The sequence below is a fragment of the Nematostella vectensis genome, chromosome 15 (genome assembly GCF_932526225.1).
Source record: "Nematostella vectensis chromosome 15, jaNemVect1.1, whole genome shotgun sequence".
Classification (NCBI taxonomy): Eukaryota; Metazoa; Cnidaria; class Anthozoa; order Actiniaria; family Edwardsiidae; genus Nematostella; species Nematostella vectensis.
Genome location: NC_064048.1, coordinates 1,531,103 through 1,813,281, shown reverse-complemented (window position 1 = coordinate 1,813,281; position 282,179 = coordinate 1,531,103). Strand labels below are relative to the sequence as shown.

Below are 282,179 nucleotides of genomic sequence, written 5' to 3'. Positions count from 1 at the left end.
TTTACGGTCACGTATCGTGTGTTGAGCCAATCAGAAGACAAGTTTACGGTCACATGTTTTAGTATGTTGAGCCAATCAGAAGTTAAGGCTGCAGTCACGTGTTGTGTGTCTAACCAAAAAGAGCTCAGGTTTACGGTCACATGTCTTGAGTTGAGCCAATAAGACCTCGAGGTCACGGGCAAGAGTCATGTTTTGAACCAATAAGAGCTCAAGATATTAGTCACGTGTCGTATCTTAAACCAATAAGAACTCAAGGTTAAGGTCACGTGTCAATGTTCTCAATCACGTGCACATGTTAGAACCTATCAGAAATACAGTAGATGTTCGGCGAGAAAAACCCAACATCTTACGAGAACTATTCTCTTTGCAGTAGCACACAGGCTATGACTACCAAGGATATCTGCCTCGAACAAGCCATAATCTTTAGAAAACAAAAACATGCAAGCTAATCTTGGCAACAACAACAACCTTATTGATACCAAAGATGAAAAACATTCAGAGGTTACATGCACAGCGAAATGACGGAAAAAAACAGTTGAGGCTTGGAGCGTGTTCGGTTTTCCCGCGATCGTTTATCCTTTGTGCTAATACAGGGTATGAAAATCGTTTTTTTAGTCGTAAACAGGGTGACACACCCTTAGCGGCACCCCTATACCCTTGGGGGTACCAGCCCCTCCCCTCCCTCCCCCCCCCAGACATCATGCTGACTGAGAGCAATATTTCTGTCAATTAAATGGCATGTTTGACAAACTTCTACAAACTCTGAACATGGAACCTTTCCCGCATGTCGCACCGCAAAGTTAGTATAGACAGATAGCTGGCATTAGTCACCTTAGATAAAAGAGGTTGAACATAGGTTAATATAGACAGATAGCTGACATTAGTCACTTTAGATAAAAGAGGTTGAACATAGGTTAGTACAGGTAGATAGCTGACATTAGTCACCTAAGATAAAAGAGGTTAAACGGCTTTAGGTTTGAAGGGCTATAATTCGGTTCGAGTAAACGCTGATGTAAATGGATACAAGTTATCTGATGTTTGTCAACTTTTAACGAAACCTTCTGCAAATGCCCGTCTTAGCTTCCCTTGAAACATTAGATGCATACATTTTATTCACTTTTCCGTAAACACAAGTACGTACACTGGTGTTCATAAAATAACAAAAAAAAAAACGACTGATGCGAAGACCCCAACAGCACTTCCCATTATAGGTGTCCTTCACCAAATAACCCCCCCCCTTAAAAAAACTGAAAGAATGAGCAAGGCTTATCCATTAGTTGCTTTGATAATTACTGAACAATGGGAATAGCGTTTATTTTCTAACTGTTATGAATTAGCTTACTGGAGATATAAATACCCTGCTTTGAGGAAGTGCATCTCTTACAGCTCTGAGATAAAACGAGAATTTAAGGTTTCTTGGTCTTAAATGAATAAAAATATAACTATTTAGAGTGATCACGTAGAATAGAACAGGAATAAGTAAACTGCATGAATAAGGCAATCCATTCATTAATTTGTGTAAATGAATAAACTATTGAAAAGTTAGAATGAAGCGTAGTTTTAATTTAACAAAACAAGCAATTATTCACTTCCCTATACCTCTGAATTTGAAATAACATTTACAGAGCTAGTGAATCTAATTTTTTAACGCATTTTTTTTCGTAGAGATATGTTTTAACACAAAAGTATTTCTACTAAATATTGGTTGGTATCAGTGCAAAAATATAGAGAAAGTCTTCTTGTCTCCTAACCAACTACTATCCTCGAAGCTACTAAAATATTTGGAAACTAAATATTTGGAAACGAATTATGCTGTGTTAAAATGTCTTAGAAAAAAATATCAAAAAGGCTATTGAGGATTACAGAAACAGGCAGGGTTTAATGCGCTCCCCTCACATTGTGAGCCCGCGAGACTTGGGCCTTGTGTGCACTGCCATATCCTCAGGGTTCCCGATGACTGCATCTGTTCTGCTAGGACAAGAGTTTCTCTTTCCCAAGCGCTGCTTGCGGTTACGTGACCGCAGGCTCAGGTTGCGCCCGTCGGTTGATGATGAATTCTCGTAAACTCGTCGATGTGGGAGACGTAACATCCTAAAGAGGAAAGCAAACGATAACTAACGATCTTAGAAATGCCCCAAATATATAGATAGAAGAAAGCAAACGATAGCTAACGACCTTAGAAATGCCCCAAATATATAGATAGAAGAAAGCAAACGATAGCTAACGACCTTAGAAATGCCCCAAATATATAGATAGAAGAAAGCAAACGATAGCTAACGACTTTAGAAATGCCCCAAATATAAAGATAGAAGAAAGCAAACGATAACTAACGACCTTAGAAATGCCCCATATATATAGATAGAAGAAAGCAAACAATAGCTAACGACCTTAGAAATGCCCCAAATATATAGATAGAAGAAAGCAAACGATAACTAACGACCTTAGAAATTCCCCAAATATATAGATAGAAGAAAGCAAACGATAGCTAACGACCTTAGAAATGCCCCAAATATATAGATAGAAGAAAGCAAACAATAGCTAACGACCTTAGAAATGCCCCCAAATATATAGATAGAAGCCGAGCGGGCAACGCTCGGCTTCTATCTTAAAAATAACAAGAAATATAAGGAAACACACGGCAAAGAACAATGAATCCGCTCCTCCCTTTCTTGATACCCTTGCTTCGCCCCCCCCCCCCTGAATTGCCACCTGTAGTTTATATTTACCCCAGGAACTGCCTCCTGTAGTTGATATTTACCTCAGGAACTACCTCCTGTAGTTGATATTTACCCCAGGAATTGCCACCTGTAGTTGATATTTACCTCAGGAACTGCCTCCTGTAGTTGATATTTACCCCAGGAATTGCCACCTGTAGTTGATATTTACCTCGGGAACTGCCTCCTGTAGTTGATATTTACCTCAGGAACTGCCTCCTGTAGTTGATATTTACCTCAGGAACTGCCTCCTGTAGTTTATATTTACCCCAGGAATTGCCACCTGTTGTTGATATTTACCTCAGGAACTGCCTCCTGTAGTTGATATTTACCCCAGGAATTGCCACCTGTAGTTGATATTTACCTCGGGAACTGCCTCCTGTAGTTGATATTTACCTCAGGAACTGCCTCCTGTAGTTGATATTTACCTCAGGAACTGCCTCCTGTAGTTGATATTTACCCCAAGAATTGCCGCCTGTAGTTGATATTTACCTCAGGAACTGCCTCCTGTAGTTGATATTTATCTCAGGAACTGCCTCCTGTAATTGATATTTACCTCAGGAACTGCCTCCTGTAGTTGATATTTACCTCAGGAACTGCCTCCTGTAGTTGATATTTACCTCAGGAATTGCCACCTGTAGTTGATATTTACCTCAGGAATTGCCACCTGTAGTTTATATTTACCACAGGAATTGCCACCTGTAGTTGATATTTACCTAAGGAACTGCCTTCTGTAGTTGATATTTACCTCAGGAACTGCCTCCTGTAGTTTATATTTACCCCAGGAATTGCCACCTGTAGCTGATATTTACCCCAGGAATTGCCACCTGTAGTTGATATTTACCTCGGGAACTGCCTCCTGTAGTTGATATTTACCTCAGGAACTGCCTCCTGTAGTTGATATTTACCTCAGGAACTGCCTCCTGTAGTTGATATTTACCCCAGGAATTGCCACCTGTAGTTGATATTTACCTCAGGAACAGCCTCCTGTAGTTGATATTTACCCCAGGAATTGCCACCTGTAGTTGATATTTACCTCAGGAACTGCCTCCTGTAGTTGATATTTACCTCAGGAACTGCCTCCTGTAGTTGATATTTACCCCAGGAATTGCCACCTGTAGTTGATATTTACCTCAGGAATTGCCACCTGTAGTTTATATTTACCCCAGGAATTGCCACCTGTAGTTGATATTTACCTAAGGAACTGCCTTCTGTAGTTGATATTTACCTCAGGAACTGCCTCCTGTAGTTTATATTTACCCCAGGAATTGCCACCTGTAGTTGATATTTACCCCAGGAATTGCCACCTGTAGTTGATATTTACCTCAGGAACTGCCTCCTGTAGTTGATATTTACCTCAGGAACAGCCTCCTGTAGTTGATATTTACCCCAGGAATTGCCACCTGTAGTTGGTATTTACCACAGGAACTGCCTCCTGTAGTTGATATGTACCTCAGGAACTGCCTCCTGTAGTTGATATTTACCCCAGGAATTGCCACCTGTAGTTGATATTTACCTCAGGAACTGCCTCCTGTAGTTGATATTTACCTCAGGGACTGCCTTCTGTAGTTGATATTTACCTCAGGAACTGCCTCCTGTAGTTGATATTTACCTCAGGAACTGCCTTCTGTAGTTGATATTTACCTCAGGAACTGCCTCCTGTAGTTGATATTTACCCCAGGAATTGCCACCTGTAGTTGATATTTACCTCAGGAACTGCCTCCTGTAGTTGATATTTACCTCAGGAACTGCCTTCTGTAGTTGATATTTACCTCAGGAACTGCCTTCTGTAGTTGATATTTACCCCAGGAACTGCCTCCTGTAGTTGATATTTACCCCAGGAACTGCTACATGTAGTTGATATTTACCTAAGGAACTGCCTTCTTTAGTTGTTATTTACCTCAGGAATTCCCTTTTGTAGTTGATATTTACCTCAGGAACTGCCTCCTGTAATTGATATTTACCTAAGGAACTGCCTTCTGTAGTTGATATTTACCTCAGGAACTGCCTCCTGTAGTTGATATTTACCTCAGGAACTGCCTCCTGTAGTTTATATTTACCTCAGGGACTGCCTTCTGTAGTTGATATTTACCTCAGGAACTGCCTCCTGTAGTTGATATTTACCTCAGGAACTGCCTCCTGTAGTTGATATTTACCTCAGGAACTGCCTTCTGTAGTTGGTGTTGAAGACAGTGTAGATGACGGGGTTGCATGCGCTGTTGGCGTAGATGAGCCACTGGCAGAACAACACGATCTTGATCAGCAGATCCGTCTGCTGTGGTTGAGCGTAGTCCAGGTACAGGAAGACCACGTGATACGGGAGCCAGCACACAGCGAACAGCGTCACCACTATCACGAACATGCGCACTATGCGGTGCTGCGCCTGGTGGGAGACTGGGGAGGAATTTCAGTTGTTCCAGCGCTCATTTTATCAAAGTGATAATGATAGACGATGAAGGGGAAATAGTGATGAAGAGGTTTGTTGGCTGCATATGCAGACGCGGATCCAGACCTTTTTACAACTGTTTACGTAAACAGGTCGAAGTGTTAAGAACTGGTACGTTATTAAGTATGAGCTGTATGCTTTATTTGTATTTCTCATAATTGGGGGGGACAGTGTTCGGTGCTTTCTTTTCATAAACTGGTCAGAATATTTCTTATATTCGCGCCTGATATGATTGAAAGCTCTATCATATAGGCTTTGTTTTATTCCGACAATTCAAGTTCAAACGTCATATTATCCATGTGCCCTTCAATGCAAATACCTGCAAATGAAGATTGAACAATCGACTTGATCTTATTGATCGAAGTAATGTAGTAATCGAAAAATAGCCCGTTTCAACATAAAATCTCCGATAACTCTTAAATGTCCTCAACGCTTTCCAACGCCTATATTCTCTTTAGTGATACCATTATGATGTCTATGTTCCCATCGATGTTGCCATTGGTCAAGTGTTTTAATATGATGGTGATGGCGATGGTGATAGTGATGATGATGGTGATGGTGATGGTGATGGTGATGGTGATGGTGATGGTGATGGTGATGGTGATGGTGATGGTGGTGGTGATGGTGATGGTGATGGTGATGGTGATGGTGATGGTGATGGTGATGGTGATGGTGATGGTGATGGTGATGGTGATGGTGATGGTGATGGTGATGGTGATGGTGATGGTGATGGTGATGGTGATGGTGATGGTGATGGTAAGGAGGAGAATAACAATCATTAATGTATCGTTGAGTACCTTTCTGTGCAGTAGGGAGATTCCTGAAAGTATGAGCGATCTTTCCGTAGAGTAGAGACGTTAGGACTACAGGGAGACAGTACAGCACCATGAAGAGGACCATGGTGTACGCCCTGAGGTGCATGGGGTCAGACCACATCTCCACGCACTTCGTTAAGCGCTCACCTGAAACACGAGTGGAATACACCCTTATTCCTTGAAGGACCCAAGTTGTTATACCCGTTTTCCAAAGAACACTGGCACATGTTTTTCGTCTCCAAGTCACGAATGTTTAATCGGTGGACGTCAATCATGAATTTGTAATCTTCCAATTCTGCATCTGTCACAGCTTTAGATCGATCACAACCAAAACATCATCAAAGTGGACCGGCTCCCCAGCTACCGTCGCCGAGAAAATACCAAACACAATGCAAGCAATAAAAAGCGAATTATTTCTACGCTTTGGGTTGTTGTTAATTTGGTGCGTATGCGTCTCTTGTCTGCCTTTCTGACGGCGCTCTATCGTTTGTTGCCGTCCAACCAGTGAGAAAAACCAGGAAAAGGTGCATATATGACTGAAAACGGATATAGCACTGAAAGTTCAAAAAGCGTGTTAGCGGGTTCAAAACAACACGACGGACTGCTCCTACATACGACGTTCTTGTTAATAAGACCGTGGTTCTCGCACGTTGATTGGCTATGAGCATTGGTGGCGACGATAGCCAGATAGAGCGCGTTGCACTACATCAACTTGTCAACTTGCTTGCCTGAGCAAAGACGCAATGACAGAAGATTTTTCATTGGGGCATATAAGTTAAGAGTGTTATTCATAGGTTTCCGGGGTTGTGGTGGCTTGTGTTACAGGTTTTTTATAAATATAAAGGTTCGTTTGACTTTTTATTAGTTAGCGGGCACTTAACGAGAAGGCCCTATAGGAGATTGGTGTGTGAGGGGATTGGCGTGTGGGCAAGTGAATAAGCGAAGCCGCAAAAACATTACTGGAGCATGAAGGGGGTATTTTCGAGTAACCAAAAATCTCTAGGAAACATATCAAAGATTCAATATATGGCTAAAAGGCATTTCAATGGCATTCCAGAGAAAAAAAATCGAGAAGAAAAGGATATTCAAATGATCGGTACCTTACTGCGTTCAGGGATAATATCAAATGTGCCATTTCGAGTTAAAACAAAAAGGTTTAAGAAGCGCGTAAACGCTTGTTTCTTCCCCTTACCACCTTTCTCAACACATCTCAACATTATGAGTTTTCTAACGATAACATTAGTTTTTGGGATAATTTCGCTTAATTTGATAAAATCCTTCCCTGCTAGCAGAGGCCTCTTTTCTCTGTATTTCGCTGGGCTGGCGTTCGCAAGGAAAAGAGACCTCTGCCATGGGTCGAAACTGTTTTCGTTGCGCATGCGTGAGCGTTTCTAAGCGACCGCATGACGTGCCAAAACCCGTACCATCGCGCGAAAGCCGTCAATATGCTAATTTTTGTCGCAAATTATGAATCAAACTCCGGTTAGTTCTCCTCTTCAAAAAAAAAAACAAACAAACAAACAAACAAACAACTGTTCAATTTCAATCACCTAAAACGTCACTAAAAAAATCGAACAGCAAACACAGCAAAGACGAGTTCTGTCTTGTTTGTGGGATAAATTCCAAGACATCTGGGCAGGCGATTTTCTTCAAATATCGCACAGTTGGACTCGAAGAAAATGTTACAAAACTTTTTGGTAAACTTAGATCAGCTAATTCTAGAAGAATATACAAAAGCTGTTAACGGTAGATTTACCCGTTAGTCAAACGAGAGAAAATTCTGGATGAAGACAAGGCATTGAATGGCTTTTTTTATAATTCGTCGCGTGATATTTCTACGAAGGACGCCGTTTCGAATGTGGGCTTATTATCCCACAGCGGATATACGCTTCACGCATGCGCTAGTCATTGTGGGCTCAAATAGTGGCCAGTAATTACTGAACGGAGCATGCGCTCTGGATCTCCCGTCCACGATCGTGGACGGCGGTTTGATCAAACGAACTTGCGACCCATGGCAGCGGTATCTTTTCCACGCGAACGCCAGCCAAGCGAAGTACAGAGAAAAGAGGCCTCTGCTAGCAGGGAAATAAAATCCCAGAGTATCATTCAATACCTTTGCATTGCACTTCGATCGTGTCCGAATACTTGAGCAGCGGTGCCGGTACTGCGCATGACAGAATCCAGATCACTACAAGCACCGCCTTCGCGTGACTGATTGACATCTTTGGCAGCTCGTAATGCACAATCACCTGGAATAGCCAATCACATTTGAGCACCCCACATCTTCCCACAACTCTTTGCGACGCGCGCGTGAAACCGAGGCCAGGCGTCAAAATTGTAAACAAATTGGCAAACTTTGTTTTTATCCTGGGTTTCACGCGCGCGCCGCAAAGAGTTGTAGGATGTGAGGGAGGCGAATTTGCTTGCTACTGTGTACACGGGCGATAGGATAGTTAAGTTGTATAATAATTTGTGAACTTTAGAAGCACACTAGCATACACACATTGGCACCAGTCGGGCCAAGACGGGACGCTAGCACAGTCTATTACCCGTGCAGTTCGGCAACCATGGACAGCTGTTTCGTCCTTATTAGGACTCGTCAGCATTGCATAGCACAATTGGCATCACGCTAGCCCGGTCGCAGCCTAGATCCCACATGGATCTAAGCTGTGGTTTAAAGCAATTCGTTCGAGTCGAAGTCGCCCTGCAGTTTTTTTGCCGATGAAGTTTAACTGAGGCAAACCGGCTATGCCATGCTGACGAGTCCTAACAAGGACGAAACATCTGTCCATGGTTGCCGAACTGCACGGGTAATAGACTGTGCTAGCGTCCCGTCTTGGCCCGACTGGTGCCAATGTGTGTATGCTAGTGTGCTTTTAAAGTCCACATTTAATAATTTGTGCTATTTACTTTGGAATCTGGGAATCCCTAGTCAGCCATATCTTTGTAATTTATCCAACATTAAATGACAAATGAGGTGATTTTAATTACTTCATCTTGAAATTTGAATTTTTTTTAAAAAAGCAATTGAAAACATATGATATACTTCTTTTATTAAATTAAATCGAAATGACACAATAACTTTCCCAAATTAGCCGATAGAACTGGATTCGTTCAAACACTTTGTATTTGCTTGATATTTTCTGGGAAAAAGGCGGTTGATTGAGGCAGACGTTACACGAGAAAGGTGGTCAATAGAATAAGGCTATTTACCTTGAAGCGGTCAGCGGCTATAGCTATCATTGTCCCCACAGACGCCGCTAGCGACACTCCTGAAACAACATCAAGAGACAAATAAATGAATGACAATCAATTATTACAGCTCATTTGCGCTGAGAGAAGACAATAATTACAGCTCATTTGCGCTGAGAGAAGACAACAGTGACAGCTCACCTAAGCTGAGAGAAGAAAAAAAACAAAAGACATGGAAGTGACGAATTGCGAAAATACTGCAGTTTTCCAACTTCTGAATCGCCTTCTGGCTCCCGTCATTCAAAATCTTTCAAGCGTTTTCATTGGCCAACTCTAAAATTGTTTCAAGGCGCTGTCGAATCAAAAGGCATTAAATGTAATTCTGTGAGTTTGAACATTCCCTGCTGGTTAAAATGACAGAAGCTAGAAACCGGTATAGCAGAGAGAAATTGTCGAGAGTTCCCAAAATATTGAAAATGGCCATAACTATAATTAAAAATCATCATCCTTGATGTTTAATTTTAATAACCTCACTTAGTTGCAAGTGTCTCAGGTATTTTTTATCCTGTTTTGAGTAGTGATAACTTTGTTCGACATATCTATTTAAAATGTTATGTCTTTGTTAGGCTCATGTATCTATTATGTATTACTTTACAATATCCTATTCTATTCTATCCTAGAAGAATCAATGATAAGATGGTTTGCTTCCTGTACCATATCACGATCAGCTGGATAAAACCTTTTTTGGGTGTGTTTCGTTCATAAATAATAACAAACCAAGCAGAGAACTTTGAGTGAAAGAATAAAAGGGAGCAAAAATACACAAAATACCAGTCAACTTCATTTGCTAAAGGACACTACGTAGAAACACTTGTTCGAATACCTCTCGCAATAAATAAACTGTAATTACTCATACGGGAACGATACCACAACAAGCACTTTTTAGTACCCCGAGGGTTCTCGCTTATATCAGCCTTTATGCTGGGTCTTCAAGCATGTTCATTTGATAAGAGTTTAATGAGAAAATCGACTCCATTCATTCTCATATCTCACGTACTATCATGATCAAAAGCCAGAGCGACTTACCCTGAACAAATGGAATTAATTTACACATAAATGAACCAAATGGCCAGAAGGTCAAATGAGCATGAACAGCTACTAGCGGCACGTTTATAAGGGACACCACAAAGTCAGCGATGGCCAGGTTAGTGATGAATAAATTTGGTACTGTTCGCATCTTTGGCTGGTTATTGAACGCTAGTATGGCCAGAAGATTTCCTAAAACGCCAGGAATAAAAACAATTCCGTATCCCAAGTTTCGTAACCATTTCTCGATGATGTTTTCTATGAAGGAACCGCAAAGGAAGTGGTCTTGGCTCACTGTAGTGGTGTTTCCATTGAGGGATGTGTTAGTCCAAGAATTATCCATTTTGTGGGTTGCATTTGCTCGAATCGTTCCCAAGCGCGGCGCGAAAGCGCAGGGCAAATGTCACCTGATCGGTATCTATTTGTGACGTCATTGCTTGGAATGTAAAGCGCGCGCGTGACTTTCTTTTTCTCTAAACAAATTCCAAGAATAAATTTAGGCTCAAGGTTTAGTTATAAGCCAATGTATATCACATTAGTTTACTAACGGTGTGATTATAAAGTTTTTTTTTTAAGTGAGAGCATATTTTATTTTGTCAATCTAATTTTCATTCCATATTTTCATTTCCTTCCATAATCAGAACAGGTTAACCCACACTCTGGGTTATTATTTTTCCTTGAAAATAAAGCGGTTTATCCGCAAGGAAACTTCAAAATAATAAACTAAGATATGTTAGTGACGATATTTGATTGAAAATTTCTTTGTTACTTGCATTAAATTAGCCTATCAAAAATGGATGCTTTGTGTGTCTCGACATTGAGCGGGAGCATAAAATGGCGGCGTGCTTGGCCTTTTTTAAGAAGAAGGCGGAATGGAACCGTTTATGTGATTTCGTGTCATAGTTTAAGAATCTTCATCAATACAATATAAAACTAGACAAAACAATCTTATATGCGATATCGCACTTGCCTGGCAAGACAAAAACAGCGGCCGCAGCTAGAGATGACACAAGTTTCTGCTATCAGATCAATAAGGTATCGGTTAAATGTTTTTTTTTTATATTACGTTTTATTAAGAACTCAAGTGTTTACTTTTACGTACCACACGTGTATATGATCGGCACTTACTCATATGCAACCTCTGTGTATGCGTATAGAATGTGCGCTATGTGACTGAGCTCTTTTCGTTTTCGTATAGAATGTGCGCTACTTGACTGAGCTCTGTGTATTCGAATAGAATGTGCGCTACTTGACTGATTTGTGTGTATTCGTATAGAATGTGCGCTACTTGACTGATTTGTGTGTATTCGTATAGAATGTGCGCTACTTGACTGATTTGTGTGTATTCGAATAGAATGTGCGCTACTTGACTGATTTGTGTGTATTCGTATAGAATGTGCGCTACTTGACTGATTTGTGTGTATTCGAATAGAATGTGCGCTACTTGACTGATTTGTGTGTATTCGTATAGAATGTGCGCTACTTGACTGAGCTCTGTGTATTCGAATAGAATGTGCGCTACTTGACTGATTTGTGTGTATTCGTATAGAATGTGCGCTACTTGACTGTGCTCTGTGTGTATTCGAATAGAATGTGCGCTACTTGACTGAGCTCTGTGAGTATTCGAATAGAATGTGCGCTACTTGACTGATTTGTGTGTATTCGTATAGAATGTGCGCTACTTGACTGAGCTCTGTGTATTCGTATAGAATGTGCGCTACTTGACTGATCTGTGTGTATTCGTATAGAATGTGCGCTACTTGACTGAGCTGTGTGTATGCGTATAGAATGTGCGCTACCTGACTGAGCTGTGTGTATTCGTATAGAATGTGCGCTACTTGACTGAGCTGTGTGTATTCGTATAGAATGTGCGCTACTTGACTGATCTGTGTGTATTCGTATAAAATGTGCGCTACTTGACTGATCTGTGTGTATGCGTATAGAATGTGCGCTACTTGACTGAGCTGTGTGTATTCGTATAGAATGTGCGCTACTTGACTGAGCTGTGTGTATTCGTATAGAATGTGCGCTACTTGACTGAGCTGTGTGTATTCGTATAGAATGTGCGCTACTTGACTGATCTGTGTGTATTCGTATAAAATGTGCGCTACTTGACTGATCTGTGTGTATGCGTATAGAATGTGCGCTACTTGACTGAGCTGTGTGTATGCGTATAGAATGTGCGCTACTTGACTGAGCTGTGTGTATTCGTATAGAATGTGCGCTACTTGACTGAGCTCTGTGTATTCGAATAGAATGTGCGCTACTTGACTGCGCTCAGTGTGTATTCGTATAGAATGTGCGCTTCTTGGCTGAGCTGTGTGTATTCGTATAAAATGTGCGCTACTTGACTGTGCTCTGTGTGTATTCGTATAGAATGTGCGCTACTTGACTGAGCTGTGTGTATTCGTATAGAATGTGCGCTTCTTGACTGAGCTGTGTGTATTCGTATAGAATGTGCGCTACTTGACTGCGATCTATGTGTGTTATCGCTTAGAATGTTCTACTTGACTGAGCTGTGTGTGTTTTCGTATAGAATGAGCGCTACTTGACTGATTTGTGTGTATTCGAATAGAATGTGCGCTACCTGACTGAGCTCTGTGAGTATTCGTATAGAATGTGCGCTACTTGACTGAGCTCTGTGTATTCGAATAGAATGTGCGCTACTTGACTGAGCTGTGTGTATTCGTATAGAATGTGCGCTTCTTGACTGCGCTCTGTGTATTCGAATAGAATGTGCGCTACTTGACTGAGCTGTGTGTATTCGTATAGAATGTGCGCTTCTTGACTGCGCTCTGTGTATTCGAATAGAATGTGCGCTACTTGACTGATTTGTGTGTATTCGAATAGAATGTGCGCTACTTGACTGATTTGTGTGTATTTGTATAGAATGTGCGCTACTTGACTGAGCTCAGTGTGTATTCGTATAGAATGTGCGCTACTTGACTGTGCTCTGTGTGTATTCGTATAGAATGTGCGCTACTTGACTGATTTGTGTGTATTCGTATAGAATGTGCGCTACTTGACTGTGCTCAGTGTGTACTCGTATAGAATGTGCGCTACTTGACTGAGCTGTGTATATTCGTATAGAATGTGCGCTTCCTGACTGAGCTCTGTGTGTATTCGTATAGAATGTGCGCTACTTGACTGAGCTCAGTGTGTATTCGTATAGAATGTGCGCTTCTTGGCTGAGCTGTGTGTATTCGTATAAAATGTGCACTACTTGATTGTGCTGTGTGTATTCGTATAAAATGTGCGCTTCTTGATTGTGCTGTGTGTATGCGTATAGAATTTGTGCTACATGACTCATCTCGGTGTATTTGTATAAAATGTGCGCTACTTGACTGAGCTCTGTGTGATTGTGCTGTGTGTGTATGCGTATAGAATTTGTGCTACATGACTCATCTCGGTGTATTCGTATAGAATGTGCGCTACTTGACTCAGCTCTGTGTGTGTATTCGTATAGAATGTGCGCTACTTGACAGAGCTATGTATATTCGTATAAAATGTGCGCTACTTGATTGTGCTGTGTGTATTCGTAAAGAATGTGCGCTACTTGACTGAGCTGTGTGTATTCGTATAAAATGTGCGCTACTTGACTGAGCTGTGTGTATTCGTATAGAATGTGCGCTACTTGACTGATCTGTGTGTATTCGAACAAAATGTGCGCTACTTGACTGTGCTCTGTGTGTTTTCGTATAGAATGTGCGCTACTTGACTGCGCTCTGTGTATTCGTATAGAATGTGCGCTACTTGACTGATTTGTGTGTATTCGAATAGAATGTGCGCTACTTGACTGATTTGTGTGTATTTGTATAGAATGTGCGCTACTTGACTGAGCTCAGTGTGTATTCGTATAGAATGTGCGCTACTTGACTGTGCTCTGTGTGTATTCGTATAGAATGTGCGCTACTTGACTGATTTGTGTGTATTCGTATAGAATGTGCGCTACTTGACTGTGCTCAGTGTGTACTCGTATAGAATGTGCGCTACTTGACTGAGCTGTGTATATTCGTATAGAATGTGCGCTTCCTGACTGAGCTCTGTGTGTATTCGTATAGAATGTGCGCTACTTGACTGAGCTCAGTGTGTATTCGTATAGAATGTGCGCTTCTTGGCTGAGCTGTGTGTATTCGTATAAAATGTGCACTACTTGATTGTGCTGTGTGTATTCGTATAAAATGTGCGCTTCTTGATTGTGCTGTGTGTATGCGTATAGAATTTGTGCTACATGACTCATCTCGGTGTATTTGTATAAAATGTGCGCTACTTGACTGAGCTCTGTGTGATTGTGCTGTGTGTGTATGCGTATAGAATTTGTGCTACATGACTCATCTCGGTGTATTCGTATAGAATGTGCGCTACTTGACTCAGCTCTGTGTGTGTATTCGTATAGAATGTGCGCTACTTGACAGAGCTATGTATATTCGTATAAAATGTGCGCTACTTGATTGTGCTGTGTGTATTCGTAAAGAATGTGCGCTACTTGACTGAGCTGTGTGTATTCGTATAAAATGTGCGCTACTTGACTGAGCTGTGTGTATTCGTATAGAATGTGCGCTACTTGACTGATCTGTGTGTATTCGAACAAAATGTGCGCTACTTGACTGTGCTCTGTGTGTTTTCGTATAGAATGTGCGCTACTTGACTGCGCTCTGTGTATTCGTATAGAATGTGCGCTACTTGACTGATCTGTGTGTATTCGTATAGAATGTGCGCTACTTGACTGATTTGTGTGTATTCGAATAGAATGTGCGCTTCTTGACTGCGCTCTGTGTGTATTCGTATAGAATGTGCGCTACTTGACTGAGCTGTGTGTATTCGTATAAAATGTGCGCTACTTGACTGAGCTGTGTGTATTCGTATAGAATGTGCGCTACTTGACTGAGCTGTGTGTATTCGTATATAATGTGCGCTACTTGACTGCGCTCTGTGTGTATTCGAATAGAATGTGCGCTTTTTGACTACGCTCTGTAAATATTCGTATAGAATGTGCGCTACTTGACTGAGCTGTGTGTGTATGTATGCAGAGTTGCGTTTGCATGTATGCGGACCCTGTACAAGAAAATAGGTAGGTTGAGCTATACGGTTCGGAGTGTGTGGTTTAACTGTGCTACATTTTGTTTATAACTTTAATTTTTTTCGCCAGAACATTATTTACACTTACATCAAAGAAAATATTTCATAAAGTCATTGCACACAAGTTGGACTACAAATTCCATATAGGTTAAACAGGCGTGGCAGTCATCACATGCCACATAAGGTATTGGTCACTTTGCCAGTTTCCTGGGCTGGGTCTTTGGCCGGGTCTCCTCCCCTCTCAAGGTAGAGATTGTCAAACGGGAACTCTCTTGGTAGCTAGAAATTAAATAAAGTTTGTTATTTCATTCATTATTGTCTTTTTTAAAACCTTATTTATTTTGGTCAATTCTTTTTCAGACTACACATAGCTGATTTTACTGGAGCCTTTTTTCTTATCTCTTTTACAGTGCAACTAGTGAAACCGCAGTAAATGGCCATGCTGTTGTGGCTGCCCCGCCTATTGTGGCGAAGCTAATAAAATAAAATAAAATAAATATGTGTGGAATGTTTATTGTCTTCTGACAAATCAGATGCAAGTATTCAGACACTGAGACGTGTTGAAACATGTTTCTACTTGACTGTTTGAATATTTCGCGAGTGATTGGTCGGAACAAACATTCCATACATATTTCCGGTGTTCACGGTTTCCTTGGTCGCGCTATTATTTAGTGGAGTTTGTGGGTGTGTCCAAAGTTCTCTGATTTTTCATAGCTAAAGGAGAAAAATGCTGTACGGTCAAACATTGTAAGAGGAGGGGATCTTAATTTAAAGACATGGACCATAGACATAGATAGGAAATCTGTCAAATTGTTGTCATACAGTATTCACTCTGCATAGCCATAGCAGGCCTCGAATGATTGGGGGGGGGGGCACGATACAGGAACATTAAGTAAACATTTTGGAGGGGGGGCACGTGCCCCCAGTGCCCCACCCCCTGCTACGGCCCTGCTCTGAAATTTTCATATCAAGGTAAAAAGTACCAGCAAAGACATGCCACTGCACAAAAAAAAAGATCCCCCTAAGAGTCGATTGTTCAACACAGGGAAGGTTTACCAGAGAAGGGTCTAGAGCACAGAGGGAGAAAAAAATATACATAGACTAACAGGCTCCAATTTAAAACCAGATACAGCAAGCATGCTTTCAAAAGCAGGTAGTGAATGGAATGCTAGAAGCGAATAATGGCTAATTTTCTATTCATTGGAAAATCATAGCACTAGCCAGACTTTATTCCTACATCAGTAAGCGCTGTAATCTATGTTTGCTAGAGGGTTATTTCATTGTCAGTATGCCCAAACTTAATATGCTCAACAAACAAAGTGAGTCTGCGTACACCTATTTCCAGGCAATCTATAGAGACCCTTGTATATCTTTTACCATTCTGCACTTGACATGAGAGGTAGGAAGGTCCCTTTCGAAACAGGCTTGTCATGCTATATGTCAAGTCATGTTTAATGTTATTCAACTATTTATTTAAGGGCAAAAAGCAGATAGACAGTAAATAAGAATTGTCCGTACTCTTTCATTGTTTTACTTACATCAGGCCTTTCATTGGCAGCATCATACAGATAGGAGAGGAATCCGACCACACCCAGCAACCCAAATGCTGTCAGCCAGTGTGTGAGGGCCTCAGTGCTATGAAGGAAAAACATATATACTGTATCATACTGTAAAGTATGCATGTTATGAAATCCTAATAGTTTACACTTATTCACTTAAGAATAAGCAAGAAAGTTTCTTGTCAGAAAGGGCTTAATATTCGTTTCAATTATTTTCAGTGTTATCTGGTTTGACAAGTGCAGTCATTTCTGTGTTGATTTTGGCCTGAATTTGTTAACCAAAAAGTTGTGATCAGCGAAGCGATTGCGAAGTGCAAGTTGCCTTTTATGAATTCTATTTATGGCCAGTTTTGTTAGTCATGTGACTACGGCATCTGAACATTAACATGTGACTAAGCCTGGTCCTAGAACCTATTGTTATATAAAGGCCCATGATAAATCTGGTATCTTCCCCACATTAGACATTAAATGACTTACGGGGTGTACTTGTCATTGCATTCCACTTCTGTCCACAACCAGATATTCAAGCCATCTTCATCCTCATGGATCTAAGGACAAACAAATTGTTTTAATAAGACAAGAATCACAATGTTGTCATTAAGCCATCACATAATTATGTCACCCCCATGACAGTCTATCTACTGTATCAGCTGGTTTTAATAGTGATGCTTTTTTCTGTAGTATAAACCCACATAGATGTGTAATTCTTTTTTGGTTTAGAGTGCATACTATACTAGAAAGTACAAATTTTCATCATACTTTATGGTTATAATGTTTTTACGCGTTGTGCAACTAATTTGATGTTAATAACAAGTCCTATTTCTCAAGATTTAAGCTAAAGTCCCCATAGGTGATAATAGAATGACTGGAGGAAAGAGCGAAAGTTTTCTCTTGTGATGTCACAATATCTAATTTGTATATGCTCTGGGAGTAGGTATCTAAACTTTTAACTCTAGTGAAAAAACATTTCAATATTTTTGCTTTTTTTTTATTTTTGCAAACTGCAAAAAGATATGTTGATATATCTTACAGTATTTTGATCAATACAAAAAACGCAAATAGTCGTGTTCGTGAACCAGAAGAATGAATACAATACATACAATTCATTATTGATGTTAATAACAAGTCCTATTTCTCAAGATTTAAGCTAAAGTCCCCATAGGTGATAATAGAATGACTGGAGGAAAGAGCGAAAGTTTTCTCTTGTGATGTCACAATATCTAATTTGTATACGCTATGGGAGTAGGTATCTAAACTTTTAACTCTAGTAAAAACATTTCAATATTTTTGCTTTTTTTTATTTTTGCAAACTGCAAAAAGATATGTTGATATATCTTACAGTATTTTGATCAATACAAAAAACGCAAATAGTCGTGTTCGTGAACCAGAAGAATGAATACAATACACCAAAAACTAGAATTCGATTCGACAAATTTTCGTTTAAGACTTCTAATAATAAGACTGAAGAAGGTAAACCCTTACAAGCTTATTTACATCAGAAATAGTGGCACGAGATGCAAAAACATTACAACTGACAAAAAATCGCACATTCTAAAATAGCGAGCACCTGACTTTTAAGTAACTACAACTTTTATCGGCAAACATCAAGATTTACAGCAATAATACAAATGACAGTCTCATTCTTATATGTAATTGAAGTAAACCTAGGATAACATCAAACTCTAATTTAATGGTAGGACGACTTACACTGTTCTTGTCTAACAAGGTTATTTAGTTGAAAGGGTTTATGACAGTAGATTTATGGGAAGGTAGGTTGACCGGGTTAGATGTATTCCTAGGGACGACACATTGAAAGACAGGCGTAAAGGTAAGAATGATCGTGTACCTTTTGTAGTCACTTTTCATCCAGCTTTACCTAATTTACCTGGTATTGTACGTAATTTACAGCATGTTCTAGAATCTTCTAGTAGGTGTAGGGATGCTATTAGTAAAGTACCTATGTTGGCTTATAGGAAACCTAGGAGTTTGAAGGATATGTTGGTGCACTCCTCTCTTAAATAGGATAGTACTCAGGTTACAGGTTGTCGTGTGTGGCGGTAAAAGGTATCATTAATTTTGACTTGGAGTGTAATTCAGATTTTGTTGTTTATCTCATTACTTGCTCTTAGTGTAGCAAGCAGTACATAGGTTCTACTTTGAATAGTTTTAGGAAGTGTTTTAATAATCACAAAAGTAGGTAAAATAAGCGCCCTAGATTACGCTGTAGTGAAAAAGTTATGGATGACCTTATCTTTCAACATTTTCATCTATCTAAGTAATGTAAGGGTACAACTTATAGATAAGTGTAACTCTGAGGCTCAGCTTAGGGAAAGGGAAGGCCAGTGGGCTTATCGGCTTAAGTCTATCTACCCGCGGGGTCTGTAATAACGACTTTTTTGTAGTAGGAACCTGCGTAGAGATATATAAATTCTTGGTGTCCATTGTGTGCGCTGTTCTAGAATGTGCAATTTTTTGTCAGTTGTTATGATTTTGCGTCTCCCGCCACTATTTCTGATGAGAATAAGCTTGTAATGATTCACCTTCTTCAGTCTTCCCTGAAGAAGTGGGGGAGGGGGGGCTCTTTAAGCCCCCCTCCGAGCATAGAAGATTAGAGGCTAAAACTTCGTGACTTTTCCTAAAATTTACTGCGGACGCTTTGATACCATTGACATGTCGAGGAGACGCTCCATACTACCATGGCAACCAATTTCTCACACACAGGTTTACCAAAAAGTAAAAAGTAGTGATTTTTTTTTTATTTTGGTCCTGTTTCTCAGATTTTAATGCCTCCTTTGACTTTATAAGTTTGTTTAGGTGAAAAGTTTTACAACAGCGCTGTAATTTTTTTTACCTCGGATATTTGGGGGGAGGGGTGGGTAAAAATTTCACTAGATTAACAAGATGACACTTTAAAAGCAAATATTATGCATCTATCATAACTATGAGCAGTAATACATGCATGCAAATACTTTTTTTTGTAATAATTACAGTTTTTTTTCTTTTGCAAAAATCATAAGAATCCAAGATAGCGGATCCAAGATGGCGGACCCAAGATGGTGGAAATTCTTCCAAGAAAAATTGATTATAAACGTTTTGATGGCCTTTTTGCATTGAAAAGCTTTTAAAAGGTTGATTTTGACATAGCTAAAGGATGTAAAATGATTTTAACCCGATATCTGATAATTTAGGCAATATTTGAAAGAATATCTAGACATCATATTTATGACATCATAATTGATTCGGCCACACCCAAAATAGGGTGTGACGATTCTTTGCATGCTGGTGATCATTGTCTGTAAGTTTGATGGTCATAGCCTAAGCAATTCATGAAATACGGGAGGGGATCCCTTTTAGCCCCCCCCCCCCCCCCCCCCCCAGTCACAGACAGCTAAAAATAGCCCAGTCTGAATAGGGTTAAAGATGAAAATTTGGCAGAGTTGAATTCCAGTTTTTGGTGTATTACAGTATTTCGATAGTTATTAGAACTGGGATCCGATCTTACAAATTACAAATAATTGGTACCCATAAGCACCTTTCAGTCTTAGAACCACCATTTGCCATTAGCACTGACAATGTTTTTGAATTATAGGTGTAATTGCTAAAATGACTTTCACAAAGAAAAACAGCCAAACAAGCTCACCGGCTCGTTAAAGTTTCTTCTGTCCTGAACATCCCACCACCCCTCAAACTGGCGCCGCTGTGACGAGACATGAGGCAGGTTGGGGTAGTCTCCGAGTTCAAAGCCGTCTTGGGGCCAGCTTGTGTCCTTGGCGGTCCTATTATCCATCGTTGGAGATGCTAGAGGGGGGTTGCTTTGTGCATTGTGGTATGCTGCCACTGCAGTGTCAAATCACATAAGTAAGGGTTTTGGAATACATTGTCTCATGTCTACAAACATGGTTAGCAGATCGAAGCGTGAGGGTGCAGCTGACAAAACCAGTGATCAAGTTGTTATTTTTCAATAAAAGAACTACATTCTACAAACATGATGGGGCAAATACTGTGTGCCTTACACTAAAAACTTTGTACAAACTAATTCGTTCTTCGACAAAGGCGAGAAGAATTACAATTTCAGTACCCTTTCTTGCTATAACGAGTCGATCGACTTCATCAAATAAAAGCTATAGTCATCCTTCTAGGACAAAGTATGATTAGCTGTTGAATGCAGTAAAGTAAATCCAGCATCGAGCACTAGTTTACAATACGACAGAATCAGCTTTCCAACGATGAGCAAGGATTTCAAACAGATTATGATAGTCGAGAACCACTTCTAGTTCTACACTAAAAATACGTCCTGGAAACCATTTTTGTCTTGCCAAACTACATCCTTTGCATCAAGTTATTATTTCTGTCAATAAATACCTGTTGTTCTGGGGAAGATGCCGTTTCGTAAAGCCAATGAAGCCAGCGATTTTCTCGCGAAACGAGCGGCTGTTATCGCCCGAGCCGCCATGTTGGATCCGTCCCAGCAAGCAGCGCGCGCAGCAGTTTATCCATTCCGGAACGGGACTCGGAAATGGAATGCCAGTATAACGGTACTGAAAATGTCAAGAGCAGGGGAGGATCTAGGGGTGGACCGAGCGGCCCCGGGTCCCCTATCTTAAATCAATAATGTTGCCCTCACATATAGGCATTTGTTGATTTTATTTTATCAAAGAAAGTCAGGTGCCTTTGGATTTGTGGCAGTCATTAGGAACTATGACACTGTCAAATAATACCTCAAGTTCTTTGACATCTTGAATTCGCGAAAATAAACTGACGCGATAATAGTATCGCAAAAATTGGGATGCACAAAGCGTTATGGAAACATTGTGGTTCAGCATTGACCGTTATTGTTGGGTGTATATGAAAAAAAGAACCAATAAAGAATAAGCAGCCTGAGTTGACAAAAGTTACCCGAGTTTATAAGAACCTGTACAGCAAATTCTAGGTCCTTGTGCACAGATGCTTAACACGAAAGAAGGGTTTGGAGCAAATGGTCATTCAAACCCATCCTTTTTCTTTTTTGAACATGGAAGTCTCCAATCTCAAGCTAATAGCTAGGGTTAGGAGAGGGGGATAAATGAACCATTCTTTCTATCAACTCTCTCAACAGGTATTAACTCCCCGCTTGCAGGGTTCCCTAATTTCCTTTTATTTGAGTGGACATTCCAATTGTGGGATAGTTCTTCCACCTCTTTCAACCAAAACCTACCACTTTCCCTGTCTACGGGCCTGAATCTTGGACAAGAAAGCTCACATAACTAACATAAAATGCTTTATTTATTCTTTATGCTTCTTTTTGTTCACTAAAAACTTTGCACTTTTTACCATACACAACAAAGTGGAAATACTCACAGCTTACTAAAATAATATACTGTATATCACTACCAACACATATTATAATTACCACATTTTTAAAAACACACTGCAATACTACTGGTTTAAATAGACGGCATTATTATCATACTGCTAAAACATACATAAATAATTATTATATTAATTAAGTTTATTTTTTATAAACCTTGACAACAGTAAAGAAAAAAGTAAATAAATTAGGATATACAGTATCATCTGGTCCATCAACTGTGTGATTTCACCAGTTTATGGAAACCACTATCTGTAATAAATTACTAAAATTAAACATTTTTTTTAAAACAACTTATTGAGCTTCAAATAAGTTTCTTTCCTATAATAAGATCTTTATATGCATTTAATATTCTGTCCAATTACCAAATGGAGTTTCCCACAATAAACTATTATTCTATACTATACATTTATACTACTATAAGACACTAGGAATCAAAAGGAACAAAATGAGATACCTGATGATAACCAATTTTGTCAATCTCAAACAAGCTTTTCAAAGGGGTGCAAATGGTTCTAACTAGGGTGCCTAAAGAAATAATTAAATGCCTAAAGAAATAACTGTAATATAATAATGGTAGCTTATTTCTGTCCAGGATGCTGCCATCTTGATGCAGCAAGCAGTAAACGAGAAAACATTATCTCTGTTGGGTAATCAAAATTCTAGCTCCTCAACTACTTCCAGTAAATTCTTCGGGATCCGCAACCAGTTACAACAGAAATTGCTTCTACAAGGCATTTTAGGACACAATTCCCACCGCCGCTCTATCTTATTATACCACTCAATGCTGTTCTGTGTTTCTCCCTCATGTTCACCCCCAAATACAAGAACCTTATCCCAGATACATGTCACACCAGCAGAGTAGCGTGGGAACTGTAGGTATGAGAAACCACAGCTCCACTCATCCGTATCTATGTAATAGACTTCAACACTATTGAGTGCCTGTGTACTACCATACTCATTAAGTCCTCCCACAATAAATATTTCCCTTCCTTTGACTGTACCAGCTGCAAGGTACCGCTTGGTGCTCATACTTGATAGCAAAGACCAGCGCTCAACTTCTGGGTCATATTTCCAACAACTACTTGTGACCATGTTGTTCTGGTCAAGTCCACCAATGACGTAAATGTTACTGGTGTCAGCCACCACACATGCGCCATGAAGTTCTTCAGGGGCACCTGTGATGTATTCCCAAGTGTTTTTGGCTGGAGTGTAGCGATACATTGACTTGCTCCGCCCCAGACAATACAGGTGGCCATCCAGAGAAATAACAGAGACAAACTTCTCTGCATGTTTTAGTGGAGCTACGCTAAGCCAAGTGTTCGTGGTAGGATCATACCTTTCAACGGAGGTAGTAGGCACATCTTCTTCAATAGGTCCCTGGCTAGCTTGCACTTCCCATCCTCCGACGGAGTACAAAAAACCATCGCAATAGGCCGCGGCACTTCCATATTTGGCTATTGATAGTGGTGTTAGCTCATACCATGTGTTATTCATCTCAGGAATAAAGCATATTGTGGATGCGGTTGGCAGGTTGTCATCATCAAAACCACCACTGATGACGACAGCATCTACACATGAGTCCAGACATTTCCTGGGCTTTTGTATTGGTGGCAAAGACTGGACATTACTCATGCTTTGCAAGACAAACTGCATGCAAGCAACATTACTAGTAACCAACTCGTCTTGTAAAATAGTCACATTTAGGAATTTCCGGGATAAAAGGGACAATCGAACATGATGAAATAGTTTTTTAAAGTACTTCTTTCGTATGGCTGGAGCTTTCCTGACCCATTTTGTAACCGCTTCATAAATTCTCTCCTCTTTCGGGACAACAGTGTTTTCACTAGCAATAAATTCCTCTATTTTTTCAAACTCTAGACCTAGAAATTCTTCACCGTTGATTATCTCTCCGAAATGCTGTCCGATGAACACTCTCGCAGCTAAGCTCAAGCTTTTACAGTCGTGTTTCTCAGCAAATTCTCGAACCTGGATACAATTATCGACATTCAAACTCGATCGAATGAAATTACTGGCTTTCTCCTTCAACCCCTCAATAAGAAAATAGCTCGCTGAAACGACGAGATCTTCTGCGTTCTCTGGATTCAACGAGGTTTTCCCGGTGTATAAATACTCTAAGACATTTTCCATAACAGAGGCTTTAACCTGCTTTAGCACGATCTTGTTTTCTTGTTTTTCTTTCATCTCCGTGGTGAAGAGTCCGTGGAAAAATGGGCTTCCAGCCGCTAGAACCAAACGATGCGCCGAAAACGTTAGCCCTTCAACCATCAAGTCCACGTCACATAGACTATGCGCGACCCTATAGCCGTTCATTCTTTGTAACATTTCCCCACAGTAGATGTCAGAATTCATTGTCGCCTTTTGTTCTTCCTTTGGTTTCATGGTTTGTGGTGGATTTAGTTTAGAAATAGAATTTCACGGGACAATGGAAACGGCGACATAACCAAAACTTTCAAACGATCGAATGGTCATGACCGCGGAGGACTGGTTCCGGAACACATAATCTGTTTTTAGTCACGCCACAATTTTTTAGTCTGTCACGCAAAGTTGCGTGGGAAATATCTAGTGTCTTACACAAAATCAATTTTGGACTGTGGTGCGATGTAATTTAGGAGTCTTATATTCTTTTGACTTTACTGTTTGATTTTATAAATTAAATTAAAAATCTAATGAAATCATTAAAATAAAAGAAAAGCTAGAGACAAGGCTGCTTTACAACAGAATAGAGAGGCTCTGGTGCTTATTCAAGAACTCTTTAGGATACCGTTTTTTCTTTTCTTTTTTTAATTCACCATTTTATATTTGTTACATATTTAAAATGGCAATCAACGGAAGCCCTGTGGTAGGTGACCTCGCTTCCATTCTGGTCGAGCATTGGAGGGACCTGGCGCCGACAATTCGTTCTCTTCCCTTCGCTTCTCCTTCAAGAACAAAATGGTGGGTTTAGATTGTTACGAGAAACCTTCAAAATCTTGGTCCATCGCTCGTTATTACACCTAAATTCTAATCTCTATTAATAAATTGATTTCCTGACTATTCATTTAGCATTTTTTCTTGTGTAATAGGTGAACGTTCCGAAGCAGAGAAAGACTTTTTGCAAGGGCAAAAAGTGCAGGAGACATACTCTGCACAAAGTAACCCAGTACAAGACGGGTAAAGCTAGTCTTTTCGCCCAAGGTAAAGTTCTGTTAGATAATCACCGCTAAGATGTATGATTGTATATTTTTGCTGATCTCTATATGCAATATTTGCTGTATTACCACAGGAAAAAGGCGTTACGACAGAAAGCAGTCTGGATTCGGTGGTCAAACGAAACCTGTCTTCCACAAAAAGGTAAAAGATATAAACTTGTTAAAATGATAATATTTCTCCGCCTTTTCAATTTTTCGATACTCCAGTAGTATTTATGTGATTCCGTTAGGTGTATAATTAATTGTTACAAAGAAGAAAAAGACATTTGATGTAGCCATTTGAAATATTTTCTTGTTTTCAATTCGCACGTGAGTTGTCCCTTAGCTAAATGTTGGTGTTTTGATGCGTTTCTTTTCCAATTATTCGATTATGATGGCACATTTTGGTTGTCATAATGCTATAAATTGCATTATAATAGTAGAGGGGAAAAGTGTGCTATTTCATTATTACTTCTCGAAATACTTCAATGTCTGGTGCAACATCTTCATCCTGTCTAATGCTTAAATGTAAACATTTTGATTGCATGTCACCATAAGTAACCTTCTAAGAAAGTGTTTTCACTCGTATTTTGCAACAAGCTAGCAATCAAGATCATATGTGAGTTTAGTTAGTTGGTCTTGCCTTTGCTCTAAGGGTTTTTCTCCGGGTTTGTCGGTTTTCATCCCTTCACAAAACCAACAATTTCGATCTTAGCTGTGATCTGGGTCATACATGAGTTGTATGGCGGCTGCCTAAGGCGCATTCCCATGCCTTCAACTGGACTACGTGTGAATCTGCGCTCTAGTAATTCAGCTTCCCAGCTGCAATGAGAGTGATTAGCTACTCCAAATTATTTATTTTATTTTTTATCACTCTGTAATGTATACAGAATTGAAAACTGGGAGAACGTAGCTGGTACTGTTGTCAAAGCGATGTTCCCTAGTGCCTGTTCCTCTCACCACTGGGTTCTAGGGTTAGATTCCAGTTTTGTGAGTTTTTTGGTTCTCACCCTTGCTCCGAGGGTTTTCCCTGGGTTAGTATTTTCGCTCTAGGCTGTGTTCATTGGCCAGACATGAGTCATATGGTGGCTGCCTGATGTATTTCCAGATGTATTTATTTATTTGTTATACTTTAGGGGTACCTAAGAACACTTTATTTTCGCATCATTTTAATTTTGCTGAAATAGCGAAATCGTGAAATTGCGAAAAAGGTAGCAAAGTTGTTAAATTTTTATGTCGCAAAAATTAAGTGTAATAAGGTAATCACTTCTCAATGATTCATTGTGTTGTAGGCCAAGACCACAAAGAAAATAGTGCTTCGTATGGAATGCACACAGTGCAAGTACAGGAAACAGATGCCCCTCAAGAGATGCAAGCACTTTGAACTTGGAGGAGACAAGAAACGCAAGGTTTGTTGTCAACTTGAATTATCAAAATAGCAAATAAGATTATTAGTGTAATTATTGTTGTACATTATTCTGAATAATATATATTAATTTATTATTGATTATTGGTATTTAGAAAATATTATTGTTCATTTTTCTTATCAGAAACTAAGCAGGCTGTTTAAAAACTTTCCTGTCTTAAATATTTTTGGCTTGGTTATGGGTTACATAGGTTTTAGAGTTCAAAATGAACTTAAAAATATTTGTCATAATGGTTTGAATTTGTTTGGCGATTTGACAATGACTTCCCTCTGACACTTGCCTGCTTTCCTGTTTTCTGATTGAAGCTCAAACTCGTAGAGTTTTAGTTCGTCTTTCTGGTACAAAGTTACACTCATTTTGCCCACCTCACTTCACAGCATATCAATAATTTTTTTTATGTTTAGACGATCATGAGTTAAATTAAAAACCCCTTCTAATAATTGTGCTAAAAAAAGTTTGCTGCCTGTTAGGTGCTTGACACCAACATTTTTATTGACAAGAAGTACAATATTTGTAGTTTGGCATTAGGGACTTAATCTAGGACAGCCACTTAGTGGTGTGATTGGTGGTAACCCGTTTGTATAAATTGTTGCATTTTTGTATACATTGTAGCCTTTTTGTATAAGTTGTTGCATCTCTGTATGAATTGTTCTATTTAACCTCTAACCTGCTCATATGTTTTCCTTTTAGGGCCAAATGATCCAGTTCTAGGAAGCAAATGTCATCATTTGTACAATAATAAATTGCTTCATCACAACGTCAACTGTTGTTATTCTATACCATAGTCTATACTATCATTGGCTCTTTTCAAGATATGAGTCTTTGGCATGTTGGAGTTTAGTTCACAAGTTTGTAAATAAACTCCAATTTACCAAAGCTCATCATCTGGAAAAGTGGTCAACGCATACAATTTGTTGCAGTCATCTGCTGGTTTGAAAGCTACAACCAATTTCTAGACTTAGCTAATTATCCCATGATATGTTTCAAAACACAGCATTTTTTGTAGCCACTGATACCCAGGGTATATGCCAGTGGTACTGTAGATCAAGTTTATAAGCAAGGTATTTTAAGAATTTCAAGGGGAGCCTGAGTGGAAGAAATGCACTCTGTAGGGCCTTGGGGACCAGCACTATGTCTAGTTTGATCCTTGGTTCAGATTTGAGCGGAGTTGCTTCTTGCATTTGTGTGGCTATAAAAAGCGCCTCTCCTTAGACATGGAAATTCGAGAATTTGTGGTAATGTAAGAATTGAAGGACTTTTTTCTTAAACAGCCTCTGTAAGCCGCCATTTTGTCATCCTAGCAAAGTACAATAAAAAAGCATCCATTTCCATCGGCTGATTTGGGGAAGCTAAATTGAAATTGTCAAATAAAGTCTTAAATTCAAGTTTTAGCACATTATATCCGAGATCAAATAACAACAACGGTGGCTGACAAGTGCTGTTTAAGGAACAGAATAGATGACGTAATAGGGCTACAAGGTATGTGTCCGAGTGTACCTAAGAGGGGACGGGATGGGTAAAGGCTGACACACATCTCAGTTCTTTGTGCTGATGCAAGGTGAGTTCAACACTCTGTTGCCATGGACATTTGTATTCTACTGACTGCTTTTGATTTTCTCTGTTTTTTATCACCCTCCCCCCATTCATTGTAAGCAATGGAAAGCAGTGCATGGATATTTGGTATTTTTCAATATAAGAACTTTCATTTTTCAGGCTAAATGTGTTCTTATATAAATGGTATTTTATTTCATAAAACCAGGCCTGGGTGCTCTTAATCCACTTGTTTTGTACGCGGGTTTTTACTGTATCCGGTTTGTTTAATTTTTAATTGTTTTTCAATCAAGGTGCTATGTATGCTATTAAAAAATCTACATCGTTCTATGTATTATGTCGATTACGTTGAATGCTCTCTAAGGCTCGCATCGTTGCTTGTGCTATATCTACATCCTTCCATATATTATGTCGATGACGTCGAATGCTCTCTAAGGCTCGCATCGTTGCTTGTGCTATATCTACATCCTTTAATATATTATGTCGATGACGTCGAATGCTCTCTAAGGCTCGCATCGTTGCTTGTGCTATATCTACATCCTTTAATATATTATGTCGATGACGTCGAATGCTCTCTAAGGCTTGCATCTTTGCTTTGTCATTTTTAAGTTTCTGTAAGAAAAAGAATGTCTTAAACCACACCGCGCCGGGGAATCCCCTGATTATCATAAGCGACTATGGTAAAGATTGTAAGATAATTAAAACCCTGCTCCAAGTTAACGTACTACTTGCACTAATTGATTATTATTTAGCACTGCAAAAAAACCTATTTGACCTATCGGACCCATCGGTCTGCATGCGTCAAATCTAGGGGCCTGCGCAAGATACTTTCAGGACGTGAGGTCTACTCAACCTTCCCATAATGCATCGCTAGCACCAGAGATAATACTGGTCAGATTCAAGGTCTACTCAACCTTCCCATAATGCATCACTAGCACCAGAGATAATATTGATCAGATTCAAGCAATTCACATCTAGAGTGTATTTTTAGAAAAAGAAAGGGTAGTTGTCAAGACCATGTTTGTTGCAATCTCATATCAATCAGGCGCGGTAAGGGTTATTTTCCTGATCCGTGAACGGCCTTTTTTGTTTACCATGAATCGCGAAAAGGACAAATTGAAAACGGTGATCCGTGAATGCTACCTTCGCCGTGATTCGTGAATGGCGAGATTTGATCAGCGTGAATCGGGATCTATGCTCTTTAAAAATCGTGAATCGTGGTTTCCGAGTAAAGATTGATCTTTGTCGTCAGTTTATCGTGAAACGTGGTTTCCGATTTGTGAAACTCGTAAAGCGTGCAGCATTTATTGTGTAGTTCAAGGATGCATAACCGTGACGGTTTTGGCCATATTGAAATTGGAAATAAAATCGTAAAACTTTCAAAAATATTCTGACCTGACAGTGGAGTCTGTGTTGTTGTTGTTTCTTAAATACAGTACATACTTCCCACCTTGAATTTATTTGTTGCTGATTTTACCGTAAGAACCAGATAGAATTGAAACAAAAAAAACGTTCTTGAAAAATCCCAAGACTAAGTAGAACAAAAAAAATATCCAATTAACTGTTTTAAAAGGTTCATTTCATTTTTTAAAATTAAAATTCCGGTCAACAAAAATACCAAATAGCATCAAATAAAAAAGCCTGTCAAAACTTAATAAAAAGTATATTTTAGATATACTGATACCTTGTGATGTTTAGGTTCCCTCGTATATGCGCCTTAGTCTCTTTTCACTCGCCCTCACACCAACCTCTCGTCGTGTTCTATTGGTATTCTTTCCTGAGTATTCGCTGTTTCTTGGATAGGGAATTTCTCCTTTTCTTTGAACCATCGATGGTGCCCGTACCACAAAAATGCCAAAACTGCGCCAAACAGAAAAACTCTTTTGAGTCCCATCAAAGATAAAAAGTCTGAAGAATTTGTATCAAGCCCTGCGTTACTAATACATAAAAACGCACTGGTTCAGCTGATGTGTTGTATCACATTCTGCCTGAAAAGGTAAAAGTGGTAAAAGTGTCTATAACCAATCAGATAGGACTACATGTGTCCAATCATAGACCTTGTTAGAATGCCACACGTGTGACACTGAGATCGAGTGGCAGAACAGTCTTCCCTCTTCTTCCCTGGGATCGAGTTTGGTATGGCAGAACGGTCGTTTGTTGATAATATAACTGATTTCTGAGGAATTGATAAAGCAGAAAAACACTCAAAAAGCAGAGAAACACCCAAGAGAAAAGGATTTAGCAAAAGCCATGTTATCTTCCCTTACTGGAGTCCGTCCTAAGACGGGGACAAGCCATTAAGAGGTGAGTCACGCTCCCTCACTTCTCGAAAAACCGAGTCTTTACTTTCGTACCGTCCTTCGCTAGGGGAGATATCCACAATTAAGCAGGTCAAGTAGTTCACAGGAAATATATTTAAAGGCTACTACTGATAAACAAGTGAACGCAATGCGAGTAAAACATCCAATTGATAATCAATCAGTTCCACTATCTAAGTTGGGCTAAGTTGTACAGTAAGATTGCAGCTATAAGCTTACAATTATCACACAGTCCCTTAAGTAACCTGATTTGATCTTTCTCTGCCTCATAAAAATCAATACGGTGAATTGGCATATCCTCAGATTTGCCTTTTCTAAGGGTCTGTTTACATTACGAATATCAACCCTGGCTGAAGCTTTAGTATGGCCAGGCGACTGAAAATGTTTTTCATATTAGTAGCTAGCTTCAGCCTGTACTAAATTCGTTTTTGAACAGTTAAAACTATTCACAGCACCTCGGCATGTTTTTAGCAGTTCTTAAAATTTGGTGAAACGCTGGTCGTTCATATAAAAAAAGGTCCTTATAAAAAAAGAGTGTTCTTTATTTATGTGATTACATGGAGATATTCCATCCACTACTGGAGCGTGGGGTGAAAATCCTAGCACGGGTGAGCAGCCCAGGCTGGAAATCTCGCTCATATAATAGAAAAAGCAATTTTACAAGCATTTTAGGAATACCTGGTTGGACCCCCGACTGTGCTGAAAACTCAGCCTGGGTTGAAATTTTTAATGAGATAAAAAGAAATCAACAGTCGTTAGAATGCTTCTCTATCAGGCGTGTCATCACCATTGACCACCAAAAAGTTGGTATTTGATTTTGAACAGTTGTCATGTTAGACTTTTTCCATAGCTATCTATGACTGCCAAATGCTGCAAATGCTGTTTGTGTGCCTGCCAATCCTTTGCACCTTATCAAATCCTTGCTTAAACAATCCATTAAATTTCATATTTATACTAATAACTATTAGAAAATGATCACTGACACCTCGACCAATCAGCACCCTCTATTTGAACCCCCTAAATCTCATAGTAATTAAAGTTTCAAGGGGCAATAGAGAATTAGAGAATGAGTGGGGAGAATTAGTCAATAGAGAATTAGTGGGGAGTGTAGTTAGAAATAAGTGCTTACTACTTAGTGATTAATATTCCCTAAGTTGCAACTTTGTTTTCATTGTTTTCCTGGATTATTGTTGAAACGCCAAATTAGCTATAGAGAACTTGCTATAGAGCGTATTTATGTTTTTATTGCTGGCTTAGCAATCTATCTACTACTATGTTAACAGGGGGATTTGTTACTTTGAAGACATTATGCACTTGTATTTTATATTTCACTTATTTTTTTATTTATGTAAATAAATTATAATTTTATAATCCTGATGTAAAAAAGTTGTAATTTTTAAGCAAATTACAAGCAAAACTGTTGTCAGCAACAGACTGCCACCATCCCCAGACTGAAAAGACACCTCAGTGCATTGTTGGAAACTTCAAGGCATACTGCTTGATCAGCAGTAGCTGAACTTGACTGATAGTGTGGGACTTTAAATAGGGGGAAGGTTTCTGTTTTTGGTCTGTTTTTTCCAAAAATTTGCGCAAAAGTACATTAATGGGGTAATTCATAATTTGTTATTTCTATGTAATCTGAGTAACAATGGCACTTAATCACCTTTAACAGTAAATAAATTAGCCTCAGCTTCAGAAACTGGGTCTTCATTTAGTGTAAAAGTTTTTTAACATGTTTTTTTTTTAACTTTGTCTTTGGCTACTTCTTATACGTTCATCTGACATTGCTACTCCTCATTTGCCCAGATAGTGTTTTTAAGATGAATTTCTAACATCTTCAACATGTTCTCTTGACTCAATTGTAATATGTAATACAAGGTTACAATGATTTTTCTTTGTCACAGGGGCTTCACCACCTTGATTATCTCATCCTGACCAAGTCATTGCACTGCAGTTGTCCACACATCACAGTTGGTTATTGCCCTTGACAAATACTGCAGAGGAATTCCATTTTTATTTATTTCAGGCAGTGTCAAATTTTGTTATTCAATGTCAAAGGTGCCAAGGTTAACAAAATTGAACCAGAGATTTTGTCATCTTTAGCTCATCTTTAGCTTTAGGCGGCACCAAGCAAATAGTCCAGTTTTGAATTCAACTGTGCCATTGGAATTAAGGACACATATAAAGACAGTGTGAGCCTAAGTTTCAGATTATTGGTTCACAAATAACATCGAGATCATGAAGAATTCACATGTTTTACATTGTTTTATTTCAAGCTCTAGGAGATTTTCACTTGTATGTTACACTTGACTTATACTACCTTTGTCCATCTATTCAGCAGGCATGATGGATTTCCAAATTTGATTACTGAAGCAACCTTTGTCACATCATAGCTTATAATGTTCTGCTGTAGTTATGTAACTATTTATTTGCATAATCTTCCAATAAATCACATGTTTCCTTGATGACTCCATTGTCTCTGAATGGCAATGAAACATATTCCTAAAGCAGCTGTTCACTAACCAAATCAACATTCCCCTACTGTAAAATGCTGCCCTTTAATCCCCCCTCTATAATATGCCCCCCCTCTCAATGATCTGCCCTTCCTTTCTGCCAACCCTCTTTAATAAGCCATCTTTAAAAAAAAACATAGCTCTCTAATAAGCTGCCCCTCTGATAAGCAATCCCTTTCTAGCAAGCCACGACTCTATTTACCCACCACTTGGCAAAATTTCTAGTATTACATTATTTACATACCAGTGTGCACCTTCTGTTAGGCTGCATAGAGTGCATTATTTAATAAGCCACCCTCTCTATTAAGCCAACCTTATGAAACAAGCCAGTCCTCTCCAATAAGTCACCCCTCTAATAAGCCATCACTATCTAACAAGTCACCCCTTTAATAAGCCAGCCCTCTCTGATAAATCACCCATCTCCAATAAACCAGCCCTCTCTAATAAATCACCCATCTCTAATAAGCCACCCCTCTCTAATAAGCAACCCCTCTCTAATAAGCCACCCCTCTCTAATAAGCCATCCCTCTCTAATAAGCCAGCCCTCCCTAATAAGCCATCCCTTTCTAATAAGCCACCCCTTTCTTATAAGCCACCCCTCTCTGTTGAGCCATCCCTCTCTAATAAGCCAAACCTGTCTCATAAGGGGGGGGGGGATGAATAGGGGTCTCCCTAGCAGGATTCTATCCTACGTGTGGCCAATATAAGTTTTGACACCTATGCGGCAGAGAAAGGGCGTGGTCCCTAAACTCTAAGGGATAGCAGTTAATGTTATTAACTGCCTTCTACGACAACTAATTACCTAGTCTATGAAAAGGTGTATTCCCTCCTGGCCTCAGCATGGAATAATGTGTCACATTTCTGTAGTTACCGTACTATTCAATATTATTTAGGTAGAATAAGCAGTAGGTACTGTTAAAGAATAATGTTGAAGCTCCTGGAAGAACGCGCTAGGAGACTATTGAGTCGCCTCACGGCTAGAAACTGCATGTTATTTCAACAAAGACAGCAATACAACGAAATGTTTATAACCCTATATTTTTTGGATTAAGCTATTTTGGACGCTTGTGGCCTTAAAAATACGGGGATATCGTTTTTGTAAACCATTAGCACGTACTGGGAATGTTGAAAAAAATAGTCAGTTTTATACCATCGAATCTTTTACTATAATCACGTTTAAAGATTTCGGCAGCGTAATATGATGTGTGATCAGGAAAGACAAACTCGTTCCAAAATGACAATGGGGTGTGGAGTATGGCTACGTCTATTTTCATGTAACAAATATCAGCAAATGTAACAAATGTCAGCAAATGTAACAAATGTCAGCAAACGTAACAAATGTCAGCAAGTTTTGAGATCTTCACTAGTGCAATATTTCACTATGAAATACCTTTTCAAGCAGAGCACAAGGCTTGGAAGATCTTTAAAAGGTCATATCTTATGTTATAGATAAGACGAGGGAAGTTACAAAATGCTTACTAAGAAAAAGCATCTGCGGCGTGTCATCTATGTCGGCTATTTTTATTTTCGACTTTATTGCACGAAGCCTGAACAGTTTGAAAACGATGAAAAGGATGATGAAGCTATGAATTGACAAATCTGCACCAATACATTTTGAAATTTTGGAAGAACTTATACGCTGGAAATCGCTTCTTTTTCGCCGCATCATCCGATTAGTCGGGACGTATAGCCCTTTTTCTAGCTAATTTAACAATTGTGCAATTCACGGTCATTTTGTTGTCAAATACCAGGATTAGTAATCTTAGTATAATTTTTAATAGATCCGCTACAGTCTTTTTTTTTTTTTTTGCTGATGTCCGCCCATCCAAAAAACAAAGACACCCTTCCCCCTTGACCCGCTTAATTTCATTTCGAACATTTGCATCTAATTGTATATTTATCAGTTTGGGATTTGCTGATTTAAAAAAAAAACATTGTTTACAAAAGAAATAAAACATCAGTTTATAATGTGACTGTGACTCGTTTTATTTAAAATCTTGAGAACGTAATGGTCTTTTTCTCATATATAGGACATTTCGTTTGGCTGCCCAAGTTTTACATTGCTGTCTTTACAGTCACAAAAAATATTCCGATTATTCCTTAAAAAATCAATCCAATTGTATCTAATTTTACACGTGTAAAATTGGATATCAACTCCAAACATATCACTTGGGAAATATAGTGATTTATATAGTGGCTTATTAGAGAGGGTTGACCTATTAGTGAGGAGTGGCTTTTAGAGAGGGTTGGCTCATTAGAGAGGTTTGACCTATTAGTGAGGAGTGGCTTTTAGAGAGGGGTGGCTTATTAGAGAGGGTTGACCTATTAGTGAGGAGTGGCTTTTAGAGAGGGGTGGCTTATTAGAGAGGGGTGGCTTATTTGAGAGGTGTGGCTCATTAGAGAGGGTTGCTTATTAGAGAGGGGTGGCTTATTAGAGAGGGGTGGCATATTAGAGAGGGGTGGCTTATCAGATAGGGGTGACTTATTAGAGGATGGCTCATCAGAGAGGGGTGGCTTATTAGAGAGGGCTGACTTATTAGAGAGGGGTGACTTATAATAGAGAGGGGTGGCTTTTAGAGGGGCTGGCTTATTAGGGAGGGGTGACTTATTAGAGAGGGGTAACTTATTAGAGAGGGGTGGCTTTTAGAGAGGGGTGACTTTTATTAGAGAGGGGTGACTCTAGAGAAGGGTGGCTTATTAGAGAGGGGTGACTTTTATTAGAGAGGGGTGGCTTATTAGAAAGGGGTGGCTTATTAGTGAGGGGTGGCTTATTAGAGAGGGTGGCTTATTAGAGAAGGGTGGCTTATTAGAGAGGGGTGGCTTATTAGAGAAGGGTGGCTTATTCGAGATGGGTGACTTATTAGAAAGGTGTGGCTTATCAGAAAGAGCTGGCTTATTTGAGAGGGCTAGTTCATCAGAGAGGGTTGGCTTAGAAGAGAGGGCTGGTGTCGCAATAGTGCCTCTGATTGAATGAATCATTTTTCTCCACGTGAAATTCAGATTTTATTATTAGAAATAAATAAACAAATTAAACAAAATAAATAAAAATCACCCGCCCGCTTGCTCTCGAGGTAGAAATCGCGACCAGAAATGAAATATTTTTTGGCCTAATCGTTCCCTATTTCATGTGCACTGTTTTAAGAGGGATTTTTTCTTATGGGGACCTTAACTCCTGCATTTTTCGCAAGCATAATAAACGAACCGCGAGAATGTTTATGGGGTATGCACCCCAGAAATCTAGTTAAAGTATTTGGAAGCCCTCCGACTCAACCGGCATGTCCGCTCATATACTGCGAGCTGGGACGAAATATCCAAGAGCAAATGGTCATCTAAATGGGTAAACGAATCCAAGCTCAAAGTTATGGCTACATGCCTGTAACCGCGTATGTTCTTCCTGTATGTTAGTACAAAAAGAAAATCCTATGGACGGGAAATTATGATCCGTCGCAGAACAATAGAAATTTTCTTGCATACTTGATTAACAAAATGTGAATATGTTAGACAGAATTGAGAATTTTGAACTTGAAATCCTGCATCACTATCGGCTTTCTAAACAAAATATGCATACATTATGTTATTTTACCGTAGAACCTAATCGTTTTACAGTTTTTCTTAAGCAACACACATCAAACAAATAGACAAAGACACTAAACAGTAGTCAGAGAGATAAAGGGAGGGAGAGAGGAGAGAGAGAGGGGAGGCGGGGGGCCGCAACAAATGCGCAAAAATAAGTAAACCGCGAAAAGCATACACAGGTGGAAAACAAGGCATTTTGAAAAAATATGTATAAGCGTTGAAATTGAAAAAAAAAATACGCACACAGGACCATTTCCATTTACTACGTTAGACAATGATATAATGACCGAGACTATATTTAAAAATGAAAAAATCTGCACAAAGGTGTATCTAAATTATTGAACCTTTTCTGAATTATGATTTAGAAAGGGGCTTTGTTCACTTCATTACTAGTTTTGCTGTTTTATGAGTTTTTATTGTGGCTCAGAACAGTTCGCAGTTTTATTTTGCCAGTATTTTTTTTATAGAGTTACAATTCATAAAATTAAGAAGGCAAGGAAGTCCAGAGAAGCCAAAGGCTTATAAAATAGGACTCCCTTTTAACATATCCATAAATACATAGAAGTGGACCTTTTGCTCTCGTGGGCGGTGCTGCCCCTCTCTGGGTACGGGCCTTGTTGAAGTGTGTATTGAAACATTTGCCCTATAATGAAAGAGAATCTCTGATTTAGGCATATTATTTCTTATGACTACGCCTATTTTACTATTTCTAAGGCGTTGTAGGGAGGCGAACTATGACATGACTCACCGAATTTTATTCTCATTTAAGAATTCGTTTCTTTTTTCGAATAGTAATGTTGGATCCGTTTTCCACATCCATAAATCCGGTCGAATGGTGTTTAAGTTGGATAAATTTCAAAGAAGTTTGATTTCTTATTCAATATCCATTCAGCACTTCTATTGTTCTAAAAATATCGCAGAAATACTTCTTCCTGTTGTCTTGGCCTTGTAGTGGAGTTTTATCTGCAAAGAATTGACGTAGCTAAGCAAAAATAAGTTTCTAGCCTCACAGGCTGCCCAGGATCTGTCCTTATTTTGTTAGCTAAGATATCGAGTTCGTCAAAAAGAAATAGCACAATCAAAACACTAAAGCCACTCTTAGAAAGAAAGAAGCTTGACTAATTTTAGTTTAGTGAGTATTGGCAAAATGCGATTAGCTGCCTAAATAAGGTTATGCTATGGAAAGGGAAAATGTTCTAAAGAGAGAAATTCGATAGTCTCCGCTCTTAACTAAACCTCTGCTTGTGCTGTGTACAGATTCTACGAACATGATAACTTTAGGGATTATTTATTTTTAATAATCATTATTCTGTTCAGCTATCATAAAATGGATATAATAAAAACATGTATAATCTTGTTTTTTTTATTGTATATGCCATATCACAACAATGATTGGGGCAAGAAAGGTAAGAAGCATCATCTCTTTAGATGGGGTTGGTCTCGAAGTGTGCTCCATTAAAGTAGTAGCGGCTGATGGTCCTATCTTACAAATACTATCCCCGCAGCAGAGATAGCACCGGGATAAAATTCAGGAAAACTAAGAATGTGAGAATGTTAAATATTTCGTAAACATTTCTTTGGTTCACTGCCCTCAATGTGCTATCACTTACGGGTAAATTTATTTTAACACCCAAAGTGAGCCATATTGTATTAACAATATAATTTAGATTAAATTTCTTATTTCATTTATGTAAGTGAAAAGTAAACAACAATATCTATTTATGCTATCATATTGTTTATACATTTTTATTTTGAAGTAAATGAGAGGGCTATAGAATATCCAGACTTGAAATTGTAACATATACATATTCTTAAGGATCGAGATCAACAACACTTTAAAGATAACACAATGCTCTAGATTTCATTGAAAATGTTCCATAAAATTAAAATGACATTCAATGAGGGATAAAGTTGTTTTAGGAAGAAAACAAAACTTATTTAAAGAAAGGACCAAAATACCAAAAAATAAGCACCATAGTACCAAAATAATTTGAAATCTACTTGGTAAAATAATCATGTCATTTAATGTCTTATGGGTAGCCGGACAAGTGTCCCGATGTAAGGTAGTCACTTCTTTGGGATTCTTCACAGCGATTTGTAGAAGACGATTTTCTTCAATAGTCTCAAACTAAGGTAGTCACTTCTTTGGGATTCATTCATGGCGATCGCAAATGTAAACACGAGTAAATACAGCGAAATCAATCCGGCTTGAGATGATTTTGCACAACTACTTCGTATAGACAGAGACTATGGTAATATATACAGTAATGAAATCTGGAATCTGGCCTTCAACTGCACAAATACATGGATCTGAGAGCTGGACTCGCAAAATCCAAGATGGCGGCCATGACACAGCTTATGCAGAAGGTATCGACTATAGCGCAAATATTCTTGGGTATTTTGCACAAACACGAGACGACGAAAAAAAAATGCATTTTATGACTGGGCTACCACAGGTTTTCTAGTAAAAACACTGACAAGACAACTAAAGGTTATAAACTGAATTTATAAAGAACTAAACAAGGAACAGAACAAATGACATTTCAACTCAAAGTATAACTGTATTTATTTACTACACAAATCTGCGCTAGTTAAACTTTGCCACTAAACTCTATTCATATTTAAAGCATATCTCCGGCACTGCTGTCATACGATCCTCCGTCATTTACCTCCATAAGACCCGATCGGACATACAGTTTACTACGTATGGTTGTGAAGTCTTAAAATAAAACATAAAAAGAGACAACGCAAGGTTACTGGTCCCCTCCCTATCCATTTTCTACATTTTTAATAACAGAAAATGGTAGGGATATTAGCCTGGTTCACCAGGGGGTATCATCAGGAACCACCTGATTCATTGTTGCCAGCTTAAGCGAGTCACAGTTTGGCCGATCAACTTCAGACAGACCAGAAAGCTGGGGGATTTCATTTGTACTATATGCACTTGCACCCTATTTGTACTGATTCGATATCAAGCTGTGTCAAGGTCACAATCAAATGATGTGTTACATCTGCAATCTCAATACTCGCCACCACAGTTGAAAGGTGGATGATTAGCTTCTCAAACAACGTTTTTTCACTGTACGATACAGATCCAATAAAAGTTCACATTCTGGCACAGTTGGCACTTGGATCAGGCGATGGTGCTCACTTGCATGTTGTCATTGTTTGAATCTTGCTATGGCTCATAATTGGTTGCTGCCACCATAAAGACCTGGGAGAGGTTATACATTAGTTGTGAAAGACACTGAAGAAACCCAAAGAGCAAAAAACATCCTAGTGAAACTTGGGTGATGATGTGAATGACAAAAAATTTACATATGTTGAGACTTTTTTAATTGTCAGTCAAAGTAGTTTGATGTTTGCTGGACACAACAAAAGTGTGAATTACAGTAGGTTTTTCTTCCAATCCCTGTTGTACTTTGCTCAATGTTTTGAAGCTCACATTTCATGAATTCGCGTGAAAAAAGAGATTCTTTTTATTTAGGATAACAAAATTCTTGAAAACCGGTGACAACAAATGTTTTAGTACAATCTTTGACATGGCGACCAAAAGTAAGCCCCGGTATTACCTTTACATATACATCAGTGGTTAACAACATGTTTGCATGTTTGGCTGGACTTTTACCTTGTAGTTCTCCTGGTTATTCTGCCATTCCAGCCTGTCAAACAGAACATGTTTAGTTTTTTTTTAAACAACTTTTGCTTGTGGTGTAATACCGTCATAGTACCTCAATGTGGGTTGTGCAGACCAACATACAGTTGAACTCACAAAAAGGGACTAACTGGGACCTATTAATTTAGTCCCATATACACATGAAGTCACATTTTAGTGTATTTTGAGCTTGTGTGAGAAAATTAAAAACTGGGTCACTTTTTCAAGTTTCAAAACCAGGTTGATGTCCTACTTCTCCAAAAACCCATTAGAACCCTTTTCTATAATCTTATCCATTGCTTGAAAACCTCTACCAAGTTGTGTAGGAGTCATATGGGTTAAGTTCAAATGTTTGCTTTTTGCTTGGCACATGGGGCTTTATACACACACATACTTTCCAAATAAAGTGCAAACCAAGTCACAGTGACATTTAGCCTACACAGCTATATGCATATACAGTATTGGAACCAGAGTGTGACACATGACTCACATCTGTGACTAAATATAAGCTTTTTCCAGCATAATATTGAAACGTATGTGATATTATTTCTGTATGTTTATGATTGCAATAAGTGACAAATCTTTTTTCAATTACTTTATGTTGTATGACGACTTCAAACACAAGTTACTGTATATACATGTTGTGAAACTGTTTACCACCTTTTACAAATCGTTTTTTGCATCTTAAAAACTCTTTAACATTATTCTATTTTGCTTTCATGCTTGATTTGGAATTTCCAAAATTCCAACATTCACCAGATCCTGTTTTTATTAGGTGGTAAACCTTTAGAAAGCTAGTAAAGTTCCAAGGAAGCATATAAAAAATTAGCATTGCAGGGAAAACTGTTGGTATGATTACAACAGACCCTTATGTTTAAAGGCTTTTGTTTAAGTAATTTTGCACATGAACCATCCATAACTCATAAAGCGTGTGCATAAATATTATGCACACAAAGCAATACATAATAAGGCTTTTGTTCAGAAATAAGGTCAGCGAAGAAATATTTTAGTCCAATAAAAGTGAATACAAATACAGAACTCTATTTCAACGCTTTATAAGCTTATAGATAATACAAAAATGATTATTTGAGATCGTTAAATACAAGTATGGCTCAACATCATTCAAATCCCGCTCCACTAGAGCTAGGAATTAATGCGTTTGAAAATTAAAAAAAATCACTAACACTTAGATTCTAAACAATGCTAATATAGAGCGCTTCCTATATTTTTTTCTCGCATTTCTATATTATTCGTTCACTATGAGTTCCGGACACCACAAACGGCTACCGACACGTGGATTACAAGGGCAAAATAACACAAATCGGAATCCACTTTAATCGGGAAAAGCTGTAAGGATAACCAAAAATCATTATCCCTTAAGAGAACATAAAGTCTCACTTGATAAGACTGGTATGCTTGCAGATAATATATTAACAAAGGGATGTATTTTAACAGAGAAACAAAAGCAATACTTTGAAAGTGTCACTGGATGCTTGATTTCGGGTTCCTTGGAACGGCATGAAAACCTTACCTAATTTTAAAAACAGGGCCTTGAACTTAACAAATCGTCTTAAGTAACATAATCAAACATGCATTATTCCATGACTTTGTTGGGCTAATAACTTAAGGTTGGATGGAGTTTGCTTTTTTCATCAGTTGAGCTAATACTTAAGTATTACAATAGTCTTCGCTGTTTTGCTTATAGATTTTCAAGAGGAACATATTCAGCAGAACTTCATCTACCCAAAAATTATTATAATTAATGGAGATCCTTACCTTGAATAAAGGTAAATGCTGAAAAAGTGATTCACCAAGTTAACAATTCCAACACGACCCTATGAACGATCTCCCCTTGGTACAATCTCCACCAGGTACAAGACACGATCACAAGGCACTTTGATTGGATGGACGGCATGGGAGATACAAGAGACAATCTGATTGGTTAGACACTTCTGCAACGAGGACCATTCTGCAACGCTACAAACCTACACCGCGGCAGAACGACTGCGCATGCGCGAGACAAGAATCATTCAAAATGGCGAACGAAACACGAGTTTCCCAAAGCTGTTACAATAAACACAAACGTTTGGCTCAAAATGGACTTAACGGGAGCAAAAAAATACACATACACCAAGAAAATGTACTCGTGTTAAGGTTCCAGGAAGATTTTTTGCTGGATCAAGGGTAAAATCCTCAAGTTTGACGGCGTTTGTGGGATTTGCTGGCACGCGAAACTCAAAAGTTCTACTACTGCCGTGAAAACGAGACAAATGTCAGGGAGCAAACATCAAATGTGGGCGAGATTAGTTTCTTTATATTCCTGAGGAATTCTTCCAAGTCAGCCTTGGGACTCATTCCGATCATCGCTCCAAAGTTATGGCCGTGTGCATAGTGTAGATGGCTATCTAGAACATAGATCTTTGAATCGTGTCCGACGAGAGATATTGTCATTCCATTAGCTATGACTATTGCTGCTAAGTTCTGTTCGCGATCAAGCCTTTGCAGATAAAATGCAAGTGAACTTTGAGGAACCTGTGGATTAGCTGATGTAATTGACAGATCGAGGGCGTCTTCAAGAGAAACAGTCCCAATGACTGAATCTAGATGTGGTTTTGCCTCAACAACACTAAAGAATGGAGACCCGCAACCATTTGTCACAGTGTCATATATGCTGTTGCCACGAACAATTGCAGATAACATCATTGAAAGCCAATGAGGGTTTATGGGAGGACCACGGCTGAGCTGTATACTGGTTCGGTTTGCAGAAGTGATATATGAATGGGCCAAAATTAGTGAGATAAAAGTACATGCATTAGATCCATTTCTTCCAAGTAGAGTTGACTGAGATATGTAAGGAGGAAAGAACCAAAATGTAGATGAACCAACTGGATGAGTGGTAACTTGGATGTCAATTGCCTGTAAAGGTGCAGCCTGGTGATTGGGAACATTGTGTCGCAGTTGTGGTTGTGCAACAACAAATGAATTTAACTCCCTGTCAATGTGGGATTCCCATTGTGCAGAGTCATAGTATTCAGGGTCACAATTTCTTTTGACATTAATGCTGTCATTCTCATCATTACTACCAGGTTCTTGATTGCTTTGTGGGGTTCTAGTAGATTTTGCTGTTGGTTTCAACAAGCTTTCATTAAATGCTGAACAGATTTCTGCAATTTTTTCAGCGAGGTGAGGGGAACAGATTGGACACTGGTCTCCAGCAAAAATTGTGAAATGTGTGAAAACAGTTAAGGCGATTGACATTGGTTGTTGATAATTGCGTGCAGTTTTTGTAGTCACAGATTAATTTAGGATCAGGTATTGTGGAAGGGTCTTCTTTTACAAATGAGTAGCCAAGGGGCATTGCTTTTGAAGTAATGGTGGTGTCAAAGGTAGGAAGAAAAAACTTCATGTCTCCTTTAGGCTGCCCTCTTGCATTTGTTTCTTGTGGAACCTTTAATGTAAAAAAAATAGACACAATTGTTAGTCATGAAAAAGAAAATAAGTTGAGGCTATGATCAAGTGCTCGACTAATCATTATTATTACTTCCCTGCATAAAAAAACATTGTTCAGGCACTGCACTGCACCAAGGTAATAATAATTACTTATGGATGGATGGATGTCTGCTATACCTGCTTTGCTTTTCCCAGATTTTGACCAACTTGCTTGATGATTTTCAGTAATGCATCAGCAGCTGTACCAGTCACCAAACTTAGGTCTTTTTCAGAATAACCTCTACTGTATGGTGTTGTTAAATAGTTATGAAAGAGCTGTTCTGTCTTTGATGCAGCAAATGACAGGGCTTTGTCCCTAATTTGACTAGCACTGTCATAACTTGAAATGAAGCTGCGTAGCACACTATGCCAGATTTCAACTTTCTTTTCAGTTATTAGAGCCATCCATTTCTTTTTAAGTTCATGGTACTGTGAAAAATGTTGTTTGTGAAAAGAAAAGTCACTAAGCATCGAGAGTGTTGATCTGTCATAATGATGCCTTTTCCAGATTATAAACAGTAGAGATAACTTTAACATCATTGTTATATATGATTCCATGTCTCCAGACCTGAATGTAACAGGATAGTGGAAGAATGATATGGGAACTACCTCATCTAAAAGAAACAGAATGGAAGCATACTCTATGTCTTTGCAGAGCTTGAATTTTAGTAGAACTTTATCACGTTATTTGCCCCACGCCAGAAAAACAGCGGTTATTACCAGGCTGACGCGAAAAGGCTTTGGCTTGTTGGGTAAGTCAGATCCAAATGTCTCTTTGTACACTTTTTTAAATAAGAAGTCATAAATTGTTACAACATCTTCTTGTAGATTCAGGAAAACATGAAATGGGCCCTGCTCTGGGATGACTGATAGGAAACTGGCATCTGCATTGACTTCTTGAGCAATGAGTTTCTTTTGATAAAACCAAGTTGGCCAGTCCCCGGGTGCTGGTACTACAAATTTTTTCAAGTAATGTTCCAGTTGTGGACAGCACAGGAATATGTGATCAATGGCTGATTTATAGTCCTCCATACTTTTCAAAGATTGCTCAAACTCATCTATTAAATTAGTAGACTCAAGGGTACAGAGCTCATCGTGCGACAACCCAGAATAGACCCTACAAAAAAAGAAAAAAATGATAATTTGGCATATTTAATGTTCCATATTTGTTTTTGTTTTTATTTTACTCTACTCCTTTTTTTGTAATAGCACTCACTAAACAAAAGTAAAATTGATATTAATCATTATGTATATGGCTTTCACAAACTAATGTAAGAGGTACATATTTATTGGGTGGTAGGTCCATATAGGGGAATAAAGTATTGTGCCTGGAAAAATATTTAGGAAGTGTCAACATTTTTTTAAAGGGAAAACAGTATTTTTTTCTTATATGGATTGCTGACCTTTAAATAACTACATTAAAATCCATAGAATACCTCAATTCCTTTAGTTGTTGTTGGATGTATTTTGGTGAAATGCATTGGTGATTTGTTTCCAAGTACATTCTTGATAACACTGGTCTTTGAAACAACTCTTTTATGTAGTCTAGAACAATTCCTCCTCTGCAAATTTAATTTTTATTCCCTATCTTCACAATCACTCGGCTGTGTCTTGTATCTCTTGTAGGAATAGGAACAGCAGAAATTGAAGGATGGATGTCCAGTAGGCCACTAGCCATGTGCGTAGCTAATGATAGCTTCAGATTTGTTGGTAGTCTAACAGTCAAAATATTATGGAAGTCATCCAACAGTTGTACAATTAGGAATCCTTTCTGAAAATTTTAAAGAAAGTTAAGCATCAGTTATCCCACTGGCTTGTTTAAATTGAAATGGTTCTTGCTTATTCTCAAGTATTGTTCTTATTATTCTCTTATTCACTATTTACTAAAATAAAAATTTGTACCACACTAATCTCACCTCTGTTGCCAGGATAACCTTTCACATCAGTATGTCTGGATATTTTGTTATTAGTGCTTTCTTGTGAGAATCAATATTTCTAGGACTTGTACTGAAACCAAGTATCCTTCCTGAATTGATTGCTATCCTAGAAGCACCATGATGTTGTAGGAATAGCCCTTCATCCTTTTGTAGGGTGGAAGTTTTCTGAGACCTGGTAAAATAAATTTGTGTCATTTAAAAAAGAACAAAACACTAGTGTTCTGGTGCAGCTTGTATACATTGAATTATAGTATAAAGCATGATATTGAACGTACCTAGGCCCAATTATGAAACTGGAGCAGATAGAAAGGGGGAGCTTATTACAAAATTTAGCCTCTAGAGGGATTTTAGAAAGGAAAGTAATTGGAGGTTAGGGAGGTGGGTCTTAATGGAGCATTTAGGGTACCTGAAATATGCCAGTGTGTGAAGGAGAACAACAGTTCTTTGCTCCTGTACAGCTTGATGTTCATCTGAGAGTCTGGAGTCCTCCCTTGTTATTGAACTTAAAAGCATTTCAAACAGACCTGGAGAGTGTTTTTGTGTGAACGCTTTCATTGCTGCTGGCTCATATAATGGAGCTTCACTACTGAGGGCATGATGGTATAGAGTCATCTGAAATTGTTGCACTAGTTGGCCCAGTGAATTACCTGTTGATAGCAATGACAATAAATTATTGAATAAATTATTCACAGTTTTAGTTGGGCTTGATCCATCACTGGGGTTGAACACTGATCAGCCACATCGGTGCTGATCGATAAAGCTATTATAAATATTAGAGCATGCAGGTATATTCGATCATACAGCTGTACCTTCATCCAATTCATCCAATTCTTTGATTGTTGTCTTTATTTGGTCCCATACTTGACTATCCATTAACACGTTGGCATTTGGGGCAATTTTGATGGTACCTGGGGGAGTTTGCAGCTCTTTCCATGTTTCCAGGAGATGAATGTCACATATGTCTGCTAGAGCTTCAAGTCTTGAAAACAGCCTTCCAAATTGTTGCTTTGTTTGATCCAGTTGGGATATGGTAGGTGCTGACATAGATATATCTTGCATACTTTCATGGAGGTGTAGAATAGGGGATCCCGTAATCTGAAATTTACAAAACAGTCAAAATGGAAAACAAAATAAGAATAAACAAACTATCTAAAATAAATAACAATAATTAGCAAAATGTATCACCTTTTGGGGTGCAGGTTTTCTGTTGTGGGTGGGTCAAATGGGGAGGGGTCATACCTGTTTTCTAAATTATTGTTAAGGGGGAGTCAAAGGTTTTCTATTAGATATTAGGGGAGGGTCCAAAGATATTTCTGAAAAATTGCCTTAAATATCCCAGCCCACCCCAGCTCCTCAATAATAAAATGTTTCTTGTCTTATTCTATTCCACCTATTCTAAATTAAGGAATTCCTTTCATTCTCTCATAGAAAATTAATATTTTTATATGAATTGGCTTGGTGGAAAAAAACTTGTCAAAAAGCTTATTTGTCAGAATTTTTACAAATTGTAAAAAAAAATATTTCTTTTTCAACAAATGCAAAAATATTGTTTGCACTACTACTTCTCTAAAATTGATAAAGTATTTTTTCCCACAAAAACAAAAAAAGGCTGAATTTTATAGATAATTTGTGTGTTTAGAATGTACAAATAAACAAACCTTTTGTAGTTGTTGTTCTGTGCTGATGGCGGATGTACTACTATTTGCTTTTTCCTAATAAAAAGAACGAAAGAATGTTCAAGCCTTTTCTATGTACTTGTTTTTATATTTTGTTAAACAGATTGAAAATACAGGAAGAAATACATAGCAATTTACAGCGAAGAGGCACTGCAGAGGAGTGGTTGTTTTCCCGAATAAAAATATACACTTACCTCGACTGGTTTTCTACTTGTTTGAGGACGGCTTTCAAATTTCTTATAGGCGAGCAACTTGCACCGGTAAAACCACCGAGTACCAGGCTGGTATCCTGCCACTGTTAGCCCAATCTCGTCAAATACCGGATAAAAACGACTTGGAATAGGTTGCTTGTTCAGACGTGAGGGCTGTTGTTTATCGTGCATGGGACATGAGCAGCGCAAGTTGCTTCTTCGTAACATATCCCAATGTCGCCGGCAAACATGCGAACCTACCGGCAACTTAGCGACACGACTAAGCTCCTCGGAAAGCTGGTAAAGTCGACCAATGCATCCTTTTCCGTTTCTAGTTTTGCAACTCATCATACAGTGTTGTGCATCGTCGTTTGCATGAACGAAACCCAGCGAGGCTACAACCAAAACAACTATAATGGCGACCACGAAGGTCTGCCGGTACGACATCCGATGCTTATCCATTATTTTCGCCTTTGGTGCAGGCCGTAAAGTAGGTGGTGCAAAATTTCAGAGATAGAAAATTTCAATATCTTCCTTTTCAGGCTTATTTTTTTTGTGTACTTCTTATTTTTTTTAAATTTCGCGGCCGGAAACTGGTTTGTTTTGTTTTGCTAAACAATTTTAATAGGGCCGGGGCCGGGCGCCCGGCAATTTCCCGCCGGAAATAAGAGGCTGCGCGTGCGCACTACGTTCTGCAGCGGTGTCCAGTTCAAAGATAAAAAGTCTGAAGAATTTGTATCAAGCCCTGCGTTACTCATACATAAAAACGGAAAATACAACTGAATGTTATTTATAAAACGCGTTCACTCTGGTTCAGCTGAATGTTATGATAACACATTTCATGAAATCAGCAACATGAATCATCAAATGTCGCTTTACGCGTGAAAAGGAAATGTCCGCTTTGCAACGCAATGAATACACTAGGCACGATTATGGCAGAATATGGGGGGAGACAGACCGATCGAAAGCGAGTTAGCGTGACGTGACGACTATCGCGTGACGTAGCAACTGTAGTGTAAGCATATGACCTTTAGGCCTCACTCATCTCCCCTACACTCCGCGTGAAGGATCGGACGAGAGTATTGGCTGGTCCACAAACGCACAAGCACCCTTATAGCAAACAAACCCCGCTTGGAGAAATATTATCATTTTTGTTATGATTCATGTTGCTGATTTCATGAAATCATAACATTCAGCTGAATGTTATTTATTCGACGGCGGCGTGCTGATTTCAGCTCGCGCTCTAAAACGCCTGCGAAGGGTTTGCGCCTGCAAACCCTAACCTAACCAGAGTGAACGCGTTTTATAACTAACATTCAGTTGTATTTTCCGTTTTTATGTATGAGTAACGCAGGGCTTGATACAAATTCTTCAGACTTTTTATCTTTGATGGGACTCAAAAGAGTTTTTCTGTTTGGCGCAGTTTTGGCATTTTTGTGGTACGGGCACCATCGATGGTTCAAAGAAAAGGAGAAATTCCCTATCCAAGAAACAGCGAATACTCAGGAAAGAATACCAATAGAACACGACGAGAGGTTGGTGTGAGGGCGAGTGAAAAGAGACTAAGGCGCATATACGAGAGAACCTAAACATCACAAGGTATCAGTATATGTAAAATATACTTTTTATTAAGTTTTGACAGGCTTTTTTATTTGATGCTATTTGGTATTTTTGTCGACCGGAATTTTAATTTTAAAAAATGAAATGAACCTTTTAAAACAGTTAATTGGATATTATTTTTGTTCTACTTAGTCTTGGGATTTTTCAAGAACGTTTTTTTTGTTTCAATTCTATTTGGTTCTTACGGTAAAATCAGCAACAAATAAATTCAAGGTGGGAAGTATGTACTGTATTTTAGAAACAACAACAACACAGACTCCACTGTCAGGTCAGAATATTTTTGAAAGTTTTACGATTTTATTTCCAATTCCAATATGGCCAAAACCGTCACGGTTATGCATCCTTGAACTACACAATAAATGCTGCACGCTTTACGAGTTTCAAAAATCGGAAACCACGTTTCACGATAAACTGACGACAAAGATCAATCTTTACTCGGAAACAACGATTCACGATTTTTAAAGAGCATAGATCCCGATTCCCGCTGATCAAATCTCGCCATTCACGAATCACGGCGAAGGTAGCATTCACGGATCACCGTTTTCAATTTGTCCTTTTCGCGATTCATGGTAAACAAAAAAGGCCGTTCACGGATCAGGAAAATAACCCTTACCGCGCCTGATTGATATGAGATTGCAACAAACATGGTCTTGACAACTACCCCTTCTTTTTCTAAAAATACTCTCTAGATGTGAATTGCTTGAATCTGACCAATATTATCTCTGGTGCTAGTGATGCATTATGGGAAGGTTGAGTAGACCTTGAATCTGACCAGTATTATCTCTGGTGCTAGCGATGCATTATGGGAAGGTTGAGTAGACCTCACGTCCTGAAAGTCTCTTGCGCAGGCCCCTAGATTTGACGCATGCTGACCGATGGGTCCGATAGGTCAAATAGGTTTCTTTGCAGTGCTAAATAATAATCAATTAGTGCAAGTAGTACGTTAACTTGGAGCAGGGTTTTAATTATCTTATAAGCTTTACCATAGTCGCTTATGATAATCAGGGGATTCCCCGGCGCGGTGTGGTTTAAGACATTCTTTTTCTTTCAGAAACTTAAAAATGACAAAGCAAAGATGCAAGCCTTAGAGAGCATTCGACGTCATCGACATAATATATGAAAGGATGTAGATATAGCACAAGCAACGATGCGAGCCTTAGAGAGCATTCGACGTCATCGACATAATACATAGAACGATGTAGATTTTTTAATAGCATACATAGCACCTTGATTGAAAAACAATTAAAAATTAAACAAACCGGATACAGTAAAAACCCGCGTACAAAACAAGTGGATTAAGAGCACCCAGGCCTGGTTTTAGGAAATAAAATACCATTTATATAAGAACACATTTAGCCTGAAAAATGAAAGTTCTTATATTGAAAAATACCAAATATCCATGCACTGCTTTCAATTGCTTACAATGAATGGGGGGAGGGTGATAAAAAACAGAGAAAATCAAAAGCAGTCAGTAGAATACAAATGTCCATGGCAGCAGAGCGTCGAACTCACCTTGCATCAGCACAAAGAACTGAGATGTGTGCCAGCCTTTACCCACCCCGTCCCCTCTTAGGTACACTCGGACACATACCTTGTAGCCCTATTACGTCATCTATTCTGTTCCTTAAACAGCACTTGTCAGCCACCCTTATTGTTATTTGATCTCGGATATAATGTGCTAAAACTTGAATTGAAGACTTTATTTGCCAATTTCAATTTAGCTTCCCCAAATCAGCCGATGGAAATGGATGCTTTTTTATTGTACTTTGCTAGGATGACAAAATGGCGGCTTACAGAGGCTGTTTAAGAAAAAAGTCCTTCGATTCTTACATTACCACAAATGCTTACATTAAGCGGCGGTTGTTACATTAAGCGGCGATACAGCCTCAGCTCACCTCGCGTCTGCGTTAATTTCTAGATAATTCTCCCCTATGCCTCGCTCGTGTAATGTAATCCGCCCACTCATTTGCAGGATTGGAAACCAAAATTTATATGGTTCATAACTAGACAAAGTGTATCAGTTATCAGTGTCATTCCTACAGAATGGAGTGTGCAGTTGTGTTTTTCATGCTTGTCTTCGCGACCTTCCATTTAAAAGGTATGTTTTGTCAAAGACGACGGCAGAGTAACAACTGACCAAATGGCAGTAATAATAGGTATCTCAACGCTGCGATTCACAAATAAGGGAATACGGAATAACTGCTAAATATCCGAAAGTATAGTTCGGGATCGAACAAGCAACAGGTTTTTGCATTTATCTTTAGAGGAGAATCCCACTGCTACTGCCAAATCCTGAAATGAAGTTCAGCTGAATTCTTATATTTTCGCTCTGCATTCTGCACTCTGTCTTTTAACGCCAGACCACGGCTTCCTTACCCTTGTATGGCCTTCATTTGGCTTCCTTACCCTTATATGGCCTCCATTTCTTTTCATTTCGTCGCACCCTCATTCTACAGGATTCTCAATAACAGAAAACAAATAATACAGTATCATATGGTGTCTGAAACTATTAGCCTGATAGTCGGATCTCTTTACAGTTCAGGGTTTATATAGTCAAAATTGTTTATCGTGCCGAGACAAGCTTGATTATATCCGAAATGGTACATGGAATACTTGTTTAGATTACAATTATCTCCGAAGCCTGTTTCAGCAGTGGACAAGCCCTGTATTGTTAGAATCAAAACATAAAGGGTCCCAGTTGTATGCTCATGTGAGAGGCTTACATATTTTTCTCTCTAGTTGCTTGCCTCTCCTGTATTTTCTGCGTTTCACCTTCAAACCCCGCAGCCTGCACAGACGAGTTCGAAATCGGCTGTTGGTCGGGTATGCAGTGTTTCTGGGCGGTTGGCCGAGTGTGGAATGGTTCCGAGACCGTGATAGTTTATTCCAAGGGATTTGCGCCATGTCACACTAGGCAGATTGCCTGCAACTATATCAACAGGTAAGTCAAGGGGGGGTAACAAGTCCACGAGGGGGGGGACTCGCCATGTCACACTAGGTAGAGTGTTTGTAACAACTATATCAACAGGTACACCCAAGGGATGGTGGGTGTGGGGAGTTTTTACTATCTTTCCCATTTTGTCTCTCTTTACTATGTATGTCGTGACACGGTAACCATTTCGCAGCGGCCGTTAGACCGCTAACCAATGAGAGAGCGCCAGAAAGCACCGGGTGCCAAAAAAGTAGACAAGAGATACAAACGCACACACGCACTAAAGATCATCAAAAACGAAAAACTAACGAAAAAACTCAAACCGTAGAGGTGAGCTCCCTGTGTACGGGTTGAGCGACAGGCAACCCACAAGTCCAAGCATAGGCCTCAAAGCGAGGCCGACACTAGCGAGACAAATGTATTGTATTTTTGTTCGTCTCAAGTTCTAGCCGGCTCTCCAGTGGGTTTATTCGGAAATTTCTTTTTTTGCGAAACGTATCTAGGCTTGTCTACGAGAAGACATTTTTAAGCTGCTGTTGTTGTTTTTGTTTTGTTGTTCTTTTACAGGACAATCTCTGACATCTGGTCAAAGGACGCTTACCTCGTTGACTGTAACCTTAAGTGTTGTGCTGGGCTCAACTGCAACGCGGGAGGAACATTCCCTTCAATTCCACCGAGCAGTCCACCCCGAACAACGCCACACCCGACTGCGCACACCACCCCCCACACAATACCCGCTGCTGGACATACCTGGAGATGTGCTTACTGCGCATGGTCTGTTTGGTGGACCGCACTCCTATTAGCTATTAACACGTGCCTTTATCAGTAAAAGCATCATTCAAAACATTCTTATCTGTTTTAAAAGCGCAGTGCGGTTATATGCCCGACAGTCGTGAATGGTCCTTAATGGGCTAAATGCCCAACAGTTTCCAATTTATTAAAATAACCCAGTAAATTGTCGACCCAGTAAGTTCAAAATATTCTACAACCATTTTTCGCATATAATTCTCCGCTTTAAATTATTCTTCGCTTCAGTGGGTAGCATTGCACACTTCGCCAATATTTTGTGTTGTTGCCGTCTCAACGGTTGGAAAATACTTTGTTTTAGATTTATTCAATCTCCTTTCGCGTGGCCAGGAAAACTTTCAAAGCTCTGTAGAAACTTCAAATTTCAATCAAATTCAATTCCCTTTTCAGAAGGTCAAAGTTTATCTATGCTTTCGTTTGGCTAGATTGATGTAAGTGAATGGTTTTAATAACTAAAATAACCTCTGATATTGCTTTTTCATCGATGCTTTATCTCTTAGGAACAACATGTCCCTCCCCTCCCCCACCCCCACCCCCCACCCCCCGCCCCCCACTCCCTTAAAAACCTCTAGCAAGGATGGCTGCAAAACATACTGCTTCCTACTAAGGGCAAAAAATAAAAAATAAATTAGGTGAGTAATTGAATGGCTCACAAATTCAAATTTATTAGATATGCAAAGCTTTTTCACAAGAAATCCCTTTTACTCCCCCGTACCCTGGTTCCAGAGCCTCGAACGTCTCAAGAAAATTGGAAAATCGAAAAAAAAAGATGATCCGTTTTCTTTTTTTTTTTTTTTTTTTTGGGGGGGGGGGGTAAGTATTGTTCAAATATATCACATATTATTTGGTGTCGAGTTAGTGTCTAAGTTTTTTACTTAACAACTTAACAAGGATCCCTAGTGGGGTCAACATATCGCAGGCGGTGAAAATGGTTGAACATTCCCATTCAATAGCTGGTGTCTCCTCAACCTAAGCAAATTCAGTCAACACAAATGAACGAAATCAAATTAGGTGCCTAGCTCGGAATCAACTCGGAATTCGGGATTAGTTCGGCACTTGTCTCGGCAGATCGGGTGTTGTTTCAAAAGTTAACATTTGTGCGGTTTGTTTTAACGAGATCACTCACTCGAATCCGCTTGATCACTTGTACAGCAATGTAAACTAGCTCACATTAATGTCATTTGTTTTGCCTTATTATAGAGGTGTTAACAGGAACCCAAAAATACCCAAACGCTGTATGTGATTGGTCAGCCGCCTATCATTGAATTGCTAACCAAATTTCCATAAACAAAGTTTACATATATTTATTACGTCACAAAGCTCCAACGCGGTCCGTACTCGGATGTTAATGACCGCAACTAGGAGATACAAGATATTCGCGGTCTTATCAGGGTCACATTCACCCAAAGAGAGGAGAAAGGATTCGTCTAGGGGTCGGTTTTTCACGTCTGTACTGTAATTCTTCGTCTGACGTGCCGGAGGTAAATTTTTGTCATGCCATGATTTAGAGTTTGTTGACTTTTCTGTGTGATATTCGTTCGCACTTTACGGTGTGATGATCAAGTGTATGGGTCGATTTCCTTGCATCAAGACAATCTAATGCGATCTTTGACTCTGAGAAAGCTTAGTTATTGGGACTTTGTTGTTTGTTTAATTTGAAAGTTTATTGAATGGTTCCTGTTCAAAGGTTTCACGGAGTCACAAGACTTGGTTCTGCTCTACTGAGTTTATAATTACCATTACTTAAAGTATAAACTTCAAAATGTACTAAGAAATTTTCAATAAAGGCAGTTTCTCGCCTTGAGATGTTCCACGAGATTACAATAAAAATTATAATTTGCCAGGTTTATTAGAACGAGATCTTTCCGCTGTTGCTATCGCCAAGGCAGCATTGTTTTGGTATTAAACTCATGCTCGTCACGAAAGAGAATTCAGAAAATTGTTTTATTTTAATGCGAAAGCGTTGCTTTTACGAGAGTATTCTTTACTGTTTCATGACTATGTTTAAAGTATATTATTTCAATTTGCTTTTAAAGTGCGGGTCTTTTTTTTTATATATATTTCCTACATATTTCTAAACCTAAGCCTTTTTTGTTTTCGCAGTATTTTTTCAGCAACCTTACCTATTTTCTTCTTTGTCTAGACATTAAAATTGATTTTCATACTGTTAGACCATCTGCTCATGTTACACAAAGACGACGTAAAAGTTATTAAAATATGGAATGTCTCAGTCAATCAAATGCAGCATTTAAACCAACATCTTCCAGTGACAAAGTGATATCATAAAATTGTTTCCTTCCCATAAAGTCGACCTTACTTTACACTCCTAATTACTCGCGCCTCCTATGAAGGCCAAGAATTAATTCAAGTTATAAGGATATTGGATTTTTCGGGAGGTTACACATTAATATCGATGTTACTTGTTTTCTTTTTAAAAATGTCAAATGTGTAGCAAACGTGTTCGTAACGGGTCAGCGTTGCGAGAAAAAGGTCATATAAAACAAAATAAGTTGAAAAGCAAAAGAACCGCTTTGTCTCGTACTTGAGTATTGAATGGTGGTGAAATGGTGGTGAAATGGCGATGGCAATGATGGTGGTGATAGTGGTGATGTTGGTGACGGTGACGGTGACGGTGACGGTGACGGTGACGGTGACGGTGACGGTGACGGTGATGGTGATGGTGATGGTGATGGTGATGGTGATGGTGATGGTGATGGTGATGGTGATGGTGATGGTGATGGTGATGGTGATGGTGATGGTGATGGTGATGGTGATGGTGATGGTGATGGTGATGGTGATGGTGATGGTGATGGTGATGGTGATGGTGATGGTGATGGTGATGGTGATGGTGATGGTGATGGTGATGGTGATGGTAATGTTGACGTGGCGGTGGCGGTGGCGGTGGCGATGATGAAGATAAATATTAAAATAAGGTTATTCGCGATAATGATATTACAATTAAATATTTTTGTTGCAGGTATATGTAATGCCTACCCAATGAGTGATAAGCCAACGAGGATTCCGCTGGCCAGGTCAACCGGCGGCTCAAGTGCTGCCACGAAATCCTCTATCCTCATCAACTATGGTTGGGCTGCCGAAGGAGGTAAATCCATCTTTTTGTTTTCTTGTTTGTAACGTATTCCCACACTTTTCTGTCCTCCCTTGTTTTCGTCCAGAATAGCAACTTGTTTAGTCGAATAAATGACAAATACATCTCGTCCATTACCTTTAAAAAACGGACATTCTTGGTCCCGGGGGTGTCTGTTATGAGGAGGTTTGCGCTGTTAAACTGATAAAGTACTGATACAGTAAACTTCTAGATTTTCCTTTGCACGTGGCGTAAAACAATAGAACATATCGGCGATTTCTTTTTAAACTAGTAACATAATCATTCACAGGGAAACCAAAGCACGCGAAAATGCTCAGTGCGCGAAATCGCGGGAAATTGTGCACTAACTCAGTGAGCAGATATGAGCAGGAAATCCTCGGCATGTTTAATATGCAGCTCAGCGTTTAGCAAACAAAAACACCAAAGCCAAACATAACGTTAGATATGACATAATTGATACCTGCGCAGTCTTGCCTGCATCTCTTAAAACCAGAACTTTCGTTTTTCATCTCCATCTCGTGAATCTGTTAAAATTTTAGGGAAACAAAGACGAAGAAAGAACGCACCAGACGAGGAAAGCGAAGAGGAGACAAGGTAAAAGACAAAGAATAGAACTGCAACAGAAATTGTATGTCAATCATTGTGATATTACTCTCTTAAAAGGATATTCTGTATTTCTATATTGGACAGACTAAAGTCGACATTTACCCATCGTCAGGAATGAATTTTCTCGGAAAATAACTTGAAGGATTTTGATATATGTTTGTAAATTATACAACCAGTATTTCAGTTGTATTTCAGCGGGTGGGAATATTAAAAGTCGTTTCATTTACATTATGGAAACGTCTGGGATAATATCTGTTGTCTGAAACCGCATTTTTATTAACTGTTTGTTATTCGCGACATCTCTAGACACTGATCTTACTTTTCCATTTCTATTCTTTTTCTTTTTGCGTCAACCATATTTACATCTTTTAAATACCCTGTTTCCGATTTTTCGATTTAAGAACCCTTAAAAAATTATCGATGTAGGAGGAATTTAAATTTGCAAAGATTTAAAAAAATACTGACATAAACTTTGGTTTTGGGGTTTCCATGAAATAAGAAAACGCGTACAATTAAAAAAGCCAATCACGCCGCCAATTTTTGCTCTCGCTCAATGCCGAGTATCCAAATGAGTCATCCATTTCAATCGGCTAATTCAAGCAAGTGAGCAAGATATTTTTGATAAAATATCGTCAATAACATATCAGACATCCTTCGTAGATTGTTATTTTGAAGTTCCCTTGCGAATAAGCCGTTGTATTTTCAATTATGATCAATAACAAAAGAGTGATGGTTGATCGACATTCTTTAATTAAGGACTGCTTCTGTCAAATCGGCGCAATACGGAGTTTTTTGACGAGATCTTGTGAGGTAGGTGCGACAAGGTTCACATCCGGGATACCACGAGACAGGAGACTGACTGATCACATGCGCGACGTCACTGAACATACATACAACATCGGTTACCTGAGCAGTCAAGAGAAGGGTTATAAACTCGGCGGCGTTTAATGATCTTAATTGCGTTTCAGGTCTCAGAGCTCCTCATCAGAAAATGTAAACCAGGTTTCGTACCAGCTTCCAAGCGATCCTGTCCAACTAAGCCTCTCACAGCCTCAACTCAATGCCCTCTCTTTCAACCTATCAGAGCTTGCTGATCGAATATCTCCTAGCATGCACTGCGAACTAGAAGAGGAGGACTGGGAACCACGACCACGTGCTGGGAGCTGGGACCACCCCTCGCGTCACGTGGATGATCTTGGTAATCACGTGCACTCGAAGGTACCTTACGCGCGCATGCGCGAGAATCGATCTTACGTGTCGCGGAAGAAAAGTTTTACCAAGTTGAGATCAACGCATGTGAGCTCCTCGAAATCTCAGCCCGTGGATGACGAGAGAAAAAATGCGATAGCAATGACAATGCCTGGGAAAAGTTTTAAAGGGACGAACACCAGTGACGTCGAAAAAGCTGCGGAGTACTTAGTTGCTTTGAAGGTAGATACGTCTCTAGGTTCTACCATAGTGAAGCAGTCTTCATTAGAGTCTGGTTATAACTCGTCAATGTCGATATCATCTATCAGTGCGAATGATGACTTAAAAGATGCAGACACTGAGGCAGAAACTGATGTGGACGAGGCTTTTAAAAGTGAGGGAGAAAGTGCCACTGATAATGCCTCGAAGTATGCGAGCTTGCAGAAGAAGATTTCCGATGTAGAACAAAGAATAAATTCACTCATCCAAGGTAAAGGTAACACTGAAATTCCAGGAAAAAGTGTCCAGGATGTCAAAAGTACTGATAAGCCCACTAAAGAGGGACTTGTCAATAACCAGATAATATCTAAACCTGATAGTAATCTCGATGTCAATCAAAATAAGGGCGAAAATGAGAACGACAAGGATTTGAAGAAGTCCCCTTTTCAGCTTTCTAAGTCTGGTAAAGGCGCCTCCGATGAGCCTGGAGCGAGGAGAGGGCCTCGGCCTGGGCTTGTTCGTAGGAGGACGACCTTGGTGTCGTTTCGCCCGCCGAGGCAGTCTCCAGGATTCAGCGAGACCTCAAACAGTGAGGTTTTCGAGATGGACGAGGCAGCGTTTGTGCAGTATTTGACAGACGTCCGGGCCATGAAGACAATGCTTCTTAAACTGAAGCGAGAATTGCAGGAAGTAAGTGTCATGGAATTTTACTGTCGCTGTCACCATAACATAGCTGTCCACTCACCCGCATTAGGCGGAGACTTTGGACCTCATCACAAGCCTAATTTGTATTCACCCGCATTGACTCTCTTGGGTTTTTTTCACATATTTACTGTATTTCACCCGATTTCACAAGATTTCTGTCCAAGTTGGGTTGACAGCTATGCCATCATCATCACCACCATCATCACCATCACCATCACCACTACCATCATCACCATCATCACCAGAATCACCACCAGAATCACCACCACCATCACCATCACCATCACCATCACCATCACCATCACCATCACCATCACCATCACCATCACCATCACCATCACCATCACCATCACCATCACCATCACCATCACCATCACCATCACCATCACCATCACCATCACCATCACCATCACCATCACCATCACCATCACCATCACCATCACCATCACCATCACCATCACCATCACCATCACCATCACCATCACCACCACCATCACCATTACCATTACCATCACCATCACCATCACCATCACCATCACCATCACCATCACCACCACCAACAACATCATCACCAGAATCACCATCACCATCACCATCATCACCAGAATCACCATCACCACCACCATCACCACCATCATCACCACCATCATCATCACCATCACCATCATCTCCAGAATCACCTTCACCATCACCATCACCAGCACCATAACCACCACCACCACCACCATAACCACCACCACCACCACCAATCAATTACCACTCTCATTATCGATACCTAAAGACACGGGATGATTTCCGTTCTGTTCTGTTTCGCTCTTGTTTTCAGGCGGATGTAGCTTCGCCCCTCTCCCACTCCCTGGCGCCGCACTCTGCGTCAACGCAGGCCTGTAGCACTGCAAGCTCAACAATTGCGTCGTCGTCACCATCTCAGTCTAATGGGGTAAGATTGTCAAAGTCGTGATAAGTGTATTGAAATTACTCTTTTATTTTACTATAGTCAATGGCATCACAATAATGTATGATGATTGCGTTAGCAATTGTGCCATTTTGACGTCATCGTCATAAAAAAACCCAACCGGCGATTTGCCTTAACAGATCACGGGACGTTTTGGGTGGTAAATTCGCGCGCGCTCAAACTTTTAGCGACAAAATAACAACAATAAAAGGCAAATTATTCAGTGCTTACAGATATACCAGAAAGTTTCTTTGTCAGATAGGTCTTATTTTCATTAAAGATTTTTTTTCGTCGTCTGCGCATTCAGTTTATTCTAACTTGAATTTGCCATTCAAAAAGTCATGTGATCAACTAGTGCAAGTCGCCAATTGAGAATACACCTATTTCAAAATATCTTGTCAGTGCAAATGCCAATTTCCAAATTGCAACTCTGCTACTCGTCGAATTTCTACTGAATGTATGAAAATATGGATATGCGATTAAATTACTTATCACTTTGTTCTTACAAATAATTATACCCATAAGCAGTCATTGGTAACCTCCAATTCCATCAGCACTCCCTTATTCCTGTTCTATTTATTTTAACATTAACAAAAAGAACCGTTGTTTTAACCACAAATATCATAATACAATTGCAATCATCTTGTTCACCATTATCTAAATCAGCATTCACTACCGCCAAAGGACTCACCTCTCCCATATCTTAATCACGGTCTTGCAAAGGCAATGTTAGCGTATGACCCCGATGGGAATATAGTACTAAAGACTGATACGAGGACGGCGACAGTAGAAAACCATGGCCGCACGTGAAAATGCATTGTCTGATTTTCACCAAACCACGACGTGAAAATTCAAAACTCTACGGTCTAGAGATGACGTGGATTTGACTGATAATTTAGAGTGGATGGCCTGTTTTTTTGTCCGTTGAGGTTTCCGTCGGACCTCCGGAATTAAACTGGTGACAATGCGGCTTTAAACTGTTCAATGTACCGCTTGAAACCCAAAAAAAACGTTCATATATAAAGAAACTTTCTCTCAGAAAAGGGGGGCTGCCCCCCCCTACCCCCCCCCTGCCCTCCCTTCAGCTGCCCCTTTTTTTTCGGCCACGCCGTCCTAGCCGTCGCCTTCGTCACATCTTAAAGTCCCTGCTATCTCACATTTCCCAAGCCAATATTTTTGCATTGTTATCCCTTAGCTACTTCGGAGAAACACGTACAACTCAGGGGAGATGCATGAAAAGCTTCGCCGCATTCGATCAGCGTCCTTTAGTCGACGGAGGGAAAATTCACGTGATGAAAGCGATCCAAAATCGGACACTCCGGACAGACCGATAACACTGGATTCGGACAAGGACGAGGTGACGACATTACGGGAGGAGCTTGACAAGATGAAAAACAAAGTGCAAGAAATCACAGAGGTAGATGCAAATATTAGAAGCAGTCATTTACGGCCCCTTATTCCATCAGTCCGCGCGAAGCGGTCATTTACGACCCAATATTCCATCAGTCCATGCGAAGCAGTCATTTACGATCCAATATTCCATCAGTCCGCGCGAAGCAGTCATTTACGACCCAATTTCTTGCGCAATAAACGGTGTGCTAACGTCGCATTATCTGTCGAACTTTTCTAGATGACACGATAATGAGACTCTGGCACCTGGTTGAGTGTTTCCAAAAACTTTCGTGGCCTTTTTTCTTTTAAAAAAAAATATGGTTTTCTTCTGTTTTTTTTTTTTTACATTTGATAAATGATTGTCCTCCCAACCCAAATGATATTGATCTTTTTAAATATAATTTTCAGGATCGCGATGCGATGGCACGTTGTAAAGAAGAACTCGAGCACGAACTTGAGAGCAAAAATTACACAATAAAACTGCTACAGAAACAATTAGTAAGTAAGCAAAAATTACACAATAAAACTGCTACAAAAACAATTAGTAAGTAAGCAAAAATTACACAATAAAACTGCTACAGAAACAATTAGTAAGTAAGCCAAAACTACACAATAAAAATGCTACAGAAACAATTAGTAATTAAGCCAAAACTACACAATAAAAATGCTACAAAAACAATTAGTAAGTAAGCGAAAACTACACAATAGAACTGCTACAGAAACAATTAGTAAGTAAGCCAAAACTACACAATAAAACTGCTACAGAAACAATTAGTAAGTAAGCAAAACTTCACAATAAAACTGCTACAGAAACAATTAGTAAGTAAGCAAAACTTCACAATAAAACTGCTACAGAAACAATTAGTAAGTAAGCGAAAACTACACAATAAAACTGCTACAGAAACAATTAGAAAGTAAGCAAAAATTACACAATAAAACTGCTACAGAAACAATTAGTAAGTAAGCCAAAACTACACAATAAAAATGCTACAGAAACAATTAGTAATTAAGCCAAAACTACACAATAAAAATGCTACAAAAACAATTAGTAAGTAAGCGAAAACTACACAATAGAACTGCTACAGAAACAATTAGTAAGTAAGCGAAAAATACACAATAAAACTGCTACAGAAACAATTAGTAAGTAAGCCAAAACTACACAATAAAAATGCTACAGAAGCAATTAGTAATTAAGCCAAAACTACACAATAAAAATGCTACAAAAACAATTAGTAATTAAGCCAAAACTACACAATAGAACTGCTACAGAAACAATTAGTAAGTAAGCAAAACTACACAATAAAACAGCTACAGAAACAATAAGTAAGTTAGAAAAGGCGTTATGATGATGATGGTAATGATACTGATGATAATAACATATCGTTGTCTTATTCAGGAGCATCAGGATAATGACGAGGAGATGGTCTTCCTTAAGAGACAGGTGAAGATCCTCACAGAACAGGTCCGACAACAACAACAGAAGATGCAAGAGCTGAAATATCGTACCAGCACACCGCCTAATACAACGGTAGGATATCACGTAATAATCACCACCGGCACATTATATCATACCAGCACACCGCCTAATACAACAGGAGGATATCACGTAATATAACCATCAGAACACTTTATATCATACCAGCACACCGCCTAATACAACGGTAGGATATCTCGTAATAACCACCATCAGCACCTTATATCGTACCAGCACATATATTCTTCTCATCTGATTTGTGAAAAACTATATTTAAGCGTTAAACAACGATGGTTTTTAAAAAATATTGGACAGGGGAGGATCTAGGGGTACAATATTGAACAGGGGCGGATCTAGGGGTACAATATTGGATAGGGGAGGATCTAAGGGTACATTATTGAACAGGGGAGGATCTAGGGGTACAATATTGGTCAGGGCAGGACTAGGGGTACAATATTGGACAGGGTAGGATCTAGGGGTACAATATTGGACAGGGGAGGATCTAGGGGTACAATATTGGACAGGGGAGGATCTAGGGGTACAATATTGGACAGGGGAGGATCTAGGGGTACAATATTGGATAGGGGAGGATCTAGGGGTACAATATTGAACAGGGGAGGATCTAGGGGTACAATATTGGACAGGGGAGGATCTAGGGGTACAATATTGGACAGGGGAGGATCTAGGGGTACAATATTGGACAGGGGAGGATCTAGGGGTACAATATTGGACAGGGGAGGATCTAGGGGTACAATATTGGACAGGTGAGGATCTAGGGGTACAATATTGGTCAGGGCAGGACTAGGGGTACAATATTGGACAGGGTAGGATCTAGGGGTACAATATTGGACAGGGGAGGATCTAGGGGTACAATATTGGACAGGGGAGGATCTAGGGGTACAATATTGGACAGGGGAGGATCTAGGGGTACAATATTGGATAGGGGAGGATCTAGGGGTACAATATTGAACAGGGGAGGATCTAGGGGTACAATATTGGACAGGGGAGGATCTAGGGGTACAATATTGGACAGGGGAGGATCTGGGGGTACAATATTGGACAGGGGAGGATCTAGGGGTACAATATTGGACAGGGTAGGATCTAGGGGTACAATATTGGGCAGGGTAGGATCTTGGGGTACAATATTGGACAGGGGCGAATCTAGGGGTACAATATTGAACAGGGGAGGATCTAGGGGTACAATATTGGTCAGGGCAGGACTAGGGGTACAATATTGGACAGGGGAGGATCTAGGGGTACAATATTGGACAGGGGAGGATCTAGGGGTACAATATTGGACAGGGGAGGATCTAGGGGTACAATATTGAACAGGGTAGGATCTAGGGGTACAATATTGAACAGGGGAGGATCTAGGGGTACAATATTGGTCAGGGGAGGATCTAGGGGTACAATATTGGACAGGGGAGGATCTAGGGGTACAATATTGGACAGGGGAGGATCTAGGGGTACAATATTGAACAGGGGAGGATCTAGTGGTACAATATTGGTCAGGGCAGGACTAGGGGTACAATATTGGACAGGGGAGGATCTAGGGGTACAATATTGGACAGGGGAGGATCTAGGGGTACAATATTGGACAGGGGAGGATCTAGGGGTACAATATTGGACAGGGGAGGATCTAGGGGTACAATATTGGACAGGGGAGGATCTTGGGGTACAATATTGGACAGGGTAGGATCTAGGGGTACAATATTGGACAGGGTAGGATCTAGGGGTACAATATTGGACAGGGGAGGATCTAGGGGTACAATATTGGACAGGGGAGGATCTAGGGGTACAATATTGGACAGGGTAGGATCTAGGGGTACAATATTGGACAGGGTAGGATCTAGGGGTACAATATTGAACAGGGTAGGATCTAGGGGTACAATATTGGACAGGGTAGGATCTAGGGGTACAATATTGGACAGGGTAGGATCTAGGGGTACAATATTGGACAGGGGAGGATCTAGGGGTACAATATTGGACAGGGTAGGATCTAGGGGTACAATATTGAACAGGGTAGGATCTAGGGGTACAATATTGGACAGGGGAGGATCTAGGGGTACAATATTGGACAGGGTAGGATCTAGGGGTACAATATTGAACAGGGTAGGATCTTGGGGTACAATATTGGACAGGGTAGGATCTAGGGGTACAATATTGGACAGGGGAGGATCTAGGGGTACAATATTGGACAGGGGAGGATCTAGGGGTACAATATTGGACAGGGGCGGATCTAGGGGTACAATATTGGACAGGTGAGGATCTAGGGGTACAATATTGGTCAGGGCAGGACTAGGGGTACAATATTGGACAGGGGAGGATCTAGGGGTACAATATTGGACAGGGGAGGATCTAGGGGTACAATATTGAACAGGGGAGGATCTAGGGGTACAATATTGGTCAGGGCAGGACTAGGGGTACAATATTGAACAGGGGCGGATCTAGGGGTACAATATTGGACAGGGGAGGATCTAGGGGTACAATATTGGACAGGGGAGGATCTAGGGGTACAATATTGAACAGGGGCGGATCTAGGGGTACAATATTGGACAGGGGAGGATCTAGGGGTACAATATTGGACAGGTGAGGATCTAGGGGTACAATATTGGTCAGGGGAGGATCTAGGGGTACAATATTGGATAGGGGAGGATCTAGGGGTACAATATTGGACAGGGGAGGATCTAGGGGTACAATATTGGACAGGGGAGGATCTAGGGGTACAATATTGGACAGGGGAGGATCTAGGGGTACAATATTGGACAGGGAAAGATCTAGGGGTACAATATTGGTCAGGGGAGGATCTTGGGGTACAATATTGGACAGGGGAGGATCTAGGGGTACAATATTGGACAGGGGAGGATCTAGGGGTACAATATTGGACAGGGGAGGATCTTGGGGTACAATATTGGTCAGGGGAGGATCTAGGGGTACAATATTGGACAGGGGAGGATCTAGGGGTACAATATTGGACAGGGGAGGATCTTGGGGTACAATATTGGTCAGGGGAGGATCTTGGGGTACAATATTGGTCAGGGGAGGATCTAGGGGTACAATATTGGACAGGGTAGGATCTAGGGGTACAATATTAGACAGGGGCGGATCTAGGGGTACAATATTGGACAGGGGAGGATCTAGGGGTACAATATTGGACAGGGGAGGATCTAGGGGTACAATATTGAACAGGGGCGGATCTAGGGGTACAATATTGGACAGGGGAGGATCTAGGGGTACAATATTGGACAGGTGAGGATCTAGGGGTACAATATTGGTCAGGGGAGGATCTAGGGGTACAATATTGGATAGGGGAGGATCTAGGGGTACAATATTGGATAGGGGAGGATCTAGGGGTACAATATTGGACAGGGGAGGATCTAGGGGTACAATATTGGTCAGGGGAGGATCTAGGGGTACAATATTGGATAGGGGAGGATCTAGGGGTACAATATTGGACAGGGGAGGATCTAGGGGTACAATATTGGACAGGGTAGGATCTAGGGGTACAATATTGGGCAGGGTAGGATCTTGGGGTACAATATTGGACAGGGGCGAATCTAGGGGTACAATATTGAACAGGGGAGGATCTAGGGGTACAATATTGGTCAGGGCAGGACTAGGGGTACAATATTGGACAGGGGAGGATCTAGGGGTACAATATTGGACAGGGGAGGATCTAGGGGTACAATATTGGACAGGGGAGGATCTAGGGGTACAATATTGAACAGGGTAGGATCTAGGGGTACAATATTGAACAGGGGAGGATCTAGGGGTACAATATTGGTCAGGGGAGGATCTAGGGGTACAATATTGGACAGGGGAGGATCTAGGGGTACAATATTGGACAGGGGAGGATCTAGGGGTACAATATTGAACAGGGGAGGATCTAGTGGTACAATATTGGTCAGGGCAGGACTAGGGGTACAATATTGGACAGGGGAGGATCTAGGGGTACAATATTGGACAGGGGAGGATCTAGGGGTACAATATTGGACAGGGGAGGATCTAGGGGTACAATATTGGACAGGGGAGGATCTAGGGGTACAATATTGGACAGGGGAGGATCTTGGGGTACAATATTGGACAGGGTAGGATCTAGGGGTACAATATTGGACAGGGTAGGATCTAGGGGTACAATATTGGACAGGGGAGGATCTAGGGGTACAATATTGGACAGGGGAGGATCTAGGGGTACAATATTGGACAGGGTAGGATCTAGGGGTACAATATTGGACAGGGTAGGATCTAGGGGTACAATATTGAACAGGGTAGGATCTAGGGGTACAATATTGGACAGGGTAGGATCTAGGGGTACAATATTGGACAGGGTAGGATCTAGGGGTACAATATTGGACAGGGGAGGATCTAGGGGTACAATATTGGACAGGGTAGGATCTAGGGGTACAATATTGAACAGGGTAGGATCTAGGGGTACAATATTGGACAGGGGAGGATCTAGGGGTACAATATTGGACAGGGTAGGATCTAGGGGTACAATATTGAACAGGGTAGGATCTTGGGGTACAATATTGGACAGGGTAGGATCTAGGGGTACAATATTGGACAGGGGAGGATCTAGGGGTACAATATTGGACAGGGGAGGATCTAGGGGTACAATATTGGACAGGGGCGGATCTAGGGGTACAATATTGGACAGGTGAGGATCTAGGGGTACAATATTGGTCAGGGCAGGACTAGGGGTACAATATTGGACAGGGGAGGATCTAGGGGTACAATATTGGACAGGGGAGGATCTAGGGGTACAATATTGAACAGGGGAGGATCTAGGGGTACAATATTGGTCAGGGCAGGACTAGGGGTACAATATTGAACAGGGGCGGATCTAGGGGTACAATATTGGACAGGGGAGGATCTAGGGGTACAATATTGGACAGGGGAGGATCTAGGGGTACAATATTGAACAGGGGCGGATCTAGGGGTACAATATTGGACAGGGGAGGATCTAGGGGTACAATATTGGACAGGTGAGGATCTAGGGGTACAATATTGGTCAGGGGAGGATCTAGGGGTACAATATTGGATAGGGGAGGATCTAGGGGTACAATATTGGACAGGGGAGGATCTAGGGGTACAATATTGGACAGGGGAGGATCTAGGGGTACAATATTGGACAGGGGAGGATCTAGGGGTACAATATTGGACAGGGAAAGATCTAGGGGTACAATATTGGTCAGGGGAGGATCTTGGGGTACAATATTGGACAGGGGAGGATCTAGGGGTACAATATTGGACAGGGGAGGATCTAGGGGTACAATATTGGACAGGGGAGGATCTTGGGGTACAATATTGGTCAGGGGAGGATCTAGGGGTACAATATTGGACAGGGGAGGATCTAGGGGTACAATATTGGACAGGGGAGGATCTTGGGGTACAATATTGGTCAGGGGAGGATCTTGGGGTACAATATTGGTCAGGGGAGGATCTAGGGGTACAATATTGGACAGGGTAGGATCTAGGGGTACAATATTAGACAGGGGCGGATCTAGGGGTACAATATTGGACAGGGGAGGATCTAGGGGTACAATATTGGACAGGGGAGGATCTAGGGGTACAATATTGAACAGGGGCGGATCTAGGGGTACAATATTGGACAGGGGAGGATCTAGGGGTACAATATTGGACAGGTGAGGATCTAGGGGTACAATATTGGTCAGGGGAGGATCTAGGGGTACAATATTGGATAGGGGAGGATCTAGGGGTACAATATTGGATAGGGGAGGATCTAGGGGTACAATATTGGACAGGGGAGGATCTAGGGGTACAATATTGGACAGGGGAGGATCTAGGGGTACAATATTGGACAGGGGAGGAGCTAGGGGTACAATATTGAACAGGGAAAGATCTAGGGGTACAATATTGGTCAGGGGAGGATCTTGGGGTACAATATTGGACAGGGGAGGATCTAGGGGTACAATATTGGACAGGGGAGGATCTAGGGGTACAATATTGGACAGGGGAGGATCTTGGGGTACAATATTGGTCAGGGGAGGATCTAGGGGTACAATATTGGACAGGGGAGGATCTAGGGGTACAATATTGGACAGGGGAGGATCTTGGGGTACAATATTGGTCAGGGGAGGATCTTGGGGTACAATATTGGTCAGGGGAGGATCTAGGGGTACAATATTGGACAGGGTAGGATCTAGGGGTACAATATTAGACAGGGGAGGATCTAGGGGTACAATATTGGTCAGGGGAGGATCTTGGGGTACAATATTGGTCAGGGGAGGATCTAGGGGTACAATATTGGACAGGGGAGGATCTAGGGGTACAATATTAGACAGGGGACGATCTAGGGGTACAATATTGGACAGGGGAGGATCTAGGGGTACAATATTGGACAGGGGAGGATCTAGGGGTACAATATTGGACAGGGTAGGATCTAGGGGTACAATATTGAACAGGGGAGGATCTAGGGGTACAATATTGGACAGGGGAGGATCTAGGGGTACAATATTGGACAGGGGAGGATCTAGGGGTACAATATTGGACAGGGGAGGATCTAGGGGTACAATATTGAACAGGGTAGGATCTAGGGGTACAATATTGGTCAGGGTAGGATCTAGGGGTACAATATTGGACAGGGGAGGATCTAGGGGTACAATATTGGACAGGGGAGGATCTAGGGGTACAATATTGGACAGGGTAGGATCTAGGGGTACAATATTGGACAGGGTAGGATCTAGGGGTACAATATTGAACAGGGTAGGATCTAGGGGTACAATATTGGACAGGGTAGGATCTAGGGGTACAATATTGGACAGGGTAGGATCTAGGGGTACAATATTGGACAGGGGAGGATCTAGGGGTACAATATTGGACAGGGTAGGATCTAGGGGTACAATATTGAACAGGGTAGGATCTAGGGGTACAATATTGGACAGGGGAGGATCTAGGGGTACAATATTGGACAGGGTAGGATCTAGGGGTACAATATTGAACAGGGTAGGATCTTGGGGTACAATATTGGACAGGGGCGAATCTAGGGGTACAATATTGGACAGGGGAGGATCTAGGGGTACAATATTGGATAGGGGAGGATCTAGGGGTACAATATTGGATAGGGGAGGATCTAGGGGTACAATATTGAACAGGAGAGGATCTAGGGGTACAATATTGGTCAGGGGAGGATCTAGGGGTACAATATTGAACAGGGTAGGATCTAGGGGTACAATATTGGACAGGGGAGGATCTAGGGGTACAATATTGGACAGGGTAGGATCTAGGGGTACAATATTGAACAGGGTAGGATCTTGGGGTACAATATTGGACAGGGTAGGATCTAGGGGTACAATATTGGACAGGGGAGGATCTAGGGGTACAATATTGGACAGGGTAGGATCTAGGGGTACAATATTGGACAGGGTAGGATCTAGGGGTACAATATTGGACAGGGGCGAATCTAGGGGTACAATATTGGACAGGGGAGGATCTAGGGGTACAATATTGGACAGGGGAGGATCTAGGGGTACAATATTGAACAGGGGAGGATCTAGGGGTACAATATTGGACAGGGGCGAATCTAGGGGTACAATATTGGACAGGGGCGAATCTAGGGGTACAATATTGGACAGGGGAGGATCTAGGGGTACAATATTGGATAGGGGAGGATCTAGGGGTACAATATTGGATAGGGGAGGATCTAGGGGTACAATATTGAACAGGAGAGGATCTAGGGGTACAATATTGGTCAGGGGAGGATCTAGGGGTACAATATTGGACAGGGGAGGATCTAGGGGTACAATATTGGACAGGGGAGGATCTAGGGGTACAATATTGGACAGGGGAGGATCTAGGGGTACAATATTGGACAGGGGAGGATCTAGGGGTACAATATTGGACAGGGGAGGATCTAGGGGTACAATATTGGACAGGGGAGGATCTAGGGGTGGACCAAGTGGGCCACGCCCCCTCCCCTCTTATTTTCAGATATTTGGCTATTAATCCACGGAAGAACAATGAATCCGTCCACCCTTTGTTTAGCTTGTTTCGGCCCCCTCTTTTTGTAAGTGCTTGATCTGCCCCTGTCGGTGGGAGTTGTTAGTGGTAGTGGTTTTGAGTGCTCGACGATGGTACGATTGGTCAGGATAGACTTATGTTATTGTTCATATTTTCAGGGCCCAACCAAAGGCTCCGTTAAATTAGACATCAAGTAAGTAAAACCTTTTCTTATGGTATATCTCTGCCCCTATGTCCTGCGTCAGTGCCTTAGCAGGCTTTGAAATATTGGAGGGGCACAATACAGAAGCATTAAGATAATATTGGGGGGCACAGCCACGCCCCTACAGGTCATTTCCTTTAAATTTTTGAAAATATTGGAGGGGCACGTGCCCCCAGCGGCTCACCCCCTACTACGGCCCTGTGTCCGTGACACAACTATATTACCATTTCAATTGTTGGAATTTATTACCCCTTCTATATCCCTATGAAACCAGACTTCTTTAGTATATCCCTTGTAAACGTCAATGGGATCGCTTTACTGCGATTTTCAAGATTGTGTGAACTCTCGTCGACTATTCCCAACAGCTAAACCGCCTTCTAGCTTCCGTTATTCAAATCTTTAAAGCGTTTTCATTGGTCAGCACTGAAATTTTTTTCCAATCACGCCACCACACCGCAAGGTGCTGACCAATCAAACAGCACCAAATGTGATTCCGTTTTTTTGAATGATGGAAGCCAGAAAGTGGTTCCGCAGCTGGAAATAATTGACGAGAGCTGTCAGAATATTGAAAATGACAGAAAACATCGACGTGAAAATGAACGCTCCTCCCATCGGTACTCCCACATTTTTTTTATTGATTAACATAACAAATGATAATATATTATAAAAGCTAATCTATTTTCCATGTAACTCCTAATGAAAGTTGACGATAAATATTTTCCGTTTATAGTGATGAGTTTGAGTCATTAAACTGCATCGAGTAAGTATTTTAAACATTAAAATATAAATTCATACAATGAGATAAATATAAATATGAATAAAGTGGAATGGTATTTTGAAAATTGTGGTGTTTTGTTGCTATGTTTATGGTGTAAAATGAGATTAAATGTGAATTGTCCTATTTTAAACATTCTAATTCTAGTAGCATAAAGATAACAACAAACAAAACTGAGGAATAATAAGATCATCTAAATTTCTGAGCCTTGTTCGGTATGGTTATTTGAGTAATCAGTGATTGTCAGACCCCATGGAGGGGTTAAAACCTAACCTCGGGCGTGGGTAACTGCGCACTTTGCTAGTTCTTTTTCACTTTTACAATATCGTTGATATCGTACGCGCTATGAATCCATCAAATCCCACACCTAACGTCTTTGTTTACACTGAAGGAATCGACTTCGGGATGCTTTTACTCGTCATCTAGAGGAATCATCTAAGGTGAGGTACCGAAATCTGGGAACCCTGTTGTAAATATGACTTTGTCTGTGAGAAGGACTAGAACTAGAACAGGTGATTCACTTTACATGAGAGGATTGGGACGAGAGAAGTACTTCTGCAAGAGGAAGACTGGGGATGATCATTTGCATGTAACTAAGCAGAGTCGCATGATGGAATGTCATTTCAAGAGTTCACTTGTCAATAGCACGGCACTAGCCAAAAGCAGACGTTTTACAGTCCCTAATCTGGTAAACATCTGTAAAATACAAGAGAAAGCGAGGTCTACATTAAAGGACAGCTTTTTTGGATAATCCGATGTTTAAGGAGCGGAGATTATTGAAGAATTATTTGAGAACTTTTAATTAAGGGGGAAAACTTCTGAAGGGTTTTATAATTTAAGGAGCGGGAATAATAGAAGAATTTAATATTTAAGGGGGAAAATTTTTGAAGGATTTTATTATTTAAGGAGCGGGAATAATAGAAGAATTTAATATTTAAGGGGGAAAACTTTTGAAGGATTTCATAATTTAAGGAGCGGGAATAATAGAAGAATTTAATATTTCAGGGGGAAAACTTTTGAAGGATTTTATAATTTAAGGAGCGGGAATAATAGAAGAATTTAAATTTAAGGGGGGAAATTTTTGAAGGATTTTATAATTTAAGGAGCGGGAATAATAGAAGAATTTAATATTTAAGGGGGAAAACTTTTGAAGGATTCTATAATTTAAGGAGCGGGAATAATAGAAGAATTTAATATTTAAGGGGGAAAACTTTTGAAGGATTTTATAATTTAAGGAGCGGGAATAATAGAAGAATTTAATATTTAAGGGGGAAAACTTTTGAAGGATTTTATAATTTAAGGAGCGGGAATAATAGAAGAATTTAATATTTAAGGGGGAAAACTTTTGAAGGATTTTATAATTTAAGGAGCGGGAATAATAGAAGAATTTAATATTTAAGGGGGAATACTTTTGAAGGATTCTATAATTTAAGGAGCGGGAATAATAGAAGAATTTAATATTTAAGGGGGGAAACTTTTGAAGGATTTCATAATTTAAGGAGCGGGAATAATAGAAGAATTTAATATTTAAGAAGAAGGGGGCCTAAAATGGCGGAAGTTGGAAGAGAGGGGACTGGGTCTAATAGAAAACATAAACAGTGAGTAATCCCCTCGATGGAGAATTATTACAACAAACCAGCCTACCCGTTGAAAACATTTCTCGTATGCCTCTATAAGCTTCTTATTGCATTCATAAAACCTCCTGCCTCTTTTCCACGAGAGCAGAGGTGTTTATCATCTTATGCGCTTAACCTCGTGATTTCGATTTATGACGTCATAAAACTCATTTCCTCATTCCCACGTAGAACGCAGCTGTTTATCATGTGAAACGCTATTATCACGTGTTGTTGTGTTTATGACGTCTTTACATTCATTGCCTCGTTTCCACGCAGAAGAGAACTGTTTATCATCGGATTTGCTATTATCACGTGGTGTTGTATTCATGCGGTCATAACACTTATTGCCTCGTTTCCACGCAGAGTACGCTGCAGTTGAGTAGACAAATAGAGAAGGCGGAGATGTCCATTTCAGACGCTCAGAAAGGTCTCAAATCAATCACCCTTAATCCACCAACCACTATCACTGAAACCCAGGCTACGGCAGGTAGCGCCTTAATATGCAGCACAGGCATCCCAACACTGCACCACAGGCAACCCATCATTTTACCACAAGCAAATCACCGTATCACAGGCAGTCCATCACGGCACGCCCTCACCACAGGTATCCCATTCGGGACCACATTTAGCACTGCCATTAATCACTGCACATTTGCACTTGTCGTTTCACCAGCACCACAGGAAACCCACCATGCCAGAGAACTCACCCAGTTTCAATTTATCGCTGACTGTTCAGATAATACAGTTTTCACCGGGATAGTGGGGGGGAGACTCGTGACAGTCCTGTACTTTAGGGTATTAGATTCTACAACTGCTTTTCCTTAATGTAAGAGGTGCCCAAAAATTCATCCAATTTTGATATCATTTAGAGGGTCCCACGCCAATGGATCATCCTATCCAATAACGAAGACTGCTATGCACTATTAACAATAGATGTGCTCGATGGCGCAGTAAAATTCAGGAAAACTGAAAATGTTTTTTTTTTCAAGAGCTATCTCCTATGTTTTCTTTATGTTTTCTTGGGGTAAGAATTGCTGTTAACAACACCCAAGGTTGGAGTGTTCGGAGAGTTTGGAATACATATTTATTATTTTCCTTGATTTATTCTGATTTGTATTTTTTTTTTCTGTCTTTTATTTCTCGGTTTACAGTCGGGAAGCCCTCGATCAAAGCCCGAAGTCCAACGAGCACACTCGGCCCCCAGTTCGAGCAAGGCCGAAGGCACTCCTGGACCGCCAACTCCATAGAAAAAATCATAAAAACATGGAAAGAGACCCAGCCCCCCGAGACCGCGCAGCGAGCGCCTCGGAAAAAGACTAAGTCGAGTCCGCAGACACAGCTGAATGGTAGCAGTAGTGACGAGTCCACCCACGTGGCTTATCTTTGACATGAGCAGTTTGACTGTGATGACGTCACGGCAGCTATACCCAGGCCAGGTCTCACATTGCGCAGCTATGAAACAACGCAGTTTGTCTATGACATAATGGTAGCCATGGCATTCACTTACATATTCATGTGATCTATGACATACGCAGTTCGTCTTTGATGATGAAACAGTAGCCATGACAACCTACCTCGTGAATGAGCGGTGAGAAAGCAAGGTATCACAAACTTAATGTCCCCTAAACGTCTTTCTCTGTGACAATGGTACTCGTTTTACTCATTAATACTTACTACATAGCGTTAAAATAGTAAAGTCCCAATCGACTGTTATGCGATATATATTAGTTCCCTTTACTTTAGTAAGGCGGGCCCAGTATGACATAATGCCGTGACATGATGACATAATGCCGTGACATGATGACATAATGCCGTGACATGATTTGGTCAAGTGTTGCGTGACACTAGGTCCTTGTGGTATTCTGTAGTGAGGAGGTGCGGCGTCTTTAATAACGTCATTCGTCTGGGAGAAACGAGAGTGTCTGAAAGGTGGCGGATGGTTTCTGCGGTTAATCACCGCGAAGAAAGGACTTTTCTACTTAATGCATACCCGTCGGCACCTTGCCTGACATCGGGGGATTATATAGTTATATTGTTGGTTTAATTTATTTTTGGTTTGTCAATGTCTAGTCGTCTCACGGTTGTAAATAGAAAATCGATACCTGAAAAAGTTTATTAAATTCTGTAAATGATTACACCGAGAAATAAAGTCCTATATAGGCTGAATAGGCGAGCGACGCGCCCCACACTAACAGATCACGTAATTTTTTGGATAGCAAACTCGCGCATTCCGGATTTTGGCGGCAAAATAACAACAACAACAACAACAAGTAACTTATTCAGCGTTTGCGGATAATCCAAAATCCATTCAAGAAAGGGTTTATTCGAGTAAAGCGGGGAGTTCGAGTTAACCCGTGTTCCATCTCCACAAGTCCCTTGAGAATAGATAGGCATAATAAATATGTTGGAAGCATCCGTTCGAGTGGATTATGTAAGTGTATTTATCCTTACCCTAAATATAGCAGAAGAGGGATGGGAATCCCGTGATGTGACCTTTACTGAAAAAGGAGACGACGTCATTCAAAAACTATTTTTCCTTGGGAATTATATCATGTATTACCGGTATGGATAGGGCCGACCCAGATAGGTGGATGTTCCCAAGGTCCCTCATATTTGATACACAGCATAGACAATTGCTCTCTCAATCCAATTTCCGCATAGTTGCAAACAGTAATTTAGTAACCTCTGAGTAACTCTGAGTAACGTGGTTTTGGTTCGGTAACGAATACAAATCAAGAAAAAAATCCGAGCACAAAAAAAAGACTGAGAACACAAACTGGCTGTGAAAAAAAAATTACAGCGAACACAAATGAATATAATTCCCCCCGTCAGATAAAAAAATAGTCAGCCCCAGAATTACGTATTCATCAGGCGCAACGTTTCCGAAATGTGTCCCCCTAGTCTAAACAATACATTCCTTAACTTCCGTCGGGCTCAGACGAGTGGATGTTTTGGTTTTGACACGTTCTAACCACGTTTTTATACTCAGCCAATCGCATTCTTATACATTATTTAGCAGGGATTCCTTGCGGTTTGACACTAATTTTAGAAAAAAAGGGGAAAACATAAATTATTTATGTAGTTGATTCAGAAGAAAAATGGCACTTTTAAAAATTTACTAAAAGCCTTTTGATGGCTTAATTATAGCTTTTATTTGAGGTGATGATATCTTTCCGAGGAGCTTTGAGTGTCATCAAACCACATAATTATGAGGAATGGGGTTAAGTTTTAGTCGATGGTTGATTTGTAGTAAAGTATCCAGGTATCTTGACATTTAAAGAAAATATAGAATTAAAATGCCTTTTAAGTCATGAATACGTCGTCATGTTTTACCCGATAATGATTATTGTTATATGCTACATTCCGCTACAAGAAAAGAGGCGTTCGTTCTATACGAACAGCTTTGTAGAAAAAGAAACCATAACACCCCTTCCACCCCCCTCTTAAATAAGATTTAGCTAGAGCAGTACCCGCGAGCACTACTTCAAGCGAATCTCATTTGCATAAAAAACCCTTATCTTCCAAACCCAAATAAACGCATTGATGTTATTTTCCTTTGAGCCACAATGAGAAGAAAGCGAAATACTGGTTGGAGGGGCCTTGTAATAGACTATACAAAGGCAAGCCAAACGGTGGTTTTAGCACTAGAGTATGTCCTGTGGTAAAAAAAAATCCCTGTGGTGAAAAAAAACTCCCGTGAAAACAAAAAAAAAAAATTCTTGTTGTCAGCACCATAGAAAGGAACTAGACATTACCAGCGATGCTTCTTTCCCCGCGCGAGAAGGTAATTTGTGCTCGTTTGGATCATTAAAAAACTCTCCTGAGAGGACAAATTCTTACTGCCTCAAATTCCTCGGATAAAGTTAGTTTTTGCCGAGCTTCCGTGATTTTTTCATCTACCCCCGCTATCTGTAGGCAAACATACGTGCGACCTAGCAGACCCCACCCATGCTACCGCGCGTGCTGCCCTATGACGTCACCGGGTAGACCTGTCACAAACGCTCATACGAGTCGGGCGATAGATCCTTCGAACCGTGATTTGGAAAACATACCTAAGGGATTTACCGCACCGAGCAACACTCTCTTGGACTAAGCGAGGATTAAACGCCACCAAGGCGCCTCTAGAGGACTTCTTCGTGGGATGTGGATGTAACAATCTGCGATTCTAAGTAGATAATGTCGAACAAGACGCCAAATTGAGCCCGTTTGTTTATGTGACAGAGGTAAATTTATAAGTTGAGTCAATAGTTACTTCGCATTTGGTGCTCGATGTCAATGAGGCAAGCATTAAGCGACGAAGTTTTAACTCAGAAATTAACTGAGAAAGATGTGTTCAAGATCAAGCTGTCTTTATCGTGTTTGTCGAATAGAGTATTTGTGTGTAACGCGGTCGCGAATTTGTATATCTGGCAACCACCAAGCGCGACGAATCCTTCAAACGTGTGGCAGTATGTACGAACTGGTATCCCCGCTATAGTCGTTAGCAGTGGCCATAGCGGTGATCGAAATCCTAAAGGGATGTATGTTTGCTTGGTCGAGCGACAGAGTGGGTTCTGTGTCTGGAAAGAGTCTATAACAGCGAATTCCAACTATAGGGAACAACAGAAGAATTTCCATGTTATGGCCGTTGCGAGCGAAGTCGGCACAATGGCTGGTTTACGCTTCGCCGATGAAGACTCGGCAGGATTATTTTACAAGGATGTCACTTCGAATTTAGACTGGATTCTGCATCATAGATCAATGCCGGATCTTCATGAGTTAGATTTAAGCCATGGTTTGAAAGAGAAATCGAAGAAAACACGTAAACTGAAGAAGAATGAAATTTCAAGTCCGTGCTTATTTAGTCATGTTACCAGTATTACAACAGCGACACAAGTTAGCGATGAAGTCGATTCGAATACAAGTCACAGTGACAGTAATCACGACTCGAAAAGGGTTATGAATGGACACAGCAAAACTTCAAATATACGAAGAGCTTTTAGTATGTCAAAGAAACGAAGGTAATCTTTGCGGTTTGTACGACTCGCGCTAAAACCGTGCCGTGATATAAACACTACACAAATATTTCTATTGAAAGCCATTGTTATTTGAAAATGTAAATACATAAATTTAGATTTGTAACAAGGGTTTTTAAAATATTACCCGATTTCTATAAAAGTATTCGCCTTTTCGTAATGTGTCTGGTTATAGTTTCGTTTTAAAAGAACGATTGTTGTAGAGCCACTTCCAGATTATCAAAGGTATTTTATGTATAATCTGAATGACAACAAAAGCCTCCATTTCCTCCCGAAATTACTGACACAATTTCCTTTATGAGGATCTCGGATGAAATTACAGGCTTACAAAGTAATATGCTACTTCCATTTTGATAAAATACCACTTCAAGCAAATTTACTAAAATTAGTTTGCTTTATAGAAAAGCGACTTTTTCATATTTAACATACATTTTCAAATGTTCCCACCTTTTCATAACTACATATTCTTAGCCTGGGTATTTATATGAACGTCCCAGGCAAACAATATAAGATAGCCCTTTCGCGTGGTGTTTTTCACTTTCTTATATTACGTACTTTGCATATTACAAGGTCTTGTGGTTATAATGTATTGTAAATTGCGTCTTGTAATAATATACCGCGTCTCATGTGTATAACAACTGTGAAATAAATCGTTCATAAATTTTTTTGTTTTTACACGCGTAACTTTGGAAACTCTTTACAGATTTACTAGGATTTACCAACCTTTTAAATACTATAGTCTCCATGAAAGGGGTTTATTTTGTAAGTAAGATATACTTGAGTCAACATATCTCGGCCTTTTATCTGTTAAACTAATATCGCTTTTGGCAGAAACATTTCTTGTTGTAGCACGTTGGGAGTTGGACTCTTTGAAAGGAAATCTCTTATCTCTTATTCTTTCGTTCAGAACAACACCCAGACATGCTCAGCATTCAAACATTATCTAGAAAAATATCACTCATTTAGAAAAAATAAAAGTTAAAACTGTAATGTTTTATCACTAGCCATCTTGCTTAGATAAGGTTGCAATCCAGAATCCATTCATCGTAACCCGCATTGCTTCATGGGTAACGTATAAATGGCTAATTCATTGTATCTGAAAGCCATATGAAGAGTGCTTACAGTCATATAAAGGGATACTGGACTGGATTAGTTAAGCTTATTTGCTTATTTATTTAAAACCCATGATGCAGTGTGGGTTACGACACATGGATTCCCCGGGAGAAGCCTTATTTTAACTAGGTGAGCCATATGTGAAGCCTCAATCAAACGGAGGTGAGGGTCGATGAGAGTTCCACTCTTTCTAGGTCACAAAAGGTTGCGATCAAACGGTCTTTGAGAGAGCTGGTGAGAGTGGTCAAAGAATCAGCACACGCTACTCTCGTGTACCGTACGGGCCCAAGCGCGCGCTACACTCGTGTACCGTACGGGCCCAAGCGCGCGCTGCTCCCGTGTATTGTACGGGCCCAAGTGCGCGCTGCTCTCGTGTACCGTACGGGCCCAAGCGCGCGCTACTCTCGTGTACCGTACGGGCCCAAGCGCGCGGTACACTCGTGTAACGTACGGGCCCAAGCGCGCGCTGCTCCCGTGTAACGTACGGGCCCAAGCGCTCGCTGCTCTCGTGTACCGTACGGGCCCAAGCGCGCGGTACACTCGTGTAACGTACGGGCCCAAGTGCGCGCTGTTCTCGTGTACTGTACGGGCCCAAGTGCGCGCTGCTCTCGTGTACCGTACGGGCCCAAGTGCGCGCTGCTCTCGTGTACCGTACGGGCCCAAGCGCGCGCTGCTCTCGTGTACCGTACGGGCCCAAGTGCGCGCTGCTCTCGTGTACCGTACGGGCCCAAGCGCGCGCTGCTCTCGTGTGCCGTACGGGCCCAAGTGCGCGCTGCTCTCGTGTACCGTACGGGCCCAAGCGCGCTACTCTCGTGTACCGTACGGGCCCAAGTGCACGCTGCTCTCGTGTACCGTACGGGCCCAAGTGCGCGCTGCTCTCGTGTACCGTACGGGCCCAAGCGCGCGCTGCTCTCGTGTACCGTACGGGCCCAAGCGCGCGCTGCTCTCGTGTACCGTACGGGCCCAAGCGCGCGCTGCTCTCGTGTACCGTACGGGCCCAAGCGCGCGGTACACTCGTGTACCGTACGGGCCCAAGCGCGCTACTCTCGTGTACCGTACGGGCCCAAGCACGTACACGTTAAAAATTATTTATAGTTCTATATTTCTCTTAATTTTAGGAGCCCACTGTTTAAAGAAAAAAAAAATAGTAACTCTAATGAAATTTTATTTTTCCTTGTAGTTTGGTTTAAATCGGATAAATGGTTGTCAAACCACATTGATGAATGTCATATTGATGAACATGCAAAAGAATGTTCATTTCATCCCGAATGAATGCCCAATTCATAGATCCGACGAGCGCACGAATAACCAATCAGAAAGCAGCAAATAGAAGCCAGCGAAGTGCAACCCAAATGTCCCACAAAAGTCCCATAAACTGTACAAAATGTCGGATGAGGTCTGTGAATCCTGCTCGGGTTTATGTAAAATATAGACGTTTATAGGGGTTTTCCTGCGACTTGGGAAATAAAAGACGGTCACCTAACATGATAGAAATTGATTTGTTGTCCAAGCTTGGTGAAAATCTTGTAGAGAAGCATAGAAATTAGATAACTACAAGTTTGGTTGTTGAATGGAAACTACCCGAATCTAGCTCGAAATACAAAAAATTGGAAATGATAAGACAAAGCGGTGCCCTCTTCGGTAGGTACTATGTGTTTATGTGCTTTCAAAGCTAATTTTGTCAACTTGCAGTGATTTAAGTGCGGGGAAAAGTATAAGAGAATGCCGAATTCGCTGTTTACGCCTGACTTTTAACTACAAGTTTTATCGGCAAATGTCAAGATTTACAGCAATAATACAAACGACAGTCTCATCATTCTTATATGTAATTGAAGTAACCTAGGATAATATCAAACACAATTGTAATGGTAGGACTTACACTGTTCTTGTATACTTATGTGGTTTGTTTGCTTTTCGTTTCTTCGCAGAAATTTTACGTGTTTTTCTGCAATTTGAGTACCAAATCTACACTAAAAGTGGCCGGTCAAAGAAAACAGGACTATCACTTTCTACGCTGACCGGAATATGCTTATTTTGCTTGTCCAGATTCGAGAAAAATATCTCAAACCAATCTTTTTGCCGTCGATTGCCGACTTTTCGTGGGACATTTGTGGGACCACATGGCTGTTATTGCATCATCTCTTTCCTGATTGGCTATTCGTGTGCGCGTGATTGACATGTCGGATCTATGTATTGCGTTATTGATTCCGTTGATGCTATTGAATGTTCGCGCATATTCAATCATTGTTATTGAAAGTCGAGTCACGCTAAGGATGTTTCGTGCGATGTTGTAGAACGTACAATGCACGTTAACGATACAACGTTTGGACAAATGAATGTCCCTTTCCCGTTATTGAACAGCAAAGTGTACACTAAACTCCTAGTAAACTGAGTGTAAGGTCTCGCCACTCATTGGCGAGGCGGCAGCGGTCAAAAAGAGCCCTTCTGTGTAAAAGCGTCACGGTAAAGAACTCAGCTAAGCCAAAAATGCCACCCAATATAGCACCGAAACAGTGAGAACTGACAGGTTCTTTTACTACAGTACAAGCCAGTACATCTAATGAGTCTATCTGTTACGCCATCCAGCTTCAATTCGGATCCACTAGCGCTCATTTTGTAGACTTCAGTAAGATAAGTCTATAGAGCCCAATGAGCGGCCAGAGGATTTGTATAAGAGACTGATGGCGTTTTGAATGATAGTCTTCTCCGTAAAAAAAACAATCTCACACACCATGGGGAAAGTATCCGAAGACGTAGCACTCTCAGCTACACTCAAAAACTTAGTTGTTTTCATATGGCTTAGACCAGGGAGGTAGTTAGAGTTTTGTCTCCATTCTCTCACAACTCCCTGCTCAGACTTATCAATCCCTCCCTCTCCAAACTAGTCAAGAAGACAGTGCCGAGCTGCGATTCCGAAATCTCGCTTCAATAAAGCTATGGGGCCCTTATTGGGAGTGATAGCAACACCTGACGGTGCTTAGGGTCATGCTAGGGTCATGTGACTTTCTCCGGGTCCCAGGTCCCAAACTCCAGTGGGTCCCAAGCCCCCCATTCCCACCGCGGTGCGCGTACAAAATGCTGCGTACAAACTTCTTCCCCCTGTGCAAAGGTAAATTATACCGACTTTCTGATCCAGTGTACCTACCTACCCAAAAACGACCTACTCGAGAGTGCAGTGGCCGGCAGGGATTCGCGTGTATATATACAATAGTCAGATGAGCTATCACCTTTGACTCTTGAAACAGAGTTGCTCTCTAACCGAGCCATTACAATACCAAAGGCAAACGGCCAACTTATGGAATTTGGTCGATAGTGCTATTCGCCGACCTGGTATCGCCGCCACACTGTATGACGCCTGTGTGTAAACCGTGACGACTCCGCCTCGCTGGATTTTTCATGTCACACTCTGCCCGCTGTCTGTACCATCCTCACCTGACCAGTCCATGCAGGCTCGGGTCCCTGAGGGTATCCATTAGGGTCCTCTAGACAATCACTGATCCCTTAGAATGTCCTTACACTCGACCTAAACGTTGCGAATCAATCTTCCTGTCAAACCTTGTAAGTGCTCATGTATGCGCTATGTGCGCTTTACTTCAATAAACGTCTGTTAAGGAAGCATGTCCGTGCGCGCGGGCTATCTGTCTGGTGAAGCTTGTGCAGCGCTCGCTTGCAATCCAGGCAACCATGGAGCTCCGTACAAACCTCGCGCACTTCACAGATGTTACCAGACAGACAGTACGCACTGCATACATTATACAAGAGAGACATTATGCGCACTCCGAAATCTTATACAAGAAAGAATACCTGTTTCGTACAACTCCCCATAAAGAAAGAGCGCAGCAAAACCTTCACTAGATAGAAGACACGAAAAACATAGGAAGATGGACAGCGTACACAATGCAAACTTTCCACGGCAAATAACGCGCATAATATATACAGACCTCACTAGAGAGACAGATCAAACTGTACAGACGTAATCAGACATATAGTCCTTACCATACAGACTGATAGCTGAACAGATTTCACCGGACAGACAGAGCTTACTGTACAGAAAATATTAACCAGTCAGACAGCGCACATTGCCCATACTTAACCGGAGCGCACACTGTATAGACTTCACCAGAAAGACGGCGCGCTTTGTACAAACTTCACAAGACAGACAGCGCACAATGTACAAACTTGACCAGACAGACAGCGCGCACTGAAAAGAATGCACCAGACAGACAGTGAGCACTGTGCAGACTTCACCAGACAGACAGTCTGCAATGTACAGACTAAACAAGAAAAACAGCGCGCACTGTACAGACTTCACAAGACAGACAGCGCACAATGTACAGACTCGACCAGACAGACAGCGTGCACTGAAAAGACTGCACCAGAAAGACAAGTAAGCACTGTAGAGACTTACAAGACAAGATAGCCGTGCACTGTGCAGGCTTCACCAGACCGACAGCGATCACAGTGAAAACTAACACCGGACACTGCGCACTGTACAGACCTCACCAGACAGACAGTGCGCATTGTACAGACTTCACCAAACAGACAGTGCGCACTGTACAGACTTCACCAAACAGACAGCGCGCACTGTACAGACCTCACCAGACAGACAGCGCGCATTGTACAGACTTCACCAAACAGACAGCGCGCACTGTACAGACTTCACCAAACAGACAGTGCGCACTGTACAGACTTCACCAAACAGACAGTGCACACTGTACAGACTTCACCAGACAGACAGCGCGCACTGTACAGACTTCACCGTACAGGTAGTATGCACTGTACAGACTTCACCATTTTAAGGAATAAATGATCTTGAAGATATGCATCCAACCTATTTGATTGCTGTACAGCCAAATAATAGTAACGGGTTAAACAAGGAAATGCAGCGGACTGCTTCTTTCAACAAAACGCTTAAAATAAAACACAGGGGGATTAATAACACATCTCAAATTACCAATATATGTTTTAATTATACTGCTAGGGCCTCAAAGTATTTCCACTGCAAGAAGGACAACCATCGATTTTGTTTACGGCAAACGTGGACTTGTGTCAGGCGTTACACAAGAAGTGCGCACGCACATTTCTCTTATATGGGCAAAAAGTTGGCATTATACCCTTCTTGAGTTCTGTCAAGTTGCTTAGATAAACAAAGTATAAATTCCTGTTTGATTTTTTTATCATTCAGGAAGCTTAGAAACGTATTACATTCGGAATCTCGGTATTATACACTAAAGTCGGCACCAATATCCCAGACCCTAACTTTTTAAAACATCGCATGTATCCCGCGCGCTCCAGCTCCAGCTTCTTTTAGGATCATTTAGAAAATGAGAGCCATTGATTGAGTTGATATTGTTGCTCTTTTTATACAGGTCAACGGGTGTAGTCGCAAAAAGTAATTAACTGCTGTCAAGTCATATTAGTCTGCCTATTTTATTTTTTTAAACTATGTACTTTACATAAAAAGGAACCAATTAGGCCACTTAAAATCTGCAACTTTCACAGGTATCCCGAATGTGGCCTTCTCCACGGTGTCTATAGAGGTTAGGCTGGAAGTGGATTGGAATAGCTGCGTAGGCTTTAGAAAATGCCAAATGCGGAAAAAGGAGTCCTCCCTGTGACTTCGTCACTCCGTCGATCTGAATTGCGTGACGCGTGGTTTCGTAAGCTATGAAACCCTATGCAAATGAGATGTCCATCTCAGTTATTCTTAATTAGCTAATTAAGGTAAATTTCGCAATCCTTCAACAAAAAATGTTGAGAGTTTTGGATATACAAAAAAAACATTGCCACGCCACTTGCATCTTAACGCCTCGCCTCGCCACAGGACCCCCGAGTGGCCTCGTATCTTTTCTGGTGCTCTGGGCCATAGTCAATCTTGTTTCGTTTTTCAAGCTCGCTAAATCATTTCCTTATTAGGCATTACATACCATGGTTGGGAGTCCGCTTCAATCATTTTTTCGCTTTTTTATCTCTAGAGCTTTGTGAGTTGGGAATTTTCACGTAAACTTGCAGGAATTCGTGTTAACTACGATTTTGCTGGCAGCCATCTTGGAAATGGAGCCTAGTCCCTAGCGTTTTAGAATATCACAGGTCTCCCGCGCGCTCGTCCCAGGCTCTTTTAAACCATTTAGAAAAATTACAGCCATTGATTGATATGAAAAGTGTAAGAAGGCTGGCTCAAATGGTTTTCTCCAAATCTGATGTTCTAGCATTGCGTATTTTTTGTCAACTTCGACCCATTGATCAATCGATAGAGGTTACTCGTATACTTTGTATAAAGGCAACAGAGCACGTGACGTTGTAGGCGCTCAGAGCCGTAAGGTGTAGATCCCTGCGTTTATTAGTTGCGACTTGAAGTGCGGTGCTCTCACACACGTAAGTGTTCGCAAAGAACCGTCCGATGGTCCTTCTAAATCTCTGTTAACGCAAGTCAAAGTCTTGTACATCATCCTTCCCACCCGTTTCATTCCCTTGCCTCCCCCTTTGACACATAAAAAACATCTGCACGTAGTTACGAACCCTCTCATGCCGAAAACAATCTAAGAATCTACACCCTGTGATACCACAGGGCTTATGTTTGATTAATCCTACTCGTCTACATCTCATGTATGGCTTAGAAAAACAATATCACTATTGATTAGTGTTCCCTTGTACAATAGACGATGCTTAGGCATTGAGACTTTAATTGGAACTTGGACTCGAAATAAAACCCTGCATATATACATCCATCTTAAATGTATTTACTTTGAGTGGTTTATGAACATGCTACTTTATGCAAGGCTTTTAAGCCTTGTTCTTTTAAAAAAGAACAATTCACTTTGATTTATTGAAGACAGTAATAAAATTTTATCTAATTTTCACATACGGTGCGGTTTCCAAGTGCCAATCATATTATGACAGCTAGATTAAAAGCCCCACGAGAACATATGTGGGAGAGACCACCTAGAAAACACCTTTACGAAACATTTCTATTCCCCTAATGTTTTAAAGTTAAAGGTTTATAAAACAAGCATGTTGTAGATTGAGGCGTGTTTTGATTAGATTTAAATAGCCCTGTTGATGGAAAACTCCCGGGTGAGAACGTGGATGGTTTTGTTAAAAACATACTTGTTACCTAAGACTTGACTTTTAACATGATAATCAAAATAATCTCGTATCAAGCTTTTTTAAAAACGGGGTCTAATTTTCGAACAAACATCAAAACAGCTTATAAAAATAAATTTATTTTACGACATCAGGCGAGGGAAGTCTGGATTTGAACGTTTTAAGCCTCAGATGTAAATTATCTTTTTGGTTCGGATCGGGTATTCGTACCAAGACGTAGGGGCCTAAAGTGGTGTGGTAGTGAGGTGGGTGTGATCATATGGTATGGTGATGTTGGAGGGTGATGGTGAAGGATGGCTAGTAAGGTAATGTAGAGTGGAGATGGTAGTAATGTAATTACGGTGAAAAGGTGGCTAGGTTCGACTAGTAGGTGGTGGAGGGTGGTAAAAAGATAAAGTGGGACTATAGAATAGGTTGTGGTAGTGTGTGGTGGGTAGGTGAAAAAGAAAATAATAATAATAATATGGTGTGGTATGGAGATGGCTAATGGCTGTGTTGGTGGGGGAAAATTGGTACGGTGTATAGGTAAGAGTGGTGGTGAGGGAGATGTGGAGTAGATAAGGCTTATAATTTAGCGTGATGGGTCTGTGTGTGTTGAAATGGTAGTGGTGCGGAGGTCGATTTAAAATTTGTAAGATTATGGTGTAAATGTGGGTGATAATATATCGTTATGATGTTAGGTGATCGTTAGGTGTTGGTTTGTGGGTAGGTAGGGTGGGTCATAGGGTGTGGTCGTTTGTAGTTGGGTTTTGTGCTGTGGGGTAAATGTTTGTATGGTGGGGGAGGGGGCTGTATGTAGGTGTTTGTAGGGGGGGGGAATTGGTTGTGGGGTAGTGTCTGGTGTAGGGTGTGGCTGGCTGGTGTGTTGTGGGTTGGTTGGTATAGTTGTATGATGCTATGGTGTGTATGTAGTAGGCTATCTGTGGAGGGGTAGATGTGTGTGTGGTGGGGGGGGGGGGGTTGGGCTGTATGTAGGGTGTGGTGTTGGAGGGAGCGCTGGTTGTAGGACTATTGGCTGCTGTAGGGTGTGGTTGGTTTGGTGTGTTGTAGGGTGAGTAGTGTTGTGGCCATTGGGGGGGAAAGGGGTGTGTGGTTTTGGTGTTGGCAGGGGTCTGGCTTGTGTAGGGTGTGTTAGGTGTGTATATTTTAGGTGAGAGTGTAGGAAAGTGTGAGGGGGGGGGGGGGGAGGAAGTGTATGTGTAGGTGTGTGGGGCTTAGTTGGGTGTTGGTGTTGTGTTGGGGCTTGGAATAACCGTGGTGGGTTGTATGATGGCGTGGTATGGGTAAAGTGGGTACGGGGCTGTTTGTGGGGTGAGGGATGAGGGGGTGCTTGTTGTGGGGTAGGTGGGTGGTTGGGTGCGGGTGATGTGAGTAGGGGAGTACTTGGGTGGTTAGCTAGGTATGAGGGGGGGGAGAGAAAGTGGGTTGTGACATGAATAGAGCTGGGTGGTAGTAGTGGGTAGGTATGTTGTGTGGTAAGGATAGAATAAGATTTAATTTGTGAGAGGGATGTGGGTATGTATGTGTATGTACTATGTGTAGGAGGGAAGGTGGTTGTAGGTGGGGTGGTTGTGTGTGTTTTGGGCGTGTGGTGTTTGGGGAGTGGGATGGTGTGGGGGTCCGTATGCCTAGGGATGGTGGTAGTGGCATGTTGGGGTGGAGTTGAGGTGTGTAGGTGGGGTTAGGGGTGTGGGGTAAAGGGGTGGAGTGTGCTAGTGGTATGAGGTGGGTATGGGAGGGTTTGGTAGTAGGGCGCGTTTAGTGGTAGGTGTGGAGGAGGGCTCGGCGGTGAGGTGTAGTGGGAGGGGGAGCAGTGTGGTGCGGTGGGGGTGTGGGTAGTAGAGGGTTTGGGGGGTGAGGTGTGTTAGTGTGGCTAGGTGTGGGAGTAGGTGGGAAGTGTGGGGGTGTGGTGGAGGGGATCGGGGAGCTGGGGGGGGGGACTGTAGTGTATTATGAGGTTGGTGGCTAGGGCTGGGTGGGAGGGAGATAGATAGTAGGGCATCGAGTTGCGTAGGGGAGAGGTCGTCAAGAAAATTATGGGTAGGAGATGTTGTGTGAGGGGGGTGAGGCATGTTGGAGTAAAATATCATCTTCAATGTAGGCGGTGTTTGTATGATAAGGGGTGATGGGTGTTGAGGTATTAGAGTAGAGTGTGGGCGTGTGGGTGGATTGAGTTGTGGCAGTTGTGTTTAACACGTGTGGGCGTACAATAGGTACTGTTGTGCCATAGCGACGGCAGGTGGAGGCTGTGGAGAGATTATAATGATGAGTGTAAGCAATATTGGAGGGAGATGGGGTTGTGTGTTGTTATCAAAGGAAAAGTGGAAAGGAGGTGAGGTGTGGGAGGGGGCACGTCTTGGGATCACAGATTGTGATACAGCACTTTCCCCGTATGGTACATAACTTTTTGGTTTGGATCGGGTATTCGTACCAAGACGTAGGGGCCTTAAGTGGTGTGGTAGTGAGGTGGGTGTGATCATATGGTATGGTGATGTTGGAGCGTGATGGTGAAGGATGGCTAGTAAGGTAATGTAGAGTGGAGATGGTAGTAATGTAATCACGGTGAAAAGGTGGATAGGTTAGACTAGTAGGTGGTGGAGGGTGGTAAAAAGATAAAGTGGGACTATAGAATAGGTTGTGGTAGTGTGGTGGGTAGGTAAAAAAGAAAGAAAAATAATAATAATAATAATGATAATAATAATAATAATAATAATAATAATAATAATAATAATAATAATAATAATAATAATAATAATAATAATAATAATAATAATAATAATAATAATATTAATAATATTAATAATAATAATAATAATAATAATAATAATAATAATAATAATAATAATAATAATAATAATAATAATAATAATAATAATAATAATAATAATAATAATAATAATAATAATAATAATAATAATAATAATAATAATATGGTGTGGTAGGGAGATGGCTAATTGCTGTGTTGGTGGGGAAAAAATTGGTACGGTGTATAGGTAAGAGTGGTGGTGAGGGAGATGTGGAGTAGATAAGGCTTATAATTTAGCGTGATGGGTCTGTGTGTGTTAAAATGGTAGTGGTGCGGAGGTCGATTTAAAATGTGTGAGGTTATGGTGTAAATGTGGGTGATAATATATCGTTATGAGAGAGTGAGTGAGTGTGGTATTGTAGTATATAGGAAGGCGGTGATAGAAGATGAAGATGGTGATAGGTTGAGATAAGTAGGTGGAGAGGTGGTTGTGTAGCGAATGGTGAAACTTAGTTTATGTTTGTTAATTAAGTTGCAGTGTGAAGAAAGGGGAAGGGGTGATAGGGTTATCAGGTTATGTTCGGGTGGTTAAGATTATGGATTATGAGACGACGAGTTAAGGTTGTTATAAGAGATGGGGTTGATAATAAAACGACATGAGAGTTATGAGAGTTATGAGAGTTATGAGAGTTATGAGTTATGAGTTATGAGTTATGAGTTATGAGAGTTATGAGAGTTATGAGTGTTGCGAAAACGCCGAGAAAAAAGCGCAATATAAATTAATAAATTATTATTATTATTATTAGAGGTGATGGCGGCATTAGTGAAATCTGATGAAGGGGGATAATGCGAGTGTGAACAGAATGATGAGCAGGGATATTGTGACGAGACTGTGTAGTGTTTTTGAGAAAGTGTGTTGTGTGTAGGGTAGGAAAGTAATATGTAGGATAAGAGAAAGAAAAGTGTTTAGATTGTAGAGAGGAAATGGTGAACGGTAATGGAGAGGGTGAAGTATGTGTGGAGGTATGTATCTAATGAAGTGTGTAAGTGGTATGATTGACCGGCGAAATTAAATAATAATAGAGATTGAATGAGTGTTGCGAAAACGCCGAGAAAAAATATAAAATACTGTAGCGGTGAAAGGAAGTATTGCGGACAATGGAAAATGATGCTAGTAAAACGGCGAGAAGAAGATGAAGTAGGGGCGCGGGAGGCGACAAAGGGAGCGCGGTGAGAGTGGAGATGACGCTGAAACGTTAACAAGACAGGAAGGATAGTTTACCCCAGATGAAGCGATAATCGGTGGTAAGAGATAAGGGGAAAAGGCAAAGGCGTGAAGAAAACAACCGGCATGTATATGCAAAATAAACATAACAAAATAAACCAATAAGACAAAAGTGTGTAGGTCATTTCAAAGAGCTCTGCTAAATGTAGAACTAAAGGCATATAACGCCAACCAAGACTTCTCATCAGGGGGCGAGGTCTATTGGTTGGTCATATACGAACCTGGAGAATAAAGCGGGAAGACTTAGGGAAAAGCGGCGAGGATGGTGGGAGTAAAAAGGGGAAAAAACTAGGGAGACGATTCGTATATGAAGCGTGTTTCGAATGATAAGGCCCTCATCACCCGCCCCTACACGCTCGTTAGTAATGCCTGTAGTGAAGCGTGGTGCATGTAATGGCCAAACCTGTGTAGCGCCTGGCTCCGCCTGAGTACATGGCTTGGTCTGAAAAGTAAAAAGTAGCGCGCAGGGGAAGAGGTAAAGAGAAAAAAAGTGGATAGAGGCTAAGATAGGAGGGGGAAGTGTGTAGTGGACAAAATGGTGCATGTGGTGGTCCTGGCTAGTGGCTGTATGTGGTGGACTAAATGATAAATAAGTGTGGGAACTTATGCATGTCTCGTCACAATATCCCTGCTCATCATTCTGTTCACACTCGCATTATCCCCCTTCATCAGATTTCACTAATGCCGCCATCACCTCTTCACATCCGCTAAACAACACTCGCCACAAGTTACCGATTTTAACTGTTTCAATCTCCACATAATACCATATTTACTAACTACCTTCTCCACTCAACAAAAAAAACTTTATTCATAACTCTCATGTCGTTTTATTATCAACCCCATCTCTTATAACAACCTTAACTCGTCGTCTCATAATCCATAATCTTAACCACCCGAACATAACCTGATAACCCTATCACCCCTTCCCCTTCCTTCACACTGCAACTTCACAAACATAAATTAAGTTTCACCATTCGCTACACAACCACCTCTCCACCTACTTATCTTAACCTATCACCATCTTCATCTTCTATCACCGCCTTCCTATATACTACAATACCACACTCACTCACTCTCTCATAACGATATATTATCACCCACATTTACACCATAACCTCACAAATTTTAAATCGACCTCCGCACCACTATTATTTTAAAACACACACAGACCCATCACGATAAATTATAAGCCTTATCTACTCCACATCTCCCTCACCACCACTCTTACCTATACACCGTACCAATTTTCCCCCACCAACACAGCCATTAGCCATCTCCATACCACACCATATTATTATTATTTTTTTTTCACCTACCCACCACACACTACCACAACCTATTCTATAGTCCCACTTTATCTTTTCACCACCCTCCACCACCTACTAGTCGAACCTATCCACCTTTTCACTGTAATTACATTACTACCATCTCCACTCTACATTACCTTGCTAGCCATCCTTCACCATCACCCTCCAACATCACCATACCATATGATCACACCCACCTCACTACCACACCACTTTAGGCCCCTACGTCTGGGTACGAATACCCGATCCAAACCAAAAAGTCAAAGTCTTGTACATCATCCTTCCCATCCGTTTCCTTCCCCTTGCCTCCCCCTTTGACACAAAAAACATCTGCATGTAGTTACGAACCCTCTCATGCCGAAAACAATCTAAAAATCTACACCCTGTGATACTATAGGGCTTATGTTTGATTAAACTTACTCGTCTACATCTCATGTATGGCTTAGAAAAACAATATCACTATTGATTAGTGTTCCCTTGTACAATAGACGATGCTTAGGCATTGAGACTTTAATTGGAACTTGGACTCGAAATAAAACCCTGCATATATACATCCATCTTAAATGTATTTACTTTGAGTGGTTTATGAACATGCTACTTTATGCAAGGCTTAAAAGAACAATTCACTTTGATTTATTGAAGACAGTAATAAAATTTTATCAAATTTTCACATACGGTGCGGTTTCCAAGTGCCAATCATATTATGACAGCTAGATTAAAAGCCCCAAGAGAACATATGTGGGAGAGACCACCTAGAAAACACCTTTACGAAACATTTCTATTCCCCTAATGTTTTAAAGTTAAAGGTTTATAAAACAAGCATGTTGTAGATTGAGGCGTGTTTTGATTAGATTTAAATAGCCTTGTTGATGGAAAACTCCCGGGTGAGAACGCGGATGGTTTTGTTAAAAACATACTTGTCTCCTAAGACTTGACTTTTAACATGATAATCAAAATAATCTCGTATCAAGCTGTTTTAAAAACGGGGTCTAATTTTCGAACAAACATCAAAACAGCTTATAAAAATAAATTTATTTTACGACATCAGGCGAGGGAAGTCTGGATTTGAACGTTTTATACCTCAGATGTAAATTATCTTTTCTATAAGTCTTTCTGCCAGTCTACAAACAGCGAAGCATAATTAATTAAGGCAATCCGAAATAAAATCCCTTTCCGGGACACCATATGAAAATAGCCTATGTAAGCATTTTTTAGCTTTGTTATACATTGGAACAATTTCTTATTTACATCCTATTGGCATTCCTATATTGTAAAACTATAGCTTTCTATATTTTATGATACTATAGCTCTCTCCATTCTATGACTATAGCTCTCTGTATTTTGACTATAGCTCTGTTGTACATAAGTCTGTAGTCATGAGACTCGACTCGCTTTGCCGTGTCTGTAGACAAATAGACCTCCTCATACTTAGCTCCTGTGAGATCTGTTCTCTTGTGATTATTTCTCTGTCTGTAGAATTACGTAAGCCGCGCGAACAAAGTGCTGTTGCAACCATAGGTCCTGAGCCAGACGCGTTCTCAGTACTGAACGCCCTGTGGACCTGGACTTTAGATAACGCTAAAGTGGATCGCTCAAAAGCATGGTTTATCTCGCTGCCAGGGCTAGCTCTAGGTCTGGGCGCCACGCAGAAAGACTTTGATCTAAACACGTTTCTCGCGGACTTGTTCTCTGGCCCTCTTTGAGATGTAAACATAGTCATGACTTGAAACACAAGCCTCGCGACTGCTTTGTTTTGATACAAAATTCCAGTCCTCTCCTGGAAATTCCTTGTGCTGGAAAGAGTGTGAAATGTCGGGTGCGGGGAATCTACTGTCGTAAAAGGAACAACTGTCTCTTGCCATAGAATTTCAGACGTTTTAGCCGAACTTAGGCAAAGTTGTAGCCTATCTCTCGTGCCGACTGAATCGTGAATGACTGCTAACAGACCTGTGCCTTTCAATGTCCATTTCACTTCGGAGGGCTTTTTCAAGAAGTCCCGGGTTTTAGTAGTGTATACCTCCACCATACAAGGCGCGATAATAATCTTGTTCTGACTACCAAAGGTTTTTGACATCACTGAGCGAATCCGTTGGAGCGTTTCTTCAGGAAAAGCCATGTTAGTGTTTCGAAACCCAATCAAGTGCAGCTCACAAGGGGACCCATTCTGTAGTTATATCCACGCGCTTGTCCATCCCAAATCACTAGAACACGAGACTTGTATCATCCCTAGCGGTATCAGACAGTGCATGGGAAATTGCATCTGCGTGCGAAGTTTGCAGAGCGTCGTACGAATAAGGCCAGAGATAATCTCTCAACAATCATATGTCTGTTGGTTCCGCCTGACTTATCAGGTGCCAACATGAATAAATTACACCGAGGACATATCTCATTTGCATACAATAGGATTCTTAACAATCTATTTGATATGAGGACCTTTTTTGTAAGAGCGTCCAGCCTGAGATTTCACCAAATTTTAAGAACATGCTAAGAATATACCGTGGCTCTTAATGCACTAAAAGATTGCCTTGTTGTATGTGGTGCGTTCTAAAATGCAGAATCAAATTGTGTTATAAAAAACAACCTTCAATATTATTGCTATGCTATTGATCATTTGTGTAATCCTCTTCCTAAAAATTCATTGGGTATTACGTTTTTATATGCACTATAATTTAAGAACGTCGTTAAAACATTTTCAGCCTAAAAATACTTCAAAAATAAGAAGCTAAAAATTAGACGTTTTTATATATAAAAAAAAGTGCAATCACGATCGAGAATCCACCGCGTCACGGTGGAAGAGAGAAGAGTCTTTTTTCTTCTGCCACGAAAAAAATTAAATACGCAAAGGAACATTTGACGGGGATATGCAGGTAATCTCTCCCAGATAATGAGATTTCGTGTGGTAGGATTGTAAGTGTAAAAAATATTGATTTGTGAGAATTTTGTCAGGTTTACGACTAGGACGGAAATGCCGGTATATAAGCGATGTCATTGAAACTAAACAGCTATTAAAGAATGCGTGCAAAGCATGATACGTCGAATGCCTTTTTAGGTTGATCCATGGATCTTTTTTCCAGTTTTTATCAGAGATTTTTTCAAGGTTTGATATGATGCTTATAAGATATAAAGTGGATCGAATATAATGCCTAGGTGAGTTTACTCATAATCACAAATAACATCAGTGTACCTACAAATATTTCTTGTCTTTATTGGTTCGTTCCATAGAAATCGAGAAGTAGACACTTTGTGGAAGGCTATCTAAAGTTGCTTCAAAAATGCCTCCTCAAGGATAGAAATGCAGTAGAAGAGATATGTACACACTTTGAGAAGGGCACAACCTCATTCGATATGCGTGTGAAAAGATCAAACGTTCCGATATTGAGTGACGGGGTTTAGCAATAAAAATTGTTTCACTTCCGCCACTAGGAGAAATGGAATAAGGCGATACTGTTTGCATAGTTAAGTAGTCCTAAGGAGAGTGGTTTGTGTGTGAGGGGGGGGGAGTAGAATACTTACTGAGATGCATTTGAATAAAAGTGACGGTAAGTTCGAGATAAATTGTAGAGGAGATCGTTTGCAGGAAGTTGAGCATGGAATCGCCCCAACACTCAGAACTCGCGTATAATGGCGAATCACGAACGACGATAGTACACAAACGAAATCATACAATGGTTAACATTGCGCGGGTGGGCTGTGGATGAAGCGAGGGGAAGTTGAGGTAAGGGTCTCCCAGCCTCGTGTTGGCAGTTTTTAGGGCGGTTCCCTTGCCATCTAGGGCCAGGACAGCTGGTACAACATGTCGGGGATAAAGAGTTTATTAGTTTTACGTGACGCAAGATAGCTGAGGGAAATTACGTATGTTATTATTAGGTGTTATTGTCCTATCTTATCTGGAAATTAAGTAGTGATTTCATCTTGTGAACGTGAATAGCACGATGAATCATAGTAAGAAAGGAATGTAAACTATTTAGTAAATATCCGTTTGTGGGTAGATGAAAGAAAGCGCTGTATTATCCATTGATTGTAAGGGCGTAAAATTGGGGTATAAATAGGGAGAACATTGTATAGTTTAGTTATTGATCGTATTGATCGTTTTGGATTGGATTGATTGAATTGATTGTAAAACGTTGATAGTTGAGAGTTGTATTGATTGTACGTAGCATGAAGTGCTAGTAAACGCAAACGCAAAAAAGTATCGAAGGAAATTGATTGCACGGGGAAACGCATTTCCACAACACAACAGACAGGAAGGGGTTTATTCCAGATTTTTGAGGTGTTAAGGGAGTTAGGAATAAATCAAGAGACTATTACAGTTTTTAGGTTGGACATTACCTAGCCTGTTTGTAGTGGTTTGGTGGTGTTTTTATAGCGCAAAAACAGCCTCGATCGAGTGAACGTAGCCTGGTGGTAGCTCCAAAATCCCAGATGGTTTTCGGGATAAAAACACCTACACGAAGACTACAAGGGAGCTGACATAGTCATCAGTTTTACTCCAGTTATTATCTGTTGAGTGTTAACAGGATTAGAAATAATTCCAAAGTATTCCAGGATTTGGGTCACGTGGGCCCTTTCACACCTCGGATTATACGAAGAGGAGGCAAGGGGATTAGACCTCTCTTCTCTCCCGGGTATTTTGATTTATGGACTGTGATGCTTTAAGCTTTGTACAAATAAAATAAAGTTGCATTTGCACTACGCCAACCTGTGGGCTCCCTGAGTTTTACTCCCCTGAGAATATTTCCGGGTTTGCTCGCCTAGTCGGCATGGACACCTTGAAATTTGATATTTGATTCACTCGCTTGATTTTCAGACAGTCCATAATAATATGTATTTTTACTTCAAACATCTTAAACGAACGAGAACCCCGACAACAATGTCAGGAACAAGGACCCAGCGGTCTTTGAGGGCGCTCCAAAAGACCGAACGTGAAAGCGCTAGGGGCGTGGGTTCTAGAGCGTGAGCGGCCCGAGGGGGGGAGGGACTCTCCAGAAAAGTAGACGGGGGTGATCGTCACATTTTTTAGGGTATAAAATTCCGAACAACTGCCATCCCTAATGGGATGTTGAAGGATTTGCTATCTCTTAGCCTAAGTTCAAACGTCGTATTATTTATGAGCCGTATTCAATGCAAATGCATGCAATCGAATCGAGTTTTCATCTTCATTTGCACGCATTTGTATTGAAAACGGCTCGATAATACGACGCTTGAACTTAGCCTTAGCAGGGTATAAAGTTCGACCAACTGCTGTTTCTAAGCGAATGTTAAACGTTTTTTTCCGATTCTTTAAATCTCTTAGGGTTATGGAATTGATGATTTTCTGAAGATTTTAAAACCTGGGTTTCGTATGATCGCACACGATCGCAGCTTATTACCGTTCGATCGTAACCGATCGCAAAGGTACCGCGTTTTCGCTAATATCTATATGGTTAACCGGAATTTCTTCGCAAATCGAGACCACTGCGTCTTTCCGCCTACATACAAGGAAAGGGACACGACACAGTCCACCGTAAATGTAGGAGGATATTTTCGAGCGCGTTTCTAAAGTCTTGTGCTCACCTTTGTGCAAAGAAACTGCGTGAAAAACGCGCAGATAAATTCAGTGCGGATTTCTACCTTAAACGTTGTACCACAACACCAGAGGGTACACCTCACTCGACCCCTTATAAGCACCCATTCTATCGCTCCTTGGGGCCAATACTTCTGTCAATGATGTTAGCGCGTTAGTCAAGAGTGTCTGAGAAGGAATCAAAGCTGTCTGGCGTGGTTTACTTTTATGGAAGACACAGAAAAGAAAAGGAAAGAATGCAGCCTGGTTCATTTTTCTATAGTTTTGACATCTGTCGATACCCCTTTAGCGACTTATTTTTCTCTTAGGGCTAAACATTAAGTTTGTGTTAGCTGTTACGTTAACAGAGAGGATCACTTTTAAAGAAGATTCGGTATCAAATTAGGAGCGTACAGATGGGGGTGCAAACGTCTTTGGCTCCCCGTAAGGCACGCAAAGCTTTTTACGCTCATTCTTCTATCATTCAGGCGGATGATTCGAAGGATCTTCTTTTTGTTATAGGGTGATTTAGATCCACGACGCCGGCAAGAGGACGCCGCCTCGCGCACGATCGGTTGCGCGCGCACGCTGATTTTTGCCTGCGTCGCGTCCTGTTCAGGCGCGCGGAGAAATACAAGTGTGTGCCTACGTTCCTCCGCTTACGTCAATCACAAGTCCCTTAACATGGCGGCTACCAGGGTATGGTCCACGGAAAACTCGTGACACTGCAAATATTGATTTCAAACTTGAACACGTACGTTGCTTTCATGGTTGGCGCGATTTCATGTACGTGATGAATGGTTAAAGAAAGGAAGAAACCAGCATCAGGGGGAACCGCAGTTGCAGTTTGTCATTAAGGGGAATTTTGTCTTAAGTGGTAACAGAGAGTGATAGATCTCTCACAAATTGACCATTAACACATAAGCTTCCTTCTCTCCCAAAGAGGTCGATATTCTTCTCATCGGCGTGGGTTCCTAATGAGCATCTGAGAGCGTTAAAATTCACTTTTATCAAATGTTTTATTATCTGTCAATGTATCGGTAAATTACAAAGTTGATTTTCTAGCCCTATATTGGTCACTTGAGGAGGCAATGGCTAAATCTACACTGGAACCTCACACTTTCTTTACCATTCGTGTGCATTACACTTAAGACATAAGTAAGCATATTTCATAAACCGTACACGGAAGGTATGATTGATATCCGTAGGGCACTCCCTTATACAATAAAACCTCCGTATACCGGGCATGCACGAGAAGGAAACATTCGTCAGAGTGTAAAAGGAGAAATCGAGACAAGTGTCCCCTTTATTGGAGTTAATTCTTTGGAGTTAATTTTTACAGAAACTTTCAGCAGTCTTTGTTCTCTTTTATCTCATTTTCTATACCACTTTCCTAATTATAATTAAAAGCACTAAATACAGTGACTCTTACGAATAACGTTCAATCATTGCTCAACCCAGTAGCGGATCTAGGGGGAGGGTTTAAAATCCCCCTCTCCCCTTTGTCACTGAGGTAAATTCCCCCTAAGCGAAAAGCTTGACCGCCCCTGCAACCAAACAAATTCTGAGCATTTCATTCATTTCTTTACCCGAAAATCAATGACATACTTTCTCACTTTTAATAACCTTTTAACCGAAGCGCTTACCCAGGGTGGTGCCTACAAAAAAGTGGGTCATTTCTTATTGAAGGATCATCAAATACCATCCTTTTCCATATGATACCAATGACTACGCTAGCCAACCTTTCTTGTAGGGTGACCTGATTAAGATGAATAAGACAATGGATAATTGTTGGATTTACAAAGACGCGTTTCTTATTACACCCCTCATCCTTGGCCTTTTATTCGATATGTCCATTGGTCTTGTCAATTGTTAAAGTACCGTAGTTCTAAGGTCTCACTATCGTCCAGGATACCAGTCTCTCTCTCTTAGATTCCGTCTCGTCGTTACACCGTTGTTAATGGCACGTTGGTCTTGGACGTCCTTTTATTTTTACTTTCTCGTTTTTCCTTCAGGCACCGGCATTGGATTTGTAGACTTGGATTATATATCTTTGCTGTATTTTCTTTTTACGTATGGTAGTTTCTTAAGGTCTATTTTTTTTTTTTTTTTTGATTAACCAATTCTTCTTGGCTTCAGCGGCGTCCCTTCCCTGTGACTGTATACTAATGAAACTCTCGTCGGTCTTGGCCGTTGTACTCTTACGCACAATAGCTTCCATCTTTAGATGTACCATTCCTTCTTGGGTTCAGCCGCGTCCTTCCCATGTGGCTGTAGACTGATGAACGGCTCATTGGTCTTGGCTAGTGGCTCGTCTTCGTGCGTGTGGTACAAGCCTCGGTGCTTCCTGCTGCACCAGATAAATACCAGGATCGCGGCCACTATCAGCAAGATAACCAAGAGAACCACGACGACAATGATGACCGTGTAGTTGTCGTCATCACCACCACTGCGCGCCGCGGGACCACGGGGAGGTCCTGGGGGGAGCGAGGTGGATCCAGAGCTAGGATCGGGCGTGTAGGGGGGCGTGTCGAACACATCGCCGCACCTTTTTTATAAAGGAACACAAACTCGTTAGTAATTTTCCGCGAACTCTCGGCGACAATGCCAAACCGCTTTCCAACTTCCGTAACTCAAACATTTGAGTTCTTTTTCATTGGTCAGCGCTATGCGGAGAAGTGGCGTGATTGGTAACCATTTCATCAGTGTTGGCCAATTAAAACGCTTTAAGGATTTTGAATGACGGAAGCCAGAAGGCTAATTAGGTGTTGGTTGTTGAAGACAGTTCGCAGAATATTGATAAACGCAGTAACTGTTGCTGATGTTTCTATTATTGTTTTTGTAGCTATTGCTGCCGTCATTGTTATTTTGTTATTGTTGTTTCTGCTGAATTGTTGTCGGTTTTGCTGCTTTGCCACTACTACTTTGTTGTTGTTTGTTGGCATCGTTGTTATTCCTGCTCTCGTTTTCGTTGTTGTCGTCGACGCCGTCGTTGCTGTTGTTGTCGTAATCCATGGTCTTGTTGCTGTTGTTGTTTCTTTCGTCGTCGTCGTCGTCGTCGTCGTCGTTGTTGTTGTTTCTGTTGTTCTGAACCCTACCTTGTCTCGTTGGTGCAGTTGCAGCCGGCGCTGACGTAGTGGAAGTCCTTGGACAGTCTGTCCAAGTTAAGCACCTCACCGTTGATCGTCTGTAGAAGTAAGGAACAGAGTAAGAAATCGCGAAAAACAGGCTACTTAAACTAGGAAATCAATTTCAATATTTTTTTTTTTCTGACAGAGGGGGAGGGGGAGGGGGAGGGTCGGTACTCACAAATCCTCTGATGCATCCTATGAACCCATTCAACAACTCCGGCATCCAGCCTTGAATAGCTCCACCGTATCCACCGATAAACAAGTCGCCGACAGCGTCAAGTTGGCTGTCCTTCTGAAGTGGGTTGAGCTTGGCCTTGGTGACCCCATCAATCTCGAGGCCAAACTCCTTGATGTTGAACCACACCACAACCTTATGCCAGAGGCGATTCGTGTTAAGGGGGCTCGAACTCTTTACCACAATAGCCTCGGGACCATTGCCAATGTCATACGAGAGCTGGACGGTGTCGTTAGAGGTGATGTTCACTTGGATAAAGTCGCCGGCAATCTCGCCTTGATGGAATAGGATGCCGCGGGAGAAAGGGGTACGGAAGAAAAGGGATACATCTCCAGAGTCACCATCTAGGGAGCCTTCCGGGCGGCGGAGTGAGATGAGACCTTCCTTGCGACTGAAGGTTGCAGTGTTATTCGGCCGACCTACGACAAGAATTAAGTTGTCTCAACTTGTATGCTATGCAGAACACAGTAAAATCCACCGAGTTTAAGAACCTAGACTATTTGTGGTACTTTCTGACAAGGTTTTTTTTTACTTTGTTGTAAATTGTTTACAGGCTCTGACTCGCCCATGTTGCATTGTAATATGAAGGCCATTTTAAAATTGCAAAACTCAATACGTTAGTGAAACTTAAGTAAAATATTAAACACACTTTTTCGGCTCATTTTTCATGCATGATTTTTATATTAGAAGAGCCATGTGTTATTTAGTAATTAAAATCCAAAAATTATCCCTTAAAAATCACTTAGGTTCTCACATGCACGGTTTTACAGTAAAGTGCCTAAAAACGTGTATATAAATAATAAATAGACAATAAAAAATAATCAACATTAAGGAATTAGACCTAAAGATGGAAAGGGCTTGGACGGACAAAAATAAACACTTCTCCTGGCCACGCCCCTGCAGTGTTGTACATACTCATGCTCCCTGGCCACGCCCCTGCAGTGTTGTACATACTCATGCTCCCTGGACACGCCCCTGCAGTGTTGTACATACTTATGCCCCCTGGTCACGCCCCTGCAGTGTTGTACATACTCATGCCCCCTGGTCACGCCCCTGCAGTGTTGTACATACTCATGCCCCCTGGTCACGCCCCTGCAGTGTTGTACATACTCATGCTCCCTGGACACGCCCCTGCAGTGTTGTACATACTCATGCCCCCTGGTCATGCCCCTGCAGTGTTGTACATACTGATGCCCCATGGTCACGCCCCTGCAGTGTTGTACATACTCATGCCCCCTGGTCACGCCCCTGCAGTATTGTACATACTCATGCCCCCTGGTCATGCCCCTGCAGTGTTGTACATACTGATGCCCCCTGGACACGCCCCTGCAGTATTGTACATACTCATGCACCCTGGTCACGCCCCTGCAGTGTTGTACATACTCATGCCCCCTGGTCACGCCCCTGCAGTGTTGTACATACTGATGCCCCCTGGACACGCCCCTGCAGTATTGTACATACTCATGCACCCTGGACACGCCCCTGCAGTATTGTACATACTCATGCTCCCTGGCCACGCCCCTGCAGTGTTGTACAAACTCATGCCCCCTGGCCATGCCCCTGCAGTAATGTAGACTAGTACTCACCATAGCACATAAGTGGTCCCACGGTGTAGTTGGCCGAGTGTCCCGTATTACTGTCCACATCACCAAACAATACCTGAGACACTGGCAGGACCTGGCCATTGCTTCCATACAAATATCCCTTGTCACTCTCATGGCTGCTTCTTCTCGCGTCACAGTTACAACCCTTGCCATCCAAACAGTCGCCTTTTACCCCGCATGCGCACTTGCCGGGGTGCTGCGGCCCCGCCCCACCCCAGTAGTAATAGTGCTTGCCGTGGGACCCCACCCAGTGCCCGTAGGAGGGGTCTAGGTTGTTCAGGAATCTGGAGGCTTTACATTGATACTCAACAAACTGTTTGCAGTACTCGCTAGACAAGGAGACCATCTGGGCCGACTGGGAAGAAAGCAAAAAATGTAATAAAGTCTCTTGATATCATAGCATACAGTATATCAGCAATCTATTTAGTTTTAGCATCGAAAGTTAGACTGTCACTGGGCACTGTGTAACTGTAAGGCGCCGCAAAAAAGTCCAAGTAGTCCATAATGTTGTCAATAGAAGCCACGTTTTCACTCAGCTGCAAAGGGTATTCTCTAGTTGTATTGGTTGTACTTGCTTTTTATGGAGATCTTCACACCCCACACCCCCCCCCTCCCTCCAGCCTTCCTACAGGTCTGAGCTATTAAGTTGTTTATTTTAATCAGGTCACTCTCATGGTCCCGGAGCCACAAAAGTCTCTGAGTTACTGGCTAGTCAGGCTCAGTACAACAAGCTTTATCTCCTCTTTGTAATCTTATGCTACAATCTTCAACAAAAGTAAGTGGGACACTCCCCATACGAACAACCGCCAACCCTCTCCCCCCGATTAATATTGGTTAGAGGCGTTTTTTCAGCTCAAAACACAAGCAGTAGCAAGGTGATCATTTGCCCTCCAACATTGAGGAAGGGGGAGGGAAAGTGTCCCATTAGTTTTGTAACAGATTGTCTTAGAAGTGGAATGATTGGAATTTGTCACGCTTATCATCGATTTCTTAAAATGTATTCTCTTTATTCGCAAACCCTAATGAAAGTTTTTCAATCTATTAATTATTCGAGCTTGAAGTAAACTACTTTTGGGATATCTGTGCGCTATTTGGAATATTTTATTCAATTAATTTGAATTAAATGAAGGTGCGCTAGGATATTTGCACACTATAATTTTGTAAAAATATAAAATTTATTTGATGTTGCCAAAAAGACTGTCTATATATCGTGTCGATTGTCTCCATTTGCAAAAGCAGCCATCCCTCGGAGTATTTAGCCGAAAAACACCGCTTTCATGGCCAATTTAGGTAATATAAATACAGGCATAGAGACTAAAAAGATCATCGCCTAATAAGTATTTCCCAATTAAACAATAAATAACAAATCGACTAAAGAAAGCGATAAATAGGCGGTTTATCTGTTGTAGAAAACATGAGAGCCTCGGCTCATTTCATTTTCAATGAACATCACAACAAGTGTTTATATATTTAGCATGGCGGTGCAAAAAAGCTGGTGTAGACCGTGTACGGTCTACCATTTTTAGAAAATTATTATTCCCACTCATGGTAGCCGGATTTCTTCAATCATTCGTCTATTCTATTACCATCACAAAGCTATTTAGGTATATGAAGCTTACGAATGATTTGAAATATATAATAGGGCTTTGTTGAACGGTCAACAGTGGTAGACCGTTTATATAAAAATGATCTTTCTTTTTATCTTAGTAAAACGACGGTCAACCATCTACCATGAGCTCTCTCTCCAAAATGCAGACCTCATTCAAACAAAACTAGTGTCAATTTATGAGCTTGAATCTCAAGTTGTTACTGTATTATTTTAGAGTTCGAATTTCTTTCGTAAGGTATTTCTTAAACAATTTTAAAATGGTTAACCGTTGGTGTTAATCGTTGAGCCACGTAAGCAAGAGCAGAAGACGTAGTCTGTAGCCGTCGATTTTAGCGAATGCTCCACAGAAAAAGCATTGCATACACTTTGCTTGAACTCTTCAAGCATAACTATGTGTCAAAGTGTCAGATATTTACCAAAACTATTGTAAAACAGATGAATTTATTGAATTGACCTTCTCCCCGAGACAAGCTTGCGTGACTAAATTTGTAGTGAAAATTTCTCACGTAATAAATTCTTCATAGGCAGTATTTCTTATATGAAGAAACAGATGAGATTGTTTACAATGAAAAATAGTCGTCTCTGAAGCTTCTGTCCATTTTTCCGTCGATCCTGGCACGATAATTGTATGTGTTTGATTTTGACGTTCGCATAGTTGTATCGTCGTTGCGTTATCAACGACAGTGTTTCCTGTCCCAGGACCTGTCAATCACTTGCTCAGACAATCTTCAACAAAAGTAAGTGGGACACTCCCCATACGAACAACCGCCAACCCTTTCCTCCCGATCAATATTGGTTAGAGGCGATTTTTCAGCTCAAAACACAAGCAGTAGCAAGGTGATCATTTGCCCTCCAACATTGAGGAAGGGGGAGGGAAAGTGTCCCATTAGTTTTGTAACAGATTGTAGCTACGTTTGAGGCTTTGGAGCCAGATAACAAGGTCCTTGGACTTTACCTGGAATGTTGGTTTGTAAGTCACATCTCTGATGACAGACTCAGGCTGACTTCCCTCCTCTGATGGGTACTTCTGAAGGGGCACATTCCTATCACCAGTCTCAACCTCAGTCCAGACACGTGAGATGTCATTGCCAAACCAGTCCTTCTCGGTAGCTAGGCTGCACTTGGTTTTGTAGGGCTTTTCTGGCCCTGAGCCATCAGGGTCAATAGTGTAGGTACCAGTTATCATTTTGGGTTCCTTGTGTCTTATCTCATGGCAAGTGCGAGGAAATTTGGCTGACGAAAAAACATGTGGTAAGTGTTATATATATTTAATCTATAAACCTTAAAAAAAGATATTAATACAAAGACCTCACAAAGATGGTAAAATACAGTGCCACAGATATATCAGGCTGCTACCCTTAGGACTGTTAATGCCACTCAATAGAGGTCAGCCAGCTAAAAGATGGCCGCTTAATGAAGGTACCACTAAATTTGGCTTGTGGGCTGCTATATCAATCTATATTTTTTATTTTATTTGGTTAATGAACATAAAACTTTGATTTTCCATGGTTATTTCAAGATTTCTTCTTATAATTAGTCTTCCAATACTAAGTGAACAACAATAAGAAAGGTGTGGCTGACAAGGGCCCTTTAAGTTTTTATTTTATAAAGACTGTTGTATTTCTGAATAAGAAAAGCAAAAAAGTGCCTGATACTTACAAAACTGACAGACTGATCCATGGTATTGAGTATTTAGGCAATCACAGGCAAAGGTCTTTCCATCCTGAGAGCATTTCCCACCATGCTTGCAAGCCATCGGAAAGCAGAAGTTTGTGATATGGCATGTGCCAACCTCCATATATTCAGACGGTGTTAGGGTGCTAGGATCGAATAACTCGTTATTGAAGTTGATGTTCCAGACGCAGCCAACAAAATCCCCTCCTATCTGGACACTTCCAATAAAGAAGTTTTGTGGAATACTAGCACTTTTAGTATATTCCATGCCATCAACATTTAAAAGGATTGTGCCACCAATTTCAAACTTCACATGGTGCCACATGCCAGAATTTACAGGGCTATACTTAAAAACCTTACGAAGTGATACGTCATCAGCAAGGTGAACAACCAGGGAGATAGAGTCAGAGGTGAAGTTGAGATGGAAACGATCATTCATTGCAAGGATGGTTCCAGAAGCTTTGTATGTCCGGAACCACAGTTCCCCTGTGAATTTCTCAATACCACTTTTGGTAGCAATGGAGAACTCCCCTTGTCTCCCATTTAAAGTAACAGGTTTATATCCAGTCAGATCCTTGCACTTGTCTGTGACCCCATATGTCTTCAGCACCGAGGAGACACTTCCAATTCCCTGGAGTAGGTTTTTCTTATTGACATCAACACCCTTTAAGCAGCCTTGGAAGTAAGCTTTGGAGATCACGTCTCTTAATTGCTTCATATCACTAGAGCCCCCAATAAAGATAGACACGTCTAGAGTCAACTTCTCATAGCGGGTCTCAATCCTTCGTTTCGTGGCATCTTTAGTGCGCTGATCCAGGTAGACCCAGATTTCCCGCCCATTGTGCTCAACCTTAACTGTGTGGAACTTGTTGTCGGCGAGACCATCACCCAGGGTCAAACTTCTCATATCATCAACATCCTGCCGGCGACCCAGGCTTGTGGCAAACCTAGGAGAGAAAAGATGTTGGTCTTTTTAGTGACAAAGTTTCCTCCATGTAAATGTTTGACATTGATTTTAGAGTACAACTCCATCTTCTTTTACTTGGGCATGAAAGAGCTTCAGCAGAGAATAGGGGAAGGGGAGGAAGAAAGTTGTTTTACAAATTTTTGGTCACAGGTGTTAACTCTGTTTAAATCATGCAATAAATGACTCTGCATAGAAGACAAAGTGCAGTTGTGGATCCAAGTCCAAGTGCTACTGCAGAGGGGAGGGGGGAGTGATGGTCCTTGGAGGGGGGGAGGGCTAGGAGATGGTGTTTGGTAGCTAAAATCCAACATTTTCTAAGATTCATGTTTTAAATATTGGTGCCTCCACTTTCAAAATATCAACAGCACCTGACATGTCCCTTGGAGGCACTCACCTGAGTTTTCCGCCAATTAATTCAATGGTGAAATAATCGCCATAGTCCCCACCAGTACTCTTCCCATGCAGTAATAGTCCATTGGGCTGAATAGTGCGGAACTCCAGCATGACTGTGTTCTTATTGGAGTCTACCTTTTCATCATTCAGTAGGTACTCTGCATATGCACTTCCATCAAAATACCCCTCGGGGTCAGCTGATAAAAACAACAAAGAAAGCAAATATCAGTAGGAGTAGGCAAGATTGTGAATGGGAGGGGCATAACGTTGGTTGAATGAGATTTAGCAACAGCTGCCACAAATAATAGGCATAAATATCATTGCTTTCATTACCATGCTAATAATAATAATTAGTTGGGGTAGAATAGGAATCTGTTTTTGGTGTTGGTTGGTAATATAAGTTTGTCAAGATGGTGCTAGCTAGAAATTAAGGCAATTTTATTGACAACATTTCACAAAAAACGCTTTACTCGTCCCCTCTTAGAACAGCCGAATTCTGAGCTACGAACAAGAAACCATTGCCTGGGCTACCTGTGCACCTTCCCAGCGCAGTCAAGCGTAACTAATCGTCCAACGGCATCGGTCAAGGATGCTTGTGGCTACTTTCTCGTTTTAAAATACGGCTAGCGGCAAGGGAAAATAGTTTAGCTCGGATGTTTTGCCACATATCGAATGTAAGTGTACCCTGGCATAGGTCTGCGAGATAAAAATATTTTTGTTTGTTGTTTTTTCCTCTCGAATTTCGACGGTATTTGAGTGCTACCGAAAATGGCGCCTCCAACCTTGTTTCTTTCCTTAGTAGGGGAAGAGAAGTCATAAATTCCGTTGAGAAAACGCCGCCAAATCGTGTCATTACATGTGAATTTGACAACAACAAGGCATGTTCTAAGTTTTAAGGCAATTTTATTGACAACATTTCACACAAAAACGCTTTACTCGTCCCCTTTCACACATACAGCCGAATTCTGAGCTACGAACAAGCAACCATCGCCTGGGCTACCTGTGGGTACAGTACAGTAGATGTCTGAGTTGCAAGAGAAAAGGCGCCATTGGTGGAGATGATGACAAATGTTGCTAATCCCTGTGCAAACATTGCGGCATTTTTGGTAGAACACGTAGCATTGAAAACAAGTAGCATTGATCGCTCCAGGATTTTTTTTTTTTTGCTGTTTGAATACACTGTCGCAGAATGTTTTGTAATGTAGTTTTGTGAGCGAGCTTGCGCTAGAAGCCGAGATTTGGTGATTTAAATTATTAATGAATGCAAATATGCGTCTAGCTAGCACTATGGCTGAATGACCTTGAATGAACTGAGTTTTAATGAAATGTAGAACTACGTATTTCTGATGATTTACGAAGTTTTTAGACTTCAAGTCAATGTAAAAGATATCATCAAGGACATCGTATCCATTTCAAGCGACATTCCCGAGTAAAACCAGGTTATCGAGATATGAATTCGATATCGTTGCAGAAGCTAAACTTAGCTCGTCCCAGCATTTGGAATGTACTCGCGCCTAATAAGTGTTTGACGTTAGCCGGTACCTATAAAAATTATTCTGAAATTATAGAAAATCAAACCAAACAAACTAAAGCATTAAGCATCAGTTATTCATCAGTGTTAAATCATGAATTGACAAAAGCATCCTTTAAGCTTCGAAACGCTCTTTCAAAGGAGGTGGAATCGCATCATTGGGGTTATGACAACAAGCTATCTTTTGATGTAAGTAGAAGCATCGTGTTTTCTCACGTATAAAACACTAAGGAAAGGCTATTGATCCCTTGAGAGCTATATTCTATCCTATAACACCAGGAATTTGATATAAGATTGATACTAACTCGATCACAGCCATAACACTCGAAGGGCATAGAAACCTCAAAGAGCAATTATACAAACACCAACAGACAAGTAATTTTAAACAGACTTACCCGCGAAAGATGATCCCATGCAGTTCACCAAGAGAAATATCGCAATGAGAGATAGAAGGATCATCTCTACGCTGAATGATAGCGAAGATGGGACTCTCTCCTTTGCAGTGATCTCTAAATCGCTCGCTTCCTTCTTTCCGCGTCAAACCGTCACGAAACACAGAGCTTGACGGAGCTTCGAGTTGCAACTTGATAGCCAATCAGAGAGCGCGTTAGAATGAGCTTTTCATTTTCAGACGGAAACATATGGCGCGCACTATTTTATATTCACTCAAAATGCTTTTAAAAAAAGTCTCTACAGAACGGATAGTGCTAGAAGTACATTTACAGTTTTTCTGTTTACTTATGTCCGAAAAAATCAAAGAAGTAATACAGACCAATCAAACACAATCACACCAGAACTACTTTACTTAGATATGTATGGTTTGGGACGCTGTTTCTCTTCACCAGCTGCCGGTCTTGTGATGTACGTGTGTGTAGTAAATGTTATTTTAATTTGTGGACAGCAGATATAAACTACTCTTGACTCTTTAACCCCCCTAACCAGCCCCTCCCCCCTCCCAAAAATCAATTAAAAAAACAAAATCTTCTCTCTAACATAAGTTTCATTTTACTGCTAGTCTGTGAAATAAGGCAATGAAGCTTATATTATTTTCCAGAATAATTGGAGTGTAATAACACTGTCAAGCAAGCTTAGGGTCTTAAAGTTATAGGAAGGCGTCCCAAGGCGACGGTTTTCGTACCTACATGCACAGGCGGTACCCCAAACTTACAGTGAGGACTAACAGCGCAACTCGCAAAATGCTCGCCCAAACAGCTTCGAATTTCATCCAGACTTCATCGAAGACACAATAAGTACGAATATTATTGGGATTTTCAAGAGTCTTTTAGAGCAAGAATGAACGGCTGATTTTAACTCCATATGTTTACCGCAAACTAGGTCACAAAGTACGTGATCACGTCACACACTGTGATCTTGGGGTACCTGTGGTACATATAGCACGGGCGCGAAACCCTCTCTCTAGCCAGTATAATAGAGATAGTAGGGAAATTTGTATCCCACGTAGATCCACAATCCCCCTTCAACACCCCTCAATCCAACGAAGCCAGGAAAATCCGGGGGGATATAGCGCACCGTAATGGAAAAGTTCTTTAGTTCTTTGACCTCCCAGCAAGATTCAGCTTTTTGTCTTAAAATGTGATTTTAAAAGAAAATAGATGTCTATCAGCGGTTTTAATCTTAAATAGGCTCGGTTATTTACAATTCCTAATAACCCCCCCCCCCCCCCAAAATATTTATTCATCAAATAAACACTGCATTGCTAATGTTTCACATATAGCCCATGTCTGACTAGTCAACAAGCTTTAACGGGAACGGGATTTTTCAAATTTCTTCTTGTTTATGCTGAAAACGTTGTTAATTTTTATATTTTTTCGCATTTTAAGAGCTCTTTGATAATCAAACATCATACCTTGCTTCTCAGCGGATTTCACTTCCTAAGACTCCTAACCCTTCTAAATTTAGGCCCTCTTTTCAGCACCCCCCCTCCCCTCCCCCCCTTCTCTCCCTTGTATAACATACAGCATAGCCACCGGGATTTTACGAAAATAACGGCCGGGAAACGGGATTTAGACCCCCCCCCCCCTTTTCAAGACCCTAGTTATGGACTCGTCACGTAGCGTGACGAATCCAGAAGCGGCTGCGAAGGAGACTACTATCTCGCCAAATAACACAGTTTAGAATCGAAATTGTGTTTTTGTTGTTGTTATTGTTTTTTGTTGTATTTTTTTTGGGGGGGGGGAGGGGGGCTGAGGAAAACCACCATTATCGAAGCAAAGGCGAGAACCACAAACTCAGCCCGCCACAGAACCAGGAGTCAAATGCTCCGCCAACTGCAGCTGTACCAGACTCACCCTATCCTTAAATCAAAAGACGCACATGGGACTCCCGATTGGGCAAAGGGAAGTAGAAATAAGTTCGATTTGTGGCTGTTGTCGAAAGTTCGAGTTAGAAATCACAAATGAAAATAATGATGTTGCTGGTCTTCTTACTTAGAAAATAGTAAATAACAATAAGGGGTTAAATTGCGACATATTTCGGTACACAAACAAAAAAAACGTTAGAAAAGCAACAAGGACGACCGCAGATTAATCTCCCAAATTCCGCCTTTTTTTAAAGGAAAGGAGGTCCATTGTAATGCCTTGGACTTGAACCCGTTGTAACGGTCCATGATTTGGTATTCCCTGCTACAAGTAGGATGTTTATAACCAGATTTATAATCTATTGAAATTTGGTCAGGTATTAAACATTTTAAAGTATAAAAAACGCAGTGGGCAGTCTCTTCCCGGGTTATTCTTCTTTTATTTATTTAGATGGGACAAAGGTGTCGTTATTGTCAGCTATCACAAGAAATTTCACTTAAATATGTTTTTTCTATCTTGATAAAAAGTGTATTTAGTCACTTACTTCTAGTATTTTTGATAGTTCACTTCTTTTGCACTAGAATGGTCGCATTTTCATTGATATTTTCCGTAAAGCCTGCCAATTGCGCCAGGCCCTCCAATACATGCCATCCTGTAACACATCCTTTGCTGCCGTTGAGTATTCACCATTAGGGCTGGCGTCTGTACAGTTTGTAAACCACCAGCCCCCTTTCTTCATCATTGCACAGTTTGCACCACAAAAGTCATCGTTATCAAAGTCTTTAGTTGTAAAATTATGACCGAGATTAAGCCTCAAGCTGTCGCCAGCATCTCCTAGAACCATAAAAAGGCCATCAATGACGAACGTCAAAACAAGGAGTTCCAAACCAACGTTATACAAAGTCTTTTCCTTCCTTCCAAGTACCATAATCACAGTCACTATAGAATGTCATAAAGATAAACTTGATATCAATTGATAACAATTATGGTATCACTGAAGCTGTCTTTTAAAAGTATCTAGAAACCCTAAATATCTTAACAAATACAAACAGAAAGCTCCCTCCCCTCACCTGTATAGTTTCCAATAGCTTCCAATCGATAATAGTTCGGCTCATCTGCGACTTTGAAGTCATCGTACTCGGCGTAGCTCGTGTTACCCTCGAAGTCCTCCATGTCGAATCGCAGTCGGTACCGCCTCTGTGACGTCATAGCGTGTATCTTCTCCAGCCCTAACCAGAACTCCCCTTCCTTGTTACCAAACCCCTGCTTGTACTCGACCCAGGGACGATCAAAATTTACCGAGCCGTCCACGCGCCTCTGAGCGACAGTCCAACCTTTTCCCCCAGTACCAAGGTCGAAACCCGTATCATTATCGTGCTTGAAGGAGGGGACATGATATCAGCAAATTTAAATATATTCTTATTCAAATAGAAGAAGGAATGGAGAATGTTTTACCAAGTGTGTATGATATGCCATACCGAATTTTGGGATTAGTAAGGTATCATTTTAATACTTCGCGACGTTAGAAAACTAAGCTATCTATAAATACTCAAATATGTCAAAATGTGCACATTTATAATAAAGTTAAGACTTCGCACCAACATTTTAATAGACGCTGTATTACATCCCTCGCGGATAAAGCTCTTTAATGGTTTACCTCTGTATAAGAGCGCACCCGCTTCGCCATTGAACACATACCGTTGTATCGGCAAACTGCTTTTCCATTCGAATAAAATCGTAATTGTCGTCTTGCTCGATTAAAGCCGTCTTGTCACCACGATCAGCCAGCAGTTGGCACAGGAACTTGCCGTCCGGCGACTTGCGTTTGTGAAAATTCACGGCTGAACATGACTCCTTTGCGCGAGAACACTCGGCTATGCACCCGAAGTCGTCAACAACTTGTACTGCTTTCAACACTGTTTTTAGGGAATGTCTAGATGGATGAACCGTGAACAAGCCAGACTGACTTTCATGACCAGTAGCATAAACCAACGAAACCAACGTGACCAACGAGAAAACTGAAACGAGATAGAATTGAAAAATGATCATCGCTTTTGTTGTAGACATTTTGGTTAGCGCATTTTGTAAGCTGTTGAAAATGAGCAGATGATTGTACTATATGGTTATTTGCGTCTGATTTTAATAGAACTTTTGCATTATCTGTATGTCACTTTAGGAATATAAGTCAATATCACTATTTACATAGGAAATACTCAAAAGTATGCCTTGAACAACAAACTTCAAATTGCAAAGTAATAAAACATCTCTTTGCGCAAACGCAACATGAATCGATTTTTTGCATTTCGAAACGGTACTGAAAATTGTGTATATGTTATTAGTACAAATACCCATTTTGAAATAAAACTATGCCTTCTGATTTGTTGAAAAGATATATGTTTTTAGCAGACCCGAAGACACATTAAACTGCTTTTCCCTTTTCCTTTTCTCTTCAATTTCCCTAAGTTATGTTTTTTATGATTATTTTTGCCTCCTAATACCTTAAAAGGATTTCTTTCAGCATCTTGCACAAGTGTGAGGAGACAACCATTTTCATCGGCTTATTTTGGGGAGCTATTGCGGTATTTATTTCGATTTTGGTAAATGAACTATAAATTTATCTTAAAATCTGTAGATGGTTATCTCGAATTTTTGTCATTATTTGTCTTTTATAAACGAAACCCGTGACAAAAAGGTGTGAATGACTTATTCAATTTATCTCCTTGTTCAAACAGTAAGTCTTTGCTACAAAAAACATTAAAGGAACAACATCCCATGTCTTTTAGTAGACAACAGAAATCACATGACTTTTTGGGGTCAGACTTGCGCGCGCACAAAATAACAACAACAAAAGCAAATAATTCAACGTTAAAAGGTCAGCCAGAGAAGAGGGCTTTACATAAGGGGCTTTTTTCGCCGCTCTCTTGCGTGACGGATGGCGTGACGGAGCAGGTCGCCTACTCAGGAAGTCTCTGTCGGTAACCACAGACTTTTTAACAGGTGCAAGTTTATCGTGCAGTACTGTCAACCGCAACAAAACACTTCCAACTCATCATCCCCCATAAACAACAGCGAGCCCAAGAAGGCATGTTAGATCGCTATCAACCTCTGATGCATGCACCCTCCCCCTCTCAGACCCCAGGTGGCAGGCGCGTACCTAGGATTTTCTGAGGGGGAGGGGGGTGGGGGTTGCGCATTCACATGGAAAGAAAGGGTATTGTTCAAAGATCCACTTTTTAGCGCCCCCCACCCCTCCCTAAAAGTACGAGCCTGCCAGGTAAGGTATACCGTACTTGGAGGGCCCTTGAGCACGAGGGTGGGTTGTTCCTAGTCCACCGCTTGCTTGGTTTGAGGAAGGTTATTAAAGTTGTTTAACGTGCGGCTTCATAATACGTGAGAGTTCCAAAAATCCGTCCCTGAAAATTTCTGGGTTCTTTAGGTAAGTCGGACGCCCATATAAGGCTGCGGGGTCAAGTTACCCAATGTCCATCGCGCGCATCAGAGGGCAAGAAGAGACTACCCATGGTCCATCGCGTGCATCAGAGGCCAATGAGAGGCTACCAATGGTCCATCGCGAGCATGGAGAGCAATGCGAGGCTACCCATGGTCCATCGCGCGCCTGGTAGGGTACATAAGGGGCGACCAATGGTCCCACTACATGCCTCCATAAAATATCACACACATTTTCCAGCACACAAGGCTGGTTGGTCGTTTCATGCGGAAACATGAGGCGGGGTGGTCTTTATGGAGAGGATTTCTGCAAAAAGGACAAGGATTGAAGGATATTGACTTTATTTCCACCAAAATAACTCTATGTACAAAGGCAGTTTGACTGCTAATTATGTTTAAATAGCTATCACTTTTCAGAATATTTTTTTAATAATTTTAGCACATTAGCTTCATAGCCACTGACATATCTCGGTGGATCAGCAGGATCGGCTGTTTATCTTACACTAGCTACTTTGTCATAATTTGTTTATCTTACACTAGCTATACTTTGTCATAATTTGTCCTTGCGGTATTTATCACTCCTGCGCAGCAGGGTGATCGAGTTCCGAAACTTTTGCCCTGAGTTGAGTTTACATTGTGCGTGAAAAACACGGGAAAATTAAGGGGATGTGTGTAGAAACAAAAGCACAAAATCAAGTAGTGGAACGCAAAGATCTCTGAGCGCAAAACTTGTCCCATGGAATCTCGACAGCTATAGTTTCCTATAGATTTCAGGTCGCGATATGGTATTCGAATAATATATTTATTAAATAAAATACAAAAAGACCAAATAGTCGTGTTCGCGAACCAGAAGAATGAATCAATACACCAAAAAAACTGGAATTCGACTCTGCCAAATTTTCGTCTTACGTACGTACGTATTACGTATACGTATGTAGTCTGCCCTGACGAAAACTTGGCAGAGTCGGATTCCAGTTTTTGGTGTATTATTAAATAAAATAAATAGAACACACTCTAGCACATTTAACAAAAAACCTTTTCAGAACCATTATGCCTGAATACCCAATTTATATCCGGTTGCTTCTCAAGTAATTGGGCAATAATTCTTAAAAAACGGACTCTTAGCCACTATATATTTGGCTTATTTAAACGGTTACAATAGAAGCTGTTTCGTTGACTCTGTCTAAGGGTCTACAGTGCCTAACTATAGAATAACAGACACACCTTTCTACGGCAATAGCTGCTACAGTATATTTGGCCCAGTTAAACTGTCCCTATACAGCTATGCTGCACGATCTAATCATGTAGGCTTCACAAACCGCGATAGTAGCTACTAATCACAGCTACTCTCTTTACAGTGGCTGAGGGTCTAGTGTCTTATCATGGGCCTGTTAAACTGTCCCAATACTACACGATCTAATCGTATAGGCTTGATGGTCTAGTGCCTTATCACGGGCCTGTTAAACTGCCCCTATACTACACGATCTAATCGTATAGGCTTGATGGTCTAGTGCCTTATGGGCCTGTTAAACTGTCCCTATACTACACGATCTAATCGTATAGGCTTGATGGTCTAGTGCCTTATCACGGGCCTGTTAAACTGTCCCAATACTACACGATCTAATCGTATAGGCTTGATGGTCTAGTGCCTTATCATGGGCCTGTTAAACTGTCCCTATACTACACGATCTAATCGTATAGGCTTGATGGTCTAGTGCCTTATCATGGAGTAACAGACACCCATGCCTACCGCGATTGCCGCTATACCGTACTTGGCCCAGTTATTCCACGAACTAGTGTCCGTATTGATACCACTGTTTCTATTAGACCGCCGACCGCTGATACGCCGGGCTTGCCTGAGCTTGCGCTCCTCGGGCGAATTCTCGTGGTGTTCGCGGTATTTCACGGCGAGAGACTCAGCGTTCAGAATTATGTCTTCTTCAAGCTCGATCCCGGCCTGGAAGGGGACAAAATACAATAAACAATGGCACAAGAGATGGCATGGAGTCCTGTGCTTTTTTATTGTTACCAAAGCAGGATAACTGTAAATGTTTTTCCGTTAATGTATCCCCAAATGCAAAAATAAAATTAAAAGGTTCTAAGCCTAGTTTTCACTACTGATGCAAACACAGATGAAGATGCAATCACAAGAGTTTTGTTTGTGAAAACCCGTTGACACAGCAATAGGCGCAAGCAAAAAAAAAAAAGGAAAGGAAATTTGTATTTTTTGCGCTTGCCCTAGCATCTGGTTGTATTAAGTGAAAACAAAAGACAACAAAAATAGAACCACAGTGCTTGGTTATTCATGGCAGGTGACAATATCTGGCCAATCAAATTCCAGAACTCAAACCTTCCTGTCTTTCAAGATGGTGACCGGATTTGAGTAGAAGTTTAGTGAGGTAGTTCACTTATCTACAGCTTGTTTTCACCAGAAACATACACTTGTGCCCGTGTCTACGCTTGCATTGTGCCACTAGTGAATACAAAGCTTAACAAAACTCTTCAACAAGGAAGTACATACCCATCCACCTTGTCTCTCAATCCACTCCCCTGTCGTCTCCTCTATAAACCTGACCGTATACTCGGCCAGCTGTATCAATTCCTTGTCATCTAACTCTTCAGAACACTCCATGGCAATCTCCCGTGCAAAGAAACAAAGCAACGCCACCTTAGACCATCCCACAAGCTTGTTATCAAGTGTGACTTTACGGGCGGCTGCCTGAAAATCTTCATAAGTGATACACCTCAAATCCCAGTCTTTTGTGATCTCCATTGATTCGTCCAGTAAGTGTGGGTAAGATTCCATGATTTCCTGGCCGATCTTGTCCAGCATAGCTGCCACTCTCCCCTCTGGAGACAGGACGGGTGAGGGTAGGACGTGGTGCTCTGGATAGTGGGGCTGGATGTTCAGGTTGTTTGGACGATTTCGAAACTTGGGGGCACTATGAAGAAAAGGAAAATGTTTAGCTTACTGTAACACACTTTACACTGACACCCTTTTGTATGAAACCCTTTTATGGGAATATTTTAGTTTATGTATCTTTACGGATTGATTTTTGACAAAAAAAAATTCACCTTATAACCCTAAGCTCTTATAAAGAAAATCATTTCAAATTTTGTTAAAACAAAAAAACTGTGTAACAATGGTGTAGTTTAGTGACTCACTAAACTATTCTCATATATCGAGAGTATTTGTCCAGGGGACAGTTGATATGTCATGTGAACTAAACATTAAAAGGCAGTGCAATCAATAAACATACTCAGTAAAAGCATTGAAGGAAAGGTTCACTTTATAAGGGTGGCTGTACTAGAAACATGTATTTTTTGCTCTTGAGATGAGATTGAGAAACTAGAAGAGAAACTTGAAGCTTATTATGTGGATGTAATGCCTGAAGAATGTATACAAACAAATTGTTAAGTGTTAAGATTTTACAAATATTTTTTCAGTCATAAAGAAAATATCACAGTTGGTTTTAGTGTCTTAAAAGTTTAACAGACTCAGTATCATCATATGACTGATTGAAATTGTGTGACTTACTCAAACCTTCTGGCCCTTATTTTAAGATGGTTGCAGTTTTTATACCTGTAAAAAAATTTCAATTTCTAACTGCAATTAATCTACATAGAAAAGTATAAAAGCAGTAATGTCCCTTTGCATGATCTCAAAATTTTAAATGAACCAAAAAAAAAATTAAATCACTAAAGAAGTTGTATTCTAAGAATTCTGCAACAAAACAATTTACCTTTTACTTTTTGTTTTGCTGCTAAATTTCATATTTGGGCAAAGGCAACGTCCCATTACCACTCCCTTTTACATGTTCACAAACAACACAACAAATTCCAAGTTTATATGGAATTGCCAGACCATGCAATTAAAGCATGCTTTTTGCCCATCAATATTTAATTATTTGTCTAGGGAAAGGTCATTAAACATTTATCTAGGAATGCAACAGAGTGAGCAATGTGCTCAACTAAGATAAATAGTCTGTACCTGTTTGTTTTTATTCTTTACAGACTTCTAGCATAAAAGCAAATATAGAGGGGTTTGTTCATAGTTGAAATGATGATGTTTGAAAGAAAACATAGCCTGCCCACTCTGAATTCCTGGACTATCACCACTCAGATTTTCAAATGCACAACAGGTAAGTCGAGTTATTTATTTTCTTAATAATTTGCTCTGAAAATAAAATGGGAAAAAAGAAATAATTTTTAGTACCTTAAATGTTTTCTCAACATGTTTTATCAGTTGAATAGCTGCAGTCAGTTTCAACAACATTTTGAAGACATGGCAACATGAAGCACACAAAAAATTAAAACCGTTGTGAAATACTGTATCAAAACTCTTACAAAAATAAGAAGCTAACCTTTTTTAACTTATTCATTATTTCAGATAAAAGCTTAGAAGTTGCCTACATTTAATTCAATTTTAGACTTTTGGGGTAATATAAAAGAATTCTGTATTCTAAAATTCTAAACTGTAAATTCAAAGATCATTTTTGTGGGGAAAAAAGACTACAAAGCACACACCATAAGCAGTTTAATTCCTCAAATAATATGATATTTACCAAGGCATTAGTTTTCATCAGACATTATATAAGGAGGAAATATGGATGAGGTTATTTGTGGGGGAGGCAGATAAACAAAAATTAGATTTTTTCAACAGCTGAGAGAAAAAGATTCATCATTTTCAAATTTTGTCTAGAGGAAATTTAAAATTGAGGGCAATTGTTTTTTTGTAATACATAACATATTACTTAGCTTTTTAACATTGACATCACATTCTAATATTTCTTCACAAGTTTTATTACAAAAACCAGGATTTGATACGCATTTTGTTCCCACTTTTGTCACAAATATTATTTTTCATCAGTTTCTAAGGCAGTGATAATTTGGCATGCTTCTACTGCTGTTTTCATAATGTATATCTGTCATTACCCTATCACACGTATCATCATGTGATTAATACCTCCTGCTCCAAGCCCAGTAGGGAGTGACATGCAACACCATAAATAATGACAACACTAAATAATTCAAAAAACATGCTAGAAAACCAGCAAAAAAACTCTATACACTTGAAAGTTCTGGAAGTTCTTAAACGAAAATTTGTAGGAATTGCTAGAATTTCAAAACTTTGAAATTTTATCATATCTATAAGAGATCAATCATTTGAAATAATATAAATGGAATTTTAGAAATAAACTATTCCAGATAGAATACAAAACAAACCTTTTCTTTACATTTCTTTATCTGAAATTGTTTATAGGCAATCAGTAAGCTGCTAGAATATGGGTTGGAGTAAATACCTATCAGATACAAAAGGGAGCTTGACACTTTAGAACTGGCTTGGTGACATGTGACATGCATGTATGATATGCCTCAACAGTTTAGCTAGTGCTGAAAACATGCTGCGACAAATGACAAATTTTGTATTGTTCAAATACCCAAGAAATCATTTCTGTGTTACCGCTACATGTCACAAGATAAGCCATGACATGATACACCTGACATGTTTAGCTTGGGATAGTTTGGAGGGGGGGGGGGGGGGTACAAAAATTATAAGGTTTGTAAAATAGGAATTTTTCATTAAATAGGAACATATGTAACATTCGACAACACTAAGAGCACAGGCGTAATAGAACTGGGGGTTCGTAAGTATGAACTGGTGGAAATTACCGCATGAAAGCAAAACAATATTCTACTAACAGGAAACATATATGACGTACTTTATAAACATACTGTAAACAAGAAAGAAAACTACAACGTACTTGCAAAAATTGTTTAAAAAAAATATCGCTGAACCGGAAAATCTGTCTCAAACTCATGCTAAAATAAGCACTTACCACGGAGAAGTGGGGCTTTTTCTCAGCTGACTTCGTCGATCAAAATTTTCAATTTCTTGTTTTAGATTCAATGAGAGTTTTCGCCGCAGTGGAGCGGCCATATTTTGAAATTTTTGTCGTCTATTTTCATAGGATGCAGCATCGCTCGGGCTCTTTGAAAGCTTTAGTGCCTGCTTTAATCGCTCAGGTCTATGCTCAGATACCGTAAGATTCCTAGCTGTTAGTTTTTCAGGTGGTAAAGCGCCTAAAAAGTCAAGAAGTACAAGGCGAGTTTCCTCTTTTAGTCTTTCCACAGAGGCAGTCCTCCGACCAGCTAAATTTTGGTTGAGATTTCCACGATGTATTTTCTCCATTTCTTCCTCCGAATCCGCCGTTTCGCGGAAGACCTGGTATTGCTTCCACTCCTCGTCTGTGTCGGGCATTTTGGAAGAGAAGTATTGTTGAAAATACCACAAGCTTTACCATGAAACTTGAGCTGATGAGAGGTTTGTTTGAAGATGACACTCGAGAAACAAACTCCTACTCGAGGGGACTGGCACTAATTTAAAACAAATTAACCAGGGAGGGGACGGGAATTTTGTGTTTTTGTCAAACTTGTTCTTATGCATACATGTCATAATCAGAAGATAGAATATCAATGTTTTCCTGTTATATTATAATGAGTTCAATTGAGCAATCCAAATTAGATCGACGGCAATGAATTTAAAAAAGCCTAAGAAAATATTGATTAATACGATTTTCTCCCACCATCTGCTTAACTTTATTCGAAAAAGTACCTGGGCAATTACTCATCTATTAATTTTTTGCACAAAATATTTTGCCTACCTACTCCTCCCTCACATAAAAACTTCTATTGATTACCCACAATGCTTGTGGGTATTCGTCTAAACCAAATTCTCTGAAAAACAGGAAAGGAGTGTGATCTGTCACGAAATGGCTTAGATTCTACCTGTTTTCTTTGCCGTCAGCTAACAGAACTTAAGTACCAATACTGATGATCCTTTTGTTATTACCAAGAAACCGATTTGGCTGATTTTTCCGCAATAGAATATTTATTTTAGGCCGATCACATATACGCAACATGGACCTGGTAGATGTCTGCGATGCTCCATTTTCTGTGAGAGATTCAGTGAAAATTCCCGTAGAGCACAGTGATTTGCCGATAAATCAAGTAGCAGACGATATTTGCGAGTTGTTTGAGGAGTTCCTGAGGCTAGATGAGCCTCTACTTAAACATTGGGACGACAGTTTGGGGCCGTCTTTGTTAACGGCTGCAGCTGACTCGCCGATGCTTGGGTTCTCGCGAAGTAAGAATCCCACTTTTACGGATCATAGTTGTTAACTTACGCTTTTTTACTCCGATAAGTATCTAAAAGTAACATTTCGTCAAGTACAGGGTGTGTTGTATTTTGATGTTAAAGTTGGTTTTGGTGATAAAATCTATTTTGTTGTGTAGCGTTATTTGCAAGCTTGCACTAATTGATAGGCTAGCTATTAATGTTTGCTTTTTAATTTATGAGGGCTTAAAAAGAGGACCCGGAATGTTATAGTATAGTTACAGAGTGTAATAGTATTACATAAACCTGTAATTTCCTTTTTAGATGATGCTGCAAACATGTTTTTACAGTAATAACTCCCTAAAACAATAGTCTGTTATATTACAGCTATTTCCAAGCTTTTGATCTTTGCAAAATTTTCACTGTGCTACTAGAAACTAGAGACTAGTTAACCAGTTTGAACCCTGTTTTCTGAGAAAAAAAAGATCCAGGAAAAAAAAAACTTTTAGCCCTTAACTCTGATTTATTTGATAACTTTGATATATTTAAAATTGTGATATATTTGAAAACTATAATATAATTTATCTGCAGGCCATGCCATAGAAAATGAAGAATCTTTTGATGACGATGATAACGTCCCGGACTGTCAGGCATTGGAACGTCCTTCACAAGCTTCCGCCCAAACAGCAGGGCCAGCCGATGAGAGACCTGCCATAAGGGTGACCAATGAGAGAACCCACCAACTGGCGGCAGAGTTACAGAGAGCCGGGGACGCACTGTGTCATCAGTATGAAGGGAGAGTAAAGGTACTTATGTATGCACCTATCACAAAAGCTATCAAAGAAAGTGGCAAATGGCAGATCTATGATGAAAAGTGCACCTCAAAAATCTTGAGTCGTCTCTCTTGAGTTTAAAAGAATATCAGCAACCTATACTATAGGTTTAGCCATTAGGTAGGTCATTATTGTATAGTGCGGTCGGTTATTGCTTTTGTTTAATTACCATCATTAGCCAAAGCATATTAAAGGTTGTAAGTGAATAGACCAATTTTTAGATAATGGAGTTTATGATTTTCACCCCAAAACTAAACCATTATTCTGAAATTGTGCAGCACTTAAGAATTCTGACGAATCACTATCATTTGCCCTTAGGAAGTGGAGTCAAAGTTGCTGCAACTTGTAACCCAAGAGGCCAAAGACTTAACGTATGATCGATTTTGTCGCGCTGCTGATGATCTTGTTGGCAAGGACAAAAACTGGACAAACTTTGTCTTCATCACGACAGTGGCCAAGCGACTATGCCGGCACTCAAAAGATGCCCTTCGCTATGGCAAAAACCATTTTGAGAGATACGTCACCACATTTACACCAACAATCCAAGCATCTGGTGGAGTGGTAAGTGGAACATGAGGGATCACTTTTCTTCCTATGTATGGACACCCTCATGTTGCAGTTTAGCTTATGTACCTGGAGTGAATCCATGATTTTCTCAAAGGGGAAGGGGGGGGGGCAGTATATTAATCATATTGTTGCAGTGAATCTTAGCTCCAAAACCATAGTGCACATGAGTATGCCACCTAAAGTATCACATGATTTCTTAGTGCAAATTGCCTATTAAAACCCTTCTAATATTAAAACATTTTTCTTTTCTTTTTTCAGGAGAAATTTGTAAAGCAAGACAAGAATTAAGTAGGCTTTCATGATCTGTGAGTTTGAAAGAACACTTCATTGCAAAAGTTCCAGGGAATGTTTGTTCCTAACATCTTCCTGAAGGGAGGGAGTATGAAACTGAGTGTAGGGGGAGTAGACATTTCACTTTTCAAATATGCATACACCAAGTAAGCCTTAGTTGCAGAATATTGTAGATTGTAAACCTCAGGTTTTTGAAAATCAAAAAGAAAGTGCTATCAGAGTTGGAGAATAGTCTTCATATTTACTAAAAATTGTGTTATTTTTTACAAAAAGTGCTTCAAAACTGAAAGAAAAGTATTTTGGAATGCATGTTAGTGAGTTGAAATAGTGTGTAGTTCAGAACTACTGAACAAGTAAATGACTGAATTAAAGAATATGGTGCAACAATTTGTGGTTTTTAATATATGGAAAAAAAGGAGGGGCTTGTCAGTGAAATAATGCATGAAGAGGGTGGGGAGTGATGTATGCTGCCCCTATCCAAGCATGTGTCCAGAGGGGACCGCCGTGCTCAACAGGCACAGTGTACACGGTGGGGTGTGTCCCACCTCTGCTCCTCCACCTCCCCCTCTTGGCCACTGAAAAGTGGGTAATCAAATGCTGTCCTTCTTCCCTGTGGTACGTATGACTGTGCAGCCATCCCCCCCCCCCACCCAACCCTGGATATATTCAGTATTTATGGGATATATTAAGAGTTTGATAATAATAATTATGAAATTTTTTCAAACCTATTACAGTTAAGACTGAATTAAAAGCTGATTACATAAATATATATTGAATGCGCAAAGGTGCCATTATTTGACCGAGTTTTCCATGTTACCTCATACAGTGGCAATTGGTTAACTGGAAAGGGTTCTAGGGTTTTCTAGGTAGCCTGGAAAACTCTGTTCCTACTGCCCTTGATGAAAGGATAAGCAGGGCACCTTACTCAGTCGTTGCTATGGCAACAGCAGTTATATACCCTTTGTCATCGCTGATAAGGTATCGACCACGTTGTACCTATAGATACACAAAGATAATATATATGGGCAAAACGAAAGGAGCCGCCCTATTGAACACGCATGGAAAGGATATTTATGCAGCCTAGGCCCAGACCTTCTCATCGTTTGCTGTGGTTGGGTTTTCCTGTGGATGGTAAGAGTTGTGGCATCACAGGAGGCCATCTCCCCGAACCTCGTCCCAGGCCCCGCTGCATTTGTTTTTTTCTGACTGGGATAGAATAATTTTAACATGCATATGAGAGAGTTCCCTTCACGGCTTGGGAGAGTCCTCCGGCCGAGTTATCAAAATTACCCGACATAAAATCCTTTACGTACTTGATTTTTTATTTTTTTATTTTTTTACTAACGCGCGCACCTTGTTACCGTGCCCTTAGCGGAGGGCAGATATGGACCAATCAAAATGCAGAATTCGTTATTTCGCGCCCACTAGGAACACATTAAAACATGTACCCACAAGAAAATCCATGAGAAACAAACAATTGGAACCTGTAACAAACAACTCATCTTTCAACAAGTAACAAATTTTCCGGAGATTTTCAGATTAAAACAGGACCGAGTCTATAAAAAAGCCTATATCGCGACTCGGGCGTGCACTGGTTAATGTTGGCCCCCGTGATATATTAAAAAAAACAATCCAACAATAAGGGCTGGTATTCCATTGCGTTTGTGTAAATTAGCTCGTTAACCCCACACTGTGCGCGATGCAGGGACTCTTAAATGGTGTAATTGCATTCCGCGACACAAAAGAATAGTGTTTCTTTCAATCATCTATTAACTTCGTTAATCAGGGGTATCGCAGTACGATCTCTTTAATTCTTAATGATATCAGGTTAAGCTCTGCGTTTATTCGACAACAAGGGCAAAGTTGGTGGATGAATGTAACCGACGCCATTCTTAATAACACCACACTCGCAACAATCTTCTTTTCTTTCGACAAATTGAAAACCGTGATAAGAGAAATATCTCTAAAGATTCAAGTCCCATAACACTGCCACATCCAAGATTATGGTTTGCGAAAAGGAATTTGAGTTTGCGTTAAAATGAGGTCATAGTAGGCTTAGAAAATATCTCATTTTATCCTTTTTGCATTGGTAAACATCATTCAGGAAAAGAGAATCGAAAACAGTTTAAGGTATGAGCAGTAACTTTACGGAAGTGTTTAAAGAGACAGGTTGTTACTTCAATAGGTGATATTAGTAAGCGAACTTATACAAAATCAAGCGATTTGTTACGAAAGATTTCAAGAGCGTGTTGTTGAAACCATGGAAGGAGAATTGAGCAGAGAAAGCACGATTGCGTTGCCAGAGATATCGAAGGAAAACACTTCTTTCAGTAATGATGGACGATTAGGACACACAATCCGACTGCCTAGTATATGCGAGACGGTGACTTCGTATTACTCCGACAACTCCATGACGAGTTACGACGCAAGCGAATTCGGGGAAGTTTGGGGAGTACCATCCGAGTTCGGTTTTACTGAGGAAGATAGTATTAGTCATGGATGGCCTGAGAGGAGAAAAGATGCAATGCTCGAAGAGGAAGAGGAGCGGGAAATTGAACAGAGAGTTCAAAAGGAATTCAAAGAAGAGTTCCAAAAAATTAAGATGCAAGCCAGGGAGAAACAAGTTATTATAAGGAAGAAATTTAAATCGAAAATCAATAAAGCGCGGGCAGCTTTGCTGACAGCACGAATCAACGCCGAGAAAGAAACCATAAACAAGTTGGAAAAAGAAGCAGAAAGAAAAGAAGCCGAGGTGTTGCAAAGAAGATTTAAAAGAAAAATGGAGTCGAACTCTAATTGGGACTTAATAAAGGATCCTGCAGATATAACACACAATATGAAAGATCTTGCGGCTTTACGGAAGATACGGTCGGAGCTAGACCGAGCCAGAGCGCGTCGACGCTCTACCATTGCATCAACCCTGGTGGCGAATCGACATGGCAAGATGACTCTGGACCCTCGCTTTATGGACACAGAGATAAAGAAACTCGAACGAGTTGACGAAATTCAGAAACTTGTGCACGAGTTGCAGAGCCTGGGTCTAAAAGAAAATGCCAACACACTAATTTCCTCTCTTGTGAATAAGAAAAGATCAGAAGAACAGTTGAAAGAGAGCCTAATCGAAGAGAGAAATAAAGCGAAGATGAGAGCGCTGGAGAGAAAGGAACAGGAAGTAATGCGGTTACGACAGGAGAAGATTGCGGGAAAAGAAGAGGAGGAGAGACTGAAGAAGCAGAGAGAGAAGGAGGAAAAGGAAAGGCTTGAAAGAGAGAGAAGAGCTAGGATGATGAAGGCGCTCGAGCGAAAGGCGTTTAATCAGAGCCTGAAGAGGAGTCTGGAAGAAGCAAAGTTCGTCACGAGTTTATCACGGCCATACACGTACTCGTACTTTTAAATGAGGCGCACTCCATCTTTTGGGAAGAGAACCTGAATGATAACTGAAAAAGGTGTCTTAAGTGCTTCGATTTACAGGATTTGCAAATATATCGCTTGAAGTAAGAGTAAGACATGCTTAGCTTACGCTTAGTGTCAACCTGTAAATAGCATCCTGTACCCAGGGCCGTAGCGGGGGTGGGGCATTCGTGGAACGCCCCCCCCCCTCCCCCCAATATTTTCAAAAACTTAAAGGAAATGGGCAGTAGGGTCGTGGCTGTGCCCCACAACTTTCTTGATGTTTCTGTTCCGTGCCCCCCCCCCTATGCTTCAAGGCCTGCTACGGCTTTGGTACCAGTATATACTTCCCTACTGTTTCACATTTTCTTATCGTGTCACTCTAGGGATTGTCCTATAAATACTATCCGATTATTCACGAATGGCTGAATTGTCTCAAAATGAAACTAATTGTCTTTTTCCTGCATTTCTAATTTGCGAAGGCAGTCGTAGAGGCGAGTTTTTTATCATTTGTGTCTGCCTTTGGCAAAAACCTCTAATGAGCAAAGTTCGTTGCGCTATTGAGGCGCAAAAGAATGGAGCTGTCTTTGATATGCAATAGGAAAAGATAGTTCTCATAAACGTTTACGCACTTACGTACTTGAGTATCTGTTTCTGTTTCTATCCATTCTTTGTGTATTGTCTAGTCTATATGTACTTTTATTGTTTTATTCTGTGTGTAGTTTGCACAGGATTCCAAACATCAGCTTAGCTGAACTACACAGAACACTGTTGCAAATTAAAAGTCAATGATACGAAGATAGTGCGTGAAAGAGTGTGATTATTCGCTGGGTTTCCAAGAGGGGTAATACCTGGGATGTGGATTTCCAGAGGGGTAATACCTGGACTGTGGATTTCCAGAGGGGTAATACCTGGACTGTGGATTTCCAGAGGGGTAATACCTGGACTGTGGATTTCCATAGGGGTATTACCTGGACTGTAGATTTCCAGAGGGGTAATACCTGGACTGTGGATTTCCAGAGGGGTAATACCTGGACTGTGGATTTCCAGAGGGGTAATACCTGGGCTGTGGATTACCAGAGGGGTAATACCTGGGCTGTGGATTACCAGAGGGGTAATACCTGGGCTGTGGATTACCAGAGGGGTAATACCTGGGCTGTGGATTTCTAGAAGGGTAATACCTGGACTGTAGATTTCCAGAGGGGTAATACCTGGGCTGTGGATTACCAGAGAGGTAATACCTGGACTGTGGATTTCCAGAGGGGTAATACCTGGGCTGTGGATTTCCAGAGGGGTAATACCTGGGATGTGGATTTCCAGAGGGGTAATACCTAGGCTGTGGATTTCCAGAGGGGTAATACCTGGACTGTGGATTTCCAGAGGGGTAATACCTGGACTGTGGATTGCCAGAGGGGTAATACCTGGGCTGTGGATTTCCAGAGAGGTAATACCTGGGCTGTAGATTTCCAAAGGGGTAATACCTGGACTGTAGATTTCCAAAGGGGTAATACCTGGACTGTAGATTTCCAAAGGGGTAATACCTGGACTGTAGATTTCCAAGAGGGGTAATACCTGGGCTGTGGATTTCCAAGAGGGGTAATACCTGGGCTGTGGATTTCCAAGAGGGGTAATACCTGGGCTGTGGATTTCCAGAGGGGTAATACCTGGACTGTGGATTTCCAGAGGGGTATTACCTGGGCTGTAGATTTCCAGAGGGGTAATACCTGGACTGTGGATTTCCAAGAGGGGTAATACCTGGGCTGTGGATTTCCAGAGGGGTAATACCTAGACTGTGGATTTCCAAGAGGGGTAATACCTGGGCTGTGGATTTCCAAGAGGGGTAATACCTGGGCTGTGGATTTCCAAGAGAGGTAATACCTGGACTGTAGATTGCCAGAGGGGTAATACATCGGCTGTGGAATTCCAGAGGGGTAATACCAGGGCTGTGGATTACCAGAGGGGTAATACCTGGACTGTAGATTTCCAAAGCGGTAATACCTGGGCTGTGGATTGCCAGAGGGGTAATACCTGGGCTGTGGATTTCCAGAGAGGTAATACCTGGGCTGTAGATTTCCAAAGGGGTAATACCTGGACTGTAGATTTCCAAAGGGGTAATACCTGGGCTGTGGATTTCCAGAAGGGTAATACCTGGGCTGTGGATTGCCAGACGGGTAATACCTGGGCTGTGGATTTCCAAAGTGGTAATACCTGGACTGTAGATTTCCAAAGGGGTAATACCTGGGCTGTGGATTTCCAGAAGGGTAATACCTGGGCTGTAGATTTCCAAAGGGGTAATACCTGGACTGTGGATTTCCAAAGGGGTAATACCTGGGCTGTGGATTTCCAAAGGGGTAATACCTGGACTGTAGATTTCCAAAGGGGTAATACCTGGGCTGTGGATTACCAGAGGGGTAATACCTGGACTGTAGATTTCCAAAGCGGTAATACCTGGGCTGTGGATTGCCAGAGGGGTAATACCTGGGCTTTGGATTTCCAGAGAGGTAATACCTGGGCTGTAGATTTCCAAAGGGGTAATACCTGGACTGTAGATTTCCAAAGGGGTAATACCTGGAATGTGGATTTCCAGAGGGGTAATACCTGGACTGTAGATTTCCAGAGGGGTAATACCTGGACTGTAGATTTCCAGAGGGGTAATACCTGGACTGTAGATTTCCAGAGGGGTAATACCTGGACTGTAGATTTCCAGAGGGGTAATACCTGGACTGTAGATTTCCAGAGGGGTAATACCTGGACTGTGGATTTCCAGAGGGGTAATACCTGGACTGTAGATTTCCAGAGGGGTAATACCTGGACTGTAGATTTCCAGAGGGGTAATACCTGGACTGTAGATTTCCAGAGGGGTAATACCTGGGCTGTGGATTGCCAGAGGGGTAATACCTGGGCTGTGGATTTTCAGAGGGGTAATACCTGGGCTGTGGATTGCCAGAGAGATAATACATCGGCTGTGGATATCGAGAAAGGGCACAAGGGTTGTTGTTGTTCTCTTTGTTTTTCGCGCCTATCGAAGATGTTGTTCGTGCACATGGTCTTGGTGCGATGATGTATGCTGATGACACGCAGTTATATGTGTCCATTTGCCCGTCTGAAGATCGGTCTTCAGTTCTATCAAGGCTTGAAGTCTGTGTCAAGGATATCCTCATCTGGTGTTCGTCAAATGGCCTCGCTTGTAACCCCGATAAAACGGAAATTGTACATATCTCATCTCGATTCACGTCAACCAACATAATTCCTGAAATCGACGTTGATGGACATTTCATCAAACCAGCCCAGGCAGCACGCGACCTCGGAGTAATCATCGATTCGAGTTTATCTATGACAAAACATGTCAACAGCATCTGCAAATCAGCCTACCATTCTATAAGGAACATTGGCAGAATACGGAAATACCTTGACCGCAATAACTGTGAGCAGCTCATTCATGCTTTCATAACTTCAAAACTAGATGCCTGTAATAGTCTTCTGTCTGGACTCCAAGAAAAAGAAATAGCCAAACTACAGCGTGTTCAGAACTCTGCCGCAAAACTAATCGTTGGTGCTAAGAAGAGGGACGCCATTACACCCATTCTTAAGGAACTTCACTGGCTACCTGTTGCTTCTAGAATAGACTTTAAAATTCTTACAATCACACATAAAGCTCTCCACAACCAGGCTCCTGAATATATCACTGAACTCTTAACACCGTATACGCCTTCTCGATCCCTTAGATCTGCTAACAAGAACCTTCTCGTCATTCCTAAATCACGAACAAAAACTTATGGGGACAGATCTTTTTCAAACTTTGCAGCTAAATTATGGAACTCCCTCCCCCTACACATTAGAAACACCGACTGTCTCAGCAAATTTAAATCGTCTTTAAAGACGTACTTATTTTGTAAGCACTACAACAATTGATTAGTTTTTAACCATTAGAAATATTATCATAAGTATTAGTATTAAGATTTATATATATACATATATATGTATGTATGTGTGTATATGTATATATTTGCATCAGTTATATATGTGTAAGATAGAGTTTTAGCAAAATTATTGAGTAGAATAGAGTAGGATGTTTGTAAAGCATTGAGATTTTTATATTGCTATATTAAATTATTATTATTATTATTATTATTATTATTATTATTATTATTATTATTATTATCTCGGTAGTGTGTTCCTTGAGGGTATATACCTCACTATCCAGAAAGCTTTAAATCCTCAGCAGCTGATTTCCTGAGCTGCGTTTTCAAAGGGAAATATCTCGTTTGTGGTTTTTTAACCTCTTTTGTAGATTCCCAGACGGTCGTAGTATCACCGCTGTTCATAGACTATTTTTCTGCGGATTACAATTAAACGAAATAGCCCAATTTAAGGTCACTATACTCGTAGTAACCAAAGTTTCTTTTCGGTTTTTGAACCACCACCTCTGTACCATTAAATCTTGATTGAGTTTTAATATTTAAATATTGTATAAATTAGTTTTACCTATCTAATTATATTGTCGTGTGCAAGTGCATAGGACATAGCGGGTTACATCCGGAGATTAGTCGAAGAAAATTGATTACCAGCTGATACTTTCCATAGTATAACCTTTTAAGATAAAAGATAAGCCTAAAGTGAGTATGCGGTACAACCTATACCACTAATGATGTTATCTTGTCCAAGGATTTCGGCGGGTTACAAGAAACAATGAAATTCCAGCTGAGACCTTTCAAAGTATTACTCTCTTTGTGATTAATGTTATTATTTCTACTGTGGTGATAGGTCCCGTACAATCAACAGCTAAGATAAGCGTGCAAATCAGGCTACTCAGACCCTAGTCATTCAGATGCTAATCGCCGGCTATCCCACCGTGATGGTTTCAAATTATGATTGTTTACGGAATGACAACATCGCCTCTTTTGGTAAAAGTAGACCCTGGGCCCAGGGGTATCAAAGAGCCCGTTTTATAGGTTGATTATAAATACAGCTTAGCGGGATTGGGTTTTCAGGAAAACGCGAAATCAGCTTGAAACCTACAATGATCCTTGCGGTCCAACTCTCTTTACATTTAAGCGATGTTTTCATAGTTAAAGACAAGGTTTGAAGTTTATATGTTGATACCAAAGTTCTGTCTTAAATCTAGAGATGCTTGATATCCACCACCGATAAATTTACTTTTGTAAAAGTAGTCGAGAGTTTGAATCTTTAAACTGTAATTTTTTGTAAACACTTCTCGAGAAACATCTTTTTTCAGCATGTTTTATAGTGCGGTTAAAAAGGTCCAGAAATCAAGATCGAAGAGAACTAAAAATTTGGAGCTTCCTGCGATGAAAGCATCAAAACTAAATGGAATACCTCAAGGTTCAGTGCATGGGTATAGCTCCACAAGTGGAACTATAAGTCCCTCGCTCATCGAAGACATAGATAAAGCTCTAGAGGAGCTCTCCATGTTTGGAGACAACTTTGAGGAAGAGATTGCTATCGAAAAACACGAGTGTTTAAAGACCGAAGAAGAACAGGAACTAGAAAGAAGAATAAAGGAGAAACTGACCAAAGTAGATGAGCATGAAATTCATAAGATACTTCAAGAAAAGTTAGCTGCTGATATCCGAAAGATCTATGAAGAGGCGACACAGAAGCAAAGAGATATTAAGAAAAGGTATGGACCAAGTTTATCGGGCATTTTCTTTTTTGGTTCGGGACAGATTGCTGGGGATAGCTTTCAGAGCCTTACAAGATGAGATTTTGGTTAAGGTTGGATTATGATAGGGTATTTCATTGAGGTGTTACGATATTTTGTGATATAAAGTGGTAATATAAGGTGCTGGTTGGTGTGATGTGGTGATGTTGTCTCGAATAGATTGTGATTATCATGAGTTGGGGCGGATTTGGTGGGTTAGAGTTTTGTAGAGTAAGTTGAAGCGAGTTAGATGAAGGGACGTTTGCTGCTAGTGTAGTAATGCGTGAGATATTATTTGTGACGCGGTGTGGAAAGTTAAGGTGAGCTTGATGACGGTAGGGTACATTAAGGTGATTTGGGATGAGATGTGGTGAGATACGGTACATAAATGTGATTTGGGATGAGATGTGGTGAGGTACGGTACAATAATGTGAGTTGGAGTTAGATGTGGTGAGGTGAGGTGAAGTGAGGTGAGGTGAGGTGAGGTGAGGTGAGGTGAGGTGAGGTGAGGTGAGGTGAGGTGAGGTGAGGTGAGGTGAGGTGTAAGTATCTCATTTGATAGCTCTGTCTCTAAACATTATTATGGTAGGTTTCGTGAGCAAATCAAAAGTACCCGCACCATTCTCCTTGATGCGCGCGTCTCTGCCGAAAGAGAGTCCATTAACAGACTGCAGAAGCGAGCAACAGAAGAGCAGTCAAGGATATTACACAGGCGCAAACAGAGGAACAAAGCCGACGCGTTCAGTGTAACAAGCATTGAACCAAACCTTAAAGATGATACCGAAAAGGTAAACCATTCCATAATGTTGTTTTAGTAGATATAGTGTCATTTTGTTGACATTGCGTTTAATATTGCTGTGCCATACCACTGTTTTATTAGGGAGAACAATAATCAACCTGGTGAAGGTTGAGACAACATAACCACAACAAATACCATCATGCCCACCGAGCCACTGTTTTTTTTTTCTGTATTCATGCAACCGTCTAGCTATATTGATAATGAGTGATAGTTGAAGGCGCCTAGCCAGAATTCGCAAACAATTTTTTTTTATATTTCAGATGCCAATAGAGCAGGCAGAAATGCTTGCAACCCTCAGAAAAATCCAGTCGAACTTGGACCGTGTTCTAGCCCGAAGGAAACGCAACATTGCAGCCGCCAAGGGTGACATCGGTGCAAAGGCTGTGAATCACGAGGTAAAGAAACTCGAACAGGCTCAGGAAATACATAATATTATCGTAGAGCTACATCAACTGGGGCTGGAGAGCCACGCTAAGGCACTAATGCGCTCACTGGCAAGCAAAGAAGAGGCAGAGAATGCACTGAGGGAAAACTTGAGGAAAGAGGAAGAACTGGCAAAAGATATCGCTAGAGAAAAGTGGGAGTCAGAAAAAAGAAAATTAAGAATTGAGCGCCTGGAAGAGAAGGAAAGGGAAGAGGAAATGCGTTTAAAGGAGGAGAAGTTGGAGAAGGAACGTCTTGAGAGAGAAAAACATGCGCGATTGATCAGAGATTTGCACAAGAAAGCGTATAACCATAGAATGCAGACTGAATTTGCGGCATCTCTGCTGGCCTCCCAGATCTCGCCTTCCTGGAAATTCTCATACTTCCCGCCTATTGTGCAGAACGAAACTGAAAAGGAGAAGAAGGAGGAGTCTAGACATGATCATGGCGAAGGGAGAAAATGTCTGACCAGACCTGCCAAGACCAGATAAATACCGTTCCAGTGTCGACAATACTGGCTACTGTACATAGCTACTCTAACATTGAGTATCCATAATTTGATATAACCATCGGAATACAAAAAGGGGCACTGTAATATTTTCATAATGATAGCGATGTCGATGATGATGAAAGTGATGACGATGATAATTGTGATGACAGTTATGACAATGATGACAGTGATGACGATAATGACAATGATGACGATGTCGACGATGTCGACGATGATGACAGTGATGACGATGTCGACGATGATGGCAGTGATGACGATGATGACAGTTAAAACGATGATGACAGTGATGACGATGTCGACGATGATGACAGTGATGACGATGTCGACGATGATGTCAGTAATGACAGTGATGACAATGATGATGACAGTGAAGACAGTTATGACGATGATGACGATGATGGTGGTGATGATAAGGTTTGTGATGAGTATAGTAGCCTGGATGCTATGATGCATACGATACAAAAACATTATGAACATATTGGGGACCCCCCCCCGCTGGTCATTCCCTTAAATTTTTGAAAATATTGGGGGAAGGGGGCACGCGCCCCTGTGCCCCACCCCCTGCTTCGGCCCTGGGAAGTGGGACGCCAGTCACATACTCCTCCTTATTGTATTATATCATGCTGTGATGGCGACCCTTTAGAAGATAACTTATCATAATCACCAGTTTAATCTTTGGTTGGCTGACTAACTAGGCTATATATCTAGGCTAAAATGACGATGGGCTACAGCTAACCTAACTAAGGCTATAAAGGCTATAACATTGATTGTTGATAATCATGCATGCAATACCCTTGAAAGACCCGTTTGTTTTTAGTTAGCTTCTTCGAAATGAGCTGTGTCATCCATGTGTTGCACATCTGAGTTTAATATATCAAGCATGACCAAGAGAACCATAAAAATCTGTCTTCAGTCACTTTACTAATAGCGGATTTATTAACGTGACCCACGAAAAACTCATGACACTACCCCTTTAATTCATAGTTTCCTTCTCCCTTCTAGTGGTGACTTATTGCAAAACCGCGTGGCTCACGCAAGACTCGTGACGTATCTCCCTTAAGGGCACCTCTATTCCAAAACTTCTCGTGTTTAGGGCCAAAAGTTTCAAAGATGTATAAATGTGAATCATGATTTTAAAAAAAATCTTATAAAATATTATTTCTTGTCTCTCGGCGTATTTGGGGCTACTGGCTTGAAGTAAGAGAATGTAAACGATCGACTTGTTCGCAAACCCATCAAACTCATCTCCATCCACTTTCTCCGTTCCTGATTCCTCGCTTTCCGCCTCAGTGCCTCGTACACCTGCTCTCTCTTTGCCTTTTCCTCCTGCTCTTTTTGTATCCTCTCAAGCTCCAACTTTCTCAATGCCTCTTGTCTTTTCTCTTCTAGACGTTCATTACGGAGCCTCGTAACTTCTTCGTTTTTCCTCTTCACTGCCCTAGCTTTCGCTTCGTCCTTTTCGCGTTTCAGTATGTCCCGCAGTTCTTGCTCAGCTGTTTCTTTGGACGAGAGCGCATGCGTGAGTGATTGCGCCACTTCCTGTAGGCCGAGCGAGTGGAGTTCAAGGATGAGGTTATGAACCTCGTGCGCACGCTCCAACTTACGGATCTCGAAATGCAGTAGATTCACCACCTAGAAACAAGTAGCATGTGAACCCTGAGAAAGGTCATGTAAGACTAGGAATAGTCTTAGCTCTTGCTATAAATAAGGATGACAATTTTACAGGAGTCAACTTACATGGCGTGGATCAACCTATTTGGTTTTCCGATTTTCAAAATATCACGGCAAAGAATGTAGCAAGTTAATAGCAAATTTGCAGTTTTGTCAGCCGACTGCAGCAGAATACAAGGTCAGGTCGCACGGAGTATTAGAGCATGAGTTAAAACAAGTATACTGCCTCCTTTTCAGTGTAACAAAAGAAGCAAAAGTACAATTGTTTTAATACAAAATTGTACACAATATTCTTGCCACAAACAATTTGTTATTTAAAATGAAGATAGCGCAAGCCTACAACTGTCCAAGTTGCAACATTAGACGCACCTCAGAACACATGCTTTATGGTTGCTGCCGGGCCCAGCACATTGGGGCTGCTTTAGAGCCTGGGAAAGCCACACCTCACAAAATATTAAGCCACACCTCACAAAATATTAAGCCACACCTGACAAAATATTAAGCCACACCTCACAAAATATTAAATCCACACCTCACAAAATATTAAGCCACACCTCACAAAATATTAAGCCACACCTGACAAAATATTAAAGCTAGACACAAAAAGCATTCTTTATGGCATAACTACTGTATGCCTAACAAATCTTTGTTGAATTTTTTTATCACAATCGGCAAATCGGCTAATCCTTATTTTTGAAAGCTATCTCGTCCTTCTACGTAAAAAGCGCTCGTATCGAGGAAAAATAGAAAAAAGAACTTTCGACAAAAAATGGGAAGCTGTCATGGCTTAGCTGGAAAAAGAAATTTAATAGTTTAGAGGTTTTTAGTTGTATCTGTATTTAGTTGTATCTGTATTTGTATGTAGGTCTATGCTATTGATGTAATTAAATTTGTCATTGATTAATAACAAACGTGTGACGTCACCTTCGTCTTGTTCTTCCGTTTCTTGACGTCAGCTCGGAGGGAATGCATGCGTCTTGCACGTGCTCGGTCCAGGTCCGCGCGGATTTTTCTCAAGATCGCCACTTCCTCGGCGTGACCACGTGATACATCGCACTCATTACAGGTCGCGCCAAACTCGCATCGCTCTGTGTTCTTCCTCTCTATTCGTTGTTGTAGAATCACCGCTTGCTGCACCTCAGCGTTCTGCGCCAGACGGTTAATGCTTGCACGCTCAGCTTCAATGCGCGATGCGATCAAAGCGGTGCGAGCCTCTTCTATAAAATGCCTAAATGTCTTTCTAATTTTCTTCTGTTTTCTATTCGCCTCAGCGTATATCTTTTGATATTCTGTTACTAGACTTTCGTGGACCTGTCTTTGGATATTTCTCTCCTCTTCATCGCTAAGTCCCACGGGTTTGAGTGTTGCGTTCGGTTGTTTTGACTCGAGTTCGCCATTGCTCCCCATTTGTTCCTCGAGAATAGCCTCCTGATCCGACATATTGAGATCAAACAAAGCCTTATTCACCTCTTCCATCAAGTCTGGGCTCAGCGTCCCTGTGGTGGTAGCATCATACGTAGTCATACTATTCGTTGTGTCTGAGAGCTCGTCCCCTCCCCCCACGGTCAACTTTGGCAAGGTGAGATAGTGAGTTGATGGAGGCTGTTGTGGAGGGGACTGGGGGATTATTGAACCTTTTCTTCTTAGACGATTTCCTGGATAAAACATGATTTAGGGAATTTCCTAACGGCGAAAGACTCCTGTCTTTGAAAGCAAATACTGTGATTATCTGCCGCTCTTTGCTTTGGCACCAAATATAGAATTTTTCATTGTTCTTTATCACTTCTTCCGCTTCATGTCATTCTTTGATCTTCTTCGCTTCGGTCAGATATTTAACAACAACACGTCTCAAATAATTTGACAAAAGAAAGATATATCGCCAAAAAAGACTTGCAAATTCACTTGATATAATAGAATCAGTATTCATGAAAAAAGTTCCAAAAACCCCATATCAAAGGTTTTGTATTTCTGTATCACACTTATTTCCTTGATCCTCTGTTAGCGCCCTTATTAATGCCAAATTCCTAACATAGAGGGTCTTAGCCAACCAAAGCCTTGCTATCCCACTTGAATGTCTACTTAAGACAAAGGAGTCTCAGGAACTCCCAAGTTAAGAGGATATTGAGCATGAATACAGATGTGCAGCTCCCTTCACTTACTGCGTGCAAAGAGCAGATATGCTCTTCTATGTCAGAGAACGTGTCCTGGCTATTCTACAATCAGCAGATGATCTATGCATGTCGCACTAAAACATATGATGAAACCCTGTGTTGTCAAGGAACAGAAAATCTCCAATGCATAAGTAATTATGTTTTGCTGATGTATTGATAAGTGTCGAGGATCTCACAATCACGAAAAATGTAATTAATTTGATAAAAAAGAAACTACGTTATATAATCCACCTCCTATTTTTCAGTACGGTTTTCATAGTCATTTAATAAATGAGCTTTCCTTTTTCTAAATAAAAAAGTGTCGATATTATAACAAAGCTCACAAATCTAATTTCTGATATTTATTATATCTTATACCCTTAGAACTGCCATGTTGAACCTAGGTTATTGCATCTCATGACTTGATAATATCAGATAATATCGAAGGGTCTAGCAGAGAGGACGAAGGAATCTATATAGACATCTAGTATATTCTAATAAGATAATCTCCGATAATATCACAATATCGAGGGGTCCTGCAGAAGAAATGAGGGTATATAAATAGACATCTAGTAGATTCTAATATGTAGATTTAGGCACTGCCTAAAGGCGGAGCCAGCACATTCCAAATATTTTTTTATAGTTTTAAAAATAATAATAATATAATGTATAGCCTTCACACAATGGTGTCAGGACTAATCTAATTCAATGGCCAGGAACAATAACAGGGATAATACAGTTCAGATACAAGGGAAGTATAGCGATGCCTCTGCAATCACCTCTTGGACTGTGCCGAGTAGCTTTTTGATAAGGGTTGGCCACTTTAATATGGTTCACAAGAAAAGCAATGAAAGTACAATAGACTACCTCTGAATTTGTTATTGTCCCCTTTAATATCTATCATAGACTTATTTTAAGAAAATAATTAATTTTATGGCCACTAAAAACAACAAACACTCCAGTAATCTGTTAGAAAAGTGGCTGTCTTACAGGGGTGATTTATAATAACTAAAACTGCCATACCTTAAGCGACTTTAATTTAATTTTTTTTCTATAAATTCATTTGTTTGACATTCATTATTATTTATATATTATTTATGTCTATTTTTAATTAGTAAGATTTGTAAGGATTAGTGCAAACTAGTTGTTGAGGTGAAAGAAACTAATAACGCCGAACTAATAAACATATTTTCCAGTCAGAAAAAAAAAATACAAAACTTGCCTAAATTGTTCTTACCAAACAAAAATCAAAGCTGAATATGATAACATTCATTTGTTTACTCTTTTTTTCCTTTTTGTCTGGCTTTGATTCTATAGCGGAGCCAGCGCGGCCGTAGGTATAGAAAAATGGTGTATAACTATATATGCGACTGAGTTTTTTTGGACATCGCGCGGGAGCCCTGTGGCTCTGCCTCGCCTGCCCGCTCGGCTGCCTGCCCGCGAAAGCTATGTAACCACGCTTCGCTGACACTTTGTCGCCTTCAGTTGAGAAAAACGCAAACTACCAAACATCTAAGGAGTGGGAAAATTATTTGACAATCCCTATTGAAGTCATGGATTGCTTAAATCAATGAATCTACAATTTTCTCTTAGTCCGCTGTCGAATTTCGCCTACCACAAACTGGTTATCACACGGCGGAAGATCGATTACACTACCGATTCTCAACAAATAGATACAAAAAACCCAAATAGTCGTGTTCGTGAACCAGAAGTCTGCCCTGAAGAAGTCTTAGGCCCTGCACAAACGTCGTACTTTCCATGAGCCGTATACAATGCAAATAAGCCAGATGCATCGCTTTGTCGTCATTTGCATGCATTTAGAGCCCTGAGACTCTATGTGATATTACAATTTTGCTTATTTCGTCGTATTCCCCAATTTTCAAAATTAATTAATCAATGCAAAGCGAGCCTGCATGTTTTAGTAATCCGGTTTCAATAATTGTAATTTTATGCAATTTCACAAATTTGTGACTAATTCACCGAAGTCTAGCTACGCGAATCTAAGCTTTATTTCAACAGTTTAAGATAAAAACAAACCTTTTACATCACGAAATAGCGTATGTTTATAAATTCTTTGGTTTCTACCTTCCAGAGTTTATTAATTCACGAATGTTATGGCTTTTTGACCTGATTTATTCGCATATCCCAGAGATTTAAAAGTTGAGAAACGCAACATGAAATAGCCGAATGGCATACTGGCATAGACATCCCTGAAAAAAAGGCCTTCCTGCAGAAAATTGATGTCCAAAACTTCAACATATTTGTAAAGATCGTGAGTGAATCTCGCTACTCGGCAGTAGACATGGGATGTGATGCACATGCTCGTCACCCTGTTCTGTTTTCAGCATATTCATAATTTTTTGACACTTTCTAACAATCGGCTTCGCTATTTATTGACATATCTCCTTCAAATACTGTGCTTTTGCAAATATCTTTTTAGCGGAGCTCCATAGGTATAGAAATTGGTCATAAACTAGGCGACTCAAAATTTGTGGTCAATGACGTCATGTCACACGCTGTCAGCTGGCTGTACCACTCACGTGACCAGCAGGGGAGGACTAAGCCTATTCTGACTTTCGACATCAAACGATCAACGGAACACAAGCTGGCAGGGAAGAATTGACAAAAAAAGTGTTTAATAGAGAAAATGCAACTAATTATCCAGTCAAATGGCCGTATGAAAATAAGAATTTGAAGGATACATCTGTCTACTGCTTTGTAGGAACTGCTATGTTCTAACAAGCTCGGAATATCGGCTCGACTTCTTCACTTGGTGCGGTTGTTAAAAACTTTATAGTTTAAGGAAAAGGCTACAAAACCAGCAGCATTTATCAGGGAATTGTCGAGGCTCTGCACTACTATTCTCATTATGATGTTACAGAGCAAAAATAAAAAAACTTTATTTACGATAGCTAAAATACGGAATTGTTCCTCTAAACGAGCGAACACCACAAGGCAAACAACATGGACAGTGAAGGTGAGTTCCGGACGAAAATTTCAATTCAAAATAGTAATTCCGTAATTCCTGTCATATCCCTTTTAAGTGTAATTATTTTTGTTTGCAAATATTTCTGATAATAATCCTCAAACAAAACGATTTTCGTCGTTTTACAACTTCTCTGATTTTCCCGGTGTCACTCATCTTGCTTCCACTTTGTTTTTAATTGGCTGAGAGATCAATTTCTTGAACGCTGATTGGATGCTATTTTTGCGCGCACTAAAACGGCTTCCCAGGTCTGTTATAATCGTAAAAGGAACTTTTCCTCAAATAAGAAAAATACATCTACAAATCGAGACTTATCTATCTAATTCAGGTAAGAACGACCTTGATGACTCATGTATACACAGTTGTGTTGGTAAAACTATGTATCATTAAGCTTATTTTCAAATTGTTATTTATTTGCTATTGGCAAATGTGTGAGGAAAAACAAAAAGCATTTCGCCATCATCCTTGCAAAGTCTTTCTCTTTTCTTTATCTCCTGCTCTTTTCGTTATCTCCTGTCTATGCTGTTTTTGTCCCAACACAAGAACGTCAAAATATCTCTCTTTCTTTCTAATATAAAGCCAATATTGATCTGTTGTCTGTTTCTGTTTGGTAAGGATACTAATCTAACCATTGGTTTTCCTCTATGTTTGTTCTCATGTTTTAAGAAAATTAGAAAATTGAAATAACAACGAACGATTTTTTTTATTCAGGTGGACTGTTAATACCCAAAAGCCATGATGTGAGACTGAATGAAGACATGGATGATGAGCAGCATATTCAGCAAAATATTTAGCTTTCCTTTCTTCCCTTTAAAACATGTTTTTCATTTTCAATCAATCTGCATTCTTCCCCTGGGAAAAGTATTTTTGATGTTTGGTTGATATTGCCCTAAAATTTTAGCAATTAAAATAAACAAAACTGTAATTTCTTTTTCCTTTTTCATTCTTTTGTGGGATTCAAGCTACTTATGAGTAGCAATAATTTGATTCGCTATTCAGCATCCTTTGTTCATTTAAGATATTATAAAACAGATACATTCAAGTTTATTCAGAACCTACATTTCTGCATCTTCGCCATATCTGCTATTGGGTAAAATTGCTGTTTACCATACCCATTTACCCAAAAAGAATCCCATAAAAATAGAAGGGGATGATCGATCTCAACCCTTAGGGATAACACTTTGGGTGTGGTCAGTAATTCCTACCCCCATAAGGTAGCACATTAGATGTGGTCAAGCAATTTCTTTCTCTAAGCATTTTGAACACTCCCTAAGGAAAAGCAGTTAGCATAATTTCATACCCTTAAGATAGGACAAACAACATCGTCTGACTATTTAAGGAGAAGCCCTCCCCCTCCTTAATGGATGCTGTCAAATGGGATTTCTCTTTTCTTATCTATGCTAACTTTGTCTGGGCTTTTAATTTTGCGGTTAACATATAAGAATGATATAACTGTGCTGTTAGACTGAAGTAGGAAGAAGATAGTGAATTGAAATATTTGTATTTACAAAGATTTGTAGTTGCAACTTCCAGCAATTTGATACCTGTACATGTACTGTGTTTTAAAAATGGCTGAAAATTTTCATCATAGTTATTTTTGGGTGCAAAATGTTGGGCTCTCTTGCCGCAAACATCTGCTGAAGTCTCTTGATCTTCAAGACTGTACTAAAAAAACTGAGTAATGCTGTACATGGCAAGGCACATATATGTTAGATTATTTGATTATAGAAATGTAAAATAGGAAATATCTGTTCAGTATCAGTTGTCTATCAAATGAAGCTACAGAGAGCACTGTTAATAAATAAAACTAAAATATCAGCAATATTTTTTGTTAAGCTGCAAAAGAAGTGGTGATTGGGAGGAGGTCCAGCATTTCATTACGGTGGGAGAAATAGCTGAGATAAAATAAAATCCAGCTTGGACCGTGCATTTCAAACAATTATGCATACAGCACTTTAGTCTTTTTACAGCATATGGACTGAGGTGAATGTTGTTATTATGGATCTCTTTTTTTCATTCTCAAAAGAAATTCTAGTCTAGAAGCTCTATTCGTCACTGCCCAAAGATTCCCAATATGAAAATAGGGTAATAAAGCTGGCTCCGCTTTTAGGCAGTGCCTAAATCTATATATTATACTTTTATCAATGGCACCTAAATATAGGTCAGTAAAACGTTTAAAGAGAAAATTTAAAGGAAATCAGTACACTAGAGCGAGTGAAAAAGCGACGGCAAATACTGAGAAGATCGATGGTTCGCCTCCGGCCGAACAACGCGGTGGCAAGTCAACAAAAGGACTTCCAGGAGCTTCTACTTCCTCCAAAAAGATGTCTTCTGGCCAGTCAAGTCCACAAGTTATCCTAGAGGAATTTCAAGAGGGTTTGGAGAGTCCTTCTATCACAGGATTCCGCTTTATGGACATGGAAATTCTTTAGATGATGTATTTGGTCATGTAAGATGTGCTGATTGTGGTCAGTTTGGGCTGACGCTCATGGAACAGCACATGGACAGAGAGGGAATGTGCTTCAAGTTTGCGGCTTTTATTTGAAAACTTTGGGTGGAAGCATGAATTCCGAAGATCTTAAGTACAATAAATAAGCTTTGACGTGAACAAGACTGATCTATGCTATGACATCTATAGGCAAGGGGCATAGCGGAGCTAATCGCTTTTGCTCTCTCGTGAATTTGTCGCCGCCTCCAACCCCCAAGAGTTATAGCAAAAACGCCTTAACAATTGCCAAGAAAGTCCGAGAGATAGCTGACAAAAGTATGAATGATGCTGTCAGTTAAATCAGAGCATCCAAGTCCTGCGAGCCTGAAGATATCGCTAACTGTGCGATATCTTGTGATGGGGCATAGCAGCGTAGAGGGTACTCCCTAAATGGCTGTACCATTGCTATCTCATGGATACAGGAAAAGTGCTGGATGCAGAGGCTTTGAGCTTAGCTTCCAAGCAAATCCAACGGCATGCTAGTCTTGACAGGGGGAGAGTGGAGAATATACATTGTGAAGGGCCGACCATAAAACATGCAAGGCCAATGACAAGGCCTGCAATGGAGTCAAAGGGAACAAAGAGGATCTTTGAGCGATCTATGGAAAAGCACAGTGTGAGATACAATACGCAGAGGTGTGTGGAGATGGTGACAACAAAAGCTAAAATGAAGTAAAAGATACATATAGCATGGATGGGTATGAAGTGGTAGAGAATGTGTAGGACATATACAGAAAAGAGTTGGCACAGGCCTAAGAAAGATAAAAGAAGACAATCCTGGGTTCGGTGGAAAAGGAAAACTTACAGACGAACTAATAGACATAGGAAGCGACGGCAAGCCTTTTCCATTGTTTATCAACTACCAAGCGACCCCCTCATGACAACTGCCCTACCTGCCGCTTTAGCAATGCTAACTATAAGCATGGATTAGGTCTCCCTAATGAGATTCTTGAAAAGGCAAAGGAACTTTTTAAAAGGTTGAGCTACAAAGTGATGAGCTACTGGAGATGTGCCAACATGGGAAAACCCAAAATCAAAATGAGGCACTGAATGCCATGATATGGCAGAGAGTCCCAAAAGAGGTGTATGTTGGGAGGGATATGGTGGAGTTTGGGCTGTATGATGCTATTGCCCACTTCAATAAAAGAGCCCAAATTACCATAGACCTGTATGAGGCCTTAGGAATCCCATGTGGGAAGTACACAGCCGAATGTGGCTATACAGCAGAGTATAAGGAAACAGAGAGGGTGAAGAAAAGGAAACAGGACAAGAAACAGCAATCAGAGGGGCTTACCTATGGTCCAGGAGCATTTAAAACCATGACCCTGAAGCTTTAAATAATAAAGATTTAAAAATCTTAATAAATCTTAATAAATAAATCTTAATAAAGATTTAAAAATCTTTAATGCTTAATTTCTAAAAACTCCAAATTTCTTACAACATGCAGACTGTTATCTCAATTGTTTTGATAAATATTTAGAGCAGAGCTTTGAAATTTGGCATGGATATGTAAAAATGATCCATCTATGAATTAAATTATTATCAACTGATTTTAATTGGATTATAATAACACGTGTAGAGCCCAGAAAACTTGTTGAAAATAGTATAAAATGGGCCAATGCATAGATCTACCCATTGTTTAAATGCCCTGAAAGATTTGAAAGTTTCGGTTACGACAGCGTGAAATAGGCATGTACTGGTTACCATGGTAACAAATTAACATGGTAACAAATTAACCGAATTCACAGTTTTCTAACATATGGCCCTCGTAAGCATTGTAAGCACTGTCACTGGGGGTGGTCACTGCCAGAGGGTTTATTGCGTCCCCAGTGGTTCTTTTACGTCCCTTTGGTTCAGGTTAGTGTAGTGCAGCTTGAAGAGACGGGACCTCCGGTTTTAGTGCCCTAATCCGAAAAGACTGGAAACACGTATGAGAATAACTTCAACTCACTTGTGACACAAATTCAAGGCAGGAACCCGGAAAAAATCCCCAGTTTCAGCCAGGATTCGAACCTGGGCCGCAGCCGTGATAGGCCAACGCACTAATACACTAGGCCACCCGTGGCCTTACTTATTACTGGGGTCGCGTTACAGAAATATTAAGAAAACATTGGGCGGGGGGACACAGCCACGCTCCTATTGGTCGTTTGCTTATAATTTTTGGAAATATTTGCCCATGCCCCCCCCCTGCTACGGCCCTACGTTGGTATTGTCACACTTGATTTACTCATCCATTACTTTTATATCCACAGGTATCCTATGTCAAAGCAGTGGATGTATTTCTGATTGTCTCGTTCGTGTTTGTGTTTTCGAGCGCGCTGGAACTTGTCCTAGTGCTTATACACAGTAACATGAAGAAAGACCGGAAGCACAGTGTACCCGTGTCTGCCGAGGACGCTATGAAGGTGGATGTACTGGCTGTGAAGGTGAGAATGTTGCTACTGCTCATGTATAATCCCGTTTACATAGCTACCCTGAGACCTCAACCCGTTCACGAGCAGCCCACTATGGTTTACAGGAACCTCTTCTATATAACGGACTTTTATTAAGCAGACATCTACATATAAAACGCATTTTATTTTTCCGGAAGGTTCACATTATATAGAGGTTCCACTGTATCTAACTGTAAATAAGACAAGCAAGGGTGTCCGTTAAATAGAGGTTCCACTGTATGTAACTGTAAATAAGACAAGCAAGGGTGTCCGTTATATAGAGGTTCCACTGTATGTAACTGCAAATAAGACAGTGGCAGGTTCTTACTCTTTTACACTTCAAATGACTTACTTGTTTTTGTTTGTTTGTTTGTTTCAGGACAAACCACATGGTCAGGCATTCAGTCAGGAGGTCATCCTTTACCGCTTAATCTGAGCCAAGCGTTCCTAGAAAACGAGACCGCTTTGGGATTCTTCAAAAGTTCAAGCATATGATCAAGCACGCCGCCAAAGACAAAAGTTCTGACGTCATCGATCGCTGGTCTAGATGGCTGTTTCCGTTACTTTATGCTGGGTTCATCGTGTCGTGTACGGGGTTTTCTACAAAGAGATCTATGTGAGGCGCGACGCCACTGCTGAAAACTAAAGTAGGACTTAGGTATTTAAGGCTCGGGTTAACCTAAACTACCTTCAGAAGGTCGACTTTTCTTTTTTCCCAGAAAAGAATTCTTTAACTATGTAACTTTACTCTCCCAAATTGTCAGGGCATTGTTTATAGTACTTTTTTTTTTCGCTTCTTGTATCTTTTGTTTATTTTTTTTACCGCCCGGATTCATCGAATTCAAATTTACCAGAAACTGTAACCAAATTATCCAGCTGGTCCAAGCGGAAATAAAAGGGCTGGAACATCAGCCTTTGTAATAATTGTCACTCGCATCTAGCGTGTTTACAAAGCCTTTAGTCAGAGATTATATGTAGGAAGCAAAATAAGTTCCCGTGGGAAATCCCTGAAGAAAGCAAGCTCTTATGCTAGCTGTGCGTGCTAAGGGGACTTACAATAATAAGAAAAGCGTTGTTGACAAGCTTTTAAATTGCTCTGGGCGTATTTTATTGAGACATGTTGTAAACACCACAGGGAACCCATCTCAGGCAGATTGTAATTTCCTCTGAAATAATACCTCACAATCAAACATGCTTATTAACTACTCTTAAAATACACTCCTTATATTAGTATTTTTTGCCGTTTTCAGCTTTTATTCTTGCAAAATTCTGAAATTGCACCACATGGTCCGAGATTGGGAAAAAATACCAATAATATTGTCTCAGCAGGGACTCATAAGTAAGGGCATTCAAATTCCCCTCATTCTGGTATCATATAGGTGTCATGGCCTGATCCTGAGAAACGCCGTGACACTTATATAATACAGATGATTGCCCCTACTTATGAGCCCTGTCTACAGGGCTCATGAGCGTTCCTGACAAACCAAATCCAAAGGATTTTTATCTTACTGGTATAATAATAGCAGGAACTACAAGCACAAGTCCCAAGAAAGATGAATAACAACATTCTTTTTGGCTCCTGGGCTTGCAGGAAGACTGGTATATGTCCATTTGCTATACAGTTCATGATTGGAAGTGGTTTAGCAGTGAGGAAACAAACATGTTTATATAACCAGACTTACTTGTTATATACATAAACCAATAGCTTATAAAACACATACTCTATGTTGTAGTTATTCCACCACAGGGTGGGGACTGGCTCTCACATGCAGCACAGAAAATACAACAGAACATAAAACATAAAAGAAAATAAACCATAAAAAGTAGTCCCATGATTTTTCTTGGAGGGGTGGGAAATCAGAAAAAGTGGACCTAGGGGTGGGTGCAGGGCATGAAGTTTTTGATAAAAATCTGACCACCTAGGATAGAACAAGTTATTTTAATGCCATTTCAGTGTCTCCATGGGACGTTTATTATCGAATTTCGCTACAAATTAGTTACTTATAGATTTATGATATACCAGAGTGACCTAGAATGCCTATTTTATCTTATACGCCTATGCTTTAAAGTGTTGTCTAAAAAAGCATGTCAATTGCAAACCGGGAGTGGATTTTCTGCGGTTTTGGGGGGTGCGAATGAGCCCCCTCTCTGGTACAGGCCTGCCTGGAGAAATTAAGGGCTTTTGATAACTAATGAGCATTTAAATGGACAAACTTAAAGTGAAATTACTCATGTTTCATTCTATTTTAGTAGTTGAACCCCCCTCCCCCCCAACCTGCACTAATGTGTTTTTCAGATTCATGTCTTCCAAGAGAACGTTATGATCCCCATGCTTCCCTGAGTTCTGATTTAGAGTTTTGATATTAGAGTATTGTCTTTTTCCCACAGAACAAATACTTAACATTGTATCTTACTTATCTTATCATGGATTGGGTTGATATCCACCCCCCTTTTTGAGTAACAAAAAATTACTGGACTCTTTAATTCACCCCCCCCCCCCCTCCCTTCTTTCTTGATCTGACTTGGATCTGTGCTTCCCTTTTTGCTCGAGAGCTCCTTATCCCTCATCTGACAAGTGTATAAATAAAACTAGCTGGTTAATAACACAAGCAAGCATGACTATCATACGCTATTTAAATCTTACTTTAAAACTCTACCTCAGTAGGTAAGAAGATTCTGTTGTATTTGTGTTGCCATGCAATGTTGTGTTTTACACACATACTTATGTTTGCCGTGGACATGGAATGTCTAGAATCTCCGAGTCTCTCACCCTCGAAGAGTAGCATTGTTGATAATCTTGAAAAGCGGTGGCTGTCCCCTCATCTTGTCTTTGATTCCCGGTCTATCTAAACGGACACTTCGGTCGAATTCTTCCCTAGCAACCCGTTTATTCGTCTGTATATGTCTCAAATGTGCATGCCTGTGTGCTTCCACATCAGCCAAAGTTTCGTGTTGATTGTGTAAAACGCTAATTTGCTGGTTCCTCGTGAATTTCATCCTGTCTCCTTCGTCTTTCATCCCGACTAAGGTTTCATTTCGCGGCCATTGTATGTAGCGAAATCGTTCTTCCATATGCCTCGTCGTTTCTGAGTTCGGGTATTTTTGCGAATAGTTTAGCCAGTAATATGTGCGATTGAATGGCCGTGTCTCCTCCATTCGCTTATAATCGTGGATTTTCACGTTATGCTCCATTTGATTCATGGTGAATGACGAAGATATCCAGAAAAGACTGACGCAAAATGTAAGGAACTGAGTTAGCGTCTGATAGTCTCCCTGACAACAAACATTACGGCACGGCATACCCTTCCACAGGTATCCCAAAACTCCAAAATAGGATTACTTTTATAGGAATTGTTTCAAGTTAAAAGAATTCAGTTAGGAAGGATATTTCTGCTTAGTAAAAAAAAAAAAAAAAAAAACGAATGAAGAAGCGTTCAACACTTATTAGTTATATTCGATACTCGAGCTTGGGTTCCCTGTGGGGGTTCTAATATCTTCCCAAGATGGCGGCTGCCTCCCAGGAATTTCAAGTCCAGTCTAAATGGGACGTCAATTTGTACGAGAAAGGCCGACCAAGATACACCCGTGAGAGTGTGGAGTACTTACTAAAGCAGCTAGGTGTTTTCGACAGGGATCATGCCAAACCGATGACAATTTTGGAGTTAGGGGCGGGGACAGGCCTTTTTACACGTGGGATTTTGAAGACTTTGGACGACCATTATATCACCAATACTCGTGTCATAGCGAGCGATCCTCTCGAATCTATGTGCGATCTATTCAAGCAGTTATTACCTGAAGTCAAAATGCTACATTGCGTTGCTGAAAAGATTGATCTAGCAGACGAAAGTGTTGATGTGGTTATTTCAGCCCAGGCATTTCACTATTTCGCAAACAATCAAGCATTGGCCGAAATCCACCGTGTACTGGTCCCTAGGGGAAGATTTGGCGTGATATGGAATTCACGTGATTTTTCTGTCCCATGGGTTTGTGAAATACAAGCTGTAATTGATCCATACTTCAAGAGTGCCAACACCCCTAATAACCTGGACAATAAATGGAAAAGACTTCTTGAGTCCAGTTCTTTGTTTGGTACTTTACATGGTAGTGATGACCATCTACATAATTCCCAGGAAGGAACAGAGGACGACATTGTTTGTGCCATAATGTGCATGAGTGCTATATCACAATGCAGTGAGAGAGAGAGAAAGAATATAGAAGCAAGGATTCGTCGTATTTTGAATGATAACCCTGAGCTAAAAGGGTTAACACACTACAAGCTTCCCTATATCACTCCTCTCTATTGGTGTGAGAAACAGTAACCTTTGAAGGCCTAGGCGGGATAGGGAAATTGCACAGGTAGATAGATAAAACAATTTTGGAGTTCAAATTATAGTTGACTATTTGAAACACTGTGTAATGTGAAAAGCTTGAACTGGTGGGTATTTGAGAATTGTTTATCATAGAAATAAATGATGATGCTAAAATATAATTTAGTCACTATTTTATGTTTACAAAATTTTCTTGGTATTTTTATCTTATTTAAAGTTTTATAATGAGAACACAGTAATTTTCCCCATGCTAACAACTTTCAGATTGTTGACCAATCAAATTTCATTTGAAGAACTCTTATAGAAATCCTGCCATTTAGCTATTCAGGTTTCTGTACCTTCATGCCAATAAGGTTACGGTACCTTCATGCTCAGTTGATCAAGCCCTTTAATTATTTCTGATTGGCTTAAATTAATTCTTAAATGCTATTGTTTTGAAGCCAAACTTTAATTGACTTTCACAAAGAAATCACATGATATTTTGGGTGTCAAATCCACACACATTCCAGCTTTTAGGGGCAAAATAACAGCAACAAAAACCAACATATTAAGTGTGAAGGATTTTATTTTTTTTAATGCTCTCTGGTTTGACAAGCACATCCATTTCTGTGTTTTCAGTCGTGCACTATAGTTGCCTATTGGTGAAAGCCATTAGCAGTTTTGGTCTAGGGGGAAGTTACCCCACTTCTCCTTGGACGGATTTGAGGAAAAAAAATAGATCTAAATTCTTTAAGTCTGATCTAAAAGTTCCTTGTAGACTTAGTGTTCCTCATGAACTAAGGGTTTTCCCTTTTGTGTACAGGAGAACAGGAAGTGTGTCTAGAAAAAGGAGATTGCTTTCCTGATGAACCATGATGTCTGATGGTTTTGATAAAAGAAAAGCTCATAAGTAGGTAAATAGTACATACCTTTTTTCATATATCATAGACATGTACTCTGTGTACCCTGTACTCATGTACTCTGTGTACCCGGTACTCATGTACTCTGTGTACCCTGTACTCATGTACTCTGTGTACCCTGTACTCATGTACTCTGTGTACCCTGTACTCATGTACTCTGTGTACCCTGTACTCATGTACTCTGCGTACCCTGTACTCATGTACTCTGTGTACCCGGTACTCATGTACTCTGTGTACCCTGTATTCATGTACTCGGTGTACCCGGTACTCATGTACTCTGTGTACCCGGTACTCATGTACTCTGCGTACCCTGTACTCATGTACTCTGTGTACCCGGTACTCATGTACTCTGTGTACACTGTACTCATGTACTCTGTGACCCTGTACTCATGTACTCTGTGTACCCGGTACTCATGTACTCTGTGTGCAAAAATCAGGGGGTACAAGAAGGGAATTAGGGAATAGTTTCTTTTTGCTTCACTTAATTAATTTCATGCAATTTTCACACATGCATTCATCTCCCATCTATGCTTTCTTCTCCATCACCATCTTCAATACTGAAAAACTGGCTTCATGGATTTTATTTTTATATTATTATATAAATTCTCTATTGTAAAAGAATTGGGTGGTAAGTAAGACAAATAGATCTGTAAAAGATGATAATATATAAATCACCTAAATTCCGATTGTCGAAGAAGTTAGCTTGAAATATGAACCAGGACATCATCATTGTAGGCAAACTTTCCCTGGGGGACTCTCCAGAAAAGTAGACGGGGGTGCACGACCTATCTTTTAGGGTACAAAATAATTACCAACTGCTATCTCTTAGGGGGTGGTTTAGGATTTTTCCGATTCTTCTATCTTTTAGGGGTTTTCACGCAGGGGGAGGAGGATTTTTCCGATTCTGCTATCTTTTAGGGTGTCTCACGCTAAATGGTGGCCCAATTGCTCGAAACGTATTTTACAGTAAACCACAAGTCAACTAATCGGTTAATATTTTCGACTCTTTTGTCGGTAACATAAAAATACAGGATCCATTAGCCAATTAAAACGAGCATTGTTTTTTAATGCTTTCTCTGAGGGTTAAAAATTCCTTCGACAACACCCAATGTGCTATCTCTTAGGGGTAAGAATTGTTGTTGACCACGCCCTTAGTGCTATCCCTTAGGGTTAAAAATTATTTTGCTGTCGAGCACCCCTGTCTGTTTTTCTCGAAGTCCCCCCCCCCCGGGCAAACTTTATGAAATTAACGACTTCTTCACCTTTTTTTCACTGCCAAGCTACACAATGAAATGTGTAGACATTTTGTGTCGTATATGAATATAGATAAGCATGGCGTCACATTTTGTGCACACACCCATCAGACGGGATGTTATTTGTTATGATGTCGTGATTGCATATACCTAGACTCGACGGTTTTTAAGCGCGCAGGTAGTTCACGGGCTTCCTCCTTATCTTTCTTTTTGTTCTGTTTGAGGGCAGGGAGGAATGAGAAGGTGAATGATCGAGTTATCTCCGTCGCCAGGACGGATTCGGTGTAACTATCCCAGAACTTCATATTGTGTTCTCTACGCTTGACCGCCTCTTCCTTTCTTCTTTTCTTTTCTTCTTCCTCCCTGAAAAAGAACCAAGTCTGTAACTGAATACCACTGTATGCTAGGTAGAGATATCAGAGAGAAAATGGCCCGCTAAATCGGTAAACGAACTACACCGCTCAAAATCTTGGTCAAAGCCCCCTGCAAACTGCGCCAGCACCTGCCAGCATTGCTGGCGAATTTTCGCTTGACTGACTATAAGACAAAGGAAATGTCAAAATGGGAAATGGACTTTCCGACATTTCCTTTGTCTTGTGGTCAGTCGAGCAAGAATTAGCCAGCAATGCTGGCAGGTGCTAGGTGCTGGCTCGGTTTGCACCGGCTTTAGGATACGAGAAACGTTTTGGTTGACCTTAGCCTTGCTAGCCAGCCAGAGTGAGAACAAAATGCTTCAGAGAGCGAAGGAATCCCCCTGTTTACGAAGTTCGCGTCTATGAAAACCTATGATTAACGCACGCTTAATTTCTTACAATTTCTCTGGATTGCCACGGTTTCGCGCGTCGCATGGCAACGCGAACGGCGACGGCATACAAATTTCTAAGAACCAGACGTGAAATACACACTGGGACATTTCAGCCGTTTTCCTCCAAACTACAAAAACGTGTGCAATGAGATCCAACTATCATTCGCTATGTTCGAAATAGGGTTCTAGGTTTGTATAAACCAGGTTTGTCTATACTTTGTTGGGACTACAATAACGAGTGATTTTTATCGAAACTAGTTTTTTTTTCGCTTTTTTGGTCACGTTCACCGGACAGAGCAAAAAAATGGCATGAAATTTTCCAATTCTAAATATATAAGCGCATACAAGGAGTTCCTTTGACCAAAAGCTTAATTCCAAATTGTAAAGAAATTTAGAAGATATGAAATTTAGACATTAGCGAGCAAAGTTGGCTTATTTTTGATCAGAGCCCAACTTCTCCCTAAAAACGAGGAGAATTTATACTTTGAACATTTGAAAATTGCACTTCAAGTCTCATATCTCGAAGACGAATCCATTAGAAAAAATACACTTTTTGATATGTTGGTTTACATAACATAAGGAACCTCTTTGCAAAAATTCAAGCTTACCGAAGTTAACCAGACCTTATTTTTGGGAAAACTTGCCATTTTTTGCTCTGTCCGTTCACCGTCGCAGTCGTAGTTTCAGCTTTCAATTCCCTTGTGGCGTTTGCTCACCTTTCTCGCTTCTCTCTAGCAAGCCGCTCTTTCTCCTGCAGCTTTCTCTGCCTCTCCTCCTCTCTTAGCCTTTCTTGCTCCTCCTGCTTCTGTTTTTTTGCCAAGTCCGCCATTCGCTTCCGCTCGTTTCTCAGTTCCTCCCTCAGGTTAACCTCCATCTCATCCTTGTTCCGTAGCGTTTGTAATAGATGTTTGGCGTAGTCGTGAAGATTGAGACATCTGAGCTCAGAGATTAGACATTCCACCTCGTATCTTTCGATGCGCTCTGAGTCTTTTCTCTTTCGAAGCTTTACCTGCATTTAATAACCAGGTGAAATGTCAAACTGGAATTTACAGCACTGGTATCCCCACCTCACCCAAAAGAATGGACCGGCATTGTATTTACTATTTCTTCGTCCTTTGAAAATACGATGCACTCTCTGTCATGTAAATAAGTCAACAATGACTTGTCGACTGCCTGCCATTAGAAATATTTTAGCAATGACGAGGGCAGAGATGCATTCCGTCCTAAGCATCTAATACCCAGGGGCCGGCTTCTAGAAAGCAGGTTAGCACTAACCCAGAAATAAAAAAGGCTATTTTGACATTTGATTGGATAAAAAGGGCATTTAGCGAGGAACCCGGCCCTGGCCATAGTGAACGCAATGGTCATGTTGCGGACGAGCTATTTAAGTCTGATTATAGCTTTTTTGTTTTGTTTTAACAATTGGTTATTGGGTGCAGAGTGTGTTTTTCATTTGAACATTAGAAGGCGGCATATATTCAATACTTATTCCAAGTGCTACAATTATATTTGAGGGTGGCGTATACGAATAAACGCAATAGCACAGTTGTTAAATATTCTTATCTATTCATTTCGCGAACACATGTTAAACAAGGACCTGCGGTATTAAAGGCGCATGCCTGTTGTAAGTAATCTTTCCCAGTTGAGTGAAGAGCTCCATAACAAGAAAGAAAAAAGAATCGTTCGAAATGTATAAAAAAGCATCAAAAATACAAAATAACTAAATTTTCAGTCTACTCTGAAAACTGGGCAGATAAGTAAGATTTTCTAAAGCATTTTCTAAAGCATTTCATACAGTTTTTTTCCACAATTATCGATGAGCTCTGCACTTACGTTGCCCAATTCTTTTCCACTTACAGATGATCTTTAGTTTGTCTACGGTTCTTTCTATATTTACGGAGCTCTACATTTCACATAGTCTAGAGGGAATAACGACTTAAAACTGGTCCGCGTCTTTTGTTACGTAGATCCTTCTTTAAGGGAAAATCCGGGGTTACCTTGATGTTTGGGTCGACAGTAGACGCCTCGGTCTTGACCAGCTCGTGCACATTAGTCTGTAGCTTGATCAGCGTCTGTAATCGCTTGGCTTTGGCTCTATCCATCTCCGACTGGACCTTACGAACCTCACGCATCTCCTGTTGATTCTTCTTGCTCATCTCAGCTGTAAGTGTCTCCTGCTTGAACCTCTGTGTCCGGAGGACATGTTTTTGGGATTTAATCTCCGCTCCTGGTGAGGTGGACTCTTCGTCTCTCCTGGCTGCACGTAATCGCTGGAGACTTCGATGTTTTCTGGAAGCTTCCTCGAATCTCTTCGCTGCTGTCTGTTCTTGGGCCAGGATCCTTGCTTCAAGTAACGTCTTCTTGGCTTCTGCTATGCTCGCACGGAATTTTTTCTTTATCTCTTTCTGTTGGCCCAAGTTTTTGCGCTCGTAATATTTAAATAAGTCCTCCGTCATGAAGGGTACATTGGAGCTTTGACTGTCTATTGACGCATGGCGCACCGGTGAAGGTAATGCCGACGGCCTTCGTGAGAACGCGTCGTAGTCACTAAGTGATATCGATGTTTGCTCATCGGATAGCTCATTTCTGTCCTCTCCAAAACCCGGCAAATTTAGTCTTTTATTTTCAAACTTCTGTGTTCGAAGTTTCAATTGCGCTTGCAGCCTTGCAATGGATAATCTCCGTGTGTGTTTTGCCATTTTGCCTTCCCTTTGATTCTCATTCTGTCGCCTGCCCTCCTCGTCTTCCCTATCCTCTTGAGGTGTTGAGGTCTTTAGCTCTAAAAAACCATCCTTTTTACTTGTCATTATAGCTCGCCAGGATCTTTTAGGAAATTTTGTAATATGGAAATTGCCTTTCTTCAGCAATGGTATCGTTTTACTTCTATTGATGACACTGTAGTCACTTTCTGAATTATTGCTTATTTCTTTTTTTAAAACGTTGTAAACATATCCCTTTGTTTTTTCATCTCCGACTTTTACAGGAACAGATATACTTATCGGACTTCTAGAAATTTTAGATTCCTTAGTTTCTGATTCAGCGTTCTCCCCGTCTTCTAGTAACGTTAACTCGGTCTCACCAAGCCCTGCTATAGAAACCCCTTTTTTAACTTGTGCTTCGCCTTTCTCTAATCGGAGGCTAGAAGTATCAGTATAATTTGTAATTCTTTCACATATACCTTGCTTAATGGACGTCTCTTGAACTCCAGCACTTTCAGCAATAATTTTTTCTTTAGTGTTTACTTGCCCGATGCCCGTTACTTGAATTTTAGCGATGTCAACCACTATCTGCTCATCATTGACTTGCAGCTTCTCTTCTGGAAGTCTTACACTATCAATTTCGATTGCTACACTTTCACTATTACGTTGCTCAACACCCGTCTCTTTAACTCTTATACCTTCCGTATCACTTGTTAGTCGTTCACCATTGCCTTGCTTGGTGTCCGTCTCTCGATTTCTAGCGTTGCTACACGCTATCTGTTCATAACTACTCCTCCTACCCACTGATGTGCTTTGCATGAGGCCTTTTTTATCAGACAATCCACTTATTTTAAATCCTGATAAACTATTATCTAATTCCATGTTCTCCATGGGTCCGCTTACGATGTTTGCTATCTCCTGTCTCGATAACAGCTCAGATCCTTTTAATACATCAACAGCATTTATCTTATTTGTTACTCTAACAGTATTGTTTCTGTGGTGTGGCGAAGAGATATTTCCTTACCGCTAACATCTTGTGATAGGCGAGTTGAACTTGTTTTCGATCTGTCTAGATAATGTGGGCTTGAGAACCCCGTTGTTGAAAGAATATTTGCCAGATAATCAATATAATCATTGTCGTCTTTCGTGTCACGTTGTGTGTCTTCTTTGGATGTATTGTTCTCACTTGTAAGGACACCAACGTACCCAGTTTCTGTTATAATATTTTCATCACCTAACTCGATTACCTCTTTCTCCCTAAAAGTCTCACCAGTAAAATCATCAAATTTTACATTTTCAAACGCATCATTTTCCTCAAATTGTTCTCCGCAGAATAGTTTCCTTCATTTGCAGTGATAGCTACTCCCATTTAGTATAAAGCTATTACCCGGTCTTTCTCCTCCTGAGTCCATTTTCATCCATTGATGCGCAAGAAATTTCTTCATCACCAGGCGAGTCCTTCATTACTGAACCAAACCCTGAGTCTATCAGACACTTGAGGGAGAGATCCTGGGGTCTCAGAAAATGCAACTTCTGTCAAATTCGGACTCACCCCCGCTGAAAGTTTTCGACTCGAGTTGTTTACAAAGTATGAAGATCCTGAAGCTATGCAGAAATCTACTTCAAAATCAATCAAATCTTCTATGACGCAAATAAGTAAATCCTTTGATATATCCAGATTAATAGTGGGTTAAAATAAGTATTACCAAAGGGTTTTCGATGTTTTTCTTTCTCTTTTCCCTATTTGCGATATTGTGATTGAGTCTTTTAGTGTCGTTAGGAGTTCTAAAATTCAAACTCGGCGAGAGTTGTATTTTTGCTGCTTGAGTATAAATGTAAACAATCTCCTTTACATGAAATTTCTTAGATCATAAGAAATAAAGGGAAACATAACGGATTTCTTTATGATTTAGTTTCAATAGTCTCTCATTTAATGGATGCTGGTAGAATTTGCGGTCACGTCTTTACTTTTTTAAGAAGAGAAACTGATTTAAAAATTGTTGTTTCCATAATGCTGCTAAAATTATAGTTAATAAAATATGAGTTTAAAAATGAAAAGGAGACCTGGCTGAGTGTTAGATTGATATCACTAAGCAACAGATAAAAATAACTTAAACCAATTAATTCGTATTATCTTGAAGGGAATCAGTTCGGAGGTATTTTGTCTATGAGCGAATATACTGAGGGGACGACATTTTACTCAATAATGTTGTTGTTTTCGTAGGTAAACATCCTGAATAATTAACATTTAGAGCCACATTTTTGCGACTTTTCGGGACTTTCCCCTATTAGGCTGTGTATTAGTACAAGTATACATTAACATAACCTTCTTATAGAATTGGACAAAACGTCACTTTTGACGCTCTAGCGTGAAAAAATCCCAAATCAATGAATCATGTTGCGTGTTAAGTTTCGCGCAGAATCCAAAACATCGTACAGATGGTAAATATTTATGCATAGCTATATAATCAAAGGCCTCATGTGCGTTATAGGCGCGAATAGGACAGGCAACAGCTGTATTTTTAAATATTAAAATATAAGTGAGCATATTCAAATAAAAATGTGCCTTATAGTATTTCTACCAAATAATGCTGGAAGCATATAAAGTAAATAAATACCCTCCCCCCCCCATTCAATGTAAAAAGTAGAAAAAAATCCAGAGGCCCCTTCTTAGGAGGCTTTTTTTAGGATCCTCCCTTCCCCCCCCTCCCCCAATATCTTCCATCTCCCCCTCAAGGTAGTTAATAAACACTCCATAATTAACCTTTTATAGGATTTTATAGTAGTTACATTATTTAGCGAAGGAAACGGAGGCCGAGAAGTGGGAACATTATTGGCTTAGCTGTTTGGAATCACACGAATATAAGTGAAATAAGCTGATACGGAGGGTGAACAAAATGGGTTAGCTTCGTCCTACCACAAATATCAATAGGGACAAATAAAGAGCTTGGGCTACCTGTGTCCCTTCCTTCTTTGCCTGCTACTCTTTCGGGTCTCGACCGCGCGGTAAACATCTTCCTTTTCGCTTCCTTTGCACGTGGATCAGCTTAATGCTTGTACTTGCGTGCGACACCAATCCACCAATCCACCAATCCACCAATCCACCAATCAACCAATCCACCAATCCACCAATCCACCAATCCACCAATCCACCAATCCACCAATCCACCAATCACCAATCACCAATCCACCAATCCACGTACCTAGGATTGGGCCAGGTGAAGCGCATACCCCCGCCTGCGTACTAAGCCCCCCTCTCCCCACAGCAAAACAGCCCCTCTGCTTTTACGCCCTTGAGTTGCGAACGGCGACAGCAGGGAAAACATGACACACAAAAAGCTTTCATGCTTAGCGCTATTCTAACCTAGATTCGATCAAGGTGACTTGTTTTATTATCTAAAAAAGTATAAATAAGGTCCAAGGCTTATTTATCACCACAAACAATGATAGTTTGGTTTTCAGCGCACACGTTCCCGTCCGCGCTGGACAGGGAAACTTTCAATTTTCACTTGTAGTTTGAAGGAAAACGGCCGAAATTCATCAGACGTAATCCATTTCAGAGTGCATTTCAAATCTGCTCTTTGACTGCCGTCGCCGCTTCGCGCTGCAGTTTATTAGAGAAAAGCAGTACGTGAAAATGCGTTATGTCGGATATTCAGCCGCTTTCCACAAAAGAACGACGCGAACACGGTCAATTCAGGATGCGTTTTCCCTTTAAACTCCTCTAAACTAAGTTCGTAACTGTAGAAATAATGTTTTAGTTTATTTTCATCAGACCCTAATATTTTGCTAATTCCATTCCAACCTCGTCGAAATTGTTTTTTTCGATCTTTTTTTTTATATATTTTATTTTTATCTCGTTGTCCTTAGAGGACTTATGTGCACTTATGCCCTAGCGAGAACCGGCCTAGAGCATTTTAATTATTGAAATTTAAGAGAAGCTTACATGCTCTGCTGACTGTTTTATTGATTTCTTTGTAAAAAACAAAAAACATAACATAAAACGTTTAGCACCCTAAACAAGTTATTCATGACAGAAAACCGCATTTATTTGTTAACCGAAGTAATTAAAAACAAAATATCATTTTCATAGAAAGATTGATTTCTAATATCAACTTCTTTTCATTTCAAACGAAAATGTTTTTTTTTTTCACTTTTCAAACACTGCAATAAAATTAACAAGTTTGTAAGTTATGTAGGTACAAGAAATAGTTCCTGTGTTAGTATGCCGCAAATTAGTACTAATGCGGAAACATTTTCTGCATATTTGAGTAGCTATATCATTGTGTGAAGTAAAAGTTTTCTTTCGTATCCAAGCGGCCACAATCTAGCGCAGTCATTTGTCAAGATGGCAGAGATTGATATGACGATTCGAAGGACTTCAAGGGGTGCAATGCTTCTTTCTCAAGAACTCTCCGAAATGACGGCTAATTTGCCAGTGAAAAGCTATGAGACTTTACTAGAAGAGAATGAAGAAGAAAGTGTCGTGGTGAGCATGAAACACGTGATGGAACATCGTACAAGTGGAGAGTTAATGAAGAATAAAGAAGAAAGTGTCGTGGTGAGCATGAAACACGTGATGGAACATCGTACAAGTGGAGAGTTAATGAAGAATAAAGAAGAAAGTGTCGTGGTGAGCATGAAACACGTGATGGAACATCGTACAAGTGGAGAGTTAATGAAGAATAAAGAAGAAAGTGTCGTGGTGAGCATGAAACACGTGATGGAACATCGTACAAGTGGAGAGTTAATGCAGGCGATGAGAGAGACGAAGAGGGACCTGGCGCATTTGATTCTAGAATCGGAAAGGGAAATTAATAACAAGAGTTTAGAATCACTTGATCGGATGCTTGAGAGTAGAGGTGAAAAACGAGAACAGATTGTGGAAGTGAGCAGTGAAAGTGAGTTGAAAACTCCAAAGGGGAGTTCTAGGATGAAGCAGAAGATACGAGGGGTGACGAGTGATCTTAACAGAAGCCGCATTCGCATTGCATTTGCCAGGAAAATCGCATACGAGCAAGGGCAGAAGGATTGGAACGCATTGGCTGAGAACAACTTCTTGTATGTAAGAGCTATAGTCGAGGAACTAAAGAGACGAGAATTGGAATCATTGGCGAGAAAACTACTGGCGAAGTTAGAAGAGTTGAAGCGACTCCATCAAGAACATGTCTTAGCAAAAGCTAAGGAGCAGCAGGAGAGTCGTGTTGCTAGACAACGGGTTAAGAAGGAGCAAAGAGAGCTCTTACGGTTGCCAAGGTTACAGCGCAGCCCATCAAAACACAGTCCAGCGAGTGCAATGAAAGCTTCGCACGACAAAGTTCAGAGATTGCTATGTCGTCATCATAGTAATGACCAATGGCGTGAGATTCAGGAGGTTGCATTGGCAACTAATTTTACGAGATCGTACACGTTCTCGTATTTCCCTGCTCTTGCAAGGAAGAATGTGGAAACAGAAGAAGAGGACAATGGGAGTAGATCCACTCTCAGGTCTCGGTCATCAAAAAGACAATCAAAGAGTCATCGCTGATATATCTTCTTGGGAACGCAGTCGGCACACCATTACGCCACCGATCGCGAAAATATTGACGTTTCTAACATCAACAAGTTTTTTTCCCTCTTTCTTTCGTCTTCGCGCTCACTCCCGCTTCCGGTTTCAGCGTTGCCCTGGGTCCCCGAGGATGCGTCTTAAATAATCCAAGAATCATGATATTCAATTAATATAATCGACCATGTTCTGAACATTTTAGACGACAGACAAAATTTGGACTGTATATTATTATAACATTATTTGTATTATAATTATATCACTTTATAATTTCATATGCGATCAGCGCTTACTCAAACCTTGTACCGATCATTCAACTTTACCAACAAGCGCGCGTCTGATTGGCGCAACTTCTGCAAACGCGATGTCGCTAGATAAAAGTCATAGCCTGATCCAACAAGAGGAGCATTTTGTTCCATTTTTCTCTTGCCACGGACACTGACTCAAACTCGGATATATCGAACTTTTCGTTAACCCTAACACAGTAAGCTTGTTCTACGATGATATGGTTCTAATTTCCTTTAAACTCGGATATCTCGAAATTCTCGTTAACTAACACAGCTTGTGTTACGATGATATTGAGAATTCTAAAAACGCATCACTAACTCCCGGGAATTGGCGGTTAATGATAAAGTTATGAAAAAAGCAAATCCCGCCACCTTGCGTTCATTCGCGTGACAAATACTAGCGTATCCCGACATGCTGCGTTTATTTCCCGCGTGACACAAGTCACAAGCAACAAATTCCCTTTAAACCTTGTCGAATTGGTTAGATTTCTTCACAAACGAACTATTTGTTCATCATCTGAAATCGATGATTGAGAGCAAATTGCTATTTAATAAACTCTAAAAAAGATAAAGATACATGAATCTCGACAGGACCATATCAAACAACAAAGAAAAGGGCGTATAAAGGAGGGAGAAAGTATTTTGCCAGGGGCGTACTCAGGATTAAATGAGATGGGGGTACGCAGTCATACGTTTCGTATGGAAAAAGCACAGCATTTAAAGATTTCTTAAAAAGAAATAACCCTCATTTTGGACGCCAAAAAGCGGGGGTCCGTAAGCCGTAAGCTGTAGAAAACTTTCATGTGAATTCCCCTAACTTATGATGTGAATTCCCCCAACTTATGTTGTGAATTCCCCTAACTTATGATGTGAATTTCTCTAACTTATGATGTAAATTCCCCTAACTTATGATGTGAATTCCACTAACTTATGATGTAAATTACCCCTAACTTATGATGTGAATTCCCCTAACTTATGATGTGAATTCCCCTAACTTATAATGTGAATTCCCCTAACTTATGATGTGAATTCCCCTAACTTATGATGTGAATTCCCATAACTTATGATGTGAATTACCCTATCTTATGATGTGAATTCCCCTAACTTATGATGTGAATTCCCCTAACTGATGATGTGAATTCCTCTAACTTATGATGTGAATTCCCCTAACTTATGATGTGAATTCCCCTAACTTATGATGTGAATTCCCCTAACTTATGATGTGAATTCCCCTAACTTATGATGTGAATTCCCCTAACTTATGATGTGAATTCCCCTAACTTATGATGTGAATTCCCCTAACTTATGATGTAAATTCCCATAACTTATGATGTGAATTCCCCTAACTTATGATGTGAATTCCCCTAACTTATGATGTGAATTCCCCTAACTTATGATGTGAATTCCCCTAACTTATGATGTGAATTCCCCTAACTTATGATGTGAATTCGCCTAACTTATGATGTGAATTCGCCTAACTTATGATGTGAATTCCCCTAACTTATGATGTGAATTCCCCTAACTTATGATCTGATAATTCTCATGTATCCCCCTACCACCCCTAATCGTTATGGTAAACAATCCCAACTCTGTAATTGTTGCATCTAATCCCTCATTCGATGTATTGTAAGCTTATCAAGCGCCTTTTCATCTTCTGTCTCTTCTGTCAAACAGTTAAAAAAAGGCCAGTGTCCTTCATATTTATTTTGTGAACATAAGCCAATGTGTGTATGCTAGTGTGCTTTTAAAGTCCACATTTATGTATACATACTCGCAAGGATAGTTTGGCTATCCGACGGAGTAATATAAACTAGCAAAGGTGGTTTTAAGCACTTCGTTTGAGTCGAAGTCACCCTGCAGTTTATTTCCGATGAAGTTTAACTGAGGCAAACCGGCTATGCCATGCTGAGGAGTCCTAAAGCCCGGTGCAAACTGCGCCAGCACCTGCCAGCATTGCTGGCGAATTCTTGCTTGACTGACCACAAGACAAAGGAAATGTCAGAAAGCCCATTTCCCATTTTGACATTTCCTTTTAGTCTAGTCAATCTACGTCAAAAAAGAGGCCAACATCGGACTAATTGCAACACAAGGTTTTTTAACGGTTTCTTGCACAGAAAGTCTAAAAAGAAAAAAGTCTACTAAAAGTCTAAAAACATCGGAGCACGCAAACACCCCAAAAATCGAGATTGAATTTCCCGATTCAGGGCTTCCAAATCATGAAAATACCGAAAAATACATACTTTAGATAAAAAGGAATTGATACCACTATAGATTACTAGAAATATACATTTCTGCAAAATTAGGAGAAAAAATTAACGTTATTTGAATTGGTTCAGTTATTTTGGGTAAAATGCACAGATTTTTTAGCTATCCTTGTCACCACCACTTTGATCTTGCAGACATTTCGTTATCATAAATGACTATACGTGATGAAACAGTCATTTAGTATAAATCAAGAAAGTATATGGACACATACTTATAATCATTCTCATGGTATCGTTTTTCTGTGAAAATAGATTTTTAAATAGTTTTTATTAATAATTTCTTTAAAATTAAGACCCAATTGAGAGGGAATTAGTACACGATTGCCCTTTGTATTGGCCGTAGGGCGAAAACACTAGATTGTTCATGCGGCAGAAGCACTAAACGTGCTGCAGTCCTGGAGTTCTCTCAAGATCTGTTAAGGGTTCGCCCTGTCGTTGACTAACATCTAGGCTCAAACTTCAGGCCGCTTTTCTATCGCCTTTCCATTGGTTGACTTGATCGAATACTGGAACTTTGACCTATGGAACATACTGCTGCTGAAGTTGGGGATAGATTTTGTTGCTCTCTTAGCTCTGTCCTGTTAACAGCTGCCTGTGCGCCGATGTAGGGTAAGGAGACAAGCTTCTTGAACGATGCCCCCTTACCTACCCGTCAGGGTGGTAAAGGGTATTTTCGTGAAACGAGATTTGGCCATTTTTCGCCTACGAGAAACGTGAAATCGTCCATTTTGACGTCCGTGAAACGTGATTTAACGATTTAAAAGGCCATTTTTTTCCCGTGAAACGTGAAAAGCCATTTTGCCTGGTCCGTGAAACGTGATCCAAACCCCCCTTTACCAGTCTGTACCCGAATTTATGGAGGGTGGAATCACAACCAAGAAGCGCATGGATAAAAAGCGAAAAATAAAATGAGAAATAAAAATAACATTAAAACTTTTCCCTAGCAGCTCATTCATGGCCGTCATTCCCCACATCTTCGTGTGGATTTGGATTTCGGCTCAGGTAGATGTCAGTGGGCTTCCATGCGGAATTATCCTCACAAACAGAAACGGTGATGCTAATCGTGTGGACGATTTTACTGCAGCTTTCCACATAAGCAATCGTATATTCGATTCGTCATCAGCTTTCGTGTCCATTGTGCCACAACTTTTTCCCTCGGGTACATATCATTAAGTCTAACAATGCTGGAGGAAAGCCTCAGAGCTCAAAGGAGCTCCCTGTTGTTTAAGGTCTTCTGGGGTGATCTAGAGTTGAGTGCTGAAACGACAGCTGTACCATCTACGACGTCATTAACTGCCGATTGCGAGGTTGTGCTAACTGCTAACAAGATCTTTTCTCCTGTCGCTTTAGCGGTATCAACATAACTGCGCTGTCGGCTTGAACACCCGTGCAGGTGTTTTTTAGTGCAGGGTCTTGCAAAGAAAAGGCGATCTTTCCGCAAGAACTTTCGTGCTCCGATTTTTTTAGACTTTTAGTATGTTATAAAGGGATACTTTATCAATTTAAAAACGTCGAAAAACCTTGTTTTGCAATTAGTCAGTCATACAGAAAAATTCACCAGCAATGCTGGCAGGTGTTGGGGCAGTTCGCGCGGGGCTTAATAGGGACAAAACAGCTGTCCATGGTTGCCGAACTGCACGGGTAATAGACTGTGCTAGCGTCCCGTCTTGGCCCGACTGGTGCCAATGTGTGTATGCTAGTGTGCTTTTGAAATTCATATTTATTTTCCTAGTGGAGCTTTCGTATATTTTTTAAGGATAGAAACAGCAATTTATGATTTAATTGCACTGTTGTGTCATAAAGCGAGTAAACATACGAATCTAAACATTCAGCTTTACAGCATTTGCAAAGGGTATAAGAGACAAACCACATCTTGACAATTTCAATCGGAATATACCTGAATAAAATATATATTTGTAATAATTTTCGCACTGCTGATACTATAGCACATTATTTGGAGTTACTTTCTTGGTCTCAAACTTCGAAAGGTAAACTGTTTTTTTTTCCCATGTCGTGCTGCTGTTTCGCCCTGTATTTATGGAGTATTATCCAGTAGGTGCAACAGTATTGGAGAAGGTTTAGTGTAGCTCTGACAAACCCAGGCCCGTGGGAGAATGGGGGGGGAGGTGGTTGCACGGGGCTGGTAACCCCCGTACTGCCTATTTCTCCTCTTTTTTACATGGTTATAATAAAAATATAATCTCATAAACTGAGTTAAAATATTTTGATTTTACTAGGAAGCCGTAAAAACGCGCCCCCTCTACCTCCCAAAACCCTGCGCCCCTGTCGCTTGGGGTTCCTGATCATCGGATAGAGCAGAGAACTGGCAACGAATGTGTGATCTGCGCATGCTCCATGCACAACTCGCTCGCGTCATTCGTTAACGGACCTTCGTTCACTCAAGAAAGTAGAGCGACGTCGCGTGTGGATGTTCATTTTTACCTCTTAAAAGATGCCATCAGCTTCCTTTTGGCACCGGTAAGTTGTTGTAGTATTCCTCTTCAGCAAATTCAGCTAAATAGATGTATAGCATTGTTATAAAAGAACGAAGAATGTGACATTGTCGTTTGCTCGATTGCAGTTTTCGCCATCTTGGTTTGTGGTCGCGTGCAAATCTTCAAAATGAGGTAATTAAACCTATTATAGGAAACTTTACGTTTGCAGAACAACTCCTCTAAATCAAAACATCATTAAGTCATTGGCTATTTGACATAAAAATTCAAGCTAAAAGAATTTTATTTGAATTTGAAAGAAAACGATCGTTACGCGCGCAAAACACGAGTTTTCATTCACTTGTTTTTTCGAGAAAAACAACTCTAAGACTAATACCTAATACGGCTTTTGCAAACTTCATTTGTCTTAAAAAATATCTAGTAGTTAAGTTTAAAATAAATTTTATGTTTTATGAAAGTTTTTGCTGTCTTGCACAAAAAATCACGTGACTTTGTGACTTTTTGGGCGGCAAACTCGCGCGCGCTCCGGCTTTTGGCGGCAAAAAAAAAACGAAAAAAAAAAAACGAAAAAGCAATTTAATCAACGCCAATTGATCAGCCAGAAACTTTCTATGTCAAAAAGAACTTATTTTTAATGAAAGATTTTAGTTTTCTGTCACTCTTTTTTTTGTTTATACAGTGTGAGTTTGCCTCCAAAAAGTCCCATAATTTCTTTGTGAAAGTTAGCTATGGAGACCTTTAGGTCTGAAGAACAAAAATAAAGACAAATACAACTTTTGGCTGCACAAAGATTGGTACAGGAATCTTGTACATGTCATCACATTCAGAGTTTTGCTATGCACCTATTTTAATAAATGTTGTCAGTGCAAATGGCAAATGGCAATTGGCAAATGGCTGTTATAAGACCATTCACTCCTTATGGGATTCATTTCTTTGGTGTCATTATTACAGTACTGACAGGAATTAATGCAACTGAAATCTGACGAATTTCGCTGAAAATTTGTCTATTGTTCTAATAAAAAATTTCGGGTATTCTTCGCCGAATATTCAGCTATAGTTTTTTGGCAGTTTGCACCATCAGAAATTTTAGCATCCGAAATTTCGGCGAAGTTAAGGGTTATTGTTTTCGACTTTGGTTGTAAATGAGCTCTTTTTCTGTACACCACTGTACACCTTTCTCAGGACTGACACAGAGTTATCGAAGCTATATGTTATTACGGCACAGCGCGATCAACGAACAGGGACGTTTATGTTCACAATCGGTTCATGGCCGTTATTTCTAAACTCACAAAAGATAGACAATGGTAGGGTGAACAAATTATGGAAACAACTTGTTCCCACTTAAAGAATACACTATTCTTTCATCTTTGCCAAAACGGTTCTTGTTGTGACTTCGATAAGCAATGTGAGTAAACATGATAGAAAGTCTCACAAAATATATTTTACAACCAGAAATACAGTGTATTAGTTTAAAATAAGTTTTATGTTTTACGAAATACAGTGTATTAGTTTAAAATAAGTTTTATGTTTTATGAAAATTTTTGCTGTCTTGCACAAAAAATCACGTGACTTTGTGACTTTTTGGGCGGCAAACTCGCGCGCGCTCCGGCTTTTGGCGGCAAAAAAAAAAAGAAAAAAAAAACGCAAAAAGCAATTTAATCAACGCCAATTGATCAGCCAGAAACTTTCTTTGTCAAAAAGAACTTATTTCTAATGAAAGATTTTAGTTTTCTATCACTCTTTTTTTGTTTATACCGTGTGAGTTTGCCTCCAAAAAGTCCCATAATTTCTTTGTGAAAGTTGGCTATGGATACCTTTAGGTTTGAAGAACAAAAATAAAGACAAAACAACTTTTGGCTGCACAAAGATTGGTACAGGAATCTTGTACATGTCATCACATTCAGAATTTTGCTATGCACCTATTTTAATAAATGTTGTCAGTGCAAATGGCAAATGGCAATTGGCAAATGGCTGTTATAAGACCATTCACTCCTTATGGGATTCATTTCTTTGGTGTCATCATTACAGTACTGACAGGAATTAATGCAACTGAAATCTGACGAATTTCGCTGAAAATTTGTCTATTGTTCTAATAAAAAATTTCGGGTATTCTTCGCCGCATATTCAGCTATAGTTTTTTGGCAGTTTGCACCATCAGAAATTTTAGCATCCGAAATTTCGGCGAAGTTAAGGGTTATTGTTTTCGACTTTGGTTGTAAATGAGCTCTTTTTCTGTACACCACTGTACACCTTTCTCAGGACTGACACAGAGTTATCGAAGCTATATGTTATTACGGCACAGCGCGATCAACGAACAGGGACGTTTATGTTCACAATCGGTTCATGGCCGTTATTTCTAAACTCACAAAAGATAGACAATGGTAGGGTGAACAAATTATGGAAACAACTTGTTCCCACTTAAAGAATACACTATTCTTTCATCTTTGCCAAAACGGTTCTTGTTGTGACTTCGATAAGCAATGTGAGTAAACATGATAGAAAGTCTCACAAAATATATTTCACAACCAGAAATACAGTGTATCTCAAATAAATGAATAGATTTTTTTAATCTCTTTTCCAAACGGTTATTTAAAAGTGAAACTAGGTACGCAAACCACTGATTATAAAAGTTTTTTTGCGGTCGCAGAAAGCGTGTCACCATAGCGAGATCCAATACGATGGAAATGTCACACATCTCAAGATTCAACTTGCCGCTGTAAAACTTCTCAATAACAATCGTAGTATCTTATTCTGAAATATTTTGCTTTTCCTTTGCCTTATAGTTCTTTTATGCAGCTCAGTCATACGGCAATGCGCGGTGTTATTATACAGAAATTCCTTGGAACAACCTTTGTATGATTGTCATTCTAAACAACAAGTACTGTAGATAAAATGAATTGCAGTCTTTTGAGCAACACATTAAATTTCCGAAAAAAAGAATATAATTTACAAGATATTTATTTGATTCGAAGTTTCTTTGAAATAAAACGTTTGTACTACTTAACCGATATTTTGCGAGTGGTGTCTTGGAGTGGAGCTATAGAAGTTTTCGTACGCACGAGTTTTAGAGACGACTGTGGCGTTGGAGAGCAACAAGTTGTGTGACTATGTATTATGTGCTTTAGTAACAAAAAACTTTGGTATTAAACTACAGTATGTTCAGAGAATCAAAGAATCAATCAAGAAGAATCCTCTCTCTGTACGAAAAATAAAACTTGTGCTCTGCGAAATCGCTTTGCCAACATTAGATGATTAGTGTCCGTACATTCTCAGCAATTTCTTTTGTACATATAAGTCTATCCGAAATTTAGAACGGCGAAATTTTGGCGAAGTTCGGCTAGAACAGCATTTGCCTAATATCCTTGCTTAGGTGAAAATTTGCTGACATTTCGGGAGCATGCAAAACAAAAGAATTTCGGCGCTGCCAATATTTCGACGGATTACGGACGTTTTCACAGGTGTTATCGCTGAATATTCATCGAAGTTCGGGAAACTTTGGTTGCATTACTTTCTGTCAGTACTGTATCTTACAATTTGTAAATAAGATAATGTACCATCTGTCTAGCTGATGTGCAATGACTCTTTTAAGCTATCACTGTCCAGTAAGTGCGATGCCTAAGGTTTTTTACCTTTAGTAATGTGCAGTGCTCTTCAGTGTCTGTCAACTATTTGCTTTGTTGATGTGCAATGACCCTTGAGCTATTATTGTCCACTAACTGCAATGCCTTTTTTAGGCATTACCGCTCTTCAGTGCCTATCAACTATTTGTTTAGTTGATGTGCAAGTACTCTTTGAGCTATCACTGTCCGGTAAGTGCAATGCCTTTGGGCCTTACCTTTAAATAATGTGCAATGCTCTTCGGTGTCTATCAATTATTTGTTTGTTGACGTGCAATGACACTTTGAGCTATTACTATCCAGTAATTTGCAGTGCCTTGGGTTTTTACTGTTTTATTGATATGCTATGCTCTATAGTGTCTATCAGCTATTTGTTTGTATTGAGGCTGTTTATGACTGCTATATAAGAGAAATACAGCTGGTCTGTCAGTCTGAGTAATGTGCACTTGTTTGTGCACTGGTTTATGATTCCAACACATATAGTTCCTGTATTATTATTTTAGTTGCCTCTGACCAATCTGTGATTTTAATAAAGTAGTCCTATTTTTATCATATTCTCATTCAATCCCTTCTCCATATTAATTATAATAAGGTTAACTTATAACATAAGACAGGGCTAACCTCATAATATATACTCACAATTTCATAATGTATATGTGTTTTTTTATTTAAAATAAATGATTTCCTTTATTTATTTCCAATAATTTCCATTATTTTATTGTCTATCGACAACCTCTTCTTTTCTAATGTCTCCCTTTCCTCTAGTTTCTTTCTTATCTCTTCTTTTATTTGGAGTTTTTGTTTGTTTGTATGCTTTCTCCTTAATATTAAGGCTTTTAGAAGATTTGCCTTTTCTTTCCCCTTCCTTTCTTTCTTCCTCCTCCTTTCTTCTTCTTCATTATCAGCATCTTCTAAGATTCTTCTTAGGACGCTTCCCTATGGAGTGAATATGGGTGACTTTGTTATTAATCATTTATGATTAGGGAGACCGTTTTTATATAGTTAAGTTAATTTATAATTTTGGTTCGTTAATTCCTCTCATTATGTTATCTTATGGTAAGCGAGGTTGGTAATTATGTACTTGTAATTATATAAATGTAATCAAGCATGTTTGTGAGCCTCTAGTTTGCACTTCCCGGTATTCCGTATGAGGTATCCTTATAAGGTAGTACACATAATGTGGTTATTATGGGTTGTTGCAGAATGCTTCACGGTAGATTTACTTCATCAGGGGCCAGGAAAATTACAATGGACACATGTCATTATGTTTCTGTTCTCCAATGGCCATGTATACCTAGCCCAACCTGTTTAGTGACAGCTTCTTGTTTCATTTCAACATTCCAATTTTAATATTGCAATAACTTGGGATGATGACATGATAATAAAAATGATCAACTAAATTGTAAAAAAATATTTCTATTTATTTTGTATACTATTTGTCATACAGCCCTGGAGAGCACTAGTCTCAAGAGCACCTTGGAAGTTCTCAATGCAGTATCAAAACTGGCTTTATATTTTTGAACTGCAGTGTTTGGCTCTCCTATCAAGGCTTTCAATCACCCTGTTGGCCAAAAGGAATGAACCTTCTCTGGAGGTTCTGCATCCAAGCCACAATCTTTCTCTCCCTGTGTGACACTATGTTACAACATGTAATCAAGAGTAAGAATATCAAGGAACTTCTCTTCCTCTTGCTTGACAATTGATGTTGAATTTTTCATGGCTTTCAGTCTATGATTTTTTTTCCAAAAGAGGTTTAAGTTTTACCTTTTTAAAGATAGTTTTGGAATTTGGCAAATCTCACCTTTGATTTGTGGAGTGTGACTATTACTCTTTAATTCAAGGTTAAAGACTGTTGTGGCATTTACCTCAAAATGGTTCCTTGTTGACACTTGCATTGAGAAGTCATAGTTCTCCAACCATCTAAGATATAATTTAGCATCTGATTGCCTGCACCTCTGCAACTGAGTGATTCCCTTTCCATCTAATTATGCGTCATAGCGATGACCTTTACATACTCTGCTTCTTTGAGAAACTGTACTTCTTTTTGAAGAAGTCTACCGCATCAATGGCATGGTTTTTGATTTTTCTAGTTCCTTTTTTTTCTTTGAGAGGTACGCACACACTTTTTCTTTAAGATATTATATATGATGATACTTCTGAAACATGGGAAACTAAAATTCCCAAGTAATGTGTTTACTTGTAGACAAGGAAATCTTTGCATGGGTATAAAACAGTTCTTTTCGATGCAGTGTAAATAAATAACACTATGTTGGTTAAAAGGAGGGTCAATAGCTTGTAAGAGGTGGACAGCAGTGGTAGCCATTTTGCTGTCTTGGTTACAAACAACCTGGTCATGCAAGCAGTTGATAATATTATTTGCGCACACAAAACATGGGAGGTTTCAATCCTGCTTGGGGAAGTCCAGTCCATTCCATTTCATTATTTGAATAATTATAATTGTTTGCTATTTTATTAAAAAAATACATAACTTATGTTACAATAATTTAAAAAAGTCTAATAATAGTATTTAAGAAATAGAAATACAATCTCTTGGTGTAGACCCACAGTTTGTCTCCTTCATTTAAGGCATCGCATTGTATAATGATGCCTTTCTTGTGTCTTTATCTTGTTGAATATTTTAGTATCACATGTTAATCTTTTTGGATGGAAATTACACTACAAAATGAAAGTGAAGGACATATGAAAGCTCTGCTTTTATAGCTGGATATAAGGTGAAGCCATAATATTAGATGTTTGGTAGTACAATTTTCTATTTCTTTCTGTACATATTCTTCCTTTCTGGCAGTTCTATGGACATACATAGGTCTTTTTGCCTTAGTTTGCTTATCATAAACGTGTTTAGTATATCTAGTGTCCAACTGGTACAGTAGGTAACCCCTAACAAGTGTGTTTTCTAACTGATGGTCTTCTGAAGTGCATTCTTGTATGTCTTTTATAGCATAATTTGCACTAAATAAATCTTAAACATTTTATTATATATATTATATATACATTTTTATGACCTATGTATGGAACAACTTTGAAATTTGGAAAGCTGCTTTACATGTCTTTTACAACACAGAGGCTTTCTCTCTTGGATGTTCATGACACTGTCCCCAATCTCCATTTTGTGGGCAAGGTAGACTGGGTCATCCCAAAGTCCCAATCCCATGAAGGTTTGCCAATAACTCTGATTTCACCTTCGCTTCACATGTTTGTTAGGTTCATAGTGCAGCATGAAGTCTTATCTACTCTCTCTGAGTGCACTATGAACCTGGGGCCAGTTTCTATAAAACGGGTAAGCATTAACTCAGAGATAAATTTGCTATCTTGGCATTTGATTGGGTAAGAAGGGCATCATCCCTGGGTTAGGGTTAGTCTGCTTTCTAGGGCCCAGCCCTGATGCTAATCTCCTTATTCAATATCTGGATTTGATAATGCTTTTTTACAAAGCCATGCTGTCGCTTTTATTTATTGCCAAAAATGTGGCTCTTATCACTATACAGGTGCGAAATTTTGCCACTGGTCAGGTTTAAACCCATAAGAGTGATCTTACCAAGAATTCTCCTTATATCTTTAGTTGTGTCCACAGCATTGACTTATCATTAGCATTTTGTTAAAGGTTTCACTCCTCGTAATCTTTTTTTTGCAGTTACTTAATTTAGGTAATGCATTGGATCATTTGGATCAAAATTGATGTAGAGGCGGACTGCTTCCCAGCACTTTTTGCGGACTTTCCCACACATCGGATCGTCACTTATCTTACAATGAAATTTCCTAGGGCCTCAGTGACTTGTTAGGCCTTTATTTAGCAGTTGTCTGACCAATGCTTGAACGTTTCAAAAGGAAGAGCTTCCCCACATGCATTGATCGTGGTTGTAATAGTCTTCGGAAAATTGTAACATACATGGAAGAAACCGTTTTCTGTGACCACAGGGATGCCAAAACAGATCTACTGATTTGTTTTCGCACCAAGTTTTGGAAGTTGCTGAGTAACAGTTCAATGCCGTTTCAGTATACATTTGTGCCGTGTTATCGCTATTTGCTGTGTATTCCTAATTGTATACTGAACATGAAGCGGAAGTTGTTTTATACCAGAAAATGAATCTTCGTTCTTTTATAATTCTTTTATGAGCTAAACCAGGGTCACTGGTGTTGTCCTTTTGTTGTGTGCACTTCCTCTTTTCCTTTACACATTCCAAAAACTGTTAAAAAAGTTAGAATTTCCTTGAGTGGCTATATGCCCATAAAGGCACCAATCTTCCTGGATTGATTAATTTTTGCATGTGACATATTAAAACAACTTTAAAGAGGGGTTTTGGAAAAGCTTCCATCAAAATCGAATGCTGTGCATAGATGTTATCGTGTCCTATTGTATACTAGCGAGAAGCCTGCCATAGTGATTATTAGCCCCTTTTTTTAAGTTGTGCTAAAAATCACATCACAGGACTCTTATCAGATCTAGCATTTTTTCCCAGTAGCACAATAAAGTTAAGTGAAGTGATGAAGAAGTGACGAAAAAGCATGCAGGAACTTGTCCATTCTATCATCCGTTATGAAGAAGTCCTCCCCGGCTAAATTGTTTTATAAATTGTTTTATTATTTGTGGAAGATGGAACACTTTGAAGTTGTGCTGCCCACCACCACCTGGTCATTGCCATTTATCATTCGTATTATCCTGGTTAAGATTCTCATTACAATGCACCACTTTGTATTTGACGGGGGTGGCTATTCTTTGGAGAGGAGCACTGGTGCCTCAGTCATAATATTGCTTAACCAAAGAAACTTTGCTTTGTATAGTATGATCTAAATCAAGATCTACACAGGGATGGGTTCCAGCAGTTTGTACAATGTATAAAATCTAATAATATTTACTGTATTACAAAAACGTATAACTATATATTATATATAATAACCCATTGACTCCTGGGATAATAGCGCGTGGGATTCTCCCTGTCCCTAGGTAAATTCCGACTTTTCGCATGAATGCGCGAGTACAAAACAAAACACATATGCGCATTAAATATTGAGACACTGTATAAAGCCAAAATAACTTTTATTATAACCAAAATAATCAAGTAATTCAAATATGAAGCCAAATATGACAAAAAATGTCATCAGTATATCTTAAAATGGCCGAAAATCGCCAAATTGAAATATTATTTACAAATTACGCACGTCTCGATTACACAACACAAACATTAAAAGAAAAATGACAGTGAAGTAGTAGCCAAATGAGGACAAAACTCGCATTCATTGAACTCACGGTCCTTTTTTATTAGTTTTTAAGGTTTTTTTTCTGCAAAGAAGCTTTCATGACATCGGTGAAGTTGTGAGTTTTATCGGATGGCGTGGTAGTCGCGGAAGCATCCATCCCGGCACAACGCGACAGTGCATTGGGCGCACTTGTAATGCGTTTCCATCGCTCGTCCTTTTGGTGTGGTGTCTTTTCCCCGATTTTCTAGCAGTGGACACATTCTTTCTGCCGTCTATCTTCTTGATGGGGTGTCCTTCGGCATTCTCTATGGTCAGTGATGAAAATCCTGCGATGAGTCCGTGCATGAGTTTCCTGCGAAATTCTAGTTGCTTTCGGATCTTCTCTCCCCTTAATTTTCCCACCACTGTCTCTAGAATAAGGGAATTACAGGTAGAATATCAAATAAAAACCAGAAAACATATTTGTACCACTTGTAGGACAATCGGCCGGCATAGTACGACCTGAGCTGATCTGCCCTGTCAACACCTCCCATGTGTGAATTATGATTCACAGCAACCTGTGGCTTACCAACTTGAAGTCGCTCGCCATTTGGCCCCTTTCGTGCAGCATTAATAAATAAACAATAATTAGCAAGAGGATTACAATTTGTAAAGACAATACTTTCTTCGACAATAGTTTCTTCTTTGCGCTCTTTGGTAGGTCTTTTATTTACTCTTACCGTCCAGCTCGCAAAAGTATTTTGCGCTTCTAAACGCTCCAACAACCTAGTAGTGGTGAAAAATTGTCAAAAAATAGAAGATGGTTTTATTCATATACGGTAAAACCATACTAGTTACAACATCGTAACCCTGTGAATCCAGCGCCTTCACTCCTCTCTGCCGAGGTAAACATAAAAGTAACAAACATACCCATTACTTGCATCGGCACACATCCAAACCTTAATCCTGTACTTTGTCGGCCTCGCGGGCATGTATTGCTTGAAGGACAGTCTTCCTTGAAAGCCAATCATCCCTTCGTCTGCAGAGGTCTCTTCTTGGTTGGTAGCTGGCCTTGATTTTCCCCAGAACGTGGTCAATCACAGTCTTAATCTTGAAGAGGCAGTTGAACCCCGGACTTTCACATGGTAGCTCGATCGTTAAGTCGTTGAAGTGAAGGTAGGTCAAGGGTCAAGGGCGTGCGTGCGACTTGTCACACTTCAACGACATATTGTGCTATTGTTTGGTTGCTAGGATATGCGTACTAGGGCTCATTTGATTGGTCAATCATTTTGCAATCTACAGTGGAAGCTCCAAAATCTCTACTAAAGGGGGAGGGGTACTAGAGGCATTTTTCTCGCGTGCGCTAAAAACGGCCGGTACAGGCGGGTTGAGGGAAAAAAGCAGTTTTTTTTACGGCCCGTACAGGCAGGTTCAGGGATCAATGGGATAATCAATATCTACTATAGAATTTCACAATAGTAATTACTTTCCAAAACATAAATAGAATTGCCTACTGGTGTGGGTGGGTAAATAACAAGAATTAGAATATGAAAGCGCTCTGATCTAAGTTATCAATATCCACTATGCTTATCTCCGTATATATGAAAACAATATTATTTTAGGAGAAAAATGGTTTAGGGCAGAATTAAAATCTTGTGGGCATAAGTTGGGGAAACAAGAAATTATCATTTTACTTACTGATTGTTAAGGTACATTAAATTAAAACCGACCTTTCTTCTGGACAAACATTGAAAACTTATTTTCTTCAATAATTTTTAAGAGTTAATAGCGATATTTTGCATGTTGCTTGCCGCATATTTTTACAACCTTGTAAATATCTGGAAGTGTCAATGCAAATCGCCTAAAACTAGGTAAATCTGAACATCACGAAATCCAAAAATAAATTGCCAATTTGTGATTGTTTTCAAATAACCACAGGCTGCTGCGTCAACTGCCTTAGCTAACTGCTGGGATTTGTTGTTTGTAAATATTATACCTAATATTTAAAAATAACTAATGGATAATGGAGTACAACTTCACGGAAACAACCATGCTTGAGGAATAATGGAATCTTGAAAGCCTTTAAGTCGTAGTTGTATTTATCTTTGTATTTCTCGATAAATTCCTCAATAGTCAGGCTACCATTTATCTCGACCAATCCATCTCTCGCCTTCTTGCAAGCCAGTTTTTCTTCATCTCTAAACTCCCTGTTATTTCGCTACTGCCCCACGTTGGGCGCCAAATTTAAACACTGTTGGAGACTTAAATAGTTTACTACAATTCTTGCCAAGTGTTAGGGTTCGAGGCTGTAGCTAACAAGTTTGTTACTCTGACTGTTTCAAAAGATCCGCACTCAGAACCAAAACCAACTGCCATGTCCACGCGATAAACTAGTGTACGCAATTTTCTGCATGCGCTCTATTTTAAATCGCTTATTCTCCGAATAACGATTTTGCGCCTGTCTAGAATGTTAACATGCATAAAACACATTATATGATAGTAGCATGATCAATTATTGCGGGTATTTTATTTTGTTTCCGGAAAGAATTTGCTGAAATTTGAAAATACTAGCAAAAACTTTTCGAACGGTACAATACCAATAGTATTAAAACCCAAGTAATGTGTTTACTTGTAGACAAGGAACGCACACACTTTTTCTTTAAGATATTATATATGATGATACTTCTGAAACATGGGAAACTAAAATTCCCAAGTAATGTGTTTACTTGTAGATAAGGAAATCCTTGCATGGGTATAAAACAGTTCTTTTCGATGCAGTGTAAATAAATAACACTATGTTGGTTAAAAGGAGGGCCAATAGCTTGTAAGAGGCGGACAGCAGTGGTAGCCATTTTGCTGTCTTGGTTACATACAACCTGGTCACGCAAGCTCGGCAGTTGATAATATTATTTGCGCACACAAAACATTGAATGATGACTGTTGAGAAGTCGCTTGCATCGTAGGCAGCATGCAGAATCATTTGCGTGTCTGTTCTTTCAAAGTCTGGATGGGGGGGTCTGCATCTCGGTAGTCACTTAGAATTTCCATAATTTGTCGGTATTCGGTAAGAATTATCGGACTTTGTCGGTAGTCTTTGAATCCAAGCTAGTAATCGCTCTTGTACCAGATTTAATGAATTAGTAATTAATAACTTGTTGATAATAAATTAATTATGGATTAATAACATACATAGTGCAGATCTCTAAATGGCCGAATTTAAGTTGATTGACGATGAAAGTAAAGAGTTAAAATACCCGAAATAATAAAATGTCGGTAGTCAGCAAATATTTTTTTGTCGCTATTCACTAGTTTTTTTTTTCATGTTTTGTTGGTATTCAGTTACTTTTAAGCCGTTTGTCGCTAGTCGGTTTACCCCATCCAGGCCCTGTATTTTGTGGACAAGCTTGCTGATTTCTGCCATTGGCTGCTTTCTCCCTATTGAAAAGACCTTATATGAAAAGGTCCTTCCCGGGCATCAGACAGTCTTGTTCTTAATTGGGTTCTATGTGTACTTGGACCATTGTCGTGACTATGGTGTATTATGGCCTGCGTTCCTTATCTCAAGACCATCTGTAGACCCTTTCCTGTCCCTCTTCCCAGCCTGAATCGTTGTATCCAAATAGTGATCAAAGGCCGTGTTAAGAATAGAGCAGCTTTGGGTGGTGATCTGCCTTATGATGGTGATCAATCATCAATCAATCAATCAATCAATATATTTTATTTGGTACCCTTATACATGATTATATATCAGGTGTTTTTCCAAATAGTTAAGATAAAAAGGAGGTTGTCATTATCCGTGGTGTGCATTTATTCTTTTAGGCATTCAAATCTTTTTCTTGTGCAGTCAAAAATATATTTTGCAGTTTCCCTGTTAATGATCTCGTTTCTTTGATCCATGGTAATAATAAAAAGGAAAGCTCTTTCAGATGTCATTGCATTTAAGTTGATATTAGTTTTGTCTTTGATAACACTATAGTATGCCTTTCTAATCGCGTTGTATGTAGGGCATTTTACAAGAAAGTGTTCTTCGTTTTCTATTCCATTTTTGCAAATCGTGCACCTCCTCTCATTTGGGGGCACATATGGTTTGGCATGTCTACCTGTTTCGATGGCCAAATTATGATTGCTTAGTCTTAATTTTGTGACGGCAATTCTGTGTTGTACATTATTAATTTGGGTAAGATATTTTTCAAGTTCGTAGACCACCTTGAAGGTCCTGAAAGTTCGCAATTTATTCTTTTGGCGTGGGTCTCTTCTACTATCATTGTGAATCTCACTTAGCCACACCTGTCGCTCGATATCTTCAAAGCGCATCTTTATTAAATTTATAGACGTGTTTGGGGCATCAAGCCCCATGATGAAATATTTCTGCGCAAGCTCCCAAAACGTATTTGCATCTGAATAATGCCATTCCACCCAAGATATTAACAACATCATGTGTCAAAACCTTCCTCAAGATTTGTGACTTATGATGAACTTCCTAAAACTTCCATCATTGTAGGCAATCGCTCAGGGGACTGCTAGGTTGACTTGTCTTGCATTTGTGAAGTCTTCCAAACAGATCTCGGTCGGCTTTCGCTGTGAACATTCTCTCAATCTAGTCATTTAAGGACAAGAAGCTGTCACCAGTTGTTTTACCATTGACTTGCTTATTTAAAGAAAACTTGACTTCTTCTGTGGTCTTATTTGATATAAAAAAAGCATATTGGAGCCAAGATTTAGCTCAGATGCCATATTTGACACTGGAGTATCATGTTTAGGTAGCTTCTGAGTTATAAACGACAAAAGAATGAAAACTTTATGGGTTATTTCCCAAGCTTATGCGTGAACACACTGGAACCTTGCAAATATATGACTCGGGCACCCTGTGGTTTAAGGCCGAATTAGTTTGAGCGACATATGGAAAGTATATTTGTAGGATGTTTCCATGCCTTTATTGTATGTTTTGTATGCTTAATAAATTATTTTGTAAAATTCATACTCGGGTACCCTGTGGTTTTTCACCCGAAATAGAAAAACGTAAATAATTCAAAACGTATACCACAATTCCACTCCACTAACTACCAGGCGTTGTTCAGGGGACCAATATCCACTCAAATCTGCTTTCAAACCTTCTCTAGCTCTCGACTTGTGCGAAACCCCTATTTTCTGGCCTCTGCCACCAGACTATTTTGCTCGTGCAGTATTTCTACTTTTGCAAGATAGCATCTCGGCTGTCGACCTGGAGACGGCAGAAAAGCTTCTAAAAAGCTTTTGTTCAAGATTTGCAATTCTATATGGCGAACGATACGAAACATTAAATTTTCATCAGCTTCTTTATTTAGTGGATGATGTACGAGATCTTGGGCCGCTATATACGCACAGCTGTTTTTCATTCGAGGACAAGAATGGATTTATATTAAAACTTATTCACGGAACAAATTCTAACAGCAGTGTCATTCACACAAAAACGCCCGGGACTGAGGCAGAAATGCATAGCACCTGGCTCTGACGCAGAAAACATTTAATGTGAGGAAAACAGGAAACCTTGAGAGATACTTATATCTTGGGTACATAATACCGAATGCGCCTTTGCGACATGGAATTTTAAGCACTTGAAGAGTTTCTTGGTCACGCACCATCTGGACTGGAAGTAATCGCATTCATCCGGATTGAAATGAACTCTACTTTTATCTATTGCTTGGATTACAGGAGAATGTTTAGAAGAAATTGTTTAAAGCCCTATTTACACTACACAAACTAACCCGGGTTCGACCCGGGTTAAGTTAACCCGGGTTAGTTTTTCGTAGTGTAAATGCAACTAACCCGGGTTCGACCCGGGTTAAAGTAACCCACCTCTCGAGGTGGGTTAGTTTTAAAAGTAACCCGGGTTAGTTTTCGAAAGTGTAGTCTTAGCGGAAAACTGGGGCGAACCCGGGTTAGTTTCTGTAATGAACATGCGCACTCGCGTTTAAAACAAAAACGGCGCCAAGCAAGGCTCTCTCTCTTGTTTTCACTCGACAGTCGATACAGTCAGGACGTCACTGGTTTTTACAGTTTAAATTGAAAAAATGAGTTCAGGAAATATTTCTCGAGGATCGACTTGGGCCTCTGATGAGGTTTCAATGTTGATAAGTATATGGGCAGACGAAAAAATACAGCAACAGCTAGACAATTGTTCCCGAAAGAGGTCAGTCTTTGAGAAGATTGCGAAGAGGTTGGAAGCTGAAAGTGAAGGCCGATTTACCCGCTCGTACCAGCAAGTCAGCGAAAAAATAAAACAACTAAAGCATATAAAAAAGTGAAAGACAATAACAACTTATCTGGAAGGTCACGAAAAACTTTTAAGCATTTCGACCAAATGGATAGTGCCCAATGAAGATCAGGAAACTCCTGTCAATAAGGAGAAGATTCTTAGCTCAAGAAGAGGAAAAAGTAAAAAAAAAAAGCAGGAATGAGACATTCATGTCAACTGCCTTTGAAATTATGCAAAAGCAGCAACAAGTAGCAGATGACAGGTTTTTTAAAATGGAAGAAGAGAGGCAACGTCGTGAATATGAAAGAGAGGAGAAGAGAAGAAAAGAGGAATAGCAACACGAAATCTATATGATGAAGATGATGGGGAATATGTTTATGAGAGTGGCTGAAAGTTTTAATTGTGGTCCAAATTTTGCCTACCAGCAACAAATGCCAGGTTTTCAACATATTCAGCAACAACAGAGAAGCCAATATCCTAATCCATCTGCTTCTACCAGTAGTGGAGAACTTCCATCTGATGGAATGCATTACACTTCGTTGTAGAATAAACACAAAAAACTACATATTATCAATCTTCTGTATATATAACCATTGTAATCCATAAAATGATGTTTGTTGTTCTTATGTTAGTTAGTATAGTAAAGTTGTTTTGCCCTTTATATTTTAAAGTTTTTAATAGATAAAAGTTCTAATGTTAGCTGATATATAAAGTTGTTATGTTAGTTATGTTTAAAAGTTTTTTTTATAGATAAAAGTTCTTACTAGCAAATATACAAAAGTTGTTTTTCATAAAAGAGTTTACTACAAATCCACATCTTGACAATATTTTACCAGTGCATTCCTGATAGAATCAGCATCCTGTGATGATTGGCTTCTACTGTCATTACCGCCAGTTGGTTGAGTGGAGGATTCCTTTTCGTACAAATCAGTATCGAATTCTTCGTTGAAAAGCTCAGATGTTATGTAATATACAACAAGTAAACACTATTGTATTCATCTTTTCAATTTTCACTTCATTTTGTTTTAACAAACATCTCCATCTTCCCTTTAACCTGCCGAAGGCGTTTTCCACAACCATTCTGGCCCTACTTAATCTGTAATTGAAATGCATTTTCTCTGGCCCAAGACTGCCATTATCAGAGAAAGGTTTCATCACCCATGGTAAAAGCGGATATGCAGCATCTGCAGTGATGAACAATGGTACTTTAACACCATCTATGTCAGCAAATTGTTCCTTTGGAAATAAAGTTTTATTTTGACCTTTTGTGAAAATAGAAGAGTTTGAAAAAACTCTGGCATCATGAACTTTACCAGGCCATCCCACATTTATATCAATGAACCTGTATCTGCTGTCAACAACTCCTTGAAGAATAATAGAATACCAGCCCTTGCGGTTGTAGTAATCAGCATGGAATTCTATTGGGGCTTTGACAGGAATGTGCGAGCCATCAATTGCACCAACACATTGTGGAAAGCCCTACTTGTGTTTAAATTCTGCAACCACTTTGTCAAGCTCTTCACCAACAGGGATTTTTATATAGTCTTGAAGCATATTATCTATCTACATTTATTAAGTCGGTAAAAATCTTGCGATATCACACCAACCTTAAATAAAAGTATTTACATATAAATAAATAAATAAGGAGATAAGTAAATAAAAATATATACATATATACATGGATAGGTACTAAGTATATATAGAATATATAAAATATTAAATAATGTAAAGAAAATTCAATAATACAATTCAATAATATATAGAAATAAAACTATAAAATTAAAATTCAATTCTTATTATTATTAAGATAGATTTCAAGATCACGCTTAAAATGTTCGATTGAGCCTAGCTCGACAAGTTCATTAGGTAAAGTGTTCCAATGTCTTATCGTTCGGGGGAAAAAAGAATAAAAATACTTATTCTTTGTAGCTTTTTCTTGATAATATTTAAAATTATGACTATTTCTAGTTCTGAGATCTTGGTGTGGCCGGAGATACATGCTTGTGTCAATGTCAATTTGGCCTCGACTCAATTTGTAAAGGAGGGTAAGTCGTGCCATTGTTCGTCTTAACTCCAAGGTGGACCACTTGAGATCACCTAGCATTTCGGTGACACTTGCAGTAGGGATGTAATTTCTAAGGCAGAATCGTGCTGCTTTCCTCTGAACTTTCTCGAGGGAGGCGATGTCCTTCTGGAGATGAGGGTCCCAGGCGGCGCTTGCATATTCTAACATAGGACGAACTATTGCTGTGTAAGCAGTAACTTTTACTCTTTGGGGGCAGTTCCAGAAGTTCCTTTTTATCATGCCCATGACTTTACTTGCTTTTCCTGAAGTTGATTTAACATGTTTTGACCACTTTAAGTCATCATTTAGGATGACACCTAGATACGTAATAGATTGGACCTGCTCTAAGTGTACCCCGCAGAAAACATATGACCTCTGTGGTGGGATCTTCTTATTGGATATGCAGATGGTCTTACACTTGGAAGGATTAAATACCATTTGCCATTTGCTTTGCCACATTTCTAATCTCTTTAAATCTTCCTGAAGCTGGTCACCATCTTCTTCGTTTACAATCACACCGTATAACAGGGCGTCGTCAGCGAAGAGTCTTATTGAAGACTTCAAATTGTCAGGCAGATCGTTCACATACAATAAGAATAACAAGGGTCCTAACACTGTCCCCTGAGGGACCCCTGATGTTACTAGTGAGGGGCAGGATCGTTTACCATCGCAGACAACAGTCTGGGTACGGTTCCTAAGAAACGACATAAACCAATACAGCAAGGGACCATGGATGCCATAGTATTGTAATTTCTTGATAAGACGCTCGTGGGGAACTTTATCAAATGCTTTGCTAAAATCTAGCACTGCCGCATGGATAGACTTATTTTCTTGAATGGCCTTGGCCATGTCATGGATTGTCAGAATTAGCTGGGTTACTGTTGATCGTTTAGCTCTAAAGCCATGCTGTACATCAGTGAGAATTCCGTAATGCTGTAAATGTTTCATCACATGACTGTGGATAATATGCTCTAGAACTTTTGATGCAATGCAAGTTAAAGAAATGGGTCTATAATTTGCAGGATCTGATTTTTCTCCATTCTTATACACACCACAAACATTAGCATGTTTCCACCTAGAGGGTACAAGTCCAGTGTCGATCGAAGTTTGATAAATAGATGTTAATATAGGACCAATTTCCAGAGCATATTCCTTATTATTCACAACTGAAGAACAGAATTCTTGAGTGATGTGACACACACTTGCGTCGGATATGCCAAACAGATGACCAATGGTTCGGTAATCTGAATTTGTTGCTAGTCTCCAAAGAGCCACACCAACTCGTTTTCTAACAGGGATAGCTTGCCTTAGATGAGTGTCTTCTTTGCTCATGAATGGGGAAAGCTTTTGACAGAGGAAGTTGAATGTTGATTTCCCCATTCTAAAGTTTTTTCTCCAGTCTTCATCATTGAAGGTCTGTTCCACAATAAGATCCCACCAATTATCGCTTCTGGGTTTTACCCAAACAGATCTTGATATTTCTTGAGGTCTCGAAAACTCAAAAGTTAAATTGTTAATCGTACGTTTAACAAGTCTTGCCCTCGATGTCAGATAACTATTTATACGACGCTGAGCAGAAATTCTCTGTCTCTCTCCCCATCCTCTTCTCCTTACAGTTCTTCTTTTAAAAAAATATTGTACTGCCAGAGCCATGATTTTCAGCATAAAAATACCTCGACAAAACTGCGCGCCAAAAAGTTGATGATTTGCTTTGTCCGCCATATTTTACTTTGATGAATCTACTACTACGCATGCGTTCTGTTATTGACCCTGTTTCGTCTCAGATCAGTGCTTACACTCCAATCCAAAACTAACCCGGGTTAACTTAGCCCGGGTCGAACCCGGGTTAGTTTTGTGTAGTGTAAATAGGGCTTAACAGTTCGCTACAGTGTTGTATATTTGTTTGCACAAATCAAATGCTTCATGCAAATTTACTTAGGGTCTTACTTAGGGAGCTATCTCGCAATCGCATGTCCTTTGGAGTGCTCATCTTACAATCCATCAGCGACACACATTACTTCTGTAAAGAAACCCTGTAGAGACAAATTGGTAGTCTTCAACATAACTGATATCTGTAGTATTTTTTTTATTTATAGAGGTGCCTTCTAATGATATTTCTACACGGTCCCAATCTTAGGTAGAATAAAACCACAGAGGAAACTTACTGTAAGAGGGATTTTGCACGTAATCATTTTTTTAAGACGTATTATTGGGCAAATGACAATGATTATTAAACGAAAACTCCGATAAAAAGTAGCGCAAACATATAACATTTAAGAGTTCATTTGTATAAATACATATTATAAGCTTACGTATCAAACTAAATAATGTAGTTGAAATGCTACCGAAGGGCCAGGCAAAAGAGGCCGAGTCGCAGTTGATATATTCCATAAGAACCAAATTCCTAGCCTCAATTTATTTTGCGTTTTAGTTAGGCTCTCAATATGGGTTTGTAATAACTGAAGAACCGGCAAGAAAGGACACAAAGTATGTGAGGCTCAATTTAGTTCTTACATTGTACTGCCTAGCCAAAATATGAGCCTAATTCCGACCTAAGAAAATTGAGGCTCTGATGGCTAGAGCCTAATAAAATACTTGGTGGCTCGAGTTAGGTTGCGACTGTGGCTCTGCCATCATTTTAGGGCCTAAATTGGGCCCGATTTTGGCTCTCGACACCGTAAGTTTTTCGTACGTTCATCCGTGGGTTAGGGTTAGTCTGCTTTCTAGGAACCCAGCCCTGATGCTTATCTCCTTATTCAATATCTGGATTTGATATTGCTCTTTTACCAAGCCATACTGTCGCTTTTATTTATTGCCAAAAATGTGGCTCTTATCACTATACAAGTGCACAATTTTGCCACTGGTCAGCTTTAAGCCCATCGAAAGCATAAGTGATCTTACCAGGAATTCTCCCTATATCTTTTGTTGGGTTCACAGCATTGACTTTCATTAGCATTTTGTTAAAGGTTTCATTCCTCGTAATATTTTTTTTTGCAGTTAATTTATGTTATGCATTGGATCGTTTGTATCCAAATCGATGTAGAGGCGGACTGCTTCCCAGCACTCTTTGCGGACTTTCACACACATCGGATCGTCACTTATCTTCCAATGAAATTTCCTAGGGCCTCAGTGACTTTTGTTAGGCCTTTATTTAGCAGTTGTCTGACCAATGCTTGCATGTTGAAAGCAAGAGCTTCCCCACATGCATAGCTCATGGTTGTAATAGTCTTCGGAAAATTGTAAAATTCATGTAAGAAACCGTTTTCAGTGGCCACAGGGATGCCAAAACAGATCTACTGATTTGTTTTCGCACCAAGTTTTGGAAGTTGCTGAGTAACTCTTGCAAGTAAAGTATTCTTTCAAGAGCAAAGTTCAATACCGTTTCAGTATACATTTGTGCCGTGTTATCGCTATTTGCTGTGGATTCCTAATTGTATACTGAACAAGAAGCGGAAGTTGTTTCATATGAGCAAGTGACTCTTCGTTCTTTTATAATTCTTTTATGAGCTCAACCGGGGCCACTGGTGCTGTCCTTTTGTTGTGTGCACTTCCTCTTTTCCTTTACACATTCCAAAAACTGTTAAAAAAGTTTGAATTTCCTTGAGTGGTTATATGCCCATGAAGGCACCAATCTTCCTGGATTGATTAATTTTTGCATGTGACATATGAAAACAAATTTAAAGAGGTGTTTTGTGAAAAGCTTCCATTAAAATCGAATGCTGAAGCCATGTTATCGTGTCCTATTGTATACTAGCGAGAAGCCTGCCATAGTGATTATTAGCCCCTTTTTTAAGTTGTGCTAAAAAGCACATCACAGGACTATCAGATCTAGCATTTTTTTTCCAGTAGCACAATAAAGTTAAGTGAAGTGATGAAGAAGTGAAGAAGAAGCATGCAGGAACTTGTCCGTTATGAAGAAGTCCTCCCCGGCTAAATTGTTTTATTAGTTGTGGAAGATGGAACACACTGGAAATTGTGCTGCCTACCACCACCTGGTCATTGCCATTTGTCATTCGTATCACCACTCTGTATTTGACGGGGGTCAAAATATTGCTAAACCAAAGAAACTTTGTTTTGTATAGTATGATCTAAATCAAGATATACACAGGGATGGGTTCCAGCAGTTATTTATTACAACCAAAATATTTACAATGTATAAAATCTAATAATATTTACTTTATTACAAAACGTATAAGTATATAGATTATTTATAATAACCCATTCACTCCTGGGATAATAGCGCGTGGGATTCTCCCTGGCCCTAGGTAAATTTCGACTTTTCGCATAAATGTGCTAGTACAAAACAAAACACATATGCGCATTAAATATTGAGACACTGCATAAAGCCAAAATAACTTTTATTATAACCAAAATAAAACAAGTAATTCAAATATTAAGCCAAGTATGACAAAACAATATCATGAATATATCTAAAAATGGCAGAAAATCGCCAAATTGAAATATTATTTAAAAATTACGCACGTCTCGATTACAAAACACAAACATTCAAAGGAAAATGACAGTGAAATAGTAGCCAAATAAGGACAAAACTCGCATTCATTGAACTCACTGTCCTTTTTTGTTAGTTTTTAAGCTTCTGCAGAGAAGCTCTCATGACATTGGTGAAGTTGTTTTATTGGATGGCGTGGTAGTCGAGGAAGCATCCATCCCGGCACAACACGACAGTGCATTGGGCTCACTTGTAATTTGTCTCCATCGCCTGTCCTTTTGGTGTCTTTTCCCCGATTTTCTAGCAGTGGACAGATTCTTTCTGCCGTCTATCTTCTGGATGGGGTGGCCTTTGGCATTCTCTATGGTCAGTGTGTTCTTTTGAATCTTGCTTCCCTTTTTGGACTTCTTATGCATGACTGATGAAAATCCTGTGATGAATCCGTGCATGAGTTCCCTGCGAAATTCTAGTTCCTTTCGGATCTTCTTTTCCCACCACTGTCTCTAGAATGAAGGGAATTATAGCTAGAAATGTCAAATAAAAACCAGAAAACCTATTTGTACCATTTATAGGACGATCGGCAGGCATAGTACGACCTGAGCTGATCTGCCCTGTCAACACCTCCCATGTGTGAATTATAATTCACAGCAACCTGTGGCTTACCAACTTGAAGTCGCTCGCCATTTCGCACCTTTCGTGCAACAATAATAAATAAACAATGATTAGCAAGAGGATTACAATTTGTAAAGACAATACTTTCTTTGACAATAGCTTCTTCTTTGCGCTCTTACGTAGGTCTTTCCTATTTACTCTTACCGTCCAGCACACAAAAGTATTTTGCGCTTCAAAATGCTCCAACAACCCAGTAGTGGTAAAAAAATTGTAAAAAAATAGATGATGGTTTTTATTCATATACGGTGAAACCATACTAGTTACAACATCGTAACCCTGTGAATCCAGCGCCTTCACTCCTCTCTGCCGAGGTAAACTAACAAAAATAACAAACATACCCATTACTTGCATCGGCACACATCCAAACCTTAATCCTGTACTTTGTCGGCTCCGCGGGCATGTATTGCTTGAAGGACAGTCTTCCTCGAAAGCCAATCATCCCTTCGTCTTCAGAGAGGTCTCTTCTTGGTTGGTAGTTGGCCTTGATTTTCCCCAGAACGTGGTCAAGCACCGGCTGAATCTTGAAGAGGCGGTTGAACCCCTCAATTCTTGTTGGGCATTAGTTAGGGGAACAAGAAATTATTATTTTACTTGCTGATTGTTAAGGTACATAAAATTAAAACCGACCTTTATTCATGTTGCTTGCCGCATATTTCTACAACCTGGAATAGAAAGCAGTATTGCCCTCACTTTTTTAATGCCCTCCCTTTGCTGTGCAGTTGACTGCTAGGCCCTCGTCCTTTCGTCTTCAAATTCGCGCTTTCGGCGACGCTGCTTGTGCACGGGGGTTTCTCTTGTACACAAAACTCACCCCGTAAAACGCGACTTTTGTGGTCCAGACTGAGACATCGTATGTGCGTTTCACTTCTCGCACTTCTTGGGTGTGAAACAACCCAATGTAGATCAAATCTTACATAAAAACAAATGAATAACAACAATATATGCGACTTCGAGTAAAAACGGTGTAATATTTGAGTACTTTGGGATAGATTGTATCTCCATTGCAACGATCGCTATGGAAACTCATACACTCACACATTCATCATATCTTGAATGGGATTAGTAACAACTATTTCTTTCCATGATTTCACTAAATTGCTTTGTGCTACGTCACACTATGTTTAGATTCGTTTTTATGGGGCTTAGCCCAGTAAAAAGAGGGGGACCATATGGGTTCCGTGTTTCAGGCCCTAGCAGTATGATGTCCGAACGTTCGATTAGTACATCGTGCCTAGAATTGTTCTTTGGACATGTGGCAATAATTCTATGATAACAGATCGCCTAAGTACTACATGTGCTACGTTTTCCATTTCCTAGGCTAGTTGTGGAAATTTGCTCCCAGACTAAAATGCGAGTTTGCAGGTTTTGACTTTTCTTAAAAATAATAGATAATCCTTTTTGAGGTGAACATTACTAATGATGTAAATCCATTTTTTTTAATTATTCGTATTATTCGTTCTTAAGTGTATTTATAAAAAAAAAGATTAATTAGATATAATAGAAAAGGTGCCTCTGCCTCTGTGGAAGTTGTTCCATATTGCTGTGAAAACGTACAGTCCATCTCAATTTCAATCTCAATCTATCAACTACAACAACTCTACGTAGATTTTTCTTTTTTGTTGTTGATTCGGTGATTTGTGTTGGTTTACTAAAGTTTTCCAGTGTTTGAGTGTTTTCGATGGATTCATTTATTGTTTGGTTTTCCAGAATTTGTTATTTTTTTGGGTTTTCTTCTTCTGTCTGTATTTCTTCTTTTCTCCCCCTTATTTTCTCTTTTCTTTTTTCTTCCTTACTTTTCTTGTTTTCTTCATTTATGTTGGTTTCTGCAGAATATATGTATGATTTTAATGTTAAAATTAAAATTAAATGATAATTGTATAAATTATTTAGTTTTTTATTAGTAAAATATGGTATTTTGTTTAAAGATATTCGGTATGTAGTGGATTGTTTTTGTTTTTCCATTTTTCAGAAAATCAGTTAAAATCAAACAATTTAATTTATTGATGGTGAGGCTTCTAATAGATAATCCGTTTTAAGGTGTATATTAATAATGATGTAAATCAATCTTTTGGATTATTCGTTCTTAAGTGAATTTATAAAAAGCAATTAATTAGATATAATAGAAAAGCTGCCTCTGCCTCTTTGGAAGTTGTTCCTTATTCCTGTGAAAACGTACGGTTGATTCTTCCTTGGCTTCCCTTGTTTTGAACCACACACACAAACACCCACCCGGTCAGCAATATCTTCTTTTTTTCCTATGCCGAAGACTTTCATAAATGCGAGTTTGCAGGTTTTTACTTTTCTTAACCCCGCGTTGTCCTTTATATGATAGCTTATTCTTTTCCTCTTTCCGTCAAGAGGCATCGATAAGTGCACTAAGGTGCCTCTTCTGATCATTGTATCCCATTCTGTGGAAATTGTTCCTTATTGCTATTTTTCTTCACAATTATCATAGTGTGTGTAGCCAAGAGAACATTGATAGTAGTTCTGAAAAAAATGTGATTGGTACTCAATGACTTTTACAAGTAGTGAAAAACAGCAAGCATGAAAACTAGTTAAATTAGCATTAGTCCTCCTACAAAAAAGAAAGCAAAAACAGTAAAAAAAATAATTTTCCAAAAATGATTCAAATTTGATACAAAATAGATTGAAGAAGAAACAGGAAAAAGTATATCTGACAGAGAGACAATATCAATAAAGGATTTTAAAACGCTACAAACCCAGTCTAAAACAGCAAGCTGGATACGGAGATTGTAAGCTTCATCCCCAAAGTTGATCCTCTTGTGGTCATGTATTAGGAGCGACGAATGAAAGCTCTCAATCCAGTACGTGTTTCTACACTAAGGGGTAAAAAATGCGCAATATACTATAATTGTCTATGTTGTATAACTTAACGGTAGTATTGATTAATTGTAGTAAAATGAATTAGTTTGTACTGTTATACACTATTGGATGGTAATTTGATGTTGTTTCAAAAAGATAAATCCTGACCAAACCTTGACATAGTAGTCGTCTGCGTATTTGTAAATGGTCAACGCTTTCACCGCCTTAGTGTAGCCATCAATGGCTGCAGGTGTTTCCAGAATCTTCATGCTCATTAAGTAACCAGGCTGACGGCAGGGGGAATTCAAATAGCATTTATCATGTTTTCCCTGTGGAAAAATATATAACACACCAAATTAATAAAGGGGAACGATCCTTTAATGTATCAAAAGTAGAGAGACTCACTTGGTATTAATTGAGCACATTCAATATGTATTTCTGCAGTCCTTCATTATTTTTCATAGCAAAATAAATATGAGTACGAGTACCCTTGGCTTTGTTAAAGAAAACAATTGTTTATTTGTAACACAAAATTACCTGTTATAACATGCAAAAAAAATAAACTGGAAATAACATAACCATTTTACCCTTATCAGATGGTTCAGGAAACCATTTCTTTCAACATTCCCTTATGGTCCCAGATAAAATTGCCTTCATGGCCTTGGACACTCCCTTTGCTCCTAAAGGAAACAATCCAGTAGTAATGTTTAGTACAATTTTTCTCATTAAAAATATGTTGTAACTGTAAACTTGTGCATACCATGCCAAGAATCAAAGGAATTTTTTATTCCCTACTCCTCTAGCCACTTCTTTACACCCAGCACAAAGTCGTGAGCCACTTTTATGTTTTATTCTGAATCAAAACAAAATAGCTTCAAAACTCCTCACTCTGATTTTAAGCTCAAAACTGCAGACAAGTGGAAAAGGTTACAAAAAGGGAATCCATGAAGCACTTTTTTCAAATTTTGTGAGATTTGCTAGGTCTTTCGTCTTGGTATAAGACTCTTTGTCATTGGTGTCTCCAATGACGCGCGCGCTACATTGCCTGTTCTAGAAAAACCTAAGAATAGTTAAACATAAGAATATATTTGCGTCTGTGCCTACATGTCGAGATAAGCTCGTTTCTCTTATTTAGTGTTGCCATATTTGGCTTAATTATGATAAGATGCTTTTCCGTTGTGCACAAACTGCATCTTTTAGTTTTGTTTGAGTATGCCTTTGCTCTAGCTAGCACTTTCCAATCGATGGAATAATTCTCTCACTTCTCTTTAAGTTCCCACACATATTTGCTAAGCTCCGTGTCGTTCTCTCTATTTACATTTCTAAATGACTGCTTATGGTTTCCCAACCTATCTTTGAACGTGTTTGCAGTTAAGCCTATGTAGGTTTCGGGTTTTTTTCTCTGTTTTTACAGTAGCTTGATAAACTATTTCCTGCGTTAGGCACTCGCCATTTAATAGGCACTCATCTTTTTTCCTACAGTTGTACTTTTTCTCCGTTTCTGTTTGCTGCGGCTCGCTCCTTGTCAAGATGGTCTTATTGTGCCCGTCTATTATTTGTTTCACATTAGGCATGCAGCTATAACTTGCCTTAAGCGTATTTCTATTAAATATCTTCTTTAGCTTGTGGTCAGTAGGGAAACACTTATATACTAACTTGAGAAACTCCCTACCTATGTTAGTGCTTACATGTTAGTGCTATAAGGCGGGTTGAACCATATTACGTCCCTTTGTCGATTGCGACTTTGCCTTTGCGTGCTTGTTCTTTGTGGCGTTGGCTGGAATTTTCAGATCATATTCGTAAGGCCCTGTGCGCGATGTTGGTGCCCAGTTTCAAACGACACCAAAATTACGCGTTTTTCTTAAAAAAATATTGATCACAATAATTTTATATTTTCATGATTGGCATACCAATAAAGATACTGCCATAGCATCCATACGTAGCAGTAAACTCAAATCTATTTTTTAAACTACTATGGAAAGAGTTATCTAAAGTCACGAAAATGAAAAAACCGTGCATAACATTTTCCATATCTAAATTCAATTCACATAGATATTAAAATGATCCCGTTTCCGTTTCAAAAAAAGGAAACATAGAATCGGGTGCACATGAGCTATAGATTGTTCTACAATAATTCATTTTCTGCTTTATTATCAACTACCACATGAAAATATATAAAATCTGGCGTGAGAACAATGTCCAAATTGTACTCCCGCTAGAGGTAAACAAAAAATAAAATTGCTTTAAATGTGTGTATTTTCTAGTTAAAACGGCTGCCTTTTTCTCAACATGGTGCACATAAACACGCCGGGCACAAGGGGTCCTAAAATCGGCAATGTTCGCCTGTACTTTTGATCAGCGCGTGAGTCTGGCGGGGTTTTCAAAATGGCGGCTCGCTACAGTCGTGAAGAAGTGCTCGCTCTTGTCCTTGATGACAGTGATCCTGAATATAACGAGGATCATGACAACCCTACGACAACGAAGACCGCAGAAAAGCTTGACGAGTTTCCTGTACTGAATTCAAGATCTATTTTTCGTCAGGAATCTCGTCTTTTGCTAAAAATGATGCATCGTCGGCTTGGTAAACGGAATACGATTCGCCACCCTTTCTTTGTCGAGTTGAGGAGGGATATGCCACACGAAGTTTTTCATGGATTCACCAGATTGGCAAAAACTCTCGGCGATTTTGCTCGTCCATTTTTTTTTATTTCCAAGACAATAAGGAAGAAGTTCTGCACTTTTTATCGATCCGTTTGTTTAAGGTGTTTTGCGTTATTTTGTCCGGCTTCACATCAGAAGAGGTGATTGGATTTTTCAAACGCCAGCTTAAAGGAATGAAGACCGGGCATAAGGTGTCCCTTATTGTCTCCGAAAACAATGAGCTGAGACTAGCGTACAATATACGCCGATCGCAGGTTGTTCTTTCTTTTTATTATGGATAATGGAACACTTGTGGAATTCCACAACACAACTGACATTCTCGTTTTTACTGTTTTCTAACCTCAATCCAAGGAACACTTCTATTCAAAGGACACCTCTATTCAAATAACACCTCTATCCAATGAACACCTCTATTCAAGGGAATAGGGACACCACTTTCAAGGGACACCTCTATTCAAAGAATACCTCTATCCAAGCAGACAATGCATTATTTTTAGTAAGATGAGATCCCTGACGAAAGAAAGATATTGAATTCAGTGCTTTTCCGCAGTCTCCGTTGTCGTAGGGTTGTCATGATCCTCGTTATATTCAGGATCACTGTCTATACAAGGGACACTATTCAAGGGACACCTCTAATCGAGGAACACCTATATTCAAGTGACACCTCTATTCAAGTGACACCTCTATTCAAAGGACACCTCTATGCAATTGACACCTCTATTCAAAGAATACCTCTATTCAACGGCATATCTCTCCTTACCTCAAGATAGAACCTCTATGATATTCAAGGAACACTTTTGTTTTATGGACAACTTTATTCAATGGACATCTCTATTCAAGGGACAACTCTATTCAAAGGGCACCTCTATTTTATGGACATTCTATTTAAGGGACAACTCTAGTGAGGGACGCTTATTTTAAGTATATCTATATCTAATAGAAAATATCTGGAAGAAATATGAAATTGCAAGATTTATTTCAGAAATAGAGGTTACAAAATATGTAACAATTCAATAAATATTGTAAATATATATATATATATATATATATATATATATATATATATATATATATATATATATATATATATATATATATATATATTGTATATATATATATATATATATATATATATATATATATATATATATATATATATATATATTTATAAATTCAATACACCAAAAACTGGAAATCGACTCTGCCAAATTTTCGTCTTTAATAAGACGTCTTTAAAAAGACTTCTCAGGCCCTGAAGAAGTCTTTGCCAAACTTTCGTCTTTAATAAGACTTCTTCAGGGCCTGAGAAGTCTTTGCCAAATTTTCGTCTTTAATAAGACGTCTTTAAAGAGTCGATTTCCAGTTTTTGGGACAGTTTGGGCTTTTTTATTCTATTTATATTTATAAATTGATATGATAATCTTATTATATTATTTATTATCTTATAAATAAAGTATTTATTAAAATGGTCTTTATTACCATAAAAGGCATGAGCACTTCTTAAATTGAAGTAAAATTATGTAAATGTTTTTCAAATAAATTCGTATTTTTACTTTTTTGCTAAATCCTTAATTGCTTTCAGCAATGAACATTTAGCATTTATAAAGATAATGGATTAAGTAGAAAGTATATCAACTCTGTCGTAGGCTGCCATAAGATAAATTACAAAATAAAGTTCATGTACACAAATTATAATACAGCACAATGCACACATTTGTGTGTGTACATCAAACTTGCCATACATGTTTTGGATGTATGGCAAGGCAAGATAAAAAAGAACAGAAATAATAGAAACATGTTAGTAGTGCAACCCTAAGTGACTGCACAGTAATTCTTACCCCTAAGATATTTTAAAGCTTGCAGATCACTATCTAACACAGGAGCAAACAATCAAACTAGATTTTAATATCTCAAGCAAAAAAGTAATAAAAAGCAGATTCATTTGGCTGAAATAATATTAATAAGATGGCAAGTTAGTAATGCAAGCTAAAAAATAATACACAGAAGAAGTAGAACATAACATGACTATGTACCAAGTTGTTGATGATGATGTGCTTTATTGATACGTACCTCAAGCTCAAGTCTGAATGGATGCTTGCAGTAGGTACACCTCTCCTTAGAGGTGTCCTTGTTTATCCCACAAATACAGTAATAGGGCCGGCTGACACGTCCAGGAAGATAGGAGAGGTTGGATTGAGCTGTTGACTTAGGGGAGTATCCATTCTGTCTCAGCCAGAGAAGGGAAACATACTCATGTTTAAAGATTTGCTGCCACCTTTGCTATGGTAGGGTGTGTGCATTGTACTTTGAGATGGCTATGTGCTTAGCTTCGCGACCCTCCATAGAATTAAGGCCAAGCCCCAATCCATATAGGGATCGCATGTGTGCAGTGTGGGCAGGGACTATATGACCAATAGTCCAGACAGTAGGGTTTGCTTTAAAGTAGTAGACATTAATACAAAAATACTTATGGCAACAAGACCTCAACATTTCTAACTGCTCCTCTGAAAGCTCCGTAATCAAAGTCTTTCCCTTTACCCTGAGTTTCGTTTAACCATCTCACCACCTTCTTTGCGAGTCGCGGTAAACTGCACTGTTCCCTCATGCACTTGATGTAGATTGCAAAGGGGTTGGTAGAGGGGATCTGTGAAAAGAGAATAGTGTTACAACTCTTGAGACCTGATTGAGCTATAACTTCACCCAAAAGATAGCGATGAGCAAGAGCAACAGCATTGTTCTTCAAATGCAGGGGATCTACGTGTGCTCTGTCAATCAGGTCCTCGACCAGTGGTACAAACTCTTGTCTGCTTCCAAGGTTTGCAATATGGGAGGTGACCTTTGCTCTTTTTGTAGATGAAGCAAGCTTTTTTTTGACTGATATCTTTTTTCAGCTTCTCAACACTCTTGACGACTTTTAGGCGATCTGCATACTGCCAGGGATTCCATTTGCATTCTGCAGATACACCAAAGGTAGCAGATAGGTCGGCACAGTTATCAAGACGGACATCTGCGAAAGAAGAAAAATACTGAGCACTGTTGCTCAATTCACCACCAAGGAAACAAAGCATTTTCATGTCATTTGGTAGCTCTGAGATGCGGAATTTGACTTCTACAGGATTACCATTGCAAATAACAGAAAATGTTGAACTTTCAATAGTCTTTTACAAAGCGTGCAACAGGGGTACAGTTCTCAGCACAATTTGCCCAAACAGCAAGAAATTTTCATTGCTGCTTAGGACACCCCGACCGATGTTGAGAAAGCTGACAAGAAAGGCTGTAGCTGTGTCATCTTTCCCAAAGGGCGCGCCATCACCACCTATGGAAACATAAAATGTATTAGTTTCCCCATTGAACCACTTCAGCGGATATTGCTCCTGTGTAAGATAGTGATTGGCAAGCTTTAAAAGGATGTCCTCTGGCAGGTCTGCACAGAAGTCATCCCGCACACTTCTCAGGAGTCTAATATCAATGGAATTGATGAATGGCATTAACTTATTGTTAGGCACTAACCTTGGAATGTTGGACTTGCCAACCTTCATCCGTAGGGATTTTGATTTTGTAGGAAGAGTCCTATAGCTACTATGGCGATAGACAGAGCGGTTCTTTCCCTTTCCCATTATCCCCCCAGCATAATAGAGACCTACACTTCTTAGCATGTTATCGTTAGACTTTTCAAAGACTTTAACATTATTATAATTTAGGGATAATTTTGTTTCTATTTTTTTTTGTTCCTTTCTATTCCTTGGGAATTTTCTGTTCCTAGAGCAGCATCGATGAGCCCAATTTCTGCTGATCCCCCATGGATTTCTTGTGACGCTCTGTAGGCCTCTGCCCGCCGACTTCTTATTGTCCTCTCCCAGGTTGCATGCCCCCCCCTCAGTGAAGCATGTCGGATTCTTCCTCCTCATATACACTGCCTTTCCATTTAAAAACCCCTTCTGACTGCCTCCTTCCTGACTGTTACCTTCGATACGACTGTCTGAATCTACCTACAAATACCAGCAATACAGCCTTAACATCTTTCTATTTTTAACTGCTATGTAGAGTAAGGTTATTGATTACATTTAAATACATGTAGCCTAATAATATAATAAACTAATTACTACTATCTATTTACTATTGAGGATAGCACTAATCTGAAGAGAATATCCATGTAGCCATCACAATATGAAACAAACAAAGATAATAATTAGACCAACATGAAACTACAAGTTATCTGTTTGAAAGAATTCAGAATTTAGAATCCAATTACTAAATCTTACTTACCTTTTTCGATTTGACTAAGTTTTCTGATGTAACTTAAATGATTATCATATTTGGTTTCACTTGAAGCGCTGTTCGAACTGAAAATACTTTCACAACAAATAATAGAATTATTGTTTATAAGCTACCATAGCAACGCGCGCGCCGAGTCGTTTGAGTTCTATTCCATGTGTTATTTCTTTGACGAAACGGTCTTTCGATCTAAAAGAATAAACAATTTGACTATAATTCATGACTCAATAAATCGCCCCTCAAATAACACGATAGCGTAAAATAATGCGCATGTTCCTTAAAACAAATATGTCCTTTCCTTTCGATTCCTTTTCTATAAGCGCTGCATTTCTACAAAATTAGTATTATATGTAAACACATTCTATTTGGTTCTTTATAAATACCTTTCTGCTAAGCCTCCTCAGCTTTTCTTGCTTCTCTTTCAACTCGAGTTTCTTCTCAGCGATGCTTTGCTGAAGGGAAGAAAACTCATCCTCTAGGTCCTGCAGTTCTCGCGAAGAGTCGATCACCTTCACAGATAAACTTGAATATAAGCCAAGTTGGAGTTTAGTGATGACCGTGGGGGACTGGCGCCGACTCGGACCAAAATATCGATTAGTTGCGTGTTTCCCATACATTCATTACGGACAGAAGCGAAATATTCGGTGAACGTAATTAGCTCTCACATCGTTAAACTTGGCTATTTGGCAAAAGAAACTTCATAAAAAATTAGTTTATAACTTGTTCCAGCAAATCCAATTCGTAACTTTCACGTGACGTCACAGCCATATCCAATTACCATGTCCGCCATTACTGTGCCCCTCAGCAGTAAGGAAATGTATGTAAAGTAATGTCATTTCTGTAGTGTTTTCTAATTTTCTCGTCAAAAAGTGCTTTTTTAGACCCGCAAATGTCAGTACCAGTATTGTCGAAATATGCTAAATCTTGCACAGCCTTCTCAAAATCTAATTCAGTCTTATCTGCTATCCGCATCTATTTAAAATAAACAACAAGGCAACCAAACATGGTTGTAAATACGAGGAACAAGCTATCAAAAGTTATGAACACCACATGAAATCGCTACACACCAACTTTCAAATTAAAAGATGTGGACTTTTCATAAACAAAGACTTTCCTTTTATACATGCTACACCAGATTTTCTAATATCGTGTGACTGCTGTGGATTGGGCTGCGGGGAAGTTAAATGCCCCATTTCCGTCACAAATGGTAACTTCAACGAATACAGCCTGAAAGCAAGCTCTTGCCTCGAAAATGTGAATGGAGTATTAAAGTTAAAGAAATCCCACAACTATTACTATCAGGTACAGCAGCAGCTATTTACATTGCCTGATCGAAAGTATTGTGACTTTGTTGTTTTTGCCATTGATTCTGATGGGAACTCACATGTTTTATGTGATCGAATCAACCCTGACCCATCCCACTCAAGCGGTGTTATGAAAAAGATCGAAACATTTTGGAGAATTTGCATTCTTCCAGAAATGCTTGGAAGATGGTACACCAGACGGTGTGATCTACCTGAAAGCAAACTCATTGATAATGTCATATGTTTTTGTAGGGGACAGCCTAATGATGACATTGTATCCTGTACCAATGCTGACTGTCCATATGGACAATTCCATACTAAATGCCTTTCTTTACATAATGTGAAAATGCCAAAGCAATGGTACTGCCCTCACTGCTGTAAACTACCACAGCTCAAAAAACGGGCAAAGGCTAAAGTTGCACCATCTCAGGTAAACCAGGCTGCTATGTTAAAAACTACAATTTGTATCTGTAATGAAAAGGCAACCATGACTGATAGACTCATTGAGTGCCACAATGTAAACTGCAGCAATGGAAATTTCTTCCATCTGAAATGCTTGGGGTTGAAAAGAATGCCTAACAATTCCAAGACAACATGGCTATGTAATATCTGCCGAGGAAAAAAGGGCAACACAATGCCTTGTGATAAACCTACCACTTCTACTTCTACAACACCTATTACAAATCCTAAATCACCTGCAACAACATCAAACTTATCAGATGATGATGATAATGATAGTGAAGATGAAATAGAAATTACAAAAGTGTCAACTAGTTCTGGTTCTGTTAACAAGTATGCTATTCTGGCTAATTTAAACAATGCAGATTATGACATCATTAGTGATCCTGCTGGATGGCTAGTGACATTATCCAATATGCTCAAGTCCTGATAAAAGAAGTTAACCCAGCAATTGAGGGCTTACAACGACCAACTCTTGTAGTGTCTAGTGAATTTATTCAGATTCTACACACTGGAAGTGATCATTGGGTCTGTGTTAGCTCACTGGGCTGTCCACCTGGATATGTTCACCTGTATGATAGTTTATATCATGATGTTATAAGTCAAGAAATAGAGGAAAAAAACCAATGACCTCCTAGGTGGAAGTTTGATTAGTTTAGATTTTGTACCCGTCCAGCAACAGAGCAATGGTAGTGACTGTGGGGTTTTTTCTATTGCATTTGCCACATGTTTAGCTTTTGCTACTAATCCAAGTCACTTTACTTTTGACATTCCCAAAATGCGCTCACACTTATTATCATGTCTCAAAGATGAGACAATTAGCATGTTTCCATCCTTCTAATTTCTTGATAAATTTTGTAATTAGAGTGCAAACAATGCAGCCATTGAGCTATCCACAAAACCTGTCTAGTAATACTAAATAGTGCGATCTGTTGTTTACTATCCTTAATTAGCACTATTCTGCAATATTTAATCCTTTTTATTTTGCAGTTAAATTGTTTTCAATCTAAATGCAGTAAAAATCACTGAATTTTGTAAATAACAAAACATATTTGCATGTCCATTGGTGTAAAATAATGTGAAATCATTCACAATGATACATAAAATTTACAATAATTTGCCATAGAATTTATCAGAGATATGAATTTAAGCAATATTGTCATGTTTTGAAATAATTTTGCTAAATATTGAAATTATTTTGTTCCTGTTCTTAATATTATATTGACAATGTGCAAGATGACTTTAGATATATAAATAATATTTGATTAAAAAATTCAACAATCTTGTTGTTGCTTTTTAGTTTAAAACCAGTCACTATGAGTTTGTTATTTGCCAACTTAGACATGCATTTACATCATAGATTTTTAAATGATTAACACTTGTTTACAAAAAAAACTTTTTGTTAACATAACATGTATCTTTGCTGTTTTAGATCACCTGATAAGCAGCTAAATAATTTTGTCCAATAGCGCGATAACACTTAAACCATGAAATAACTAAAATATGTCTACTATTAACTATAGAGACAAATAGTAGCAAAATCCTTTGTTTTCTATTGCTTAATTAGTACTATTTGTACTTTTTAGTTAGTCCTTGTTTCACAGTTTCAGTGCTATTGCTTTAGTTAGAATGATTTACATTAACCTTTGATATAAAGTATGGTGAGTAGCTGTACAAATAAAAGAACACAAATGGATCTAAGGTATATTACCTCAGAATGTATTAATAGGTTAATGAAAACCACTCTATTAATAAATATCAATAATTATTTACAATAGCAACAATGTATATGCTGAAAGTAATCAAGTAGTCCAAAAATGGATTTAGGTATTTTGGCCAGAGGTAAGTGGTTGATCTTTAGTCTAGTACATAATTCTTGCACTCCCCTTGTGAAAATATTTTCCAGGATCCTGTAAGATTCTATCGGGATCCCAAACAGGATTCTGTCCAGGATTAGGATTTACCAAAGTCTTAGAGTCCCACAGGATCTTGATAGGATGATTAAAGATCCAATATCTACTAGGATTCTGGGAAAGATTTCCACCAGGGTATTGTCTTAGAAAACAATAAAAATTCATTTAAACTAGCTAATCAAATGGTACTGTTGATGGGCAAAAATTTACAAGGGCTGAACAAACTCTTAGAATACGGTCTATTATGGGTACCTGGTTTTCTGTGGGACCGTTCTGGTCACAACTCAAGAATTTAGTGGGGAGTGTTCCTTCTAATATAGTATATTTCCTTCGTAGTAGACCTATCACTCGCTCCACATGGATCCTCACATTCGCTATGCCTCTTGAACGCTCTACATCTACTGGGTGCAGCTGAGCTTTTCCTTTGGTGAATGCAGGAATCACTAGCTTTCCTTGCTTCAAACCAACACTCTCAGAAATTGTAAATCCTCTATCTGCCATTATAGTATCTCCTGGTATCAATTTTTCTAGGATTCCACAGTTCTCAGTCAGAAATTTATCTGATGTTCTTCCTCCCCAAGCCTCAGAAACAAATGAGATAGTGCCTTGGGGTGTGATTCCAATCAAAATCTTAACAGTGTTGTGGTTCTTATATGAAGAAAAGGTCTGAGCTCTGGCCATAAGGTTTGTTGGTTTCTCAATAAAAACTTCGAAACAATCAATTATTACAGTAACCTTACGACCAAAGGTGTACTGAAAACACATTGGCATAGTTTTCCACAGCTGTTCCCTTGCAGGCCAATGAATGAAGCAAGACAGCCTCGAGTCCATTGCATGTATCCATGAGGTGAATATCCTTGACACACTTGTTAAGGACACCTCAAAACGGTATGCGAAGTCTTGAAATGGTACATTTAACCGTAACTTCATCAAAACAATGATAAATTCTTGAATGCTGTTCAAGCTGGTTAAATCTGATCGTCGTGATACGTACGGGCTTACATGTTCAAACACTACCATTAGTATATCAAACGAAGACAATCCAGTGTAAAAACGAACTTTATCTGGAGATTAGAAGAAGTCTTTATCTGGAGCTTGATATACAGAGTTCTTAAACAAATAATTGAATTCTTGAGTCTGCATTCCTCTATTTCTCCTGCCTTCAGAAACTACTTCAAAGTCCTCCGTTGAAGTGGAACGATCAATCATTTCGTGGACGACTGTTTGAATTCCCTTCTCTGTCTCGTCGCCGTCAAAATATTCATAACTTGTACTGCCACAAGCTTCGTCAGAATGATCGTCTAGGCCTGAAACATCTTCAGTAGATGTGCTAGCAATAGCAAAATCTATGTTTTGCACAGTCAGACCAGTTTGTTCCAGCTCTTTTCTCTTCTTAGCTGCTTCGATTTGTTGACGCTCGATGCTTCTCTTCCTGCGCTCCTTGGCCCTTTCAGCCTTCAAACTCGCTTCTTCTTTTTGTTTATCGACTGTAGGCTGCTTCGCTTGTGGCTTTCCAAGGTTTAGAGTTGGCACCCAGTCGATGTGATATCTATCCCAAGAGGCTGCAGCTTTTCCAGTCACAAAATGTAACCCACATACTCGTTCACTGTCGAGGATTCTTCGTCTCTGTATCGCCTCGACTTATTGCTGAAATCCAGCGCCTTCTTCTCTCTCTAGTGAGTTCTTCGTGCTCTTCTCCTTGATTTGATACAATCTTGGGTATTGTATGAAAGCTAACACGACTTTTTCCGCTTTTAGAAGCACATCCAACCACTATACAATGAACCATATTGAGTAAAAGTACTATATATCTCTGTTTGTTTACGCTTGAGGGGCACAGTAATGGCGGATAGCAACCGTTGTCAAGTGCGGTGTCACGTGGGTGAAAGTCAAGAATAGAAGATCGTGTGCTTTGAACGGTTAAACAAATGAAAACAGAGGTTTTGAGAGCAGGGCAGCGTGGTTATTATGCTCGATCTTCAAAACAAGTAACTTACAGTAAGCTGTTGAATTCATTCTCTCATTCAAGTAAGATGAGAATCTGTGCTTTCGAACGCTGCTCTAATTCTACATATAAACTCGAGAAATGGAGGAACTCAGAATGCAGCATTCACAAATCAAAGCAGCGAAGTTGTGAATGCAATCCACCATTCGTGTTATTTTCCTTCCCCTCGGAAAAGATTGATGGTAACAACCGACGCGAGTGGATTAAAATAGTCAACAGAAAAGATTCTAAAACGGGAAAGATCTGGCAACCAACCACAGATTCAAGAATTTGTTCAAGACACTTTATTGGCGGAAAACCAAACCAGGCTTATTGTGTACCCAATACTAATCTTGCAGTAGAAATTCCTGGGGGTCATGGTGCTAATAGAGAAGCTGAAGTTAAAGAAGAAAAGAAAAGGAGGGCACCTCCAAGGGAGCGGTGTGATATAAAAGTACCAAGAAAGACACCATCTACATGTACTGACTCACAAACTGAGCAAACGCAATCATCTGTGCTTAATACAGATCATTGTTATGCATCAACATCAAATCCTGCACAATGTGAATGTGGCTTAAAAGAGAGCTGGACAAAGCACACTCTGAAATTGCAAACCCAAAACAACAAACAGCTAGCAGAGACCAGCCTAGCATTTCTAGGTTTATTGAGACTGATAAGAAGGTGGAAACATACACTGGTATACCCAACAGGATGGCATTGAATGATTTGCATAATCATTTACACATGAAGGCCAAGAAAATACGATATTGGGCAGGAACAAAAAAAGTGATTGTTACAAAGGTCAAGAAATTTGTTCGAAAAACAAAAACAAAAAAAGCTAAGAGGGGACCAACCCGTAAGCTTTCATCCAAAGATGAGATGCTTCTTACCCTTATGAAGATCAAGCAGTCCCTGTCAAATGATTTACTTGCTGATTTATTTGGAGTTAGTACTACTACAGTGTCACATATCTTTAATACCTGGATAAGATTTCTTGCAACTGAACTTAGACCTATGATCATGTGGCCAGACAGGGAAACCATAAACCAGAAGCTACCCAAGTTTGTTAAGACTAACTTTAAGAACTTGAGATGTACAATAGATTGCAGTAAAGTTTTTATCAGTAGGCCAAGAAATCTGAAATTACAAGCTCTCACTTGGTCTGAGGCACGCCCTCCCCAGGCTTTAGACAAAAAACTTATTTGACCATTAGGTGCAATGCCAACTAGAAATTTCACAGTGTTGTGTTTCTTATAATCAGACCGTCATACCACAAGAGTCTGGTTTCTTGAGGAAGGTGGATTTGATTTGACCAGGGGATTTGATCTTGGCAGACCGTGGCTTCACCATTAAAGAAGACCTACTAATTAGAGGGGCAACACTGACAATTCCACCAGCCAGCTCTGGCAAGGAACAGATGTCGCAGAATAATGTTATGGCAACTAAAAAGATAGCAAATGCCAGAATACATGTTGAGAGTGCCATTGGGAGGATAAAGAACTTCTCTATCTTAACTAGCACATTGCCTATAAACATGCTACCTGTCATTGATGACATTATCACAGTTTGTTCTGCCTTATGCAATTTTTTACCTCCATTAACATCATGGTAATCTGTACCAAATGCATTTATCAATGAAATGCATGCATTTTTTAAAGTTTATTAAGACTTCAACAAAAAAAAATTAGGGCAAAATGCAACAATTTGGAACTTTAATTTGATGTTCTTCAGGTCCAATGAGAAGTGCGTGGTGGAACAACAAAAGCTGATTTTTTTCTATTGCAAATAAAATCAAGCCCACTTCCTAAATCAATCTTTCTTATAAGCTATAAAAAATACATAATTTCATTTGATAAATCTCTAAAATTATCTGTTTAGGAGTATACTGGTGGCTTTTCGTTTTTTTGAGTGTAAGCTGACCCTAATGCAAATGAAGTTACATATATATATATATATATATATATATATATATATATATATATATATATATATATATATCTCAGCACAAACCCAGATTCTGTGTGGGATATTGTTTACATTCTGCGATGGCGTGGATTCAGCTTTCAAGAAACAATACTTAGACGAAGCGTTAATACTTAGATGAAGGCGTTATCTCGTGGTAATGAACCTCTTTCAACCATTTTGAGTCAAAGTAACTGTAAGCTTTTCCTTCCTTATAATCGCTTAACAACCGTTTTCCCAACTCTGTATTTGATTGTTCGGCTGTAAGCAAGAATTCTGCTATGTGGACTCGAAAAATAGTAGGCCAGTTAGACATTTCTTGTTTTTCACTCTGCAAGCCATCCGAAAAGAGAAAGGATCGGGTAATTTATTGCCATCGACATTTAAAAGTGAGGTGAACTGCTTCGCTTTGAGTGCTGCTTCTTCATCACGTCTCAGTTTGATTTGAATAGCGAAATCGTTCGCGGCAAAAGCCCGCGTGAATAGTTCATCTTTAGTTCCTGATACCTTAAGGCCTCGCTTACGAAGGAAATCCTGTAGATAAGGAACTTTCCAGCGCTTGAAGTCTTCTAATCAAAGGTTATTTTCTTTGATGTTCTCTTTATCCGACATCTTTGCAAGAAGTCGTGGGAAATACGCGCCTCTTTTTAAATTCACCCACGTGGAGTGTTATTGTTTTTGACATTCGAATGAGTGTTGCGTGTCGCACTTCCGGTAAAAATGTTGCCATTTTAGAGACAAACAAAAGCGGATTAGTAAGAAAAAAAAACAAAAGCAATATGAAATAATATCTATCCTAACTTTCTGTAGCCGAAATTTGTCGAAAAAAATAAAAATCTACGATGTGTGAGCTAATTTCGTTCACCGAATATTTTCCTTCTGTCAGTAATGAATGTATGGGAAACACGCAACTAATCGATATTTTGGTCCGAATCGGCGCCAGTTCCCCACGGTCATCACTAAATTCCAACTTGGCTTATTAGAGTGAGGTTTCAAAAATAATCGCGCGAGAAGGAGAAATCTACAAAACAAAAATCATAGCGAAGACATTCAGGGATTCAAGAATCTGACTACCCTGCAGTTTTTTTAATATATTCTTTCGACGTAAAAATAAAATCGGGACTCAAAATAACTGCATTCAAGACATTTTGGGAAAAGTCGCGGAAAGACCGTATCCCTTAGAAGAATAGGCGCAGGAACCGCGCAAAATCCTGGCCGTGTTTGATACCAAATCAAACCTTGTTCTTCTGTCTGTGCTTTCCCGCCATCCGATCTTATTTTCCGAAGCTAGCGAAAATCCTACGAGCTTTCGAACCTAGGGCCCGAGCAGATTCGTAAATTCGGCACCAGTTCTCTGAAAACGTGCCCCGTCCAAGATGGCGATTTGACACGGAAAACCCTGCCGCTTTTGGGGTGTTTTGTGCCCGGCGTGAAAATATACTTTAACTTGCTGTTAATTTTACCTTTAAAACTCCTTTAGTTTTTTCAGGCGAAATACAAATCCAGCGTGAATACAAATGTCCAATGCTCGTCAATTTTACACTAGTTCGAGGCGTTTTGCGAGGCGATTTTCGAGGCCTTTTGCAAGGCGATTTTCGAGGCGTTTTGCAAGGGGATTTTCGAGGCGTTTTGCGAGGCGATTTTCGAGTGTTTGGCGTCGTGTTTGGATTACTATCTCAAGCAATTTATTCTATCGTCGACCTCACCTTGTCTCTTAAAGTTTATCATGTTAAAAACTTGAGCAGAACGCCTGTACGAATCGAGACAACGAAAATCTAAAGAAAGTGCCGAGAGATCTAGGCGTTATTAAGAGAGCAAACGAAATGTAATTTTAGCAAAACGAAAAGCCCGAAAACAAAAAACAGGGTTCTCCGGCGAATACTACCAAAGAGCAGAGATAATCATGGCAGCTGTATAAATCTGCAAGCAGACATGAGCAGAACGCGAAGAAGACGGCTGCGGGGAGTGGTTTTAAGAATAGAACTTCACGCAAACGTGCTTTGGATAAAGTAAGAGAAGTTATACCACACTCGCCGTGTAAAAAAGCATCAGTGCTTAAGACTCTGATCGAAAGCTCACTCACACGCTCCCACCTAGAAGACAGCAGCATTTTGAATCCTCTCAGCAGGGAAGATCCAGCAATTGCTACCGCTATTGTTGGCGATGTATCCGAGGCTTTAAATAGTGTAAAACTGAAAAGGAGTGACGATGCTATACGCACGAGCAGGGCAGTGCTTGGGTTTGTCTCTGGAGAGAATACCTCTTAAAAGAGGTTGAAAACGAAGGTAGCCAGGAAATTGAAAAATTAAACGAGACTTACCTGTAAGTTGAAGTTTGATTGAGATTCTACCATAGAGAATCACGTGCGAAGTGCAAGCATGCACTTCGAGCTCAGGCTTTAAAGACGAGTTATTTGGTGGCCATGTTTACAAACGCATGGGTGGGCTCCAGTAAGAGGCGGGAAGTGACCTCTTCATTTTTTACCTCGCATTTGCATACAATCAGAGGTCACGTGAGATTTTAAAGCAACATGTGTGCCAAATAACAATAGCACGTATACAGCTGTAAGCTGGTAAATCACTTCATTAATATCAATATTGCTTGAAATATATAGCACAAGACCAACTGGGTCATGGTGCTTAACTGGCTTGAAGAACAGATTGAGCAAATACACTAGCAGATTGCTCTTGTTGAACAGGCTTATCATAAAACCTAGCAAAAACACTGTCTGATCTCCAACCGGCAACTGCCAAAATATTATCTAATGGAACATCAGCTGCCTTAGCTGCGGATGTAGCAGCGCTGCGGGTGCTATGGGACTTGAATATCTCTGTGTCAATTCCTGCACCTTTCATAACCTGCTTTATCCATCTGGATATTGTTTCTCGTGACGCAGCAACTGCTGAGATGTCCGAATACTAGAAGTTCTGGGCAAATATGCATTTAACAATGTAACAACACACAATCTAACATCAGTGTCATATTGCTTCAACACAATGGGAGCTAAGTGCCTGCTTTTCCCCCCATATCGTGTTGTATATTTCAATGGGGTTATGACCCGAAAGGTATACTGACTCCTAGAGGCAGTCATCCCATCTAATGATAAAGCCTGAAGTGTTTGTGTTCTCTGAGCAGTAATCAAAGCCATTAAAGCTGTTAGCTTCAAGGTGAGTTGTTTGAGTGAGAGTTCACTGGTAGTAGGGTAAGCCCTTAAGTACCCAACAACAATTTGTGGGTTCCATGTTTCCACATATCTTGGTAATGCAGGCTTCTTGTTAAACAAGCCTGTCATAAACTTCGATACGAGAGGGTGATTCCCCAACTTCACACCATCAAGCTATATGAATGAAGAAAGTGCAGATGTAATAGCTCGGTCAGGATAGGGTTTGGCGGACCAGAGACAAAGAATTACAATGAAGTTGGGACGTTTAACAATATAATTCACTCGCTTTCGACATCGGGTTCAAGTCTAAATCTGATACACCCAGCATCAATACAATCATCAACTTAATCTCGTAATCTGTTCCGCTACATCACGCACACATCACTACATTCTCCCCCCTGATGAGGAAGGGCGTCTAGAGTCAATAAAACAAAACTTGTGTCATTTTTCTTCCTTTTTTTTGCTATGGCAAAATTGTGATACCATAGTTCAGTGTCGATACTTGCTGTGACCACACTGGGTCGCAAATGAGGCGAGCAGGAGGTCTCACTACCCTCCTCGGCCGAAGTCTGTCAGGACGCTTCTCAGCTGCTTCCCCTCCTGACTCTGACTCCTGAACATCATTGTCATATGCTTGTTGAAGGTGCACCTCCGGCTCTTCACCTTCTGCAACCATGGTAAACGGAACCGCTAACGGGTTGAGCTCAATCGCGACGAAGTCCGACCAGGAGCTATCTGAGTCGCTAGCAGAGCTTTCCGTGTCGTCTTCCTGCTGCCTGCGCGGGGGATCTTTCCGCCCGTGTTGCTTTCTGCGTTCGGGGCCTGCCCGCTCCGCTCGATAGGGCAGTAGGATGTTGCGGTGGAGGACTCTCTTCTTCCCACTCTGCTCCTGTTGTACCATGTACACCGGCTGCTCCCCAGAGCGGCGAACGACTCGATATGGGACATCCTCCCATCGATCCTGCAGTTTGTGCTTGCCTCTTGTGCTGAGGTTTCTCACCAGGACTCTGTCCCCAGGCTGGAGAGCGAGGTCTTCACTTAGTGCATCATACCGGCGCTTATTAGCCTTGGCTAATGTATACTTGGTGAAACTATCGGTGGCGACTAACACATGCTCGTACCCACCCTTCCCTTTCTCGAGCGACATGAAGTCGATAGATATGAGTTCCATAGGTGCTGTCGCTATCATTGGAACCATTGGAGCCTGTGGTGGGTCTAGTGACTTCCTTTTGATGCAGCGATCGCAGGTACTTGAAGTCACGTCTGCAGCCATCAGCAGGCCAGAAGTACCTCTGGCGCACCAGGTCCAATGTCCTGTCCCTCCCCAGATGCCCACAATCATGATGAAGACCCTTGAGTGCAAGCCCTCTGTACGCCGCAGGCAACACCAGCTGGAAGCTTTCTCCTTCCTCAACGATTCTTCGGCGGTACAACACTTCGCTCCGGATAACCAAGCGATCCTTTTCCTTCCAAATGCGTTGGACAGCAGCTTTCTCTTCTCTGCTAGTCGTTTGCATCGGTTGCTTATTGGTTTTTACTGCGTGCATAACCTTCTGTATGACTGGGTCCTCTTTCTGGCGTCGTGACCATTCAGCGGGAGTAACTACTAAGCTTGGAGCACTTTGCTGCTGCTGGCAGAGAGGCGGCGGCGTTGCTACGTGAGCGTCACATAACACTTGCAACTCATCGTGGGAAAACACTTCCGGTTGTGCTCCAACAGGAAGCAGCCTGTCTAAGAATGGTCGTAAAAAGTCCTCTCTGCTCGCCTCTGGTGGAGAGCATGAGTTGTCTGCTAGCGGCATCCTGGACAAACTGTCAGCGTCCCCGCACGATTTTCCTGGCCGATAGCTGATAGTGAAATCAAATGAAGAAAATGCGGAAAGCCAACGATGATCACTAGCACTAAGCTTGGCACTCGTCAGTAGGTAGGTCAGCGGGTTACTATCTGTTATCACATGAAACTGGCGTCCGTACAAGTAGTCGTGGAATTTCTCTGTCACGGCCCACTTTAGCGCAAGGAATTCACGACGGTACGCGCAGTATCTCCTTTCTGCTGCTGACGACGACCTACTGCCATACGCAATTACCCTTGGAATACCATCTTCTTGGAGTTGATACAGAGGCGAGGACTGCACTGCCTGTCGATTAAGCATTCAAACGCGCCCTGACGTTCCGCTGTCCAGACAAACTGGCGCTTCGTTCCTGCCTCTTCCCGTAACAGCTCGTTGAGAGGTTCGGCGATAACCGAGAAACGTTCAACAAAGGTACGGTAGTATCCGGCAAAACCAAGGAAGGTCTGCAAGTCCTTAGCATTGGTTGGAGGGTGTTGACGCCACTCCTTCAATGCTTCTACCTTCTTTGGATCTGGCTTGACCCCCTCTCTTGTGACCACATGTCCCAAATAGGTGAGTTCCGTCTGAAAAAACTTGCATTTAGATGGCTTAAGCTTCAGACCAAACTCACTTAAACGCTGAAGTACCGCCTCCAGGCGATAAAGCATTTCTTTGAAAGTTCTTGCGAACACAATCACGTTGTCCAGGTATACCAAACAGATGTTCAGGTTTAGCCCCGTTAAACAATGTTCCATTAGACGTTGGAATGTTGCTGGACTGTTGGTCAATCCAAATGGCATCCTGTTGAACTCGAACAATCCAAAAGGCGTGGTCATCGCTGTCTTAGACTTGTCCTCTTCTTCTACCTCGACCTGAAGATACCCACTCTGCAAGTCCAATGAACAAAAACCATTGCGCCCCTTGTAAGGACTCCAGGGTTTCTGTAACATGCGGGATCGGGTAAGAGTCCCTGACTATTAGACTCGCGTATCGTACCCGATTCTAGCAAATCCTCGATTGCAGATCTAAACTCTTCAAGCTGTCCAGGGGGGGACGCGCCGATGGGGTTGCCGAACCGGGATATCGTCAGTCAATTTAATAGTATGCTTCACTGCGTCAATCCTGCCCAAATCCTTATCGTGCATTGCAAAGGTGTGAGACATTTTGTTTATCAACGATTGCGCCCTAGCAGTTTGTGCAGGCGACAAAGGAGTATCCGACAGGTCGACCCCTATCACTGTAGTTGACCCGTGGTCGCCTACCGAACGGTGTTCCACCACTCCTTGTACCACCTGTGCACTAGCAATAGCTGCTTTACAGGGAATAGTGGTTAGCTGCGTAGAGTTGTTTGTCAACTCTACTGGCACACGACACTTGGTTCCCTTCCCAGGTAAGCTAATTACGCTAGGCGTAGCCGATAGTCCCATTGAGTTTGACCTCCCAGCCCCTGTCTCAATCAAGACTTTCACATTACACCCTGGCATAGACGGGGCAACTCCCCAAATGCACACAGTTTCTTGAGGCCCCACTTTTATGGAATGTCGTGACGCGCTTCTTATTGTCATCCTACCGTCTGTTTCCTCACCGAAAACTTTAGCGAATTGTTTTAAAGAACGATAAACACACATCCACGTTGCCGAATTCCTTGCGTTTTGTGGGAACAATTTTCCTTGTGCCATCTGACAGCCCTGCCTACATCTAAGTGACAAATTATTGCCGATCACAAAAGGCACACGCGAATTGTACTCATTATCAGGTACCACTAGTGCCAGTGTCTCAAACGTCTCATTAGTCCCAATTTCCTCTACAGGAAAATAAAATTCCACCGATATGTAGCCTATAAATGGTACATCCTGTCCACCGGTGCCAACAACACGCACCAGATCACTTATTGGTCTCACAGCACGATGCAACAAATAGCGTTTGTAGAATTATTCGGAAACCGATGTTACCTGACTGCCTGTGTCGAGCAGCGCCAAGCCAGCATTGCCATCTGCAAAGGCTACACACTCATTTGCTTCGCCGACTAGGTCCCTTGGTAATTCTCGGGCACTAATTCCAACAGGTGGGGGACTGTCCGAATTGTTGCCCCCTGGCAGAGGCCTCTGTCCGTTTCCCTGGTTACCGAACTGCCAAGGCGGTCTGTTTCCCTGTTTACGGAACTGCGGGGGGTTTCTGCAGCCAATGGCCACGTGACCCCGTTCTCTACAGTTGTAGCAGGTCGGGCGGTTGCCACTAGGCTCTTGAGCCCACCGCCCTCTCGTGATAGGGGCTCTCGCCCCACGTCAGAATCCAGCGGAGAACTCTCATCGGCCCCAGGCCCCCACTCCATGGTCTCCTTAAGGACTCCTCTAACCTCTCTCGAGAAAGCTGAGCAGATTTCTGCTATCCATTCTGCTTTTTCTTTCTTGGTGCTTTCCCGGGCTTCCTGTGGTTCGGCCTTGACGGTAACATTGGATCGGGCCACGCGTTTTGGGGCCTGGGTCGAGGAGAGCTCTTTTTCTCCGTATCGAGCTGCAGTGATAAGCTCAGAAAAGCTTTTGCACGCGTCTTTACGGTGTCTTGCTTTGTCTTTGATCTCAGGATGCAAGCCTGCCCAGAACAGCATACGCAGTTGCCTCTCAACGGCGCTTTCGTCCTGCGAGAGTTCTGTATTCCTTACGTAAGCGAGCCTCACGTGGTTGTCGAGGCGCGAGGCAAAACACGATACTTCTTCCCCTTCTTTTTGCTTAAAAGTATAAGCTTCCGCTAAAAGCTCGTCCCCTGTGGCAGTCAGCGCGTCGCTGTAGAATTGATCGAGGGTTTCCAACAGCGCTTCACACGATGCGTCAACCCCTAATCCCACGAGTTTGGTTTTCGCTTCCCCCTGTAGTGAACTGCGGATTTGTTCGGAAATCACCTCCGTCGCATAAAGGCCGCCTCGGACCGTGCTCTCGACTTCGAATCTCCACACTCTGTATGAAACGCCTTTCTCCTTATTCGTGCTAAACCCGTAAAAGGGCGAGAATTGAGGACGCGATAGGATTTGTTGTTGTTGATGTTGTTGTTTCATGCTCGCGTTATTATTAGTTGTCTCATGCACGAAACGGACTTCGTCTCCTACGACTTGTAGTCCACAGCAATGTCGTAAAAAAGACTCCAGTTTCACAAATTCCTCCTCAAAATACTTCAGCGGCGATCCGAATTTCTTCTCATACTCTTCGACTAGTTTTGCCACAGGAATACGAAATTCCTCCGAGGGAGCTCCTTGTGTTTTTAACTCCGCTACGAGTTCAGTAACCCGCTTTTGTTCCATATACAACTTCTCCTCTATCGAAAGATCCACGTCTAACTGCTCGAACGTCCCGTCGGGGGTGCCAATATGTAATAGCTCGGTCAGGATAGGGTTTGGCGGCCCAGAGTCAAAGAATTACAATGAAGTTGGGACGTTTAACAAATATAATTCACTCGCTTTCGACATCAGGTTCAAGTCTAAATCTGATACACCCAGCATCGTATTACTAGCGACCTAACTGTCATACAATCATCAAGTTAATCTCGTAATCTGTTCCGCTACATCACGCACACATCACTACACAGACCTTGCAGTTGCCACCTGTAGTACTTGACCCAAGGATGGTGTAGCTGTACACACACTGTTCACTTGACAATACTCAACCCATTGTTTAATGTAAGTTGTATATTGCTTTTTTGTTCCGTCTCTCCAGGAGCCAATAATTATTTCCAATGGTTCCCCGTCGATTCCTTTTCCCCTCAGCATTTCCCTGACACTAGACAGCCAATCAGTTTTAGGTTGGGATACATAGGGTGAACTTGTAAAGGGTCGTGTGGCAGCGCCAGTGTTTTCCGTGTCATTGGTATTGGAATAGGAGGCTTCATTAGCATCTTTAACAGCTTCGGGTACCAGAACAGTGTCTTCCACAGTGGGGCGACAACAAGTGCTGTGCACTGACAAGCTTGAATCTTTTGGAGAGCTTTCCCAATCAAGCTAAATGGAGGAAAACAATAAATGAGGTCATATTGAGCCCAATCTATTGTAAATGCATCAATGGCAAATGCTGTAGGTTCAGGCTTCCAAGATACATGTTTTTGTACTTTGTTATTCGGCCTTGAGGCTAACATGTCCACACATGGCTGACCCCATTGTGCGACAAGCCTGTTAAAAGCTGATATATCCAAGGACCACTCAGTGTTGTCTTTAAATTCTCTACTGGCTTTATCTGCAGTCACATTTAAATGCCCTGGCAAATGGGAGCTTTTTAGCCATAAATTTCTCTGCTTACACCAGAGTAGGGTTTCTCTGGTCATTTGATTGCATAGATCGGAGGGGGTTCCCCCCATTGCCCTAATATAGGCAACTGCTGTTTGGTTGTCAGACAGCACTTTAATATGAGTGTTGCACATATGGCTACATAATGACTGTAATCCTAGTTTTATTGCCTTCAGTTCCAGAAAATTAATATGAAAGAGGGCTTCATCAGGGCTCCACCTGCCACCAATAACATTATTAGAGCCATCAATAACACTGCCCCAGCCTAAAAGGGAGCTATCACATTTAAGTATAACATTTGCCGGAGGGACAAGGATAGGTACTGGAGAAAGTTTTCTATCCACCACTTTAAATCCTCCTTAGCTAATGTAGATAGCTCCATTTTGGCATCCAGGTTGTGTCCATTGTGTTTTAGTTCTACCGTTTTCTCATTCTCAAGTTGACGGTAAAACAATGGACCGTAAGGTACACCTGGGAAGCTAGACACCATGAGCCCTATTACTGAAGCAACTGTTCTAATAGGGGCTGCACTCTTAGTCACCAGGTCAGCACATGCCTGCTTTACCTTAAGTGCTTTTTCAGGGGTCATTGTCACATTCATTTTATCAGTTGATGATAAATCCCAAAAATTTAACCTCTTCAGAGGGTGTAAGGGAAGATTTGGCTTCCTGGATGAAGAACCCCAATGATGTCAGTAAATCTCTGGTCTCTTTAAGAGCTGTCCGTAGCTCTTCTGGGGAGTCAGCCAAAATGATGATGTCATCTAAATATCCAACCAAACAAGTGCCTTATGCTCTGAGGCTGCTATAGACAGGCTTCATGATTTTGGTAAACATTCTGGGTGCCGAGGCCAGTCCATTTGGGAGACTGACATACTCATAGAGTTGTTACATGAAGACAAATCTAAGATAACATCTATGTTTCTCAGCAATGCTCACAGAATAATACGCATCCTTAAAGAGAACGTGACACGAAATTCTATTTTGCTTATTTTGACAAATTGACTAGTTAGTATAGTAGTGTAATATCCCAAAAATAATTCCTCCAATTTTCGATACTTGATTTAAACGGAAACCTGATTTTTGATCCTTTTAAAATTAGCAATTTTGGCAAATTTTTGCATGAAACCGGCGACATCCGAATATCTAATTTACATATCACTTGTGACGTCAAGAGTTGTACAAGTGGGGGATGAGCATTAGACATTCCCATACAAAATAGGACGCTCCCACCCAAAATACACATATAATTGATCGTGGAGCCCGAATCTTCCCCAGAAAATAACTGAGTGTAACCTGAGCAAAGTATCCATAAGGAATCCTGCAGCAATTGGAGCGGTGATTTTTATTAATATTTTTTATAAGCTTGTGAACACCATTTGCGTGCGAACCACCCAACTTTTCGGCAAACTCACTCCTTTTTCGATCACAATTGTAATCAAAGAAATAAGATATACGCTGTTAATAATTACGAGACGATATTACAAGGCAAAAAGTAACGCATCTATATTTCGGCAAAGCAGAATGCATATTTTAAAAGCGTCTATGCTTTCAAATAATACAGAGAAAAAATGTTTATATTTTTTTTTGTCCAAATTTATTGCGAATTGTCACAAGAACAAAACACGCTCTTAGAAGAACGTTTTTTACGCACTAACAATGCACTAAATAATGAAACCTATAGATTACAAGGGAAGCAAGCTATCTACACAAAGAGATAAAAACCCCGTCAAGATATCAAACTCAAAGAGAAACAACTGGAAATCTAAAAGTAGGTTGAAATGCGAGGACTGAAAATCATCAATGAATGAACGGCAAAAAAAACACATATAGTAGATGGTACTAGCATTATAATCCCTGAATAGTTATAATGTTTTTTAAAGAAAACCTGCCATCGAGACTTGGTATATGTGAAAGGGAATGCACAACAACAGCACAAATGTATATTTACTGGCAAAACAAAGCGTACGGTGCGATAAGAAAACACGCTCACAAGAAAACCGGCACCCTTTACCGTGCTTTTCTTGGCTCTAGAACAAATTCGAATGTTATATTTACCCTTCCTCCCTCCCGATTGTAAGGACTGATTTTTGTCGATAATTCGACTGTTCGTTTTGTAGAGAAATATCATTCCTTGAATGACTGAATCAAATCCTGTTGTCAATCGGCGCGGTAAAACAAACTATTTCGCTTTTCCAGTTTGTCAATTTGTTGTACTTTGAGGCTTAACAGTGAATCAGATTATTACAATTGCATGTGGTTCTTTCAACATTTTCCACCTCGGGGTGCTGTTTGAAGGTGAACTGGTATTTTTGCGAGTTTACTAACTTTAGTGAAGTTGTTCGCCCCGTCTTGGTTTTATGGCCGTTCTCATTCGCACGTGGAAGAAATCGTTTTCTACAACTCAGTTTGCGAATAAAAATGCATTTAAATGAAGTCCAATCCAATAGAACATATATTCCAATAATCAAGCCATTCATTCTTACCGGTAAAAATGAAGCGTAGTGCTCAAAACAAGCCAAAATAATCCGGTTGAAATTTATTTGCTTGAATGAACCGATCGACTCGAACTGGTAAACACTCCAGAGATGTCTTTTTATTCCATTCACTTAAGGTTTCGATTAAACCCCTATCTTAGTGATAGAAAAAAGTTTTTTTGATCCATTGCTTGAACATTGTAATTTCTTTACCAATTCTTGAAAAGCGAGGAAATAGAAAAAATACAAAAGATATGCTCGTCCTCATCTTTACAAATCTACAATGGCAAGCGAACTTCGACTGGAACCCCATCAAGTGTGTACAACTCTTGACGTCAGCCAATCAAAAAAAGTCGCCAAGACAAGACATTTTCAAAACACGATAACAAAAATTCTGTAATCAATAAGCGCAAAGGCAGTTCTAAAACCGAATATCGATAGCTATATTTTGTTATAAAAGCTTATGTATTTTTCGTGTCATGGTCTCGTGCCATTGACAGTGTTAATGTTTGATTGGGACAAAACATAGAATTATGAACAGAGCAATTCAAAGATTATGTTGTCCCTTTTGCAATGACATAAGGGATAAATGGTATTGCAGATATGCATCCAACCAAGGTGTTGGCATCTACTCTTAAGCCAAATAATAGCACAGGTTCTTTGACAAATCTCAAATCGAAGGAGAGAAAAGCAGAATCACCCCTCTCAATAAAACGCTCAAAATACCACACAAGGGAGAGAGATCAGCAAACACAGCTCAAGACACAAATAGATGCCTTTATTCTGATCCTCCAGGTACATTTCCTTGGCCTCAAAACACAATGTCCATTCCTTGAAGGATTGTACAACCACGAAAATGTCTTTACGTATTGCAAAGCATTCTGGGAGATCCAGGGGAAAATTCACGAGGGGAGGGCCAGTCAACACTCCTCTCCCCAAAGTCAGATAGTTTTTTATAAGTCTTTTCACCCGGAAGCCAAACAAATCAATTCCAGGTCATACAGACCCAGAATAGCAGTGTAAACAATTTTAAAATCAATTTGGTTTCAGAAAAGACATCATTTAGGAGAGCTGTGGTGATTCATTAGAAAATTATTTTCTCATCCAGGCAAAGCCAAACAAGAAAAAAAATCATCATGAATCCACCTTTGCTTGCAAATATCCATAAGCAAAGCACTCAATTATGCCCCAAAAGACTTCATAATGTCCTGAGACACTCTCCTAATATGCTCATAGCTGTATTTTTGATGAAAAATACAAGCAACCATCAACTTGTGCTGGCTTCAGCACAACGACGAGGGATTAAAAGTGGGGACCGCAAAGCACTGTTGGAAAGCTTGGATACCGCTGACTAGGTGCAGCTGTGTTTGACTTTGACGGGCTGTATAAAACTCAGAATAGGGGGGGGAGGTATCTGTTTTTTTGTAAATTCAGCTCCAAAAAAGCCATGAGTCAATAGGTTAACTAATGTGTTCATTATTTGGCTTTGAGAGATTTTGTTAGATACATGCAAGGCTAGTAGAGATCTAGAGTTTTGGGAATGTCCACGGTGGTCAATAAACACTTGTAAAAAATGCTGCTGCGATCCCAAACCGATTTTTTATGCTTTCCTGAATAAAACTTTTACACAGTTCCTGTTGTAAAAAATCGTTAGTCGTCTTTCATCAATCAAAGTAAGTTAACTTAAACAACAACAAAAAAAACAAATCGGTAAATAATTAACTTTTCAAGCTTCGGCAGCTTTCACTTTTACCCGCACTTTTTCAAATTTCGCCAATCCGTGACAAAAAAAAAATACACAATTAGCTATAAAATAAAGAAATATATTAATAGCTACTCCTTCTCTTTCTTTTTGCATATCCGTTGGAGTTTTATAATCGAGGTCTCATCTTAAAATTAAGTAAGTAAACGTTTAGTCCAAATTTGACGATCACAAAGTCACAAAATACGAAGAATAAGATCCAACATACCGAGGATTTTTAAGAAAGGTACAATGAATCTGAAAATATATACTTAAGCTAATTAGACAAAGTCTTATGTGTTCATTATTTGGCTTTGAGATATTTTGTTAGATGCTTGCAAGGCTAGTAGAGATCTAGAGTTTTGGGAATGTCATGCCAGTCAATGAATACTTGTAAAAAAAATACTGCTGCAATCCCAAACCGAAGGAAGTCATGGTTTGTAAAGTAATCCGATTTTTTATGCTTTCCTGAATAAAAATTTTACACAGTTCCTGTTGTAAAAAAAATCGTTAGTCGTCTTTCATCAGTTAAAGTAAGTTCACTTAAACAAACAAATCAAATCGGTAAATGATTAACATTTCAAGCTTTGGCAGCTTTCATTTTTTCAAATTTCGCCAATCCGTGAGAAAGAAAACACACAATTATAAAATAAAGGATTATATTCATAGCTACTCATTCTCCTCCTTTTTGCAAATCCGTTGGAGTTTAATGATCAAGGTCTCATCTAAAATTGTTAAGTAAACGTTTAGTCCAAATTCTTTAACTATTAGGCTTAACTTATTTAGCTAAAAGTTTAATATTAACTACTAAGCTTTTCTAAGAACTATAAAGCCCAACAAGCATTTTAGATTGTGAATGAGTCAATAATCGTCATTTGTTCATTTAACGATCGTGGTATTAATGAAAAAGATTCCACTCACCTTGATTTTAGTTCTCACTTGTGCCGTTGTACTCAACGCTGAAGAATGGAGTGATGCTTGTTGTCATGTGACAGGCTCTATATTCTCGAAAAATTGCAAAAACCAATTTTGGTTTGATGTAGGAATTGTGCGTGGATATCTATGCGTATTTGAACTTCAGGTACTATACATTGTCAACGTATTATTTTTGGAGGAATATCCCGTATTCTATCTTTCTTATTTTCTCTTTAAAGCCATTCTATTCTTGACGTATGTGCCGGAAAAGGAAGGGGGAGGGTTATCGAAGATTATGTGGCTAGCATCTTACTACGTGCCAGATACACTATCAAAGCCATGCAGCGCATACAGCTACAGAACCACAGGTTCCTATAGTAGTTTCATGGTTCGACACCTTTTTTTTGTGGACAGATTCCTATCAAATTGTGTAACTCGAACTCCGGGAATTCACTGTTTGAAAAGGAGCAAACACGGTAAGCTTTTAGAAGCAACTTTATTGACCTCACTTTTTGTAAGATATGGTGGCTCCTAAAAGAGCCGTTTATTGTTTGGGGACGTTTTACTCCCGATCATCTAGTTCCTCCGTTATAGAGACCATGTGGTTGCGATGGGTTGTCAAGGAATACAAAGGCCATCTTGCGTCTGAAAAGAACTCTCTCCAGATATAAATCCGAGCGCGCAATTATTTTGTCCTCGGTTCCACGAATGTCGACAATGATTGATTTCATAAGCAATAGAAGCCTTATAGCGTTATTCATTTTTCGTTGAGTTTTCCAAGCTCGTGGCCAATACATTGCATCTCATCAATATAGTACATTTCAATCGCCAGTTAATATACTTGAATTAAAAATAGGAGAGACAAAAATAAGATGGGTTTTGAGAACGCACCGAAAATAGCATCGCAAAACGCCTCGAAATCACCCCGCAAAACGCCTCGAAAATCACCTCGCAAAACGCCTCGAAAATAGCATTCTAAGCTCATGAGAACAAAGGTGCCTATTCTGATCATTGTATCCCATTCTGTGGAAGTTGTTCCTTGAGTCTACCCATAGTAGACTCCCCCACTGTACTAGTAACGACCGTATTAGTATTAATATTTTCTGGAATAGACCCAGATAATGTTCCAATAATATTGTCCATACTGTTAGCCTCGTGCTGTGCTCCTCCATCAACCATGTAGTCTTGCTCATCACTATTCATCGCAATCACCTCATCCGAAGTATCCAACGCGATCTCTTCATTATCCGCTGTCTTTTCCATAAGATCTACTATCTCTCTTCTATAAAAACTTAGAAGCGCATCCAATTTCTGCTCGTGTTTCCTGTAAAGGCCTCCTCAAAATTCGGAAGGGGATGGAGGTGACGAGCTAACGGGAGAGATGGATAAGAGAAGGTTATCGATATCCTCATCAGTGAGAAGGTTATCAATATCAGTATCGGTAAGGGGCGGGTTGTTGGGAGTAGGGGAGGGAGGGAGTAGCATATGGAGAAGGGTGTCATCATCTACATAGTCATTATATAGGGTGGTGGGGATGGTGGATGAGTGGACTGAGTGGGGAAAGGGTTCTTGGGAATGGGAGTGGTGGTAGATGTGGAATGTGGGTGGATGACTGGCCCCGTCATGCCTAGATATCTGCGGCGTACATTGGTACCTATGAGGAGAAAATAGTCAGAGGAAAAAAACTGGGGTTTTTGGTGAAGTAAAATGCGGAAAAGGGGAGGTGCCAAGGGATCACCGAAGTGATACAGAACTTTCCCCGTATGGTACGTACGTTTTCGGTTGAAGGCGGGTATTCGTACCAAAACACATGGGGTGGGTGGGTGGTTGGGGGGGGGGGGTGTTAGCTGGATAGATAATCGGGAAGGGAGGAAAATGTGGAACATATATGATGGCATGGAATGGCAAGAATGGGGATGACAAAAACAGGTATATAGAGTTACAAAATGGAAAGGTGGGATATTTCTTAGAGCTCTTCGAAATGTAAAGCAACCTTACGTGTATTCTAGCACAAGGTTTATCATCAGGAGGTAAGACCAGGTACTAGTCAAATGCGAAGGGGAGAAATAAAACTGGGAGCCGAGGGATGCTAGGGGGTGGGAGGAAAGATGGAGAAGGTCTAGTGGGAAAGGAGTTCGCATTTGAGACGTTTCAAAGTAAATGAGTGGCTAGCCAATTCACCTTACCCCTCTACTTACCACTTACACCTTTTTGAGTCTTGAACTGACTGTGAAGTGGCCCCGGCTCGTTGTCGTCTTTTATAGACCTTCAAGTAGGTCACGTATCGATAAGATCATTGGGAACGCTTCTGATTGGCTAAGGGAAGTATTGGCCAATCAGAGGCTTGGAAAAACGGAAGTAGTAAAGTAAGTCTATATATCGGGTGGATCCCAGCCCCCCGGCCGCATGGTCGTGGCGCGTTCTGATTGGTTGTTGGGAATGACGTGCTGTGATTGGTTGGAATATATCGCGCGGAAGTGACGTCACGGGTGGACTTTGGACTGGGCCCCTTGACCTTTGGACTTTAGGGGGAGGGTTGGTGATTGGTGGGTATATATCGGGCGGAAGTGACGTCATAGGTGTGGGTATTATTATGGGATACCCTAAAAAGAATATATAAGATGGAAATTTTGAAGCGAAGAACATTGCTGCTTTGTTTTATTGATGATGAAGTGTTTTTGTGACGTAGATGTCAAAAAAGTAGGGTCTGCCTTAAAGTGCGGTACTCCTGTAGATTTCTTAAAAGGTCAGATAGGGTGTGGCTTTTATTTCAATCAAGACGAGGCTGAGGCAGTGAGAGGCTGTCGAGGAGGGAGTTAACGTCACCGATTTTCCAGTGTGTGAACATAACCTCATTTGCCGTGTCGGAGTGAGCCGCGGTCAGTTTTCCAACGGTCGCGTGTATTTTGCGTGTGACGTGAGACCTCCAAACAAGAAATGCGACCGGTTCGTGTGGGCGGAGCCGCCGAAGGAAGCAAAGAAGACGATGCCAGTACCACTATGGACACCACCCTTCAAGAAGAAGAAAGTCAAGGGCAAATGTAACCGTCGGAACTTGACATTTACCGTGCGGTTACGAAAAATGTAGAAACAAATGCAATACTGAAGGCAAAACTATAAGGTTCTGACACCAGCCAAAAAGTAGGCAAAAATAAATAGAATGAAACGAAAACGATCGAGCGAAAGGCAACGTGAGAACGAATACATGATGCAAGGCATGGACTTATAAGGATTTATTAACAAATTAAATAATAAATTTTAAGTGATAACACACATAGTCAAATCCGGAGAAAAGGTGACCTAAACCAAAGGCTAGTTTTAAAAACAAAGTACTTACAACCGGTAAATCAAACTGAACACAACTGGCATGACAGGCCCGTACGGACAGCGCTCTAAGCTTGTAGCTTATCTCTGCTGACTGTCTTCACTGAGCAACTGCATTTCTCGCTCCCGCATCACGCCTCGCAAGCAATGCGTCTCCTTTGCTCAACGGTACTAAAAAAACTAACAGATACTGTAAAAACAGCCGCTTTTATACTCGCTTGGGCACGTGCATTTTTCTAGGGACGCTAACATTTATACCGTTCAAATTACTCAGCGTCCATTGTCCTGTCAAATTTAGAAACTAATCTTCCTGGGAAATGGTAAAAGGACGCTTACTTGATTCAATAAGCACTATCAAGCTATTGATACTAATCTAAAGGAATTTGAAACATGTTGAAAGTAAATCCCTAAACTTGTACGGATCGAATTAGAATCACGTTTGAGAAACAATCCGTAAACAACTTTTCGGCATGGAGCCGTATTCCGACGAGCCTATTGCTGACGAACAGTGGGTTCGCGATTACGACAGGAAGCAGCGCGAGCGAGAAGCCAGGGAAGTCTAATTCAAGCGAAGATTGGTAGGCGCGCTTGCTATAGTGCGAATCGCTTCTATCTTCCCTACTTTTGACACACTACATTTCTAGGTGCCGATGCTCTAATAGCTCAACTACTCAACTTCAGTCAAATAGCGAGTGTTATTGCTGTCAAGAGCTAGACCAATGCGTCGAGGCGCTACAAGACGAGCGTGTTTTGGCGGAATTAGAGCGCGCGCCTTCGTGTGTGACCTTTCATCCCGGGTTTTGGCCAGTTTGCCTGGACCGTTGGTCGTTGTGACTCTCGGCAGACAGATATAGAAGGAAAGATAGGACGAGATATCGCCAAACAGGGTCCGAGGATGCGTAAGTATGGTTTCTTTTGTGCCGCAAATGGTTTCGAATCTGAGGTGACAAATCATCATTCATTCGTCAATTCTAGGTTCCTAAGAAGCGTTGCATATAGAGAATTGACGCACCTAATCCATGGCTTTCTCTGGGGAAGAATAGTTTCACTACCCGCCTGCGCTTACAGCCTAATTCGCCGCGAATTTCCTTCGGAGGATGCACAGTAGGTGGGCTTCGGTCTGGACGAGGACGACTAGTGAAGTGTAGTTCTAAATTTTACTTAGAATATACAGTAATAGTGAAATTTTGATTGGAACTCGACTATAAATAGTATTATATACCGGACTGATTTGTCTTGTCATACAAGGAAGTTAAATTATATACAAAAATCATAGCCCCCAACTATCTATGTGAGTTTCATTATTATTTTGTATGTAGTGTATATATCAACTCTTGACACAAGAATTCTGCAAAAGGTTTTATTTCAACTTTAAGGAAAAAGTGGAGTATGAAAAAAAATAACACTGCCTTAGCAGTTTTAAAACAGTCTCAATGTTACAATAAATGAATGTTACATTTTCAGACATGGTATGAATGGTTTACATAAAAAATGAAAAACAACCTTTGTAGATTTACATGATATCAACAGTCAAAATATCGGAAAGGCGAAACTAGTCTTGGGTTGATGGCATGTTTCTTGGGCAGTCTACTTTACTGTGGCATTTCATTGGTTGCTTACAGAATCTGCAAGTTGGTTTGGCTTGCACAGAACCCCTAGCCGCTGCAGCTGCTGCTGCGTCAGCCTCTTGCTGCAATACAACAGCAACTAAAAAGAGAAATAAATGACATGGTTAAAATATGTTCAGCATATAGCTTACTGTGGTACCGGTGGCAAACCTAGGGGGTCAGGACTGATATTCAAGAATACTGAACATGCAGCATGCAGGAAATTGGAATATTTGGGTCAGTATTAATTTGGTAAACTGTACCTGGTGTTGTGGGTGGAACATCCTGTACAGTCGTCTGTTGGCAAGCATGCCGCTTAGCGATGGCCTCCTCCCGAGGCTGCTTGTCCAACATGGTATTCATGGCTGCAGGGGTCATCTGTTGCAGCTCTTCAGATGCAGCGGTCAGGGAGTTGGAGGCAATAGCTTGGCAGACAGTTTCAAAAATGTCATCTACATAATCTGCAAGCATTTACATAGAATATATTCTCAGAATCAAAATCCTAATATTGCCTATATTGGTAAAACCAGTTGGCCGCATAGAAAAAAAGATGGAATAATTCACAAGTCCCCTTGTTACACACCAAAGAATAATAACTATGACAACTATGGCTGGGGGATAATTCATAAGCAACCTCTGCCACTCACCAAAATTTGGGGCCACTTTGACATCTCTCACAGTAGCCTCCCCATTCTTAAACTTAGGGTAGACAACTGTCTCTTGTATGGTCCCATCTGGCCTTCGGCGTGGCTCTCTCTGCAGGTTACAGTTGAAATGCACTGTTGCAACAACATGCCTGATAAAAGAATGGTTGGAATAATTACAGAAGGACCATTTAGTGACATATAGTAGCTTTACATAAATGGCAGCAACATGCATAGAAATGATGGCTCAAAATAAATCTAAAAAATGTTTTACTATAATATTGCAATTCTAATTGTTTTTGTTCCCAATATCTACCCAGAAACGAGCAAAATTTGAGTCCTTGGAGATGGGATAAACTTCACTTCTATTCTCAGTCTCGTAGAGCAATTTCTTGTGTGAACTCTGAGAGAAATGGTTATGCCTAGATTGCATACATATGAGATTTCTTTAAAAGAATAGACACATACCTGATAAACATTCCTACATAGGAGAAACCAATCATCTTAGGTGCATAGTGGTTCAGGACAGAGTGAAATCCCTCCAGTGAGCTGGTCTGGTCCAGAGGGGATGCTTGCTTGATGGCAGAGACCAGCCTTGTGTCCGTTAAGGCCTTCTCCACTTTCTCAAACTCAGGAGAGTCTGAAAATAAAAAGCAAATTCCAAATAGTTTGAATGGGCTACTTAATGTGATACTTTCACCACATACATATCAAGCATAACAATTATGTGGTAAAATATTATTTTTAACAGTACGTAATTATTGTTATTGACACTACTTACCTTTGTCTAGCCACTTTCTTTGAGTGTTTATCTCCCCACGAGCACAACGGTTGAATAAGGGATCATCAAGATCAGTGTGCTTGTTGGTAATATGGCTAAGAAATGACTTCAACTTAGCCGATATTACCAACCCATTCCCATTTGTGGTGGACCTCGCAGACCAGTAAAAATGGTTCTCGCACGGCTTGATCCAATCCTTTACAGACTCTTCTATTTTGCTCAGGACTTTGTGGATCTCTAAAACACAAACCATACACTCTTAGATGGTAAACAAAAATAAGTCAGCAGGTATCAAGTTGTTGGTGTCGATTGACAAAATATTGTACGATATAAATCTTAAACAAAATATCTTTACCCATTCAAGATGGAACTCATCAGATAAACAACATAAATGAGAGTCAAGATCAAACAATATTTAGAAAGAGGAGTACCAAAAAAATAAAGTTATGGGTAAAATGTTAGGGAAATAAAATATAGTTTTGATTACAAACTAAAAACTAGGTTCAAACCGAGGGAAAGCAACATAGGTTTATCCAATTTGAACTCTACAACCCCGCCCAACCAAACATAGATATAACAATTATCAAGTAAATAAATAGACTTACTTTTTTTCAAATGCCATAAATCACAGTAATGTGCGATGTTTCCATGCTTCTCTCGCATGTGCTTCACAATGCTGGTGTGGCGGTCGGAGATGAAATGGGAGATGGCCAGCCCAGCTCCCAGCAAGAAACCCATACTCTGTTGGAATGCCATGTACTCCATCCCAGTTCTGCTCCCTGCTTCATTTCTCTAAAAGATCAAAAACAGACAAAAATTAACATTTACCACTAGTTTAATTTGTTGAGTCTGAAAAGGGGAAACAAGCATGTGATTGATTTTAGTTGCTTATGAGTTTATGGGTGATAATTGAATATTTTTGCAATTCACCTTACAATGCATTTCATCATCACCAAGTCTTATCTAATAGCTCTCAATTACCTGTACAAGGGTGAAGTGAATGATCATCGACAGCGAACAGCAAAACATTGTATAAGCACGATATTTGGCAGAGTGCCCCATGCTATCATGGTGGCCATCCCCAGCCATGACCACAGCTCCTAGGCTCTTAGCCTTCTCTATCATAGCAGTCTGATATTTCTTCCAGTAAATGTAGATAGCAGGGAAGAGGAAAATCTTAAAATGCAAAAGAACAACAACTTAATTAATAGGAATAAACAATTCTAAACATCATGTTTTTAACTCACGCCATCACATCATTTTGCCTATTAGTCCATGCATACACATGTCTTACCCGTTTGTGCTCGTAGGAGGCAACAAGAATGGCATAAGACAGTAAGAAGTTCCCTGCAGCAACCTTTGTCCCTGGCATCATGGGCTGACTCCTCCAGGACATCTCCTTCCTGCACTTGGGATTGGCGCAGCTGCTGGTCACAGAGATGCATGTTCCAACAGTTTTAGTCTGGACTAGAGGGTTCTTCCAACTGCAGAAGTGGCAGCAGTGAAACAGTAGAAGTAGCTGTGACAGGAAGACAGTATGTTTTGGCTCCTTCTTCAGGCTGTCAGACTGGATGTATTCGCTGAAAATAACAATTAAAATAAAATCTCATAAAAAACAATATAAAACAGGGGAGAGGAAGAGACATTGAGCATGAATGAAAGCACTTGTCACTGTTTTTGTAGGCATGCTCACCAGTTGTATTCTTCATCCTCTGAGAGATCGCTCTCCTCAGCCGAAGGCTGGAACTCTGGCTCCTCCTCTGACATGAAGTCGTCATCATCCTCAGCTTCTTCATCTTCTGTGTTGTCATCTTCCTCCATCTCTGGAGGCAATTCTTCGGTTTCTCTAGCCTGAACTCCTACTCCTTTTTTCACCAGTTTCTGAGCTACATCATAAAGTGTTATAGAGTTTAGCAGTACACTTGAAACAATGCTGATTAGTTCCTCATGGTTGCAGACTTAAAAGATATACACTCAAATAATATAAAAATACAGACCATTTCAATAAAGAGCAGTCTCATTTGAACAAAGAATCCTTTTTTTTTTAAACAAAAACACACCTTTCCTTTCTCTCTTCCTCAGTAGCCTTTTACACCATTGCAACTTGTCTCTGGCCGTAATCCAAAGATTCCTTCATCTTCCTTTTCTCTTTAGTTGCCACCCTTAGTTTGTCCGATTTATCGGAAACCCTCGCCCGTAGCTCCAGGCACTCACGTTCACGTGAATCGCACGTGAGGCAGGAGACTGGAGTTGGAGGAAGCCTCGTTGATCTCTTCTATATCTGTCAGCTACAAATATAAATAAAGCTTCAACTTATTATATCGAATATCACGGCCACCTTCCAAAGAATTGTGTTTCTAGCATAGCCGTGTTTTCGCTCGTAATTTTTAATAATAATTTTTCGCACATTTTTATTGTCTATTTCCACGTGTCGAAAACAACCGCTATGCGAACATTTTTGCGACCACAAATCACCTGAAATTGGGCTTCAGGCAAACTATGACGATCCATGATTACAATTATTACAACGAATAGAAATAACTCCATACAAACTAAGACTTACGTCTTCTTGGTTTACGGGTACTGCTGCTGTTATGGTATGTGTCGAGTCAGATTCGTAAAAAAGCTGGTCGGCACTCCTGGCGATTATTTCCTCGACCTCCTATACGAAACACCAAATAAACGCAAACATGAATGAAGTGAACAAAAAGCCTTATTAGGATGCGATAATTGAGAGTTTGGTTAGTCAGAATATCTCACCTTGCGCCTTACTCGCCCTTGGTTTCGTTTCGCCCGCTCACTCGGGCTTTTGGTAGCATGTTCCTTTGGCGGAAATACTGTAGGATAAACAGTGACGCCGAACCTATCTCGCTTCAGATATCGCTTCATCCCCACAAGATGCGCATATGGCCCGTTAAAATCTTCAAGCTTGAAATGCTCAAAGCAGAGTTGAGCTGTTTCTGTTTGTTCTGGCCATTCTAGCGTCTTTAGAATAAAAGAAGTCCATCTTCGTTTTACCGCCTCCGGCCTCGTGTCCCCAAAGAAAGAAACAAGACTTACGCTAGTGACGTCAAACTCTGTCTCAGGCTTTCTGAAAACGGACCCAATTCATGTTCAGGCTCTCTGAAAACGGTCCCAATTCATGTTTTTATACACTTTTTGAACGTATTTTTCGTGGTCTTGTTTAAGGTTTATTTGTGATTAAACCTTGTAAATCTAATCCTTAGAAACATCTATTGAAGAATATGCGTGATTTCTATCCCTTGTAAAAGCTTTAAAAAAAGTGTCCCTTCATCTTCTTCTTCTCCTTTGCCCAGTACTAAAGTCTATGCTCCCTGTATCCGGGTGTGGGGGTGCCACCATCCAGTCCTCTACTCCCCACCTATCTCTGTAGTTTATTACAGGGCCAACATCATCGTCATCGTCGCTAATTACGATCACTGGGTGTGTGGGTAGTACTCTAGTTTGTTGTTGTTGTTGAGCTCTTCCTCTTCTACAATGGGGACACGTTGGTTGTAGTCCTCTGTATTCTTGTACCCTATCACAGGAAAAAATATGATTTCCCAAAATGGGAAAAAAAGGGATTTTTTTGGGGGAAAAGCTGGGAATTTCAGCAAAAATCCCCAAAATGGGAAAGTGATACCAAAACCAATGTTGGGACAACAAAACCCCAATAATAACCCAACTTGGGGAATTTAATGTCCCAATAATAACCCAACTTGGGAATTTGATGCCCCAATAATAACCCAACTTGGGAATTTGATGCCCCAATAATAACCCAACTTGGGGAATTTAATGTCCCAATAATAACCCAACTTGGGGAATTTAATGTCCCAATAATAACCCAACTTGGGAATTTGATGTCCCAATAATAACCCAACTTGGGGAATTTAATGTCTCAATAATAACCCAACTTGGGAATTTGATGTCCCAATAATTACCCAACTTGGGAATTTGATGTCCCAATAATAACCCAACTTGGGGAATTTAATGTCCCAATAATAACCCAACTTGGGAATTTGATGTCCCAATAATTACCCAACTTGGGAATTTGATGTCCCAATAATAACCCAACTTGGGGAATTTCATGTCCCAATAATTACACAACTTGGGGAATTTAATGTCCCAATAATAACCCAACTTGGGGGGAATTTAATGTCCCAATAATAACCCAACCCAACTCAATTAATATCCCAACGTGGGAAATCTGAATTCACAATAACCCAATACAAGGATTGTTAGAGTGCAAACAGTAAAAGCGTGAAATACAAATTACTAAATAGTACAAAATAGTGCTAATTAAACAATAGAAAACAATAGGGATAACACTATTTAGTACAATTTAGTATTACTAAAGTTTCACAGTTATACATGTATTGTTTGCACTCTATTATATTATTACAAATTAATAATTTGAATATATTATAACAATACTTGTATTTGGATATAATATTTTGGACTTAAAAAGTGATTGCAAACAACAACAATACTTTCAAAACGTTTTATTTACTGTAACATAAATTCGTGATAAACATTAACAGCAGAAGTGCCATGTTTTGGTTAACTTAAATACAATATTAATTTGATGTGCAAGTGGGTGATGATTGTAATGCTATACAAATACCCAAGATTATTGCACATGACATGACATGAGCATCAAATATTGCCCATGTCAATACTCAGAAGTTACACAACAATTAATATCAACATGCACAGACCTATTAGATCAATATCACATAAAGATTTAAGCTGTTAAGCCTGCCTCACATCACTAGTGGCTACAACTTCAGCATATCCAATTCAAACTATTTCTAAATCTTTTGAAGCAAATAACGAATTAAACTTTTAGAAGATATAAAGAACCTAACAAAGACAAGTGTATAATTAAGTGTCTACCTCACATCAGTGAAATTTCCTTTAACACGTTTACATCATTAATAGATGTTATCTGAGACGGTGGTGTTTTAAATTCTACGTATTTTTGACTTACAAGTTTTCTAATAAGTACTGCTATTGCCTGACTAGGTGAGAGAGATGTTAAGGCATTGCTTTTCAAAAAGAATTTATTTTTAAGTACATCAACACACACCTCTCTGGTGAGTTGTTTACCAAACACTGATTTAATCACTGCCCTCTTTATTTTTAATGGTAGAGCTTCAACTTGATCACCTGCTTTCGCATCTTCTGGGCTTGAAGTGCTAGTGCTGGGTTTTGGAATTTTGGGGCTTATAGGGCACTGGCTTCCTTCCATCTCATCATCACTCAAAATCTCTGTGTCTCCAGCACTACTTCCATCCTGTTCTAAATGTTCATCCTGTTCCCCCTCTCTGTCTAGATCTACTGAGCTTTCCTGTAGTCAAAATACACATTATCAGCATTTAATACATTTTGCAAGGTTCATTAATGCTTTGAAAATACTTTAAAAATGCATTACAGTGTGGACATTTCAACTGGGACCACTTTGAGAATGTGATTGCATGACAAATTATGAATAGAAACAAAGCACTTCAACTTAGGAAACTTCAGCTTATTAAGTTTTTGTTCTTTGTGATCTGATTGGTCGACATTGTTTTAGTAAAAATGCTTTGTTTTAATTCACAATTGTCATTCAATCACAATATCTTAAAGTGGTCCCATTTAAAGTATCCACACTGCAAGTTTTCATGAAAATATGAGATAATACTTATATATAAGATATTTAGTATGATAACACATTAATACTAGATTCTATAAAGTATCAAATTTACTTAGGTATGCTAAAACAAAATTTACCTCTAGATCTGATGAGCTATGGTTGCTTTGCATCTCTTTTTTTATGGCCTGGGAACTTGGAATCTACAAAAGTTAAAAAATACTATAACTGAAGTGCAACTCTCATAGATACAAAATGACTACTTGTGTCTGTGTGCTTTGCAATTGATGGTACATTTACATTACATTTAGTCAACGAAATGCCAAGTGTACAAAAAAGTTGATCACTTCAGTTGACGAAAACTATTAACAAACCTGCAGACATGCAAAAGCACATAAATAAACAAACAATGCAATTAAAAGAAATATTTTTATTACCTTATAATCATCATCATAAGATGGACGTTTTCGTTTTTTGTTGTATCTACGTTGTTCATTGCAAAAACTCTGTATGTGCTTCTTTATTCCTTCCTTTCCAAAATTGATCTCTTTTATGCCACATTCTTTCTCTATGTTTTCGGCAAATGCATCTAGTTCAGCTTTGGCCTCAGGCGAGTTAAACTTTGGAAATTCAGTCCATTTGTTTGCTGCTAATACCCCTATTTTTTTACGTCTAAATAAAATAAAATGCAATCAATGTGGGTACCATTTTTGTTGATAATAATATATTGGGTGCCCTGTGCCCATAAACATCGTTTGCTTTTTATATTTGGGCTTTCTGTGGCTGAAACTCTTGCACATGGCATGGGCTACTGCAGCTCGATGTACTTGCATGATCAGCATTGAGTTTTGTAATTTAATAGTTTTTATTTGTATTGGATTTTGTGAAATACAAAGTTTGTTTAGTTTCCGAGAACAATAAAAAGGACCACCAAAACACACAGGAAAAAATTCCGATTTTCCAATTTGGGAAAAAATGGGGAATATTTTGGGATTTCTATGGGTTTCTTATGGGATTTCCCAAAATTGGAAAAATGCTACCAAAACCAATATTGGGAAAATAAAATCCCAAAGACATCCCAAAATTGGTTTATTTTGTGGACAAGATTTTCCCATTGTTGGGATTTTATTGGGACCATCAAATCCCAAAAGTGGTTTATTTTGTAGACAACATTTTCCCATTGTTGGGATTTTATTGGGACCATAAGATCCCAAAATTGGTTCATTTTGTGGACAACATTTTCCCATTGTTGGGATTTTATTGGGACCATCAAATCCCGAATTTTTGGACAACATTATCCCATTTTTGGAAATTTATTGGGACCATTGAACCCCCAAATGGCTTATTTTGTTGACAGCAATACTGTATAAATTAAAATAAAAAATGAATGCAAAACAAAAGAACAATGTTAACATACTAGGAAAATTTAATAGAATTCAAACATCCCTTTTTGTAGAAACAACATAGTTTTAATGTAGAGTGCAAATAATTAAAGGTAAGTAACCTTTACAATAGTTTCTAACATGACAGCTTCAAGTACAGTAAAATGCTGTAAAATAAGTAAAATATTTAACACATTTGCCTGCAATTATCTTGTTGGCCAGCACTTCACACACTTGTGTGTGGGAGTAAGGTTCAATATGGTAGTGTTCTTGGGCAACTATCTACTAAATGCCAGGGAAAACTTTACCATACAGGTACTATGAGCTCAAAGTTTGATCTTTTTGTTAACAGTTTTTGTTTGGCTTTACCAAATATTCAACACATTTGCCTGCAATTATCTTGTTGGCCATGCAGCACCCACACACTTGTGTGTGAGTAAGGTTCAATAGTGTTCTTGGACCTATTGAAAAAAAGTGTTTTTTAAGGCATCAACTATTACCTCCCTATCCTTTGGGATACTTCCAGATACTGCCTTAATGATAACCTTCACTGCTTTACTATGTAAGTTATTTATGACTGGTATAGGTTCAGTTTCTGGGAGAGACAACTATCTACTTAAGCCAGTGAAAACATTAGCATACAGGTACTATGAGCTCAAAGTTTGACCTTTTTGATAACTTTTACATGGGTAGTTTTTGAAATTTCGTTTGGCTTTACCAAATATTTAACATATTTGCCAGCACTTCACACACTTGTGTGTGAGTAAGGTTCAATAGTGTCCCTGACACAACTATGTACTTAAGCCAGTAAAAACTTTAGCATACAGCTACTACATGTTTGAGCTCAAAATTTGACCTTTTTGATAACCTGTACATGGGCAGTTTTTGTAATTTCATTTGGCTTTGCCAAACACTTAACGTATTTGCCTGCAATAATTTTTTTGGCCAGCACCTCACACACTTGGGTGTGAGTAAGGTTCAATAGTGTTCTTGGACCTATTGAAAAAGTGTTTTTTAAGGCATCAACTATTACCTCCCTATCCTTTGGGATACTTCCACATACCGCCTTAATGATAACCTTCACTGCTTTACTATGTAAGTTATTTATGACTGTAGGTTCAGTTTCTGGGAGAGTATCTGTACTTTTCTTGTCATCGTCAGAACCATCATCATCAGATCCATCATTATCAGATCCTTCATCATCTGGTTCCTCATCATCTTGACTGCCCTTCAATCAAAGGGGTAAAGAATTAATAAATTATTCAATTTTTTTTTTCAGTTTGAGTTTGTGAGGTTTGGTGTACAGTGCAACCTCTATCTGTATTCTGACTTATTATTATTTAAAAGCTGAACAAGTTGGTAACCTTTTTTAAGGAGATTAACAATGACCTGGACAAAAACTGAAGCATAACTTCTTGTGATTCAGCCAATTTTACATTCAACTATACAGAAGTGGCCCAAGGCAAGTGTATGAGCCCAGTGGGAATAGATGATAATGAATGCAAATAAACAATTAGATTGGAGATTTCCTACCATGGAAGGCATTTTAGGTAGCTTTGCTTGTGAGCATTGTAGTGAGAATTCCTCATCTGAAGAGCCAGCCTTGAAGAACACAAAAACAAATTTAATTGCAAGTTGCTTCAAAGATAACCATCACAATTTAGGTACTGTATTGTATTTTAGTTCTTCACAGTAGACAAAGTAGTAAATAAATAATCAAATAAAAAATAATAATAATTATCAAACTATGAAGCATGTTGAACAGTGTACATACCCTAGAAGAACTTGGTGTTCTAGGAGACCAGGAATCTGGAGGGCTTGTTCTCTGGAGAAAATAAAATCACTCATATTCATACCTTTCCAAAAAATCAGAACCAAAAGGATTCCTTTTAAATAGCAAGGTTTATCCATAAACTGGCAAGAAAGTCAGAAAGAAAAATAATAATTCTGATTATCATGCAGTTCACAACATTCCTCAGTGCAGTGACGTGCTTTTATTAGGTCTTACCATTCAAAGCAACCTAAAGTTCAGCTTGCACGTCAAAAGCAAATTAATTAAAGCCAACAAATGTCTCCATATTCTTAGGACCCTTAGGAAAGAACAGTATAGTCAACTAGAAATAGACCATTTATTCTTCTCTCTGGTGTTGCCATGTATCACTTACGGCTTATCCGTTTACGGGGCCTGCGACTCAGATCTAACGACTATTCAGACATTCTTAGATAGGTGTCATAAACGTCGGTTCGTATCAACACCTGTTAGCATAGAAAAATACTCGCCAAGCAAGACTGTAAGCTGTATGAAAAAGCTGCAGCCATTCCGAACCACCCTTTACGTTGCTACTTACCCGCTATTAAAGAAACCAAATACAATCTTCGTGGTACGCGCTATATTACACCAAATGTAAAAACTGAACGCTTTAAGAACACTTATATCAACAGAATTGCTTTCAAATATCTTATGTAACTTAGTAGCTAGTTTTTAATTTTTCAGCATTATTTGTAACATAGGAGATGTATTTTTATCCTTTGATAATAAAGATTATTATTATTATTAATACATTTGCACCATACTTACTTTTCTTTCACGCCGCTGTTCACTGAAAAAATCCTTAGTGTGTTGCATAATGCCATCCACTGTGAAATTTATTTCAGGCACAGAACACTGGTCTTCAATTTCTTTAGCAAACTTTTCCAGTTGTGTTCTCATCATGGGAGTGTTGAACTTCGGGAGTTGCCCACCCCACTTTTCCATGGCAAGTGCGCCAATCTTCTTGCGCCTAAACATCAATCAAATTAATAAGGCTAAATGTGTTGCATAAATGAAGTTTACTAAACAATGCCAGAAAAAGGTGTTGCATGATAAAATAATGTAAAATAAATGCGCCACAATATGAATTGAACATCAGCATTTTGAAAAAATGTATAAATCAATTTACTTCAAAGGACATTCATCTATATCCAATATCAAAACACACTCACTTAGACAGGTACAGTCTTTGTATTTCAGGATCGTATGTTGACAACTCTGCCATTGTTGGTTTGCACTTGGGCAAGGCTGATGAAGATTTCTTTGGCAATTGGAACGACTCCTCAAAAATCCTTTTGAATTTTAGGGCCTTTCCATAGGTTAAGCCAACCTTTGAGTAAATTGGCGCATCAGCATCTTTAGATAGCAAGTCTACTATTGCTTCTGGGCATGTAATATCATCTGCAGCCAAACAGAAGAAGAATGGATTCAATATTTGCATGCAAAAGATACATTTGAAAACAGTTTTATTGATCTATTCTGTTGTTTTGTCGTTTCAATTTCTCTGCGAACCAAAGCTGCGTTTTATCTCTCTGACTTATTTATATTTTTGTTGTTCAGCATTATAAAATTAACCTCTACACAGAAATACCACATTTCCAGTTAAAAGCCATGCTTTCTCGATGCGATTTTGTGAAGGCCTATGTCGACGGGTTCCTCGCGCCATTTTCTTGCACATGTGAGAATGAGAAATTTCGTGCAGAGGCTACTTTTGCAAAGTCGAAAAACAAAGAAAGCAAAAAAAAAATATTTAGAGCAAGCGTTGTAATTGTGCGGCAATTTGGAATCCCAAAGAACAAATTACCTTTCTGTGGCCAGAAACAATAGCTATAATATGTTTACTATCCACGCGGCAGTTTTTGGCAAGTTCTTTTAGGCCGCCATGTTTCTTCACTTTCTTTGCCGAGTTGAAATTTGAAATTCCAACCTCATTTTCTTACTTTAGAAAGTACACTTAAATTAAAGATGATGGCCAAAGGTAAGTCAGACGTCCTTTATGAAAGAATTGTTCTGTTGCTTTGCGATTTCATTTCGAAAACGCTTTGAGATCCATTCGGCATTGCAAAAGCGAAAATGTGCGCGCCAAATTTACCCTACTCTGCTGACTTGAGAGAAACTTCCCCTTTTAGCTTTCACTGATTCAATGAAAGACTTCATACCTTTAAATCGCTGTGCAATTGCATCGCCAAAGTGCTCTGTCACTTTTGAAATAACATCTTCTTCTGAGGGAGCTGGTGATGGATCCACAATATCTGGCTGTTCTTGTTGCTCTCGACTCATTTCAACGGCACAAACTGCAAACACTGAATAATTATAATGGATCTTTGGGACAGTGGAAAGCTGAGGGCCTACAAAAGTTTTCCCTTAGAAGCGACTGGGTACGAGTCTGCCCTGTCGATCTGAGCGCGAAAATCCGAAGGAGAGCGAAGTATGTGTTGCTGGCATTTTTATTCTGCTCTTCGGTGATCTGATTGGCTGTTTTTCCCGCTTTTTTCTACGATGTTGTTCATTGGTCAAACTTAAATCACGTGACTAAAATATCAGCCTAATATGGGTTGGCTGTGTACTTGATTTTTTAGCTGTTCTACTGGTCTGCGGTTTCGCTTTCAAAAGAAAAAAATGGCGGGTTTGTAGTTTCCGGCGGGTTGAATGTTTTCTAGTTAAAAATGTGGAAAAGAAGTGATGTGTCTTGCTGCAACTGCACTGAGAAAAAATACCGCCATGTTCACTGCCCTTGTGCTACCTGCAATGGTCGTGCAACTGATCGAAAAACTGAAATAAGACACTGGAAAGAAGCAAATAGAGCTGCATCGAGATCATCCCAACGCCAATGTTCGACATCAGCCGCCCAAGATTCTGAGTCTTTTGTCTTTGAAGTTGAGGACAGCGATAGTGAAATAGAAGCTGATAATTTTACAATTGAAGATAATTTATTACCCAATCCAGATACACCTGATACAGATGAAACAGATACAGATGACCAAGATTTGAATGCTGATAATGATAATGATAATACTAATCATGATGCGAATTCCCGCCATTATAATCCCCTAAAGAGGCTTGTTGTCGATGCCGTTTTGAATGCACTAAAAATACAGAAAGAAAGCGGAATGTCAATCAAAACATTTGAAGATATTTTGGAATTTGGCAAACGATTATTGTTGGATTCATCCTCTGAACAGGTCTTTTTTGATAGAGACATTTTGACTACTTTGTGGCCTAAGTCGTGGAGTGATGTGCAAGCTCTTTTAAAAGAGGAGGGTTATCAAGATGCTCGAGAATATTTTATTTGCTTTTGTTATAAAACTAGGCCAATCAATTCAGACACTAGAATAAAGTACACTGGCAAATATAGTTTAATGACCAGCAAAGATGAAGTCTGCTCTAACTGTGGAAATAAAGGTGTTATAGCATACTATTATCTTGGCCTTCAAAACAAAGTTAAAAACTGGTTTCGTGATGAAAACATGTGCAACAAAATGCTATCTCACTGGAATGAACGTGAACACTGGCTCGGAGTGGAACAATCATGGCCAATCAAAAAGGAAATGTGGGATGGTGAGCGCTGGAATGAGTTGCAATGGTTTTGGGATCCTAATAAGACCTGGGTCATCCCATGCCGTTGTGAGCATTGTGGTATTCCCATACCAGCAAAGCATTTGATTGAATCACAGGATGCTGTTACAGCTGGTAAAAAGCTTGTGGAATGCCCAGAATGTCTGGAATCTTTTGAACACTCTCTCAAGACAACTAATGGTTCTCCAATAAACATTGCTCTCATTGGTAATTGGGATGGGTGGCAAGCCTTCAGTTCCAGCACACGAAGTTGTGGATCTTTGGAGGTCTCAATTGCAAATATGAAGAAGGCAGATAGAAGTCACACCAGTGAAGTTTACGTAGTTGGATTTGTCCCATTGTCTTCTACTCCAAAACTACAAGAAACATATGATCCATTTTTGCAACCACTCATGGAAGACATTTGTGAAGGTTTTATCAATGGCTTTGAAGTCAGGTTACCACAAGAGCCTAACATGAAAAGAGTGCGTGTTTTGTTGCTCTGTTGGTCTGGGGATCATCCAGGGCAGTGTGAGGTGGGGAAGCTATTAAACCAAGGTAAATGTCCTTGCCGCAGGTGCAAGCTTGTTGGGCAACATTTGCCAATGAATGAGTCAAATAACCATATGTACTATGGAGATAACCGAATTCATTACAGACATAAGTGGGAAAGTCGTGACATTTCTCTCATGCTAACAGACCTTTATGATGTTGAGGCAGAGTCAAGGATCAGTGTTCGAAAAAGAATGTCTTCTGAGAAAGGTGTCACAGGGATAAGCCTTCTCCATAAATATTTATATCCTCTTTACAATTTTGACATTCTCAAAGATTTAACATTTGATGTGTTTCATACTGTGTGTCTTAATGTTGTGAAAAGTCAAGCAGAGAGGATCCTGGATCATGAGTTAGTGGATAAGAAATCCCTTGACCGAGAAATAAAGAACTTTCCATGGCCAAGAGAGCTCAAATGTGGCCGACTTCCCAAGTCAATCCAAAGTTATAATGGATCTTTGGGACAGTGGAAAGCTGAGGGCCTACAAAAGTTTTCATTTCCAATGGCAGATTGTGTTCTTGATAGCAAGTTGGAATCACCAAAAGAGCAGGAAATACAACATTTGATATCAAGATTAACAGAATTGCATTTTAATAGTGGACGGTATGGCTGGACAAATAGTATGATTGGAGCGCACCACCGGTTGGCATGGCGCTTAAATATACTCATAGAAGAAACTCAAGGCCTGGAAATGTGTTCAATTTCTGTACATAATCTTCTTCACATCCATGAAGACATCATCAGATTCTCGGCTACTGACAATTATTGGTGTGCAGTGTTCGAAAGAGCCGTAAAGGGTTACACAAAGACTGCTAGCAATTGTAGGGGAGTTGAAAAGACATTTGCATTGGCAGAGTCAAGGAGGGAATTCCTCAAACCATACTCAACTCAAGAAATAGGAGAGCAAGGAAAGATAAACATGAAAGTGGTAAGTTGAATGAAAGAAATACATATTATGGCTTATGTATAGTTCAGAATGCAGCTGTTGTATAAAAGCTAGGACGAAATTACAGAATATAAAAAGAGATGCAAGCTTTTCAACTTTTATGCAAATTAAGTGACATCAGCAAAATGTAAATCAGGCAAACACTATCTTTTCACTGCTTTTATGTATCCACGGCCTTGAATGAATGAACGAATGAAGTAATGAATGAATGATTGAATGAATGGATGAATGAATGCATGTCTATGGAGCCATACTCGCCACTAGTATCATTCTAACATAGATTCCAATAGGTAACATGGCAGCTTGGCGAGAATCAAACTCGTCCCCAGAACCGCCATTCTGAGTCGCAAGAAAGCCAAGGGGAGAGGTTGGGTGAGAATAAGGCTCGAATACTGTACCTGTAGGTTTATTATATGATTGCAGACCCAGATACAATTGTAACCCTTTAACCTTGACTCATTCCATCTCCATGACAACTTGTTGCTATGCTAGGGCACACGTTGCTTCGAAGAGAACATATTTTACTTCCGGTGCAAGCCGACAAGAGTTTTTTTCATTCAACTTTAGGATAGATAATATATTCAACGTGTTATGGTAGTTTGTAAGACATTGAAGACAGGCACCTTTAACTAAAAAAAATGTCAACATCACTTTTACTGTCATTCTTACTTGTTTTTATTTTTCAGGGTATTGCAAGCTCTATTGAGACAGCAAGGATGGCTGTTTTCAGAAATGATGTACCATCTCAGTCATTTCTTCTTGGAGCTATGGATAACATGACCCTGCTGGAAAGGGATGAAAGGATAAAAGTAGCACATACTTTAAATGTTCCTCTCCAAAAAAATCCACAGTTTTCTTTCTCATCAAAGAAATGTTTCCTCCCAGACAAAGGCTATGAAGAGACAGTTTGTTCTTCTGGAGAGTCAGTGGTTGTAATGCTTGAACAAAATGAAATAGTGATGAAACTAGATAAATTTCTGTCTGTGAAAGACAACACAGAGTCTTACAAACTGCTTGCAAAGGGATACCTCTTTTGCAATGTTTACACAGACAATGGCCAGACAGTAAAACACTTTTGGAGTGGATTTACTTATGTAGAAAGCAATCCAGAGAGAGTACCCCATTTCTGTACTGCTGACAATATTTTAAGAAAAGTTATTATCTATAGCTCAAGTGATGATACATCAAATTCTGTTTCAACTGTAGTTGAATACCAGAGGCACCAGGAGAAACTTCCATTTGACATTATTGTGCCCATTTATCCAGAGCAAGGAGATATGTTGCTGGTGCAAGGTGCAGAAGTTGGTGACGTATGGTATGGATATGCCCGCAATGTTGACTATGCACGCAGAACTGTCGACGTGTATTTCTTTGTAGAGAGCCCTAGAATGCCAAACACTTTTATCCGTGAGACGATTGGACACGCTGCAAAAAATGTTGTTCCCTGGAACTCATTGTTGGGAATTGCAGATGGATTCTGGCCCAGTCCGTCACATTGGAGAAAGGCAGTGTAAATTTCTAACAAAGAAATTGAGAGAATATTTGTTTTCTTACATTGCACACACTTTATTATGCCATCATATGGACTTATTACATTGTACTATAATAGCCTAGTATAGCCTGCCACATATAGATATACATGTAAAGTAACACCAATCTTTCCTGTCAAAATCTGCACACAGGTTATATTAATTACATTGCAGTGTAGAATGTACTATAGAACCAAACCAGTGCAGATCCATAAGTGGCTCTTTCCTCTCTGTGCATATGAAAATATCTAAGTGTTAGTAACACTAATGTACAGTAATACAATCAATATAATTATCAAAATACTAATCTGTCTATTTTCACTTTTCGTCTTTATTTTGTTGAGGCTAAGATTGCCCTGGCACAGATAAAAAACTCAATTCTTTTGAAATAGAAAACGGTCCTTTTGTAATTGCTAACACATTTCCTATCCCTAAGCATGCAAGGAAAACTTTTATCTCAGGTTTAATTCATGATACGGAACTGTGAAATGGATTATTACAACAACAATTTAACTTTACCATAATTGATTGACTAAAGTGCCGGGGCGCTGCCCTTATGGTATTAATTTTTTGGAGTCTCAGAAGGGGAGCTTATTCAAGGGTCGTGCTTATTCTTTTTCAATTATTTCCCAAGTATGGTTTTCTATTGGGTTTTTACTTAAGAACTGTTGCATGCAATTTTGGGATTTTCTTGTTAAAACTTTCCAATTATTTCCCAAGTATGGTTTCCTATTGGATTCTTAAGAACTGTTGCATGCAATTTTGGGATTTTCTTGTTAAAATTTTCCAATTATTTCCCAAGTATGGTTTCCTATTGGATTCTTAAGAACTGTTGCATGCAATTTTGGGATTTTCTTGTTAAAATTTACCAGTTATTTCCCAAGTATGGTTTCCTATTGGATTCTGAAGAACTGTTGCATGCAATTTTGGGATTTTCTTGGTTCACATTTTTCAATTATTTCCCAAGTTTGGTTTTCTATTGGGTTTTTAAGAACTATTGTATGCAATTTTGGGATTTTCTTGTTAAAATTTTCCAGTTATTTCCCAAGTGTAGTTTCGTATTGGATTCTTAAGAACTGTTGCATGCAATTTTGGGATTTTTTTGTGAAATATTTCCCAATACAATCCCAATCTTGGATTTTGTTGGGATTTATTCCCAAGATTGGGAATAAACTGATAATTTATTTTTTTCCTGGTTGCGTCTCTCAATATTTTCCCAATATTGGGTCCTGAATTTCCCAATCAGATCCCAAAATTGGAATAATTTCCAAAATTTTCCCAAATTTCCAAATTTGGAAAATCTGAATTTTTTCCTGTGACAGGGGGAGTGTTTTTAACCTATTCTAAGAATCCAAATGTTCTGATCTTACATTTTAATAAAACAAGTTTACCAAAAGAAAACTTACTCAAATATCTTTGTTAAAACATAAATTGGCAACCTTAGAATATATTATGAATGATTCAAATGCATTAGTAGCTGAAACAACCTCGATGGAAATGGATTCGCTCACATAACAAGGCAGCCATTTTTAATACCTCGAGGTCCTCAAGACAAGATGACCATGTCATCTGATTAATCCATTGTAGTTGAATATTTGCTGACAAACAAACAAAATATTTGTAACACAAAATAAGTTAAATAGCTTACTTTGTAAGATATAAGTGCTTCATTTCTGGATTCAGCTGTTGTAAGTCGGCCATAGTCGGTTTTGGCGGAGGAGAAGGGGACGTTTTGGCGCCAAAAGATGCCTTTTGTCTTTTGAGAAAACTAAACTCCTTCTTGAAAATGACCGCTTTACCGTAACACAAGGAAAGTCTTTGAAAGATTGTGGCATCCGCTTTCCTTTCCAAGAGGTCTGAAATAGCCATCTCATTGACAACTTGTTCACCTAGTTCAAGAAAGAAAAAGTTGCTCTGTTGAGTGGGGTTTCAAATTTAGTTCAGTATTTTTGTGAAAGCAGTGCATGCATACTCACGTTTGAAAGCATTTAAAACTTCCTCGCCGAATAGATCTTTAATTTTCGATTCCAAATCGTTCTTGTCCGTAAGAATTTGAGCGTTTTCGTTCACCTGACTCGTACCACTCTGCCCTTCTTGTACAATCGAGTCATCCATCTTGGAATATTTGCAGTGAAAATACAGCAAGGCCGGGCAAGCTACGCTGTTCATGAGTCTATTTGCTATCTCATTGGTCAATTTTGCCCGCCTTTCCTTCAATTTTTCTAACAGCGGCATTGATTGGTAGTTTTTTCCCGCCGTTTTAGTTGTTGGTATAAGCTTTTTCACTATTGGCTAACAAGTGCTGAATTTGGGCTTCCTGTGGTAAACAAAGATGGCGGATGCGTGCAAAGAGCTACAAGAGGAATATATGGTGGATTCAACGTCGAAATGTGGTCAAGAAAAGAAGTATCCACATGCAGCTGTACTGAATTATCTTATAGACATGTTCATTGTAGGTGCTATCGCTGTAAAGGAAGAGCTGTTACAAGGAAAACAGAACTACGGCACTGGAACGAAGCTCGTATATCATCTTCATTTCACAACTCGAAAGAGGACGAAGCTTTTGGACAAAATACGTTTGAAGAACATGAAACATCTGATGTCACGATGGAAACTTCAGAAAATATCGATTGCGAAATAAATGTTGTCCAAGATGTATGTATGAATCATGACAATGAAAATAGAAATGACATGGAAGATGACTTCAATCAAGGCAACCCTTACAAAAGACTTGTTGTAAAGGCTGTTCTGCAAGCTATGACTATTGTGGATAATAGTGGGTGTTCAATAAAAACATTCGAGGATATTTTGAGTTATGGGAGGACAATGTTATTTACCAACCTTGATCCAGAAATTGATGAGGATATTTTGGCTTCTCTATGGCCAAAATCTTGGTCAGAAGTACAGTCGCTTTTGAAAGAAGAGGGATTCACAGACCCAAAGGAATATTATATTTGCATTTGTCGAGCAGAGAAGTCTTTCACAAGAAATGGTAAGACAACTAAAAAGTACCTGTATTCCCGTAAGTGGGGTATTATGGAGAGTAAAAATGAGTTATGCCCCAACTGTGGAAAATGTGGATATATAAAGTATTACTATCTTGGTTTACATGAAAAGCTAAAGAACTGGTTTCGGAATCTAAATATGTGTAGGAAAATGCTATCACATTGGCAAGAACGAGAACACTGGTTAAAGAGAAACACAAGTTGGCCCTTAAAAAAAGAGGTTTGGGATGGGGAAAGATGGTTAGAGGTGCAGTGGTTTTGGGACCCAGATCAATTGTGGACTGTCCCAACAAGGTGCGGGGAGTGTCTCACTGTTATTTCATCAGACTTAATCAATTCATCTCCAAAAGATATTGATGGTTTGTCATTGCTCGAATGTCCAGAATGTTTTAATAAATTTTCACATAAAGCTGAAGTAGCAAGGGGTTCTCCTTTGAATCTGGCATTAATCGGACACTGGGATGGCTGGCAGCCATTCAGTACAAGTGGCAGAAGTTGTGGTTCTCTTGAAGTTTCCATATTAAATATGTTCAAGACAGATAGATCACATATTGATGAAGTATATGTTATTGGTTTTGTACCGTGTACAACTGTGCCAAAAGGTGTACCAGAGGCTTATGATCCATTTATACAGCCACTCATTAATGACCTCTGTGATGGCTTCATACATGGCTTTGAAGTTCCTTATCCTTCAAATGCTATTACTGTTCCTGATTATGAAGCACATGAAATTGAAACAGTGCGTGTTATGTTACTGTGCTGGGCTGCAGATCACCCAGGACAATGTGAGTTTGGAAAGTACTTGAACCAGGGGAAATGTGCTTGTAGGAGATGTAAGATGGTAGGACAGCAAAGTCTTCAATCAACTCACTATTATTATGGTGATAATAATTTTCATGCTCGGCATCCATGGGAGAAGAGAGATGTGACAGCAGAGGAGAGTACCTTTTATGATCTAGACAATGAAAACCGAGTAAGTGTACGAAAGAAACTATCATCACAGGAAGGATTTACTGGAACTCCAATATTTCATCAATATTTGTATCCCCTCTATAAGTTTGACTGTTTATACCACATGGTTTATGACATTTTCCATACTCTGCCTTTGAATATATGCAAAAACCAACTTTCAAGACTGTTACAGCTAGAGTTATTAGATGCTGTATATGTAGATGAGCAAATTGCACAATTTCCTTGGAACACAGAATTTAAACAAGGACGTATTCCTACTTCAATTGGCAAAAACACAAAGGCCTTGGACACTGGAAAGCAGAATCTTTTCAGAAATTTTTCTTTCCAATGCTAGGATGCATTGTAGAGGATAAGATTCCAGACCCTAAAGAACTTGAAATCATAAGTTTAGTTTCCTACCTAACTGAACTGCACTTCTATAGTGGGAGGAATGGCTGGACGGATAGCATGATACAGCTACATGAGAGACTTGCACAAACACTGATAATAAGAATTGAGGAGACACAAGGACTTGAAATGTGCACAATATCGGTACACAATTTGACACATGCACATGAAGACCTGATAAACTTTGCAGCATCAGACAACTATTGGTGCGCTGTGTTTGAAAGAGCTGTAAAGAAATATGTAGGGCGCTCCCACAACTGTAAAGGATTAGAAATGACATTTGCTAAAGCAGAATGTAGAAGAGAAAGCTTGAAAAGTTTGGAACAAGCACATGGTGATCTCCCCATTGAAGAAAAGGATGATAAGATTGAGGTATGTACTGTGTCATCAATGTAAATCTTTTTAGTCGCAGGACATTCCATTATTTGAAGTAATAATAAAAGTAAACAAATATGGACTGAATATATATAATCATTCATTTATTTGCATATTGATTGATTAACATCTAGAGCTGTTTATAGTCTTATAAATACCAGAATGCTTTGTTTATCACATTTTATGTCAAATTATATTCTTTTGAAGTTTTTACAATGTAAATAAAATTTAAAAGAATAAATTTGGCATCAAGTGCAAAAACCACAGCACTTTGGGATTTATCAAAAGGCTCTATACATGTAATCTGTTTAATGGTTAGTACATAAAAATTTACATTTTTTTTAATCAGGGCATTGTCAAGTCTGAGGATGAGGCTAGGAAAATCTGTACAGCCAGTAAATGTGAAGGATTGCTAATAGGCTCAAGAAAACCTCAATTGCAAGTAATTGAGTTAACAGACAATGAATGTTCTAGAATCAATTCCATTTTATCACTCCCACAGTCTGTTCAATCGGCATCTAGAATTGCATCTACTTCAGGGAAATGTTTTTTAAGTAATGTTGGATTTAATGGCTTGGTCTTATCAAGTAATGACAATATTATTGCTTCGTTGGAGGATGGTGAATGTATTGTCCAGATAAAGCGGTTCTTGTTGATAAGATATGGACTAGACAATAATCACAGTGTATTGATTGAAGGTTTTATAAAGCCTTTTAACAAATCCTCTGAAGGAGAAATTGATGTTAATGTATGGAGTGGCTTTCCTAAAGTCAAATTACAACCCAATGATAATTCAGTCATCTTTTCACATCAAAGTGTACAGAGAAAGGTGATGTTGTACAAGCATGCTCAGACAAACCTTCAAACTGTTGTGGATTATGATAGACAGTTAAAAGATGTTCCAAGGCTCTTGGTCCCTGTGTATCCAGAAAAAGATGACATGTTGTTCATTCAAGGCGAAAAGCAAGGGGATATTTGGTACGGAAGAGTGTCAAGTGTTGATTTGTCTAACAAGGCAGTTGAGGTGTATTTCTATGTGGAGAAACAACAACATCCCAATAGATTTGTAAGAGAAAGCTTTTCCAGGCAAGCAAGAAACACTGTGGTCTTTGATTCCATAATCGGTATTGCAAATGGTCACTGGATAAGTGGAAACATTTGGCAAAAGTCAGTATAAAATTCATCTTGGAATGTGTGCTGCACAGCTGAGCACAAAATGTACATTTTACTGTAAGCGATCAATCTTATCATATTTAATTTTAATATAGACTTGAACAGCAATCTTACTTGGTTAATTAGTAATAATTGTATTACTTATTTTCAATGCAGAAAATATACACACATGTATTTGATTCCCTGTTTTGGGTATTTATTGTGTATGAATTCACATCCATTTCCCAGTACAGGGATTTTATTGGGAAAATACATGTATTTGATTCCCAGTTTTGGGTATTTATTGTGTATGAATTCACATGCATTTCCCAGTAGTGGGATTTTATTGGGAAAATACATGTATTTGATTCCCAGTTTTGTGTATTTATTGTGTATGAATTCACATCCATTTCCCAGTAGTGGGATTTTATTGGGAAAATACATGTATTTGATTCCCAGTTTTGGGTATTTATTGTGTATGAATTCACATCCATTTCCCAGTAGTGGGATTTTATTGGGAAAATACATAAATTTGATTCCCAGTTTTGGGTATTTATTGTGTATGAATTCACATCCATTTCCCAGTACAGGGATTTTATTGGGAAAATACATATATTTGATACCCAGTTTTGGGTATTTATTGTGTATGAATTCACATCCATTTCCCAGTAGTGGGATTTTATTGGGAAAATACATGTATTTGATTCCCAGTTTTGGGTATTTATTGTGTATGAATTCACATCCATTTCCCAGTAGTGGGATTTTATTGGGAAAATACATGTATTTGATTCCCAGTTTTGGGTATTTATTGTGTATAAATTCACATCCATTTCCCAGTACAGGGATTTTATTGGGAAAATACATGTATTTGATACCCAGTTTTGGGTATTTATTGTGTATGAATTCACATCCATTTCCCAGTAGTGGGATTTTATTGGGAAAATACATGTATTTGATTCCCAGTTTTGGGTATTTATTGTGTATGAATTCACATCCATTTCCCAGTAGTGGGATTTTATTGGGAAAATACATGTATTTGATTCCCAGTTTTGGGTATTTATTGTGTATGAATTCACATCCATTTCCCAGTAGTAGGATTTTATTGGGAAAATACATGTATTTGATTCCCAGTTTTGGGTATTTATTGTGTACGAATTCACATCCATTTCCCAGTAGTGGGATTTTATTGGGAAAATACATGTATTTGATTCCCAGTTTTGGGTATTTATTGTGTACGAATTCACATCCATTTCCCAGTAGTGGGATTTTATTGGGAAAATACATCTATTTGATTCCCAGTTTTGGGTATTTATTGTGTATGAATTCACATCCATTTCCCAGTCGTGGGATTTTATTGGGAAAATACATGTATTTGATTTCCAGTTTTGGGTATTTATTGTGTATGAATTCACATCCATTTCCCAGTAATGGGATTTTATTGGGAATAAATCCCATCTTATTCCATTAAAGTGAATTTTTTGTGAAAGGAAGTTTTGGCTTAGATTGGAACTCAATAATTTCCCAATTCTTGTTTCAGTTTTCCCCATTTTTTCACATTATTGGGAAATTTTCCCAACTATAACCCAAAATGTTAGAATTGGGAAATCATATTTTTTTCCTGTGTATACCAATCCCCTAGGCACCGGTGGTGTATAGTTTGCTTACAGCAATTAATCAACTCCATCACTTCTTCCTCCTCTTTACAAATTATGCATTCCATTTTTTATTTATTATTACTTTTTATTACTGGTCTGTAGTTTTTGAGTCTTGGTCTGACTGTGAAGTGATCCAAGCTCGTCGTCGTCTTTTATAGACCTTCAAGTAGGTCACGTGTGTCGATGAGATCATCGGGAACGCTTCTGATTGGCCAAGGGTTGTATTGACCAATCAGAGGCTTGGAAAACGGAAGATGTCATACTGATGATGTCATGGTGTATTTTTTTACCCCCCCCCCCCCCCCCCCCTTACAAAAAAACCATAACGCACGGCTGTTTCGCAGTGGACATTAGGTTCTAGTCTCTCGCGCGGCCAAAACCGGTTGCTAGGTGAATTTGAGTCTATGGCAACCAAAATGGCGGCGATTTTAAAATCGTAAACATTGAAAAAGATGGCTAGAGGACACCGCCCCTAATCAAAATTAACCAAAACAAATATCAGAATGTGTTACTAGCATACAAATGTTTTCAAAAATGCAAATACCATTAGTCATAGTCTGAAAAACAGAGTGAACGGCATTGAAGTTCAAAAACCGGCGAAGGAGCATCGTATTTCGTACAGCGAAAACTAGCTCAAAGACCGTGAAAAGTTTCCCACATCGCAACTTATTTTGAAAAGAGGTAAGACATTTTTGGTTACTTTATTTATTCCTTGTGTCAGATTCATTAAAATATTTGCTGTACCATTTTTTTAAATGAGATCCAAGTAATTTTTTTCGCGGGTTTTCTCGTGTTTTCGCGCGCCTTATGTTGCAATTACTTACGTTGTTGCAGTTAACATGGAGAGTCTCGATGCGATGCATGCAGCGTTCCTAACCAAAAGCTGCAGGATTTTAGGAAAATACAGTGTAAGAAGTAGTAGCAATCGGTTTTGGAAAACCAACGATGAATTTGTAAAATCAAAAATTTATCAAATCTATGGCATCAACATCGAAAAAGACAACCAACTGATCCATCCTGAACAAGTATGCCATACTTGCTATTCCCACCTTGACAAACGCAATGTTAGAAAGCTTTTTACTTGGGGCCCGCATTCTTTACAATGCAAAATATGCGAAATTTTTGCAGCCAAAAGGCAAGGCGGACGCCCCCCCAAAAAGGGTGTAAGAAGAGGAAGACCAAAAGGTAAATCTCAAAACGAGCAGAGCAACACAGCCACGACCATTCAGTCAATACCAAAGGAAATGATTCCCGATGTTCTTATTAACGAAATGCCAGAAACTGAACGCTTTGTGTGTCCTCCCGACTTTGTTTTCTGTGCTATATGTAAAGAGGTTCTGACGCAGCCTATAGCAACTCCATGCGACCATTACTTCTGTGTGCTTTGCATCTGCGAATGGCTAGATCAAACATACAACAAATCTGGATGCCCCGTTTGCAAAGCCAGCATTTCCCCCGGCGTGCTTCATAAGATTCCGCGAGTTTTAGGCAACACCCTAGCCTCATGCCAAGTTTTATGTAGATCATGCAAGGAACCACATCGTCTGGATACCCTTGCCGCACACGAGGCAATCTACACTACGTACATAGCGCAGCCTGCGACAACAACTGTGCGCGAAATCCTCAATGCGGGCAAAGACACCCCACTCTCACAGGTCGAGGAGCGGATATGTACTCAGTTAATGAAGAGGAAGTTGAGTGTATCCCAATCTTTGTCAGTTCTCTTGTTTACAGGTGGCACGGTGAGTATATTATTGTGTAGTCCCAGAAATTGTCCATACCACTACCCCATGGGAAATCCAGACGTTGGGGGTCAAATGCCAAGGAATTTCCAGAGGGGGGGAGGGGGGCTAAACGCTGTTCTTTTCTCATCCAGAGGGGGGGGGGATGCGGGGGTGCATGGAGGATGTAGTACTCCAAGCCCCTCATGGTGGTGGTGGTGTGTGCCTTGCATTCTGTAGTTTCCATTTTTCAATGCCAATGTCAAATCAACTTGAATTGGGTGTATAACTAGAATGTAAGAAAGAGTACAAACATGTTATAAATAGCCACCTACGATACCTACTAGTGGAACAATATGCAAGGCAAGTAGACGGATAGTATAGTTTCAATTTATTCCATACATACAATAGCATTGTTTTGAAAAATAAACAAACATGTCATCTGTGACACATCAAAGGGCTTATACATATTGTGGTACTTTATACTAAAAATTATCAAATATAGGGGGGGCATTCGGCCTACCCAGATTCGACCTGACAGTTTCAGTAAAAAAATCAGTTTTTACTAAAAAAATTCCATTGTATAATTTAAATGCCTTGAGCAATGGCTACGTTTGACAGGTCTCCTCTTAACCTTTCTTATTAAGCCATTGAAGATTTGCCATGTTCCACGACCACGTACCAACAGTGCATCTGCCAGCAGTAAGACAGTGCAGCGTAGAGCTTCTGTAGTTGAAACACTTAGGCAGCAAATCAGTGGTGGTGAACGTGATGACATCTTAAGGCAGAAAAAGGCTGAGATGCAAAGGATGGGCCAAGAGGAGAGAGAAACCATAGCACAAGAAGCTGGGCTGAAGATTGAAGTACCTGAAGGGTAAGGGCTGGCCATGAAAGCAGACATAGGGATACCCTGGAACAAATTAAGAGAGTTGAAAAGGTAGAGATTAGGTTTTATCACAAACATTATAGATAGTTCTTAAATATACAGTAACAAAACACTCAGGGCATAAAAAAGAGACTACTTAATAATAGAGGGTGGCTATTAAATGGAGGGTATTAAATAATGTACGGGAGTATAGCATATCAGTTTGGTGTCAGAAAAGTAGCAGTTAAATAGAGATAACACTGTAAAGACCCCTTTCAAGCCTTTTCCATGGGTCTTATCAAAACCGCAATAAGGCTTTGCTCACACTTGGTGCTCAATCTGAACCCCCCAGTGGAAGGAGGTGTACCGAACCTTCAATCAGCGACAAAACCTGTTGAAAATGACATCTAAAAAGTAGTCTTACTCAAATAATTTACAATATGGGAACTTTTACTCACATCCCCCTTTCCCCCATTCAAATTTGCTGTCTACGGTTGTCAGTAAGAGAATCCAACATTGATTTGGGGAAGAGGGGGTTGGGATGGGGAGGGGAGGATATCAAAGTCATTATGCTACGTAATTTTGTCGCTGATTGTCTGGAAATAGTATTTTTCAAAATGTCCCAGTTTTGTTCTTTTTGCGAAGCTTTTAAGCAAATTCAGCCATAAGAAGGTTTACTATTATACAATAACCGTAAATTAAAGCTATTTTCATTGGTTTTCGTTGCAAAATGGGATGTTAGAGCACAACCATAAAGGTGCGTTTAAGCCGTAGTTAAAGGAAAAACGACTTTTAGCAAGCGAAAACACCCTGAAATACGGGCTTACGTTAAGTATCTAAGATTCGAATTGAAAATGCCTTTCCTATAGGTTGCCAAACTAACCAATATCAGCATTGCATCTGTTTCTCGAATCGGAAAAGAACATTTCCGATTAAAGAAGACGGATGCCCGGAGAAACAAAAGCGAAAGGCCTCGTAAGCTGAGCGCGCGGTAATGGAGCAGGATGTCGCGAAATATCCAAACCCCAAGAGAACGAGAGGAAAAGTTCTCGGCGAAATTGACTAACGGTGTCGACTGGGATCAGCCCAATAAAAACTGTTGCTATTGTGACGTCAAGCGCAAAATTTTTATTTCCGGTTGATTATATTTTACCAAACAACTTCGAAAAATATATATATATGAAGGGCAAAAGTGTGCTCTTTCATTTTCTCACGAGTAATATATAAACGGACACCATCTTTTGTGAGTCAAATAAATAAAATAATGCTTCATCATGAGCCAGAAAGGCGATTTTTGTCAAATTTGACGGTCAACCATGAACACATAATGTAAAACATGACTCTTGTCTTGTATTTTAAACTATCGCATGGTTGACCGTGGTAGACCGTTCTATCACATTCCATAGAAAAGAAATCCCCTTTTTAGGCTTCACTGGACCAGTATTAGATTTTCTAAGCACTTGGAGGCAGGCTAGAATTTCTTTTAGCTCGATTTGAGGAATTTGTTTATAAAAAATTAAGTATTCTCCAGCGTACACTCATCATCTCTGATTCGCGATCGCCAATCACGCCATTCTTGATGTAGAGCAGCCAAACTTTAAAAAACTCCGTTATTTCGCTTTATCTGTCGATTTTCTACTCACAGGTTTAAAAATCATGTACAGTTGAAAAACTTTAACAGTAGAGAGACACGTTGCAGGTCGAAGCAGACGCATATTAGACGATTTACCGCCACGGATGACGTCACATGATAGGTGATCATTGTTGGGGGTCGTTTTCACCCATAAAAAATGGTAATTTTCGCCAATAGTTTTCACGAATTAGCCTAATACCTCTCAAAATGACCAAAATAAATTTTATCGTGCCTATTTTAATCGTCAAATAAAGTTTTAATCCAGTCCAAGGCATCGATTTCGCTGCAATTCGCGAAAAATATAAGGCCATTCATGCTAGACAATCAGCGACAAAACCTGTTAAAAATGACATCTAAAAAGTAGTCTTACTCAAATAATTTACAATATGGGAACTTTTTATTACTCACATCCCCCTTCCCCCCATTCAAAGTTGTTGTCAGTTAGAAAATCCAACATTGATTTGGGATGGGGAGAGGAGGATATCAAAGTCACTATGCTACGTAATTTAGATTTCCATCTGAAACTGCATTCGAGGCGCTAAAATTTTCAACAGTTTTGTTGCTGATTGTTGTTCCAATTCATGTCGGTAGGTTTGCTTACAACGGCCTGTTTGTTAGTTGTTTTTTTTACTCTTGTGGTATTCGATTGTACCCTTGCTTCTTTGAAGAGTTTTCCCTGCATGATTGTTTCGATCCCGCTCACAATAAACTCGCTTCAACATTGAAGATATTATCTTCGGTACCAAATGCGAGCGTTTCACACTTTGCCTCAATAGTCGCAGCTGTCACAGTCCGATTTGCTTTGTTGTACATTCCTGTTACAACCCGTTTTGACACTAGTATTTGTTGGAAATGCTACTTTGGCACCGCTGCGATTATACTCATCAAGGGGCAGGAAAATGCTTAAATCACAGGCGAAAATCGTCTTCACTTTACAATCACTGTCATGCTCTTTGTACCTTTCACGATAGTGACTCCTTCGCATTTTGACATGAATCCTCTTGTTTTTACGCTACAGCGAGAGAGATCCGTTGGTAACTGGTCTAGTCTAATCCATCCCCAGTCGCTGTTGGATTTTGTCCGGGACATTTATCCCACCGATATTCAGGAACACAAGCCTATGTCCAGAAAGGTAAGCAGATTGCTATTTATTTGTCAAGTACAATATAGTGACTATGCTGGTCCTCAATATAGAACTCTATTGTAGAATAATGAGCCACTTGAGTAAATAAGCATTTTCTTTTTCTTTAGAGAAACTGCTGGACTACTTTGAGAGGATACAACCACGGGTGGTGAATTATCAAAGCCCAAATCATTCCAATATGGACGATGTCATATACTAGGCTGTTCACCAAATAAACGCTACGATCGCTGTTATCTGAAACTGTGTATTTCACTCTTTTATTTCAGATACTGATGCTGCTTCTCAATAATTTTAATGAAACAAGTTTACTGAACAGAAATACTAGTAACAAAATTGATTGTGCAACTCAGTTACTCGTAATTTCATTTGTAGTTTATATTTTATATTAAAACTGTGTCAAGATCATTGTTTTTCCTTGAGGCAACCATTGTCTTTGTTAAAAATTAATAAATTAATGAATGAAGGAATGAATAAAAAATGTGTAGTTTCAGAAAATATCCATACCCCCCCCCCCCCCCCCTTCATGGAGGGGATTGGAAATTCTGTGAGGTTGGGGGTTTAACGCCCAAGAATTTCCAAGGGGGCTAAATACCCTATTTTCTTAACAGTTATGCAGTTATGCATGTACCACTGTAAAGCCGGAGGGGGGAAGGGGGAGGACGGGCAGTTGTGGGGCATTTGACATTCTTTGCATCGAATTCCCGACTGAATTGAGTACAAATGACACAAAAATTCCTTACCTGGGGATTAAAACAAATCAAATGTGATAAAAAAAATTTTTTTTTCAAATCCAAATTTGTCCTTGCATTAGATTTGCAAAATTCAACCTGGAACAGATTTTTATTGATTTAACATAGTTTGGAAGCACAACATTTCGAACAACTGATCCCTTTATTGTACCTTCTGTGTACTGTTTTATCATGTCTTTAATTCTGATATTACGATACCTTTTGGATATCCTGTCCTTGTTTATGGGATACCGTACGGACATGTGTACGGTATACAATGCTTTGCATTGTCCTTTTTTACGTTCTATTGTAAAATGCGAGGAATAGAGCATTTGACTAATATCCTTCATGCTTTCTCCTTTTTGCTTTTTCAAAATAATAGAGGGCTTGTGAAAAAACAACATCAATCCAGCGTAAACGAGACGCGAGCGTAAACAAGGCGCAAAACTGCGGAGGGCGCGAATAAGAGAAAATAATAGAGAGCTTAAGCATCCGGCGTTTTTGATTCACGGACGTCTACCGGAAGTATTTTTTTCCGTGGAGTATCTACTGCGCATGCCCAGCCGTCCGTGACCTCCCGTCACTCACCTCAGAAAAGCTTTTTTCCGGTATGCGATTTGTCAACAATTACTGTTACTTATAAGGGACGATGGCTTCAGCTACTCAACTCGCGTAAGTACATATTCTGTCATTCTTCTGCGATTGATAAAGCTGCAAATAACTACATTATTTGTTTATCTAAAAGACTCCATTTTTTTGCTTGTGTAATAAGAAAAAAAAAAACGAGCTTGGTGCCGAGATTTTTCAGCTAGTCCCCGATGATAGTTTAGTCCGATAGACCTTATTTGTTTGTTTGAGCGACTATTTTTCCGAGTTTGAGAAAAGGTAGACTTTTTAAGCCATAGCCATATCATTTAAGGGATTCTCCTATGGAGTGGACAACACCACATGATGCTGCCTACACATGGTCTATGGCTCAAAATCCAGTGAATAGTTCTGCTAGAATATGAACAACAATATCTTCAGAATTGAAATTAAAAGATTATAAAAGGTGTCATAGCAGCTTAACTTACCAATTTTTAACAGATAAAATATAAGGTTAAAAATATGAGGTTTTGCATCTAATTCTAAATGGATGTTTTAAACAGCTGATGGAAGCAAAAAGAAAGTGGAGCAAGAGAAGGCATAAGGGGAAGAGATTCGAAAAAGAGCCATGGAGAAGTTGGGTGATACGAAGAAGAGGGAGGAATCTGCAAGTAAGAAGAGCCGCAGGTCAGGATCGATGATGGTGGAGTACCTAACAGAGAGCAACGAGAAGGATCAGGCAATTAAAGAGGGGGAGCTAGAGTTGCATGAAGGGAAGGAAAGGGAAGATTCGCAAAGGCATGACACTATGCTTCAGCTGATACAGCAACAGCAATAGCAATAACAACAACAACAACAACAACAGCAGCAGATGCAACTAATGTTTGCCATGCAAAATGAAATGATGATTAATCTGTATTATATAAAGTGGTTTCAATAAAGTTTTAAATGAAGTTTTATATATTTATCAGAAGAGCAAAAAAACACAGAAGTGTTTTGGTGAATTCTTTAACTTTGATAATTGGATGAATATACCAAGTCTGAAAAAAAAAGTCTGAATAAATAAGTAAGTATATATTTTAAGGTTTATCCTTTGAACATGTCTTATATTTATTGTAAATAAATTTAAACGAAAAACAAATCTACATATGAAAATATTGCTTGACTTGGCAGAAGAAAAAAAAATAAGTACACCTCAGAATTCATAAATGGTGAGTTCTTTCTTTAAAACAAAATAGAAATATGCTTGGCCAAAAATCTTGACATCTTGCCTATACTTCATACATTTTAAAATAAACCAATGGAAAAAATTTCTTCTCTGTTACAGTAACAAGATTTTTCACCTGAAATATTCCTGAAGTGTCGGTGGGTCCGAATCAAAATACTGAGATGTGTTTTTTCCATACAGGCATGTAAGGGCATTACGTATGATGGAACAAACAATATACATTTTTCCAACTTGACTCAGTCCAATTTTCAAGTTGTTTTTTAAAATCCATAGATTTATATGATCGCACAATATCGCCTAATACCCACTCTACTGATGTGCGAACTTTGCACATACTTTGCACATTGTCATTAAATGCCTCCTGGGCAGTCCATTTCCCTGGTATGGTACCTGCGAATGAACCCTCATCGGATAAGCAGGGTCCCCATATATACACATTGGTTGTCCTCCTGTTGAAAATGCCTCCTTTTTCAAGGTCTTGGTGCAGGCCTGATTCGCCAAGCATGGACGCATCATGTCGTCTACCTTCTATAAGTACATAAAAGTTCAAACAAAAAACAAATTTTTCACATTTTCTGTTATGGGTTGAGGAAAAGGTTGTGGGTTTATCACACAAAAATTATAGTTGCTATTAATTGTTTTTGTTTTTCAATAAAATAGAAAATACAGTAAAATGAAATAAACTAAATAAAACGATGTTTTTAAAAAAGAAATATAACTTAGAATAAAACGGAATAGAAAATAAATTAAAGTGTAATAGTCAAGCAAGAACAAAAGAGAACAAAGACACTACAGTGTATTAGTACTAAATAAACTAAATAGTATTTCATGGGTTTTCGAAAACCACTCTTAGTGGAATAAAATAAAATACAAGCCTATGGGTCCAAACATGTTGCCTATGAGTCCTGGAACTTCAAGGCGTGCACTCGTTTGTGCCCATTGTAAACAACTTCCTGGCTTTCAAACGGATGAGAAATCGGTCTCACTGTGCCATCTACAAATCCGAAACAGTTATCAAGTGCTGCTCCTTTTCGATGGACGGCCTCTGCATAGGATTCCAGCTGGACGGGGCTGAGTATTTCTCGATTCCACTCAGACACACGGTGTGCATGTAGGTCGTAAATTTCTTCGAGGACACAGTTTGCTATCATGCTTAGCTCTGGAACAGGGCGACCAAATACCGGAATAAAAAAATCCGGCAAGCCAAAACAGGGATATCATTCTTCTCGAATCGAAAATATGCCTTGCACTCTGGCTCCTCCATGTCGTCGAGATTAAACCTTTCGTAAATATCATACGTGAATTCCGGGTTTTTAGATTGATACTCTTCCATAAAAAACAACAATTATTCGTCCGAAATTAATCCATTGCTGTGTTCTAGTAGAAGTAAATCCCTTACTTCTTTAAACGAATATTTTTATTAAACGACAGAACAAGACTCCAATTTTAGTTTTGTTTATAATTAAGATGTTTCACTGTTGTTACAATGTTTCAATGCTTTATTTTTAAATTTTCCCGCTTTCGGCTCACCATACAGATCTGGGTTGTTATCCTTTAGCTTCTTTTTTTCTTTTTTTTTTTTTTTTTTGGTCCTTTCAAATTTGTGTTAACTGCTTTTCCCTCTTCATGGGACTTGTCATTTTTTTAACCTTTCCACAAATGGATCGGTGTTCCCACACAAGGGGCCTGGTCGACTCTGGAGATGTAAACGTCAAATGCAGTTTCGAGGTTCTTGCACAGTATTTTGTCATTCACAGCGCCATTGACAATGCACGAACCATTTAACGTGGATGGTATGAAGATGTCCCAGTGCCAAAACAGCCATTCTGAAGCCCAACTCGATTTCTATAGCTGGAACCACTACTTCTTGTTGTCACAAGTGTGACCTTGCTCCCTTTCTCGAGATGACGTTTAGTCCACCAGTACTGCACCTCTTTATGTAAAGTGCCTACATCTGCTCCGCTGTCAACTCTCGCACATTCGGTATCTTTGTCTTTTCCATTGAGGGGATTCTTGAAAGCAGCATTTAGCTTTTCCTTGAATATCAATATCAGAAAGATGTTGTGCAGGATTTTAATTGTATAGCTTTTGAGCTTTTACTTCCCAAGCACATATTTCTTCGGTGGTGTCAGTTGATGGGAAGTATAGCAGTTTGTTATCCATCCACAGATGGATAACGATTGACGATTGATCAGTTCTCGTTGTGAATAGTCCGGCAGATCCGTGTAACAATTGTTCAGATTGTGATAAAGCACCAAAATTGGCACATTGATAGCTTTTGACATGGTGAACAAGATTTTTAATAGAACCCAGCAAGATCTATTACGTAATGGCAGTTAAAAGGGGGGCTGGCTTTAGCATCTGAATTCTAGCATGGAAACGAGGCTTAGAAACAACTGGTTTAAAGATTGGCCGCTCTGGCACAAATAAAGCACACTAAACTTGGTATTGAATATAAGGCTAATCAAGTATCCTAAGGGCAATAGTGGAGGTCACGTGACATTTTTACATGAAAGCGAGGCTGTGGGGCATAAGATATAGAAACATTGTAACCGCTAATGATAGGCCCCAGAAAGCGATTGTTAAAGTTAAAACACTTTGTTTTTAGTCATGAAGAAAACGATAATAAGTGAATCTTTTTTTTTAACTCAATCAGAATACTTCTGGTTACATTTAACAGTATTTTGATATACTGGTTGAAATAAAACTCAACAACTTCGGCTCAGATATTGTATACTTAAGTTCAAAATGCTCCATGTCCTCTCGGATATTTCGTGAAAGTTTGCTCAAGAACGTGCTATTCTAAGGCCTGTCACAAAGCCCACCACAATAGCATAAAGCTGTGCATTAGACTGGGCACGAACGCATTTATATCGCCCTGTGCATCCCTTGTCACTCTTGCATCTACAGCGCAACAGTTCTTTGCAGCACTTTGATGCTTGTGGGACAGTGGTCCACAACGGTAGCCATAATGCTTGGAGTCCTATTTCCCATCCCCACTCGCTTGGAAAAGGTAGGTGAGGGGACTTTTCCACTCTTTCGCCAGCAAAACTAGCTTGTAGAACAGCTCTCTTAGTGTGCTGCAGAAGGGCGTCAGCGGTAGGAGGGATGGAGTCTATATCTCTTCCTTTTTTAGTGAAAAGATTCTTCATCAATACAGTGATAGCAATGGAAATGCATCAGATACGTCAGGCAGTGATGGGTCAGTGCTCAATTTCATAAATGGTTTTCTAATCTCCTCGTAGACTCCCCATGCGTCCCATGCCTTCTTCTTGCCGATGCCATTGAATGAAGACGTCTGGTCGCATCCTGTGAAGGCGTGAAGAGCAAGAAGAGCTCTGGACCTCTCTTTGCCCATAGCGTTAGCAATGCTATGTACTGGTAGATGCTTCCCAGTCCCAAAAGCGACCCACAACTCAGTAACATCGAGATCTTGGAAAGCTGATATGGCTATCACGACTACGTTGGTGCCGACAGTGCGGAGCATGATCTTTTAAATATCGTTCTTGGCTGCATCTTCAGCATGAAGCAGGAGCCTAGTGTCGGCTTCCTCGTGTTGGCATGGTGTAGATTCGATAAATCGGCTCTGGCTAGGTTACAGTCGACATGACCTGTCTGTGCTCCAACGCGACTGTTGCTAGCTGTTCAGACAGATACTCAAACAGTTCCTCTTTGTTGCCATCTTCTCTTAGAAAAGCTGCCCGATTCCCTGGTATCTTGGTGTCAGGTCTGACTCGACGTCATATCCCTTTTCCTCTCTTACTTCTTGTTGCGGCCTAAAGGCTATTTGCTAAGTAGACATACCATAGGACATCTACTCGCCTGACATTTGATATATGGAGCTGTCGCAGAACAGACGGAAGAAAAAAAATTGTTGCTGTAATCTTCAAAAGTCCTAGAGAATCCTGGTTTAAGCATATTGACGGCAGCCGCACCATCGATCAAAACCGCGTCTACTAAAGGTCTCTCTGCAAGTGCAGGGCTGATTGTCTCAAGGCATGACAACAGATCTGATTTGGTACCCTGTCTAAGGTTTCCAAATTTATACAATGCAGGCGGACAACTCTGGTTCTCGTGGGAGAAGAAGCTATCTAGATCGCCATCGCGAACTTGACATGAAACATAAAGACGCGAAAAAAAGTGAACAGTTACTCTTCAATGATTCAATGATCTGAATCTTGTCTTTAGATTTGTTTTTTTCCGCAGGGCTACCAAATAATGCTGGGTTCAAATAGAGGAATTTCGCACTTTTCGAGTCTTTCAGCCATAAAAGTCTCATACTGCAATTTGCCTATGTTCTCTATACCTCTGATAGTTTCGACAACACTATCATCCACGATGAGGTCCTGGCTGTCTTCTAGAAAAGGGTTATCCATCTCTTCTATGGTATTGCACAATGACCGCGCATGTTTCTGCAACGTTTTCTGAATCCCAACCATCTGCTCGTGATGGCGTTGATCTGGGCCTTCTGTACTTTGCTGTTTCTTCATAAGATCTTCGGATGTCCTAAACTGGTTCACAAGTCTTGCAATCTCTATCTCAAGTCTCTATCTCAAGTCTTGCTATCTCAATCTCTTTTACGATTTTGTTGTTTTGCTCATGGCTCTGGTCGATTGGGATGGAGGAAAATGCCCGATGAGATTTCTTTACAACAAAATGTCCTTTCCTCAATGCGTCTGCCACTGCCGGCACTTCGGTCTCAAGTGATATCATATCCCTTATGTGTACAGGTAACCATCTCGCATAGTGGTTGTGGTTCAACGCGAAAAACCATGGTGCAAGGGCTGTACATGCTTCTTTGTAGACCTCAAAATTCCCTTCACGCAATGACCTTACAAACATCAGTATGGTCATTTTGAACTTTAGAGTCAGCGACCAGTAATAAAACTGTGGACTCTCTGCCTCTCTCTTGTCGCGCCATAGACCAAATTCGAGGGGTTCTGCATCTTTTTGTAGACTGTCACAGTAGCTGTCATACCCCCTTGTGCATCAGTACATCTAGAGCAGCTGCGGTCACTTGATGGGCGTGACATGTGCGTGACACATTAGAGGGTTTCAAGAAAGAGTCCGCCGTTCCCGGTGTTGTAACTTCGGACTGTGCGAGGGCACTTGTCCAGCCACTACCGTCTAACCAGCTTCCTACAGCCAGTGCGGCAAGCTCGGTATGAAAACCTCCGAACGTTACCACAAGCTTATCCTCTCCATAAAGCTCAGGTCAGTTCCACTGTATCCTCTTAGCAATGTCATACAACAGCTGATCGCATGCCAAGACAGGTACTTGGCCAGGTACACACAACGTCCATGGCGTGCCGTATCATGGGAACGGAGTGGGCTTCATCAGGAAATAATGGGAGCAGTGAGCATATATCCATCTTTAACGATCGATCGGAGACAACCTGGCTAGCGTGGAATGCTGCTCATGATATATCTAATATGTCTTTGGTGATTTCCTTGCTCAGTCGATCTCTAACATTGTGCAGCCACTTGTATTCTTCAGAGACAGCAGACGGCATTGTAACGCATCTACGGACAAATGGACCCTGCATGGGGGTAGCCGCTGGTTCTGCCTTTGGTAGAATTACTGGCTTAACAGAAGTGTATGCCTCAGGGAGGGGTGAAAGTCGCTTTGTGCTAACATCCTCTGTTGGTTATGTCACGTTCTTCACCAGTATTATCTCCCGGATGTTGGAAAAGCGATATACCTGTCCCGTGGAACGCACCTTGAGCTGTTGTCGAGCTTGGGTTGTGGTCAAGATTATCCACAGCTGCTGTCGTAAAGATGTTCTTATTTAGTGTAGGTGGACAAACTACCCCTTCGGCTTCATATCTCGCGTACACTTTATTTCCCACTTCCGTCGAGATCTCCAATATTCTATCGTAAGAAATGGACAGTCCTATAGTATATAGTTCATCAACAAGGTTGCGTTTCCGGGTTTCTCCGTGCGTCATAAGCCCCAAAAAGACAGGCAATGGTGGCTCACGGACAGAGGATTGATAAACAGATGGGAGTGTATCGGTGCTTCGCCGCCGCTTGGTCGCGTTGAAAAATATAAGCTGAGAGATACGTATCGTTGTTTGTGTTACTTGAGTCTTGATATCTGGCGCGCCTAACATCAACATATTTATAGATCCGACGCGCGCACGAATATCCAATCAGAAAGCAGCAAATAGAAGCCAGCGAAGTGCAACCCAAATGTCCCACAAAAGTCCCACAAATTGTACAACATGTCGGATGAGGTCAGTGAGTCCTGCCCGGAGTTATTTTAAATATAGACGTATATAGGGGTTTTTCTGCGACTTGGAAAATTAAACACAGTAACCTAATATGATGGAAATTTGTCTTGTTGTCCAAGCTTGGTGAAAATCTTGTGAGAATGAAGCAAAGAAATAGATAACTACGAGTTTGGTTGTTAAATGGAAACGGCACGAATCCAGCTTAAAATACGTAACATTGGAGATGATAAGATAAAGCGGTGCTCTCTACGGTAGGTACTATAAGTGTTTATTTGTTTTCAAAGCTATTTTTTTCAACTTGCAGTGATTTAAGTGCGGGGAAAAGTAGAAGAGAATGCCGAATTCGCTGTTTACTCCTGACTTTTAACTAAAGTTTTATCGGCAAATGTCAAGATTTACAGCCATAATACGAACGACAGTCTCATCATTCTTATATGTAATTGAAGTAACCTAGGATAATATGAAATACAACTTTAATGGTAGGACTTATACTGTTCTTGTATATGTGGTTTGTTTGCTTTTTGTTTTTCGTTTCTTCGTGTTTTTCTGCAATTTGAGTCCCAGCTCTACACTAAAAGTGGCCGGTCTAAGAAAACAGGACTATCACTTTCTACGCTGACCGGAAGATGCTTATTTTGCTTGTCCAGATTCGCAGAAAAATATCTCCAACCAATCTTTTTGCCGTCGATTGCCGACTTTTTGTGGGACATTTGTGGGACCACATGGCTGTTATCGCATCATGTCTTTCCTGATTGGCTATTCGTGCGCGCGTGATTGACATGTCGGATCTATGAATTGTATAACTCCGCTAAGCATTTTGAGTGGTTAATGGCTTCCTGTGAAATCAAATCGCCAGCACATAGTTTCGCGAGTAAAATCTCATCTTCCAACTGAAGCGCGCATTTACGAATTCTAGCATCCATCTTAAATGTCGATGCTTTGTGTAGTTTGTCTAACGTGCCGTCACAAGTCCAACAAAAGAAGCAGCTGGTTTTAACCTAAAACGATCTAGCACCAGAGCTGTTCTTCGTGAATTTCGTCGGCAGTGGACACTCGAGATTATCTGTGCTTTCCCTGTTTATGGCCCGCTGGAGTTTTAGATTATTAAAATTATTGAAGCAAGTCTTGTGCCACTTAGCGTTTCTTTTGTCAAATGTCGCTTCTATTCCATCCCCTTCATTCAAACTACATATATTAAATGGGAGCTGCAGAGCGTTAATCTCGTGAAATTGTAAGATATTATTGACCAAAGTTCGATATCCGGCTTCAGAGTTAACATCAGTCCGACGGGTTTTCTTTGGGAAACATAATTCTTCTGTCTTAGCTTCTTGGCACAAAATACATCTCGACCAGTCTGTGTTTCCTGTTGGTGAAGTAGCTTCTTGCTGAGCCATGGTGGCGCCATATTAAAGAAAAATGATATTTACAAGAACTATCCCATTGCTATATACAATACTGATATCTCATCAACTGAAAAGGAGAAAAAAGATTGAAAGAGTTTATTATATGTAAATCTTTGTTGCTATCAACTCCAAATTCACATTTATAACGAGTCTGAATATCTGTGTGTTTGCGTTTGCAAAGTTTCATTCAGACGACTGTTCTATTTACCAGACAACACACAATTTTCCTTCTGTTTTGTAGCCTATGTTTGTTCCACATTCGTGCAAGAGGAGACTCCAAAACTTTCTCCTCTATAGCGAAGGTAAAATCCATAACAAACCTGTTCCTTTTCCATTAGACTCTCTCACTTTGATTTTCCCAACCCTGTTCAATCAATTCTTGCTTCCGATTTTCGTTCCTTGGTTATTAACAGCAGGTTTTCTTGGTCTTTTGCTCATCTCGATTCCATCACTCTTCGCTCTGCACACATTCGTGCCCGTGGAACACGAAGTTGAAGAAACCGCTGACCGATGATGGCATAGAAGGCATACCATTGCTATGGATTACGTAATTGTTTTGAGGGTAATTCGAGAAACATCCATGTTCGAGCTGAAATCGGGCAAAATCCCGAGAGAATAGGGTTCCTTTCGATGCCAGTTCGGAGTTTACTTCTTTTTCCCGCCACTAATTCAAAATGGCGGCCAAACACGCAACCTAGCGGTTTTGTCGACGTTTTTTTCGCCAAATTTGCTGCTCGTCGGTAAAAATAATATAAAAATAAATAGTTTCTGAACTAAAGGTTTTTAAATCTTAAGATATTCCTTTCAAATTTTTCTGAAAGAAACTTTAAAATCTAAAGAACAATTTTTGACCAAACATCGATGGGAAAACAAGACAAATTCAGAGAAATAGCACTTAATTATTAATTATAAAAAACTTTTTAAGTTATATTTAAGCGCAACCAGTAAAACCGTAAACACCTAAAATATGTGTGGAATGTTTATTGTCTTCTGACAAATCAGACGCGAGAATTAAGACACTGCGATTTGTTGAGACATGTTTCTAGTTGACTGTTGGAATATCTCGCGAGTGATTGGTCGGAACAAACATTCGACATACATATTTCCGGTTTTCTTGGTCGTGCTATAAATACTTATTAAGTTATTAATATTCAAATCGATGCTTGGTAAAAAGTTTTCATTTTCTTCCATAGTCCCTATTACTAACATTTTAAACCACATAAGTAGTAAAAATAGCCCTGAAAATGGCTTTTTTTGCTGTTGCTATGGGGACGCATATCCCGAGTACCGGACGTAGTACCTTAAAGAAACCATCAATATTTGTTCCCTTGGTATGTGTCTGTTAGGTGGTGAGAAGAGCAAGTTCAACAGATACGCTGGGCAAGAGAGAAGAAATTTCAAAATGGACCCACTTCAGCCTCCTGGGAGACCTTAATAGATTAAGTAATTAATTAAATACCTTTAGTTTATTCTTTTGTATTCAGATAACATCAAGGTTGGGTATTGAAGCTGTCTGTAACTGACTAAAGTAGTCAGCATAGTTCTTTTATATGTCCTTCTTGAGCTAAGGGTTGCAAATGTATAAACACAACGAAATGTGGCGTATTCAATCCAAGTGAGCGCGGCTTCAAGTAAAGCTATGAAGCAATAAAATCGCCAATAAGGCCTTGATTCTGCACAAATACATAAATCGTTGATGTAAAATTCTAAGTTCCAAGATGGCGACTACCTTAGCTTGCCCTCTAGTGAATTGCAATGAGGTCATATACTTCGTGTAAGGAAAAGGCCTCGGTGAGATCAAAGTGTCGTCACCATAGAAAATACACACAGTGGCGAACGGGCTTCCTGGGCATTGCGCAACATTGCCGATTTCTCGGGACCATGAAAGAAAAAAAAACAGTTGCATTTTATGACTAGGCTACCACAGGTATCCCAGTAAAACCAGTTACATTTGATGACTGGGCTACCACAGGTATCCCAGTCAAAATTTAAGACATGAAATTAACAACACAGCAGGAATTGTAATATTAAAATACAATAAGGTAATTTCCATATCCCATGTCTTCACTGGCTTAATGACGTTGAACTGTTAATCACGTGATAAAACAAGCAGGACAGGGTCGCAGGTGTCAAAGTCAAAGTATTTGAATGTTAAAATATGAGATTTTTAAATATTGATATGCGTTTCAGCGATTTAAAATGGCTTTTTGAAAGAGCGTTCCATGTTTTTCTCTTTTTAAATTAGTAAAACAAAAGGCGAGAAAAATTGAAGCTATGGTTGTAACTAAATTAGATTGTGTTACTGTCCATTCTACTAATCCTCAAAAGTCTCCCTTACGAACTATTACTACTATTTGTGTATGTCGCCCCATAGACCGCGGCACTTTAAATGCTTGTCGCATGCGATAGCGCAGTAAATCTAAATCGTATGATCAAGTTCTCTTTACACCTTTTATTATTGATCTCCGAGTTTCAAGGAGTTGTCACGAGAACAGGAATAAAGACAAAACTGTAAATTATCAAATCTGGCTGGGAGATCCTTCATGTCATCGCATAATGGATTTTTTATCTCAGTTTTGATACATTGAGATTTTGGAGCTCTTTTTTTAATAAAAAATAAAATCAAGAAAAGCAAATAAAAGTATATGTGTAAGTTAAAATGTTAATCATTTTTGATATGGCTGAATTAACATAAAGTTATTTGGATTGTTTGACTGCGACTTTTAGGAAATATTGTGTTAAGAGACTAGTGTAAATTAGCGTTCACTCTCTTCTTTTTTTTTTTTTTGTTCGAACCCGTTGGGATTTACAAAAGTAGTACTTCAATTATGCATAATTTGTATATTAACATGAACATCAGAAGTCCATCAGTTTTCCATAAGTACAGCAGGATACAGCGATTTATAAAAACCTTTTTTTAAGAACGCCCTGCCTGAGATTTCAACAAATTTTAAGAACATATCGAAGCTCGAAAGAAACAACATTTTGCTTTGTTAGTCTCGTTCTAAAATGCAGTATCGAATTGTGTTCATAATAACACATCCCTTGATATTATATATATTTTTATCATCTGCGTAATTTCTAATAATTTATATTAAAGAACGCCCTAAAAACGTTTTCAATCTTAATATGTTCCCAAAATAAGAACGACAAGGCCTAATCAGAAAATTACACATTTAAAAAAAAATGTATTTCATTACCACTAGGGGGTGCCCGTAACAGCAGGTCCCTGAAAGTATATTGACGGATTTCCTTTCACTGTGAATAAGTTACTCAGTGTGTTTACAATGATAATAAGCGAGCTCACAAAGGTCACAAGAAATTAGTTGGCAATGTGGAGCCTACTCAAACGGAAATGATCATATGATATAGCTGCGTGATAAGTCTAATCTTGCGTCTTGGGAATCGCGGGTTAAGAACCTCCACTATAAGCGTATCTGTGCAGCTTATTGAAAAAAGGACCACCTAAGAGCCTTATCATTAATCACATCAGATACCGACATAGGGGATATTAGGATTTTAAAGAGACTTAATAACTGCTACGCCTCATTTCAACCGGGATCCTACTTCAGCGAGTTATCGCAGGAACCTCTCGAAATCTGGAGACAACTTTCAGCATACAACGGTAGTTAGGCAGGTAAGAACATTATTATCTTTTTAGCATGATTTGTATTGCAGTTGAACGACGGAATAACACATGTAATCAACGATCGACATTTTAGTTACCCGATGTAGTAAAATCGATTTGATGATTATTTTCTATATTTAACGATATCATTTTTATTACCCTTCGCTACAATATCAAGTTTTCTCCAATAAGAGATATTTCTCTATTCAAACGCCAAAGTAGATCATATTTCCCTTTTAGCACACGGCCGCTACCAGAAGTCCTTTTATTGAGATGTCCCTTATAAGATAAACACTTGCTTCTTCAGTCGTTTTTCCCATGAGATTTACACCGTTGCAAACGTAGCCTCCTCTACTAAGATGCACACAAAGTTATCTTTATTCATACATAGATGTCCACAAACATGTTCTCTTTGTGAGCGCTTTGTAAGGAAATATTCCTCAGAATTCCTCATTTTTGTCGATCTAAATTGCCATATACTTGATTTTTAGTATTTGATGTTTGAAGTTCTATAAAAAGAACGGTACCATATTCTGGGCAGTTAGTAGATTGTTGGGGCCAACAAGTTTTACAATTTCTCTTGTTTACACAATCATTGATTACTTAAGGAAAGGTAAAAAAAAACGTCAAAACATCGCTATTGTATTTTCATAGACGTTCGTAGACTGGATTACAATGCTCATTTTTTTTTGTGAAATTTTTACCGTTATGTACAAATTGTTATTATGCATTATTGACATCTTGCTTAACGAGGATCACTAGACTAAGCGTTCTTGATGGTACATCTACAAAACATCTACAAACCGGCCAACGAGCCAGTTGGCTGTCTTACGGAGGTAAGCCGCTTACAGAGAGAGGTTCGCAAGTAACGTCAAGAAATACCACAACAGAGTGAAGTCAACTATTGTCGTCTATTATTGTGCCAATAAATGTAATATAAATTAAATATAAAAAAAGGACACGAGTGTCCGAACCAAAGGGGTCCCTTTGACATTTTGTATTATATGAGCCCCTTTGGGAATGGTTACGCCCAGGGGTTTGGTTGATGTGTACGCCTGGGATGGATGGGGAAGAGGTACTTCACAGGGCTAGGGTGAGGGATACGCCCCGGGGATGGGGGAAAGGGGTCACCCCGAGGTTGAGGGAAGGGTATTTCCCTAAGGTTTTGGGGCCAGGGTGAGTGATTATCGTTTTTTTGTAGCATACAGATCCATGATTTTTTTTATTTACCCAGCAAATCAAAAAGCATATCGGGTGCTGTTTTGGTGGAATTCCGGTTAATTTATTCGAATTAAGCACTCGCTTGATTTTATGCTCGATTTTAAAATAAGGAAGTTGTTTCTTAATTGTTTTCTTTGGGTTAAGGAATAAAAACATGGCACGTCCTTTTGGCTCAGTTATTCTTCAAGCTTATTCAAACAAAATGCCACTTTCATCTTGAGCTAGAGAATGGTATGGTAGCTACTTGGAACGGAAGAGGGATTTGTGAGCAACAACAGAAAAGTGCTAGAACCTGAATGGAATGAATGAAGCTAAAACTAAAATAATCTCTTCCCCGCCATAGTGGCTCGCTTTGAGCTTTGGCTTGTCAGTTGATAGACTTTCGAAACGTTTGGATCGGGGTACACTCTTTAAAACCCGTAAAAGAAATGATGCTGTTACTCGAATAAATTATTGTTTAAATCGTTTAAATTGATGGTTTTAGCTACTCTAGCCTGCTAGCCGGCTCTCATTCGGGTTATTTCGAATATTGGGAATCCTGTGGTCTGCGCAAAGGCCGAGGTGCGCTGGGGCTGAGTAGATATTGGCAGCTGTTGGTGTGAATGAATCGTTTAATTGGCCAGGAAAGTACATTACCGTACTATTTATGAATATTCACGATATTCGCAATCTGTTTGGATTTGTTTCCATGGTAACAATGACGTGTCAGAATTAATATGCTATTTTTCATATTTCAGAGGAAACGAGCTAAAGACTGTTTTGATATTTCACAATGTAAATATTTTGTATTGTCTAGCGTTTGCTACTTGTTTTAATAATGTTTTATTCCCAGCATTAGATCTCGTGCGTTTTTAGAACGCTATCTATTATGTTGAACAACAATTGCTATTTACTTGCATTACATTAGATGTTTTAGTTAAAATGTTCTGTGACCCTTATATCAATGCTTCAAATATTCATGTTTCAAACGCTAGCTTCCCTTCCTTAACCCTGATAGCCCAGGCCCTTTTCCGAGAAAAAGACCAGCAGCGCAATACAGTTTCTTATCAGGGGCGGGATTTTAGGGGTGGGCCGAGCGCCCCCACCCCTCTATTTTTAGATATTCGGCTTTGAAATATCAAAAAAAATATAAGGAAATACACAAAAGAACATTGCATCCACCCCCCCCCCCCCCTTTCTTGAAAGCCTTGCATCGACTCCCCCTTTTTGGAGCTCCTGGATCTAAGTAGTGGCAAACGCACGTCAAAATAAACACAGAAATGGCTGCGGCCGTTACGCCAGAGAGCGACCAAAAAAAATTTTTTTAATGACTCTTCTCGCTGATTCGTAAGCGCTGAATAAATTGCTTTTTCTTTGTCATTTTGCCGCCAAAAGCCGGAGCGCGCGCGAGTAGTGCCATCGCGCGATAAAGTCACGTGATAGGCTGTAGCTCCCATTTTCCCTATGAACTTGTAAACGCTGTCAATGAAGCAGGTCAATCCTAATCGTGAGGGACCGAGTATTTGACTACATGTCCATATTTGTTTTGTGTTGTTATTTAGTTGCGTCGCTTGATATATATATATATATTTTCCTTTGAAGTTTTGCTTCTTAGCCAAAGCACGTTGATTGAGAACCGACGGACAGAAAAATTACATGCGTTTGCCAATAGACTTTGAAGTTTGGGTGAAAGATCGTATCCTAGGTCATATTTATATCGAATTTACAGCTCATCTGCCTATGACCATCTAACGCAAAGATACCTGTAGGTCGCTCACCTTGAGCTGAATACAATCTGTCAGTATCTGGGGGATATTATTGGAAACGGATTCAAAACGAAAGATCAGCTGAATAACATATTATGGCGATGATATCTTTGATTAACTCTATAATTCTGGATGCCCAAGTGCCCGCTTCGCGTGCTTAGGGATATTGCTCTGGGTATGTGAATAATGCACAATATTTAGCCTCACTGGTATAAAGGATAAGTCATTCGAGAAGCCATATTTAATATGTAACTATATTGTCCTGCTTACCCAGATCCATCAGATATATACATCGGAATACTCAATATATTCGCCTAACTTTCCTTGTTGAAGTAAATAATTTGAGGAACCACATCTGTACTAGTCAGATTGCCTGAGATACGTGATAAAAAAGTTAAGGATAGGCTTTTTTTAAACGTATTTGAGGTAGAATGAAAATTTAAAGTCTCTAAATCCGACTAGCATGACAATATATTGTTTTGTTTATGTTTTAAATATTAAAAACTTTCATTTTTTTAAAATGCAACTTTCCCTGTACTCTTTTATAATTTAAAATAGGACTGAACTGTTTGAAGTTGATTTTTGTCTACTGGCTGTTGCTGCTAAGAGCCACTTGTATCCAAGGCAGGTTTACAACTGCACAAAGGCATAGAATGAATTTCATTGTCTTTTGTACCCCGTGTTTTGTCTGTTTGTTTGTTGTTTTGCGTTACTCAATAGTCATTGTTATTGTCGCTTTGACCGTTGTTGACACGAGAAATAAACAAAGTTATCATGCCGCTTTGGCCTATTGCTGTCAGCAAGCCCTCCCCAAGCGAACAGGAGCAATATATGCTCTAGCTATGAAATTTTCTTTAATACTAGTTTTTGTCACTCTTAGAAGTAGTATTTTTTGTTTGATATACTAATTTACTTTTTACTTTCTTTTCTTTGTTTGATAGTATTATCTTAAAACGGTTTAGAATAAACCAGAAAGTATATTTACACAAATAAAATTTTTCATTTATCAGCCTGCCCTTTTTTCTCAAACGCAGTACCAGTATTCACATTTCAAACAGTTCTTACAGACAATATCAAGTAATGCAATTATCGATATGACAGCTCGTAAAACAACAAACCCGAAGTTACTTAAATTAGTGCCATCTCTCTCCATACAAAAGACGACTTCTCAGGAACTTTGTTCATATATTCTATGTTGTTAAACCCCACTATTTTCCAATGGGGGCACCAAATCACTTTTAGCAATAAGTGATAATTGCCCAAATTACTTTTCAAAATCATTATGGAACTTTAAATATTCATAAGTTACTTTAGCTTTGTCATTCCGTAAGAAGCCTTTTGTCTTTATGACATGTTAAGTACTGGGAAGCAAATTGAGTCTGCGCATTTGTAAGGAGTTGATGAATGTAAGCAACTCTTGGCAACCAGCACAAGCTCACAAAAATGCGCGCTGACCAGCGATTCTAAAATCAGTGTCAAAGCGACAACGATCATGAGGGGTTTTCTTTTCATGAAGTCTACGCTTTAGTCGGAGTCAATTGGCCGAGTGTCTAACAACGAGTAACACTCTACTGGCCAAAAGTAAGTTATCAGAAACTGGTCACGTTACCCCAACCAGGACTTTGTCCTTTGTTGGTTCGATTTTTATCAATCCCAATCGTACTGGTAAATTACCCCCGACATTACACAATTTTTATAGTCTCCTCAATTCATTGGGTTATGGTTAGAGCAAAGGGCTTTTGTTTTGCTAAGAGTTTTGATTTAATTCTGATGCGTCCTCGGTAATTTGCCTGTAAGCTTGATGAAGTTTGTATTGTAATTGCATTCCTCTGTAGCATAACGACAACATGCGCGCGAGCGCTCTTTCATTTCGTCGCTGTTGGACAGAGAAAGGCAGTTAGAAGTGACATTTATGCTAGAGAGGTTGGATCCGAAAGGTTTTATGTAAGGGTTTTTGCTATTTACATAAGCGATTACGTCTGGGTGGAATAGTTTTATTTGCTATTTGTTTTTTACGTGTGGGTAGCCGTGAAATGAAAATAATATTATATACCACCCAACTCGAATGAAAAACACGATGCGTTTTTCCGCGAATCGAGCATCCATTTTTTTGCGTGGTAATTTACTAATTGTCGACTTTAAAATCGTAGTTGAAATAAAAAAATATATATATATATTTTGTTATTTAAGTAATGGTAAATTTCCCCATACACTAAGGCGATATTCGTATTTTTTAGGTAACCTCAAATGCTGTTGGATAAACTCTTTTTTTCTTTTTTTTTTTTAAGAAAGCCTCGTGTTTTTCTTATGTCCATTTGAATTCGGGCAAGTTTGAAAATCGATTGAACCTTTCATTCCTTATACAGATTTAGCTCTGACGTTCATTGCCATTCTCAACATGTATTTGAAAACAGCTGATTATGCACTAGGTAAAAGTCAATTGATAAGGCAGTGCTGTCTCGAGACAGGGTATTTCTAACTGGCTAGCACTAAAAGAGACAACAATCGTTTTAAGATTGCTTTTACTGTTTTTTGTTTCTGTATGCAAAATTGAGTTAATGGGTTGAAAATGTAAAAATTTATTTTTTTTTTTCAAAGGAAATGCACTGATGTACTCCAAGCACTCTCAACCTTTTTTTAGAGAAACCCATCAATTGTTGACTTATCACACGGGTATAATTTTCTAAATATTAGATCGGAAAATTTGTCCCTATGCGTGTTTAATCCTTTACTTATTTACAAAACTTGGTCCGACTGGATTTTATATTCAAAAGACGTAAAAAGAGATTGTTATCAGAATTATAACTTATCAAATTTGACCATCTTAAGTATGTTTTTGTATGTTTCGAACCCCGGTACAAGTGACTAATAGTGAACATTTTATCATCCTGCTGGCCAGCCTATATTCATAATATCCTATGTGACGTTTTCATCGCTACTGATAGTTCACCTCACGAGAACACCCTTAAGCAAGGCTGTAGACTACCGTAGTACCGGCGGCCTCTCTACATAGCGCTGTTTTGCTCAAGGCTCAAGATATCCAGCTACTGTAGGTATTGTTGGGTTGAACGCTAAGACACTTTTATGAATTGGGTAGGACTTGGCGGGACCTGTCTTTCAAAGAGTTTCGACCAGCCACTCCTTTGTTATTATTTACAATTGAATATACTAACGGTCTTTTTGCAAGAAAATTTCAAAATAATTATTCGTGGTTTTAGTCAAATTTATTATTTCAGTTTGTTGCCTGAATTAGTCGATGGAAATGGTGCTTTGTGTGGCTCGCTATTGTGTGGCGGCGTGATTGAACTTCTCTAACTCCCCGAAAAGTCGACAACTGTAGTTTCACAGGAAATATGACAATTTTTTTCTGAGTTTGCTTATTCGGATATTTTTTGGAAGACTTGCTTAAATTTCGAATGGTCTGTTAGCAAATGTTCGCAAAGTAAATTTTAGTTTTATCCCTTATTTTTTCCTTTGTTTAATTCAAACACTAGGCTTTTAAAATACATATATAAACGTTACGAAAACGAATTTGTCATAAGTCTACCAAAAGTGTCATACGTCTTCCAAAATATTCAGCAAATTATTAAGGGGGGATGTTTTTATTTCATTTTCTCTATACTTTTGTTATTGCATTGATCTTCATCGATGTTTTGAACTTACGTTCTAGGGACTAGTAAAAACAGGGCGCGGGCGTTTAGCTTGCTATCGCTATGAGTTCAAGTATTGCTCATGCTACTTGCGGGCGAATATAGGTTGAGAGCAAATATGACAAACTATCTTTGAAATAACCGTTGAACAAGGCATTAAGAGAGCATTAGTCATGTGTTATGTTTATAGCACTTAAGGAAATGTTCGCGCACTGAGAGCTACATTATTTATGAGTTGAGTGTAAGGAAATGAGAAAAGATAACTAAAAGTATTCGGTTTGGCTTATATACCTTTCAAATATTGTTAACAAGCGAGCAATGTACCATCGTACGTCACCCTCAAATTTTCTAGAAGCCATACTGCTTAATCAAAAGGACTACAATTTTTATTTGCGCAATTCTGGGGTTTTAAAGGTGAGTCTATTTTTCAAAATACAATTGGTCTTTCGGACGATGCACGAGTTTTTGTGATTTACGTTACCTTAATTTTTGGGTACAAAAAAGCACGATAATTCTTTCGAAGAAATGTCGACATTTAATTTTTCATTGAATTTCGGTCAGGTTTGTGTGAAATTGTTTCATAACTGTTTATTTTATATTTGCGCCTTCGATGTTGTAACAACAAAACTGTTGCACAGAGACTACCAATACTGCAAACAAGCTGTAGAATAACTAGGTGGTATGAGTAGAAAGACTACAGACGAGCTGTAGAAAAACTAGGTGGCATGACTAGAAAGACTACATACAAGCTGTAGAATAACTAGGTGGTATGACTAGAAAAACTGCAGACAAGCTGTAGACTAACTAGGTGGTATGACTAGAAAGACTACATACAAGCTGTAGAATAACTAGGTGGTATGACTAGAAAAACAACAGACAAGCTGTAGACTAACTAGGTGGTATGACTAGAAAGACTACAGACAAGCTGTAGAATAACTAGGTGGTCTGTCTAGAAAGACTACAGACAAGCTGTAGAATAACTAGGTGGTATGACTAGAAAGACTACATACAAGCTGTAGAATAACTAGGTGGTATGACTAGAAAGACTACTAGATAGACTACAGACAAGCTGTAGAATAACTAGATGGTCTGCCTAGGCGTTGTGGGATCAGGGATATTTATAAACACAAGGTTATGTGATGTATTTTACCCCTCTTTTATAGCCAAATTCGTTGTTGCGCGACCTCCCAGAATCCAAAATTCCTTTCTTTGTTTGGGAATAGCGCGTAGTCAATCAAACCAAACAATCAAAACCAGACAAACCGCCCCCAAAGCTTTTGTCTGACTACGCGCTATTCCACAACGAGAGCAAGGATTTTGGATTTGCCGTTGTCGCGCAACAACGAATTTGGGTGTAAAACTGAGTAGTTGGGCTGGTTTGATTTTTAGCGTATAACAGTACGATAACCAGTCCCGTGCCAGTCATAGTTCCGCATCACTCAGTACGATAACCAGTCCCGTGCCAGTCATAGTTCCGCATCACTCAGTACGATAACCAGTCCCGTGCCAGTCATAGTTCCGCATCACTCAGTACGATAACCAGTCCCGTGCCAGTCATAGTTCCGTATCACTCAGCATTTGTTTTTGCCTCGAATATTGTAGAAATAAAGTTATTAAAGTTATTAGTTTCGTTATTTCGTAGCGATTTTCATAATTGTTACTAAAATGGGCGGCGTTTACTGCACAGTGAACTGACTCGCGTCACGAAAGTCAGATGTAAACAATACCTCCTTTAACAAAAATGTCCTAATTTTGATACGAATGCTTAGAAGAAAGAATGTTTGCGCGAACAAAAAGAGGCTTGTTTTGCATACTTCCTCACGTACACGGTTTGCTACAAGTGCGGCATGCATGTAATCTTCGTTATTTTCCACAGGTATCCCATGAGCTATGAATAGCACGACGCAACCTCCCCCCGCGCGGCCACCAGCAGCCGCATATTTCCCTGAATGGTCAGTGGTGATCTCCAGCATGATCTACGTCATGATCGCCATACTTGCCGTGGTCGGCAACGCGCTCGTAGTAGGCTCGTTCATACGTCACGCACGTCTCCGGACATTCACGAACTACTTCGTGGCGTCGCTTGCCGTCGCCGATATTATCGTCGGTCTGATATCTATTCCGATGTGGACCGCGTTCGTTATTCTACACCCCTTATCTCTTACATATCCTGGGTACGTAATGACGTATACGGTTCTTGACATCTTTGCTGGTATAACCTCAATACTTCACTTGATGGTGATCAGCCTTGAACGCTTCTACGCGGTGGCCTACCCCGTTAGACACAGAAATACCAACGCCTGGGTGTACTATATCTGTCTTGTGTTCGTGTGGGTTGTGCCTGCAGTGTTTGCTGGGACTTCGGAACATTTTCGTAAAGCTGACAAGAAAGTTTACATGATCACGATGTTCGCAGTGTTCTTCCTATTGCCGCTTTTCGTTATTCTGCTAGCATACGCGGGAATATGGCGTGTCGTGAGGAATCGCGTGATACCACAGGCTACCCAGAGGTCTTCAAATTTGAAGCGTGACATGAGAGTTATCGTGACGATTGCGCTGGTGATTGCGTTATTCGTGATTTCATGGCTTCCCTTCTTTATAATCAATATGCTGATAACTTTTTGTAAAAATTGTGTTATTGGGTTCAAGGGTCTACCTCCCCTATATAGTGCTCATTTGCTGCTGTTTGTTAAAGTGATGCACTATTTCAATAGTGCCGTTAACCCGGTTTGCTACGCCGTGAAAATCCCTGAGTTTCGCCGAGCGTTCCGTCAACTTGTCGGATTGTGCCTTTGTTGTAATACGGCGACGCCGAAAAACAGCAACGCGAATGAACTTTTCTCAGGCACAGCTGCTCCGCAGTCTAGCTAGTATGTAACGTCATACTGCGTCACGATAGGATTTAACGCCATACTAGTTCACATCAAAATAACACGCCATGCTTTTGTCACGCTACAATGTAACGCCATGCTAGATCACGCATCACGCTAGGATGTGACGCCATACTAAATCATATCAAGTTAATGCTTTGTCACGCTACGATGTAACGCCATGCTAGATCACGCTCGGATGTAACGCCATGCTCTGTCTTACTTGTATGTAACGCCATGCTAAATCACGCTAAGTTGTAATACCATGCAAGGTTGAACTAGGACGTAACGCCATGCCTTGTCACGTTTTGAAGTAACGCCATGCCTGGTCACTTTAATGTAACCTCTTGTAATGCTTTGAATGTAACGCCATTAGTTGGTGACGCTAGAGTGTAACGCCATGCAGGTTACACTAGGAAGTAACGTCATGCTTAGCTATTAAAATGTATCATGTAATGTCACGCTACGCTACGAAGTAACATCATGTTTGGTCATACTTGGATGTAACACCATGTTTGGTCATGCTAGAATGTAACGCCATGTTTGGTCATGCTAGGATGTAACGCCATGTTTGGTCATGCTAGGATGTAACACCATCTTTGGTCATACTTTGATGTAACGCCATGTTTGGTCATACTTGGATGTAACGTCATGTTTATTCATGCTAGGATGTAACGCCATGTTTGGTCATAATTGGATGTAACGCCATGTTTGGTCATGCTAGGATGTAACGTCATGTTTGGTCATACTTGGATGTAACGCCATGTTTGGTCATGCTAGGATGTAACGCCATGTTTGGTCATACTTGGATGTAACGCCATGTTTGTTCATGCTAGGTTGTAACGCCATGTTTGGTCATACTTTGATGTAACGCCATGTTTGGTCATACTTGGATGTAACGTCATGTTTATTCATGCTAGGATGTAACGCCATGTTTGGTCATAATTGGATGTAACGCCATGTTTGGTCATGCTAGGATGTAACGTCATGTTTGGTCATACTTGGATGTAACGCCATGTTTGGTCATGCTAGGATGTAACGCCATGTTTGGTCATACTTGGATGTAACGCCATGTTTGTTCATGCTAGGTTGTAACGCCATGTTTGGTCATACTTGGATGTAACGCCATGTTTGGTCATACTTTGATGTAACGCCATGTTTGGTCATACTTGGATGTAACGTCATGTTTATTCATGCTAGGATGTAACGCCATGTTTGGTCATAATTGGATGTAACGCCATGTTTGGTCATGCTAGGATGTAACGTCATGTTTGGTCATACTTGGATGTAACGCCAGGTTTGGTCATGCTAGGATGTAACGCCATGTTTGGTCATACTTGGATGTAACGCCATGTTTGTTCATGCTAGGTTGTAACGCCATGTTTGGTCATACTTGGATGTAACGCCATGTTTGGTCATACTCGGATGTAACGCCATGTTTGGTCATACTTGGATGTAACGCCATGTCTTGTCATACTTGGATGTAACGTCATGTTTGGTCATACTTGGATGTAACGCCATGTTTGGCCATGCTAGGATGTAACGCCATGTTTGGTCATGCTAGGATGTAACGCCATGTTTGGTCATGTTAGGATGTAACGCCATGTTTGTTCATGCTAGGATGTAACGCCATGTTTGGTCATGCTTGGATGTAACGTCATGTTTGGTCATACTTGGATGTAACGCCATGTTTGGTCATGCTAGGATGTAACGCCATGTTTGTTCATGCTAGGATGTAACGCCATGTTTGTTCATGCTAGGATGTAACGCCATGTTTGGTCATGTTAGGATGTAACGCCATGTTTGTTCATGCTAGGATGTAACGCCATGTTTGGTCATGCTTGGATGTAACGTCATGTTTGGTCATGCTAGGATGTAACGTCATGTCTGGTCATGCTAGGATGTAACACCATGTTTGGTCATGCTAGGATGTAACGTCATTTTCGGTCATGCTAGGATGTAACGCTAAGATGTATTTGTCAATTGATATAATTTATCCGACGAGTGTATACTAGGCCAGGCTCAGACGTAACGCCATCTTACGATAAACAGGGGAGTAACACAATCCTAGCGTCCAGCTTGGCTGTAACTCTAGAATAGGCCGTACTGGGATATGTAAAACCCAGCAACAACAGTAAATAAAAATCAATATGTGCGTGCCATCTAGATCACTGCATTCAATGAGCATGTAACGCTACGGAATAATATAACACAATTAAAAGAAGTAACATCATGTACGGTTTGATTGATTTTAGTCCAGGGTCGATCACGCAAGTTTACGTACCAGTGTAACGTCATGCAACGATGGGACGCCATCCTTGGCCACATTAAACAAAACTTTCTTATTTTTGCGTGAGTCTTTCTTCTAATAGATGCACAGATGACGTCTCATTACACGCTGTGACGCCTTTTTTAACAGAAAAAAAAGACAGTGGAATTAAAGGCGATTGAGATGCCAATCAAATTGTAAATGTAAATTTATGCGTGCTATACTAGTTTCCGTCTTCTCGGTAATTGCTTAAGATCGTCGTTTGTCATCTTATAATCTTAATCTGATAGTAAACTAATTATTCAACTTTACGAAACAAACCTGCAAAATTTAGCAAACATTTTGTATTGGCGACATTCCCGAGCTGCGTTTTTGATACCTACTATTCTGTTTCTGATACCTACAACATAACGACAGTTTGATTTTTCGCATATAATTCTCACCCTCGGAAACCCAGGGGTATTTCCCTCTAACGTTTCACTCACGAGAAAAATACCCCCTGGGGCCTGTTCCTAAAAGCTCAGCTAGCACTTAGATGAATATGCACTTTATCCCCAGATAAATCTATCCGTAGATAAATTGGGTTCCTGAAACAGCCGATAAAGTTATCCTCCGATAAAGTAGCAGATAAAGTTAGCAGAGATCGCGAGGGCCCGATAAGTCGCTATCTTTCGATAAGTCATGCAATTCAAGATGGCGGATGAGCTGTCGCCATGGTTATTGGGAGAACACAGGGCTCCCAAGCTTGGAAATAAGACTCAAACCCTAGACAATTAGGGTTTTAAAGAGAAAAAAACTCAAATAAAATTAGATTTTTAATCCTCCAACATTTATCTAGTCATTTAAGTGTCGCTCGAAGTTGATCATTATTGCTTATAACATATTGGCTGCAAAAGACAAGTTGGGAAGCCTGTGGTGATTCAAAATGGCGCTTGGTGGGTTTTCGTACCTTTGCTTGAAGAAAGAAGCCCTAATCAATTCCAGGACATCAGGCGACGTCCACAATGTAAAACCAAAGCTCTTAATTTGAAGTTGGTGTTAATGGGAAACTGAAATTGTATGGAAGTCAAACAAACAATTTGTAAACAAGATGAAAACAAATTCGGGAATGGACGCGATTGCAGACAGCATAGAGATGTTATGAAGATTCTCCGATGAAATATACCGAAAATTAAGGTAAAACTGGGCTCATATTTGCTGATTAACCGGGTTTCCTGTACAGTTTACTCTAGAAACCAGTTTTCTTGTCGCTTATCTAGGGATAACTTTCAGGAACCAGATTTTGTCGGTCGAATACCTATCCACCGCTAAGCAAATTTAACCTACGGATAAGTTCTATCACCAGATAAATTTATCTGACTTTTCAGGAACCGGCCCCTGGGGAACAGTAAGGGACGAACTTGGCAAAAAATCTAGGCCTATGGAGCGATTCATCGACCAGCCGAGGTCGACCAATCACATGCGCGCTTCCCGGACAATGCACCAAAATTTTACACAACTGCTCTGTGTTAGCTAGAGATGAAATACGGCGTCTAGCGTAAACGACGTAAAAAAACATCTTTAGAGTGTCTTTAATGAAGCCAGAACAACTTTTGGTCCTAAAGGGGTTTTAAAAACAACAGGGGCTGGTTGCACAAAGACTGGATAAGTTATCCGCCGGATAAAATCCCTATCAAGCGGATAGTTTTCCGGCGGATAAAAAAGCGTTGCACAAAGC

General features: G+C 39.8%; 31 protein-coding genes, 11 long non-coding RNA genes and 3 pseudogenes across 62 annotated transcripts in view; 21 read left to right on the top strand and 24 right to left on the bottom strand.

Moving 5' to 3' along the window:
* Positions 1 to 1,160, top strand: part of LOC116616900 (tachykinin-like peptides receptor 86C) — a 13,287-nt gene extending 12,127 nt beyond the window's left edge. For 4 of the 5 annotated variants that reach the window (XM_048723151.1, XM_048723150.1, XM_048723153.1 and 1 more), the window contains exon 4: positions 1 to 1,160. This exon is cut by the window's left edge and continues 486 nt beyond it. The gene's annotated coding sequence lies outside the window, so the exon portion shown is untranslated. The other variant, XR_007306856.1, reaches the window with a different exon arrangement.
* A 129-nt stretch (positions 1,161 to 1,289) lies between these two features.
* LOC5510012 (neuropeptide FF receptor 2) lies at positions 1,290 to 10,664 on the bottom strand. Its single transcript, XM_048723155.1, has 6 exons — positions 10,254 to 10,664; positions 9,189 to 9,247; positions 8,089 to 8,224; positions 5,958 to 6,122; positions 4,871 to 5,108; positions 1,290 to 2,091 (listed from the first exon to the last, which is right to left on the bottom strand). The coding sequence occupies exons 1-6, from the start codon at positions 10,594 to 10,596 to the stop codon at positions 1,893 to 1,895; spliced, it is 1,140 nt and encodes a 379-aa protein (XP_048579112.1). The 5' UTR covers positions 10,597 to 10,664; the 3' UTR covers positions 1,290 to 1,892.
* LOC125560777 lies at positions 10,287 to 21,029 on the top strand. The gene is made up of 2 exons (XR_007306860.1): positions 10,287 to 10,371; positions 20,481 to 21,029. It is a non-coding gene; the product is annotated as an uncharacterized LOC125560777 (long non-coding RNA).
* LOC5510023 (NADH dehydrogenase [ubiquinone] 1 beta subcomplex subunit 8, mitochondrial) lies at positions 15,372 to 21,391 on the bottom strand. Its single transcript, XM_001630453.3, has 5 exons — positions 21,254 to 21,391; positions 20,532 to 20,728; positions 17,369 to 17,439; positions 16,871 to 16,967; positions 15,372 to 15,611 (listed from the first exon to the last, which is right to left on the bottom strand). Exons 1-5 carry the CDS (start codon positions 21,342 to 21,344, stop codon positions 15,501 to 15,503), a joined length of 567 nt encoding a protein of 188 aa, XP_001630503.2. The 5' UTR covers positions 21,345 to 21,391; the 3' UTR covers positions 15,372 to 15,500.
* Positions 21,392 to 22,135: 744 nt separating this feature from the next.
* LOC5510024 (kelch-like protein 20) lies at positions 22,136 to 24,742 on the bottom strand. The gene has a single exon (XM_001630454.3). The coding sequence runs from the start codon at positions 24,639 to 24,641 to the stop codon at positions 22,893 to 22,895; it is 1,749 nt and encodes a 582-aa protein (XP_001630504.2). The 5' UTR covers positions 24,642 to 24,742; the 3' UTR covers positions 22,136 to 22,892.
* A 328-nt stretch (positions 24,743 to 25,070) lies between these two features.
* LOC5510025 (60S ribosomal protein L42-A) lies at positions 25,071 to 27,613 on the top strand. The gene is made up of 5 exons (XM_001630427.3): positions 25,071 to 25,196; positions 25,325 to 25,436; positions 25,525 to 25,592; positions 26,722 to 26,838; positions 27,547 to 27,613. The coding sequence occupies exons 1-5, from the start codon at positions 25,194 to 25,196 to the stop codon at positions 27,565 to 27,567; spliced, it is 321 nt and encodes a 106-aa protein (XP_001630477.1). The 5' UTR covers positions 25,071 to 25,193; the 3' UTR covers positions 27,568 to 27,613.
* Positions 27,312 to 30,476, bottom strand: LOC125560776. Its single transcript, XR_007306859.1, has 2 exons — positions 30,092 to 30,476; positions 27,312 to 29,019 (listed from the first exon to the last, which is right to left on the bottom strand). It is a non-coding gene; the product is annotated as an uncharacterized LOC125560776 (long non-coding RNA).
* On the top strand, positions 30,347 to 33,190 carry LOC125560775. Its single transcript, XR_007306858.1, has 2 exons — positions 30,347 to 30,711; positions 32,630 to 33,190. It is a non-coding gene; the product is annotated as an uncharacterized LOC125560775 (long non-coding RNA).
* Positions 33,191 to 37,649: 4,459 nt separating this feature from the next.
* On the top strand, positions 37,650 to 42,219 carry LOC125560779. Its single transcript, XR_007306862.1, has 2 exons — positions 37,650 to 38,220; positions 42,175 to 42,219. It is a non-coding gene; the product is annotated as an uncharacterized LOC125560779 (long non-coding RNA).
* LOC116612251 lies at positions 39,301 to 45,554 on the bottom strand. 2 transcript variants are annotated; one of them, XR_007306857.1, is made up of 5 exons: positions 45,395 to 45,554; positions 44,097 to 45,075; positions 42,246 to 43,917; positions 40,443 to 40,476; positions 39,301 to 40,028 (listed from the first exon to the last, which is right to left on the bottom strand). XR_007306857.1 is itself a non-coding variant. In XM_048723156.1 (3 exons), exon 3 carries the CDS (start codon positions 43,725 to 43,727, stop codon positions 42,717 to 42,719), a length of 1,011 nt encoding a protein of 336 aa, XP_048579113.1. In that variant the 5' UTR covers positions 43,728 to 43,917; positions 44,097 to 45,075; positions 45,395 to 45,554; the 3' UTR covers positions 41,719 to 42,716. The 2 variants fall into 2 exon arrangements, 1 of the variants encoding a protein (XP_048579113.1); XM_048723156.1 differs by lacking the exons at positions 39,301 to 40,028; positions 40,443 to 40,476 and having other exon boundaries at positions 41,719 to 43,917.
* A 665-nt stretch (positions 45,555 to 46,219) lies between these two features.
* LOC125560774 lies at positions 46,220 to 47,014 on the bottom strand. Its single transcript, XM_048723158.1, has 2 exons — positions 46,705 to 47,014; positions 46,220 to 46,542 (listed from the first exon to the last, which is right to left on the bottom strand). The coding sequence occupies exons 1-2, from the start codon at positions 46,952 to 46,954 to the stop codon at positions 46,232 to 46,234; spliced, it is 561 nt and encodes a 186-aa protein (XP_048579115.1). The 5' UTR covers positions 46,955 to 47,014; the 3' UTR covers positions 46,220 to 46,231.
* LOC116616888 lies at positions 46,959 to 48,301 on the bottom strand. The gene is made up of 4 exons (XM_048723057.1): positions 47,766 to 48,301; positions 47,554 to 47,607; positions 47,135 to 47,141; positions 46,959 to 46,990 (listed from the first exon to the last, which is right to left on the bottom strand). Exons 1-4 carry the CDS (start codon positions 48,222 to 48,224, stop codon positions 46,959 to 46,961), a joined length of 552 nt encoding a protein of 183 aa, XP_048579014.1. The 5' UTR covers positions 48,225 to 48,301.
* A 713-nt stretch (positions 48,302 to 49,014) lies between these two features.
* Positions 49,015 to 53,160, top strand: LOC116616885. Its single transcript, XM_032379028.2, has 4 exons — positions 49,015 to 49,361; positions 50,434 to 51,480; positions 52,122 to 52,323; positions 52,882 to 53,160. Exons 2-4 carry the CDS (start codon positions 51,426 to 51,428, stop codon positions 53,141 to 53,143), a joined length of 519 nt encoding a protein of 172 aa, XP_032234919.1. The 5' UTR covers positions 49,015 to 49,361; positions 50,434 to 51,425; the 3' UTR covers positions 53,144 to 53,160.
* Positions 50,572 to 52,205, bottom strand: LOC125560778. The gene is made up of 2 exons (XR_007306861.1): positions 52,106 to 52,205; positions 50,572 to 51,842 (listed from the first exon to the last, which is right to left on the bottom strand). It is a non-coding gene; the product is annotated as an uncharacterized LOC125560778 (long non-coding RNA).
* Positions 53,161 to 54,426: 1,266 nt separating the features above from the next.
* On the top strand, positions 54,427 to 76,653 carry LOC5498973. 8 transcript variants are annotated; one of them, XM_048722518.1, is made up of 13 exons: positions 54,427 to 54,602; positions 56,099 to 56,224; positions 56,770 to 56,824; positions 57,805 to 58,933; positions 59,775 to 59,888; positions 61,099 to 61,320; positions 61,704 to 61,793; positions 62,692 to 62,823; positions 70,908 to 70,942; positions 71,682 to 71,711; positions 72,118 to 72,166; positions 73,706 to 73,769; positions 74,494 to 76,653. In XM_048722518.1, the coding sequence occupies exons 2-13, from the start codon at positions 56,119 to 56,121 to the stop codon at positions 74,727 to 74,729; spliced, it is 2,262 nt and encodes a 753-aa protein (XP_048578475.1). In that variant the 5' UTR covers positions 54,427 to 54,602; positions 56,099 to 56,118; the 3' UTR covers positions 74,730 to 76,653. The 8 variants fall into 8 exon arrangements, with proteins under 8 accessions (XP_048578475.1, XP_048578474.1, XP_048578472.1 ...); XM_048722517.1 differs by having other exon boundaries at positions 73,706 to 73,829; XM_048722515.1 differs by having other exon boundaries at positions 73,706 to 73,946.
* A 669-nt stretch (positions 76,654 to 77,322) lies between these two features.
* Positions 77,323 to 79,022, top strand: LOC5498972. Its single transcript, XM_001620571.3, has one exon. It carries the CDS (start codon positions 77,612 to 77,614, stop codon positions 78,344 to 78,346), a length of 735 nt encoding a protein of 244 aa, XP_001620621.1. The 5' UTR covers positions 77,323 to 77,611; the 3' UTR covers positions 78,347 to 79,022.
* Positions 79,023 to 92,407: 13,385 nt separating this feature from the next.
* Positions 92,408 to 94,440, bottom strand: LOC5508289. The gene has a single exon (XM_001628820.3). It carries the CDS (start codon positions 94,026 to 94,028, stop codon positions 93,258 to 93,260), a length of 771 nt encoding a protein of 256 aa, XP_001628870.2. The 5' UTR covers positions 94,029 to 94,440; the 3' UTR covers positions 92,408 to 93,257.
* Positions 94,441 to 98,454: 4,014 nt separating this feature from the next.
* LOC5508288 (EGF and laminin G domain-containing protein) lies at positions 98,455 to 109,175 on the bottom strand. Of its 2 annotated transcripts, XR_004294926.2 has the most exons (9): positions 108,994 to 109,174; positions 107,069 to 107,264; positions 105,693 to 106,654; positions 104,989 to 105,266; positions 102,407 to 102,779; positions 100,764 to 101,239; positions 100,553 to 100,641; positions 99,197 to 100,002; positions 98,455 to 99,160 (listed from the first exon to the last, which is right to left on the bottom strand). XR_004294926.2 is itself a non-coding variant. In XM_001628819.3 (8 exons), exons 1-8 carry the CDS (start codon positions 109,055 to 109,057, stop codon positions 99,678 to 99,680), a joined length of 2,763 nt encoding a protein of 920 aa, XP_001628869.3. In that variant the 5' UTR covers positions 109,058 to 109,175; the 3' UTR covers positions 98,455 to 99,677. The 2 variants fall into 2 exon arrangements, 1 of the variants encoding a protein (XP_001628869.3); XM_001628819.3 differs by having other exon boundaries at positions 98,455 to 100,002; positions 108,994 to 109,175.
* Positions 109,176 to 111,338: 2,163 nt separating this feature from the next.
* On the bottom strand, positions 111,339 to 113,031 carry LOC5508286 (ficolin-2). The gene is made up of 3 exons (XM_001628817.3): positions 112,615 to 113,031; positions 111,987 to 112,293; positions 111,339 to 111,750 (listed from the first exon to the last, which is right to left on the bottom strand). The coding sequence occupies exons 1-3, from the start codon at positions 112,981 to 112,983 to the stop codon at positions 111,494 to 111,496; spliced, it is 933 nt and encodes a 310-aa protein (XP_001628867.2). The 5' UTR covers positions 112,984 to 113,031; the 3' UTR covers positions 111,339 to 111,493.
* A 1,657-nt stretch (positions 113,032 to 114,688) lies between these two features.
* LOC5508275 lies at positions 114,689 to 120,733 on the bottom strand. The gene is made up of 3 exons (XM_032377067.2): positions 120,204 to 120,733; positions 116,885 to 117,305; positions 114,689 to 116,320 (listed from the first exon to the last, which is right to left on the bottom strand). Exons 1-3 carry the CDS (start codon positions 120,623 to 120,625, stop codon positions 116,075 to 116,077), a joined length of 1,089 nt encoding a protein of 362 aa, XP_032232958.1. The 5' UTR covers positions 120,626 to 120,733; the 3' UTR covers positions 114,689 to 116,074.
* Positions 120,734 to 121,083: 350 nt separating this feature from the next.
* LOC5508285 lies at positions 121,084 to 123,558 on the top strand. The gene is made up of 4 exons (XM_001628834.3): positions 121,084 to 121,510; positions 122,072 to 122,286; positions 122,632 to 122,874; positions 123,139 to 123,558. The coding sequence occupies exons 1-4, from the start codon at positions 121,285 to 121,287 to the stop codon at positions 123,166 to 123,168; spliced, it is 714 nt and encodes a 237-aa protein (XP_001628884.2). The 5' UTR covers positions 121,084 to 121,284; the 3' UTR covers positions 123,169 to 123,558.
* A 1,385-nt stretch (positions 123,559 to 124,943) lies between these two features.
* LOC116615434 (trichohyalin) lies at positions 124,944 to 127,363 on the top strand. Its single transcript, XM_032377053.2, has one exon. The coding sequence runs from the start codon at positions 125,432 to 125,434 to the stop codon at positions 126,563 to 126,565; it is 1,134 nt and encodes a 377-aa protein (XP_032232944.1). The 5' UTR covers positions 124,944 to 125,431; the 3' UTR covers positions 126,566 to 127,363.
* Positions 127,364 to 131,555: 4,192 nt separating this feature from the next.
* Positions 131,556 to 134,166, top strand: LOC5508282 (calponin homology domain-containing protein DDB_G0272472). Its single transcript, XM_001628833.3, has 3 exons — positions 131,556 to 132,202; positions 132,813 to 133,011; positions 133,283 to 134,166. Exons 1-3 carry the CDS (start codon positions 131,799 to 131,801, stop codon positions 133,934 to 133,936), a joined length of 1,257 nt encoding a protein of 418 aa, XP_001628883.1. The 5' UTR covers positions 131,556 to 131,798; the 3' UTR covers positions 133,937 to 134,166.
* A 692-nt stretch (positions 134,167 to 134,858) lies between these two features.
* LOC5508281 (calponin homology domain-containing protein DDB_G0272472) lies at positions 134,859 to 137,817 on the bottom strand. The gene is made up of 2 exons (XM_001628812.3): positions 136,552 to 137,817; positions 134,859 to 135,588 (listed from the first exon to the last, which is right to left on the bottom strand). Exons 1-2 carry the CDS (start codon positions 137,293 to 137,295, stop codon positions 135,112 to 135,114), a joined length of 1,221 nt encoding a protein of 406 aa, XP_001628862.1. The 5' UTR covers positions 137,296 to 137,817; the 3' UTR covers positions 134,859 to 135,111.
* A 2,516-nt stretch (positions 137,818 to 140,333) lies between these two features.
* Positions 140,334 to 142,585, top strand: LOC125560771. Its single transcript, XR_007306852.1, has 2 exons — positions 140,334 to 140,754; positions 141,475 to 142,585. It is a non-coding gene; the product is annotated as an uncharacterized LOC125560771 (long non-coding RNA).
* A 6,550-nt stretch (positions 142,586 to 149,135) lies between these two features.
* Positions 149,136 to 150,169, top strand: LOC5508273 (uncharacterized methyltransferase-like C25B8.10). Its single transcript, XM_001628832.3, has one exon. The coding sequence runs from the start codon at positions 149,187 to 149,189 to the stop codon at positions 150,000 to 150,002; it is 816 nt and encodes a 271-aa protein (XP_001628882.2). The 5' UTR covers positions 149,136 to 149,186; the 3' UTR covers positions 150,003 to 150,169.
* Positions 150,170 to 150,558: 389 nt separating this feature from the next.
* On the bottom strand, positions 150,559 to 157,280 carry LOC5508279 (trichohyalin). The gene is made up of 3 exons (XM_032377047.2): positions 154,966 to 157,280; positions 153,685 to 153,977; positions 150,559 to 152,526 (listed from the first exon to the last, which is right to left on the bottom strand). The coding sequence occupies exons 1-3, from the start codon at positions 156,556 to 156,558 to the stop codon at positions 152,283 to 152,285; spliced, it is 2,130 nt and encodes a 709-aa protein (XP_032232938.2). The 5' UTR covers positions 156,559 to 157,280; the 3' UTR covers positions 150,559 to 152,282.
* An 8,769-nt stretch (positions 157,281 to 166,049) lies between these two features.
* On the top strand, positions 166,050 to 172,306 carry LOC116615439. Of its 2 annotated transcripts, XR_007306717.1 has the most exons (4): positions 166,050 to 166,241; positions 166,345 to 166,390; positions 169,951 to 170,025; positions 171,036 to 172,306. It is a non-coding gene; the product is annotated as an uncharacterized LOC116615439 (long non-coding RNA). The 2 variants fall into 2 exon arrangements; XR_004294928.2 differs by lacking the exon at positions 171,036 to 172,306 and having other exon boundaries at positions 166,081 to 166,241; positions 169,951 to 170,382.
* Positions 172,307 to 175,135: 2,829 nt separating this feature from the next.
* Positions 175,136 to 176,173, bottom strand: LOC116615438. The gene is made up of 2 exons (XR_007306718.1): positions 175,960 to 176,173; positions 175,136 to 175,460 (listed from the first exon to the last, which is right to left on the bottom strand). It is a non-coding gene; the product is annotated as an uncharacterized LOC116615438 (long non-coding RNA).
* An 11,267-nt stretch (positions 176,174 to 187,440) lies between these two features.
* Positions 187,441 to 189,558, bottom strand: LOC116615450. The gene is made up of 2 exons (XM_048722593.1): positions 188,819 to 189,558; positions 187,441 to 188,282 (listed from the first exon to the last, which is right to left on the bottom strand). Exons 1-2 carry the CDS (start codon positions 188,888 to 188,890, stop codon positions 187,941 to 187,943), a joined length of 414 nt encoding a protein of 137 aa, XP_048578550.1. The 5' UTR covers positions 188,891 to 189,558; the 3' UTR covers positions 187,441 to 187,940.
* Positions 189,559 to 191,017: 1,459 nt separating this feature from the next.
* Positions 191,018 to 192,116, bottom strand: LOC116615432 (annotated as a pseudogene).
* Positions 192,117 to 195,611: 3,495 nt separating this feature from the next.
* LOC125560730 lies at positions 195,612 to 199,000 on the bottom strand (annotated as a pseudogene).
* A 1,937-nt stretch (positions 199,001 to 200,937) lies between these two features.
* Positions 200,938 to 202,906, bottom strand: LOC125560666. Its single transcript, XM_048722730.1, has one exon. It carries the CDS (start codon positions 202,904 to 202,906, stop codon positions 202,061 to 202,063), a length of 846 nt encoding a protein of 281 aa, XP_048578687.1. The 3' UTR covers positions 200,938 to 202,060.
* On the bottom strand, positions 202,382 to 203,736 carry LOC125560668 (annotated as a pseudogene).
* Positions 203,737 to 203,764: 28 nt separating this feature from the next.
* On the top strand, positions 203,765 to 204,687 carry LOC125560667. Its single transcript, XM_048722731.1, has one exon. It carries the CDS (start codon positions 203,815 to 203,817, stop codon positions 204,589 to 204,591), a length of 777 nt encoding a protein of 258 aa, XP_048578688.1. The 5' UTR covers positions 203,765 to 203,814; the 3' UTR covers positions 204,592 to 204,687.
* A 20,262-nt stretch (positions 204,688 to 224,949) lies between these two features.
* On the bottom strand, positions 224,950 to 230,007 carry LOC5508259. The gene is given in 12 exon segments (XM_048723056.1): positions 224,950 to 225,621; positions 225,808 to 225,956; positions 226,273 to 226,444; positions 226,586 to 226,822; positions 227,191 to 227,377; positions 227,567 to 227,827; positions 227,871 to 228,165; positions 228,279 to 228,466; positions 228,817 to 228,873; positions 229,149 to 229,247; positions 229,346 to 229,676; positions 229,988 to 230,007. Coding segments are annotated over 12 exon segments (2,265 nt in total). The 3' UTR covers positions 224,950 to 225,352.
* Positions 230,008 to 231,072: 1,065 nt separating this feature from the next.
* Positions 231,073 to 245,845, bottom strand: LOC116620154. The gene is made up of 5 exons (XM_048722407.1): positions 243,969 to 245,845; positions 243,641 to 243,881; positions 232,655 to 232,889; positions 232,358 to 232,420; positions 231,073 to 231,935 (listed from the first exon to the last, which is right to left on the bottom strand). The coding sequence occupies exons 1-5, from the start codon at positions 244,225 to 244,227 to the stop codon at positions 231,483 to 231,485; spliced, it is 1,251 nt and encodes a 416-aa protein (XP_048578364.1). The 5' UTR covers positions 244,228 to 245,845; the 3' UTR covers positions 231,073 to 231,482.
* LOC116609762 lies at positions 233,626 to 237,689 on the bottom strand. 3 transcript variants are annotated; one of them, XM_048722410.1, is made up of 7 exons: positions 237,569 to 237,689; positions 236,582 to 236,810; positions 236,178 to 236,379; positions 235,374 to 235,424; positions 235,133 to 235,201; positions 234,695 to 234,827; positions 233,626 to 234,161 (listed from the first exon to the last, which is right to left on the bottom strand). In XM_048722410.1, the coding sequence occupies exons 1-7, from the start codon at positions 237,687 to 237,689 to the stop codon at positions 234,061 to 234,063; spliced, it is 906 nt and encodes a 301-aa protein (XP_048578367.1). In that variant the 3' UTR covers positions 233,626 to 234,060. The 3 variants fall into 3 exon arrangements, with proteins under 3 accessions (XP_048578367.1, XP_048578366.1, XP_048578365.1); XM_048722409.1 differs by having other exon boundaries at positions 233,626 to 234,170; positions 234,704 to 234,827; XM_048722408.1 differs by having other exon boundaries at positions 234,084 to 234,827.
* Positions 234,700 to 235,308, top strand: LOC116609761. The gene is made up of 2 exons (XR_007306694.1): positions 234,700 to 234,841; positions 235,026 to 235,308. It is a non-coding gene; the product is annotated as an uncharacterized LOC116609761 (long non-coding RNA).
* On the top strand, positions 238,076 to 242,299 carry LOC125560609. Of its 3 annotated transcripts, none has more exons than XM_048722404.1 (3): positions 238,076 to 240,445; positions 240,754 to 240,830; positions 241,150 to 241,282. In XM_048722404.1, the coding sequence occupies exons 1-3, from the start codon at positions 238,076 to 238,078 to the stop codon at positions 241,241 to 241,243; spliced, it is 2,541 nt and encodes an 846-aa protein (XP_048578361.1). In that variant the 3' UTR covers positions 241,244 to 241,282. The 3 variants fall into 3 exon arrangements, with proteins under 3 accessions (XP_048578361.1, XP_048578362.1, XP_048578360.1); XM_048722405.1 differs by having other exon boundaries at positions 240,754 to 240,835; XM_048722403.1 differs by lacking the exon at positions 240,754 to 240,830 and having other exon boundaries at positions 241,150 to 242,299.
* A 51-nt stretch (positions 245,846 to 245,896) lies between the features above and the next one.
* On the top strand, positions 245,897 to 248,083 carry LOC125560610. The gene is made up of 2 exons (XM_048722406.1): positions 245,897 to 246,728; positions 247,081 to 248,083. The coding sequence occupies exons 1-2, from the start codon at positions 246,297 to 246,299 to the stop codon at positions 247,906 to 247,908; spliced, it is 1,260 nt and encodes a 419-aa protein (XP_048578363.1). The 5' UTR covers positions 245,897 to 246,296; the 3' UTR covers positions 247,909 to 248,083.
* A 3,552-nt stretch (positions 248,084 to 251,635) lies between these two features.
* LOC116615452 lies at positions 251,636 to 254,490 on the bottom strand. The gene is made up of 2 exons (XR_007306827.1): positions 253,768 to 254,490; positions 251,636 to 252,169 (listed from the first exon to the last, which is right to left on the bottom strand). It is a non-coding gene; the product is annotated as an uncharacterized LOC116615452 (long non-coding RNA).
* Positions 254,491 to 254,533: 43 nt separating this feature from the next.
* Positions 254,534 to 255,379, top strand: LOC5508262. Its single transcript, XR_007306828.1, has 2 exons — positions 254,534 to 254,889; positions 255,009 to 255,379. It is a non-coding gene; the product is annotated as an uncharacterized LOC5508262 (long non-coding RNA).
* A 1,214-nt stretch (positions 255,380 to 256,593) lies between these two features.
* On the top strand, positions 256,594 to 257,415 carry LOC5507405 (mRNA export factor GLE1). Its single transcript, XM_048723054.1, is given in 2 exon segments — positions 256,594 to 256,615; positions 256,778 to 257,415. Coding segments are annotated over 2 exon segments (399 nt in total). The 3' UTR covers positions 257,155 to 257,415.
* Positions 257,416 to 268,404: 10,989 nt separating this feature from the next.
* On the top strand, positions 268,405 to 280,426 carry LOC5508256 (adenosine receptor A1). Of its 3 annotated transcripts, none has more exons than XM_048722870.1 (2): positions 268,405 to 268,716; positions 277,200 to 280,426. In XM_048722870.1, exon 2 carries the CDS (start codon positions 277,214 to 277,216, stop codon positions 278,192 to 278,194), a length of 981 nt encoding a protein of 326 aa, XP_048578827.1. In that variant the 5' UTR covers positions 268,405 to 268,716; positions 277,200 to 277,213; the 3' UTR covers positions 278,195 to 280,426. The 3 variants fall into 3 exon arrangements, with proteins under 3 accessions (XP_048578827.1, XP_048578826.1, XP_048578828.1); XM_048722869.1 differs by lacking the exon at positions 268,405 to 268,716 and adding an exon at positions 273,048 to 273,254; XM_048722871.1 differs by lacking the exon at positions 268,405 to 268,716 and adding an exon at positions 274,519 to 274,722.
* Positions 280,427 to 282,179: the final 1,753 nt, after the last annotated feature.

Coding starts and splice junctions, on each gene's coding strand:
- LOC5510012 (XM_048723155.1), bottom strand. CDS start 10,596: ATGGATAATTCTTGGACTAACACATCCCTCAATGGAAACACCACTACA. Junction 8,225..9,188: donor TAGCCGCTGACCGCTTCAAG/GTAAATAGCCTT, acceptor TGGCTATTCCAG/GTGATTGTGCATTACGAGCT. Junction 2,092..4,870: donor TACAGAAGGCAGTTCCTGAG/GTAAATATCAAC, acceptor TTTCCTCTTTAG/GATGTTACGTCTCCCACATC.
- LOC5510023 (XM_001630453.3), bottom strand. CDS start 21,344: ATGGCGGCTCGGGCGATAACAGCCGCTCGTTTCGCGAGAAAATCGCTG. Junction 20,729..21,253: donor CATCTTCCCCAGAACAACAG/GTATTTATTGAC, acceptor TTGACACTGCAG/TGGCAGCATACCACAATGCA. Junction 15,612..16,870: donor CTGCCAATGAAAGGCCTGAT/GTAAGTAAAACA, acceptor TTTAATTTCTAG/CTACCAAGAGAGTTCCCGTT.
- LOC5510024 (XM_001630454.3), bottom strand. CDS start 24,641: ATGAAACCAAAGGAAGAACAAAAGGCGACAATGAATTCTGACATCTAC.
- LOC5510025 (XM_001630427.3), top strand. Junction 25,437..25,524: donor AGCTAGTCTTTTCGCCCAAG/GTAAAGTTCTGT, acceptor GTATTACCACAG/GAAAAAGGCGTTACGACAGA. Junction 25,593..26,721: donor AACCTGTCTTCCACAAAAAG/GTAAAAGATATA, acceptor ATTGTGTTGTAG/GCCAAGACCACAAAGAAAAT.
- LOC116612251 (XM_048723156.1), bottom strand. CDS start 43,727: ATGTCAATCGCCTTAACTGTTTTCACACATTTCACAATTTTTGCTGGA.
- LOC125560774 (XM_048723158.1), bottom strand. CDS start 46,954: ATGCAAGATATATCTATGTCAGCACCTACCATATCCCAACTGGATCAA. Junction 46,543..46,704: donor ATTGGATGAATTGGATGAAG/GTACAGCTGTAT, acceptor TGCTATCAACAG/GTAATTCACTGGGCCAACTA.
- LOC116616888 (XM_048723057.1), bottom strand. CDS start 48,224: ATGGATAAGCATCGGATGTCGTACCGGCAGACCTTCGTGGTCGCCATT. Junction 47,608..47,765: donor CAAGTAGAAAACCAGTCGAG/GTAAGTGTATAT, acceptor TCTTTTTATTAG/GAAAAAGCAAATAGTAGTAC.
- LOC116616885 (XM_032379028.2), top strand. CDS start 51,426: ATGGAGTGTGCAGTTGTGTTTTTCATGCTTGTCTTCGCGACCTTCCAT. Junction 51,481..52,121: donor CGCGACCTTCCATTTAAAAG/GTATGTTTTGTC, acceptor TTTTCTCTCTAG/TTGCTTGCCTCTCCTGTATT. Junction 52,324..52,881: donor GCCTGCAACTATATCAACAG/GTAAGTCAAGGG, acceptor GTTCTTTTACAG/GACAATCTCTGACATCTGGT.
- LOC5498973 (XM_048722515.1), top strand. CDS start 56,119: ATGAGTGATAAGCCAACGAGGATTCCGCTGGCCAGGTCAACCGGCGGC. Junction 56,225..56,769: donor TGGTTGGGCTGCCGAAGGAG/GTAAATCCATCT, acceptor TTAAAATTTTAG/GGAAACAAAGACGAAGAAAG. Junction 61,321..61,703: donor AAGTGCAAGAAATCACAGAG/GTAGATGCAAAT, acceptor TATAATTTTCAG/GATCGCGATGCGATGGCACG.
- LOC5498972 (XM_001620571.3), top strand. CDS start 77,612: ATGTCAATGAGGCAAGCATTAAGCGACGAAGTTTTAACTCAGAAATTA.
- LOC5508289 (XM_001628820.3), bottom strand. CDS start 94,028: ATGGCTTTTCCTGAAGAAACGCTCCAACGGATTCGCTCAGTGATGTCA.
- LOC5508288 (XM_001628819.3), bottom strand. CDS start 109,057: ATGATCCTTCTATCTCTCATTGCGATATTTCTCTTGGTGAACTGCATG. Junction 105,267..105,692: donor TGGATCAGTCTGTCAGTTTT/GTAAGTATCAGG, acceptor TTTTTTCGTCAG/CCAAATTTCCTCGCACTTGC. Junction 100,642..100,763: donor TAGGATGCATCAGAGGATTT/GTGAGTACCGAC, acceptor TTACTTCTACAG/ACGATCAACGGTGAGGTGCT.
- LOC5508286 (XM_001628817.3), bottom strand. CDS start 112,983: ATGTCTACAACAAAAGCGATGATCATTTTTCAATTCTATCTCGTTTCA. Junction 112,294..112,614: donor AGCAGTTTGCCGATACAACG/GTATGTGTTCAA, acceptor CCCTCCTTCAAG/CACGATAATGATACGGGTTT. Junction 111,751..111,986: donor AGCTATTGGAAACTATACAG/GTGAGGGGAGGG, acceptor TTATGGTTCTAG/GAGATGCTGGCGACAGCTTG.
- LOC5508275 (XM_032377067.2), bottom strand. CDS start 120,625: ATGCCCGACACAGACGAGGAGTGGAAGCAATACCAGGTCTTCCGCGAA. Junction 117,306..120,203: donor AAAAGCCCCACTTCTCCGTG/GTAAGTGCTTAT, acceptor TTTTCTTCATAG/TGCCCCCAAGTTTCGAAATC. Junction 116,321..116,884: donor TTGAGAGACAAGGTGGATGG/GTATGTACTTCC, acceptor GTCCCCTTCCAG/GCCGGGATCGAGCTTGAAGA.
- LOC5508285 (XM_001628834.3), top strand. CDS start 121,285: ATGGACCTGGTAGATGTCTGCGATGCTCCATTTTCTGTGAGAGATTCA. Junction 121,511..122,071: donor GATGCTTGGGTTCTCGCGAA/GTAAGAATCCCA, acceptor ATTTATCTGCAG/GCCATGCCATAGAAAATGAA. Junction 122,875..123,138: donor TCCAAGCATCTGGTGGAGTG/GTAAGTGGAACA, acceptor TTCTTTTTTCAG/GAGAAATTTGTAAAGCAAGA.
- LOC116615434 (XM_032377053.2), top strand. CDS start 125,432: ATGGAAGGAGAATTGAGCAGAGAAAGCACGATTGCGTTGCCAGAGATA.
- LOC5508282 (XM_001628833.3), top strand. CDS start 131,799: ATGTTTTATAGTGCGGTTAAAAAGGTCCAGAAATCAAGATCGAAGAGA. Junction 132,203..132,812: donor CAAAGAGATATTAAGAAAAG/GTATGGACCAAG, acceptor TTATTATGGTAG/GTTTCGTGAGCAAATCAAAA. Junction 133,012..133,282: donor TTAAAGATGATACCGAAAAG/GTAAACCATTCC, acceptor TTTATATTTCAG/ATGCCAATAGAGCAGGCAGA.
- LOC5508281 (XM_001628812.3), bottom strand. CDS start 137,295: ATGTTTTATCCAGGAAATCGTCTAAGAAGAAAAGGTTCAATAATCCCC. Junction 135,589..136,551: donor AACGGAAGAACAAGACGAAG/GTGACGTCACAC, acceptor ACTTGTTTCTAG/GTGGTGAATCTACTGCATTT.
- LOC5508273 (XM_001628832.3), top strand. CDS start 149,187: ATGGCGGCTGCCTCCCAGGAATTTCAAGTCCAGTCTAAATGGGACGTC.
- LOC5508279 (XM_032377047.2), bottom strand. CDS start 156,558: ATGGAGAACATGGAATTAGATAATAGTTTATCAGGATTTAAAATAAGT. Junction 153,978..154,965: donor CTGTCGACCCAAACATCAAG/GTAACCCCGGAT, acceptor TATTAAATGCAG/GTAAAGCTTCGAAAGAGAAA. Junction 152,527..153,684: donor GCTAGAGAGAAGCGAGAAAG/GTGAGCAAACGC, acceptor GTTCTTTTTCAG/GGAGGAAGAAGAAAAGAAAA.
- LOC116615450 (XM_048722593.1), bottom strand. CDS start 188,890: ATGATTGGCTTTCGAGGAAGACTGTCCTTCAAGCAATACATGCCCGCG. Junction 188,283..188,818: donor CGACAAAGTACAGGATTAAG/GTTTGGATGTGT, acceptor CCTTCATTCTAG/AGACAGTGGTGGGAAAAGAA.
- LOC125560666 (XM_048722730.1), bottom strand. CDS start 202,906: ATGGTAGTGTTTGAACATGTAAGCCCGTACGTATCACGACGATCAGAT.
- LOC125560667 (XM_048722731.1), top strand. CDS start 203,815: ATGAAAACAGAGGTTTTGAGAGCAGGGCAGCGTGGTTATTATGCTCGA.
- LOC116609762 (XM_048722408.1), bottom strand. CDS start 237,689: ATGAGTCGAGAGCAACAAGAACAGCCAGATATTGTGGATCCATCACCA. Junction 236,380..236,581: donor CAAAGACTGTACCTGTCTAA/GTGAGTGTGTTT, acceptor ATTGATGTTTAG/GCGCAAGAAGATTGGCGCAC. Junction 234,828..235,132: donor TACCTAAAATGCCTTCCATG/GTAGGAAATCTC, acceptor CTTTGATTGAAG/GGCAGTCAAGATGATGAGGA.
- LOC125560609 (XM_048722403.1), top strand. CDS start 238,076: ATGTGGAAAAGAAGTGATGTGTCTTGCTGCAACTGCACTGAGAAAAAA. Junction 240,446..241,149: donor GAAAGATAAACATGAAAGTG/GTAAGTTGAATG, acceptor TTTATTTTTCAG/GGTATTGCAAGCTCTATTGA.
- LOC116620154 (XM_048722407.1), bottom strand. CDS start 244,227: ATGCCGCTGTTAGAAAAATTGAAGGAAAGGCGGGCAAAATTGACCAAT. Junction 243,882..243,968: donor AGTTTTAAATGCTTTCAAAC/GTGAGTATGCAT, acceptor TTCTTGAACTAG/GTGAACAAGTTGTCAATGAG. Junction 232,421..232,654: donor CTTATGATGATGATTATAAG/GTAATAAAAATA, acceptor TAACTTTTGTAG/ATTCCAAGTTCCCAGGCCAT.
- LOC125560610 (XM_048722406.1), top strand. CDS start 246,297: ATGCTAGGATGCATTGTAGAGGATAAGATTCCAGACCCTAAAGAACTT. Junction 246,729..247,080: donor AAAAGGATGATAAGATTGAG/GTATGTACTGTG, acceptor TTTTTTAATCAG/GGCATTGTCAAGTCTGAGGA.
- LOC5508256 (XM_048722870.1), top strand. CDS start 277,214: ATGAATAGCACGACGCAACCTCCCCCCGCGCGGCCACCAGCAGCCGCA.